At 46.8% G+C, this 257,317-nt stretch overlaps 7 protein-coding genes across 10 annotated transcripts; 3 read left to right on the plus strand and 4 right to left on the minus strand.

The window, feature by feature from the left end:
• Positions 1 to 5,051: 5,051 nt before the first annotated feature.
• RASEF (RAS and EF-hand domain containing) lies at positions 5,052 to 36,140 on the minus strand. Its single transcript, XM_089306481.1, is given in 15 exon segments — positions 5,052 to 5,303; positions 5,306 to 5,318; positions 10,352 to 10,518; positions 12,268 to 12,430; positions 12,542 to 12,679; positions 12,979 to 13,213; positions 18,288 to 18,376; positions 19,498 to 19,582; positions 21,152 to 21,220; positions 24,299 to 24,335; positions 24,338 to 24,361; positions 24,364 to 24,412; positions 27,403 to 27,480; positions 31,263 to 31,358; positions 35,817 to 36,140. Coding segments are annotated over 15 exon segments (1,692 nt in total). The 3' UTR covers positions 5,052 to 5,178.
• Positions 36,141 to 38,231: 2,091 nt separating this feature from the next.
• LOC138847659 (NUT family member 2F-like) lies at positions 38,232 to 43,142 on the minus strand. The gene is made up of 5 exons (XM_070067053.2): positions 42,445 to 43,142; positions 40,502 to 40,630; positions 39,426 to 39,565; positions 38,706 to 38,998; positions 38,232 to 38,445 (listed from the first exon to the last, which is right to left on the minus strand). Exons 1-5 carry the CDS (start codon positions 43,140 to 43,142, stop codon positions 38,290 to 38,292), a joined length of 1,416 nt encoding a protein of 471 aa, XP_069923154.2. The 3' UTR covers positions 38,232 to 38,289.
• A 17,011-nt stretch (positions 43,143 to 60,153) lies between these two features.
• Positions 60,154 to 66,437, minus strand: LOC100356002 (NUT family member 2G). Its single transcript, XM_089306486.1, has 6 exons — positions 65,740 to 66,437; positions 63,800 to 63,928; positions 62,599 to 62,855; positions 61,996 to 62,288; positions 61,619 to 61,735; positions 60,154 to 60,885 (listed from the first exon to the last, which is right to left on the minus strand). Exons 1-6 carry the CDS (start codon positions 66,435 to 66,437, stop codon positions 60,154 to 60,156), a joined length of 2,226 nt encoding a protein of 741 aa, XP_089162612.1.
• A 2,768-nt stretch (positions 66,438 to 69,205) lies between these two features.
• LOC149128653 (uncharacterized) lies at positions 69,206 to 203,176 on the plus strand. Of its 4 annotated transcripts, none has more exons than XM_089315715.1 (7): positions 69,206 to 70,041; positions 102,139 to 102,227; positions 102,756 to 102,872; positions 103,816 to 103,871; positions 158,051 to 158,141; positions 158,553 to 158,676; positions 170,534 to 172,640. In XM_089315715.1, exons 1-5 carry the CDS (start codon positions 69,966 to 69,968, stop codon positions 158,103 to 158,105), a joined length of 393 nt encoding a protein of 130 aa, XP_089171841.1. In that variant the 5' UTR covers positions 69,206 to 69,965; the 3' UTR covers positions 158,106 to 158,141; positions 158,553 to 158,676; positions 170,534 to 172,640. The 4 variants fall into 4 exon arrangements, 2 of the variants coding, with proteins under 2 accessions (XP_089171841.1, XP_089171842.1); XM_089315716.1 differs by having other exon boundaries at positions 103,819 to 103,871; XR_016222786.1 differs by lacking the exons at positions 69,206 to 70,041; positions 102,139 to 102,227; positions 102,756 to 102,872; positions 103,816 to 103,871; positions 170,534 to 172,640 and adding exons at positions 103,958 to 104,820; positions 202,851 to 203,176.
• Positions 94,324 to 100,424, minus strand: LOC100355755 (NUT family member 2G). The gene is made up of 6 exons (XM_089323501.1): positions 99,727 to 100,424; positions 97,782 to 97,910; positions 96,364 to 96,837; positions 95,980 to 96,313; positions 95,603 to 95,719; positions 94,324 to 94,918 (listed from the first exon to the last, which is right to left on the minus strand). Exons 1-6 carry the CDS (start codon positions 100,422 to 100,424, stop codon positions 94,379 to 94,381), a joined length of 2,292 nt encoding a protein of 763 aa, XP_089179627.1. The 3' UTR covers positions 94,324 to 94,378.
• A 5,910-nt stretch (positions 203,177 to 209,086) lies between the features above and the next one.
• On the plus strand, positions 209,087 to 215,171 carry LOC127487609 (NUT family member 2G). Its single transcript, XM_089306493.1, has 6 exons — positions 209,087 to 209,792; positions 211,607 to 211,735; positions 212,660 to 212,799; positions 213,228 to 213,520; positions 213,781 to 213,897; positions 214,341 to 215,171. The coding sequence occupies exons 1-6, from the start codon at positions 209,095 to 209,097 to the stop codon at positions 215,169 to 215,171; spliced, it is 2,208 nt and encodes a 735-aa protein (XP_089162619.1). The 5' UTR covers positions 209,087 to 209,094.
• Positions 215,172 to 219,191: 4,020 nt separating this feature from the next.
• Positions 219,192 to 249,937, plus strand: LOC127487612 (NUT family member 2G). The gene is made up of 8 exons (XM_089306506.1): positions 219,192 to 219,291; positions 238,558 to 238,959; positions 243,823 to 244,543; positions 246,359 to 246,487; positions 247,423 to 247,562; positions 247,991 to 248,283; positions 248,544 to 248,660; positions 249,206 to 249,937. The coding sequence occupies exons 1-8, from the start codon at positions 219,192 to 219,194 to the stop codon at positions 249,935 to 249,937; spliced, it is 2,634 nt and encodes an 877-aa protein (XP_089162632.1).
• Positions 249,938 to 257,317: the final 7,380 nt, after the last annotated feature.

The following is a 257,317-nucleotide window of genomic DNA, read 5'->3' on the forward strand; positions in this document are numbered from 1 at the left end:
AGAAATTACTACAAGGACCTGTATGCCAGCAAACAGGAAAACCTATCAGAAATGGATAGGTTCCTGGACACATGCAATCTACCAAAATTGAACCATGAAGACATCGAAAACCTAAATAGACCCATAACTGAGACAGAAATTGAAACAGTAATAAAGGCCCTCCCAACAAAGAAAAGCCCAGGACCAGATGGATTCACTGCTGAATTCTACCAGACATTTAAAGAAGAACTAATCCCATTTCTTCTCAAACTATTCAGAACAATTGAAAAAGAGGGAATCCTCCCAAATTCTTTCTATGAAGCCAGCGTCACCTTAATCCCTAAGCCAGAGAAAGATGCAGCACTAAAGAAAATTATAGACCAATATCCCTGATGAACATAGAGGCAAAAATCCTCAATAAAATTCTGGCCAATAGAATACAACAACACATCAGGAAAATCATCCACCCAGACCAAGTGGGATTCATCCCTGGTATGCAGGGATGGTTCAACATTCGCAAATCAATCAATGTGATTCACCACATTAACAGACTGCAGAAGAAAAACCATATGATTATCTCAATTGATGCAGAGAAAGCATTTGATAAAATTCAACACCCTTTCATGATGAAAACTCTAAGCAAATTGGGTATAGAAGGAACATTCCTCAATATAATCAAAGCAATTTATAAAAAACCCACAGCCAGCATCCTATTGAATGGGGAAAAGTTGGAAGCATTTCCACTGAAATCTGGCACCAGGCAGGGATGCCCACTCTCACCACTGCTATTTAACATAGTTCTGGAAGTTTTAGCCAGAGCCATCAGACAAGAAAAAGAAATCAAAGGAATACAAATCAAGAAGGAAGAAGTCAAACTATCCCTCTTTGCAGACGATATGATTCTGTACTTAGAGGATCCAAAGAACTCTACTAAGAGACTATTGGAACTCATAGAGGAGTTTGGCAAAGTGGCAGGATATAAAATCAATGCACAAAAATCAACAGCCTTTGTATACACAAGCAATGCCATGACTGAGAAAGAACTGCTAAGATCAATTCCATTCACAATAGCTACAAAAACAATCAAATACCTTGGAATAAACTTAACCAAGGACGTTAAAGATCTCTACGATGAAAATTACAAAACCTTAAAGAAAGAAATAGAAGAGGATACCAAAAAATGGAAAAATCTTCCATGCTCATGGATTGGAAGAATCAACATCATCAAAATGTCCATTCTCCCAAAAGCAATTTATAGATTCAATGCAATCCCAATCAAGATACCAAAGACATTCTTCGCAGATCTAGAAAAAATGATGCTGAAATTCATATGGAGGCACAAGAGACCTCGAATAGCTAAAGCAATCTTGTACAACAAAAACAAAGCCGGAGGCATCACAATACCAGATTAGATTTCAGGACATACTACAGGGCAGTTGTAATCAAAACAGCATGGTACTGGTACAGAAACAGATGGATAGACCAATGGAACAGAATTGAAACACGAGAAATCAATCCAAACACCTACAGCCAACTTATATTTGATCAAGGATCTAAAACTAATTCCTGGAGCAAGGACAGTCTATTCAATAAATGGTGCTGGGAAAACTGGATTTCCACGTGCAGAAGCATGAAGCAAGACCCCTACCTTACACCTTACACAAAAATCCACTCAACGTGGATTAAAGACCTAAATCTACGTCCTGACACCATGAAGTTATTAGAGAACATTGGAGAAACCCTTCAAGATATTGGCACAGGTAAAGAATTTCTGGAAAAGACCCGGGAGGCACAGACAGTCAAAGCCAAAATCAACTATTGGGATTGCATCAAATTGAGAAGTTTCTGTACTGCAAAAGAAACAGTCAGGAGAGTGAAGAGACAACCGACAGAATGGGAAAAAATATTTGCAAACTATGCAACAGATAAAGGGTTAATAACCAGAATCTACAAAGAGATCAAGAAACTCCACAAAAACAAAACCAACAACCCACTTAAGAGATGGGCCAAGGACTTCAATAGACATTTTTCAAAAGAGGAAATCCAAATGGCCAACAGGCACATGAAAAAATGTTCAAGGTCACTAGCAATCAGGGAAATGCAAATCAAAACCACAATGAGGTTTCACCTCACCCCGGTTAGAATGGCTCACATACAGAAATCTACCAACAACAGATGCTGGCGAGGATGTAGGGAAAAAGGGACACTAACCCACTGTTGGTGGGAATGCAAACTGGTCAAGCCACTATGGAAATCAGTCTGGAGATTCCTCAGAAACCTGAAGATAACCCTACCGTTCGACCCAGCCATCCCACTCCTTGGAATTTACCCAAAGGAGTTTAAATTGATAAACAAAAAAGCGGTCTGCACCCTAATGTTTATTGCAGCACAATTCACAATAGCCAAGACCTGGAACCAACCTAAATGCCCATCAACGGTAGACTGGATAAAGAAATTATGGGATATGTATTCTTTAGAGTACTATACCGCAGTAAGAAACAACGAAATCCAGTCATTTGCAACAAAATGGAGGAATCTGGAACACATCATGCTGAGTGAAGTAAGCCAGTCCCAAAGGGACAAATACCACATGTTCTCCCTGATCGGTGACAACTGACTGAACACCAAAGGGGAAACCTCCTGAAGTGAAGTGGACACTATGAGAAATGGTGACTTGATCAGCATAGCCCTGACTGTTAATGAACAACTTAATACATTATCCCTCATAGTATTTTTTTTGTCTGTTCTACTTGATATGACTGGTTTAATTCTGTAATTATCACACAGTTATTCTTAAGTGTTGAAAATTAACTGAAATGTGATCCCTGTTGAACGTAAGAGTGGGAATAAGAGAGGGAAGAGATGTGTAATTTGGGGCATGCTCGGGCTGACTTGCCCCAATTGGTAGAGTTGGAAACATACTAGGGGATTCCAATTCAATCCCATCAAGGTGGCATATGCCAATGCCATCTCGCTATTCCAGGTGATCAATTTCAGTTCACAATTGATCATAATGAAAGGACTGAGAGTCAAGGGGAGCACATGGGCAAGTCTAGTATCTGCTGACACCAACCGATAGAATGGATAAAGGGGAGAGTGGTCCAGCATGGGAAGTGAGATGCTCAGCAGACTCATAGAATGGCGGATGTCCTAAATAGCACTCTGGCCTCAGAATCAGCCCTGAAGGCACTCGGATCTGGCTGAAAATCCCATGAGAGTATTTCAGGCATGGAAAGCCAAGACACTCTGGCAAAAAGATCTCTGTGAGTGAGATCCCAGTGGAAAGAACAGGTCTTCAAAGAGGGAGGTGCCTTTCTCTGAAGGGAGGAGAGAACCTCCACTTTGACTATGACCGTGTCTAAACAAGATAAGAGTCGGAGAACTCAGGGGGCTTCCATAGCCTTGGAAACTCATAACTGGTGCATAGGGAGATTACTGATGCCATAAACAGGAGTGTCAATTTGTGAAGTCAACGGCAGGAGACACTGTGCACTTACTCCTCATGTAGGATCTCTGTCCTTAACGTGCTGTACACTGAGGCTTAATGCTATAACGAGTACTCAAACAGTATATTTCACTTTGTGTTTCTATGGGGGTGCAAACGATTGAAATCTTTACTTAATGTACACTAAACTGATCTTCTGTAAAAAAAAAAAAATTATCAATTCCCAACTTGACTCTCACTGGGATTAAACATGACAATAGGTCTGATCTGATTTCATCATCATTTAAAAAAAATCATCTATTATTTTTCACTTTATGTTTCTGTGTGGGAGCAAACTGTTGAAATACTTACTTAAGGTATGCTAGGCTGATCTTCTGTATATTAAGATAATCAAAAATGAATCTTGACGTGAATGGAGGGGGAGAGGGAGTGGGAAGGGGGGGGTTGTGGGTGGGAGGGACGGTACGGGGGGGAAGCCATTGTAACACATGAGTCGTACTTTGGAAATTTATATTCATTAAATAAAAGATAAAAAAAAAAAAGATAGGTGCAGCTCCAGCCATTGTGGCCAATTAGGCAGTGAACCAGCATATGGAACTGCTCCTTCTCTTTCTGTGTTACTCTGACTTTCAATAAAATAAATAAATCTTTAAAATAAAAAAAAAATGCCATCAGGGGAGATTCATCACGCTCAACTTCTAATTGGGGAGGAAAAATGTTCTTAAGCTTCATAGGGGTTTCTGTTTTGTCTTGGGAGAAATGTCATATTAATTGACTAGATAAGTACTTAGGGAGATTAATCTTTTTGCCAATAACTCCTTCCAGTTTCATTGAAATTTTGCACAATCGCTGCTCAATAAGAATAGTGTAAAACATATTTAAAATCTACTTTCAGAAAAAGAGAATGTGTGCAAAGCACGAGGTCCAATCCAGTAATAGCCTTCTCATGTGGGAGCTGCAATTGCAGTTGCTTGGGTTGGCATTTGATTCTCACAGGATGCATGGCCAGCTCTCTTGCTAACTGAGCTACAGGTCAGTGTTCAAACAACATTGAGGGACTTGTCTACTCCGGCTGGGAAAGACCATTGGAATCTGAGTAAGGAAAACAAAGGGCACCCTACACAGAGAAGCTGCCAAATGCTTAGCTCATTCATGTTGCATTACACTTGTTGCCCTGGGATGTCTGTAGCTGACATCTCCTGCTTGATCCGCAGCGTCGTATCCTCCACACTCCGGGTCCCCAGTGAGCATTTAGCTGCTGCCGCCTGGAAAGAATGTCACAATCTTTTCTGCATCTCATTATCGGAGCAAAAACTAAAGACAATTCCAGTCCAGCTCTCTGCTGTGGCCCGGGAGTGCAGTGGAGGATGGCCCAAGTCCTTGGGCCCTGCACCCCATGGGAGACCAGGAGAAGCACCTGGCTCCTGCCATCGGATCAGCGCGGTGCGCCGGCCACAGCACGCCAGCCGCGGCGGCCATTGGAGGGTGAACCAACGGCAAAAGGAAGACCTTTCTCTCTGTCTCTCTCTCTCTCACTGTCCACTCTGCCTGTCAAAAATAAAAAAAAAATTTTTTAAAAAAAAGAGGGAATCGATCATACTCAAGAGGAGGGCGCTGGGAGCTCTGCCTGCGTGAGGGGCACCGTGCCTCATCAAACGGTGAGGAGGTTTGACTGAGACTCTCTCAAGCAAAGGTAGACAAAAGGGGAAGGGCATTGACTCCAAAGTCATTGCACCCCCACAGTCCCTCCCAGTTCAGACCACGCTCATGCTCACCATGGCCAGCTTTTCTCCAAAGTGCCCTGATTCACACTGTTGCCCCTCTGCAGAAGCGGAGTCTCGAAGGTCAGCCTTGTTTCCCACCAGCATGATAGAGATCGCTCATGGGCTGCATCCTTCCATGAAGAAACAAAACAAACAAACAAACATCAAACATGGGCCACATGGAGATCATGGCGAGGACAACCAGAGCAGCAGCAGTTACCATTTTCCAACTTTCCCTTGTGTGCAAAACGATGGATTCCACGCTTGGTGAAGTAAACGCGTCACATGCATGTGAGCACATTCAGTGTGTGCACAACTACTGTAAATCTTATTTCTGTAGAACAAGGTGTCTTATTTATCCTTGTCAAAATCCTGCCGTCAACTATAATAACAGAATCATTTCATTATATTGGAGATTATATCTTTAAGTCTCAAAATATCTCTAAACATCCCCACACTCTCCGCCTATTCACAGGTGAGAACATGGAATTCAGAGAGATTGAATAAAAAGGTATAAGGACTGGGGCCTGGTTCCACACTAACTCCATAACCATGCTACTCAGACAAGGTTCCATCCTTACATTAATGACAAGAGAGCAGGCACTGGGATAAGTCCATTTTATGCAAAGGAAAATTGGTATTTACTAATTGCTTATCGATAGCACACAAAGTAATGCAAACTAATATAAATCAAGAAACATGACCTCAGAGTTCTATTTGGCTGTGGTACTATGCCATTGCTATCCCAGATAATTTTCCCACCCTGTGGAACAAAAATGTAGTTCAAAAGTTCCACAACATGGTGCTGCCTTGGTGGTATAGTGAGTGAAGCTTCAGCCAGTGATGCCAGTATCCCATATGAGCAAAGGTTCGAACGAGTCCTGGCTGCTCCACTTCTGATCCAGCTCCCTGCCAATGCTCTTGGAAAAGCAATGGAAGGTGGCCCCAGTGCTTAGGAACCTGCCATCCATGTGGGAGAACCAGATAGAGTTCCGAGCTTCTGGCTTCAGCCCGGACCAGTCCTGACAGTTGTGGCCATTTTGGGGTGAATCAGCAGATAGAAGATTTTCTCTCTCCCTCCCTCCCTCCTCCCTCCCTCCCTCTCCCTCACCCCTCCCTCTCCCTCTCCCTCCCCCTCTCTCTCTGTAACTCTGCCTTTCAAATAAATAAATAAGTAAATCTTTTAAAGAGTTCCACATTCATTGCTCTTTGGTTTACAACAAAAGCAAAATGCAGAAATCCTAAAGATCAATGTTTGCCTGGTTCCTAAATAGGACTGGCAGCAGCCCTGATCGACATATGTGAGAACTAGTTTCAGGGAGCCTACAGAGAGACACTGCTCACTCAGTTTGGGACTACCACGATGTCAAGAAATGAGGCTGTGCTTGGCACCATGGCATAGCAAGTAAAGCTGCCGCCTGTGATGCCAGCATCCCATGTGAGCACTGTTTCAAGTCCTGGCTGCTCCACTTCCAGTCCAGCTCCCTGCTAGTGTGCCTGGGAAAGCATTAGAAGATGGCCCAAATGCTTGGGGCCCCTGTACCCTCGTGGGAGACCTGGATGAAGCTCCTGGCTTCAGACCTGCCCAGCTCTGGCCACTGTGGCCATTTAGGGAGTGAACCAGAGGATGGAAGATCTCTCTCTCTCTCTCTCTCTCTCTCTAATTTTCCATTTCAAATAAATAAATAATCTTTAAAAAGCAAAGAAATGAGGCCTAAAATGAAATTGAGCTTGACTTCCTTTCTTTTCAGACAGTGTTCCTTTCACTGTAGTCAAAGTAAAAGGGAGAAGAGAATGAAAAGCTCTCCCAAAAATTCCTGGCTCCACCTATTAATGTGTTCATTAATTGTGTTCTTTGGTGATCTCAGGATTCAAGAGGGCAAGATTTAGAAGCCATTGACCAAATATTCACTTAAGTAAGCCAAGAGTGTGAGCTTCTAAATGACTTACCACAGGTCATACAGGTAACATTGGTATCTCCTGCAAGTTGTGGCCTAAGTAACACCTCCACCTCACTAATGAAAACTGCAGCCCACCCCCTCCTCATAAGGCCGTGTTCTGTTCTCCATTTTGTTTCTATAACATTAGATACTTTCCAGCATATGTTTCGTTTATTTATGTTTATTGCTTTAAAACTGCTTTCTGCACTACATACAAGCTCTATAAGACTAGGGCTCTTGTTTCTATTAACAGACACATGTTAAGTACATAGAGGAGTAAATGCAGTGGAGTTACTCAAAAATATTTTTGATTGTGTAAAAGTTAGGACGAGATCTTTTATCTCAACTGTCACCATTTAGGTTCTACCTAACTATTCAAACAACAAAATAGTCACTATAGTAAGTAAATGGCCACAATTCTATTTAATCCATAATTCTAGTACAAGACTTTGTAACCCAGCTGTTTTGGATCAAAGTGTACAATGATTAGTTCCCAGGGTCCATTCACCACGCACATTCTATTGTTTATCAATCCTCTGGCCGACTGCACAAGAATTTGTTTCCAGCCATATCTACTGTAAGCTATCGATCTTCTCTACAGGATCTCATCAGAATTCAAAAGTTAGACTTAGAGAAGCTTCATTATGTTCTCTCTCTTTTTTTTTTTTTTTGGAAAATAAAAGACAGATGCCACATGCTACCTAATTTGTCTACCATAACTAATTCAAAAAGTCATCTTGAATACCTCTTCTACCTTTCCAGACCCCATGGACAGGTGGTAGCCACGCTGAAAAGGTGACTCACAACATGCAGGTGCTTAGCCAGTTACGGCAGTGGACGTCCTGGCACACGCTATGGCTGACAACTTAATATAAGGACCATGAGGAGTCTTCAAAAGTTGATAGAAAATGCGCAGAATGAAAAAAAAAAAAACTCGGCACAGATTTTAGATAATTACACCTTAATAAACATTTTAATTCTATTTTCTATGAACTTTTTCTAGTACTATCATATTTCACTGTGGCTGATCTTGCCTTTTGTGCTTCCTTTTCTTGAGCATAAGCTAAAAGATTTTAAAATGAAGGCTAAGTTAAAAACTTCAACAATGGGCCGGCGCCGCGGCTCACTAGGCTAATCCTCCGCCTTGCGGCGCCGGCACACCAGGTTCTAGTCCCGGTTGCCCCTCTTCCAGGCCAGCTCTCTGCTGTGGCCAGGGAGTGCAGTGGAGGATGGCCCAGGTGCTTGGGCCCTGCACCCCATGGGAGACCAGGAAAAGCACCTGGCTCCTGGCTCCTGCCATCGGATCAGCGCGGTGCGCCAGCCACAGCGCGCCGGTCGCGGCGGCCATTGGAGGGTGAACCAACAGCAAAAAGGAAGACCTTTCTCTCTGTCTCTCTCTCACTGTCCACTCTGCCTGTCAAAAAAAAAAAAAAAAAAAAAAAAAACACTTCAACAATGAAAAGTTTTTCTGGAGTTCTTAAATATCAGTGTGTATGAGTCAGCTGGGATTGTCCATTGCTCTCTGGACTTATTGCTCTAGTCCAGAGAGCTGCACTTACTCCTTTAAGCCTCTACTCCGTGCACTATCTGCACTTTGGAATTCCTTCCCTGACACAAATGCTTGTGTTAATTTGCTGCTCACTTTGCTTTATTGCAGTAGCAGCCAGTGTTAACAAAGGAAGCTCCATTGGAGCACCCATTCTAACCACCAAATTTCTACAAGCAAGTGCCTTATACTTTCTAGGTCTTAGTTTTCTAATGAAAGGTGAAAATAATGTCTCTTACGTCCTTTCTCAGATGTTATAGATGAATATGACAGAAAATTTTGTGAAGTAAAAATGTAACATAAATAAGAATACATTTCCACTATTTTCATAGTCACTGTAAGACACTGATATTGATATTGACAGGCTGATATTGATATTGATAAATAAATGCCCATTTATTTATCACTATCAAAGTCTTATTGCCAATTGCAGTCATTTTCCACATTACTTCTGTAGTCAGTTAGAAAGAGAACATTTATTCCAGAGATCAACTTGAGAGTAAACAAAAACTGTGCTGTTTAGTCACTACTGTTACATAATGCCTGTTTAAAATTATAAATAACGTACTTATTGCAAAACTTGTATTAGCCATTGGTTTAATTTTCAAGAGAGTCTGCTAACAATAGCTCAAACTGTAGATTTCTACTGATCAAAACCCTTTGGTAGCATTCTAAATGTGGTTAAGATAATTTCCTACCTTTAAAATTAGCTTACCATGAAATCAAGGGATATGAAAGCATCTCCAGGTGGAAGACACCACCTTATTCAGGCAAGGAAAGCACAGACGATATGCCACACGTTGGAAATGCCAACTGGTGTTTCAGGGGTACCCTAGGGTATCTGAAGACCCACATTACTTCCAGATTAAGGTTGAGAACACAGTTAGCTCTAGAATTTGGACCCCGGCACACATGCACATCCAGGTGATGTATACCTCTGATTCTGTTGAGTGTGGAAGCCCTTGTGTACATGTAATCATGCTATATACCAACCACACTACCTCCTTGCTTATAAAAGCTTCTTGTTTTTAAATAATCTGGCTTTGCACTTGCTCACCACGGAGTTCTTTTTTTTTTTTTTTTTGACAGGCAGAGTGGACAGTGAGAGAGAGAGACAGAGAGAAAGGTCTTCCTTTTGCCATTGGTTCACCCTCCAATGGCCGCTGCGGCCGGCACACCACGCTGATCTGATGGCAGGAGCCAGGTGCTTCTCCTGGTATCCCAGGTGGGCCAGGAGCCAGGTGCTTATCCTGGTCTCCCATGCGGTGCAGGGCCCAAGTACTCGGGCCATCCTCCACTGCACTCCCAGGCCATAGCAGAGAGCTGGCCTGGAAGAGGGGCAACCAGGACAGAATCCGGTGCCCCGATGGAGGATTAGCCTATTGAGCCACGGCGCTGGCTCCATGGGGTTCTGATTTTATCTATAAGAAAATCCAGAGGTTTTATTCTCAGAAGCCCTCTTCCACAGTGTCCTTTGGGGGAACTTGTGCAACTCCCAAGGAAGAGGCCATAGCTGCCAACTGCCTTTGGAAACAGCCTCTAGCATCCAGTTTGTCCTGACAGTTTCAGTTGCTGGCCTCTAATCAAGTTCACTTTGACAGAGACAAGCAGTAGCATTTTCTGAGATGAGCTATCCCACTCCCATGTAACTGTCCAGTTGTCTGTTTTGGTTCCTTACCGCAATCATGGCTGTCCATTCTCCTACATGAAGAAAGCTCTTCTCACATGTAACGTCATACAGCAGCAAAACACCATCGGCTCTTCTGAAGTAAGATTTGGCAATGCTTCTGAATCTGGGTACAGAAAAGGACAGAGGTGGCCAGTCTGCTCCATACAGCCTCATTCCTCGTCTCTTATGAGCATCTTCTTCCTCATCCTTTCCTCTCAAAGTCAGTCCCAATTGATTTCTTCTGATGCCAGTCCCAAAGGAGAAGAATCTAACGCAACATATTACCAAAACACTGCCATCTCCAAGGCCTTGAATGGCCCAGTGAAAGTTAACAGGATGAAAATCTGGGTGACTGATCTGGAAAAGTCAGTCATTTTCTCCACAATCTCAAGAACATCTACAATCCACCCAAAATAACCAGGACAGGGTGTAGGGCATAAGTTCTAGAAATTTCAACCTCAGCAAAAAGCTACCAGAACACACATGTTGGACCAAGAGGAGGCTGGAAGGAGAGCACATTTGAGGAAAATTGCTTTTAGGGCGGTGGATAGGGAATGTTTTGGTTCTGTGAAAGAGATGACAGCATCCAACACCACAGTGTGCCAGAACACTCACAGGGTGGAAGGAACGTCTGGGGGAAAAAGCACATCACAGCACACATGCCTTCACTCTACACCAAGTGGAAAATGTGTTGTGAGTGTTTAAATAAGGCCACGTCAACCACAAATATTTTTAAATGCTTAAACTCCCAGTCTGCTAGAGATTATAACCTCCATGAGGGAAGGTATTTGTGTCCATTAGTTCACGTTTTCATCTTACAACACAGAAGAGTGCCTGCTGCAGTGGCAGACACTCCCATACTTCTGTCGAATGACTGAATACATTCTGTTCCCAACGAGCCAGACAATATTAAAGCCTGTTTCTAACCATGCTCATGGGCAATGAATGCGAGGTAAGGTAATTTCATTATACATGAGTCTGCTGCTAGATTTGCACCTCTACCCTGACTGAGGAGAGCTCATGGATTCTCTTCTCCGCCATTTACAGTTGCACAGCTAAGTAGCCCTCATAGCCCTCACGCCATTACTGCACTGGGAGTGTTCCCTCATCTAAATTTGGTCATTAGTAAAGAATACTCTTCGTACCAAGCAAACATCAGTTCAAAGGAAGCATAAACATCTTCTCCCACAACTGACACAGAAATGAAGAAGAGGATGTAGACAAAGATCAGTATTCATGAAATTATAATACATAAACAATTTTATGTTTACTCAGCTCTGGCCATTGCAGCCAACTGGAGAATGAACCAGTGGATGAGGACCTCTCTCTCACTCTCTCTCTCTCTGCCTCTCCTTCTCTCTCTGTGTAACTCTGACTTTCAAATAAATAAATAAATCTTAAAAGAATCATAAATATTCTCTTGTTCTGCTGTGAAGGGAGCCTGTATTCAGCTATGACTTTGGTTATGACAAACTGACCATCAATACTGTCACTTTATCAACATCGAATGACACCTTAACAGAAAGGCTTTCCTTGGTCACCCTGTGTAAAAACTGCGTTTCTCCCCAAACCTCATTTTTTAATTGCTCCATAGGGAGGTAAGTTCCTTGCAGGCTGGAATCTGGTAATTTTAGCACCTATAACAGCATCCGGTTTTTAGTATGGCTCAGGAAATTATGAAGAATAAATGAATCTGACATCTCAGTCTCTAAACTGGGTTTGGTTGATCTGTAGTCCTTCCCTTCCTAAAGGTAGCCTTGGCTAAAACAGAGGACAGTCCTACAGATAAAGACACAGGCACACATGTATATACATGCACACTCACACATACAGAGTGAGAGAGAGAGAGAGAGATGTATGTCTGTATCAGGATCCATAAAACCTTAAAAAACCTATGTAAAGAAGGTAATTTTCCCATTATTAACTGAAATTGGGCATACCCAGGGCGGCACTGGCATTTCCTCGAAATTCATTCTTGCAAAGTCTCATGAGGAAACTGGACTTCCCCACAGCGGCGTCCCCAGCAAGCACAATCTTGTAAGCCTTCTGTGGGCTAGACAAGCTGGGGCTGTCATTCTCTGTGTCTGTCTAGGGGAAAAAGCCACAGTGGGTGACACAGGTGGTGCCAGTTTGCTCCTGAAAACACAACATGGCACAGAAAATCAAGTGTTCATGAGTAAGGGTTACCAGACTACCTACATGGGGTCAAAGCGCTGAGATGGGTCTTCTTATTGAACCAACCACGCTGCCTTCACTAACAGATCCTTGGGAGTTCCAGTCTAAGACAGCAGCCACACCTTCAGAGCCATATGTCTCTTCATCCCTTATATCAGGGACCTATTTAAATTAAAAACAAAGAAAAAGGCCAGCAGTTAGAGAAGTCTCTCATGACACATACACATCATAGATTAAAGAGACAAAAAACCACACAGCTGAATCTACAGTCTGTCATTATTGCTACGGAATAGCCTTACATAAGAGGTTCTTTCCTTAATTGATGTAGAAAAAAAATTCTACTGACTGAATTTCCTATTTATAACATTTAAAATGGATTTCTATAACAGACTAAAGTCCAATATGGTGAGAGATTTCCAACAGAGACAAGGGCTACGAGCGTGGTAGTTTCTGAAGCTTACATCTGTGTCTGAAGCATCACCCGCAAAGCTCTCCTGCGCCCCGTGCGGCCTCTGAAATCCCCGCTGGTGTTTGTATTCCACCTCTGAGTCAGACTCGCTGGGATCCCTCAGGGTAGACAAGCCTCTGTCGAAGCAGCTCTCGGGCAGGCTGTCAACTTCACAATTCATCCTGTGCATAGGATCACAGAGGGCCAATGAGTCACAGTCCTCATCCATATAGGAGGAGCGGGATGACCTGGCGACAGAGGAGGAGACCGCTTGACCTGAGGGCTGGCAAATCTCAAGACTGCACAGACAGACAACAGCCAGGATGGAGTCAGGAAGATCAAAATTCTCACTTTTGCTGAGAGCCAGGATGGATTCCATGATTAAGCATTGGGGCAATAACACTAGGTCACCCTATGCAAGAATCAATTCACACAAAGGCCCTCAAATCAAACACTTATTAAACAAAGCTGTTAAAAGTCACCTTCTTTGTGTCCTCATAGAAAAAGTGCCCAAGATGTAAGTGCAGCCTCAAGTTGTGTTAATAAATGTGTACATAGAGTATGTGAGCCTTTTAATATTAATATAAGCCTTTTAATGTTAATGGAGGGTCACATCACATTCTCAATCATGAGTTAAGATTTCCGGAGAACACCTCAAAGGGCATGCTAAGAACCCAGGTGGGACAGCCAATCATGACTGTGTGAGGATCAGGTTAGTCAGCTTAGGTCTGAATGGTTTCCCTCTTCAAATACTTAAAGGGCTGACACGTATAGAAGAGCCCGTTCTCTTTCAGGTTGCACAAGACAAAATAGAGCCAAGTAGTAAATTTTTCTGGAGGTCATATTTCTTTTTTTAAGATATTATTTATTTATTCGAAAGGTAGAGTTACTGGGGGGTGGGGGGTGGGATCTTCCATCTGCTGGTTTGGCTGCAATTGCTCAGGCTGGGCCAATTGAAGTCAGGAGTCTGAACTTCAGTTGTATCTCCTGTGTGGGGCAGGGACTCAAGCACTTGGGCATCTTCTGCTGCTTCCCCAGGCACCTTAGGAAGGAGCCGGATCAGAAGCAGAGCAGCCAGGACTTGAACCGGTGCTCATGTGGGATGCCAGCACTGCAGGCAGTTCAACCTTTTGCTCCACAACGCCGGCCACTAGGGGTCATGTCTCTCACCAACTCGGTGAACATGCTGAACAATGGGAAACGTGTGGTACTGAAATGAGACGCATTTTCTGACACTCGGTGTCTACATATAGTCTGGAAACACCCCGAGAAGAGATGTTTCACGGGAGATGTCTCAGACAAAGGCTAGACCTCCTGACTACAGATTCTTGCATTTGTGAAACTGCAATTTTATGAGTAAGGGAAAAATTAACACCAAACAATAAAATTCAAAGAAATTGCATTTACATTTGCTTTTCCATTTTGTTTTTGTAAGAATCTAAGTTTATACTTAAGCAACATTGGCTATAGCTTATTTAGCATCTGCATCATCCTAATAGCATGCAACATGGAAAAGGTAGAATCAGCAAGGTACTAGGTCTGCAAGTGGGAGAAATAAAAAGAAATAAATATGCCTAGAATTTATTTATAAATAAGAATATGTGCATCTCAGACAAAATCACATTTGTGGGCCTGGGTCAGTGGTGAAGCAGGTTACTCCACAATTTGCAATGCTGGCATTCCATATTGGAGCACCTATTTGAGCCCAGCTGCTCTGCTAGTGACTTGGCTCCCTGTTAATGTACCTTGGAAAGCAGCTGAGAATGGCCCAAGAGCGTGGGTCCCTGCTACCCATGTGGGAGGACCAATTGGAGTTCAGTCTCCTGGCTTCAGCCTGGTGGTCCAGTCCCAGCTGATGGGACCATTGGAGGAATGAACCAGTGGATGGAAGATCTCTTTCTGTCACTCTGCCTTTCAAATAAATAAATAAAAATTTTAAAAAATACATTTGTGCCATTAGCAAATGTTTAATATTCACTGAAAAGGTGATTCAACCACCATAGTCTCAACATTTTTTTGTTTAATTATAAAGCCTTTATTCAGAGGCAGGAATTTAATATCATACCTCAATCTACGTCACTGGATAGGAGTGTGTAGGGGTGTGTGTGGGGATATGCGTGTATCTGTATACATTTTTGCTTCATTTATGAAATTCTCCTGAAATGGATTAGGTTAGTTTGTAAGGCACATAATAACACCATTCTCAGAGTACAAACTACTCTAGCTCCATGTGTTCATTACTGATTGAAACTCTTTTTATCCCCTTAACCTATCTGCTTTTCTTTAAAAAGATTTAGTTATTTATTTGAAAGAGTTACAGAGAAAAAGAGGAAGACACACAAACACACACACACACACACAGAGAGAGAGAGAGAGAGAGAGAGAGAGAGAGCTTTCATCTGCTGGTTCAGGTTCACTTTCCAGATGGCTGCAACAGCCAGGATTGGGCCAGGTCAAAGCCAGGATCCTGAAGTTTCGTCCAGGTCTTCCACATGGGTGACAGGGCCCAGGTACTTAAACTATCTTCTGCTGTTTTTTTTCCAGGCCATTAGCAGAGAGCTGGACAGGAAGTGGAGCAGCCAGGACATAAACCAGCACACATATGTGATGCAGGTGTTACAGAAGGAGACTTTGCCCATGAAACCACAAAGCCAGCCATCCAATTGTATTCTCAATAAGGAGTGAAGGAGTGAAATCCTGATTTGAGGGATCACCCCCATAAATATCTGACTCTTAATTAAAAATATAAGTACAACCAGACTCTCAAACTCAAATATTTATCCTTTTAAAAAAAGTAGGCCATTCAAATCTTCCCTGAGAATATTTCCATGGCAATTAACTATGTTAAATAAAAAAAAGTTATATTTTTACTAGAGAGCTTTCAAAAAACACAAAACTCACACAAATTTGCAAGTTAAAACCAAATAAAGCTATAAAAACAAGAAAATTAAATGTATAACATATTTTCAAGTTTTCGTACTAGCACCAAAATTACATTGAATTAATCACCCCCTAGAAAGGAATATCAGCACAGACCACGGTGGGCTCTAGGCATGGTGGGACATGATGAACACACGAGTGTTGGGTCCCTGCCACTCCGAGGAACTGGTGATGTGACGTCATCCCTTAAACTCTACCTTGGAGGACCTTGTGGCCCAGTACTTACAAGCCTTATTCATGGTGTCTATTATTTTCAAAAATGCATCATAGTGAAATTTTTAAGATAATTTTTGTCTCTCCCCCATTCGCGGAGGAACGACACTAAACCCTGCGCTGTTCCTTTTGCCCGGCCCTTCCTTGGTTAGCTGCTGGTCCCTCACTCACGGAGGAACGACGCCGTCTGGGGTTAGCTGCCGGCCCCCCCCGTCCCCGCCTCCGCGGAGGAGCGGCACACCACCGGCCGGCTCTCTCAGGGGTGCCTCAGATGTTTGCCTCAGATGTTCCTGGTGCATGTTGTCTCTCTCCTCCTTTATAATCCTCTTCCACCAATCCATGCTCTGCTACCCACACGCCGAGCACGCTGCTCTCCTCCAATCAGGAGTAGGATCAGCTCCCGCAGTCCATCAGTCAAATTGGCGGGGCAGCTGCGCAGAAGCTGTTTACTCCTCTCCCAGCGCCATAATGTGGGAGAGAGCAGATACATAGAATTAGTCTTAATTCCAGTAACTTAGTCTAGTCTCAGTTGCTCCCCACAATTTTGAGTTACATACCTTTCTCACCTATTTGTTTAGAACTGATCTTCAATATTACTCCAGAAATATTGAATCATACCTACCCATTTTTAAAAATCCATTTTGCTCAATAAAAAGAGTCCTCAGTTGCCTATAAATCAATAAGTCATCAAAGTTTTTTATTTAACAGATCACCAGGGGCTGGTGCTGTGGCATAGCAAGTAAAGCCACCCCCTGTAACACCAGCATCCTATATAGGCACCAGTTCGAGACCTGGCTGTTCCATTTCCATTCCAGCTCTCTGTCTATGGCCTGGGAAAGCAGCAGAAAATGGCTCAATTGCTTGTGCCCCTGCTCTTATGTGGGAGACCTGGAAGTTCCAGGCTCCTGGCTCTGGCCTGGCCTAGCCCCAGCTGATATGGCCATTTGGCCACTGAACAAGCAAATGGAAGACACCTCTCTCTCTCTCTCTCTCTCTCTCTCTCTCTCTCTTTCTCTCTGCCTCTCTGTAACTCTGCCTTTCAAATAAATAAATAAAAAGCTATCTTCCATCCATTGGTTCACTACCCAAATGGCTACAATAGCCAGAGCTGAGCTGATCTGAAGCCAGGAGCCAAGAGCTTCATCTGCATGTGGGTGCAGAGGCCCAATGACTTGGGCCATCTTCTCCTGCTTTCCCAGGCCATAACAGAGAGCTGGATCAGAAGCAGAGCAGCCAGGACCCAAACTGGTGCCCATATGGGAGGCCAACACTGCAGGCAGTGGCTTTACCCACTATGCTGCAGCACCAGCCCCATAAATAAATAAATCTTAAAAAAATGATCACCAATAAGCCTTGCTTTCTGGAATGGCAACTTGACCAATTGCTATCACAAGGATATTAACCACATTATGTTTTATATCAAACTTACCCAAATGAAAATTACTTGAACACTGAGTCATAAAGTTGCAAAGAAATAGAGAGCTGGAAACCTTTCATTTCACTTTCACTTTCATCTGCAAACTTGAGAATCCTACAAGAATAACTTAACTAGGAACACTAGACATATGTGTATACACATACACAAACACAGGAGTACTTTTTAAGTGTTTATTAGTAGGTCTCACGAAATATAGCCCACAAATTCTTCGCTTGATATTGATTAAATAGTACTAAATTCTAACATTTGATAAGTCTATGTGACTCCTTCAGTGTTGTAGCTCGTGAATAGCCACTAGCCAGATTTCTGTTTCAAGTGTTTCCTTTCCCTGGGCACAACTCACAAAACTTTACTTAGACACTTACAGACCATGACAACAGTTTCAAGTTCCTGTACTACGTGAACTGCAACGTCATCTGCGGTAACCTCACAGGCTTCCCTGAAACATCTCCTACAGATTCCACGTCTCGTTACATGGAATTAGGGAATAAAGGAATAGTAGGGCAACAAATGACATCAGAATAGCTTAAAAAAAAAACTTTACTATCTCTGAAGGATTTTTACTTGTAATTTTTACATGCTTCATGTCTCAGAACTTTAAAGTAAGATCCTAGAAAAAGGAAATTAGAGCCCCAAATATATTACATTATTTTAATTCATCTGTATGGAAATTGACCTTCCTTTTATTTGATCTAGAATTCAAATTAAAAAACAGACAGATATTAACATACCTGTCATAGCCCAGAGGTTGAGGAAATTGACCATTAAATTTAAGACTGCTTCTAGAAATTGTATTCCCTGGTGATATGTTATTTACGCGCTGTAATATATAAGTAATTATTTGTTATTCCATGTAAACATTTTTATCTCTCTTTCTCTCTCACTCTCTCTCTCTCTTACATGCACACACACACCATCTTCAAAAAGTCCCCAGAAAATGCATATTATGATAAAAACTAAGCATCAAGCGGAAAATTGCGGCAAAGATAACCAATCTTCTCTCTTTATCATCTAATCTTAAGTCTAAACCCTACTGCATATTCCATTAAGCAGTTCTCTAATTTGCCAGATTTGCTAGGAACCTGGAATACCAACTTCCTTGGACTGAAATCTTTTCAAACCATAGCTCCTATGCTGATGATATCACTATCATAAAGAATATTCAATGTGACTAAACCCATCAACCAGCCTGAAGCACTCTCTCGCTTTTTTTTTTTTTGATTCATTTTATTTGTTTGAAAGAGTTACAGAGAGAGGTAGAGCCAGAGAGAGAGAGAGAGAGGTCTTCCATCTGCTGGTTCACTCCCCAAATGGCCACAATGACCAGAGCTGAGCTTATCTGAATCCAGGAACCAAGGAGCTTCTTCCAGGTCACCCATGCGGGTGCAGGAGCCCAAGCACTTGGGTCTTTTTCTACTGCTTTCCCAGGCCATAGCAGAGAGCTGGATTGGAAGGAGAGCTGCCGGGACTCAAACTGGCGCCAATATGGGATGCTGGCAACTGCAGGCTGGGGCTTTAACCCACTGCGCCACAGCGCCGGTCCCTCTCTCCCTCCTTTCAAGTGAGCAATATTTTATTTCTGCTTCCATGAGATTTTCCATGGAAAATCTTACACTTGTTCTTACACTATCCATCTGCATACATCTTAACTTCCTATCACATTAAACACTCAAGGCAAAGCTCATATTTTATACACCTTTCTTTAGTTTTCTAAACCATCTAACAAAAGACTTGGTTGATGTGGAGGCATTTATTTCTGCAGCAGGGTAACATTTTTTTTTTTAATTCGGAAAATATATTCTTTTGCTATTCTATGGAAAGGACTTCTCATTATAAGGATCTACATGAAAGTATTCTCTAAGAAATTAAATTATTTTCATCCCCTTCAAATTATTCTAATACTAGAAGGACTGAACTGCATCATAAAATGAGATAGTATACCAAGGATTTGTTGAACTTGCTGTAGCTGTTTTCAAGGGCACTCCTAAGACCATCGTTACTGTCATGAAGCTTCCGGTTTGCTGTGCTGCAGAGTAAAGAAACAGATAATGAGTAAATGTGGATCGCTATCTCCACTACTGTTCCACATCTGGCCTTCAGAAGGTGGAATCGCTCACCCCCTTTTGCAACTTCCTACCACTTCCCTTCAAATCTCATTCATCGAGATCCTATTCTTTATTCAAAGTACAACAACTTAATTGATTTGTTATCTTTCTTTGGAGGGTGTTTTAGGAATGAACTGGCAATGCTGTGGACCTCGGCAGCTCAGGGAGCCCCCCGGATGCCTGAGCCCGAGGGTCGGCTCTCCCACTCCGGTAGCCGGCGCGGATGCGGTGTGACATCATGCTTTCTTTGTCCTCCTGGCTACGCCTGGCCTGGTGCTGTTCCATCAGGCACTGTCCTGTACCAGGTAAGCAGGTTCGTGTTGATCTCAGACAACTTCGGGCTCAGACCCCAACACAGGAGCTTGCTTCCTTGTGACGTTCTGGGCGTGAGCTGCCCCTTCTACACGGGAGGACAACAGCGGGGTTGCGGCCTCACAGAGCGGCTAATCTTCCCTTGTTTCAGGCCACTTCACCCTTCAGAGCTCGACTCTGTCCTCACTTCCTCTGGGAACACATGGATGCCCGTCCTGGAGAGGTCAAGGCCTCCCTCAGGGCACAGGTGCCTTTCCTGTACCTCACCTCTCCCATTGGCATTGCATATTTATGTCTGAACACGTGACCAGTTTCTGTTTCCCTCCCCAAATGAGCTCCATGCAGAGGAAGACCTTTCCCGCCTCCCTCCTGCTTGTGGTTCTTGCCCTGGCTCCTGGAATACCTGACCTGAAAAGGTGCTGACTGAGAAACCTGTTACCCGAAGGAATGAAGAAGAGAATCCCAGGATTGTTGTAGTAACTGAACGCCACAGCTGGCACAGGTGAGGCCTAAGAAGCGTTCGAAACGTAACAACAACAACAAAAATTCTGTCAAGCCTGACTGTGATTGGTTTGAAGGAACTTAAGCAAGAAGAAAATACCGCCTTGGTAGAAAATACAGACAGCAGATGGGGAGGTGGAGGCTGGGCGGGCCAGGCCCTCAGAGCATGAACTCGTTGTGACTTCATTATGAAGTTGACAGAGCAGGGGTAATATTTCTACATAGCCAGAAAATAAGAAAACCTAAGAAAGACAGGCTTCTAGGGGCCGGCGCTGTGGCGTAGTAGGACAACAACTCGAGAATGACGGCAGAGGCACACGTCTCGCACGTACCAACGTGGGAAGTCTGGCCGACTCTCGACGTAAAGAGCAGCAGAGAAAGCTGAGATGAGGGCCATTACTCTTTACTGAGGAGTAATGCAGACATCTGCACACATCAGCAGACTTGCAAGGAATTTCAGGGAAGAATACGCTATTTCTTGCATTTGAATAATTTACTAAGGATTAGAAAGATCACAAACCTGGCAGATGCACGCAAGGCACTGTAGTGAAAGAAACACACACTGACCTGTGAACCCAGACTCCAAATAGGACAACTTGTGTTGTACGTGGCATGTGTTTTATTAACAAAAGAAAAGTGGAATGCAAGTGTAATGAGGGTTTTATATGAGAACTTACTGCAGTATTTCAATTTGCCTCTCAAGATTATTTCGATCTTCTGTGTATTCTCGGATTATTTCCAGATCCCTGTAAAATTATATTGTATGTTTGAATGAGAATCAGGTGTCAAGTCCTGCCTTCCTTGCACCTACCTCCCAGGCCCTTGCTTACCTTTTCTCAAAGATGTGTGTCCTTGACGCTTGTCCTGCCTTATCTGTGCTCCTGCCCTGTTCTTCTGTGACATCAGCAGCCTCTCCTAAGACTCCACAAGCACACCCACACCCCGTGCGTCCTCCTGCCAGGTTCCACCCTCCTCTGCCACATTCAGCACCCAGCGGCCTGGTTATTTTCCTCACTGGAACTGAATTCTGAGCCCCAGGTCTGCTCCTGACCTCCCCGCCCCTTTCCACAGGCAGGCGTGGTATAGCGTCCCTTCATTCTTCTGAACTTCTCTGCCCACTCCAAGCCTTACAGAAACTGACTTTAAAATGTTCATGGAGGCCAGCGCCGCAGCTCATAGGCTAATCCTCCACCTAGCGGCGCCGGCACACCGGGTTCTAGTCCCGGTTGCCCCTCTTCCAGGCCAGCTCTCTGCTGTGGCCAGGGAGTGCAGTGGAGGATGGCCCAAGTGCTTGGGCCCTGCACCCCATGGGAGACCAGGATAAGTACCTGGCTCCTGCCATCAGATCAGCGCGGTGCGCTGGTCACAGCGCGCCAGCCATGGTGGCCATTGGATGGTGAACCAACGGCAAAAAGGAAGACCTTTCTCTCTGTCTCTCACCATCCACTCTGCCTGTCAAAAAAAAAAAAAAGTTCATGGAAATTGAATTAAAATATAAGTTCATTTTGGTCCAAAATAATCTGAAGTCCCTACACTGAAGACAAATGTGTATTATTTTAAAAGGTATGCATGGATTTCAACTCCACTTGGTTTCTCTTTTCCTGTGACTCTGTCCTTTCCCTAACTTAACCTCACCCCTGCTTTTCCTCCTCACCTCACCCAAAAACCACAGAACCAGGCTTTCTGGGATCCCCAGCGACTCCAGTTTTACTGCCTCTGTTGCTTTATTATGGAAGCCCTGGGCCTCTTCCTCAAACTGCACTCAGAACAGGTGTACTCATTGTCACCCAAAAGCCCCACTGCTCAGCAGACAAACCCCATCACCAGCTTTCCAAAACTCTTGGGCTTCCAAGTGTATGCACAAAAACCTGTCCATTTGCATCCTGGATGGTAAAGCTAAAACTTCTCGACTGGCTGTAGGAATTCAAATTCCTTAACCAAAAATTCTGGGCCCTTATGTTATAGTCTTAAACTAACGTTTCAACTATTTATTTCTTTACATGTTGCCTTCCGCTTCAAAATCTCTCTTTCTGTTCAGTGGCCTGACCACCTCTCTCCAAGCCAGCCTTATCCTCCCCTATGTTCTTGCCCTGGCTTTGGCTGTTGCCTCACCTGGAACACTGTGACACTCTGTTTCCCCAGGTGTAACATGTGCACGCTGGAAGTGCCTCTCCCCTAGGGTGCTGGGGGTAGAAGGAGTTACACCTGCCTGGCTGAGCACAGCTGCTGGCCATGGCAGTGCCACCAGCTTCCTGCTGCTGGTGCTGCCCTCAGGGCTGCTTCCTCCCCACTTGCCCAGCACAAACCTGTTCCCCAAGTCTCTGCTTTTAAAAAAATCCTTCAGCTCTTCTAAATGGAAAGAAAACTCTTCTGTGATACCACACCAATAAAACCCAGCTGTGACCCTGTAGGTGATATTATTTCTGAGACCGTTCACGTCTGTAACTTTGCTTCTTTCAAATAAACTTAAGTTTTCAAAAAGCACAGACCACACCTTTCCGTTTTTTTTTTATTTACTTCAAACTCATAACTCCTTTTCTAGCTCAGGGACATGTATATAGTAAATATTTAATAAATGCTTTACTGTTTTCTGTTATAAGACCTTAATTCTGGCCAGCGCCGTGGCTCACTAGGCTAATCCTCCGCCTTGCGGTGCCAGCACACCGGGTTCTAGTCACGGTTGGGGCGCCGGATTCTGTCCCGGTTGCCCCTCTTCCAGGCCAGCTCTCTGCTGTGGCCAGGGAGTGCAGTGGAGGATGGCCCAAGTGCTTGGGCCCTGCACCCCATGGGAGACCAGGAGAAGCACCTGGCTTCTGCCTTCGGATCAGCGCGGTGCGCTGGCCACGGCAGCCATTGGAGGGTGAACCAACAGCAAAGGAAGACCTTTCTCTCTGTCTCTCACTGTCCACTCTGCCTGTCCCAAAAAAAAAAAAAAAAAAAAACCAAACCAAAAAAAAAACCTTAATTCTGATTAACATTTGTGGAAAAAAGAAGTAAAACCTATATTTCCCCCCAGTGTACATGTACTGAGAAACACACATATATAAATGTCAATACATTCTATACTTATATACCCCTCTACAAGCACCCATGTATACATACATTATATACATGCGTGTGTGTGTGAATGTAGCAGGGGTTATTTATGCCATACTGCAAAATGAAGAAATTAAAAAATAAAAGTACTTGCCTAACAAATCTCCTTTTCCCTTGTTTATGTTTTATGTCAGGATTCCTGCCTGCAAAGAGCTTTAATAAGCACCGACTCTTGACATTTTAGCTTTATTCTTCTAGCTCCCAGAGAATTCAACCATTTTACTAAGAAAGCCCTACACTGTCCTAAACAGCCAATAATTAAACGAATTAATTTGTCCCTTTAAAATAATTGAAAACATAGAGAACTAGGAATTGTGACACTGAAAGCAAAATAGAAAGTATGAATTAATGCTATAACTAGTACTCAAACAGTATTTTAACACTTTATGTTTCTGTGTGGGTGCAAACTGATGAAATCTTTACTTAATATATACTAAACTGATCTTCTGTATATAAAGAGAATTGAAAATGAATCTTGATGTGAATGGAAGGGGAGAGGGAGCGGGAGAGGGGAGGGTTGCGGGTGGGAGGGAAGTTATGAGGGGGAAAAAGCCATTGTAATCCATAAACTGTACTTTGGAAATTTATATTTATTAAATAAAAAAAGACCATATAAATAAAGTTAATGGGCAATCCTTTAATCTTACAGAACTGAGATTCATACACACAGATGATCAGCTCAGCAAACACTGCACCCAAACTGAAAAATAAAACGCAGAGTTCCCTACCTCTCAGAGCTCAGACTCTGGTTAGCATAATCGCTCTCAGAGCGTCTAATTCACTCTGAAGGAGGCTATGCTTTTCTATGCTTCTAAAAGGTCTTTTTAAACTTTCTGATTTTCCTAGAGAAAAGAAGAAGTACAAGATACTAGATTTAGTGTCTTTAGCCTGGGAGAAATGAAGTGAAGTGAACTGGATCCTCCCACATATCACTCCCACTTTCCCACTGTTCCTGAGATCTTACTGCTCAAAGAACTGATTGCCAATTCATAGTAATTTCAAATTATTATAAGTTATTACTTTATCAAAAATCTACATCCTCAAGACCATTCTTCAGTTTTTTTTTTTATATAATTGACATTAAGCACCAAACTACAGTAGAGGTGTTAGGAAGTTTTTAGGCAAATTAACTGAGATGAAACCTTTGAACACCTACTTAATGAGAGCTACAAAAGTAATTTTACATAATCTGTGGAATTAACAGTAGCTATTATAAGATAGACTGTTTTTTTTACAATAAATCCTATGACATTAACATTGTAAGTTTTGCACTTAAAAATAATTCAGTATGTTAGGAAATTTCTATATTTTTCTTTAAAAAAAAAAAAAAGACCCCTAGAGGCCTCTGGTTCAAGGTGGTGGACTGAACACATGATTTTATTTTCTCCTTTCTGAAACCGAATTAGCACTGAAATACCAAAGGAAATGGATGTTAATGGAAGAGGGGCTGATGAACAGTCAAGTGACTTAGACACATTTCTGGAAAATGGAAACTGGATGGAAATGTCCTTCCAGGGAAATCCAAAAGTGTGCTGAAGGCTCTACCCCAGAACACAGAAGACGGCAAGCGGTTGGCTGCACCCAGAGGGCTGGGATCAGAAGCAGAGCTTCATTTGTAATACCAAGATACTTCTCCTGGCCTTTCCCCCAGCAAGAACAGCAGCCGGCAGAATCGACTCCAAAGGCAACAAGCAGAGCTTGTCGTTTTAAAAGGGAATGAATGACTCCCATGAAGAAAGCCGGAGCTTCTCTCTGAATATCCCTGCCCCACGCGTGCTGTATCTGGGGCTGAGAGCCAGCTTCACACTGAGCTCTCAGAAAACACCTCTCAGGGGAGAAGCCTGGAGGTAAACAGGTTGTTTGGTTGCAAGGGACTCCTACACTAGTTCCCTAAAACAACCAATATAACCTTTCCCTTTAAACTGTGAGCAGATCACAGAGATCATCAAGGATTGCCAGGTATTTAGAAAACAAACAAACAACAACAACAACAAAAACAACAAGAGAGAGAGAGAGAGCCATAGAAAGAGAGGGAGAAAGAGCTACAAAGACCTAAATGAACAAATTCCAGAGGAGTGGGCTGTATAGACAAGTTTTCAATAAATTGTGAGGGGCATGCAGACATATTCAAATATTAAAAAATTGAGAAATTTTATTTCTCACACACCCTTTCCGAAGAATGTCCCCTAGGGATGTACCATACCAAAATGAGGATGAACACCCAAAAGAAGAAAAACTGTGACACAAAAGTGTTACAATTCAGTGAAAGACCCAATGAAAATAAGTTCAGGGACGACATATGGGTATCAAGTCCCAATCAGTCCTGTTAAGAACTGAAATGTCATGGATTTCAAAATTAATATTTCCAGGGAGAAAAATAAAACAAATTTCACGAATTGGGAAAAATAAATAAGAAGTCTTAAAATATCACTGATATCATGAAGACGGTACAGTTTTTTTTAAAAACTTATTTACTTTATTTGGGAGGGGGGAGGGGGGAGGGGGGATTCACTTTCTCTCATCTGCTGGTTCACCTCCCGAATGCCCTCAACAGCCAGGGCTGGGCCAGGCCAAAGCACGGAGACAGGAACTCCACCCAGGGCTTCCATGTGGGTGGTAGGTACCCCTGGTATTTGGGCCATCACCTGCTGCCCTCTAAGGGGCACCTTAGCAGGAAGCTGGAACCAGGATATAAATGAGGGCATCTCAACTGTTATGCCAAATTCATACCTGGTGGTTTCTCCGTACAACCAGAAACCAATAACCCAATCAGAAAATCTAAGAAAACCAAGTAACTCTTTAAGAAGTCATGATCCAAATATAAAGGCAACTAAGATGCATCAACATTTGGAACTGCTACGGAATACAGGGAATTCACTTGACCAGACTCTGGAACACTCTTTTTTTTGTTTTGTTTTGTTTTGTTTTGTTTTGTTTTGTTTTGTTTTTGTTTTTGACAGGCAGAGTGGACAGTGAGAGAAAGAGACAGAGAGAAAGATCTTCCTTTGCCGTTGGTTCACCCTCCAATGGCCGCCACGGCCGGCGCACTGCTCTCATCTGAAGGCAGGAGCCAGGTGCTTCTCCTGGTCTCCCATGGGGTGCAGGGCCCAAGCACTTGGGCCATCCTCCACTGCACTCCCTGGCCACAGCAGAGAGCTGGCCTGGAAGAGGGGCAACCAGGACAGAATCCGGCACCCCAACCTGGACTAGAACCCGGTGTGCCGGCGCCGCAAGGCGGAGGATTAGCCTATTGAGCCACGGTGCCGGCCTGGAACCTTCTTTTGCGTCATATAGGGAAAATGAGTGGAGAAGAAGAAATACAAGCCTACAACCTAGTACCAAAGGTCATAAAAAAGAAAGTGTTCGTTACTTACTTTAAAATTTTGGAATCAATCTAAAATCAAAGTAAAGAAAATAAGAGACAAACAGATGTAAATGTTCTCAACTCCAGCAACAGAATTAAAAAAGATATGGTCAGCAGAAGATGTAAAAAGGCTGGAATAGAAAAGTTGGAGGGAGGGCAGGGCAGTTACATCCTTTATAAAAAGCCTGGATGCAAAAGAGCTGAGGTGATAAGAATGGCATTTACCTATGCGTGGGAAGTCTTTATTACTTTGAATAAAAAAAAAATAACAGCATTCACAATGGGTGGCATATCACTGAGGCCAAAACCCAGCATAAATAATACCTTTGCTCACAGACATTTTAAAGACCTTCTCTGACTGGCCTATTAATTTCTCTTTAAACTTCTGTTCCTGGAACAGTGACATAGCAGCACAATTAAGTTTTTGTTGTCTAACAGGAAATGTAAGTTAAAAAAAGTGATTCTTACCATTGATAAATCATAAATTTGGTTTTTTAGTGCAGTCACATCTTCCTTTTGACTTTTGTGTTTTGATAGTTCTTCAAGCTGAAAGAGCAAATGAAAGCTGTTGAATTACAAATTCACTTCGGATTGCTTTGGATAAGTGTAGGGGTATCCTTGAATAAAGATACGAAAATCATAGAAATCTTAAATTTTCAACATATACTATTTTGTATATTACTAACCTACATAAAATGCATAAGGATTTGTAGGTTTGTTTTAAATAATTAAGTATTTATAAAAGATTTAAGCATTAAATGGATTTTCTTGAAAACAACTGAAAGGCCATCTTTGGAAACCACTCAACTAGTAAGCAATTCAATTCTAGCTTTTTTCACTTATGTTCCATGCAAGTCTGAACCTCTGTGTTCAACTTTATAAATTGCATACTTAATATTTCTTGTTCTGTGTTGTAAGTATTTAGGAATGTCTTACTCTCCCTTCTAAAGTGGAAGACTTTTTAAAAGCAGAATTCATGTCAGATTCACCTATGTTTTCTCCATGGCAAACTCAAGAAGTGCTTATCCAATCACTGAAATCAAAACCTGTGCATGACATGAAGCTAGACACACACAACACAATTATATAAACACACAAGCACTGGGGCTGGCGCTGTGGCCCAGTGAGTTAAAGGCCTGAACTGAAGTGCTGGTATCCCATTTGGGCGCCGGTTCCAGTCCCAGCTGCTCCTCTTCTGATCCAGCTCTCTGCTGTGGCCTAGGAAAGCAGTAGAAGATGGCCCAAGTCCTTGGGCCCCTGCACCCATGTGAGAGACCAGAAGAAGCTCCTGGCTCCTGGCTTCAGATCAGCGCAGCTCCGGCCATTGTGGCCATCTGGGGAGTGAACCAGTAGATGGTTCACTCTCTCTGTCTCTACCTCTCTCTGTAACTCTTTCTTTCAAATTAATAAAATAAACCTTTAAAAAAATACACAAGCATTGCTTGCTGGTTGGGTCATTAATATGTCTGGAATCAGCTGTTCAGGAGCACTTATAACATGGAAAACAGAAAATATCTCTCCAACAAATAGCTCACATTCCCTGGGAACTATGTGGACTTGGGGTGTTCATTTATGGAACATTTATGCACTGATCACAACGTTCCTGTATTTCATCAGGTCTGAGATCTTTGACACTGGACTTCACCTTGCCACATACATCAACAAAAGGCTTTTATATTCAGCTGTGTCTCAACTGCTATGCGGCTGACGGTAACCGAGAAGAGCCAATGATTTCAAGATGCATTATGACTTCAAAGTAAAAAAAATTGTGAGTTCTTGGGGTCACTGCTGTGGCAAAGTGGGTTACGCTGCAGCCTGCAACACCAGCATCCCATAATAGCACTGGTTGCAGTCTCACTGCTCTACTTCCAATCCAGTTCCTTTCTAATGTGCCTGGGAAAGCAACAAAAGATGGCCCAAGGAGTTAGGCCCTTGACACCCAAGTGGGAGACTCAGATGGAGTTCCAGGTTCCTGGTTTCTGTTTGGGCCAGCCCCAGGCTTTGCAGCCATCTGGGAGGTGAAACAGCAGATGGAAAATCTCTCTCTTTTTTACTCTCTCTGTAATTCTGCCATCAAATAAATAAATAAATCTTTTTTTAAAAAATGGATTTCTCGCCGGTGCCGCAGCTCACTAGGCTAATCCTCCGCCTTGCAGTGCCAGCACACCAGGTTCTAGTCCCGGTTGGGGCGCCAGATTCTGTCCCGGTTGCCCCTCTTCCAGGCCAGCTCTCTGCTGTGGCCAGGGAGTGCAGTGGAGGATGGCCCAAGTGCTTGGGCCCTGCACCCCATGGGAGACCAGGAGAAGCACCTGGCTCCTGGCTCCTGCCATCGGATCAGCGCGGTGCGCCGGCCGCGGCGGCCATTGGAGGGTGAACCAACGGCAAAGGAAGACCTTTCTCTCCGTCTCTCTCTCTCACTGTCCACTCTGCCTGTCAAAAAAAAAATGGATTTCTCAGAATAAGTGGCATATGTTATTGGCAAATGTAATCAATTTCGGTAAACTTTTTAGGGTTGTTTACACCCTTTAACATACTGTCATAAATCATCTTACTGTTTTGCATAAGAACCACATCAGGCAGGCACGAAGTCTAAGTATGAAAGCACAAACTGCAGTAAGACAACTCCACGGGGTACTGGCTGTGTGACTTTGAAGAAGTTGCTCAACCTCTCTGGAACTCAGTATCTATAAAAAATAGGATATTTACACCTTCCTGGGAAAAAGCTTGAAGATTAAATTTTATAAATTATAAAAGGAGCTTAACAAACTATAGTTAATGAAATGCAAGTTATTGGGCCGGTGCCGTGGCTCACTAGGCTAATCCTCCGCCTTGCGGCGCCGGCACACCAGGTTCTCCCATGGGAGACCAGGATAAGCACCTGGCTCCTGTCTTCGGATCAGCGCGGTGTGCCATTGGAGAGTGAACAAATGGCAAAAAGGAAGACCTTTCTCTCTGTCTCTCTCTCTCACTGTCCACTCTGCCTGTCAAAAAAAAAAAAAAAAAAAAAGAAATGCAAGTTATTGTGGTTGGGCAGGACAGTTCATCATCAACCCCTTTTTTACAGATAAGAAACTAACAACGGTCAGAACGGAGCTGCAGGCAGAAACCGTTACAGGTTGAACAAGGACTCAGTTCTCATCAGTTATTCCCGACTCACAGCCTCCGTTCAGAGCCGTTTGGTTTTCACCATAGATGACGTCAGGGTAGCAGGGCAAGAAGCTCTGTGTCTCGTATTGCATACACTGTGTTAGTCTAAAGATCCTGGAAGCCACAGGAATAAGTAAAACCAGTGACTTGCAGAATCTGTGGCTTTGGCACAAGCAGGAGACTGGGCAAAGTATATAGGTATGAAAATTCAACATAAAGTTGACGTTGGTGACAATTTTCCAAGAAGGCTGTTGGGGAGAATTCTTAATCTTGCCAGAGGTTTAACTCAGAATAGTTTGTAAAATACAATTCATTGTCACTCAGTCTTACTGTCACATTCAGAACCAATTGTTTTTTAATTACCTGTTTTCATTTTAACTACTAGGTATGCAAACAGCCCACGTGTAACAATGGAGTGGAATACTGTACTGGAGACAACTTGTACCAGTGGGTGAGCATCTAAGTTAGCATCTCTTCCCAGCCTGCATTTAGTCATGTCAACTTGGTAGTGTGAAATTAATAATGGTGGGAGTCTTTTATACCATGGAAATCAGCAAACTTTAGAAATTAGCAAACTGTGTAATTGCAAATCCCTCTCATCTCTCTGCATCCCACTTCAGAGTCACTTGTTAAATGTCTGACAGCACATGACTGAATGAAACCGCCAAAGCCCAAACCAGATCACGCCTCTGCGGATACCTCAGCAAATTCTTCCCTGTCTCCGGCTGATCAGGAGGGGTCCCTGAGGTCTGGGGCTTTCTTCTTAAAGGAGCAATATGCATTATGTGACTAATATTCACAGACGAGCTATCAGTTAACTGGGAGTAGGGGAACAGAAGCGCACGACCAAGAGAGACCACACACTGTCAAGAAGTGTGCAGTGTACTTGGCAAAGGGGACTGAAGGGTACCTGGTTGATGCAAATGAAAGGAATCAAAGTGGGGTTTGATGGACAACTCTTCAAGGGATCAGAAACATTTTAAAATCTATGGAAAAGCTAGGTAGCCTCTGGAAATGGAGGAGAAACTCAAATGCCCTTAAAAAAAATCTTAGTAAGAAGTCAGCTTGACTCTACTTATTCTGTCTGCCATCTCAATGCAATTTCAAATGTTTTTAGTCATTGTGTGAGACACACATTGATACTGAGGCTGTTCCTGAAAGTTTGGCTGCTACAGCCTTACCTTGTTTAGTTCTTTTATTGTCACCTGCAGATCCCCTACTTCTGTTTCCTACTGACATCTGAGATCAGTGAGAGCTTCCTAAGCTTTGCATTTTTCCTACAAGAAAAACAGAAATATTTTGTTGATTTAAATAGATTCAACCCTTAAACAGCCTTCAATACTCCGCAGGTGAAAACATTTTGCATCAAATGAAAGCTGACCTCAATTCTCCTACCTGAAGGGAGGGAGGAATAGGAAGGGATGATAGATAGAAACCAAATAACTTTAAACATGCAGGAGTTCTGGAGTTGGAGCCTGCAAAAGTGAAAAGAACTGTAGAATCCCCACAACCTGCATCCATACATCACCCTGGAGTGATAACTCTGAGACCATACCTACATTGTGATAAAGGGTAATAGCACACCAGTTAAGTAATGATTACTACTATTAGTTAAAAGATATGGCCCACCTAAGAGCTCCAATATGTGCCTAAATCGTCATGTCATTAGGACTCAGGAAGGTATAGTTAGTGGACGTGCCCTTTTTCTGAGAGTGCATGCTTTATCTGAAATCAAATCCTATCATTGCAAATTTCTATGTAAATGTGTCCCCATAAGCTGGTTTTTCTTCAATATGTCCCTTCTCATTTTTCTCTTATTAAACTGTATAATTGCAAATGCCCTGTTCAGAATTCAAACATCTTTATGTTTATAACCAGTGAAATCTCATGTATAAATATTCACTGACATATCAAGAATGGCCCCATGGACACGGGGACATTGCAAATTGATATTCTAGTGGGGGAAGACAGAAAACAGAGATGACTTCAGGGAATGATACTAAGAAAAACCGGAGAGATAGGGCAGAAAACGGTCTGAGGGGGGTGAAGGTGGGTACCTCCCCCAAGGTGCACGATCCCACTTGTTGCAGGAGGGGCTCCTACTGCCCTCTCACTGGCTGTTGAGCCTGTGCAAGCTGCTTATCTTCCTTGCATGCCTCCATTTACTTAATGGGTTATTATGAGGATCTATTAAATAATCCAATTAAATACTCCTTGACAATTACATGCTCCATATACGTTCAAAAAATCGGTGTGAAATGCTTAGTAGAAGAGCAATGGTTTCCCTACTGGTACCCTTTTCTAAAGTGGCTATCTGGGGGTCAGCACCGTGGCTCACTTGGCTAATCCTCTGCCTGCAGTGCCAGTATCCCATATTGGTGCCGGGTTCTAGTCCTGGTTGCTCCTCTTCCAGTCCAGCTCTCTGCTGTGGCCCGGGAGGGCAGTGGAGGATGGCCCAAGTGCTTGCGCACCTGCACCCACGTGGGAGACCAGGAGGAAGCACCTGGCTCTTGGCTTTGGATTGGCCATTTGGGGGGTGAACCAACGGAAGGAAGACCTTTCTCTCTGCCTCTAACTCTGCCTGTCAAAAAAATTAAAATAAAGTAAAGTGGCTATCTGGAGTTCATCCAGCTTTGCAAGGGAGGCAGGTAACAAGCATTGCCTACTCCCATAGGTATAGGAAGACAGTGAGGTGCTAACTTAGGCAGTTTTTCTAGCGTCAAAACAGACCTGGATGCAAGTCTTTCCACCCAGATGTAACTACTTTTACCGTTTAAAAATACTTTATTAAAAAATGAATAAAGGAAATGAACATTCTGTAGCTTATTCCAGTTCCAATCTGTACAAGTAGATGTGGGGGTGAGATAAGAGGTTATTGCAGCAATGAGGTGAGAAATGGTGGTGGCTGGGAGAAACTCTTCACAGATTTGAGCACACTGCTCTGGAGGGAATATTTTACAATTCCTGCAATGAGACCAGAACTTGTCTGATACCAAAATCAGACAAAGACATTAAAACTACAAGCCATTACCTCATGTGAGTTCAGATGTAAATATGATAAATAAAATTCAGCAAACTAAATTCAAGAATGTATATAAAGGATAATTCATCATGGCCAACTGGGGCCTATCTCAAGAGCACAAGTTTGTTTTTACACCCAACAATTAGTCAATGCAATTCAGCCAACATAATTCAAAACAAACTCTAAAAACAGAAAAGAAACCTGGTCACTTTAGTAGACACAGCAAAAGCACCTGACAAAACCCAAGACTTATTCCTGATTAAAACAACAACTGCAATGACTCTCAGTGAACTAGGCACACAAATATATATATTAATATAGGGGATTTATGAACACACCCCTAACATCATATTTATTTATTTATTTTTGTTGTTTTTAACTTTTATTTAATGAATATAAATTTCCAAAGTACAGCTTATAGATTACAATGGCTTCCCCCCCATAACATCCCTCCCACCTGCAACCCTCCCCTTTCCCACTCCCTCTCCCCTTCCATTCACATCAAGATTCATTTTCGATTCTCTTTATATACAGAAGATCAGTTTAGCATACATTAAGTAAAGATTTCAACAGTTTGCACCCACATAGAAACACAAAGTGAAAAATACTGTTTGAGTACTAGTTATAGCATTAATTCATATTATACAGCACATTAAGGACAGAGATCCTACATGAGGAGTAAGTGCACAGTGACTCCTGTTGTTGACTTAACAAATTGACACTCTTGTTTATGGCATCAGTAATCACCCTAGGCTCTAGTCATGAGTTGCCAAGGCTATGGAAGCCTTTTGAGTTCACCGACTCTGATCATATTTAGACAAGGTCGTACTGACTTTCTTGTAGTAGCTCTTTGTATATTCTGGATATAAGTTCCCTTTTTTACATAAGGACTGGGTCCCATTTTATAGGTATAAAAACAGCTGTAAAACTGTACAGTTTAGGTGTAAAAACTGAGGTATAAAAGCTCAGACTGAGACAGAAAGTGAGAAGGTGAAAGTGAGTGATACGCCCTGGGCCCAGCCATTCTGGTCACTACAGCATCCTCCATGTGGCCAAGTCTCCTGAGCAGGCCTCTGTGGGCTAAACTGTTCCATACATGGCACATGGAGTGGAGAGGAAATTGTTAGGACCGTAAAGCTGCCGACAGTGTTCTGCCACATGGGCCTGCTGTGTGACTAGCTACTCCTGGTCTTTTTGTCTTCTGAGCTGGTGTTGTCCTCTGTAATGGGGGATTCTGAAGCCTCCCTCATGTGGTTGTTGAAAGGATGGTGCGTTGGGTGGATTAACATCCCCCAATTTTTTTCTTCCCGGGAACCTTTGTGTTTGACCTTAGTTGGAAATGGGGACTTTATAGATGTACTTCATTAAGAATCTCAGGATGACAACACCTTTTGGGTAGACCCTAAATCCAATGAGTGCTGTCCATATGAGAAGAGAGGCCAGTTTCAGGCATGTGATGCAGTGGTTACGAGGCTACTTGTGTTGCCACAGCCCTTGTTAGGGTGCCTGTGTTTGAATTTAATTCCAGCTACTTGTTCATATGTACCTGGAGACAGCAGTGATGGCTCAGGTAGCTGGCCCCATGCCACTCAAATGGGACTTGGAATCCGTTCCCAACTCTACCTTCAGTCTGGCCCATCCCTGCCTTTCAAGAGCTTTAGGCAAGTAGACTAAGAGATGGAAGATCTCTGCCTGTCATTCTTTGTCTCTGTCTCTCTCCAACTCTCAAATAAATAAAAATGAAGGTGTTAAAAAATAAGAGGATCCATGAAGACACACAGAGGTAAGATATTCCCATGGAGACGGAGGCAGAGGCTGGAGTGATACAGTTAGAAGCCAAGAAACACCAACAGCGACCAGAAGTAAGCAGAGGTGAGGAATTCCTCCTGCAGTCTTTTTAAGGTGGAGTGACTTTGATAACACCTGGCTTTTGACTTCTGGCTTCCAGAATCATGAGAATCAGTTTCTCTTATTTTAAAACTTATTATGGCAAGCTTTTATAACTGAATGCATTTGGCTAAATCATACCACTAGCAAAACGACAGATTGAAATCTAGAACCTGGTGTTTGTTGTCCCCACTCTGAACACTGAGTCGCCCTGGCAGTAGGAAGGGTCCATTGGCAATTTAGGTGTTTTGTTTTGTTTTTGTTTTTGTTTTTGTTTTTGTTTTTTTTTTGACAGGCAGAGTGGACAGTGAGAGAGAGAGACATAGAGAAAGGTCTTTCTTTACCGTTGGTTCACCCTCAAATGGCTGCCACAGCTGGTGCGCTGTTGCCGGCACATGCCGCTGAGCCGAAGCCAGGAGCCAGGTACTTATCCTGGTCTCCCATGTGGGTGCAGTGGCCCAAGGACTTGAGCCATCTTCCACTGCTTTCCTAGGCCACAGTAGAAAGCTGGATTGGAAGTGGAGCAGCCGGGACTCGAACCGGCGCAGCCGGGACTCGAACCGGCACCCATATGGGATTCTGGTGCTGCAGGTGGCAGCTTTACCCGCTACGTCACAGTGGTTCCCTTACATTCTCTTGATATCACAACCAAAGCAGCAGTAATTGAAGAAAATGAGAATCTCTGGACACTGCAGGAAGGGGTGTTGGCATCAGAGGTGGAATTCGTCCTTTGGGAGACTGAGTTGGGGGGAATGAGAGCCAGCCCAGGGCAGCCTTAGTCATGAATGTTTGTCTGAAGTTAGTGAGAGGCTTGCACACAAGGCACCTGTGCTGGTGACAGGGAACAGAGCTTAGTTAGTGGGGTTTGAAGTCCTTCACAGGGCCGTGCTGGTCTGGGGACACTGCAGAGCCTGTCTAGGGTAGGAGTCAGGTCCTGAGAGCCCCCGTGGGGCCGCCCAGGTTCTTTCCTCCCAGCCCAGGATGCCTTCACAGAAACTGCAGGGGCTGCGAAGGGCCTCAGTTGCCCCCGTGTGTCCCAGGAGCCAGCCCTTCTCTTGTCTGCCAGGAGGCCTGTGTCAGCCACTGCCTGTGGTCGACTGATGAGCAGACTCGTGCTGGCCCGCCCTTTTCCCGGCCTCTGGGACAGCATGGGTCCGCCTGTTAGGACCAGTGAGGGCCACCCCCAGTGCTGCCCAGGGCACAGAGCCGTCGAGGACCTCCTGCAGTGCTGAGGTCCCCCTGTGAGCAGTCCCCCCTGGTGAATGAGAAAGCACAGCCCTTGGCTTTGGCGGCCATCAGTGCTGCTCAGTTTGTCAGCCTCCATTTCCCCAGATGCTGCAGCCTCTTTTCCCAAAGCCAGCGCTTTCCACCTCCCCAGACCCACACTGAGGAGGGACCAGGCCTGCCAGGAGCCTGCTTCACGGGAGCAGAAAGGAGCCCCCTCGGGAGGGTGCCCTCTCCAGGCTCAGTTCTCGAACTCTGCTCCTGGGGCCCTCGTCTGACGGCTCAGAAGCAGCTCCCAGGAAGACATTTATAGGACACAAAGGACAGCGGGGCTCCGGAGGACCCAGAGCAAATGAGGGCTCGTGTGGGCGGTGATGGTGCGGGGCACTAGCAGCCGGGGTAGAAGTGTGTGAACCCGGAGGGAGACGTCGGTCAGGCCGCTGTGCAGCCACGAGCAGGCATCCCCGTCTGTCTTGCCTCACCGTCCACTCCCCACTGACGCCAGGACAGAGGGCAGCAGAGCAGAGACGATTTCCAATGTAACTTCCTTTATTTACACAAACAAAGTCCCAAAGGGATGATTCCACACTCTTGCCCCAGGTCCCTCCACCCGGGGCTCCTAGAGTCGCCCTCTTGTGGTGAGGAACAGCAGGGTCAGCACTTTGGGTGCAGGGCAGAGTTAGGGTCCATGTGCTTCAGGCTGCACCTGGAGGAGCTGCTCCCAGAGCCCTGGCGCCACCTAGTGGGCTGAATGGTGCTTCTTCCTCCTCCTGGTGACCAAGTGGTCATGTTTCCTCTTCTGAGCCTGGGAGTTTCCCACAGAGCCCAGAGCCTGGGCCTGCCCTGCAGAAGCCCTGAGCTGAGGCACTGGGCAGGGCTTCTTTTTTGCAGGGCCCTGGCCTCCCTGCAGAGCTTGCTTCCTGGACTTTGCAGCATGTGGGAGGGGTCCCCTAGGGTCCCTTCCATGGGTAGACAGGGGTTTTGGTGCTCTGCAAGGATTCCCAGCTCCAAGGCAGGGCAGGTCTTCAGCAGAGGCCTCGCTCCATGCAAAGCCCAAGGGCAGCAGGTGGTGCTGGGAGGCCAGGAGGAAGGAGAGACTGGGAAGTTCCTCCTCGTTCTCACTGGAGTTGTCCAGTGGTGCGTGCGAGCCCCCAACAGAGGGTCCTCCTCTGAAACTCCTGGCATCTTTGGTGGCCCCCAGTGAGGGACACTCCCGATGTCCACTAAAGACAGCATTAACCTCAGGCCTGCACAGGGGGGTGTCTGGGACAACATGTCTCTGCAGGTCTTGGGAAGACATCGACCCAGAGAAGCACTCAGCTCTGGCCCCAAGGCGGGGGCCCTGGTTGTCACTCTGTGCACTTTGTTGGGGTCCAGATTCAGAATTGCTGGGGTTCAGTTGGGGCACACCATGACTGGGGGTTGCCCCCACAGCCCCATCCTCTTTCAAGGAGCAGTGCTTCGCCATCACCTGCAGAGGAAACAGGCCCTTAGTGGCTGTGCCAGGTGTGAGGGAGGCCAGGGAGTGCACAGCAGGTACTCGGGAGGAGGCAGAAAGGCCTGAGTCTCTGGGCTGGTCCCATTGGTGTGAGGGGTTCTGCCTCCACCCACATGGGCCTCATTCTATCCCTGTACCCTAAGCTGGAACTGGCTCTTCTGTCTCCTTAACACACGTGTGCACCTGCACCCCACCCGAAGCAGCTCCTCAAGAAGTCATTTTTACCCAGCAGAGTAGGGGGGGGACAAAATGATCTGGGTCTGCCATGCTGGGGTCCCCCCTTCTACCACCAGTCTACCTATGTGCCCCTCCCTGCCCTGTCTACCTCCTGTCCCCCCACCCCTGGTTCCTGGTGCCCCTCCCTGCCTTGTCTACCTGCTGTCCCCCCACCCCTGGTTCCTGGTGCCCCTCCCTGCCTTGTCTACCTGCTGTCCCCCCACCCCTGGTTTCCTGGTGCCTCTCTCTGCCCTGTCTGCATGCTGCCCCCAACCCCTGGTTTCCTGGTGCCCCTCCCTGCCCTGTCTACATGATGCCCCCACCCCTGGTTTCCTGGTGCCCCTCCCACCCCGTCTACATGCTATGCCTGCTCTACCTGCTGACCACCTTCTGTATTTACCTGGCCAGCAGTCAGCCCTTCCTCCTTCTCCAGCTCCTTGGACAGGGCCTTGAGGTCCAGATGTGGATCTGGGGAAAGCAGTTCTTCCAGGAATCTGGGGTGAATGATGGCTTCCGCCTAGAAGAGACACAAGATGTCCATGATCATCCTTGCATGAAGCACCTGAGATGATGGGAACTTGAACAGAACCAGAGAGCAATGACGGCCCCATCACTGTTCACACTCTGGGGTGTAAATCAGTGGGCAGTCAGCTTCACTCCCTCCCTCCCTCCCTCACTGAGGAACACAAAGGCAGTGGTGAAGAACTTGCATTTGGCTTAAGGGCCTGGCAGGGTCATTTTTTGGATCTTGCATCCCAGTGCTGCATCCCAACCCACCTTGGTGACAAAATCCACCTGGGAGCATAGATGGTCAATGTAGGACAGCATTTCCGGGTCCGGGTATGACCCCTCATTCTCCAGGAAACCTTCATCTGTGTCCTCTTCTGGGTGGCCATCGGGAGGCTCCAAGGACAAGGGTGTTGGCCCCAGCAACGTGTCCATGATTTCCATGTACTCCTTCACGGCCTCTGGTGGGATCTCCTTGGGTGTCTTGTCCTGAGGCCCCTGGTGTCTGGGTGGCACTGGACAGGCAGGCAGGGCCTTGGAGCTGGCCTTCCTGGCGGCACACCCTGTGGATGGGAACATGGTGTGAGTGCAGGGGCTCCAGCGTCATGTCAGCCGCAGTGGGGTGGACAGTTGTTGGAGGACATGAGTGGTCATGCTGGGCCAGGAAACCTGACAAAAGCATCCGAGAGAGGAGATGGGGCCGAGAGGTGGAACATCTGTCACCAACACTCCTCGTTCTTATCTCCACATCCCATCCTGGCCAGTGTTTGCTGGCTCCTTGGGAAGCTAAGGGATGAGAGGCACTAGGACTGAGGTATGAAAAATCCCCAGGTAATGGCCCAAAGCATGTGGGCCCCTGGGCTGCCCGTGGACATTCTGCACAAAGGAACACATGTTGCTCTTGAAGGAAAGGCCCAGACGAGGGGACAACAGATCCTGGGGTTGTGTTGGCCTCTGCCACGGACTGTGTTGGGACACGGGAGACTGTACCTGGCTGCTGGACAGCCACAGGGGCTGGGGGCCCTTGAGGAAGCAGTGCTGGTGAGACCAGTGGGGGCTGGCAAGGTTTCCCTTTCATCCACTCCAGCTTCTGCATCTGCATCTCCTCCTCTTCCTCAAACTCCATGAACCTGAGCGTGGGGGACACAGGCCAAATGTGAGGGGCCCACGCCCTGACCACAATCTGGCGGCAGCTGGTGGCAGACACATGCACGTGTCCCTTGGGGTCAGGGAGGTCCAAGTCTGGTCAGTCCCACAGGGGTAAAGCATGCTGGGAACAGTGCTCTGTCTGCCCTGCTCGGGCAGGTGACATGTGTCTCTGATCCCCTGCTGGCCCTGTTAACAAAGGCACAGCAGATCTCACCACTTCCATGCCTGGTCTGGCCCCACACAGAGCCCCAAGTAGGGCTGACTCCAGAGGCTGCGCAAAAGGACATTTCTCACAAGCGCTTTTGGGTCCTAGTTCAGAATCAAAGATCCTGAGCCCGAGACTGTGACCCTTGTAGGGGGAGCAGGGATTAGGGTCCAGGGGCAGGCAGGAGGATGGGAGGCCTGGCTGAGAGGTGGGCATGGCCTCTGAGTGCTGTGTGTTTAAACTTATCATACTGCATGAACCGGCAGAAATGCAGACAGGGCCGTGTGTCTGAGACACCAGATCCCTGAGGACACACTCTGGGCTGCAGCACATTCTGGGATGGCGTTTCACCGTGACAACACATCTGTCCACAGCCCCCCTCCAGGGCATGAGGCAGACACTCCGATGGAGGTCGTGCCGTGTGCAGAGTCCTCGTGGTGGGAGGAACCACAAGGGCTGCCCTGGCTGCTCCACCTCAACCTTGAACGTCAAAGCCTGGGTAGCTCAGACACAGATGGGGAGGACTCCCGGGGAGGAGAGTGCCTAGAACCCTACATCCAGGTGGTGGGGCAGTATCCTGGGAGAGCAGGGCCCACGGAGGGCCTGTTCCAAGGAACGGCGTACATGTGCTCACACGTCCAGCCCCTCAGGCCCAGCCTCCCTCCCCAGCCTCCTCCACCACACAGCACCGGGACTCGGACTCCCAACTCACTTTTCTGCCATCTCGTAGAAGATCATGCGGTCGAAGTTGCTCTTGTGCTGCCATTCGCGCAAGGCAAACCGCAGGCCCTCCTCCAGCGGCATGGTGGGCCTCCGCTGGGCCAGGGTCCGCAGCACGGGGCTGGAATTAATTCCCCGGAGTCAGTGAAAATGCACATGTCCACCCTGCCACCTGAGCTCAGGGCTCTGACTACTGTGCTGGGGTCTCCCCTTCCCTCTGTCCCTGTCGTGTCCTCCTCCAGTGTGGGCTCTCCAGCCTCCTGGGCACCTCTCATCTGGGGGATACCCACTTCCAGGGCTGTGCTGGCCTCTCTGTCTTCCTTTTGCAGCTTCAGTATCACAGTGCAGCATGAATTGGATGCTTGTATGCCCTAAATACATGTGTGCAAGTGCTAATCCTCAGTGTGATGGGGTTGAGGTGGTGTCTGTGGTGCAGTTAGGGTTAGGAGAGGTCCTAAGGCTGCAGCTCCCGTGATAGTACTGGTGTCCTTAGAGGAGAAGCAAGACTCGCCACAGCTTGACTCTCAAATGAAGACAGTGGGAAGGTCCTGTCTCAGGAAGAGCAGCCTCACCGGAATCTGAATCCAGCCATGTCCTGTGCTCAGTCTTCCAGCCTCCAGACGTGTCACATGAACATCTGTGGCTGAAACTGTCCAGTGTGTGGCCTTGTGCAGTGCAGCCCAAAGGGAGAAGCACACAGAATGATCTGACCTGGGTGCCAGGGCTCTGGTGCGGGCTCCTGGCCCCAGGGCTGAGTGTGTAACCTGCTTTATAGTTGCTGGCCAGAGGCCGCACTGGAGTTGGGACCTCAGAGCTCCTGGGAGTGGGGAGAAGGAAGGGAGCCATGCAGGCTGTGCCCTGATTAGGGGACCAGGCTCAGTGCATGGGGACTGAGTTGGGTGTGATGTGCCTCCTGGGCAAGGCTGGGTGTCCAGAGCTGCAGGGAGATGGAGACGTCAACACCAAGGCGTGGAGACTGCTTTCAGCTGCAGGCTGAGTGATGATGTGGCTGGGAGGTCAGAGGTGGGCGCGACATGGACGCAGTGCCCTGCTCAGTGGAAGGTGGCTGTGTCTGTCGTGATGGTGGTAGACAGGAGGAGCCGGGCCCGAGTGGTCAAGAAAGGGGAGTGTGCCACTGCGGGGAAGGCTCCCTCTGGTTTGGTCTCCACCAGCCCCGGACAGCGGCCTGCGTTCTTGCCTTAGGGGCTCAGAGTCCGGTCACAGCCTGGACCGTGGTGTTTGGGCTGTGGCTGTGTTCCTGACCACATTGCCTTTTCCTCATGATGGCATGACCACAGTCGTTTCCTGATACAGAGCGTGTGCCTGACCTGTGCCAAGCTCAGCAGGTTCAGCTGCAGTGACCTTCAGCTCCCTGGGAATGGGTGTGAGCATCTCCTCCCCTATGAGGGCTCTGGGCTGCGATGTCAGTGCTGGCCCGAGACAGACCCTCGTGTTGGGGCCCCAGCGTGGCCCTGGGTGAGTTCCCGACCACCTTCTGTCTTCCTGGAAGTCCCGGGAAGAGTGAGGGTTGGGCTGTGTATAAGACTTCCCTCCTTATCGCCCCTCACGTCAAGTTCCTGAGTTCTGTGACCCTCTGCATACATGCCAGTGGTGGACAGGGATTGCTGTGTGGACTCAGACTCAAACCCCAGTGGTGGCTCTTGTGATCCCAGGACCCGCTCTGACCTTGAGTGTTCTGTAAGGGTTACCCTGGAAATGGTGGAAATGTAAATGTTATCACAGGATAGCTAAGATCCAGTGGGGAAAGGCCCTGGAATCGTGTCACACGCAGCATGAGGTAGCATGGCTGACAATGGAACTGCATGTGGTCTCTCGATTGCCTTCAGGGTCTCCTCTGGGAGCCCTTATAGCCTGCGTTGCCCAGCCCGTGATCCTCCCAATGCACTGCCCCAGGCCCTGGGCATGGGTGCTCACATGAGGAAGCAGGACAGAGCTTCTGTGTCAGGGCTCTGGGGCAGGAGCCTCCGGGCCAGGGCCTTGAAGTGCTGCCAGCGCCGGAAGTTCTCGTAGACGCTGGTGGAGCTGCAGGGGTCGTCTGGTGAGGCTTGGGCCTTGGGAGTAGGCAGGATGCGCTCCCTGTCTGCCCCTTGTGATGGTGGCCTGTTGTTTACTGGGAAGACCATCGGGGCCAGCTGGGCAGCTGGTGGTGGAGCTGGAGGAGGGAGGCCCAGAGGCCAGCCCCCCTGACTGGCCTGGGTTCCCGCCATGGTAGGTGCAGGCACTGTTGCCTGTAGGGAAGACCCAGGCACTGCTATGGGAGCAGGGTTCTGCCCTGCCCCACAGAGGCCACCTGGGGCATTCAGGCTGATACGGGTTTGGTTGTAGACCAAGGTCTGAGAGTGGAGAGGCTCCACTGGCTGCCCTCCTGTCCTCAATTGGAGTAATAGGTGGACATTCCCAGCCCCATTGGGGCCGCAGCCACCATCTCCAGCCACCACAGGCATACTGGGGATGGCAGCAGGCAGTACGAGGCGGCTGCCTGGAGGGAATGCCACATTCAGGAGGGGCGGAGGGGGCTGCCCCCAGGGTGGCTGGGGTGCAGGGCCGTGAGTTGGTTGGGGAAAGGGCAGCAGCATGACGAGAGACGGGGAGGTGCCTGGGTGCGGGATCATGGCTGTTCTCAGCCCTGGAGATGCTGTGGAGACAAAGGAGAAGGGTGAATGGAATAGGGGAACCAATTCTCAATACCCTTCTCGAATAGCAATTCTCAAATACCCTTCATTGCCAGGATGGAACAATGAGTTCTCACTGCCCCTAGAGTCACACAGGGTGACTCCTAGTTCTATAGGTGTCTCCCAACACCTGGATCAGCATTGCCTCCCTAGTGGCACTGGGCCCCTCAGTACTCCAAAGCAAGCCAGGGGACTTACACAGCTGTGGTGCCACGTGCCCACCCGACCTAGGTAAAGCCAGCTGATTCACAACACCGAGCCCAGACCCCACCTTCTTTAGCTGACACTTCTTAGTGGAACCCTTCCCTTAAACTTTAGCGCAAGAAGGTCAAAGGTCTGGGAAGAAACCTCTCCCTACCATGGCCTTGTGATTCATGAGCATAACCTTGTAATCTCTGAGGATAACGTCATCCTGCTAGCAGGTGGTACTCCTCTTCAGAGGGCCCTGCCGAAACCACAGGGAGCATATATTGGCCGCCCCTGGTTTCAGGACCTGGTGGTCCCTCAGGCCACGCTAGAAGCTGTGTTCCCCAAGAACAGGACTGCTAGGAGGATGTTGGTCCCTTGAGATAGTGTCCTTACACAATCAGTGATGGCTGCATAGGGTCAGAAAGTCCACAGGGTGGTGACTGGTAGGGCTGTCTGGGGAGATGTCCGGGATTTTGTAGTTTCTAAAGGGTCAGATCAGAGTTGGTTGAGGGAAATGGTGACTTGCTGGGATCGTTCTTTATTCTCTCAGTGATGGAAAGCGAAGGCATGAGGAGTAGGCTTGAGTCAGGGAGTTGGGGGGACAATATGTGCTGGAACACATCCCTGACCAGGAACCACACAGAGCCCAGTAAATGACAACAGGCACAGTGCACATGTGTCTAAGGATCAGGAGCCGTGTCCTCACATTGAACACAACCTTCCTAACTGCTATTCTCCATCCTTTAATACAAAAACAGGTGTGTTTTTTTTGACACAGTGAGTTAAGCTGCAACTTGGCATGTCCACATCCCATATTGGAGCTTGTTGTAGTCCTGGCAAACTGTACTTCTGAATCAACTTCTTGCTAATGTGAGAAGAGAGGCAGAAAATGAAGACATAGTACACGAATACTGTCCTTTGTTGGAGACTCGGGCAGTGTTCTGGGTTCCTGGCTTTGATCTTGCCCAGCTCTGATTATTTCAGACACTGGGAGTAACAGTGGATAGAAGATGTCGATATCTCCCTCCCCTCCTCCCCCTCTCCCTCCCTTTCTTTCTCTCTCTCTCCCTCTCTGTCTCTCCCTTCTCCTCTCTCCCTCTCTCTTCTGCCTCTCTTCCTCTTCCATTGCTTGTCAAGCCCTCACTATCTCCCCTCTTGTGTCACTCTGCTACTTAAATAAATAAGCTTTATGCAAATAAAGGTGGAAAACAGCATTCACTGAAACTTCCTGTGGAAATCCAGCCACTCTGCCCAGCTGAACCTGCCTGTGAAGTACAGACATGGAGTCCGTGCACTGCCATCGTCTTTATGGAAAGTCCTGGGCAGGGGCCACCATGAGATGTAGGGTGACTTGGGTGAAAAACTTGTGTTTCCACTACAAGAGGAACCATGCACACCACTTAGGGAAACCCAAGCCCTCTGTTGCCTGATGTTAATTGCCATTCCTGTCCTTGCAGAATCCAGAAAAAACAACTTTCCCATAATGAAAGAAACCACTGCTGGCAGGAAGCAGAGAGCTGGGAGGATCTGGGCGGTGGAGGTTGGGGTAATTTCCAGCCTCACTCAAGGAAGAGTGGGTAAAGGGGAAGGAGCCCAAGTGATCATTTTCATGGCTAAGCCCATTTCATCACAGCATCCTAACACCTAGGATACCCCTGTCTAAACCCTGTGAGCCCTTTCAAGGGCAGGCTCCCTGTGACTGAAAGGGTAGGCTCAGCTATACCCTGAACCCTCTCTCTGCCTCCACCTCATCCCCGCCCATCCTCGCACTACACCCCTCAGACTGAAGTGACCTGTGTCCCTCTCCTGGTTTACAGAGAATGAATCCATTTGCTCCCGTATCTTCTACTCATCAGTACACTTCCCGTGGGGCCTCTTTATCCACCTATACGTGGTCAGTAGTCTCCCCAGTCAGCAGTGTCCGTTCAATGTAGGCTTCCACAGCTTCCCCAGGTACGATGTCCTTGTGGACACCCAGGGCTGTCTCTTTCTTCTACTTCAGTCCAGTCAGCTGTGCCCAGGGTCGTGTCACATGTGAGTTCCCAAGTATCCGAGTAGTAGCAAGAATCTGGTTAAACAGCCCCACCCCTACAGACTTACCACCTCCTGAAGCTCTCCCCGCAGGCTTGGACACTCAGCACAGCCTCCTCAATGAGAGAAGCAAGTTCAGGTCCCAGCAGTGAGCTGGCCGCTCAGGGTCCAACTGCAGCAGCTGGGGCAAGTTTAAAGGTAACAGGAATGGAATGTGGGGCTCAGGCTTCTCTGGTGGGGGAGGGGTGGCAGGAGAGCAGCTTGGGTGGGGGTGGGGAGACATTCTGAGGCTCTTGCAGTGGGGCAGAATCTCAAGTTCTCTTGAAGTTGAACTGTGGCAAAACAGCTGATGTGAGCTCCTCAGGCAGTGTTAAAGTAGTCTCTGATTCCGCACACCGACTGTACTTGGTTCCTCCTTAACTTCTGTTCCATATCGATATACCTACTCTTGGTTCCTAGGCCACCCTGCTTCCCACCTGTGGAGGAAGGTAGGCTCCTAGCTACACTCAGGGAGGCACTTTCTCATCAAATTTCAGAACACAAGATGTGATCAGCACAGGCTTGCTCAGGGAGAAGAGGGGACCTTCTGAAAACGAGGTACCAGCGGATCCGTGATAGTTGCAGTGTGTGCACTTCATCCTGAGGGAAGCAGTCTGCATCCCCAAGTCCTGTCCACTGCTGAAAAGGCATTTCCAAGGAAAATCTGACTTCTGATGCCCTCTGTTGGAACGCCTCTGTCCATCAAGGACTGAATGAATTTGTGTTACTTGTGGTTACTTTCTTTGGTTTGTAGGATAGGTATCTAGAAAAAGTGGGTCTTTAACTCATAAATATTGCAGGTACTCCAGATGGTGTTGAGTCTAGCAGTTTAGATGTCCCTTCCTGTACTGGAGTAATTGGGCCTTCCAGCATTCTGCTGATGTGCACCCTGGGAGACCACAGATGATGCCTCAAGTTGTTGGGTTCACAAATCCAGGTGCGACCTGAAAAGAACTGAAGTTCCATGCACCTAGCTCCCGCTTGGCCTAGCCCTGGAATTGAAGTCACCTGGAGAATAACCCAGGGGCTAGCAGCCTCAGTCCTCTGTAGCATGACCACCCATTTACACTCAACAATGTTTTTATTCTCCATGCAAGCACTGGGAAGAGGTCTACCCATGTTCAGAAGATAATGTGGGAGCAATTCAAGCAAGGTAATGGTGACTGGCAAAACAAACAAAAACCCTAGGGGTGTGACTTAAAAAATAAACAAGTTTAAGAGCCTTCTCAAAGACTTGTATTTTTATCGTGGGCACCCTTACATGGGGTTCAAACAATAACTTCATATTGCAGGGTTGATGAGGCCACGTTTTGTACTCAGGAACTTAAGGAATGAGTGTTTCTTTGTTGTAAAATTACGCCTATACTACATGGTATTTTTTACTTTATGTGGTTCAGATTGTCACGTCTTAGGATGGTAAGAAATTTTCAACGAAAGCATTTGCGAATTACTGTTTATTTAAAATTCCATGTATTCTATAAATTCCCCAAGTGCAGTAAATACCAGAGGACAAACTCTAAGAATGGAGCTAGGAACCGGAGTCCCTCAGTGCTTCCAGGTCCAATATTCTTGGCCAGACTGCTCTTCCATGGAACCCAGGAGGCCTGGGAAGAGAGGAGGCAGCGTCTGTGGGAGGCGCGGCCAAGTCTCAGAGACCTGCAGTCCGGAGAGGCTGCAAGCGCTGACCCCAATGCAGGCGACCTCGCTCTAGGGTGCAGCCCTGGGAAGAGCCCTTCCCTGGGGTGTGCATGCCTGCGTGGACGTCTGCCCTCTTCCAAACCATCAGGGGTCGTTTCAGACGCGCTAGGTTAATGGAGGGACGGCCACAAAGATTCCAGGACTCGTCTCGTCGCGGAAAAACCTCAAAAATCTTTCTAGACCTCATACTGCCTCCCTGCATGCCTACCTCTGGCGCGCGCTCCGCACGCATGCGCACGCCCTCTCTGGGCGCGCCGGGTTCCCGGCGTGCTCCAGTTGCCTCCAACGTCTCCCAGCATCCGTTGCGGGCGTCCAACCCAGGTGATGCGCAGGCGCGAGGAGAGCGCACGCCCACGGAATCGCGGCCATGGCGGCGTCCCGAGAGTCCGTTACTTAGAAGGTAATGGACCCCCCAGCCCCAGTCTTGCCGAGCGGTTATTGCACTTTGTGATCGTTCCCGCTGTGCGGTGGGCTCACCCTTGGTCTGTGCGGCCCGAGTGGCCAGCTGGCTGCAGAGCGAGCGAGCGGCTATACCGCAGAATTTGGTGCCGGTCCTGGCTGGGCGCTCCCCGTGTTCTGACGGTGCCTGAACCTGACGTGAGGGGCCTTTAATACCGCAGAGGACCCTGAGTGTGTCCCGCCGGTGTCGCTAGCACTCTGAGCAAGGCTGAGGCTGGGGACGCTTCCTCGGGACGGAAGACCCTGATGCAGTCCAGCAGGTAGCGCGGGCTGCTGCCAGTGCGTGCCGTCCTCAGGTGCGTCCTGTGTGACCTGTGCACGTGGTGCAGCTGAGGAGAAGTGGAGCACTCAGGTTCAGTACGGAGAGGTGTCAGTGATGTGAACAGCCTGCCTCAGTTGAATAGTAACTGTAGTTCCCAGTCCGGTGTCAAATCACGGATGCCTTGCCTACACCTTGTGTGCATGAAATTAACAATAAAGGAGGTTGTACATTGTATGGTTTATGACTTCTGTGCTGCTCACCTGTTAGGTCAGTGCCACTTACTGCACACCGATAAGGGCATGTGCACGGTTTGGGGGTCAGTGTGTGCATTAGAGCATGTCGATTTTCTTGTTTATTTGGCCGTGTGAGAATTGTGGGGTGGTTGTATCTGAAAGTGTGTTGTATCTGAAAGTGGGTGTTCCGGTGCCTTTAGGCATTCAGGGGACGTGTTTGATATTGTCTTTATTGAGGGTGTTTTTTGTTTCAAGCACACAAAAGATCGTTTTATTAGAGCAAAATTATGTGTTTCAAGGACTACTTGGAAAGTACTGTAGTTAGCTTTATCAAGTAGATGCGCGTGCCTGTGGCTTCTGATTCCAGTTTCCTGTAAATGCATACTCTGAGAGACAAGAGTGGCGATTCAAGAAGTTGGTTCCTACCACCCGTGGTTGGGGATCTGAATTGAGTTTCTGGCTCCAGCTTGGTCCACCAGTCTTGCAGTAGAACTGTCCATGCTCTTTCTTTGTGGGCTTAGTTTGAATTCCCCTAGGAACTGACCTAGAGACAAAGAAATGAATGTAAGCTTATTTTGGAGGCAAAAGAACAGTAGTGGAATGGGGAAATGAGGCAGGGAATGCAAAAGAACCCCAAATGTGTGAGTGAGCAGCAAATTTCCTCTTTTAATAATTTGGGTTGATTCCAGCTGGGAAACTCTGGTAGCCAGTGCAGGAGATGGGCCTCCGAGTTATCCCCATCACAGAATGAGAAAGCTACCAAAGTTATATACATACCCCTTCCCATCACTGGTGGAGAGCAGCAGGGGAATAAGAATGAAGAGTTAGTTGTGTGGTCCTTTCATCCTTTCCTGTTCAGGCAGCTTGAGCTCAGAGGGATTTGAGTTCAGATCCCTCAGGAAAGAGGTATGGGAGCTGACAGTATGAAGGTGGCCAGCACACCTCCAGTGATACAGCTGGGAGAGACACAGATTTCTACGATGGAATGTAGGTGTGCTTGAGGTGGGTCAGAGAAGCTTCCTTCCTGTCTGTTGCCACCTCCGTGTTCACTGACATTAGGTTGCTAGCTTGTAGTTAGTAGACTGGGATATTTAAATCAAGTAGACATCACCAATCAAGACTGTGTTATATCCCCAGGAGGAATGTTATTAAACACAGACTGCATGACATGGGTGCACACACAGACACACACAGAGAGGTGCATTTGGACACAAAGTATACTTTTAGGTTTGTTGCCTGCTGACCAGCAGCTTATCAAAGGATAGCTTTATTTGTGTGTGTGTGTGTGTGTATGTGACAAGGAAACAGCGGCTGCCTTGCAATAAACATCCAACATGTACAACATGAGGAGCTGGAGGCACTTCCTGTTTCAGCAGCATACACCCTAGTACATTGTATATTCCAGAACCTGACTTGCAGCTTTCCTTCTTAGTGGAGTTCTGGCCCCCTGTGAGTACAGTGTTGCAAGATGAACCTTCCTCAGAGTGCTCTGAAAAACAGCCAGTGAGGGATGAACTCCTTCAGAGTCTCTGCTTCTGTTCCTGTGTCCCCCTCTTGAAGAAATCCTGCTCTCTGGTTACAAAACCTGAGACCTCGCACTCATTCTTGAGGAGTAGGAGAGAAAGGCCATTTTTTGTTACTCTCTCCAGATGCATGGGATGGGAGCATCCTCCTGTTGAGGGACACACTTCAATGCAACACGATTAAGTCAGCAGGAGCAGTTCATAGACCCTTAGTAACATGAGGAGGCACTTGGAAGTGTGCCTATGAATGTGTAAGAGCTTAGATATAACAGAGTCAGGATAACTGTTGATTGGTAAGGGTAGGCTCAGCAGCTTCTTCACTTGGGTATGGTGAACCTGAGCAATAACCTTCATATTTTTTTAAAGATTTATTTATTTACTTGTAAGTCAGAGTTACACAGAGAGAGGAGAGGCAGAGAGACCGAGGTCTTCCATCTGCTGATTCACCCCCCAGTTGGTCACAACAGCCGGAGCTGCGTCAGTCCAAAGCCAGGAGCCAGGAGCTTCTTCCAGGTCTCCCATGCAGGTGCAGGGGCTCAAGGACTTGGGCCATCTTCTGCTGCTTTCTTAGGCCACGGAAGAGAGCTAGATCAGAAGAGGAGCATCCAGGACTCGAACCAGCACTCATATGGGATGCCAGCATTGCAGGCTGCAGCTTCACCCGTTACACTATGGCGTCAGTCTTGATAACTAACACTTTTGAAATGAGAAATTTTTTAATAGTCTTATCATTGAAGAAAATGTATGAATGGCAATTTAGCATATGAAAATATGTTCAACATCTTTAGTTATTATGGAAATGCAAATTAAGACTACAATGGGATAACATTTCATTTCCAATAGAATGATTGTAGTAATAGAGACAATATCCATGTTGGCAATGATGTGGAAAAAGTGGAACCCTTATACACTGTGATGGGAATGTACAGTGATATACTCTCTTTGGAAAATAGCAGTTTGGGAAATATTAAGCATAGAGTTACCATTTGCTCCATCAGTTTCACTTCAAAGAACCTCCCAAGAGAAACAAGAACAACTTGTATGTTCACACAAAGAATTTCACAAGAATATTTACACGAGCATTATTCAGAATAATCACAAACTACAAATATACACATGTTCATCAACTGGTAATTAGGCAGTGAAAATTGTGACACAGCCCAGAGCACAAACTCAGAAAATGGCATACAAAAATACAATGGAATGAATGGTTCAAAACAATGGTATGTGCAACAGTATGTATGAATTTCAAAAAGATTATGCCATAATCCAGACATGAAAACCTATGTATTGTGTATTTCTGTTTATATGATGCATCCAGAAAATGCAAATTCAGAGAGACATAAATAGATCAATGAGTGGTATTGGGGGGTAAGGTAAAGAGGGGAGATGAACTGCAAATTGGATGATTTTGATATAATTCTGTAAATTAGTATTATTAAATTACTCACTTGTGATGAATGAATTTTATGGTCTATACTAATAATGCTGTTTAAGAAGTTAATAAGAAATGTTACATGGTCACCTACTGTAATTTCATTTAAGGTTTAACTTTACCTCCTGAAGTCCTTGTCTCTTAGGAGCTCCTTATTTAATTCCTTTGTTCTAGTCTCTAATTTTCCTGAACATAGTTTCCTTTTATATTTTATGCACTCCATGGCTGCGCCCCTCCCCTAAATCCTTAAACTATTCGAATCTATATTTTGCACGTGAATCCACTTCCCAGAGTCAAAATTGGTGTTTCCACATGCCTGTTATAGAAATCTCACCAGATCCTTCACAGATATCACAATCAGAATTCATTTAGTATGGCCCTCGTTATGTTCACCTGAGCTTCATGGCCAATCTTATGTCCTGTTTTACACTATTTATCGGTTCTTTTTTCAGTTCAGTACTTCCATATTGAAGCATAAAGTATTTTCAACACTGATGAACTTTTGCCAAACTCAAAATATTAACAAAATTTGAAATGAGAGTTCTTACAAAGTAAGACTGTGTGGCGCCCTCATTTCAGTCTTCATTAATAACAACAGCAATGGCTAAATAGACATTTTAGTATCTATGATGTGCAGTCATATTTCCCTTATTCTCTTTCACCTAGCCTGAGAGGTAAATAGTTATTTCCCTGTAGAATTAGATTGACAGACTAGTAATAAAGAAAAGGGCAAAAGAAATTAATATTCAGTGGCAGAATCTCAGTCTTTAAAAAAAAATCAGGATATTGCATCCTAGAGTAGAAACTAAGAACATGTCTATGAAGGTTGAACCTTCTCTTTTTCTACCACTCTAAAGAGAAATCATGGATTAGCAAAAGATTGAGAGTCTTTTTCAATCTGAAGTGTTGGCAATTTGATGGTTGAAAATGATAATTTTTAATGTTTTAATTTCCATTTCCCAGGTAGCTGATTAGGTTGAAATTTTTTTCATGTGTTTAGGTCTTTTAATTCCTTCTTTCACAAATAATCTTTTTCAACTTTTTACTCCAGAATAGTTCTAAGTTTATGAAACATTGTAAAGTAGTATAAAGAATTTGCATATGCCATACTCCCAGGTCCCTTATTAACATCTCTGATTAGTGTGATATGTTTGTCACAATTAATGAACCCCACCTAGCTTCTAAATTTTAAATCCACACTCTTTCTATCCTTACCACCCCTCTCAGCCACAGTAATCACCACTGTATGTTCAGACTGAACTGGTTTTTGTTTTGTTTTGTTTTCATATATGAAGGAGTATATGTGGTATTTGTTATTCTGTGCCTGGCTTGTTTCACTCAAAATCTTTTTTTAAAGATATATTTATTAATTTGAAAGTCAGAGTTACTCAGAGAATAGAGGCAGAGAGATAAAGAGAGAGAGAGAGGTTTTACATCCACTGTTTCACTCCCCAACTGGCTTCAATGGCTGGAGCCATGTCGATCCAAAGCCAGGAGTCAGGAGCTTCTTCCAGTTCTCCCACATGGGTGCAGGGGCCCAAGGACTTTGGCCATCTTCTACTGCTTTCCCAGGCCATAGCAGAGAGCTGGATTGGAAGTGGAGCAGCTGGCCCATATGGGATGCCAGCACTGCAGGCGGCAGCTTTACCCACTATGCCACAGCGCCAGCCCATCAAAATCTTTTAATATCATTTATTTTTCTATGCCTTGTCTCTTTCCTCATTAATTGGTAGGAGCATTTTATTGTATTATAGTCTGCCCTAGCTCTGCACCCATCAGGGTGGGGTTAGAGTCCAGGCTTGGGAAGGTCAGGGCCTGGGGTTAGGGTCTGTCTTGGCATAAGGTCAGGGCTCAGGGTCCAGGACTTCTCTTAGTAGAGTTCAGGCCTATCATGGTCTCAGTCAGGTGAGGTCAGGGTAGAAGTAGGGCTCCTCTGGAACTGAAGCCACAGCTGGATGAGGTCCTGTCTGGGACCAGGGTCAGGCATTGCTCTCCACCCTCCCTCTGCTCCTGGCATCCAGTATGGACATGGGAACTGTGCTTCTGTGATCCCTGCTTTGGCTGCTGCTGCCTCCCCTGAGCCCTGCGGCCGCTTCCACCCATCAGCCCAGAGCCCCTCAACCTCTTACAGGCTATGGGGCTGACTAGGGCTGCCATAGGGTGCAGAGTGGTGGGGAGCTGGCAGCCATTGGGCTCCAGAGCTCTGTGAGCCCAGCCCAAGAGCAGTTAGAAACCTGGGAGACAGGGCTAGTGGTGGAGGTCACCTGGATGTTGCCTTGTCGCTCTCAAGCAGGTACCCTCAGGATGACATGAGCCAGATGAATCAGGCTCCCCACTCAGGGAGAAACCTTGCTTGGCTGGGACATCCCCAAATCCCAGGGTGGGACCCTGGACATGGATAAATGGTCAAAGTCTGGCCCTGGGATGGGTGGAGGGAGAAAGCTGGAACACCCAGCTGTACCAGCGAACCCAGCACATCCAGATGCCAGTGATCAGGTCCTCATGCACTCAGACTTTGAGAGGTTTTACCCCTTTGGGGGTGACATTGCCATGCGTCAGCTGCATCTGCCTGTGAACTTCACCTCCTCCATTGTCCCTGTCTGCCTCCCAGCCCTGTATGTGTAGCTAACCAGTCTCACATCCTATTGGATAACTGGCTGGGGAATGCTCACTGAGGTAGCGAATGGGTGTGGGAAAGATGGGAGGCCGAGGGAGGAGAAAAGCGATGAGTGTGGTGCAAGGGAATAAAGCAGCGATGGGTCAGCCCTACAAAGAGGCCAAGGCTGGTTTCAGAAGCCACTGGACCTTGGCACTCTGTGCCTCAGTTTCATGACCTGTAAGATGACGACTGGACTGGACCAGGGCCCTTCTGACTCTGAAGGTGTGTGGTTCTACACCCTCAGAAGGCCCTAGACCCAGGCTCTGAAAGTCTTGGAATGTTGGACAGTTGGAATCAAGAATCTAAGTTTACATTGTTACATATTTAATGTTTTTCTCAGGCAAGGATCTGAGAAGACTTGAGTCCTCTGATCATTACAGGTCACCACTGAATACCTTGATTTTCCCTTGTCATAGAAAGTGTTTGGGAAAAGTGGAAAGAAAGTATACTGACCTCTGGGCAGTGTGAAGCAATAAAATGATCATGACCTTGGAGTGTTTAACCTTTCTGAAGGCCACCTTGCTCTTCTAAACTGGGTTGACTGCTTTATAGTCCTGTTAGGTGAACTGAGTCACAGAGGAGACAGTTTTGGTTGGTTGCTTGAATGATTGAAGAAAGAAATTTGGCAAAGACTTATGGGCAACAGAATTTGTTGATGGGAGTATGTGTGGTTTAGAGAAAAGCGTAAGTGTGATGATAAGGAGAAAAACAACATATCTGGTAACTGAAGAGTCATAATTTGCTACAGGCTTTCTCAACAGAGATGGTACAGGTCTGTTGGACTGAACTTGTCTTCATTGATTGGGGCTCTGCCTAGATCCTGGGCCCTAGCCTAATAATTAGAATCACTCCCTAATCAGATGACAAACAGCTACCAGTGTGAACCTCTCTCTGCCACTGGATCCTTCTTGTGGGGAAAGTGATCCCTAGTGATTATACTTGTTTACCTATCCCAGTCCTCACTCAGGACTGTGAAACCGTGTAGTTACTCCACTGTGCTGCTACCTCCTTTGCAGGATAGACCATTATTTCTGTCCTGTAGTCCCTGACCTGGTCTCCTAGCATCCAGCCTCTTGTGTCTCTACTTAACTCTCCAAACAACTATCAGAATGTTACTTTAAAACATGTCATTGCACTTTCCTGTTCATTCCTCCCCATGGCTTTTTCGCTTGTGCTCAGGATAAAATTGAAATTTCCTACTTTGGCTTTAAGCCTTGCATAGTGTTGGCTTCCTGATACCTCTGCCTCATCTCCTGCCACATCCCTCACACCATCCCTGTCACACAGCTCTTGTTTCTTTTTTTTTTTTTTTTGTGGACAGGCAGAGTGGACAGTGAGAGAGAGAGACAGAGAGAAAGGTCTTCCTTTGCCGTTGGTTCACCCTCCAATGGCCACCGCGGCCGGCGCGCTGTAGCCGGCGCACCGCGCTGATCCGATGGCAGGAGCCAGGAGCCAGGTGCTTTTCCTGGTCTCCCATGGGGTGCAGGGCCCAAGCACCTGAGCCATCCTCCACTGCACTCCCTGGCCACAGCAGAGAGCTGGCCTGGAAGAGGGGCAACCGGGACAGAATCCGGCGCCCCGACCGGGACTAGAACCCAGTGTGCCGGCGCCGCTAGGCGGAGGATTAGCCTAGTGAGCCGCGGCGCCGGCCTGCTCTTGTTTCTTTAGTGTGCCAAGGCCTTCCCCATCTCGGGGTCTTTAGCTATGTTGTTTCAGGGGCCTAGCTTGTCCTGTCCTCCCGTCTTTGCAGAGTTTCTTCTTTACATTTAGGATTCAGATCTTCTGCTGAGAAATTTTACTTCACACTGTGAGCTCAAGTAGGTCATCCCTACTATCACATCTCCATGTCTTTGTTATTCATAATAGATCTAATATAATTCAACTTGTTTACATGCTGTGACCTACAAATGTCCCCTTCTATCATTAGTGTCCAAGAGATACCTGGATGTGCACAGATCAATGGAAGAGTGAATAGATGATTGACTGAGTGGAGAGGTGAGCAATGGAAGAGAAGGTAGATGCATGGTTGGATGGATGAAGATTTGGTGGGCAGATGCATGGATAAAAGGATGGGTGAGTGGATAGATGGGTAGTTAGGCTGGATGTATTGATAGGTGGGGAGATTGATGGCTGAGTAACGGAGAGATTACTGAAAGATGGGATGCATTAGTGAATGAATGGGGATCTGAATGACAATAGGTGTGTCAGTGATTGGCAGTGCAAATATGGGTAGAAGGGTAGATGAAGAAATGGAATAAAGTAATGTATGAAATAGGGTGATTTATGAAAGGGTGAGCAGGTCGGTGAATGGTTGCTAAGTCCATGTGTTGGTGGGATTTGCCTCTTTGTGGCATAGAACAGGTGTGGTCTGTTGTTCAGAGAAGTGAAATGAATTAGATGAGAAGTTGGAAATATTTGAGAAAATGGAGAGGAACTTCAAGGATAATAGGAGACCAAGGCAGTTTTTGATGCTCAGATGTTTTGAGAAAAACCCTGTGAGAGGGATATTGGTGAGTAGTCAGGCAGCATGAGAATGCAGAGCAGAGTACGTCAGGGTGACTTGACTAAGCCACAGCACACATTACTGACCTCCTGCTTTATGTATTTGTTTGCAATGTGTCTTTTACCACCCTCCAATCTCCAGTAGGGTCAGGTGAGTCTCATTGAGAACCAGTTCCGTCAGTTATTATATGGGCAGAGAACTGACTCAGACAAATGCTCTGTATATGGAGATGGTTTGTGAGGAGAACTTCTCGAAAGAATAGTCCATGTGCCCTGTGAGTAAGGCCCTGTCTGGGGACGCTTGTGTGTTCTCCTGGGCTCCATTCCTCATCAGTCTCCCCGAGAGTAACCCCTTTCCTGGCCCAGACCAACGTCAGGGCATCTGCAAGAGGGAGCCTAAATCAATACCCATTTTCATGGCAGATTTAAATGTCCTAATTGAAGTGTGACATAACTACCCAAGAGTATGTAATTCATAAGTCTAAAGTTTGATATCCTCCCCACACTCCCAAAATGTGTTACCAGCACCCCCAGAAGTCCCACTTCATACCTTGTTCTTGTCGTTGATAGTCAAGGCAACTACCACCTTCACTTTTAAGCACCTTAGACTAGATTCTTAGTTTATATTAACAGAATTACAGCTAGCACTCTTTTGTGTCTTAATGTTGTATACATGAGACCCATACATGCTGTAACACATAGTTGAAGTGTTTTTATTCTCATTTTCATACAGTGTGCTGCCAGGAGAACTGAATTTTATTATCAGTTCTATGCTGGGGAGGTATTTGAGTAGTTTCCACCTGGAGATATCTGAGTAGCAGAGCTGTGCACATCTTTTATTACTCTTCGTAGCAGAGATGAACACTGTCTTTCGTGGTACATTTCCTAGAAAGTCACAACTAGCACTGCAGGATAGAAAGGGGTGTGGTCACCTTCCTCCCAGGTTAGCAAACAGCCTGCATGAGAGGTTGTATCCTCACCAACACTCATTCTGATCATTTTGCCGAGTGTGGTGGTTTATCATTTTTATTTTCATTTTCCTGATGACTGACTAACTGCATCCTCATATGTGTATTGTCATTGGAGATCTGGGAAATTTCTGTTCTACTTTTTTTAACCTGTTGTTTTTCTGTTAGGTTGCCTGACTTTTTCCTTTTTTTCCCCCTTTTATTTAATGAATATAAATTTCCAAAGGATTACAATGGCTCCCCCCCATAACTTCCCTCCCACCCACAACCCTCCCCTCTCCTGCTCCCTCTCCCCTTCCATTCACATCAAGATTCGTTTTCAATTCTCTTTATATACAGAAGATCAGTTTAGCATATATTAAGTAAAGATTTCAATAGTTTGCACCCACATAGAAACACAAAGTGAAAAATACTGTTTGAGTAGTAGTTATAGCATTAAATCACATTAAGGACAGAGATCCTACATGAGGAGTAAGTGCACAGTGACTCCTGTTGTTGACTTAACAAATTGACACTCTTGTTTATGGCATCAGTAATCACCCTAGGCTCTAGTCATGAGTTGCCAAGGCTATGGAAGCCTTTTGAGTTCACTGACTCTGATCATATTTAGACAAGGTCGTACTGACTTTTTCTTGTAGTAGCTCTTTGTATATTCTGGATATAAGTTCCCTTTTTTACATAAGGACTGGGTCCCATTTTATAGGTATAAAAACCGAGCTGTAAAACTGTACAGTTTAGGTGTAAAAACTGAGGTGTAAAAGCAGAGACAGGAAGTGAGAAGGTGAAAGTGAGTGATACGCCCTGGGCCCAGCCATTCCGGTCACTACAGCATCCTCCAGGTGGCCGAGTCTCCTGAGCAGGCCTCTGTGGGCTAAACTGTTCCATACATTGATGGCATGGAGCAGAGAGGAAATTGTTAGGACCGTAAAGCCACCGACAGTGTTCTGCCACATGGGCCTGCTGTGTGACTAGCTACTCCTGGTCTTTTTATCTTCTGAGCTGGTGTTGTCCTCTGTAATGGGGGATTCTGAAGCCTCCCTCATGTGGTTGTTGAAAGGATGGTGCGTTGGGTGGATTAACATCCCCCAATTTTTTTTCTTCCCGGGAACCTTTGAGTTTGACCTTAGTTGGAAATGGGGACTTTATAGATGTACTTCATTAAGAATCTCAGGATGACAACACCTTTTGGGTAGACCCTAAATCCAATGAGTGCTGTCCATATGAGAAGAGAGGCCAGTTTCAGGCATGTGATGCAGTGGTTACAAGGCTACTTTTTATTTTATTTTATTTTATTGTAGTTCTTATTTTATTTATTTATTTGAAGGCAGAGTTACAGAGAGGCAGAGGCAGAGACAGAGAGGTCTTCCATCTGCTGAATCACTCCCCAAATGGCCACAATACTGGAGCTGGCCTGATCCAAAGCCAGGAGCCTGGAGCTTCTTCTGGGTCTGCCATGTGGGTGCAGTGGCCCAAGGACTTGAGCCATCCTCCACTGCTTTCCCAGGCCACAGTATAGAGCTGGATTGGAAGTGGAGCAGCCGGGATTTGAACTGGCACCCATATGGGATTCTGGTGCTGCAGGTGGCAGCTTTACCCGCTACGTCACAGTGGTTCCCTTACATTCTCTTGATTTCACAACCAAAGCAGCAGTAATTGAAGAAAATGAGAATCTCTGGACACTGCAGGAAGGGGTGTTGGCATCAGAGGTGGAATTCGTCCTTCGGGAGACTGAGATGGGGGGAATGAGAGCCAGCCCAGGGCAGCCTTAGTCATGAATGTTTGTCTGAAGTTAGTGAGAGGCTTGCACACAAGGCACCCGTGCTGGTTCAGGGAACAGAGCTTAGTTAGTGGCTTTTGAGGTCCTTCACAGGGCCGTGCTGGTCTGGGGACACTGCAGAGCCTGTCTAGGGTAGGAGTCAGGTCCTGAGAGCCCCTGTGAGGCCGCCCAGGTTCTTTCCTCCCAGCCCAGGATGCCTTCACAGAAACTGCAGGGGCTTCCCAGGGCCTCAGCTGCCCCCGTGTGTCCCAGGAGCCAGCCCTTCTCTTGTCTGCCAGGAGACCTGTGTCAGCCACTGCCTGTGGTCGACTGATGAGCAGACTCGTGCTGGCCCGCCCTTTTCCAGGCCGCTGGGACAGCATGGGTCCGCCTGTTAGGACCAGTGAGGGCCACCCCCAGTGCTGCCCAGGGCACAGAGCCGTCGAGGACCTCCTGCAGTGCTGAGGTCCCCCTGTGAGCAGTCCCCCCTGGTGAATGAGAAAGCACAGCCCTTGGCTTTGGCGGCCATCAGTGCTGCTCAGTTTGTCAGCCTCCATTTCCCGAGATGCCGCAGCCTCTTTTCCCAAAGCCAGCACTTTCCACCTCCCCAGACCCACAATGAGGAGGGACCAGGCCTGCCAGGAGCCTACTTCAGGGGAGCAGAAAGGAGCCCCCTCGGGAGGGTGCCCTCTCCAGGCTCAGTTCTCGAACTCTGCTCCTGGGGCCCTCGTCTGACAGCTCAGAAGCAGCTCCCAGGAAGACATTTATAGGACACAAAGGACAGCGGGGCTCCGGAGGACCCAGAGCAAATGAGGGCTCGTGTGGGCGGTGATGGTGCGGGGCACGGGCAGCCAGGGAAGGAAGCGTGTAAACCCGTCGGGAGACATCGGTCAGGCCCCTGTGCAGCCATGAGCAGGCATCCCCGTCTGTCTTGCCTCACCGTCCTCTCCCCACTGACGCCAGGACAGAGGGCAGCAGAACAGAGACGATTTCCAATGTAACTTCCTTTATTTACACAAACAAAGTCCCAAAGGGATGATTCCACACTCTTGCCCCAGGTCCCTCCACCCGGGGCTCCTAGAGTCGCCCTCTTGTGGTGAGGAACAGCAGGGTCAGCACTTTGGGTGCAGGGCAGAGTTAGGGTCCATGTGCTTCAGGCTGCACCTGGAGGAGCTGCTCCCAGAGCCCTGGCGCCACCTAGTGGGCTGAATGGTGCTTCTTCCTCCTCCTGGTGACCAAGTGGTCACATTTCCTCTTCTGAGTCTGGGAGTTTCCCACAGAGCCCAGAGCCTGGGCCTGCCCTGCAGAAGCCCTGAGCTGAGGCACTGGGCAGGGCTTCTTTTTTGCAGGGCCCTGGCCTCCCTGCAGAGCTTGCTTCCTGGACTTTGCAGCATGTGGGAGGGGTCCCCTAGGGTCCCTTCCATGGGTAGACAGGGGTTTTGGTGCTCTGCAAGGATTCCCAGCTCCAAGGCAGGGCAGGTCTTCAGCAGAGGCCTCGCTCCGTGCAAAGCCCAAGGGCAGCAGGTGGTGCTGGGAGGCCAGGAGGAAGGAGAGACTGGGAAGTTCCTCCTCGTTCTCACTGGAGTTGTCCAGTGGTGCGTGCGGGCCCCCAACAGAGGGTCCTCCTCTGAAACTCCTGGCATCTTTGGTGGCCCCCAGTGAGGGACACTCCCGATGTCCACTAAAGACAGCATTAACCTCAGGCCTGCACAGGGGGGTGTCTGGGACAACATGTCTCTGCAGGTCTTGGGAAGACATCGACCCGGAGAAGCACTCAGCTCTGGCCCCAAGGCGAGGGCCCTGGTTGTCACTCTGCGCACTTTGTTGGGGTCCAGATTCAGAATTGCTGGGGTGCAGTAGGCGCACACCATGACTGGGGGTTGCCCCAATGGCCCCATCTTCTTTCAAGGAGCAGTGCTTCGCCATCACCTGCAGAGGAAACAGGCCCTTAGTGGCTATGCCAGGTGCAAGGGAGGCCAGGGAGTGCACAGCAGGTACTCGGGAGGAGGCAGAAAGGCCTGAGTCTCTGGGCTGGTACAATTGGTGTGAGGGGTTCTGCCTCCACCCACATGGGCCTCATTCTAGCCCTGTACCCTAACCTGGAACTGGCTCTTCTGTCTCCTTAACACATGTGTGCACCTGCACCCCACCCAAAGCAGCTCCTCAAGAAGTCATTTTTCCCCAGCAGAGTAGGGGGAGACAAAATGATCTGGGTCTGCCATGCAGGGTTCCCCCTTCTACCACGAGTCTACCTATGTGCCCCTCCCTGCCCTGTCTACCTGCTGTCCCCCCACCCCTGGTTTCCTGGTGCCCCTCCAGGCCCTGTCTATATGAAGCCCCCACCCTGGTTTCCTAGTGCCCCTCCCTGCCCTGTCTACATGCTGTCCCCTCCCTGATTTCCTGGTGCCCCCCTGCTGTGTCTACATGAAGCCCCCACCCCTGGTTTCCTAGTGCCCCTCCCTGCCCTGTCTACCTGCTGCCCCCCACCCCTGGTTTCCTGGTGCCTCTCTCTGCCCTGTCTACATGATGCCCCCCACCCCTGGTTTCCTGGTGCCCCTCCCTGACTGTCTACATGATGCCCCCACCCCTGGTTTCCTGGTGCCCCTCCCACCCCGTCTACATGCTGTCCCTGCTCTACCTGCTTACCACCTTCTGTATTTACCTGGCCAGCAGTCAGCCCTTCCTCCTTCTCCAGCTCCTTGGACAGGGCCGTGAGATCCAGCTGTGGATCTGGGGAAAGCAGTTCTTCCAGGAATCTGGGGTGAATGATGGCCTCCGCCTAGAAGAGATGCAAGATGTCCATGATCATCCTTGCATGAAGCACCTGAGATGATGGGAACTTGAACAGAACCAGAGAGCAATGACGGCCCCATCACTGTTCACACTCTGGGGTGTACATCAGTGGGCAGTCAGCTTCACTCCCTCCCTCCCTCCCTCACTGAGGAACACAAAGGCAGTGGTGAAGAACTTGCATTTGGCTTAAGGGCCTGGCAGGGTCATTTTTTGGATCTTGCATCCCAGTGCTGCACCCCAACCCACCTTGGTGACAAAATCCACCTGGGAGCATAGATGGTCAATGTAGGACAGCATTTCCGGGTCCGGGTATGACCCCTCATTCTCCAGGAAACCTTCATCTGTGTCCTCTTCTGGGTGGCCATCGGGAGGCTCCAAGGACAAGGGTGTTGGCCCCAGCAACGTGTCCATGATTTCCATGTACTCCTTCACGGCCTCTGGTGGGATCTCCTTGGGTGTCTTGTCCTGAGGCCCCTGGTGTCTGGGTGGCACTGGACAGGCAGGCAGGGCCTTGGAGCTGGCCTTCCTGGCGGCACACCCTGTGGATGGGAACATGGTGTGAGTGCAGGGGCTCCAGCGTCATGTCAGCCGTTGTGGGGTAGACAGTTGTTGGAGTACATGAGTGGTCACGCTGGGCCAGGAAACCTGACAAAAGCATCCGAGAGAGGAGATGGGGCCGAGAGGTGGAACATCTGTCACCAACACTCCTCGTTCTTATCTCCACATCCCATCCTGGCCAGTGTTTGCTGGCTCCTTGGGAAGCTAAGGGATGAGAGGCACTAGGACTGAGGTATGAAAAATCCCCAGGTAATGGCCCAAAGCATGTGGGCCCCTGGGCTGCCCATGGACATTCTGCACAAAGGAACACATGTTGCTCTTGAAGGAAAGGCCCAGACGAGGGGACAGCAAATCCTGGGGTTGCGTTGGCCTCTGCCACGGACTGTGCTGGGACACGGGAGACTGTACCTGGCTGCTGGACAGCCACAGGGGCTGGGGGCCCTTGAGGAAGCAGTGCTGGTGAGACCAGTGTGGGCTGGCAAGGTTTCCCCTTCATCCACTCCAGCTTCTGCATCTGCATCTCCTCCTCTTCCTCAAACTCCATGAACCTGAGCATGGGGGACACAGGTCAAATGTGAGGGGCCCACGCCCTGACAACATTCTGGCGGCAGCTGGTGGCAGACACATGCACGTGTCCCTTGGGGTCAGGGAGGTCCAAGTCTGGTCAGTCCCACAGGGGTAAAGCATGCTGGGAACAGTGCTCTGTCTGCCCTGCTCGGGCAGGTGACGTGTGTCTCTGATCCCCTGCAGGCCCTGTTAACAAAGGCACAGCAGATCTCACCACTTCCATGCCTGGTCTGGCCCCACACAGAGCCCCAAGTAGGGCTGACTCCAGAGGCTGCGCAAAAGGACATTTCTCACAAGCGCTTTTGGGTCCTAGTTCAGAATCAAAGATCCTGAGCCCGAGACTGTGACCCTTGTAGGGGGAGCAGGGATTAGGGTCCAGGGGCAGGCAGGAGGATGGGAGGCCTGGCTGAGAGGTGGGCATGGCCTCTGAGTGCTGTGTGTTTAAACTTATCATACTGCATGAACCGGCAGAAATGCAGACAGGGCCGTGTGTCTGAGACACCAGATCCCTGAGGACACACTCTGGGTTGCAGCACATTCTGGGATGGCGTTTCACCGTGACAACACATCTGTCCACAGCCCCCTCTCCAGGGTGTGAGGCAGAAGCTCCGATGGAGGTCTTGCTGTGTGCAGAGTCCTCGTGGTGGGAGGAACCACAAGGGCTGCCCTGGCTGCTCCACCTCAACCTTGAACGTCAGAGCCTGGGTAGCTCAGACACAGATGGGGAGGACTCCCGGGGAGGAGAGTGCCTAGAACCCTACATCCAGGTGGTGGGGCAGTATCCTGGGAGAGCAGGGCCCACGGAGGGACTGATCCAAGGAGCGGCCCTCTGCGTACATGTGCTCACACGTCCAGCCCCTCAGGCCCAGCCTCCCTCCCCAGCCTCCTCCACCACCCAGCACCGGGACTCGGACTCCCAACTCACTTTTCTGCCATCTCGTAGAAGATCATGCGGTCGAAGTTGCTCTTGTGCTGCCATTCACGCAAGGCAAACCCCAGGCCCTCCTCCAGCGGCATGGTGGGCCTCCGCTGGGCCAGGGTCCGCAGCACGGGGCTGGAATTAAGTCCCTGGAGTCAGTGAAAATGCACAAGCCCACCCTGCCCCCTGAGCTCAGGGGTCTGACTACTGTGCTGGGGTCTCCCTTTCCCTCTGTCCCTGTCGTGTCCTCCTCCAGTGTGGGCTCTCCAGCCTCCTGGCCACCTCTCATCTGGGGGATACCCACTTCCAGGGCTGTGCTGACCTCTCGGTCTTCCTTTTGCAGCTTCAGTATCACAGTGCAGCATGAATTGGATGCTTGTATCCCGTAAATACATGTGTGCAAGTGCTAATCCTCAGTGTGATGGGGTCTGAGGTGGTGTCTGTGGTGCAGTTAGGGTTAGGAGAGGTCCTAAGGCTGCAGCTCCCGTGATAGTACTGGTGTCCTTAGAGGAGAAGCAAGACTCGCCACAGCTTGACTCTCAAATGAAGACAGTGGGAAGGTCCTGTCTCAGGAAAAGCAGGCTCACCGAAATCTGAATCCAGCCATGTGCTATGCTCAGTCTTCCAGCCTCCAGACGTGTCACATGAACATCTGTGGCTGAAACTGCCCAGTGTGTGGCTTTGTGCAGTGCAGCCCAAAGGGAGAAGCACACAGAATGATCTGACCTGGGTGCCAGGGCTCTGGTGTGGGTTCCTGGCCCCAGGGCTGAGTGTGTAACCTGCTTTATAGTTGCTGGCCAGAGGCCGCACTGGAGTTGGGACCTCAGAGCTCCTGGGAGTGGGGAGACATTTGGGAGCCATGCAGGCTGTGCCCTGATTAGGGGACCAAGCTCAGTGCATGGGGACTGAGTTGGGGTTGATGTGCCTCCTGGGCAATGCTGAGTGTCCATAGCTGCAGGGAGACGGAGACGTCAACACCAAGGCGTGGAGACTGCTTTCAGCTGCACGCTGAGTGACGATTGGGCAGGAGGTCACAGGTGGGCGCGACATGGACGCAGTGCCCTGCTCAGTGGAAAGTGGCTGTGTCTGTCGTGATGGTGTAGACAGGAGGAGCCGGGCCCGAGTGGTCAAGAAAGGGGAGTGTGCCACTGCGGGGAAGGCTCCCTCTGGTTTGGTCTCCAGCAGCCCCGGACAGCGGCCTGCGTTCTTGCCTTAGGGGCTCAGAGTCCGGTCACAGCCTGGACCGTGGAGTTCGGGCTGTGGCTGTGTTCTTCACCTCATTGCCTTTTCCTCATGACAGCATGACCGCAGTCGTTTCCTGAGACAGAGCGTGTGCCTGTCTATGCCAAGCTCAGCAGGTTCAGCTGCAGTGACCTTCAGCTCCCTGGGAACGGGTGCGAGCGTCTCCTCCCCTATGAGGGCTCTGGGCTGCGATGTCAGTGCTGGCCCAAGAAAGACCCTCGTGTTGGGGCCTCAGCGTGGCCCTGGGTGGGTTCCCACCACCTGCTGTCTCCCTGGAAGTCCCGGGAAGAGTGAGGGTTGGGCTGTGTATAAGACTTCCCTCCTTATCGCCCCTCACGTCAAGTCCCTGAGGTCTGTGACCCTCTGCATACATGCCAGTGGTGGACAGGGATTGCTGTGTGGACTCAGACTCAAACCCCAGTGGTGGCTCTTGTGATCCCAGGACCCGCTCTGACCTTGAGTGTTCTGTAAGGGTTACCCTGGAAATGGTGGAAATGTAAATGTTATCACAGGATAGCTAAGATCCAGTGGGGAAAGGCCCTGGAATCGTGTCACACGCAGCATGAGGTAGCATGGCTGACAATGGAACTGCATGTGGTCTCTCGATTGCCTTCAGGGTCTCCTCTGGGAGCCCTTATAGCCTGCGTTGCCCAGCCCGTGATCCTCCCAATGCACTGCCCCAGGCCCTGGGCATGGGTGCTCACATGAGGAAGCAGGACAGAGCTTCTGTGTCAGGGCTCTGGGGCAGGAGCCTCCGGGCCAGGGCCTTGAAGTGCTGCCAGCGCCGGAAGTTCTCGTAGACGCTGGTGGAGCTGCAGGGGTCGTCTGGTGAGGCTTGGGCCTTGGGAGTAGGCAGGATGCGCTCCCTGTCTGCCCCTTGTGATGGTGGCCTGTTGTTTACTGGGAAGACCATCGGGGCCAGCTGGGCAGCTGGTGGTGGAGCTGGAGGAGGGAGGCCCAGAGGCCAGCCCCCCTGACTGGCCTGGGTTCCCGCCATGGTAGGTGCAGGCACTGTTGCCTGTAGGGAAGACCCAGGCACTGCTATGGGAGCAGGGTTCTGCCCTGCCCCACAGAGGCCACCTGGGGCATTCAGGCTGATACGGGTTTGGTTGTAGACCAAGGTCTGAGAGTGGAGAGGCTCCACTGGCTGCCCTCCTGTCCTCAATTGGAGTAATAGGTGGACATTCCCAGCCCCATTGGGGCCGCAGCCACCATCTCCAGCCACCACAGGCATACTGGGGATGGCAGCAGGCAGTACGAGGCGGCTGCCTGGAGGGAATGCCACATTCAGGAGGGGCAGAGGGGGCTGCCCCCAGGGTGGCTGGGGTGCAGGGCCGTGAGTTGGTTGGGGAAAGGGCAGCAGCATGACGAGAGACGGGGAGGTGCCTGGGTGCGGGATCATGGCTGTTCTCAGCCCTGGAGATGCTGTGGAGACAAAGGAGAAGGGTGAATGGAATAGGAGAACCAATTCTCAATACCCTTCTCGAATAGCAATTCTCAAATACCCTTCATTGCCAGGATGGAACAATGAGTTCTCACTGCCCCTAGAGTCACACAGGGTGACTCCAGTTCTATAGGTGTCTCCCAACACCTGGATCAGCTTTGCCTCCCTAGTGGCACTGGGCCCCTCAGTACTCCACAGCAAGCCAGGGGACTTACACAGCTGTGGTGCCACGTGCCCACCCGACCTAGGTAAAGCCAGCTGATTCACAACTCTGAACACAGACCCCACCTTAGGCTTCTTTAGCTGACACTTCTTAGTGGAACCCTTCCCTTAAACCCTAGCACAAGAAGGTCAAAGGTCTGGGAAGAAATCTCTCCCTACCATGGCCTTGTGATTCATGAGCATAACCTTGTAATCTCTGAGGCTCTCTCTCTCTCCCTCCCCCCTCCCTCCCTCCCTCTCTGTCTCTCCCTTCTCCTCTCTCTTTCTCTCTTCTCCCTCTCCCTCTTCCATTGCTTGTCAAGCCCTCACTTTCTCCCCTCCTGTGTCACTCTGCTACTCAAATAAATAAGCTTTATGCAAATAAAGGTGGAAAACAGCATTCACTGAAACTTCCTGTGGAAATCCAGCCACTCTGCCCAGCTGAACCTGCCTGTGAAGTACAGACGTGGAGTCCGTGCACTGCCATCGTCTTTATGGAAAGTCCTGGGCAGGGGCCCACCATGAGGTGTAGGGTGACTTGGGTGAAAGACTTGTGTTTCCACTACAAGAGGAACCATGCACACCACTTAGGGAAACCCAAGCCCTCTGTTGCCTGATGTTAATTGCCATTCCTGTCCTTGCAGAATCCAGAAAAAACAACTTTCCCATAATGAAAGAAACCACTGCTGGCAGGAAGCAGAGAGCTGGGAGGATCTGGGCGGTGGAGGTTGGGGTAATTTCCAGCCTCACTCAAGGAAGAGTGGGTAAAGGGGAAGGAGCCCAAGTGATCATTTTCATGGCTAAGCCCATTTCATCACAGCATCCTAACACCTAGGATACCCCTGTCTAAACCCTGTGAGCCCTTTCAAGGGCAGGCTCCCTGTGACTGAAAGGGTAGGCTCAGCTATACCCTGAACCCTCTCTCTGCCTCCACCTCATCCCCGCCCATCCTCGCACTACACCCCTCAGACTGAAGTGACCTGTGTCCCTATCCTGGTTTACAGAGAATGAATCCATTTGCTCCCGTCTCTTCTACTCATCAGTACACTTCCTGTGGGGCATCTTGATCCACCTGTACGTGGCCACTAGTCTCCCCAGTCAGCAGCGTCTGTTCAATGTGGGCTTCCACAGCTTCCCCAGGTACGATGTCCTTGTGGACACCCAGGGCTGTCTCTTTCTTCTACTTCAGTCCAGTCAGCTGTCCCCAGGAGATGCGTCACATGTGAGTTCCCAAGTATCCGAGTAGTAGCAGGGAATCTGGTTAAACAGCCCCACCCCTACAGACTTACCACCTCCTGAAGCTCTCCCCGCAGGCTTGGACACTCAGCACAGCCTCCTCAATGAGAGAAGCAAGTTCAGGTCCCAGCAGTGAGCTGGCCGCTCAGGGTCCAACTGCAGCAGCTGGGGCAAGTTTAAAGGTAACAGGAATGGAATGTGGGGCTCAGGCTTCTCTGGTGGGGGAGGGGTGGCGGGAGAGCAGCCTGGGTGGGGGTGGGGAGACATTCTGAGGCTCTTGCAGTGGGGCAGAATCTCAAGTTCTCTTGAAGTTGAACTGTGGCAAAACAGCTGATGTGAGCTCCTCAGGCAGTGTTAAAGTAGTCTCTGATTCCGCACACCGACTGTACTTGGTTCCTCCTTAACTTCCGTTCCATATCGATATACCTACTCTTGGTTCCTAGGCCACCCTGCTTCCCACCTGTGGAGGAAGGTAGGCTCCTAGCTACATTCAGGGAGGCACTTTCTCATCAAATTTCAGAACACAAGATGTGATCAGCACAGGCTTGCTCAGGGAGAAGAGGGGACCAAGTGTCTGAAAACGAGGTACCAGCGGATCAGAGATAGTTGCAGTGTGTGCACTTCATCCTGAGGGAAGCAGTCTGCATCCCCAAGTCCTGTCCACTGCTGAAAAGGCATTTCCAAGGAAAATCTGACTTCTGATGTCCTCTGTTGGAACGCCTCTGTCCATCAAGGACTGAATGAATTTGTGTTACTTGTGGTTACTTTCTTTGGTTTGTAGGATAGGTATCTAGAAAAAGTGGGTCTTTAACTCATAAATATTGCAGGTACTCCAGATGGTGTTGAGTCTAGCAGTTAAGATGTCCCTTCCTGTACTGGAGTAATTGGGCCTTCCAGCATTCTGCTGATGTGCACCCTGGGAGACCACAGATGATGCCTCAGGTTGTTGGGTTCATGAATCCAGGTGCGACCTGAAAAGAACTGAAGTTCCATGCACCTAGCTCCCGCTTGGCCTAGCCCTGGAATTGAAGTCACCTGGAGAATAACCCAGGGGCTAGCAGCCTCAGTCCTCTGTAGCATGACCACCCATTTACACTCAACAATGTTTTTATTCTCCATGCAAGCAGTGGAAAGAGGTCTACCAATGTTCAGAAGATAATGTGGGAGCAATTCAAGCAAGGTATTGGTGACTGGCAAAACAAACAAAAACCCTAGGGGTGTGACTTAAAAAATAAACAAGCTTAAGAGCCTTCTCAAAGACTTGTATTTTTATCGTGGGCACCCTTACATGGGGTTCAAACAATAACTTCATATTGCAGGGTTGATGAGGCCACGTTTTGTACTCAGGAACTTAAGGAATGAGTGTTTCTTTGTTGTAAAATTACGCCTATACTACATGGTATTTTTTACTTTATGTGGTTCAGATTGTCACGTCTTAGGATGGTAAGAAATTTTCAACGAAAGCATTTGCGAATCGCTGTTTATTTAAAATTCCCTGTATTCTATAAATTCCCCAAGTGCAGTAAATACCAGAGGACAAACTCTAAGAACGGAGCTAGGAACCGGAGTCCCTCAGTGCTTCCAGGTCCAATATTCTTGGCCAGACTGCTCTTCCATGGAACCCAGGAGGCCTGGGAAGAGAGGAGGCAGCGTCTGTGGGAGGCGCGGCCAAGTCTCAGAGACCTGCAGTCCGGAGAGGCTGCAAGCGCTGACCCCAATGCAGGCGACCTCGCTCTAGGGTGCAGCCCTGGGAAGAGCCCTTCCCTGGGGTGTGCATGCCTGCGTGGACGTCTGCCCTCTTCCAAACCATCAGGGGTCGTTTCAGACGCGCTAGGTTAATGGAGGGACGGCCACAAAGATTCCAGGACTCGTCTCGTCGCGGAAAAACCTCAAAAATCTTTCTAGACCTCATACTGCCTCCCTGCATGCCTACCTCTGGCGCGCGCTCCGCACGCATGCGCACGCCCTCTCTGGGCGCGCCGGGTTCCCGGCGTGCTCCAGTTGCCTCCAACGTCTCCCAGCATCCGTTGCGGGCGTCCAACCCAGGTGATGCGCAGGCGCGAGGAGAGCGCACGCCCACGGAATCGCGGCCATGGCGGCGTCCCGAGAGTCCGTTACTTAGAAGGTAATGGACCCCCCAGCCCCAGTCTTGCCGAGCGGTTATTGCACTTTGTGATCGTTCCCGCTGTGCGGTGGGCTCACCCTTGGTCTGTGCGGCCCGAGTGGCCAGCTGGCTGCAGAGCGAGCGAGCGGCTATACCGCAGAATTTGGTGCCGGTCCTGGCTGGGCGCTCCCCGTGTTCTGACGGTGCCTGAACCTGACGTGAGGGGCCTTTAATACCGCAGAGGACCCTGAGTGTGTCCCGCCGGTGTCGCTAGCACTCTGAGCAAGGCTGAGGCTGGGGACGCTTCCTCGGGACGGAAGACCCTGATGCAGTCCAGCAGGTAGCGCGGGCTGCTGCCAGTGCGTGCCGTCCTCAGGTGCGTCCTGTGTGACCTGTGCACGTGGTGCAGCTGAGGAGAAGTGGAGCACTCAGGTTCAGTACGGAGAGGTGTCAGTGATGTGAACAGCCTGCCTCAGTTGAATAGTAACTGTAGTTCCCAGTCCGGTGTCAAATCACGGATGCCTTGCCTACACCTTGTGTGCATGAAATTAACAATAAAGGAGGTTGTACATTGTATGGTTTGTGACTTCTGTGCTGCTCACCTGTTAGGTCAGTGCCACTCACTGCACACCGATAAGGGCGTGTGCACGGTTTGGGGGTCAGTGTGTGCATTAGAGCATGTCGATTTTCTTGTTTATTTGGCCGTGTGAGAATTGTGGGGTGGTTGTATCTGAAAGTGTGTTGTATCTGAAAGTGGGTGTTCCAGTGCCTTTAGGCATTCAGGGGACGTGTTTGATATTGTCTTTATTGAGGGTGTTTTTTGTTTCAAGCACACAAAAGATCGTTTTATTAGAGCAAAATTATGTGTTTCAAGGACTACTAGAAAGTACTGTAGTTAGCTTTATCAAGTAGATGCGCGTGCCTGTGGCTTCTGATTCCAGTTTCCTGTAAAATGCATACTCTGAGAGACAGGAGTGATGATTCAAGAAGTTGGTTCCTACCACCCGTGGTTGGGGATCTGAATTGAGTTTCTGGCTCCAGCTTGGTCCACCAGTCTTGCAGTAGAACTGTCCATGCTCTTTCTTTGTGGGCTTAGTTTGAATTCCCCTAGGAACTGACCTAGAGACAAAGAAATGAATGTAAGCTTATTTTGGAGGCAAAAGAACAGTAGAGGAATGGGGAAATGAGGCAGGGAATGCAAAAGAATCCCAAATGTGTGAGTGAGCAGCAAATTTCCTCTTTTAATAATTTGGGTTGATTCCAGCTGGGAAACTCTGGTAGCCAGTGCAGGAGATGGGCCTCCGAGTTATCCCCATCACAGAATGAGAAAGCTACCAAAGTTATATACATACCCCTTCCCATCACTGGTGGAGAGCAGCAGGGGAATAAGAATGAAGAGTTAGTTGTCTGTCCTTTCATCCTTTCCTGTTCAGGCAGCTTGAGCTCAGAGGGATTTGAGTTCAGATCCCTCAGGAAAGAGGTATGGGAGCTGACAGTATGAAGGTGGCCAGCACACCTCCAGTGATACAGCTGGGAGAGACACAGATTTCTACGATGGAATGTAGGTGTGCTTGAGGTAGGTCAGAGAAGCTTCCTTCCTGTCTGTTGCCACCTCTGTGTTCACTGGCATTAGGTTGCTAGCTTGTAGTTAGTAGACTGGGATATTTAAATCAAGTAGACGTCACCAATCAAGACTGTGTTATATCCCCAGGAGGAATGTTATTAAACACACACTGCATGACATGGGTGCACACACAGACACACACACTGAGGTGCATTTGCACACAAAGTATACTTTTAAGTTTGTTGCCAGCTGACCAACAGCTTATCAAAGCATAGCTTTATTGGTGTGTGTGTGTGTGTGTGTGTGTGTGTGTGTGTGTATGTGACAAGCAAACAGCGGGCTGCCTTGGAATAAACATCCAACATGTACAACATGAGGAGCTGGAGGCACTTCCTGTTTCAGCAGCATACACCCTAGTACATTGTATATTCCAGAACCTGACTTGCAGCTTTCCTCCTTAGTGGAGTTCTGGCCTCCTGTGAGTACAGTGTTGCAAGATGAACCTTCCTCAGAGTGCTCTGAAAAACAGCCAGTGAGGGATGAACTCCTTCAGAGTCTCTGCTTCTGTTCCTGTGTCCCCCTCTTGAAGAAATCCTGCTCTCTGGTTACAAAACCTGAGTCCTTGGGTTGGCGCCGCGGCTCAGTAGGCTAATCCTCCGCCTAGCGGCGCCGGCACACCGGGTTCTAGTCCCGGTTGCCCCCTTCCAGGCCAGCTCTCTGCTATGGCCAGGGAGTGCAGTGGAGGATGGCCCAAGTACTTGGGCCCTGCACCCCATGGGAGACCAGGAGAAGCACCTGGCTCCTGTCATCGGATCAGCCTGGTGCACTGGCCAACGCGCACCGGCCGCGGCGGCCATTGGAGGGTGACCCAACGGCAAAGGAAGACCTTTCTCTTTTTCTCTCTCTCACTGTCCACTCTGCCTGTCAAAAAAAAAAAAAAAAAAAAACCTGAGACCTTGCACTCATTCTTGAGGAGTAGGAGAGAAAGGCCATTTTTTGTTACTCTCTCCAGATGCATGGGATGGGAGCATCCTCCGGTTGAGGGACACACTTCAATGCAACACGATTAAGTCAGCAGGAGCAGTTCATAGACCCTTAGTAACATGAGGAGGCATTTGGAAGTTTGCCTATGAATGTGTAAGTGCTTAGATATAACAGTCATGAGGATATCTGTTGATTGGTAAGGGTAGGCTCAGCAGCTTCTTCACTTGGGTATGGTGAACCTGAGCAATAACCTTCATATTATTTAAAGATTTATTTATTTACTTGTAAGTCAGAGTTACACAGAGAGAGGAGAGGCAGAGAGACCGAGGTCTTCCATCCGCTGGTTCACTCCCCAATTGGTCACAACGGCCGGAGCTGCGCCTATCCAAAGCCAGGAGCCAGGAGCTTCTTCCAGGTCTCCCATGCAGGTGCAGGGGCTCAAGGACTTGGGCCATCTTCTGCTGCTTTCTTAGGCCACGGAAGAGAGCTAGATCAGAAGAGGAGCATCCAGGACTCGAACCAGCACTCATATGGGATGCCAGCATTGCAGGCTGCAGCTTCACCTGTTACACTATGGCGCCAGCCTTGATAACTAACACTTTTGAAATGAGAAAGTTTTTAATAGTCCTGTCATTGAAGAAAATGTATGAATGGCAATTTAGCACATGAAAATATGTTCAACATCATTAGTTATTATGGAAATGCAAATTAAAACTACAATGGGATAACATTTCATTTCCAATAGAATGACTGTAGTAACAGAGACAATATCCATGTTGGCAATGATGTGGAAAAAGTGGAACCCTTATACACTGTGATGGGAATGTACAGTGATATACTCTCTTTGGAAAATAGCAGTTTGGAAAATATTAAGCATAGAGTTACCATTTGCTCCATCAGTTTCACTTCAAAGAACCTCCCAAGAGAAACAAGAACATACTTGTATGTTCACACAAAGAATTTCACAGGAATATTTACACGAGCATTTTTCACAATAATCTCAAACTACAAATAGTACACATGTTCATCAACTGGTAATTAGGCAGTGAAAATTGTGACACAGCCCAGAGCACAAACTCAGAAAATGGCATACAAAAATACAATGGAATGAATGGTTCAAAACAATGGTATGTGCAACAGTATGTATGAATTTCAAAAAGATTATGCCATAATCCAGACATGAAAACCTATGTATTGTGTATTTCTGTTTATATGATGCATCCAGAAAATGCAAATTCAGAGAGACATAAATAGATCAATGAGTGGTATTGGGGGGTAAGGTAAAGAGGGGAGATGAACTGCAAATTGGATGATTTTGATATAATTCTGTAAATTAGTATTATTAAATTACTCACTTGTGATGAATGAATTTTATGGTCTATACTAATAATGCTGTTTAAGAAGTTAATAAGAAATGTTACATGGTCACCTACTGTAATTTCATTTAAGGTTTAACTTTACCTCCTGAAGTCCTTGTCTCTTAGGAGCTCCTTATTTAATTCCTTTGTTCTAGTCTCTAATTTTCCTGAACATAGTTTCCTTTTATATTTTATGCACTCCATGGCTGCGCCCCTCCCCTAAATCCTTAAACTATTCGAATCTATATTTTGCACGTGAATCCACTTCCCAGAGTCAAAATTGGTGTTTCCACATGCCTGTTATAGAAATCTCACCAGATCCTTCACAGATATCACAATCAGAATTCATTTAGTATGGCCCTCGTTATGTTCACCTGAGCTTCATGGCCAATCTTATGTCCTGTTTTACACTATTTATCGGTTCTTTTTTCAGTTCAGTACTTCCATATTGAAGCATAAAGTATTTTCAACACTGATGAACTTTTGCCAAACTCAAAATATTAACAAAATTTGAAATGAGAGTTCTTACAAAGTAAGACTGTGTGGCGCCCTCATTTCAGTCTTCATTAATAACAACAGCAATGGCTAAATAGACATTTTAGTATCTATGATGTGCAGTCATATTTCCCTTATTCTCTTTCACCTAGCCTGAGAGGTAAATAGTTATTTCCCTGTAGAATTAGATTGACAGACTAGTAATAAAGAAAAGGGCAAAAGAAATTAATATTCAGTGGCAGAATCTCAGTCTTTAAAAAAAAATCAGGATATTGCATCCTAGAGTAGAAACTAAGAACATGTCTATGAAGGTTGAACCTTCTCTTTTTCTACCACTCTAAAGAGAAATCATGGATTAGCAAAAGATTGAGAGTCTTTTTCAATCTGAAGTGTTGGCAATTTGATGGTTGAAAATGATAATTTTTAATGTTTTAATTTCCATTTCCCAGGTAGCTGATTAGGTTGAAATTTTTTTCATGTGTTTAGGTCTTTTAATTCCTTCTTTCACAAATAATCTTTTTCAACTTTTTACTCCAGAATAGTTCTAAGTTTATGAAACATTGTAAAGTAGTATAAAGAATTTGCATATGCCATACTCCCAGGTCCCTTATTAACATCTCTGATTAGTGTGATATGTTTGTCACAATTAATGAACCCCACCTAGCTTCTAAATTTTAAATCCACACTCTTTCTATCCTTACCACCCCTCTCAGCCACAGTAATCACCACTGTATGTTCAGACTGAACTGGTTTTTGTTTTGTTTTGTTTTCATATATGAAGGAGTATATGTGGTATTTGTTATTCTGTGCCTGGCTTGTTTCACTCAAAATCCTTTTTTAAAGATATATTTATTTATTTGAAAGTCAGAGTTACTCAGAGAAGGAGAGGCAGAGAGAGTGAGAGAGCGAGAGAGAGAAAGGTTTTTTTTTTAACTTTTATTTAATGAATATAGATTTCCAAAGTACAGCTTATGGACTACATTGGCATCCCCCTCCCCTCTGATGACTTCCCTCCCACCCGCAACCCTCCCCTTTCCCGCTCTCTCTCCCCTTCCATTCATATCAAGATTCATTTTCAATTTTCTATATATACAGAAGATCAGTTTAGTATACATTAAGTAAAGAATTCAACAGTTTGCACGCACATAGAAACACAAAGTGAAATATACTGTTTGAGTACTGGTTATAGCATTAAATCTCAATGTACAGCACATTAAGGACAGAGATCTTACATGAGGAGTAAGTGCACAGTGACTCCTGTTGTTGACTTTACAAATTGACACTCCTGTTTATGGCATCAGTAATCTCCCTATGCTCCGGTCATGAGTTTCCAAGGCTATGGAAGCCCCTTGAGTTCTCCGATTCTTATCTTGTTTAGACAAGGTCATAGTCAAAGTGGAGGTTCTCTCCTCCTTTCAGAGAAATGTACCTCCTTCTTTGAAGACCTGTTCTTTCCACTGGGATCTCACTCACAGAGATCTTTCATTTAGGTCTTTTTTTTTTTTGCCAGAGTGTCTTGGCTTTCCATGCCTGAAATACTCTCATGGGCTTTTCAGCTGGATCCGAGTGCCTTTAGGGCTGATTCTGAGGCCAGAGTGCTGTTTAGGACATCTGCCATTCTATGAGTCTGCTGTGTATCTTGCTTCCCATGTTGGATCACTCTCCCCTTTATTTATTCTATCGGTTAGTATTAGCAGGTACTAGACTTGTTTATGTGATCCGTTTGACTCTTAGTTCTTTCATTATGATCAATTGTGAACTGAAATTGATCACTTGGACTAGTGAGATGGCATTGGTACATGCCACCTGGATGGGATTGAATTGGAATTCCCTGGTATGTTTCTAACTCTACCATTTGGGGCAAGTCAGCTTGAGCATGTCCCAAATTGTACATCTCTTCCCTCTCTTATTCCCACTCTTATGTTTAACAGGGATCACATTTCAGTTAAATTTCAACACTTAAGAGTAACTGTGTATTGATTACAGAATTAAACCAGTCATATTAAGAACAGACAAAAAAAAACTACTAAGAGGGATAATGTATTAAGTTGTTCATTAACAGTCAGGGCTATGCTGACCAAGTCACCGTTTCCCATAGTGTCCATTCCACTTCAACAGGTTTCCTTTTTGGTGTTCAGTCAGTTGTCACCGATCAGGGAGAACATATGGTATTTGTCCCTTTGGGACTGGCTTATTTCACTCAGCATGATGTGTTCCAGATTCCTTCATTTTGTTGCAAATGACTGGATTTCGTTGTTTGTTACTGTGGTATAGTATTCTAAAGAGTACATATCCCATAATTTCTTTATCCAGTCTACCGTTGATGGGCATTTAGGTTGGTTCCAGGTCTTGGCTATTGTGAATTGTGCTGCAATAAACATTAGGGTGCAGACAGCTTGTTTGTTTGCCAATTTAAATTCCTTTGGGTAAATTCCAAGGAGTGGGATGGCTGGGTCGAACGGTAGGGTTATCTTCAGGTTTCTGAGGAATCTCCAGACTGACTTCCATAGTGGCTTGACCAGTTTGCATTCCCACCAACAGTGGGTTAGTGTCCCTTTTTCCCCACATCCTCGCCAGCATCTGTTGTTGGTAGATTTCTGTATGTGAGCCATTCTAACTGGGGTGAGGTGAAACCTCATTGTGGTTTTGATTTGCATTTCCCTGATTGCTAGTGACCTTGAACATTTTTTCATGTGCCTGTTGGCCATTTGGATTTCCTCTTTTGAAAAATGTCTATTGAGGTCCTTGGCCCATCTCTTAAGTGGGTTGTTTGTTTCGTTTTTTTTTTTTTTTTTTTTTGGAGTTTCTTGATTTCTTTCTCGATTCTGGTTATCAACCCTTTATCTGTTGCATAGTTTGCAAATATTTTTTTCCCATTCTGTCAGTTGTCTCTTCACTCTCCTGACTGTTTCTTTTGCAGTGCAGAAACTTCTCAATTTGATGCAATCCCAATAGTTGATTTTGGCTTTGACTGCCTGTGCCTCCTGGGTCTTTTCAAGAAACTCTTTGCCTGTGCCAATATCTTGAAGGGTTTCTCCAATGTTCTCTAATAATTTGATGGTGTTGGGTCGTAGATTTAGGTCTTTAATCCATGTTGAGTGGATTTTTTGTAAGGTGTAAGGTAGGGGTCTTGCTTCATGCTTCTGCACGTGGAAATCCAGTTTTCCCAGCACCATTTATTGAATAGACTGTCCTTGCTCCAGGAATTGGTTTTAGATCCTTGATCAAATATAAGTTGGCTGTAGATGTTTGGGTTGATTTCTGGTGTTTCAATTCTGTTCCATTGGTCTATCCATCTGTTTCTGTACCAGTACCATGCTGTTTTGATTACAACTGCCCTGTAGTATGTCCTGAAATCTGGTATTGTGATGCCTCCGGCTATGTTTTTGTTGTACAGGATTGCTTTAGCTATTCGAGGTCTCTTGTGCCTCCATATGAATTTCAGCATCATTTTTTCTAGATCTGAGAAGAAGGTCTTTGGTATCCTGATTGGAATTGCATTGAATGTATAAATTGCTTTTGGGAGAATGGACATTTTGATGATATTGATTCTTCCAATCCATGAGCATGGAAGATTTTTCCATTTCTTGGTATCCTCTTCTATTTCTTTAAGATTTTGTAATTCTCATTGTAGAGACCTTTAACGTCCTTGGTTAAGTTTATTCCAAGGTATTTGATTGTTTTTGTAGCTATTTTGAATGGGATTGATCTAAGCAGTTCTTTCTCAGCAATGGCATTGCTTGTGTATACAAAGGCTGTTGATTTTTGTGCATTGATTTTATATCCTGACACTTTGCCAAACTCCTCTATGAGTTCCAAAGTCTCTTAGTAGAGTTCTTTGGATCCTCTAAGTAAGAATCATATCATCTGCAAAGAGGGATAGTTTAACTTCTTCCTTCTCAATTTGTATTCCTTTAATTTCTTTTTCTTGTCTGATGGCTCTGGCTAAAACTTCCAGAACTATTTTAAATAGCAGTGGTGAGAGTGGGCATCCCTATCTGGTGCCATATCTCAGTGGAAATGCTTCCAACTTTTCCCCATTCAATAGGATGCTGGCCATGGGTTTTTCATAAATTGCTTTGATTATATTGAGGAATGTTCCTTCCATACCCAATTTGCTTAGAGTTTTCATCATGAAAGGGTGTTGAATTTTATCGAATGCTTTCTCTGCATCTATTGAGATAATCATATGGGTTTTCTTTTGCAGTCTGTTAATGTGGTGAATCACATTGATTGAATTGCAAATGTTGAACCATCCCTGAATACCAGGGATAAATCCCACTTGGTCTGGGTGGATGATTTTTCTGATGTGTTGTATTCTATTGGTGAGAATTTTATTGAGGATTTTTGCCTCTATGTTCATCGGGGATATTGGTCTCTAATTCTCTTTCAGTGCTGCATCTTTCTCTGGCTTAGGGATTAAGGTAATGCTGGCTTCATAGAAAGAATTTGGGAGGATTCCCTCTTTTTCGATTGTTCTGAATAGTTTGAGAAGAATTGGATTTAGCTCTTCTTTAAATGTCTGGTAGAATTCAGCAGTGAATCCATCTGGTGCTGGGCTTTTCTTTGTTGGGAGGGCCTTTATTACTGTTTCAATTTCTGTTTTAGTTATGGGTCTATTTAGGTTTTCTATGTCTTCATGGTTCAATTTAGGTAGATTGCATGTGTCCAGGAATCTATCCATTTCTGATAGATTTTCCTGTTTGCTGGCATACAAGTCCTTGTAGTAATTTCTGATGATACTTTTTATTTCTGTGGTGTCTGTTGTTATGATTCCTTTTTCATCTCTGATTTTATTGATTTGGGTCTTTTCTCTTCTATTTTTAGTTAGTTGGGCCAATGGGGTGTCAATTTTGTTTATTTTTACAAAATACCAGCTTCTCGCTTGGCTGATTCTTTGTAATGTTTTTTTGGATTCAATCCTGTTAATTTCTTCTCTGATTTTAATTATTTCACTTCTCCTACTAGATTTGGGTCTGGTTTGCTGCAGTTTTTCTAGGTCCTTGAGATGCGCTGAAAGCTCATTAATTTGGTACCTTTCCAATTTCTTGATATAGGTACCTATTGCTATAAACTTCCGCTGTGGTCTGAGAAGCTGCATGGTATGATTCTAATTCTTTTAAATTTTCTGAGACTTGCTTTATGGCCTAGTATGTGATCAATCCTAGAGAAGGTTGCATGCGCTGCTGAGAAGAATGTGAAGTCTGTAGATGTAGGGTTGAAAGTTCTGTAGATATCTGTTAGATCCATTTGGGCAATAGTGTCGATTAAATCTGCTGTTTCCTTGTTGATCTTCTGTCCGGATGATCTGTCTATTTCTGAGAGTGGAGTATTGAAGTCCCCCAGTACTATTGTATTGGAATCTAAATCTCTCTTGAAGTCCCTTAACATATCTTTTAAATAGACTGGTGCCCTGTAATTAGGTGCATATACATTTATAATAGTTACATCTTCCTGTTGATTTGAACCGTTAATCAGTATATAGTGCCCCTCTTTGTCTCTCTTAATAGTTTTTGTATTAAAGTTTATTTTGTCGATGTTAATATGGCTACACTTGCTTTTTATGGTTTCTGTTGGCATGGAATATCTTTTTCCAACCTTTCACTTTCAGTCTGCATGCAACTTTGTTAGAGAGATGTGTTTCTTGTAGGCAACAAATAGTTGGGTTTTGTTCCTTGAGCCAATCAGCCAACCGGTGTCTTTTAACTGAAGAGTTAAGTCCATTAATGTTTAATGTGACTATTGATACATAGTGACTTTGCCCTGCCATTTTCCCAGAGATATTTTCTAGTGTATGCTTTGAGCTTCCCATGCTCTTTGACTGGTAGGTGTTCTTCCTTTACCTTCTTTCATATTGATGGCCATGTTTCTGTGTTTCTGAGTGTAGCACATCTTTAAGTATCTTTTGCAGGGCTGGATGAGTGGCGGCAAAGTCTTTCAATTTCTGTTTGCTATGAAAGGTCTTTATTTCACCTTCATTCACAAATGAGAGCTTAGCAGGATATAATATTCTGGTTTGGCAGTTTTTCTCTCTTAGCACTTGTGCTATGTCTCGCCATTCCCTCCTAGCCTGTAGTGTTTCTGATGAGAAGTCTGCTGTGAGTCTAATTGGAGATCCTCTGAGAGTAATCTGACGTTTCTCTCTAGCACATTTTAGGATCTTTTCTGTATGTTTCACTGTGGTGAGTTTAATTACAACGTGTCGTGGTGAGGATCTCTTTTGGTCATGTTTATTGGGGGTTCTATGAGCTTCCTGTACTAGGATGTCTCTGTCCTTCTCCAAACCTGGAAAGTTCTCTGCTAGTATCTCACTAGAAAGGCCTTCTAATCCTTTCTCTCTCTCCATGCCTTCAGGAACTCCTAGAACTCGAATGTTGGGTTTTTTAAATAGTATCCTGTAGATTCCCAACAATATTTTTTAGATTTCTAATTTCCTCTTCTTTTCTTTGGTTTGACTGTATGTTTTCCTGTGCTCTGTCTTCTAAGTCCGATATTCTCTCTTCTGCTTCACCCATTCTGTTTTTAAGGCTCTCTAATGTCTTTGTCATTTGATCTATTGAGCTCTTCGTTTCATTTCGATTTCTCTTCACTATCACACTTTCCTGTTCTACTAGTTTCTGCATTTCATTTTGATTCTTCCTTAAAATTTCATTTTCACGAGAGAGATTTTCAATCCTGTCCAATAAGGATTTCTGTAGTTCAAGGATTTGCTTTTGAAAACTTCTAAATGTTCTTATCATAAATTTTTTGAAATCTGTATCTTGCATATCTTCTATCTCATCATCTTCATAATCTTGGCTTGGGGTGTTTTGTTTATTTGGAGGCATCCTAGTGTCATCGTTGATCTTGTTCCCTCGATATTTGTGTTTGTTGCTTGGCCTAGTTAATTCTTCTTCCCTCACTGTGCGTTTTTTTTTTTTATTTTATACTGTGTCTGTGTTAAGTGGACTGCCTGCTGTTGGAGGAGCCTTGGAGGCTTGAGATGGGTGTGGCCTGAGAGCTCTGCTTGGTTCTTCTGGGTTACGGGTGTGCAAAGGTGACACCCTCAGGTTATGCGTGGTAAATCTCTCTCTTTTTATTTATTTATTTATTTCATTTATTTATTCAGGAGGTAAGTAATACTGCAAGGCTGAGCAGAATTGATGGTATTTAGCTTCCAATCTCTGGCTTCTACCCAAAGAGTCTGTGCAGGCTCTGTTTCTCCTCTGGACTCCCACTGGGTTGCCTAGGCTACTGAATTGTAGCGACTCAGTTCCTTAGCTCTCCCCTGTTGTTATGTATATCCAGAGTGGGGCCTGCTCTTTGTCTCTTGCTCACCTTTGCAAGGTTGGCTAAGAGAGAAACTGTCTGTACCAGTACCCCCTCACCTTTTTTTTCCCCTTCTCTCCTGTAGTCAGTCTGGTGAACTTTCCCGCTTCCCTCTAGATTCTGACCGCCGTTTTCCCGCCAATGTCTCAGGTTATTGAGCTCACCTCCCCTTCCAGCGCTGATGTGTGGACTCGGAGCCCTGGGCATCCCTGCTCTCCCCACTGGTGTCTGTGTGACATGCACTCCCCTTCCTGTACTGGCGTGTAGACCCTGCGGCTCCCGCGGCTCGGCTTCCATGTGGTGGGCGACCTTGTTCTCCCAGTAGGTCCTCCAAGTCACAGACACTAGATCCAGAAGAGTTTCCTCTGCAACTTTTTCCTGATCCTTTTTCTGAGGCTACCGTAACTCCACATTTATTAAACTAAATATCCCCGGACCATCGATGCACGCCCTCACTATTCTGCCATCTTAGCTCCACCTCTGAGAAAGGTTTTACATCCACTGTTTCACTCCCCAACTGGCTTCAATGGCTGGAGCTGTGTAGATCCAAAGCCAGGAGTCAGGAGCTTCTTCCAATTCTCCCACATGGGTGCAGGGGCCCAAGGACTTTGGCCATCTTCTACTGCTTTCCCAGGCCATAGCAGAGAGCTGGATTGGAAGTGGAGCAGCTGGCCCATATGGGATGCCAGCACTGCAGGCGGCAGCTTTACCCACTATGCCACAGCGCCAGCCCATCAAAATCTTTTAATATCATTTATTTTTCTATGCCTTGTCTCTTTCCTCATTAATTGGTAGGAGCTTTTTATTGTATTATGGTCTGGCCTACCTCTGTACCCATCAGGGTGGGGTTAGAGTCCAGGCTTGGGAAGGTCAGGGCCTGGGGTTAGGGTCTGTCTTGGCATAAGGTCAGGGCTCAGGGTCCAGGACTTCTCTTAGTAGAGTTCAGGCCTATCATGGTCTCAGTCAGGTGAGGTCAGGGTAGAAGTAGGGCTCCTCTGGAACTGAAGCCACAGCTGGATGAGGTCCTGTCTGGGACCAGGGTCAGGCATTGCTCTCCACCCTCCCTCTGCTCCTGGCATCCAGTATGGACATGGGAACTGTGCTTCTGTGATCCCTGCTTTGGCTGCTGCTGCCTCCCCTGAGCCCTGCGGCCGCTTCCACCCATCAGCCCAGAGCCCCTCAACCTCTTACAGGCTATGGGGCTGACTAGGGCTGCCATAGGGTGCAGAGTGGTGGGGAGCTGGCAGCCATTGGGCTCCAGAGCTCTGTGAGCCCAGCCCAAGAGCAGTTAGAAACCTGGGAGACAGGGCTAGTGGTGGAGGTCACCTGGATGTTGCCTTGTCGCTCTCAAGCAGGTACCCTCAGGATGACATGAGCCAGATAAATCAGGCTCCCCACTCAGGGAGAAACCTTGCTTGGCTGGGACATCCCCAAATCCCAGGGTGGGACCCTGGACATGGATAAATGGTCAAAGTCTGGCCCTGGGATGGGTGGAGGGAGAAAGCTGGAACACCCAGCTGTACCAGCGAACCCAGCACATCCAGATGCCAGTGATCAGGTCCTCATGCACTCAGACTTTGAGAGGTTTTACCCCTTTGGGGGTGACATTGCCATGCGTCAGCTGCATCTGCCTGTGAACTTCACCTCCTCCATTGTCCCTGTCTGCCTCCCAGCCCTGTATGTGTAGCTAACCAGTCTCACATCCTATTGGATAACTGGCTGGGGAATGCTCACTGAGGTAGCGAATGGGTGTGGGAAAGATGGGAGGCCGAGGGAGGAGAAAAGCGATGAGTGTGGTGCAAGGGAATAAAACAGCGATGGGTCAGCCCTACAAAGAGGCCAAGGCTGGTTTCAGAAGCCACTGGACCTTGGCACTCTGTGCCTCAGTTTCATGACCTGTAAGATGACGACTGGACTGGACCAGGGCCCTTCTGACTCTGAAGGTGTGTGGTTCTACACCCTCAGAAGGCCCTAGACCCAGGCTCTGAAAGTCTTGGAATGTTGGACAGTTGGAATCAAGAATCTAAGTTTACATAGTTACATATTTAATGTTTTTCTCAGGCAAGGATCTGAGAAGACTTGAGTCCTCTGATCATTACAGGTCACCACTGAATACCTTGATTTTCCCTTGTCATAGAAAGTGTTTGGGAAAAGTGGAAAGAAAGTATACTGACCTCTGAGGCAATGTGAAACAATAAAATGATCATGACCTTGGAGTGTTTAACCTTTCTGAAGGCCACCTTGCTCTTCTAAACTGGGTTGACTGCTTTATAGTCCTGTTAGGTGAACTGAGTCACAGAGGAGACAGTTTTAGTTGGTTGCTTGAATGATTGAAGAAAGAAATTTGGCAAAGACTTATGGGCAACAGAATTTGTTGATGGGAGTATGTGTGGTTTGGGGAAAAGCATAAGTGTGATGGTAAAGAGAAAAACAACATATCTGGTAACTGTTTGTAGAGTCATAATTTGCTACAGGCTTTCTCAACAGAGATGGTACAGGTCTGTTGGACTGAACTTGTCTTCATTGATTGGGGCTCTGCCTAGATCCTGGGCCCTAGCCTAATAATTAGAATCACTCCCTAATCAGATGACAAACAGCTACCAGTGTGAACCTCTCTCTGCCACTGGATCCTTCTTGTGGGGAAAGTGATCCCTAGTGATTATACTTGTTTACCTATCCCAGTCCTCACTCAGGACTGTGAAACCGTGTAGTTACTCCACTGTGCTGCTACCTCCTTTGCAGGATAGACCATTATTTCTGTCCTGTAGTCCCTGACCTGGTCTCCTAGCATCCAGCCTCTTGTGTCTCTACTTAACTCTCCAAACAACTATCAGAATGTTACTTTAAAACATGTCATTGCACTTTCCTGTTCATTCCTCCCCATGGCTTTTTCGCTTGTGCTCAGGATAAAATTGAAATTTCCTACTTTGGCTTTAAGCCTTGCATAGTGTTGGCTTCCTGATACCTCTGCCTCATCTCCTGCCACATCCCTCACACCATCCCTGTCACACAGCTCTTGTTTCTTTAGTGTGCCAAGGCCTTCCCCATCTCGGGGTCTTTAGCTATGTTGTTTCAGGGGCCTAGCTTGTCCTGTCCTCCCGTCTTTGCAGAGATTCTTCTTTACATTTAGGATTCAGATCTTCTGCTGAGGAATTTTACTTCACACTGTGAGCTTCAGTAGGTCATCCCTACTATCACATCTACATGTCTTTGTTACTCATAATAGATCTAATATAATTCAACTTGTTTACATGCTGTGACCTACAAATGTCCCCTTCTATCATTAGTGTCCAAGAGATACCTGGCTGTGCACAGATCAGTGGAAGAGTGAATAGATGATTGACTGAGTGGAGAGGTGAGCAATGGAAGAGAAGGTAGATGCATGGTTGGATGGATGAAGATTTGGTGGGCAGATGCATGGATAAAAGGATGGGTGAGTGGATAGATGGGTAGTTAGGCTGGATGTATTGATAGGTGGGGAGATTGATGGCTGAGTAACGGAGAGATTACTGAAAGATGGGATGCATTAGTGAATGAATGGGGATGTGAAGGACAATAGGTGTGCTAGTTGTTGGCTGTGCTAATGTGGGTAGAAGGGTAGATGAAGAAATGGAAGAAAGTGATGTATGGAAAGTGAATAGGGTGATTTATGAAAGGGTGAGCAGGTTGGTGAATGGTTGCTATGCCCATGTGTTGGAGCGATTTGCCTCTCTGTGGCATAGAACAGGTGTGGTCTGTTGTTCAGAGAAGTGAAATGAATTAGATGAGAAGTTGGAAATATTTGAGAAAATGGAGAGGAACTTCAAGGATAATAGGAGACCAAGGCAGTTTTTGATGCTCAGATGTTATGAGAAAAACCCTGTGAGAGGGGTATTGGTGAGTAGTCAGGCAGCGTGAGAATGCAGAGCAGAGTACGTCAGGGTGACTTGACTAAGCCACAGCACACATTACTGACCTCCTGCTTTATGTATTTGTTTGCAATGTGTCTTTTACCACCCTCCAATCTCCAGTAGGGTGAGGTGAGTCTCATTGAGAACCAGTTCCGTCAGTTATTATATGGGCAGAGAACTGACTCAGACAAATGCTCTGTATATAGAGATGGTTTGTGAGGAGAACTCGAAAGAAGAGTCCATGTGCCCTGTGAGTAAGGCCCTGTCTGGGGACGCTTGTGTGTTCTCCTGGGCTCCATTCCTCATCAGTCTCCCCGAGAGTAACCTCTCTCCTGGCCCAGACCAACGTCAGGGCATCTGCAAGAGGAAGCCTAAATCAATACCCATTTTCATGGCAGATTTAAATGTCCTAATTGAAGTGTGACATAACTACCCAAGAGTATGTAATTCATAAGTCTAAAGTTTGATGCCCTCCCCACACTCCCAAAATGTGTTACCAGCACCCCCAGAAGCCCCACTTCATACCTTGTTCTTGTCGTTGATATTCAAGGCAACTACCACCTTCACTTTTAAGCACCTTAGACTAGATTCTTAGTTTATATTAACAGAATTACAGCTAGCACTCCTTTGTGTCTTAATGTTGTATACATGAGACCCATACATGCTGTAACACATAGTTAAGGTGTTTTCACTCTCATTGCCATATAGTGTGCTGCCATGAGAACTGAATTTTATTATCAGTTCTGTGCTGGGGAGTGTGGGGAGCAACTCGGACTAGACTAAGTTACTGGAATTGAGACTTATTCTATGCATCTGCTCTCCCACAATATGGCGCTGGGAGAGAAGAAAACAGCTTCTGCACAGCTGCCTCCAGTTCAGCCAATAAACTGTAGGACTTGCTCCTGATTGGAGGAGAGCAGCGTACTCGGCGTGTGGGCAGCCGAGTTGGGATTGGCAGAGGAGGACTATAAAGGAGGAGAGAGACGGCATGCACCAGGAACATCTAAGGGGAACACCTGTGCAGTCCCCGAGAGAGCCGGCCGGCGGTGTGCCGCTCCCCTGCGGAAGTGGGGAATGTGGCCAGGGGGAACTGCCCTTCCACGGAGGTGGAAGGGATAGTAGCCAACCCGGGAAGAACCAGCAGCAAACCCGGGGAGGGCCGAGCAGACAAAAGAACAGCGCAGGGTCCTGTGTCGTTCCTCCACGAAGAGGGGGAGCGACATAATGGTGCCGTGACTCAGATATGAAGCCTAGGCAGGGCTTAGTGTCGTTCCTCCATGAAGACGGGGAACGACAGGGAGGTATTTGAGTAGTTTCCACCTGGAGATATCTGAGTAGCAGAGCTGTGCACATTTTTTATTACTCTTCGTAGCAGAGATGAACACTCTGTCTTTCGTGGTACATTTCCTAGAAAGTCACGACTAGCACTGCAGGATAGAAAGGGGTGTGGTCACCTTCCTCCCAGGTTAGCAAACAGCCTGCATGAGAGGTTGTATCCTCACCAACACTCATTCTGATCATTTTGGCAAGTGTGGTGGTTTATGATTTTTATTTGCATTTTCCTGATGACTGACTAACTACATTTTCATATGTGTATTGTCATTGGAGATCTGTGAAATTTCTGTTCTATTTTTTTTAACCTGTTGTTTTTCTGTTAGGTTGCCTTTTTCCTTTTTTTCCCCCTTTTATTTAATGAATATAAATTTTCAAAGTATAGCTTATGGATTACAATGGTTCCCCCCCCATACTTCTCTGCCACCCGCAACCCTCCCCTCTCCTGCTCCCTCTACCCTTCCATTCACATCAAGATTCGATTTCAATTCTCTTTATATACAGAAGATCAGTTTAGCATATATTAAGTAAAAATTTCAACAGTTTGCATCCACATAGAAACACAAAGTGAAAAATACTGTTTCTACTAGTTATAGCATTAAATCGCAATGTACAGCACATTAAGGACAGAGATCCTACATGAGGAGTAAGTGCACAGTGACCCCTGTTGTTGACTTAACAAATTGACATTCTTATGTATGGCATCAGTAATCACCCTAGGCTCTTATAATGAGTCACCAAGGCTATGGAAGCCTTTTGAGTTCACTGACTCTGATCATATTTCGATAAGGTTGTATTGACTTTTTCTTGTAGTCTCTCTTTGTATATAATGGATATAAGTTCCCTTTTTTACATAAGGACTGGGTCCCATTTTATAGGTATAAAAACCGAGCTGTAAAACTGTACAGTATAGGTTTAAAAACTGAGGTGTAAAAGCAGAGACAGAAAGTGAGAAGGTGAAAGTGAGTGATACGCCCTGGGCCCAGCCATTCCAGTCACTACAGCATCCTCCATGTGGCCAAGTCTCCTGAGCAGGCCTCTGTGGGCTAAACTGTTCCATACATGGCACATGGAGTGGAGAGGAAATTGTTAGGACCGTAAAGCTGCCGACAGTGTTCTGCCACATGGGCCTGCTGTGTGACTAGCTACTCCTGGTCTTTTTGTCTTCTGAGCTGGTGTTGTCCTCTGTAATGGGGGATTCTGAAGCCTCCCTCATGTGGTTGTTGAAAGGATGGTGCATTGGGTGGATTAACATTCCCCAATTTTTTTCTTCCCGGGAACCTTTGAGTTTGACCTTTGTTGGAAATGGGGACTTTATAGATGTACTTCATTAAGAATCTCAGGATGACAACACCTTTTGGGTAGACCCTAAATCCAATGACTGCTGTCCATATGAGAAGAGAGGCCAGTTTCAGGCATGTGATGCAGTGAATACGAGGCTACTTGTGTTGCCACAGCCCTTGTTAGGGTGCCTGTGTTTGAATTTAATTCCAGCTACTTGTTCATATGTACCTGGCGACAGCATTGATGGCTCAGGTAGCTGGCCCCACGCCACTCAAATGGGACTTGGAATCCGTTCCCAACTCTACCTTCAGTCTGGCCCATCCCTGCCTTTCAAGAGCTTTAGGCAAGTAGACTAAGAGATGGAAGATCTCTGCCTGTCATTCTTGGTCTCTGTCTCTCTCCAACTCTCAAATAAATAAAAATGAAGGTGTTAAAAAATAAGAGGATCCATGAAGACACACAGAGGTAAGATATTCCTATGGAGATGGAGGCAGAGGCTGGAGTGATACAGTTAGAAGCCACAAAGCACCAACAGCGACCAGAAGTAAGCAGAGGTGAGGAATTCCTCTTGCAGCCTTTTTAAGGTGGAGTGACTTTGACAACACCTGGCTTTTGACCTCTGGCTTCCAGAATCATGAGAATCAGTTTCTCTTATTTCCAAACTACCTAGTTAATGACAACTTATTATGGCAAGCTTTTATAACGGAATACATTTAGCTAAATCGTACCACTAGCAAAACAACAGATTGAAATCTAGAATCTGGTGTTTGTTGTCCCCACTCTGAACACTGACTCGCCCTGGCAGTAGGAAGGGTCCTTTGGCAATTTAGCTTTTATAAAAAGATTTGTTTATTTAATCTGAAGTCACACTTGCAGAGAGAGAGGAGAAACACAGAGAGAGGATCTTTCACCTACACTTTCACTCCCCACATGGCCACTACATCCAGGGCTGGGCCAGGCTGAAGCCAGGAGCCAGGAACATCATCAGGGTCTGCCATCTGGGTGGCAGGGGCCCAAATGCTTGGGCCACACTCCACTGCTTTTATCTGTCTCATTAGCAGGGGGTTGGATGGGAAGTAGAGTAGCAGGGATTTGAACTGGCACCCACAGGAAGGCTAGCACTGCAGGTGGTGCTACGTACAGTGCCTGCACCAGTAACTCAGTTTTCATTGCTTCCCAGTGAGCTTGCTGAGCTACAGGGAGGGCCTTCAGTTCCCTGCCCTCCTTGTGGGAGGAGGTTCCAGGTCAGTTGATTCCCTGTCCCTACACCCCTCATTGCTTCTTTCAGGCTGTCTCACCTGGGCCCCCTCCTGAGAGTCTGCTGCACCCACAGGCAGAGCAAAGGGCCTGCTGAGTGCAGGGCTGGGCTGGACCTCCTCTCCAGCGTGGCCCTGCGCCTGCCTTCTCCTAAAAAGGCCCTGTTGTGGTGTCTCAGGGCCAGTGCCCTTGACAGTGCACCTGATGGGCACACCATCATGCACATACAGCCCTGCCTTCCTGTTATACCTTCCCAAGGCCAGGGCACTGCTGAACTGGACTTCTGAGAGTCCAGACAAGCACCCCTGCCCCTCTTTCTTCACCCTGTCCATCACCACTGCCTGTGTCTGGGAACCCTCAGGATTCCTTCCCTGCCTGACCTGGTCCCCACCTCCTCCCCAGGGCTCCCTGCTCTGCCCTGAATTGCACCCGCCCTACCCAGAGTGCCAAGACACAGCTCTGAGGAGACACGTGCTGCGGAGTGACTCAGTGCTCACACTGTGGGCCAGGACAGGCCTGGCTGCAGTCTGTAGTCGGTCATCCGCCTGCACTGTGACCTTAGCCAGGTTTCCTCACCTGGAAATGGGCTTGGTCTTAAGGTTCCTACAGAAAAGTAAGCACATTGCCTGGCATTCAGCAGATGCTGAGCAAGTGCTGGCCCTCCAGTTCCAGATCTTGTCCATCTCCCTGTGTCTGAGCTGCACTTGTTCTTAGTGCCTGTCTCAGACCTTCCCCTGCATAGGGTCCTAAGAAGTGGGACTTTACCCTCTTGGAGCTCCCCAAGGGCCTGGAGACTGCTGGGGTCCTTTGGTGCTTCCCCCACCAGCACAAAATCCAGGGTGATGTTGGGGACCCCATAGCTCATAGCACTCATTGCATGGCCTGGAGCAGACAGCACCCACTGTGCAGGTGAGGCCTGCTGCCGCCTTCTCAGGCTGGGTGGTGGCACAGTGAGAGGAAGGCAGGGGAGGGGCACTCACTGTGGGGAGCCCAAGAAGGGAACAACAGGACAGCACAGGCACAGCACTGTCCTCAGGAGGACGCTGATGTGAATTCCCCAGCACACAGTATCCAGTCAGCACCACCTGGGAGCCCAGTGGCTGACACTGAGTGACTAATAGACCTGGAGGGCCAGAGTCCAGGTGTGGGCCACCTGGTTCCTAGTGAGCCCCTCGTGCACATTCTGCTCCCGCCTTTCCAGCTTCTTCGGGTTGCACCACACCCTGGCCAGTGACCTATTCCTGCATCCTCAAAGTGCATCCAGACAACCTCTGCTTCTGTCCTCACCTTCCTTCTGCCCCTGCCCCCTGCTACCCCGTCCCCTTAGAAGGACATCAGGGATGGTACCTGAGTACTCCAGGGGTCCTCTACCCTCTAGGGCGCCCAGCTCCATCCAGTGTGCAAAGTCTTTCTGCACATGAAGCCACTTAGTCCCAGGTCCCAGGGATGAGAATGAGGACACCCGGAGGCCATCGAATTGTGATCGCACCAAGTCCCCCTTTTCTCTCCCTGTCAATGGCTTCTACCTTTTCTTCTTTGCTGGCGTCTTTTTGGTCCTATCTCTGCCTGGTGCCTGCCAACTTGGCACCCTGTGCCTAGCAGCAGGCTTGCTCTGTTAACTGCCTGTGGCCTCCTGTGACACCCTAGGTCCTGACACAGCCGTCCTCACCTTGTTTGTACAAGCTGCACCCTCCCCCAGTGGGTGGAGGAAGTGTGGTTCTGGAGCCCCTAGTTTGCTACCTTCCCAAAATCTGGGGACTGGTGAAACAGGCCAGTGTGGGTCTGGTCTGCTGGCACTGCGCCTGGCACTGCGTCTACCCCAGCATCTTCCCAGGGTCTCCTGCTCAGTGGGCTGGGTTGACAGAATCACGAGGCCCACTCCTTCCCCAGACCCAGCATCTGCTCCATCCTACACCAGCCTGTTGTTCACCTGGACCCCACACAGCCCTAGAACTGCGCTTACCTGGCTTCTGCTGCCATTTATCCTGAGGGCCTCCCAGAAAGCCTTGGTGTGACCTTTCATCCCGTGTCCCAGTGTCCTTGCCTGACACTTCCCCTTGGCTCTTCTGCCCACCCTCAAACCAAGTGTGGCGGAGGTGAGGAAAGCAATGACCCACCCTGCTGCTCTTCTGATCTCTCATGCTCTCCATGCCTGCCCTTCCCTTGGGGTCAGCATACAGTTCCCTTGTTCAGAAAGGAGACCTTGCAGGAAGACTCAAGTGTGGGATCCCAGGAGAAGAGCAGGTGTGTAGGGGGACACTAAGGGGCACCGTCAGGGGAGAAGGCTGATTCTGCCTCTCACGGAACGTGCCTGCTACAGGGACACCAGGCCTGCGGAAGGAGTGAGACGTCCCACTCAGGACCCACAGTGCAGAGGATCCAGGGCTTTCCTGAGTAGAGAAGCAGCACGGCTGGAGGTTTTAAAGGGAAGACTGAACTGCAGTGGACCTCAGGGAGGGAAAGCCTGGGGTGTAGCTGACTGAGCATGGCTGCATCCAGAACCAGGACGTGAGGAAAGGGGTCCTGGCCTGTGACTGGAGGACGAGAGAGGGACGTAGGAGCTGGGGTGGTTACCTGAGTGTTACCTCAGCAGCCTGCTCAAGCTCTTGGTGCGTGGATAAGAGGGAGATCCTGTCCTGCTTCTGACAGGGACGGCCACGTGACGACTGTGAAATGTGAAGAGACCATCAGCCCTGCTTACAAAAGCCTACCGTCAACAGCAGCTCTTACGTGAGTCTTTTCTTTGGAGGGTTTACCAGCACCTAACTGACTTGATGGACAAGAAAGGCCCAGCTCCAGCACGCTCTTGCATTTCTTCCACACCATGGTTGGGGTGAGGGCTACTCAGAGGTCATGTGAAGGTCACAGGACAGTAGCCCAGGTTCAGTAAAATCACAGGGTTACAGAATGCCTCCCCTCCAACACCTCCCCACCTCATCAAAAGGGCTCCTGTGGAATAACAGATTATAGCGGAAGATACTGCATGGACTCAACCCAGCCCCAGGCCATTGCCAGCTTGGGAGTGATGCAGCACATAGGGGTATTTTCTCCCTCTCCCTTTTCTCCATCTCCCTCCCTCTCTTCTTCTCCCTTCCTCTTGTACCTTTCAAATAAAATGAAAAAAAAATCAATTTCTCTTAAAAAATGAATATCAATCCCCTTCAGCTGTTCCAAAGTAGAACCGGAACACTCGTAACTCATGCTGTGAGGGTAGTATTATTATGTTTTTACTGAAGTTCTTTTTTTATTTATTTATTTGAAGGCAGAGTTACAGAGAGGCAGAGGCAGAGACAGAGAGGTCTTCCATCTGCTGAATCACTCCCCAAATGGCCACAATGACTGGAGCTGACCTGATCCAAAGCCAGGAGCCTGGAGCTTCTTCTGGTTCTGCCATGTGGGTGCAGTGGCCCAAGGACTTGAGCCATCCTCCACTGCTTTCTCAGGCCACAGCAGAGAACTGGATTGGAAGTGGAGCAGCTGAGACTCGAACCGGCGCCCATATGGATGCTGGTGCTGCAGGTGGCAGCTTTACCCGCTACGTCACAGTGGTTCCCTTACATTCTCTTGATTTCACAACCAAAGCAGCAGTAATTGAAGAAAATGAGAATCTCTGGACACTGCAGGAAGGGGTGTTGGCATCAGAGGTGGAATTCGTCCTTCGGGAGACTGAGATGGGGGGAATGAGAGCTAGCCCAGGGCAGCCTTAGTCATGAATGTTTGTCTGAAGTTAGTGAGAGGCTTGCACACAAGGCACCCGTGCTGGTTCAGGGAACAGAGCTTAGTGGGGTTTGAAGTCCTTCACAGGGCCGTGCTGGTCTGGGGACACTGCAGAGCCTGTCTAGGGTAGGAGTCAGGTCCTGAGAGCCCCTGTGAGGCCGCCCAGGTTCTTTCCTCCCAGCCCAGGATGCCTTCACAGAAACTGCAGGGGCTGCGAAGGGCCTCAGCTGCCCCCGTGTGTCCCAGGAGCCAGCCCTTCTCTTGTCTGCCAGGAGACCTGTGTCAGCCACTGCCTGTGGTCGACTGATGAGCAGACTCGTGCTGGCCTGCCCTTTTCCCGGCCTCTGGGACAGCATGGGTCTTCCTGTTAGGACCAGTGAGGGCCACCCCCAGTGCTGCCCAGGGCACAGAGCCGTCGAGGACCTCCTGCAGTGCTGAGGTCCCCCTGTGAGCAGTTCCCCCTGGTGACTGAGAAAGCACAGCCCTTGGCTTTGGCGGCCATCAGTGCTGCTCAGTTTGTCGGCCTCCATTTCCCGAGATGCCGCAGCCTCTTTTCCCAAAGCTAGCTCTTTCCACCACCCCAGACCCACACTGAGGAGGGACCAGGCCTGCCAGGAGCCTACTTCAGGGGAGCAGAAAGGAGCCCCCTTGGGAGGGTGCCCACTCCAGGCTCAGTTCTCGAACTCTGCTCCTGGGGCCCTCATCTGACGGCTCAGAAGCAGCTCCCAGGAAGACATTTATAGGACACAAAGGACAGCGGGGCTCTGGAGGACCCAGAGCAAATGAGGGCTTGTGTGGGTGGTGATGGTGCGGGGCACTAGCAGCCGGGGTAGAAGTGTGTGAACCCGGAGGGAGACGTCGGTCAGGCCCCTGTGCAGCCACGAGCAGGCATCCCCGTCTGTCTTGCCTCACCGTCCACTCCCCACTGACGCCAGGACAGAGGGCAGCAGAACAGAGACGATTTCCAATGTAACTTCCTTTATTTACACAAACAAAGTCCCAAAGGGATGATTCCACACTCTTGCCCCAGGTCCCTCCACTTGGGGCTCCTAGAGTCGCCCTCTTGTGGTGAGGAACAGCAGGGTCAGCACTTTGGGTGCAGGGCAGAGTTAGGGTCCATGTGCTTCAGGCTGCACCTGGAGGAGCTGCTCCCAGAGCCCTGGTGCCACCTAGTGGGCTGAATGGTGCTTCTTCCTCCTCCTGGTGACCAAGTGGTCATGTTTCCTCTTCTGAGCCTGGGAGTTTCCCACAGAGCCCAGAGCCTGGGCCTGCCCTGCAGAAGCCCTGAGCTGAGGCACTGGGCAGGGCTTCTTTTTTGCAGGGCCCTGGCCTCCCTGCAGAGCTTGCTTCCTGGACTTTGCAGCATGTGGGAGGGGTCCCCTAGGATCCCTTCCGTGGGTAGACAGGGGTTTTGGTGCTCTGCAAGGATTCCCAGCTCCAAGGCAGGGCAGGTCTTCAGCAGAGACCTTGCTCCGTGCAAAGCCCAAGGGCAGCAGGTGGTGCTGGGAGGCCAGGAGGAAGGAGAGACTGGGAAGTTCCTCCTCGTTCTCACTGGAGTTGTCCAATGGTGTGTGCGGGCCCCCAACAGAGGGTCCTCCTCTGAAACTCCTGGCATCTTTGGTGGCCCCCAGTGAGGGACACTCCCGATGTCCACTAAAGACAGCATTAACCTCAGGCCTGCACAGGGGGGTGTCTGGAACAGCATGTCTCTGCAGGTCTTAGGAAGGCATGGACCAGGAGTAGCACTCAGCTCTGGCCCCAAGGCGGGGGCCCTGGTTGTCACTCTGTGCACTTTGTTGGGGTCCAGATTCAGAATTGCTGGGGTTCAGTTGGGGCACACCATGACTGGGGGTTGCCCCCACAGCCCCATCCTCTTTCAAGGAGCAGTGCTTCGCCATCACCTGCAGAGGAAACAGGCCCTTAGTGGCTGTGCCAGGTGTGAGGGAGGCCAGGGAGTGCACAGCAGGTACTCGGGAGGAGGCAAAAAGGCCTGATCTCTGGGCTGGTCCCATTAGTGTGAGGGGTTCTGCCTCCACCCACATAGGCCTCATTCTAGCCCTGTACCCTAACCTGGAACTGGCTCTTCTGTCTCCTTAACACATGTGTGCACCTGCACCCCACCCGAAGCAGCTCCTCAAGAAGTCATTTTTCCCCAGCAGAGTAGGGGGAGACAAAATGATCTGGGTCTGCCATGCTGGGGTCCCCCCTTCTACCACCAGTCTACCTAGGTGCCCCTCCCTGCCCTGTCTACCTGCTGTCCATAAACCCCTGGTACCTGGTGCCCCTCCAGGCCCTGTCTATATGAAGCCCCCACCCCTGGTTTCCTGGTGCCCCTCCCTGCCCTGTCTACATGCTATGCCTGCTCTACCTGCTGACCACCTTCTGTCCTTTACCTGGTCAGCAGTCAGCCCTTCCTCCTTCTCCAGCTCCTTGGACAGGGCCGTGAGGTCCAGCTGTGGATCTGGGGAAAGCAATTCTTCCAGGAATCTGGGGTGAATGATGGCCTCCGCCTAGAAGAGATGCAAGATGTCCATGATCATCCTTGCATGAAGCACCTGAGATGATGGGAACTTGAACAGAACCAGAGAGCAATGATGGCCCCATCACTGTTCACACTCTGGGGTGTAAATCAGTGGGCAGTCAGCTTCACTCCCTCCCTCCCTCCCTCACTGAGGAACATAAAGGCAGTGGTGAAGAACTTGCATTTGGCTTAAGGGCCTGGCAGGGTCATTTTTTGGATCTTGCATCCCAGTGCTGCATCCCAACCCACCTTGGTGACAAAATCCACCTGGGAGCATAGATGGTCAATGTAGGACAGCATTTCCGGGTCCGGGCATGACCCCTCATTCTCCAGGAAACCTTCATCTGTGTCCTCTTCTGGGTGGCCATCGGGAGGCTCCAAGGACAAGGGTGTTGGCCCCAGCAACGTGTCCATGATTTCCATGTACTCCTTCACGGCCTCTGGTGGGATCTCCTTGGGTGTCTTGTCCTGAGGCCCCTGGTATCTGGGTGGCACTGGACAGGCAGGCAGGGCCTTGGAGCTGGCCTTCCTGGCGGCACACCCTGTGGATGGGAACATGGTGTGAGTGCAGGGGCTCCAGCGTCATGTCAGCCGCAGTGGGGTGGACAGTTGTTGGAGGACATGAGTGGTCACGCTGGGCCAGGAGAAGCTGACAAAAGCATCCGAGAGAGGAGATGGGGCCGAGAGGTGGAACATCTGTCACCAGCACTCTGTGTTCTTATCTCCAGACCCCATCCTGGTAGTTTGCTGGCTCCTTGGGAAGCTAAGGGATGAGAGGCACTAGGACTGAGGTATGAAAAATCCCCAGGTAATGGCCCAAAGCATGTGGGCCCCTGGGCTGCCCGTGGACATTCTGCACAAAGGAACACATGTTGCTCTTGAAGGAAAGGCCCAGACGAGGGGACAGCAAATCCTGGGGTTGCGTTGGCCTCTGCCACGGACTGTGCTGGGACACGGGAGACTGTACCTGGCTGCTGGACAGCCACAGGGGCTGGGGGCCCTTGAGGAAGCAGTGCTGGTGAGACCAGTGTGGGCTGGCAAGGTTTCCCCTTCATCCACTCCAGCTTCTGCATCTGCATCTCCTCCTCTTCCTCAAACTCCATGAACCTGAGCATGGGGGACACAGGTCAAATGTGAGGGGCCCACGCCCTGACAACATTCTGGCGGCAGCTGGTGGCAGACACATGCACGTGTCCCTTGGGGTCAGGGAGGTCCAAGTCTGGTCAGTCCCACAGGGGTAAAGCATGCTGGGAACAGTGCTCTGTCTGCCCTGCTCGGGCAGGTGACGTGTGTCTCTGATCCCCTGCAGGCCCAGTTAACAAAGGCACAGCAGATCTCACCACTTCCATGCCTGGTCTGGCCCCACACAGAGCCCCAAGTAGGGCTGACTCCAGAGGCTGCGCAAAAGGACATTTCTCACAAGCGCTTTTGGGTCCTAGTTCAGAATCAAAGATCCTGAGCCCGAGACTGTGACCCTTGTAGGGGGAGCAGGGATTAGGGTCCAGGGGCAGGCAGGAGGATGGGAGGCCTGGCTGAGAGGTGGGCATGGCCTCTGAGTGCTGTGTGTTTCAACTTATCATACTGCATGAACCGGCAGAAATGCAGACAGGGCCGTGTGTCTGAGACACCAGATCCCTGAGGACACACTCTGGGTTGCAGCACATTCTGGGATGGCGTTTCACCGTGACAACACATCTGTCCACAGCCCCCTCTCCAGGGTGTGAGGCAGAAGCTCCGATGGAGGTCTTGCTGTGTGCAGAGTCCTCGTGGTGGGAGGAACCACAAGGGCTGCCCTGGCTGCTCCACCTCAACCTTGAACGTCAGAGCCTGGGTAGCTCAGACACAGATGGGGAGGACTCCCGGGGAGGAGAGTGCCTAGAACCCTACATCCAGGTGGTGGGGCAGTATCCTGGGAGAGCAGGGCCCACGGAGGGACTGATCCAAGGAACGGCCCTCTGCGTACATGTGCTCACACGTCCAGCCCCTCAGGCCCAGCCTCCCTCCCCAGCCTCCTCCACCACACAGCACCGGGACTCGGACTCCCAACTCACTTTTCTGCCATCTCGTAGAAGATCATGCGGTCGAAGTTGCTCTTGTGCTGCCATTCGCGCAAGGCAAACCGCAGGCCCTCCTCCAGCGGCATGGTGGGCCTCCGCTGGGCCAGGGTCCGCAGCACGGGGCTGGAATGAATTACCTGGAGTCAGTGAAAATGCACTAGCCCACCCTGCCGCCTGAGCTCAGGGGTCTGACTACTGTGCTGGGGTCTCCCTTTCCCTCTGTCCCTGTCGTGTCCTCCTCCAGTGTGGGCTCTCCAGCCTCCTGGCCACCTCTCATCTGGGGGATACCCACTTCCAGGGCTGTGCTGACCTCTCGGTCTTCCTTTTGCAGCTTCAGTATCACAGTGCAGCATGAATTGGATGCTTGTATCCCGTAAATACATGTGTGCAAGTCCTAATCCTCAGTGTGATGGGGTCTGAGGTGGTGTCTGTGGTGCAGTTAGGGTTAGGAGAGGTCCTAAGGCTGCAGCTCCCGTGATAGTACTGGTGTCCTTAGAGGAGAAGCAAGACTCGCCATAGCTTGACTCTCAAATGAAGACAGTGGGAAGGTCCTGTCTCAGGAAAAGCAGGCTCACCGGAATCTGAATCCAGCCATGTCCTGTGCTCAGTCTTCCAGCCTCCAGACGTGACACATGAACATCTGTGGCTGAAACTGTCCAGTGTGTGGCCTTGTGCAGTGCAGCCCAAAGGGAGAAGCACACAGAATGATCTGACCTGGGTGCCAGGGCTCTGGTGCGGGCTCCTGGCCCCAGGGCTGAGCGTGTAACCTGCTTTATAGTTGCTGGCCAGAGGCTGCACTGGAGTTGGGACCTCAGAGCTCCTTGGAGTGGGGAGAAGGAAGGGAGCCATGCAGGCTGTGCCCTGATTAGGGGACCAAGCTCAGTGCATGGGGACTGAGTTGGGGGTGATGTGCCTCCTGGGCAATGCTGAGTGTCCAGAGCGGCAGGGAGATGGAGACGTCAACACCAAGGCGTGGAGACTGCTTTCAGCTGCAGGCTGAGTGCCGATGCGGCCGGGAGGTCAGAGGTGGGTGCGACATGGACGCAGTGCCCTGCTCAGTGGAAGGTGGCTGTGTCTGTCGTGATGGTGGTAGACAGGAGGAGCCGGGCCCGAGTGGTCAAGAAAGGGGAGTGTGCCACTGCGGGGAAGGCTCCCTCTGGTTTGATCCCCAGCAGCCCCAGACAGTGGCCTGCGTTCTTGCCTTAGGGGCTCAGAGTCCCGTCACAGCCTGGACCGTGGTGTTTGGGCTGTGGCTGTGTTCCTGACCACATTGTCTTTTCCTCATGATGGCATGACCGCAGTCGTTTCCTGAGACAGAGCGTGTGCCTGGCCTGTGCGAAGCTCAGCAGGTTCAGCTGCAGTGACCTTTAGCTCCCTGGGAATGGGTGTGAGCATCTCCTCCCCTATGAGGGCTCTGGGCTGTGATGTCAGTGCTGGCCCGAGACAGACCCTCGTGTTGGGGCCCCAGCGTGGCCCTGGGTGAGTTCCCGACCACCTTCTGTCTTCCTGGAAGTCCTGGGAAGAGTGAAGGTTGGGCTGTGTATAAGACTTCCCTCCTTATCGCCCCTCATGTCAAGTTCCTGAGTTCTGTGACCCTCTGCATACATGCCAGTGGTGGACAGGGATTGCTGTGTGGACTCAGACTCAAACCCCAGTGGTGGCTCTTGTGATCCCAGGACCCGCTCTGACCTTGAGTGTTCTGTAAGGGTCACCCTGGAAATGGTGGAAATGTAAATGTTATCACAGGATAGCTAAGATCCAGTGGGGAAAGGCCCTGGAATCGTGTCACACGCAGCATGAGGTAGCATGGCTGACAATGGAACTGCATGTGGTCTCTCGATTGCCTTCAGGGTCTTCCTTTGGGAGCCCTCATAGCCTGCGTTGCCCACCCCGTGATCCTCCCAATGCACTGCCCCAGGCCCTGGGCATGGGTGCTCACATGAGGAAGCAGGACAGAGCTTCTGTGTCAGGGCTCTGGGGCAGGAGCCTCCGGGCCAGGGCCTTGAAGTGCTGCCAGCGCCGGAAGTTCTCGTAGACGCTGGTAGAGTTGCATGGGTTGTCTGGTGAGGCTTGGGCCTTGGGAGTAGGCAGGATGTGCTCCCTGTCTGCCCCTTGTGGTGGTGGCCCGTTGTTAACTGGGAAGATCATTGGGGCCAGCTGGGCAGCTGGTGGTGGAGTTGGAGGAGGGAGTCCCAGAGGCCAGCCCCCCTGACTGGCCTGGGTTCCCGCCATGGTAGGTGCAGGCACTGTTGCCTGCAGGGAAGACCCAGGCACTGCTATGGGAGCAGGGTTCTGCCCTGCCCCACAGAACCCCTCTGGGGCATTCAGGCTGATACGGGTTTGGTTGTAGACCAAGGTCTGAGAATGGAGGGGCTCCACTGGCTGCCCTCCTGTCCTCAACTGGAGTAATAGGTGGACGTTCCCAGCCACATTGGGGCCGCAGCCACCATCTCCAGCCACCGCGGGCATCCTGGGGATGGCAGCAGGCAGTAAAAGGCAGCTGCCTGGAGGGAATGCCACATTCAGGAGGGGCGGAGGGGGCTGCCCCCAGGGTGGCTGGGGTGCAGGGCCGTGAGTTGGTTGGGGAAAGGGCAGCAGCATGACGAGAGACGTGGAGGTGCCTGGGTGCGGGATCATGGCTGTTCCCAGCCCTGGAGATGCTGTGGAGACAAAGGAGAAGGGTGAATGGAATAGGGGAACCAATTCTCAATACCCTTCTCGAATAGCAATTCTCAAATACCCTTCATTGCCAGGATGGAACAATGAGTTCTCACTGCCCCTAGAGTCACACAGGGTGACTCCTAGTTCTATAGGTGTCTCCCAACACCTGGATCAGCTTTGCCTCCCTAGTGGCACTGGGCCCCTCAGTACTCCACAGCAAGCCAGGGGACTTACACAGCTGTGGTGCCACGTGCCCACCCGGCCTAGGTAAAGCCAGCTGATTCACAACTCTGAACACAGACCCCACCTTAGGCTTCTTTAGCTGACACTTCTTAGTGGAACCCTTCCCTTAAACCCTAGCACAAGAAGGTCAAAGGTCTGGGAAGAAATCTCTCCCTACCATGGACTTGTGATTCATGAGCATAACCTTGTAATCTCTGAGGCTAACGTCATCCTGCTAGCAGGTGGTACTCCTCTTCAGAGGGCCCTGCCGAAACCACAGGGAGCGTTTATTGGCCACCCCTGGTTGCATGGCCTGGTGGTCCCTCTGGCCACTCTAGAAGCTGTGTTCCCCAAGAACAGGACTGCTAGGAGGATGTTGGTCCCTTGAGATGGTGTCCTTATACAATCAGTGATGGCTGCATAGGGTAGGAAAGTCCACATTGTGGTGACTGGTAGGGCTGTCTGCGGAGGTGTCCGGGATTTCATAGTTTCTAAAGGGTCAGATCAGAATTGGTTGAGGGAATTGTGACCCTCTGGGATCGTTCTTTATGCTCTCAGTGATGGAAAGCGAAGGCTTGAGGAGTAGGCTTGAGTCAGGGAGTTGGGGGGGGCAGTATGTACTGGAACACATCTCTGACCAGGAACCACACAGAGCCCAGTAAATGACAACAGGCACAAGGCACCTGCGTCTGAGGATCAGGACCCGTGTCTTCAGATTGAACATAACCTTCCTAACTGCTGCTCTCCATTCTTTAATATAAAAACAGGTGTGGTTTTTTGGGCACAGTGAGTTAAGCTGCAACTTGGCATGTCCACATCCCATATTGGAGCTTGTTCTAGCCCTGGCAAACTGTACTTCTGATCCAGCTTCTTGCTAATGTGAGAAGGGAGGCAGAAAATGAAGACATAGCACATGAATTCCTGTCCTTTGTTGGAGACTCTGGCAGTGTTCTGGGTTCCTGGTTTGACCTTGCCCAGCTCTGATTATTTCAGACACTGGAGAGTAACAGTGGATAGAAGATGTCGATATCTCTCTCCCTTCCTCCCCCTCTCCCTCCCTTTATTTCTCTCTCTCTCCCTCTCCGTCTCTCCCTTTGCCTCTCTCCCTCTCTATCCTCCCTCTCTCCTTCTTCCATTGCTTGTCAAGCCCTCACTATCTCCCCTCCTGTGTCACTCTGCTACTCAAATAAATAAGCTTTATGCAAATAAAGGTGGAAAACAGCATTCACTGAAACTTCCTGTGGAAATCCAGCCACTCTGCCCAGCTGAACTTGTCTGTGAAGTACAGACGTGGAGTCCGTGCACTGCCATCATCTTTATGGAAAGTCCTGGGCAGGGGCCACCATGAGATGTAGGATGACTTGGGTGAAAGACTTGTGTTTCCACTACAAGAGGAACAATGCACACCACTTAGGGGAAACCCAAGCCCTCTGTTGCCTGATGTTAATTGCCATTCCTGTCCTTGCAGAATCCAGAAAAAACAACTTTCCTGGAGTGAGAGAAACCACTACTGGGCAGGAAGCAGAGAGCTGGAGGATCTGGGCGGTGGAGGTTGAGGTAATTTCCAGCCTCACTCAAGGAAGAGTGGGTAAAAGGGAAGGAGCCCAACTCATCATTTTCATGGCTAAGTCCATTTCATCACATCATCCTAATACCTAGGATACCCCTGTCTAAACCCTCTGAGCCCTTTCAAGGGCAGGCTCCCTGTGACTGAAATTGTAGGCTCAGCCCCGCCCATCCTCACACTACACCCCTCAGACTGAAGTGACCTGTGTCCCTCTCCTAGTTTACAGAGAATGAATCCATTTGCTCCCGTATCTTCTACTCATCAGTACACTTCCCGTGGGGCCTCTTTATCCACCTGTACGTGGTCAGTAGTCTCCCCAGTCAGCAGTGTCCATTCAATGTAGGCTTCCACAGCCTCCCCAGGTAGGATGTCCTTGTGGACATCCAGGGCTGTCTCTTCTACTTCAGTCCAGTTTTTTGTCCCCAGGGGACGTGTCACATGTGAGTTCCCAAGTATCCGAGTAGTAGCAGGGAATCTGGTTAAACAGCCCACCCCTACAGACTTACCTCCTCCTGAAGCTCTCCCCGCAGGCTTGGACACTCAGCACAGCCTCCTCAATGAGAGAAGCAAGTTCAGGACCCAGCAGTGAGCTGGCCGCTCAGGGTCCAACTGCAGCAGCTGGGGCAAGTTTAAAGGTAACAGGAATGGAATGTGGGGCTCAGGCTTCTCTGGTGGGGGAGGGGTGGCGGGAGAGCAGCCTGGGTGGGGGTGGGGAGACATTCTGAGGCTCTTGCAGTGGGGCAGAATCTCAAGTTCTCTTGAAGTTGAACTGTGGCAAAACAGCTGATGTGAGCTCCTCAGGCAGTGTTAAAGTAGTCTCTGATTCCGCACACCGACTGTACTTGGTTCCTCCTTAACTTCCGTTCCATATCGATATACCTACTCTTGGTTCCTAGGCCACCCTGCTTCCCACCTGTGGAGGAAGGTAGGCTCCTAGCTACATTCAGGGAGGCACTTTCTCATCAAATTTCAGAACACAAGATGTGATCAGCACAGGCTTGCTCAGGGAGAAGAGGGGACCAAGTGTCTGAAAACGAGGTACCAGCGGATCAGAGATAGTTGCAGTGTGTGCACTTCATCCTGAGGGAAGCAGTCTGCATCCCCAAGTCCTGTCCACTGCTGAAAAGGCATTTCCAAGGAAAGTCTGACTTCTGATGCCCTCTGTTGGAACGCCTCTGTCCATCAAGGACTGAATGAATTTGTGTTACTTGTGGTTACTTTCTTTGGTTTGTAGGATAGGTATTTAGAAAAAAGTGGGTCTTTAGCTCATAAATATTGCAGGTACTCCAGATGGTGTTGAGTCTAGCAGTTAAGATGTCCCTTCCTGTACTGGAGTAATTGGGCCTTCCAGCCTTCTGCCGATGTGCACCCTGGGAGACCACAGATGATGCCTCAAGTTGTTGGGTTCACGAATCCAGGTGCGACCTGAAAAGAACTGAAGTTCCATGCACCTAGCTCCCGCTTGGCCTAGCCCTGGAATTGAAGTCACCTGGAGAATAACCCAGGGGCTAGCAGCCTCAGTCCTCTGTAGCATGACCACCCATTTACACTCAACAATGTTTTTATTCTCCATGCAAGCAGTGGAAAGAGGTCTACCCATGTTCAGAAGATAATGTGGGAGCAATTCAAGCAAGGTAAGGGTGACTGGCAAAACAAACAAACAAAAACCCTAGGGCTGTGACTTAAAAAATAAACAAGCTTAAGAGCCTTCTCAAAGACTTGTATTTTTATCGTGGGCACCCTTACATGGGGTTCAAACAATAACTTCATATTGCAGGGTTGATGAGGCCACGTTTTGTACTCAGGAACTTAAGGAATGAGTGTTTCTTTGTTGTAAAATTACGCCTATACTACATGGTATTTTTTACTTTATGTGGTTCAGATTGTCACGTCTTAGGATGGTAAGAAATTTTCAACGAAAGCATTTGCGAATCGCTGTTTATTTAAAATTCCCTGTATTCTATAAATTCCCCAAGTGCAGTAAATACCAGAGGACAAACTCTAAGAATGGAGCTAGGAACCGGAGTCCCTCAGTGCTTCCAGGTCCAATATTCTTGGCCAGACTGCTCTTCCATGGAACCCAGGAGGCCTGGGAAGAGAGGAGGCAGCGTTTGTGGGAGGCGCGGACAAGCCTCAGAGACCTGCAGTCCGGAGAGGCTGCAAGCGCTGACCCCAATGCAGGGGACTCGCTCTAGGGTGCAGCCCTAGGAAGAGCCCTTCCCTGGGGTGCGCGTGCCTGCGTGGACGTCTGCCCTCTTCCAAACCATCAGGGGTCGTTTCAGACGCGCTAGGTTAATGGAGGGACGGCCACAAAGATTCCAGGACTCGTCTCGTCGCGGAAAAACCTCAAAAATCTTTCTAGATCTCATACTGTCTCCCTGCACGCCTACCTCTGGCGCGCGCTCCGCACGCATGCGCACGCCCTCTCTGGGCGCGCCGGGTTCCCGGCGTGCTCCAGTTGCCCTCCAACGTCTCCCAGCATCCGTTGCGGGCGTCCAACCCAGGTGATGCGCAGGCGCGAGGAGAGCGCATGCCCACGGAATCGCGGCCATGGCGGCGTCCCGAGAGTCCGTTACTTAGAAGGTAATGGACCCCCCAGCCCCAGTCTTGCCGAGCGGTTATTGCACTTTGTGATCGTTCCCGCTGTGCGGTGGGCTCACCCTTGGTCTGTGCGGCCCAGCGGCCCGAGTGGCCAGCTGGCTGCAGAGCGAGCGAGCGGCTATACCGCAGAATTTGGTGCCGGTCCTGGCTGGGCGCTCCCCGTGTTCTGACGGTGCCTGAACCTGACGTGAGGGGCCTTTAATACCGCAGAGGACCCTGAGTGTGTCCCGCCGGTGTCGCTAGCACTCTGAGCAAGGCTGAGGCTGGGGACGCTTCCTCGGGACGGAAGACCCTGATGCAGTCCAGCAGGTAGCGCGGGCTGCTGCCAGTGCGTGCCGTCCTCAGGTGCGTCCTGTGTGACCTGTGTACGTGGTGCAGCTGAGGAGAAGTGGAGCACTCAGGTTCAGTACGGAGAGGTGTCAGTGATGTGAACAGCCTGCCTCAGTTGAATAGTAACTGTAGTTCCCAGTCCGGTGTCAAATCACGGATGCCTTGCCTACACCTTGTGTGCATGAAATTAACAATAAAGGAGGTTGTACATTGTATGGTTTGTGACTTCTGTGCTACTCACCTGTTAGGTCAGTGCCACTCACTGCACACCGATAAGGGCGTGTGCACGGTTTGGGGGTCAGTGTGTGCATTAGAGCATGTTGATTTTCTTGTTTATTTGGCCGTGTGAGAATTGTGGGGTGGTTGTATCTGAAAGTGTGTTGTATCTGAAAGTGGGTGTTCCGGTGCCTGTAGGAATTCAGGGAACGTGTTTGATATTGTCTTTATTGAGGGTGTTTTTTGTTTCAAGCACACAAAAGATCGTTTTATTAGAGCAAAATTATGTGTTTCAAGGACCACTTAGAAAGTACTATAGTTAGCTTTATCAAGTAGATGCGCGTGCCTGTGGCTTCTGATTCCAGTTTCCTGTAAATGCATACTCTGAGAGACAAGAGTGGCGATTCAAGAAGTTGGTTCCTACCACCCGTGGATGGGTACTGAATTGAGTTTCTGGCTCCAGCTTGGTCCACCAGTCTTGCAATAGAACTGTCCATGCTCTTTCTTTGTGGGCTTAGTTTGCATTCCTCTAGGAACTGACCTAGAGACAAAAAAATGAATGTAAGCTTATTTTGGCGGCAAAAGAACAGTAGAGGAATGGGGAAATGAGGCAGGGAATGCAAAAGAATCCCAAATGTGTGAGTGAGCAGCAAATTTCCTCTTTTAATAATTTGGGTTGATTCCAGCTGGGAAACTCTGGTAGCCAGTGCAGGAGATGGGCCTCCGAGTTATCCCCATCACAGAATGAGAAAGCTACCAAAGTTATATACATACCCCTTCCCATCACTGGTGGAGAGCAGCAGGGGAATAAGAATGAAGAGTTAGTTGTGTGATCCTTTCATCCTTTCCTGTTCAGGCAGCTTGAGCTCAGAGGGATTTGAGCTCAGATCCCTCAGGAAAGAGGTATGGGAGCTGACAGTATGAAGGTGGCCAGCACACCTCCAGTGATACAGCTGGGAGAGACACAGATTTCTACGATGGAATGTAGGTGTGCTTGAGGTGGGTCAGAGAAGCTTCCTTCCTGTCTGTTGCCACCTCTGTGTTCACTGGCATTAGGTTGCTAGCTTGTAGTTAGTATACTGGGATATTTAAATCAAGTAGACGTCACCAATCAAGACTGTGTTATATCCCCAGGAGGAATGTTATTAAACACAGACTGCATGACATGGGTGCACACACAGACACACACAGAGAGGTGCATTTGGACACAAAGTATACTTTTAGTTTGTTGCCAGCTGACACCAGCTTATCAAAGGATAGCTTTATTGGTGTGTGTGTGTGTGTATGTGACAAGGAAACAGTGGCTGCCTTGCAATAAACATCCAGCATGTACAACATGAGGAGCTGGAGGCACTTCCTGTTTCAGCAGCATACACCCTAGCACATTGTATATTCCAGAACCTGACTTGCAGCTTTCCTCCTTAGTGGAGTTCTGGCCCCCTGTGAGTACAGTGTTGCAAGATGAACCTTCCTCAGAGTGCTCTGAAAAACAGCCAGTGAGGGATGAACTCCTTCAGAGTCTCTGCTTCTGTTCCTGTGTCCCCCTCTTGAAGAAATCCTGCTCTCTGGTTACAAAACCTGAGACCTCGCACTCATTCTTGAGGAGTAGGAGAGAAAGGCCATTTTTTGTTACTCTCTCCAGATGCATGGGATGGGAGCATCCTCCTGTTGAGGGACACACTTCAATGCAACACGATTAAGTCAGCAGGAGCAGTTCATAGACTCTTAGTAACATGAGGAGGCATTTGGAAGTGTGCCTATGAATGTGTAAGAGCTTAGCTATAACAGAGTCATGAGGATATCTGTTGATTGGTAAGGGTAGGCTCAGCAGGTTCTTCACTTGGGTATGGTGAACCTGAGCAATAACCTTCATATTTTTTAAAGATTTATTTATTTACTTGTAAGTCAGAGTTACACAGAGAGAGGAGAGGCAGAGAGACCGCGGTCTTCCATCCGCTGGTTCACTCCCCAATTGGTCACAACGGCCGGACCCGCGCCTGTCCAAAGCCAGGAGCTCCTTCAGCTCTCCCATGTGGGTGCAGGGGCTCAAGGACTTGGGCCATCTTCCACTGATTTCCCAGGCCATAGCAGAGAGCTGGATTGGAATGGAGCAGCGAGGACTCAAACCAGTGCCCATATGGGATGCTGGCACTGCAGGCAGTGGCTTTACCTGATATGCAGAGCGCTGCCCCCTAACCTTCATATTTAAGAGAAGAATGGATCATTAGCAGACCACATGGAGTCCTGTCCACTTGTAATTTTGCTGATCACGTGGGAGTCCAATGTGTCAAGTTTTGTAGACCCAGTTTCCTGGTTCATGTGGGTAGAGCATCTCCTTGGTAGGTGAGGGTAGATTGGTATTTACAGATAAGTTTGTGGGGTAGCTGGGTCCAGGTGTTTGTCTCCAATGAAAGGCAGATTCAAGATGACACAAAAGGTCAGCAGAGAAGCATTGTTCTTCCCAGGAAATGTAAAAGTGCACACTCAAGAGGGGTTCAGGTGTGCTCAGCTAGTGCTGCACTCAGGTTTGGGCCATCTCTTCACACAATGAAGAAAGCTATTGTGTGGTGTCTGCAGCAAGGCTGTTTGGCAATTCACAGGGACCCAGTTTGGGGCATGGATTGAGTACTGGCGTTATCCTGCTGTCTGAAACCCGCATGTGGTCATTCTTAGAAGAAGAGTGGTTTTCTCTTGCTATATGGTGTATCGCTTTAGTTTTCTCCATCTTAGGAGGGCCCTGCTTGCTTTTATATGACATTTAGAAACACATTCCCCAATGCTCTAATCTCTTTATGTCCTTTTGGTATTTTGTGATTCCCCCATTGGGGTTGTCCTTGCCACTGATCTCCCACCCATGCTCTAGGACTAGTGATTTGTTTGATTAGCATGCTTATTGGGCTTCCCCCAAGCACTTTGCTAGCCCAGCTCATGTTTCCACTACTGTCAGAAGGTGGGCATTCTAGTTTCAACAAATCCCCATTATTCATGACTGGAATTCTTTAGGCTTTCCTCTTGTGCCTTCCAGTTATACAGCCCAGAGGTGATATATGGTATGTGCAGATATGTCAGACCCCATTAGGAACCTGTCAGATGGGAAACACAGATGCCCAGCCCAGGTTGATGTCTGATCTGATGCTCAGAGATGCTGGGAGGATGTGCATACAGTGCCAGTCATGCTGGGTGGGTCTCTCTGATGGATTAGTAACTTCAGGAACCTAGGTTTCAGCCTGAGGGATTGCTGCTGGAGACTAGAGTTTGTCCTCTTTCTTGTAACCCTTACAGGTTTAAAGAAATCCTCTTTGAATCTGTTCTCCCCCATGACCACCCCCACCTTATGGGACTTTCAGAAGACCTAGACATTGTTTCTGTTCTTTCTGGGAAGTTGTTACTAGGAAAGCTTACAAATCTGCACATCCCACTGAGGTGAGGATGATCCCAACAGAGGATGTTTGCCAGAGACCAGCTGTGGTGCTCCAGGATGCAGGGTGGAGGAAAGTGTGTGTTACTCAGTAGGCACAGAAAACTGGCAAATCTAGAAGCCATTAGAAATGCACAAAGAAGGATAAAGTGCCAGCCATGACACCACAAAGCAGTGTAATAGAAAAAGCAAGACATTGGAATTTTTATCAGTGCTAATACACGAAATTTGCTATTTTTATCTGTTTGCTGGTGAGATTGTTAAACTTGGATGAAATGATGCACACGTGCTGAACAGGGAATGACAGGGTCAGAGGATTCTTGAACGGCTTGGTTCTTGATCCTAATCTAGAGGAACACAGAGTTGCTCAGAGGTCTCAGAAGGCTGCTCGGTCTCCAAGGGGTCCCTGGGGAAGAGGAGATCTTTTTGTGCTCCAAAGGCCCCTCCAGCATGTAGCAATGGGGAATAGGAGGGCCCTGCCTATGTGAGTGTGTGCATCTTACTACTCTGTATGTATAGACCCCACTCCTACTGCTCTGTTGCCACTTGGACTGTTGGTGGTGGGCAGGCTGTCTCTGAGCACAGTGATGCAAGATATGCCTTCCTTGGGCGTCCTTTGGAAAACAAATTGTTGTTGGGGAGCAGGTCCATAATTTCTACCCCTGCTCCTGTTGCCCCTCTTGCCTAACCCTGCATGCTTGCTTACAACATGTATGACCCGAGATATGTGTGCAGTAAGAATATTTGGGTGACAGTGGGTGTGTGCCTTAGAGACCAAGCTAATCATCAAAGCTGCATCCAAGGCTGTGTGCACTTGTGTGTGACCATGGATCCTTCTCATTCTGAGTCACTGCGTTGCTCCTATGTGGGTTGGTTCATCTTTAAGGGTCAAAGATTCAAATCCATGTGGATTTTTATCACTTCCTTATGTGGACGAGTTCAAGAATGTGCCATTGGCAGTAGGGCAATCTGTTAGCATGTTTGTGTTCCAGGAATCTGTTCCCAGATGGGGTATCTAATGGACTGAGGCCATGCAGGGCAGAAGTTACCCAGGAGTTGTCCACATAGTGGGCAGCCGTCCTAGATTTGTGAGATTTTCTAGATAGGAGGTGGGATGGGCCCATCCTTTGACTCTAACACGGACACCCTGGCAGTGAGCTAGGCAGCCTCAGGCTCTGCTTGCTTCTCTAGGGAGCACAGATGGGGCACAAGGACACCTTTCCCCAGGGGCTAGGTCTTGAGACTGACCTGCTAACATCTGTCCCCACCCCAGGTGGTGCATACTGTTAGGCATCAGGCAACTCAACTGAGTCACCATTTCTTAGCCACCTGTCTCCACAGAAACCTGAGAGTCTCCTAAGCTCAGAAGAGCCTCCCCTGTGTCCCTAGTGCTGAAGGTATGGAGTTGCTTCTGTGTGTCAGTGGGTCGTGTTTTCCAGAAATACTCTTCCTTTTCTGAAGGCTCAGGATGTCTGCACCTTGGAAAGCTCAACTCAGTTTGAAGTGTGTATCACTGGGTGGCAGGAGCTCATTAACTTTCTTCAGTCCAGTTGTTCAGGTGAGTGCCAGCTGAGGCTACGGTGTCTCTGACTTCCCAGGAGCCTGCTTTAGATTTTGTGCCTGGCTCCTGATTCTGAGTGTGCTCCTCACCAGGATCAGGATGGAGAAGTAGACCAACTTTGTCCCAGTGTGGAGAGGTCACAGAATCAGGGCATGGACACAGGACACTTTCCTTTCTTCCTTCCTTCCCTAACTGTCCTCCTGTGCCTCAAGTCAAAGGGAGCACTGGGGGATGTCAGCATGGGCTCAGTGGTCCACATCCTTCCCACAGTGCAAGACCCACCTGTCCTTGGAGCAGTAATTCATGAGGACCCCATATGAGAAGTGGAATGTGTAAGGAAGCCTGGACTTTTCAGTTGAATACTCCAGAAATAATAATCAGCTGTGGTGGCCGATGCCCTGGAGGAAGCCCAGGGATCAGGCCTGTCCCCGTTTGGGAACTGTCAGTGGGTGCTGGGGTGTCCTGCCTGTGCGGAGAAGGCTGAGATGGCGACAGCTGTGCTGGACAAGGCCTGGCTTGTTGGGTCATTCCCCTGGGTGGCTCCTGACTGTTGAGTAGCTTCTCCCCAGTGGAGGCAGCAGAGGCGTCACATGCTGTATGAATGATCTCCACTGCATTGGATCCCAGGAATGTTCTTCCAGGAGCAACCTGTCCTAGGTGAAGATACTGGCTCCTGGGCTGGATTGTGGGGTGAAAACCTGAAGGCCCCAGTGTCAGCCATGTGACCTTGGTGAGCTGAGCAAACCTCTGAATCCGTGTGTCCTATAGAACAGGATAATAGTCTGACATCCACAGGTTGTGATGATCGCAGTCCATCTGTCTAAAGTACTTGGAGCAGTGAATGTGGCAAGAACCTGTCCAAATTTTAGGCATTCTGACTCCTAGTTCTACCAGATGGCATTCTCATTCCCCTAGTGCAGATGTCATTTTTCTCAGCTCCTCCCCCACAAGCAGGGATATAGCACTTTTTTGTATTAGGAGAGGTGAGCATCATGGGCCCCCTGCTGTTTCTCCTAAGAACTCATCATTAAACTGCCTCAGTGCAAACTGAGTACTTAAAATCTTTCTGGTACAGGGTGCAGATCTGCAGTGAGGGAGCAGATCTAGGTAGTCATCTGAGAGTCCTCCAGAACACCCATCACAGTGTCTGCACAAAGCATGTATTGATGCACGAACGAGCAAGTCTGGGAGAAAGTGTTTCTGACTTTCCACACAGGGTGAAGGAGGGCAGGCACCTGTTGGACAGAACTGTCCCCAAGGTCTACACCTAGTTGAGAGTGTGGCAGGAATGTCCCCAGTTCCTAACCCCATGTGACTCAGCACAGCCTCCTCTCACCCTGCACTGGTTTTTGGTCACACCAGCAGCCAGGTGACTTCATACTCACTTGGCCATCATTGGGAGGACAGGGTGATGCTGGCTGCTGGAGGATGCAGACCCCAGGAGTGGGTGTGGGGTGCTGCATGTCCCTGCCCTGTGAGTTGGACTGGGGTAGAAGGGCCTTCCAGCAAAGCCAGGCTGAAGTCTCTGTTCCTCAGACGACTGATATATTTTTTGCCTATTGAAATTTCCAGTTTTCTGTTGATCTAGAGTATTGAATTGGTAGTTGCCACCCTGATGAATATCCTGTAGGGGATGAAACAACAGCAGAGGAAGCAGTTTTTTATGAAGGAACGAACTAGATAATTTACACTTCTATATTCTCTTAGGTTTTTAGGCAGTATCTTTTGAAACTATCTCATCTGCATTTGCAGCCCTCCACTTCTGCCTGCAGATACCAGAAAATTAATAGCCCTTAATCAATTTACTGATTGGACATCTCCAAAATTCAGTGTTTGTTGATGGTGTGTGTATGGTGCATGTGTGTGGTGTCAGGGCACTGTGTTTGTTTCATGTGTATAAGAGGATGCGGAAAGTGATATGAAACAGTTCACATGAATTATCTTGTGCATGCATCCTTGTTACTGAATTATTTGGGGGAAATATTAATGCTTAGTGATTGTTTATGTGTGTTTTGGTCAGTATGGGTTGAGTTTGTGAGTATTGTGTGTGTGTGAGCAGTGGCCAGTAGGGCTGATTGTGTCTGAGGATCTCATGGGCTGTGGTGCATGTGCATCCATTCAAGGAGCGGGTGTTGTGCACTTTCCTGCTTTGTGAGTCAGACCTGTGTATATTATGAGTGGATGTGCTCCTGTTGTGCTGGTGTGAATTTAGGGGGTTAGTTTTGGTGTGGAGGAATTTGGGGAGAGTAGAGTCACTGAGTGTATTTGCCTCTTACACATTGTGTATCCTTATACACACACATACATACATACATGTACATACATATACATACATGTACGTAAGAATTACAGCAGATTCTGTTAATAGTTTTCAAGATGTAGGCTGCTGTGTGTTCATACTGAGAGCTGTGAGGTTCTTACTTTGGCTTTGAATAGTGCAGGAGTTTCATGTGTGAATGTGTACAAGTGGGGAACCTTCTAGATAGGAGATGTTTGAGGGTTGTTGTAGCATTTGTCTTCAGCCACTTAGCCATTGTGGGTGTGCTACATTCACAGCATCCATGTGATTGCGTGTGTTATCGTGGGACTGGAGAATTTTAATATCTAAGAAGTACATGATGTTGGTTTGGTTCTATTCCTTTCTTATTTGTGGCTCTGTATTATGGAATGTTCCTTTTTGGTTTGCACTTTTATTATTTTTAAGAATTTTTATTTTTTACATAGAAACATTTAAATTATATAAACTTCATGCATTTCATAGATACAAATTTAGGAACATAGTGATTCTTCTAACCCTACCCTCCTACCCCTCTGCACTCCCACCCTTCTTCCTCCTCTCTTTCCTATTCTCATTCTTATTTTTTTTTTTACAAAAATCTACTTTCAATAACATTATACACATATTAACCCTACACTAAGAGTTTAACAAACAGTGTTGGAAAAAAAAAACTCTGTTCCTCAACAGAAGAGACAAGGCTGTTCAAAAGCATCACATCTCCAAATGTCACTTTTACTTCTATAGATTACCTTTTAGGTACTCTAATAGTTACCTCAGATCCAAGAGAACATATGCTATTTACCTTACTGGAACTGGCATATTTCACAAAATATAATGTTTTCCAGTTCTGTCCATTTTGTTGCAAATGACAAGATTCCACTTTTCATTTATTTTATACTACTATGTGGTATTCTGTAGTGTACATATCCCATTATTTCTTTTTTTTTTTTTTTTGACAGGCAGAGTGGACAGTGAGAGAGAGAGACAGAGAGAGAAAGGTCTTCCTTTGCCGCTGGTTCACCCTCCAATGGCCGCCGCTGCAGCCGGCGCACCGCGCTGATCCTGGCAGGAGCCAGGAGCCAGGTGCTTTTCCTGGTCTCCCATGGGGTGCAGGGCCCAAGCACCTGGGCCATCCTCCACTGCACTCCCTGGCCATAGCAGAGAGCTGGCCTGGAAGAGGGGCAACCGGGACAGAATCCGGCGCCCCAACCGGGACTAGAACCCGGTGTGCCGGCGCCGCAAGGTGGAGGATTAGCCTATTGAGCCACGGCGCCGGCTCATTATTTCTTTATCCAGGCTTCATTTGACAGATATGTGGGTTGATTCCATATCATACCTATTGTGAATTGAGCTTCAGTAAACATGCAGGTACAGACAACTCTTTCATATGCTGACTTCATTTCCTTTGGGTAAGTTCCGAGGACTGTGACGGCTGCGTCATATGGCAGGTCTATATTCAGATTTCTGAGGTATCTCCATTCTGTCTTCCATGATGGCTGCACCAATTTACAATCTCACAAACAGTCATTAGAGTACCTTTTATCCCCACATCCTCATCAGCATTTGTTCTTTGTTGATCTCTGTATGAAGCCATTATAACTAGGTGATGTGAAACTTCATTGTGATTTTCATTTGTATTTACATGATGGCTAGAGATCCTGAGCATTTTTTCATGAGTCTGCTGGCCATTTTAATTTCTTGTTTTGAAAAATGTTCAAGTCCTTTGCCCATTGCTTAACTAGACTGTTGTTGAGTTTGTTGAGATCTTTATAGATTCTGGATATTAATCTTTTATTAGTTGTATAGTTTGCAAATAATTTCTCCCATTTTGTTTGTTGCCTCTTTGATGAGTGTTTCTTTTGCAGTGCAGAAGCTTCTCAGCTTGATGTAATCTCATTTGTTAGTTTTGGCTCTGATTACCTGTGCTTCTGGGGTCTTTTCCAAGAAGTCTTTGTTTATACCAATGTCTTGCAGTTTCCCCAACGTTCTCTAGTAATTTGATGTTATTGGAATGGATTTAGGTCCATGATCCATTTTGAGTTGATTTTTGTGTAAGGGGTAAGGTACTAGTCTTGTTTCCACTTTTTCCAGCACCATTTGTTGAAGAGACTGTCTTTGATACAGGGATTGATTTTAGCTCCTTTGTGAAGATAAGTTGGTTGTAAATGCGTGGATTGATTTCTGGATTTTGTATTCTTTTTTGTTGGTCTACATGTCTATTTCTTTCCTGTCACTACCAGGCTGTTTTGATTATAACTTCCTGTAGTATGCCTTGAAATCTAGTATTGTGGGCCGGTGAGGTGGCTCAATAGGCTAATCCTCTGCCTTGCGGCACCAGCGCACCGGCTTCTAGTCCTGGTCGGGGCGCTGGATTCTTTCCCGGTTGCCCCTCTTCCAGGCCAGCTCTCTGCTGTGGCCCAGGAGTGCAGTGGAGGATGGCCCAGGTGCTTGGTCCTGCACCCCATGGGAGACCAGGAGAAGCACCTGGCTCCTGCCTTCGGATCGGCGCGGTGTGCCGGCCACAGCTTGCCGGCAGCGGCGGCCATTGGAGGGTGGACTGTGGGGAGCAACTGAGACTAAACTAAGTTACTGGAATTAAGACTTATTCTGTGCATCTGCTGTCCCACAATATGGCGCTGGGGAGGAGTAAACTTCTACGCAGCTGCCTCTTGCCAATTTGACTGATAAGCTGCAGGAGCTGATCCTGCTCCTGATTGGAGGAGAGCAGCATGCTCGGCGTGTGGGCAGCAGAGTTGGGATTGGTGGAAGAGGACTATAAAGGAGGAGAGAGACAACATGCACCAGGAACATCTGAAGGAACACCTGAGCAGCCCCTGAGAGAGCCGGCCGGCGGTGTGCCGCTCCTCCGCGGAAGTGGGGAAAGTGGCAGGGGGAGCCGCCCCTCCACAGAGGTGGAAGGGTTGGCAGCCAACCTGGGAAGGACCAGCAGCAAACCCGGGAAGGGCCGAGCAGACAAAAGAACAGCACAGGGTCCTGTGTTGTTCCTCCGCAAATGGGGGAGCGACAGTGGACCAAAGGCAAAAGGAAGACCTTTCTCTCTTTCTCTCTCTCTCACTGTCCACTCTGCCTGTCCAAAAAAAAAAAAAGGAAAGAAAGAAAGAAAGAAAGAAAGAAAGAAAGAAAGAAAGAAAGAAAGAAAAAGAAAGAAAGAAAGAAATCTAATATTGTGATGCCTCCAACTTTGTTTTTGTTGTATAAGATTGCTTTAGCTTTTGTGGGTCTTTTGTGTTTCCATATGAATTTTAGCATTGTTTTTTTATAGAGCCAAGAAGAACATTGGTGGTATTTTGATTGGGATAGCATTGAATCTGTAAAATGGTTTCAGTAATATGGACATTTTGATAATATTCTTCTAACCCATGAACATGAAATATTTTTCCATTTTTAATGTTATCTTCTCTTTCTTTAATGTTATATAATTTTCATCATAGAGATCTTTCATATACTTGGTTAAATTTATTCCCAAAGTATTTATTTTTTGTAGTTATTATGAATGGGAATGATTTTAGAAAGCCAAGTCATTGTCTGTGTATACAAAGGGTATTGATTTTTGTGTGCTAATTTTATATCCTGTACTTTACTAAAGTCTTTTATGAGATCAGTCATCTCTTAGTGGAGAGTGGAGTCTTTTGGTTCCCATATATATTGAATTTATGTCATATGCAAATAGGGATAGTTTTACTTCCTCCTTTCCAATTCATATCCCATAGAGTTCTTTTTCTTGCCTAATATCTCTGGCTAAAACTTACAGGACTATATTCAGTAGCAGTGGTGAGAGTGGGCATCCTTGTCTGATTCCAGATCTTAGTGGGAATGCCTCCAACTTTTCCCCATTCAATATGATGCTGGTTGTGGGTTTGTCATAAATTGTCCTATTGTGTTGAGGAACGTTCCTTGTACACCCAATGTGCTTAAGGTTTTTATCATGAAAGGGTGTCCTATTTTATTGAATGTTTTCTTTCTCTGCATCTATTGAAATTGTCTTATGGACTACCTTTAACAGTTGCTAATTGTTGAACTCTTTGTTTGCTGGAGGATTAGGTACTCACTGTGAAGTAAATTGTAGGTATGTCATTGTGAAGATTAAAAGAAAAAAGAAAAGGATGATAGTGGGAGGGAGGATGGAAAGGTAGGGTGGGAAATATTATGCTCTTAAAACTGTATATATTAAATACATGAAATTTGTTTCCTGTTTTATATAAAGTAAAAAATTCACAAGACCAGGAATTTATACATTTCTTCAATGTTTTCCAGTTTTCATAGTTTATAATTGTTCAATTGTTTACGATGACCCTTTGTATTTCAGTGGGATCAGTTGTAATACTTTTTTCATCTATAATTTTGAGTTCTCTTTTCTTTTGTTGTTATTCTGATTAAAGGTTTGTTTTGTTCATCTGCTCAGAAAACAAACATTTTGTTTCCATTGGTCATTTGTATTTTTTTAGTTTGAATTTCATGTATTTGTGTTCTGATCCTTTTTATTTTTCACCTCCCGTTTATTTGAAGCTTGGTTCTTGTTTCTTTATGACTTTGAAATACATCATTAGATCATTTATTTTAGATTGTTGTATTTTTATGTGAATAGTTACTGATATAAGCTTTCCTCTTGATACTGGTTTTGTTATATCACAAAGGTTTTGATATTTTGTGTTTTAATTTTTTAGTTAGAAGTATTTCATTTCCTTTTTAAATTCCTCAGTGCCCCGTTGTTCACTCAGTAGCATGTTATTTGATTTCCATATATTTGTAAATGTTTTATTTTTCTTTTTGTTGTTCATTGATAGTTTTGTTCTTTGTAGTCTGAGAAGATCCATGGTATGGTATTTTAAAAAATTTTTTTAATTTTCTAATAGTTGAATTATGGACTAATATATGGTCAATCCTAGAAAATGCCACATGTACAGAGAAAAGAATGTAGCTTTTGGGTAGCTGTTGGGTGTAATGTTCTATAAATACCTGTTAGGTCCCTATCTGTATGGTTCATATTTGATATACCTTTGTTGATTTTCTGTCTGAATGATCTTTCCATTAATGATAGTGGGGTGTGAAGTCTCTTATCATTGTATTGGAATCTGTTTACCCCCTGTAGTATTAGTATCTGAGTTGTCTTAGGTGGGTGCATAAATATTTCAATTGTTGTATCTTATCGCTGAATAAATTATTTTTATCATTATATAGTGTACTTCCTTATCTTTCTACAGTTTCTGCTTTAAAGTCAGTTTCATGTGAGTGTAGCTACTCATTTCTCTAGCCCTCCCCTTTAACTGTATGTGTATCTTTGTGAAGTGGCTTTCTTGTAGGTGGCATAGAGTAGAATTTTCTCATTTCAGCCAATCTAGATCTATTTTTAGATTTTTGAGGACCAACATAGTGTCTTCCATAGTGGTTGTACAAGTTTACATTCTCACCAACAGTGTACTAGGGGACCTTTTCCACACATCCTCACCAGCATTTATTGTTGTTTCATTTTTGGATGATAGCCATTCTTACAGGGATAAAGTGAAATCTCATTGTAGGTTTATTTGCATTTCACTGATGGTTAGTGATCCTGAGCATCTTTTTCATGTGTTTGTTGGCCATCTCATCCTTTGATAAATGCCTGTTCCTGCCTTTGCCCAGCTCTTAACTGGATTTTTTGTTTTGTTTGTTGTTGAGTTTCTTGGGCTCTTTATAGATCCTAGATATTAATCTTTTATCAGTTTCATAGTTGGCAAATATTTTCTCCAATTCTATCGGTTGCCTCTACACTTTGTTGCATGTTTCCTTTGCAGTACAGAAGTTTTTGCTTGATATAATCCCATTTGTTTACTTTTTTCTTTTTTATATTTAAATCTCATATATTATTATTTTTAAGAAGTCTTTTAATGAATACAAATTCCATAGGTACAGCTTTAGGAATATAGTGCTTCTTCCTCCATACCCACCCACCCACCCCCACTCCCTCTCTCATCCCATTCTTCATTAAAATTAGTTAGTGTTTTTTTTTTTGGAAGATGAAATGCTTTTTACTATTCATTTTGAGACAAAAGGCATCAGTTATCCAGCTGGCACAGTGAGGCCACCCCACAGTTTATCAAGTGCTTCTGCAGCAGATCTGTAGGGAGCTCAATTGAGAAGACATAGTTGGTGGAGTGGCCAGTGGTAGACAGGGTGCCCCTCCAAGCACTAGTTTTGTAGACAGGAAAAATAAGAGGTATTTTTTTGAAAGGCAGAGTTAGACAGTGAGAGAGTGAGAGAGACAAAGGTCTTCCTTTTTCCATTGGTTCACCCCCAAAGTGGCCACTATGGCTGGCATGCTGCGGCTGGCGCACCACACTGATCCGAAGCCAGGAGCCAGGTGCTTGCTTCTGGTCTCTCGTGTGGGTACGGGGCCCAAGGACCTGGGCCATCCTCCCCTGCACTCCCGGGCCACAGCAGAGAGCTGGACTGGAAGAGGAGCAACTGGGACAGAATCCAGCACCCCAACTGGGACTAGAACCTGGAGTCCTGGTGCCACAGGCAGAGGATTAGCCTAGTGAGCTGTGGTGCTGGCCAAAATTAGTTTTTAATTAACTTTATATACAGAAGACCAACCTTATTTTTTTCCTTTTTTTGTTTAGTAAATATAAATTTCCAATGTACAGTTTATGGATTACAATGGCTTCCCTCCCCCTCCCCATAATTTCCCTCCCACTCTCACCCCTCCCATCTCCCGCTCCCTCTCCCCTTCTATTCACATCAAGATTCGTTTTCAATTCTCTTTATACACAGGAGATCGATTTAGTATATATTAAGTAAAGATTTAATCAGTTTGCACCCACACAGAAACACAAAGTGTAAAAAATACTGTTTCAGTAGTAGTTATAGCATTACTTCACATTGGACAACACATTAAGGAGAGATCCCACATGAGAAGTAAGTACACAGTGATTCCTGTTGTTGACTTAACAATTGGACACTCTTGTTTATGGCGTCAGTAATCTCCCTAGGCTCTAGTCATGAGTTGCCAAGGCTATGGAAGCCTTTTGAGTTCGCCAACTTCGATCTTATTCCGACAGGGTCATAGTCAAAGTGGAAGTTCTCTCCTCCCTTCAGAGAAAGGTACCTCCTCCTTTGATGGCCCTGTTCTTTCCACTGGGATCTCACTCACAGAGATCTTTCATTTAGGTCTTATATTTTTTTTTTCCCAGAGTGTCTTGGCTTTCCATGCCTAAAATACTCTCATGGGCTCTTCAGCCATATCCAAATGCCTTAAGGGCTGATTCTGAGGCCAGAGTGCTATTTAGGACATCTGCCATTCTATGAGTCTGCTGTGTATCCCACTTCCCATGATGGATTGTTCTCTCCCTTTTTGATTCTACCAGTTAGTATTAGCAGACACTAGTCTTGTTTGTGTGATCCCTTTGACTCTTAGACCTATCAGTGTGATCAATTGTGAACTGAAATTGATCACTTGGACTAGTGAGATGGCATTGGTACATGCCACCTTGATGGGATTGTATTGGAATCCCCTGGCACGTTTCATATTTTTGTTGAGATTGTTCACCTCTTTGGTTAAATTTATTCCAAGGTTTTGACAGTTGTTGTAGCCATTGTGAATGGGACTAATCTTACACATTCTTCCTCAGCCATATAATTGTGTATAAAAAGTCTATTGACTGTCAATTCTATATCCTGCAACTTTACTGTACTCTTATGAGTTCCAATAGATTCTTAGTTCTTTTGGTTTTCCTATATATAGAATCATATCATCTGCCAAAATGGACAGTTTGACTCCCCCCTTTCCAATTTGTGTCCCATTGATTTCTTTTTCTTCCCTAATGGCTGTGGCTAAAATTCTAGAACTGTGTTGAATAGCAGTGGTAAATGTGAGCATCCTTGTCTGGTTCTGGATCATAGTGGTAATGCTTCCAACTTTTCCCCATTTTTCAATCTGATCCTGGCTGAGGGTTTGTCATATATTGCATTGGTTATATTGAGGAATATTCTTTGTATACCCAATTTTTTTAAGGTTTTGACCATGAAAGTATCATTTTATGAGATTCTTTCTCTGCATCTATTCATATAATCATATGGTTTTTATTCAATTTTTAATGTGATTTATTACATTTATTGATATGCATATGTAGAGCCATCTCTGTGTGCCCACTTTTTCCTTGAGAATGAGGTTTGTTTCTGATGCTTTGTTGGATTCAGTTAGTTAATATTTTATTGAGGACTTTTGCACTCTGTGTCCATCAGGGATGTTGGTCTATAGTTGTCGCTCCCCGTCTTCGTGGAGGAACGACACAGGACCCTGCGTTGTTCTTTCGTCTGCTCGGCCCTCCCCGGGTTTGCTGCTGGTTCTTCCTGGGTTGGCTACTGTCCCTTCCACCTCCGTGGAAGGGCGGTTCCCCCTAGCCACATTCCCCACTTCCGCAGGGGAGCGGCACACCACCGGCCGGCTCTCTTGGGGGCTGCACAGGTGTTCCTTCAGATAGATGTTCCCCTTAGATGTTCCTGGTGCATGTTGTCTCTCTCCTCCTTTATAGTCCTCTTCCACCAATCCCAACTCTGCTACCCACACACCAAGTACGCTGCTCTCCTCCAATCAGGAGTAGGTCCTACAGTTTATTGGTTGAACTGGAGACAGCTGTGTAGAAGCTGTTTCTCCCTTCTCAGCGCCATATTGTGGGAGAGCAGATGCATAGAATAAGTCTTTTTTTTTTTTTTTTGACAGGCAGAGTGGACAGTGAGAGAGAGACAGAGAGAAAGGTCTTCCTTTGCCGTTGGTTCACCCTCCAATGGCCGCCGCGGCCTGATCCGATGGCAGGAGCCAGGAGCCAGGTGCTTTTCCTGGTCTCCCATGGGGTGCAGGGCCCAAGCACCTGGGCCATCCTCCACTGCACTCCCTGGCCACAGCAGAGGGCTGGCCTGGAAGAGGGGCAACCGGGACAGAATCCGGCGCCCCGACCGGGACTAGAACCCGGTGTGCCGGCGCCGCAAGGCGGAGGATTAGCCTAGTGAGCCGCGGCGCCGGCCAAAGAATAAGTCTTAATTCTAGTAACTTAGTCTAGTCCCAGTTGCTCCCCACAGATCCCCCTTTCTTTTTATTTTTGGCGTTGATACACGCCTGTCTTTGGTGCCCCACGGCACACACTCTGCTCTGCTTGCTAGAGTTGCCCACAGGTGCTTACAAGTCCTATCAATCAGGCAAACCGAATCCGGGTCCTCTCTTCGCCATGTTGTGAGGAGGTTTTTAGGTGCTGATGTGTGCCTGTGTTCGGTGCCCTGCAGCGCATGCTCTACTCTGCTAGAACTGCCTGCAGGTGCTTACAAGCCCTATCAGGCAAACGGAATCCAAGCCCTCTCATTGCCGTATTGTGGGGAGACTTATTAGTGTTGGTTCGTGCCTATCTTCCTGCAGCTCATACGCTGGTCGAGCTGCCTACTGGTGCTTATCGCCTTACTCAGGCAGACCAAATCCAAGCCTTCTCATTGCGGTATTGTGGGGAGACTTATTGATGTTAATTCGTGCCTGTCTTTGGTGACCTGTGGCGCATAAGCTGCTAGCCGCCCGCAGGTGCTCACCACCTCCCTAATCAGGCAGACCGAATCCAAGCTCTCTCATTGCCATGTTGAGGGGAGGCCTTATTTTCTTCTATTTCTCTACCTCCGGGCATTCCTATCTCTCCCATTTTACTTCTATCTTCCAGCATTCCTATTTCTCTCATTTTACTTCTAAACTTCCCGCGGCTTCTCTTATCCCCGCGGTTTCCTGGCGCCCGCCCCGAGGCTGCTTCTTGGCGCCTCGCCGCCCCGTGGCGGCTTCCCGGCTTTGCGCCGCTTCAGCCCACACTTCTCTCATCTGTGCGGCTTCCTGGCGCCCGCCCTGCGGCAGGCTCCCGGCTCTGCGTGGCTCGGCTTTGCGCACACACTCCACGGTCTCCACGCACTTCGCGCCTGCACCACGGCCTCGCGCCAGCCCCATGTTCCCTATCTATTCACGCCCCGTGCTCTCTCTGCACGCGGCGGCTTCCGCGAATCACACAGTGTAGCTCACGTTTCCGCCACCACCGGCATTCAGTCCAAGTTCCCCGGACTAACCTGGCGAATTCCAACCTGGCGGCCCACGTCTCTGCCTCTGGTTCCAGATTTTCGCCTTTTGCTCCCAGGGCTGACTTGAAGAATTCCAAGCTGGCTTACGTCTCCACCTCGGCCTGCACTCACTGCTTCATCCTCCCTAACATTTTTCTCTACCCGGTATGTTTCCTAACTTTTCTTCCAACAATATTCCTCCCTCATTTCTCCTGGCCTCTCCCCACAGTCCATATCCAAGTCTAAGTTTCTTATAGGTTTCACTTTCACTTTCAACCTGTAGTCCGTATCTGAGTCTAAGTTTCTTCTTGCTTTCACTTTAAATCCTAACTTCTTTCCCACAGTCCGTATCTGAGTCTATGCCCAGGCTTTCAACAGCTTCTTCCGGCACCTTTTCTGTCTGGCTTTTCCCCAGGCTCTTTGCTAGTCTCTCTCTCCAGTATTTTCCACTTCTTCCCGTTTCTTCCCTCCTAAGTTTCCTATCCTAGTCACGGCACCATTATGTCGCTCCCCGTCTTCATGGAGGAACGACACAGGACCCTGCGTTGTTCTTTCGTCTGCTCGGCCCTCCCTGGGTTTGCTGCTGGTTCTTCCCGGGTTGGCTACTGTCCCTTCCACCTCTGTGGAAGGGCGGTTCCCCCTAGCCACATTCCCCACTTCCGCGGGGGAGCGGCACACCACCGGCCGGCTCTCTCGGGGGCTGCACAGGTGTTCCTTCAGATAGATGTTCCCCTTAGATGTTCCTGGTGCATGTTGTCTCTCTCCTCCTTTATAGTCCTCTTCCACCAATCCCAACTCTGCTACCCACACGCCAAGTACGCTGCTCTCCTCCAATCAGGAGTAGGTCCTACAGTTTATTGGTTGAACTGGAGACAGCTGTGTAGAAGCTGTTTCTCCCTTCTCAGCGCCATATTGTGGGAGAGCAGATGCATAGAATAAGTCTTAATTCCAGTAACTTAGTCTAGTCCGAGTTGCTCCCCACAATAGTTATTTTTCTTTGTTATATATTTTTTCTGTTTTTAGAATTAAGGTAATGCTGGCTTCATAGAAGGAGTTTGTGAGGCTTTCTTCCCTTTCAATTGTTTTGAATAGCTTGAGAATAATTGCAATTAGTTTTTCTATGATAGTATGATAGAATTTAGCAATGAAGCCATCCAGTCCTCGGTTTCCTTTGCCATCAGTCTTTACTAATCTCCATCTTGGTGGTTGGTCTATTTTGGTTCTCTGTGTCTTCATGGCTCATTTTGGATGATTGTATGTGTCCAAAAATCTAGCCATGTCATCTAACCAAATTTTCAGTTGGTTAGCATATAGCTGTTTGTAGTAATTCCTCATGATTTTTTTTTATTTCTGTGGTATCTGTTGTTAGGTCATATTTTTCACCTCTGATTTTATTGATTTGGGTCTTCTCTGTCTTTTGTTGTTAGTTGGACCAATGGTGTATCAATTTTGTTTATTCATTTAAAAAACCAGCTCTTCATTGAACTAATGTTTTGTATTTTCTTGATTTCAATTCCTTTTTTTGCTCCTTCCTTTCTTAATCTTTGTTTTAATTTTTACAATGAAATCCCTTGAGTTTATTTTATTATCATAAGATTATCACTCCACTAAGTAAAGAATTCAACAAATAGCAAGAATAAAAAAACAGTTCCACAACAGTATAGATAAGGGATTTAAACAAGAATCAGTACTCAAAATGTCATTTTCATTCATATCCATTACATTTTTTACTCTATTTGTTTCCAAAGAGCAGGGAAAACATACTTTGTGAAATAAGCCAGTCCCCAAAAGAAAAATACTGTATGTTCATTTATTCTCTAATTTTAATTGTTTGTTTCTTTCTACTAATTTTGTTTGGTTTGTTGTTTTTCTAGGACCTTGAGATGCATTAATAGATCATTTTTTTGACAATGTTTCAATTTCTTGATGTAGGCACTAATTGCTATAAACTTCCCTTTCAACACTGCTTTTGCTGTATCTCATGAGTTTTGATGGGTTGTCATCTTCATTTGTTTCCAGGAATTTTTAATTTCCATTTTGTTTTCTTCTATACCCACTGTTCATTCAGGAGTGTGTTGTTCAGTCTCCATCTGTTTGCATATATTCTAGAGTTTTCTAATTTGTTAATTCCTAGCTTGTTAATTTCCATTGAAGTCAGAAAAGATACCTGGTATGATTTCAGTTTTTTTTTTAATTTGCTGTGTCATATGGCTTACCATATGGTCTATCCTAGAGGAAATTCCATACACTGATGAAAATAATGGTGTATTCTGCAGCATTTCTAATGAAATGTTGGGTAGATGTCTATTAGGTCTATTTAGCCCATAGTCTAGATTAGTTTTGTTGCATCTTTGTTGATTTTCGGTCTAGTTGATCTGTCCATTGATGAAAGTGGGAGTGTTTGATCATTTTTGAATCTCCAGCTTTCATTCTTGATTAATAACAACATTGTTGGCAAATGCTTTTGCTCTGGTCCATCTTGCACCAGTCCAAGAATTTCACCTCTAGTGGTGCAGTATGAATGCCCCTGGCCATCCCACTTAATCATGGCCTCAGTTCTGAAAACTAACAAAATAGAACTGTGGTCCCATTGTATTATTTGTAGCTTTAGTGTCCAGGCAGCAATCCTGTCAAGAAATGGGGGGTGGGGTGGCTGCTGCTGTGGTGTAGTGGGTAAAGCCACTGCCTACAGTGCTGGCATCACATATGGGTGCTGGTTTGAGACCTGGCTGCTCCACTTATGATCTAGCTCTCTGCTATGGCCTAGGAAAGCACTAGAAGATGCCCAAGTCCTTGGGCCTCTGTACCCATGTGGGAGACCAAGAAGAAGCTCCTGGCTTCTGATCAGCACAGCTCCGGCCATTGCGGCCATTTGTGGGATGAACCAGGGGATGGAAGCCCTCTCTCTCTCTCTCTCTCTCTCTCTCTCTCTCCCCGCCTCTCCACCTCTCCTTCTCTCTGTGTGTGACTGTGACTTTCAAGTAAAATAAATCTTTAAAAAATGGGGAAAGGACTTGAACAGGCATTTTTCAAGAGAGGAAATTCAAATGGCCAACAGATACTTGAGGAAATGCTCAGGATCACAAGCCATCAAGGAAATGCAAATCAAAACCACAATGAGGTTTCATCTCACTCCAGTTAGACTGGCTCTCATACAGAAATAAACAAAAAACAAATGCTGGCAAGGATGTGGGGGAAAGCATCCTGCTCTATTATTGGTGACAGTGTAAACTGGTACAACCACTGTGGAAGACAGAATGGAGATACCTCAAAAATTTGAATCTAGACCTATCATATGATCCAGCCATCCCATTCCTGGGAATTTACCAAACCAAAATAAATCAATATATGAAAGAGTTATCTGTACCCCTCACGTTCATTGTAGCACAGTTGACAATAGCAAAGATGCAGAATCAACACAGATGTCCATCAGCTGTTGACTGAATAAAGAAATTATGTTGTATATACACTATGGTGTACTACTCAGCTATAAAAAATGAAATCCTGTCTTTTGCAACAAGATGGTCACAACTGGAAACCATTATACTTAGTGAAATAATCCAGTCCCCAAAAGACAGATATCATATGTTTTCCCTGATATGAGGTAATTTATAGAGTACCTAAAATGTAATGGATATTTTGAGAATTGATGATTGCTTATAGCTCTTATCTCTTTGATTGAGGAGCAGTGTTTCTTTTTGTTTTCTTTCTCCTTATACTATTTGTTGAACTCTTTTACTTAGAGTTAACTTTAGGATCATTAAGTATACTAAAAATAGATCATTGTAAAAATTAAGAGTGGGAATCCAAGAGGGAGGGGGAGGAAGCATCACTATGTTACTAAATCTGTATATATGAAACTTATACAACTTAAATAAAATTTTAAAAAGAAAAGAAAGTGGGGCTGTTGAAATCCCTATTATTGTGCTGGAGTCTATGTCTCCCTTTAGATCCATTAATATTTCTTTTGAATAGGCAGGCATCCTGGCAATGGGTGCACATGTATTTACTATAGACATATCTTCCTGTTGAATTGATCCCTAAATCACTACATAATGCCCTTCTAAGTCTCTAGCAGTTTTTAAGTTACAGTCTATTTTGTCTGATATTAGGATGGCCACACCTGCTCGGTTTTTTTTTGTTGTTGTTGTTTTGTTTTCCAGTAGCATGGAATATCTTTATCCATTCTTTCACTATATGTCTGTGTATCTATCTTGGTGAAGTGTGTTTCTTGCAGGTAGCAAATAGGTGGTTCTTATTTTTTAATTCATTCAGCCAGTCTGTATCTTTTAATTGGAGAATTTAGGCCCTTTACATTCGACATTATTGTTGAAAAGTAATGTCTTGGTCTAACATTTTTCCATAAATATTCCTATTGTTTGCTTTGGATTTCATTTGTACTTTTTCTAGAAGATTTTCTAGAAAAATGTTTCATTTTGTTTCATAATGATGACTATCATTCTCTGTTTTTGTTACCATATCTTTATAATCATCTGTGAAGCTGGACAAGTACTGACAAATTCTTTAAATTTCTTTTTGTTTTGGAAGGTCTTTGTTTCAATTTCATTGATAATTGAGAGCTTTTCTGAGTGTAGTATTCTGGAGTGGAAGTTTCTTTCTTATAGGATTTGGACTATGTCTCTCAATCCTCTACTGCCCTGTTAAGTCTAATTGAGAATCCTTTGAAGGTAATCTGGCATTTCTCTAATGCACATTTTAGAATCTTATGTTTTATTATTGGACTGTAATGAGTTTGACTGTAATGTGTTGTGGTGAAGAACTTTTCTGATCATGTGTATTAGAAGTTTTATGTATTTGGGGCACTGGATTCTGTCCCGGTTGCCCCTCTTCCAGGCCAGCTCTCTGCTGTGGCCAGGGAGTGCAGTGGAGGATGGTCCAAGTGCTTGGGCCCTGCACCCACATGGGAGACCAGGAGAAGCACCTGGTTCCTGCCTTCAGATCAGCACAGTACGCCGGCTGCAGCGTGCCTGCCGTGGTGGCCATTGGAGGGTGACCAATGGCAAAGGAAGACCTTTGTCTCTGTCTCTCTCACTATCTACTCTGCCTGTCAAAAAAATAAGTTTTATGTATTTTTCTACTTGGATATCCATTTCTTCAAGTTTAGGAAGTTTTCTGCTATTATGTTGCTAAATAGGCCTTCTAATCCATTCTCTCTTTCCATGTCTTCAGGAACTCAAAGACATGTATAATTGGTTGTTTGATAATGTCCCACAAATCTCAAACACTGCTTTGAGTTCTCCTCCTCTTCCTCCTCCCCTTCCTTTTCCTCCTCCCCTTCTCTACCTCCTCTCCTCCTCTCTTTCACCTCCTCTCCTCCACCTCCTCTCCTCCTCCACCTCCTCTCTTCCACCTCCTTTCCTCCTTCTCTCTTCCTCCCTCTCTTCTCCTTCTCCTTTCCTCCTCTTCCTCTTCTTCTTCCCCTCTCCTTCCCCCTCCTCCCTCCCTCCCTCTTCATCTGGCTCATGTATTTCCAAGGATTTGTCTTCTGTCTGATAGTCTTCTGCCTCACCAAGGCTATTATTGTGACTTTCCATTTTATGTTTTTCCATGTATTTTCTATTTAACATATTGAAATCTTCAGTTCTAGTATTTCAGTTTGATTTATCTTCAGAATCTCCATGTCTCAGGAAATTTCTGTATCCATGTTGTGTATGGATTTATTTCATGAATGTGTTTCTCTGTGTTTATGACTAATCTTAATGATCATTATATTGAATTCATTTTCAGGCATTTCATCAATCTCTTTGTCTTCACATTCTTTTTTGTTCTGCAGAGAGAAAAACAATATTTATGTAAGTCAGAGAGGAGAGGGACTCCAAGAAAGTCAAAATCCAAAGGAGCTGGTGGGAGAGGGTTTTTAAGCACAATTTTGGAAACAAACTGACAGCTAACAATGAGTTACAAGAGGAGGACAAAACATATCAAAAGACCTGATTTGTAATCTTACTTGCCCTGGTTAGCTTCCTCATGATAAAACAAAAGAATCATCGGAAGGGTGGATAGGTAACTGGTTTTTACAGAAGGGTGGACTCACCACTCCCTTGCTGTTATAAGATTGGAGGCTCCAAAGGAGTGGGGCAGGCACTTTTGTTGTGCTAAAGGCACCTTTGGGAGATAAACATACTGTGAAACTCAGCACTTTGATCTTGCTAAAGGTAACTTTTAGGGAAAGCCAAGCATTTTGCACCCTCTTAGGGGGACTCTCCTTTTCCTCATTTTTATACCAGGACCGATCTATCTGCCTATTGAAGGTCTGACCACTCACATTTGCTCCCTCAGAAGAATGGACCCTAACTTCTGTTAGGGGTATTGAATGACAACCGCTCTGGCTTCTTCAAGCTGAGTAGGGGTGGAATAGGGACTGGCAGTCAAGACAGAGTTCCAGCAGGTGGTGGTCCCTCAAGTGTGTCATAGTGCCAGCTCACAGAAACTGCTTCTAGCTGATGCTTCATGTGCATGGCTGTCTAGAGTTTCATTGCGTCAAGTCTGGAGTAAAGCATATTAAATACACAGAGTCTAAAATGAAGGACAGAGTCATTATTAGAGGACCTAAGAAAGGTGCTGTCCAAACCAGAAGAAGTTTTTCCACTGAGGAGCAAATAGAAACTGACAGGAGGGGGCTTGATAATAATGATGTGGACATTAAGGCCTGGCCAGGTATAGATGAGGTCCAGACCTATTTATCTCCACATGGGGTACTGGAAGGGACATCATTAGGGAGTTGTGAACCTCCTTAGGGAAGACACCCCATGGATTCCCATTACCTGGATGGCCTGAGATGAGAGCTAGCCTGAATACATTAGTATCAAATAGATGACATCTCTAAAAGTAAATTTACAACTCTGCCTGCAATGTTATTGACCTTAGGCTGTCCCCTCAACAGTGGTGGTTACTTTGGAAGCTGGGCAGAATAAAGGGCTTTTCAGCTTAGAGCCAGCAAGGTCTGTGGCTCTGACATGGGAGTCATTCGACTCTAGGGCTGTTCCATTTCCAGTGACCCAGCTGTTGGCTAGCAGAGCTGACAGGGTTGTTCACAAGCTGACTTCTGTCACAACTGCCATCTTCCAAAGTCCTGGCTTTCCAGATTGAAAACCAGTGCCATTTGGGGCTGGACTGGCCTTTTGGGGTCTCCTTGATGGCAGATCACTGTGTAAAGCTATTATTCACTGGCCTGCCACCTTGTCTTATATTGCTTCTGTTGCCTAGCTTGCTCCTCTTCTTCCTGGTCTGTTAAAGTATTTATTGAAGTGTTATTATATTCCTTTTTGGGAGTCATACTGTCCTCTTTGTTTTTGTTTCTTGTATTTTTTGTGTTTAGGCATTTGTGGAAACACTTGTTGGTTTTCTCCTCTGATAGATTTTATCTTTGAACTATGCCTCTGGGGCTCAGGGGAGTGTCTGCTCCTTCAGTGGATTTCCAGAGGGATGTGCTGTGTGGGGCCACGGAGCTCTGGTCAGTGCTCAAGGGTGTGGTGAGAGTGCAGGGTGACACCCACGATGGGCAGGGCAGATCTCTGTTGTCTGCAGGGGGAAGGACACGCTCACATCCATTGGCATATTCACACCCTCAGTTCCTCAACCAAATTGATCAGTGCCCCAGTCAGCCCACAGTGGCCATAATCCCCACCCACATAGGCACATGAACCACACAAAGTGTCTGTGCAGTCCTCAGTGTGACTACTGAACCCTATGCAATAGGCCACCCCAGTTGATCAGGGAGCTCTGAGCCTCTGACGCCAGACAGTGATTGCCCAGAGACCCAGCTACACCCCATGCCCTGTCATGTAGTCACAGAATTCTTAAAGTCATAGCACACAAGGCGCCCACAGAGGGCACACTCTTAGGCCCACATGCCTGCTCCATCCACAGAGAGAGTAGGAATGTTCCCAGAGCCAGCTTCCTGTGCATACTTCACGTTGGCAGTTTGAGCCCTAGAGTGTGTGATAAGGTGGGGGGATGGGAGTGCATCATAGTCCTAAGTAGTGCCCAGTGCCCTGCCAACTCCCCAGGCCAGACTCAAAAGTCAGTGAGGAACGTGGATTTTTTTCCTCTGATAAAATCCCCTAGAGTCACATGTGAGAACTGTCATTAAGATGGCACTTTCAGGTCAGTGCTGTGGTGTAGTAGGCTAGGCCTCTGCCTGCAGCATCCCATATGGGCACTGATTCCTGCCTAGCTTCTCTTCTGATCCAGCTCTCTGCTATGGCCTGGGAAGGCAGTGGAGGATGGCCCAAGTGCTTGGGCCTCTGTACCATGTGGGAGACCTGGAAGAGGCTCCTAGCTCCTGATCAGCTCAACTCCATCCATTGCAGCCATCTGGGGAGTGAACTAGTGGATGGAAGAGCGCTATTTCTCTCACTCTTGCTCTCTCTGCCTTTCTAACTTTGCCTCTCAAATCAATCTAAAAAAAAAAAAAAAAAGGATGGCACTTTCTCCCTGCTGGTCACTGGGTGCCCTTGTTGGGGAACTGGAAGAAATAAATAATGCTTTTCTTTGATGGGGTCTGCTAGGGCTGAAGCCAGACTCAGAGTCATTGCGTTCTGTAAGGTTCTCTGTCAGGCAACATCACCAGTGCTGGGCTGCCCCAGTCTGCTCATCTCGCTCTCTGAACCTGGCGTCTCCTCCAGCCAGTTCTGTGGTATAGTGGGGAAAGCTGCTGCGTGCAGTGCTGGGCTGCCACTGTATGCTCTCACCCAGCTGTGGTAGTCACGGGTGGTTTTCCTGCTCACTGCTGCTATTTTTCCTGTCCTCATTACTCCATGGCATCTCTCTGCTCTGTAGAATTTCCACTGCAAGCTTTCCTGCAACTCTCCCCTGGGGACGCACTTCTCTGCTCTTCCTGTTATCTTGCCCTAGTCAAAGTCAGCACATCTTTTCCATATTCAGCCATTTGCAATCCATAAAATTGTTTTATGAACTTCATTTTCCTATTTGGTATTGTTAGAGCATATAAACAACTGATTTCTGTATGTTGATTTAATATCGTGAAGGTTTGCTGAATTCATGATCAGGTTTAGAGTATTTTGAATTCTTAGGTCATAACATCTTTGACCATATAATTTTACTTCTTTCTTTCCAATTGGAAGCCCTTTTATTTCTGTTTCTTGTTTAATTACTGTGGCTATAATTTCAAGTATAATGTTGAATAAAATAGGCCAAAGGAAGCATCTTTGTCTTATTTGAATGAGATGAAAGCTTTCATTCTTGCAGTACTGAGTATAAGGTTAGCTGAGCATTTCTAATACAGGTTCTTAAATACCATTTCAGAAGCTCACGTCTATGCTTTCTTGATTTCATGTTTAAGTGTATGTGTGAAAGACTGAGATTTTTGTCAAATGCTTTTTCTGTGACAACTGAGGTGGCCGTGTGTATTTTCCTATTTTCAGTTATTGTGGTATAAGATTTACAGGGATTTTCCTATGTTGAATCATCTTCACGTTCCTGAGAAGAAATTACTTGGTCTTGATAAATAATCCTCTTCATATGCTGCTGAATTTAACTTATTTATATTTTTTGAGGATTTTGGCATTTATACTCATGATGGAGATAGCAGAAAATTATAGTTTTCTTTACCTGCTTTTGATAATAGAAATGGCGGCTTCTCAGAACAAATTAGGAAGCATTTCTTCCTCTTCTATATTTTTAGAAGAATTTTATTTGTGGTCTTGCTACTTCTATGTTGTAGTTTTAGAGGCGTAAACCTCCCACTTAACAGTGCCTTTGTTGCATCCTCTGTATGTTGTAATTTCATTTTGTTTTGTCTAAAAGTGTTTTCAAATTTGAGCTGCAATTTCTTTTTTTCATTCATTACTAGTAATATATTTTGGGGGGCTGGCATTGTGCTGTCAGCATCTCATATGGGTGCCAGTTCTTGCTCCACTTTTTTTTTTTTTACAAAAAATTTATTTGAAAGGCAGAGTTACAAAGAGACAGAAGCACAGAGAGGGGGAGAGGAAGAGGGGGGAGAGGAGGAGAGGAGGAGGGGAGAGGGAAGGGGGGTCTTCCATCTGCTGGTTCACTCCTTAAATGGCTGCAATGGCTGGAGGCAGGCCGAACTGGAGCCCAGAGCAAGGAGCTTTTTATGAGTCCGCCACGTGGATGCAGAAGCCCAAGTACTTGGGCCATCTTCTTCTGCTTTCCCAGGCCACAGTAGAGAGCTGGATTGGAAGTGGAGCAGCCAGGACTTGAACCAGCATCCATATGGGATGCCAGCACTGCACGCAGTGGCTTTCCCCACTATGCCACAGCACCAGTACCCACGCTTCACTTTTTATCTAGCTCTCTGCTAATGCACCTGGGAATACAGCAGATGATGGCCCAAGTTCTTGGGCCCTGCACCCATGTGGGAGACCCAGACAGAATTCCAGTCTCCTGACTTCAGCCTAGCCAGCCCCTGCTATTGTAACCATTTATTTAGGGTGTGAAACAGTGGATGGAAGATTTCTCTGTCTCTGTCTATCAATAATTACTTACTTATTTGAGAGGATGAGAGGGGTCTTCCATCCACTGGTTCACTCCCCAAATGGCTGCAATGGCTGAAGCTGGGCCAGGAACCTTCTCCAGGTCTCCCATGTGGGTGCTGGGGCTCGAGGACTTGGGCCATCTTCTACTGCTTTCTCAGGCAATAGCAGAGAGCTGGATCAGATGTGCGGCAGCCAGGACCCAAACCGGCGCCCATATGGGATGCCGGCACTGCATGTGGTGGTTTTACCCGCTATGCCACAGCACTGGCACCCATTCTCCACTTCTTATCTAGCTCTCTGATAATTCACCTGGGAATACAGCAGGTGACGGCCCAAGCAAGTTCTTGGGCCCCGCGCTCATATGGGAGACTCAGATTGAATTTCAGACTCCTGACTTCAGCCTGGCCCAGTCCCTACCATTGCAGCCATTTGGAGTGTGAACCAATGTATGGAAGATCTCCCTCCCTCCCCCTCCCCTCCCTCCTTCTCTCTCCCCCTCTTCCCCTCCCTTCCTTCCCCATAAGTTCACCTTTCAAACAAATGTTGGAAATAAGCCCACCAGGGACCACCTTACCCACCAAAGATGGACTCCAACCTGTGAAGTTAGGAAAAAAGCGAGACTTACTCACTGCCTTGCAAGGAAGTGTGAAAGGTGGCAGGCACACCCAACATAGAGAAAACAAAGCACACACACCCTGCTGTGCAAGTCCCTCTCCTCTCTCCCCACTGGCTGGGTGCTCAGATGTTCAGTCTTCATGACGCTGCCTAAAGTAGGGCGACTCCCTCCCCCTTTTTCCATCTGCCTCTCTCATAAGTTTTTACTACTCAGAAATGGGATTTTTATTCTGTCAAGGCAGCCCATGTCCCATTTTACCGCAGCACTTTAACTTCCTATATCATATATCATATGAGCTTTGTGGTTGTAACCGGATCTGTTACCAGTCAGAAAATTTTCCACCCAGAGCTAAGCGTTTTATTCTTTGAAAGAATAAGAAGGCTAAAATAGTATTGGATATTACTTGCTTTTAAACATCTTTGACAATGAACCACACATTTTTACTTCTTGTATTTCTGCCTTAAGTTATTATTTCTTAACTGTAGAGAAAATCTTTGCAAGCAGGATTTGGCTAAAGCTGATTAGTCTTTGCTGTACCAGTGTTGTGGAAGGAACATTTGTGGTTCAGTTGTGGGTCCTTGAAAACAGTATCCTGTATCTGTAGTCTCAATGCAGTTAGCTGGTGAGTTGGCTTAAGATGGAATTATTGGGGGCCTGGAACTTTGGCACAGCAGGTTAAAGCCCCAGCCTGCAGCACCGGCATCCCATATGGGTGCTGGTTTGAGTCCCGGTTGCTCCACTTCCAATCCAGCTCTCTGCTATGGCCTGAGAGGGTAGTGGGGGATGGCCCAACTCCTTGGGCCCCTGCACCCACATGGGAGGCCCAGAGGAACCTCCTGGCTCTTAGCTTCAGCTCAGCTCAGCTCTGGCCATTGCAGTCATTTGGGGAGTGAACCAATGGAATGGAACTCTCTCTCTCTATAACTCTTCCAAATAAATATAAAATAATTCTTTATCAAAATGGAATTACTCTTGTTACATTTTATTATCTGAAAATAGACCATTAAATATCTTCCTACGAATTCCTCCTCTTTATTTTAAAACTGCTTTGGCCTTATTTTCATGTTTAATTTTTATTCTCGAATCAACAGTTGATTCTTTCATAATATAATTCATATGTAATAACATTTGCTCATCAGTTCAAGGCATACATTTGGTAATTGCTATTCCTATTTTTTTCTTCCTTTTTTTTGGACAGGCACAGTGGACAGTGAGAGACAGAGAGAGAAAGGTCTTCCTTTGCCGTTGGTTCACCCTCCAATGGCCGCCATGGCCAGCACACTGCGGCCGGCGCACCACACTGATCCGATGGCAGGAGCCAGGTGCCTCCTCCTGGTCTCCCATGCGGGTGCAGGGCCCAAGGACTTGGGCCATCCTCCACTGCATTCCCAGGCCATAGCAGAGAGCTGGCCTGGAAGAGGGGCAACTGGGACAGAATCAGGCACCCCGACCGGGACTAGAACCTGGTGTGCCAGTGCTACAAGGCGGAGGGTTAGCCTAGTGAGCCGCGGTGCCAGCGCTATTCCTATTAATCTCTGTGGAAGCCTCTTATATAGGGAGTAACACAACATTCAACAGCTGTCAGAACTGCAGCCAGCATTATTAGAGTAGTTAGAATTGAAATTGCTATTCCTTCCAATTTTCCAAATAAACCCTCTAGGTAACCTGTAAATGGATTATCAATTCCAGAATTTTCAGCCAATTCATTAGCTAAAGTAATTAAACCCTTTATTTCTTTCCTAATGGTTCTGTTGAGGGCAGTGTTATTTGGAATGTATGTGCAAAATTGTCCCCATAGCATAACACAGATTCCTCCCTGTTCTGCTAATGTCATAGCTAGAGCTATCCTGTTTCCCCACTCCATTCAGCTGGTGGCAGCTAATTGATTGATGACCCCCTGAAGAACTAGAGTTAATGAATCTTTTTTATTATAATACATGTAATTAATCCAGTCTTCACTTTTATTAATAGTAGACCACCAAAAGATGAAAGACTCAAATCCTGCAGCTCTCTGATTTTGAGCCTTGAACTCACTGGAAACTCTCCTTGGGACTCTGGTTGTGTCTAGATTTATGTGGGGGTCCAGTGATCCTGGCACTGGTACTGATGTTCCAGGGCAATGGTGGTTATTGTCCTGGTTGGGTATGTTCTGAAATGCTTGAGTGAGGGGATAGCAGTTGTACCAGGGCACAAGTCCCTTTCCAACTGGGCTGCAACTTGTCCTGGGGTTTACGTAAAGCTGAATAGTTGCTGCAGTCAGACCCACAAGTGACATTCAGGATGTGGATACAGGTAGTAATCTCTTACAGGTTAGCTGAATTTGTCCCCATGCCTAGAGGGGCAAGAGGAGTAGTTTATTTGACCTATGGGGAAAGAAGAGTTCATCTAGGGACTAGACCTTTCAAGCCATGTGCTGGGAAAAGCAATGGTGAGTTTTGCATGTCTCATTTCCCATGCATCCTTGCTCTGTACAGGGCAAGCATGTAAGTCATTCCTGTGGTATCAGAATTCCATCCAACAGGGAAGGGAACCAACTGTTCCTGTGGGCATCCCACAGTACATGCATAACAATTGCTCTTATGATGAGCCTGGACTAAATTTGGATGATTTCCTTTTCTTAAAACTTTTATTTATAAATACAAATTTCACAAGTACAACTTTTGGATTATAGCAATTCCCCGCCCCCCATAACCACCATCCCACCTGCAAACCATCCCATCTCCCACTCCCTCTCTCATCCCATTCTTCATTAAGATTCATTTTTAATTATCTTTATATACAGAAGATCAACTTAATATTTACTAAGTAAAGATTTAAACAGATTGCACCCACACAGACACACAAAGTATAGTGTTTGAAGATTAGTTTCACCGTTAATTCACATAGTACAACACATAAAGGACAGAGGTCCTACATGGGGAGTTTAGGGCATCTGCCATTCTATGAGTCTGCTGTGTATTCTGCTTCCCATGTTGGATCATTCTCTCATTTTTAATTCTATCAGTTATTAGCAGGCACTGGTCTTGTTTATGTGATCAATTTGACACTTAATCCTATCTTTATGATAAATTATGAACTTAAAATGATTAATTTAACTAATAAGATGGCATTGGTACATGCCAATTTAATGGGATTTGGAATCCCATGGCACGTTTCTAGCTCTACCATTAGGGGTAAGTCTGAGTGAGCATGTGCTGAATTGTACATCTCCTCCCTCTCTTATTCTCACTCTTATTTTTTTTACTTTTTCTAAACTTTTATTTAATGAATATAAATTTCCAAAGTACGGCTTATGGATTACAATGGCTCCCCCCCCATAACATCCCTCCCACCCACAACCCTCCCCTTTCCCACTCCCTCTCCCCTTCCATTCATATCAAGATTCATTTTCGATTCTCTTTATGTACAGAAGATCAGTTTAGCATACATTAAGTAAAGATTTCAACAGTTTGCTCCCACACAGAAACATAAAGTGAAAAATAATAGATGATTTTTTAAATGATGAGAGAGTGAGAGTCAACTTGGGAATTGATAATTTCCTTTTTTTTTTTCACAGAAGATCAGTTCAGTATACATTAAGTAAAGCTTTCAACAGTTTGCACCCCCATAGAAACACAAAGTGAAATATACTGTTTGAGTACTCGTTATAGCATTAAATCTCAATGTACAGCACATTAAGGACAGAGATCCTACATGAGGAGTAAGTGCACAGTGACTCCTGTTGTTGACTTTACAAATCGACACTCCTGTTTATGGCATCAGTAATCTCCCTATGCTCCGGTCATGAGTTTCCAAGTCTATGGAAGCCCCTTGAGTTCTCCGACTCTTATCTTGTTTAGACAAGGTCATAGTCAAAGTGGAGGTTCTCTCCTCCCTTCAGAGAAAGGTACCTCCTTCTTTGAAGACCTGTTCTTTCCACTGGGATCTCACTCACAGAGATCTTTCATTTAGGTCTTTTTTTTGCCAGAGTGTCTTGGCTTTCCATGCCTGAAATACTCTCATGGGCTTTTCAGCCAGATCCGAATGCTTTTAGGCTGATTCTGAGGCCAGAGTGCTGTTTAGGACATCTACCATTCTATGAGTCTGCTGTGTATCTCGCTTCCCATGTTGGATCACTCTCCCCTTTATTTATTCTATCGGTTAGTATTAGCAGGTACTAGACTTGTTTATGTGCATTGATTTTATATCCTGCCACTTTGCCAAACTCTTCTATGAGTTCCAGTAGTCTCTTAGTAGAGTTCTTTGGATCCTCTAAGTAAAGAATCATATCGTCTTCAAAGAGGGATAATTTGACTTCTTCCTTCTCAATTTGTATTCCTTTCATTTCTTTTTCTTATCTGATGGCCCTGGCTAAAATTTCCAGAACTATGTTAAATAGCAGTGGTGAGAGTGGGCATCCCTGTCTGGTGCCAGATCTCACCGGAAATGCTTCCAACTTTTCCCCATTCAATAGGATGCTGGACGTGGGTTTCCCATAAATATTTGATTATATTGAGGAATGTTCTTTCTATACCCAATTTGTTCATTCAGGAGCATGTTGTTCAGTCTCCATGTGTTTGCATACTTTCTGGGGTTTCCTGAGTTGCTAATTTCCAGCTTCATTCCGCTGTGGTCTGAGAAGCTGCATGGTATGATTCTAATTCTTTTAAAGTTGCTGAGACTTGCTTTATGGCCTAGTATGTGATCAATCCTAGAGAAGGTTCCATGCACTGCTGAGAAGAATGTGAAGTCTGTAGATGTAGGGTTGAAAGTTCTGTAGATATCTGTTAGATCCATTTGGGCAATAGTGTCAATTAAATCTGCTGTTTCCTTGTTGATCTTCTGTCCGGATGATCTGTCCATTTCTGAGAGTGGATATTGAAGTCCCCCAGTACTATTGTATTGGAATCTAAATCTCCCTTGAAGTCCCTTAATATATCTTTTAAGTAGACCGGTGCCCTGTAATTAGGTGCATATACATTTATAATAGTTACATCTTCCTGTTGGATTGAACCCTTAATCATTATATAGTGCCCCTCTTTGTCTCTCTTAACAGTTTTGGTATTAAAGTTTATTTTGTCTGATATTAATATGGCTACACCTGCTTTTTTTTGGTTTCTGTTGGCATGGAATATCTTTTTCCAACCTTTCACTTTCAGTCTGCATGCATCTTTGTTAGAGAGATGTGTTTCTTGTAGGCAACAAATAGTTGGGTTTTGTTCCTTGAGCCAATCAGCCAACCGGTGTCTTTTAACTGAAGAGTTAAGTCCATTAATGTTTAATGTGACTATTGATACATAGTGATTTTGCCCTGCCATTTTCCCGGAGATATTTTCTAGTATATGCTTTGAGCTTCCCATGCTCTTTTACTGGCAGGTTTTCTTCCTTTACCTTCTTTCATATTGATGGCCGTGTTTCTGTGTTTCTGAGTATAGCACATCTTTAAGTATCTTTTTTTTTATCTTTTATTTAATGAATATAAATTTCCAAAGTACGACTCATGGGTTACAATGGCTTCCCCCCCCCATACCGTCCCTCCCACCCACAACCCTCTCCTTTCCCACTCCTTCTCCCCTTCCATTCACATCAAGATTCATTTTCGATTATCTTAATATACAGAAGATCAGCTTAGTATACCTTAAGTAAGGATTTCAACAGTTTGCTCCCACACAGAAACATAAAGTGAAAAATAATAGATGATTTTTTCTTTAAATGATGATGAAATCAGATCAGACCTATTGTCATGTTTAATCCCAGTGAGAGTCAAGTTGGGAATTGATACTTTCTTTTCTTTTCTTTTCTTTTTTTTTTACAGAAGATCAGTTTAGTGTACATTAAGTAAAGATTTCAATCGTTTGCACCCCCATAGAAACACAAAGTGAAATATACTGTTTGAGTACTCGTTATAGCATTAAGCCTCAATGTACAGCACATTAAGGACAGAGATCCTGCATGAGGAGTAAGTGCACCGTGACTCCTGTTGTTGACTTTACAAATTGACACTCCTGTTTATGGCATCAGTAATCTCCCTATGCACCAGTCATGAGTTTCCAAGGCTATTGAAGCCCCTTGAGTTCTCCGACTCTTATCTTGTTTAGACATGGTCATAGTCAAAGTGGAGGTTCTCTCCTCCCTTCAGAGAAAGGCACCTCCCTCTTTGAAGACCTGTTCTTTCCACTGGGATCTCACTCACAGAGATCGTTTTGCCAGAGTGTCTTGGCTTTCCATGCCTGAAATACTCTCATGGGCTTCTCAGCCAGATCCGAGTGCCTTTAGGGCTGATTCTGAGGCCAGAGTGCTATTTAGGACATCTACCATTCTATGAGTCTGCTGAGTATCTCACTTCCCATGTTGGATCACTCTCCCCTTTATTTATTCTATCGGTTAGTGTTAGCAGGTACTAGACTTGTTTATGTGCTCCCTTTGACTCTTAGTTCTTTCATTATGATCAATTGTGAACTGAAATTGATCACTTGGACTAGTGAGATGGCATTGGCACATGCCACCTTGATGGGATTGAACTGGAATCCCCTGGATTGTTTCCAACTCTACCAATTGGGGCAAGTCAGCTTGAGCATGCCCCAAATTATACATCTCTTCCCTCTCTTATTCCCACTCTTGTGTTTAACAGGGATCACATTTCAGTTAATTTTCAAAACTTAAGAATAACTGTGTGATAATTACAGAATTAAACCAGTCATATTAAGTAGAACAGACAAAAAAATACTAAGAGGGATAATGTATTAAGTTGTCCATTAGCAGTCAGGGCTATGCTGATCAAGTCACCATTTCTCATAGTGTCCATTTCACTTCAGGAGGTTTCCTTTTTGGTGTTCAGTCAGTTGTCACCGATCAGGGAGAACATATGGTATTTGTCCCTTTGGGACTGGCTTACTCCACTCAGCATGATGTGTTCCAGATTCCTCCATTTTGTTGCAAATGACTGGATTTCGTTGTTTCTTAATGCGGTATAGTATTCTAAAGAATACATATCCCATAATTTCTTTATCCAGTCTACCATTGATGGGCATTTAGGTTGGTTCCAGGTCTTGGCTATTGTGAATTGTGCTGCAATAAACATTAGGGTGCAGACCGCTTTTTTGTTTGTCAATTTAAACTCCTTTGGGTAAATTCCAAGGAATGCGATGGCTGGGTCGAACGGTAGGGTTATCTTCAGGTTTCTGAGGAATCTCCAGACTGATTTCCATAGTGGCTTGACCAGTTTGCATTCCCACCAACAGTGGGTTAGTGTCCCTTTTTCCCCACATCCTCGCCAGCATCTGTTGTTGGTAGATTTCTGCATGTGAGCCATTCTAACCGGGGTGAGGTGAAACCTCATTGTGGTTTTGATTTGCATTTCCCTGATTGCTAGTGACCTTGAACATTTTTTCATGTGCCTGTTGGCCATTTGGATTTCCTCTTTTGAAAAATGTCTATTGAAGTCCTTGGCCCATCTCTTAAGTGGGTTGTTGGTTTTGTTTTTGTGGAGTTTCTTGATCTCTTTGTAGATTCTGGTTATTAACCTTTTATCTGTTGCATAGTTTGCAAATATTTTTTCCCATTCTGTCGGTTGTCTCTTCACTCTCCTGACTGTTTCTTTTGCAGTACAGAACTTCTCAATTTGATGCAATCCCAATAGTTGATTTTGGCTTTGACTGCCTGTGCCTCCCGGGTCTTTTCCAGAAATTCTTTGCCTGTGCCAATATCTTGAAGGGTTTCTCCAATGTTCTCTAATAACTTCATGGTGTCAGGACGTAGATTTAGGTCTTTAATCCACGTTGAGTGAATTTTTGTGTAAGGTGTAAGGTAGGGGTCTTGCTTCATGCTTCTGCACGTGGAAATCCAGTTTTCCCAGCACCATTTATTGAATAGACTGTCCTTGCTCAAGGAATTAGTTTTAGATCCTTGATCAAATATAAGTTGGCTGTAGATGTTTGGATTGATTTCTGGTGTTTCAATTCTGTTCCATTGGTCTATCCATCTGTTTCTGTACCAGTACCATGCTGTTTTGATTACAACTGCCCTGTAGTATGTCCTGAAATCTGGTATTGTGATGCCTCCGGCTATGTTTTTGTTGTACAGGATTGATTTAGCTATTCGAGGTCTCTTGTGCCTCCATATGAATTTCAGCATCATTTTTTCTAGATCTGCGAAGAAGGTCTTTGGTATCTTGATTGGGATTGCATTGACTCTATAAATTGCTTTTGGGAGAATGGACATTTTGATGATGTTGATTCTTCCAATCCATGAGCATGAAAGATTTTTCCATTTCTTGGTATCCTCTTCTATTTCTTTCTTTAAGATTTTGTAATTCTCATCGTAGAGATCTTTAACGTCCTTGGTTAAGTTTATTCCAAGGAATTTGATTGTTTTTGTAGCTATTGTGAATGGGATTGATCTTAGCAGTTCTTTCTCAGTCATGGCATTGCTTGTGTCTACAAAGGCTGTTGATTTTTGTGCATTGATTTTATATCCTGACACTTTGCCAAACTCCTCTATGAGTTCCCATAGTCTCTTAGTAGAGTTCTTTGGATCCTCTAAGTACAGAATCATATCGTCTGCAAAGAGGGATAGTTTGACTTCTTCCTTCTTGATTTGTATTCCTTTGATTTCTTTTTCTTGTCTGATGGCTCTGGCTAATAAAACTTCCAGAACTATGTTAAATAGCAGTGGTGAGAGTGGGCATCCCTGCCTGGTGCCAGATTTCAGTGGAAATGCTTCCAACTTTTCCCCATTCAATAGGATGCTGGCTGTGGGTTTTTTATAAATTGCTTTGATTATATTGAGGAATGTTCCTTCTATACCCAATGTGCTTAGAGTTTTCATCATGAAAGGGTGTTGAATTTTATCAAATGCTTTCTCTGCATCAATTGAGATAATCATATGGTTTTTCTTTTGCAGTCTGTTAATGTGGTGAATCACATTGATTGATTTGCGAATGTTGAACCATCCCTGCATACCAGGGATGAATCCCACTTGGTCTGGTTGGATGATTTTCCTGATGTGTTGTTGTACTCTATTGGCCAGAATTTTATTGAGGATTTTTGCGTCTATGTTCATCAGGGATATTGGTCTCTAATTTTCTTTCAGTGCTGCATCTTTCTCTGGCTTAGGGATTAAGGTAATGCTGGCTTCATAGAAAGAATTTGGGAGGATTCCCTCTTTTTCGATTGTTCTGAATAGTTTGAGAAGAATTGGAGTTCTTCTTTAAATGTCTGGTAGAATTCAGCAGTGAATCCATCTGTTCCTGGGCTTTTCTTTGTTGGGAGGGCCTTTATTACTGTTTCAATTTCTGTTTCAGTTATGGGTCTATTTAGGTTTTCGATGTCTTCATGGTTCAATTTTGGTAGATTGCATGTGTCCAGGAATCTATCCATTTCTGATAGGTTTTCCTGTTTGCTGGCATACAGGTCATTGTAGTAATTTCTGATGATTCTTTTTATTTCTGTGGTGTCTGTTGTTACGTTTCCTTTTTCATCTCTGATTTTATTAATTTGGGTCTTTTCTCTTCTATTTTTAGTTAGTTGGGCCAATGGGGTGTCAATTTTGTTTATTTTTTCAAAAAACCAGCTTCTCGCTTGGCTGATTTTTTGTAATGTTTTTTTGGATTCAATCCTGTTAATTTCTTCTCTGGTTTTAATTATTTCTCTTCTCCTACTAGATTTGGGTTTGGTTTGCTGCAGTTTTTCTAGGTCCTTGAGGTGCGCTGAAAGCTCATTTATTTGGTGCCTTTCCAATTTCTTGGTATAGGCACCTATTGCTATAAATTTGCCTCTCAATACTGCTTTTGCTGTATCCCATAAGTTTTGATTTGTTGTGTTGTTGTCTTCATTTACTTCCAGAAAGTTTTTGATTTCTCTTTTGATTTCTTGAATGACCCAGTGTTCATTCAGGAGCATGTTGTTCAGTCTCCATGTGTTTGCATACTTTCTGGGGTTTCCTGAGTTGCTAATTTCCAGCTTCATTCCGCTGTGGTCTGAGAAGCTGCATGGTATGATTCTAATTCTTTTAAAGTTGCTGAGACTTGCTTTATGGCCTAGTATGTGATCAATCCTAGAGAAGGTTCCATGCACTGCTGAGAAGAATGTGAAGTCTGTAGATGTAGGGTTGAAAGTTCTGTAGATATCTGTTAGATCCATTTGGGCAATAGTGTCAATTAAATCTGCTGTTTCCTTGTTGATCTTCTGTCCGGATGATCTGTCTATTTCTGAGAGTGGAGTATTGAAGTCCCCCAGTACTATTGTATTGGAATCTAAATCTCCCTTGAAGTCCCTTAACATATCTTTTAAGTAGACCGGTGCCCTGTAATTAGGTGCATATACATTTATAATAGTTACATCTTCCTGTTGGATTGAACCCTTAATCATTATATAGTGCCCCTCTTTGTCTCTCTTAACAGTTTTGGTATTAAAGTTTATTTTGTCTGATATTAATATGGCTACACCTGCTTTTTTTTGGTTTCTGTTGGCATGGAATATCTTTTTCCAACCTTTCACTTTCAGTCTGCATGCATCTTTGTTAGAGAGATGTGTTTCTTGTAGGCAACAAATAGTTGGGTTGTGTTCTGTGAGCCAGTCAGCCAAACGGTGTCTTTTAACTGAAGAATTCAGACCATTAATGTTCAGTGTGACTATTGATACGTAGTGACTTTGCCCTGCCATTTTCCCGGAAATATTTTCTAGTATATGCTTTGAGCTTCCCATGCTCTTTTACTGGTAGGTGTTCTTCCTTTCCCTTCTTTCATATTGATGGCCATGTTTCTGTGTTTCTGAGTGTAGCACATCTTTAAGTATCTTTTGCAGGGCCGGACGAGTGGCCACAAAGTCTTTCAATTTCTGTTTGCTATGAAAGGTCTTTATTTCACCTTCATTCACAAATGAGAGCTTACAGGATATAATATTCTGGGCTGGCAATTTTTCTCTCTTAGCACCTGTGCTATGTCTCGCCATTCCCTCCTAGCCTGTAGTGTTTCTGATGAGAAGTCTGCTGTGAGTCTGATTGGAGATCCTCTGAGAGTAATCTGACGTTTCTCTCTTGCACATTTTAGGATCTTTTCTTTATGTTTCACTGTGGTGAGTTTAATTACCACGTGTTGTGGTGAGGAGCTCTTTTGGTCATGTTTATTGGGGGTTCTATGAGCTTCCTGTACTAGGATATCTCTGTCCTTCTCCAAACCTGGAAAGTTCTCTGCTAGTATCTCACTAAAAAGGCCTTCTAATCCTTTCTGTCTCTCCATGCCTTCAGGAACTCCTAGAACTCGAATGTTGGTTTTTTTAATAGTATCCTCTAGATTCCCAACAATATTTTTTAGATTTCTAATTTCCTCTTCTTTTCTTTGGTTTGACTGTATGTTTTCCTGTGCTCTGTCTTCTAAGTCCGATATTCTCTCTTCTGCTTCACCCATTCTGTTTTTAAGGCTCTCTAATGTGTTTGTCATTTGATCTATTGAGCTATTCATTTCATTTTGATTTCTCTTCACTATCACACTTTCCTGTTCTACTAGTTTCTGCATTTCATTTTGATTCTTCCTTAAAATTTCATTTTCACGAGAGAGATTTTCAGTCCTGTCCAATAAGGATTTCAGTAGTTCAAGAATTTGCTTTTGAAAACTTCTAATGTTCTTATCATAAATTTTTTGAAATCCGTTTCTTGCATTTCTTCTATCTCATCATCTTCATAATCTTGGCTTGGAGTGTTTTGTTTATTTGGAGGCATCATAGTGTCATCGTTGATCTTGTTCCCTCGATTTCTGTGTTTGTTGCTTTGCATAGTTAATTCTTCTTTCGTCACTGTGCGTTTTTTTTTTTTTATTTTATACTGTGTCTGTGTTAAGTGGACTGCCTGCTGTTGGAGGAGCCTTGGAGGCTTGAGATGGGTGTGGCCTGAGAGCTCTGCTTGGTTCTTCCGGGTTACGGGTGTGCAAAGGTGACACCCTCAGGTTATGCGTGGTAAATCTCTCTCTTTATTTATTTATTTATTTTATTTTATTTTATTTTATTTAATCAGGAGGTAAGTAATACCGCACCACACGCTGTGCAGAATTGATGGTATTTAGCTTCGGATCTCTGGCTTCTACCCAAAGAGTCTGTGCAGGCTCTGTTTCTCCTCTGCACTCCCACTGGGTTGCCTAGGCTACTGAATTGTAGCAACTCAGTTCCTTAGCTCTCCCCTGTTGTTATGTAAATCAAGATTGGGGGCCTGCTCTTTGTCTCTTGCAAACCTTGCAAACTCTTGCAAACCTTGCAACCTTGCAACCTTTGCAAGGTTGGCGGAGAGAGAAACACCCCACCTTTTTTCCTTCTCTCCTGTAGTCAGTCTGGTGAACTTTCCCGCTTCCCTCTAGATTCTGACTGCCGTTTCCCTGCCAATGTCTTGGGTTACTGAGCTCACCTCCCCTTCCAGCGCTGATGTGTGGACTCGGAGCCCTGGGCGTCCCAACCCTCCCCGCTGGTGTCTGTGTGACATCCACTCCCCTTCCTGCACTGGTGCGCAGACCCTGCGGCTCCTGTGGCTCAGCTTCCGCGCAGTGGGCGACCTTGTTCTCCCAGTAGGTCCACCGAGTCACAGCCACTAGATCCAGAAGAGTTTCCTCTGCAATTTTTTCCTGATCCTTTTTCTGAGGCTACCGTAACTCCACTTTTATTAAACTAAATTTTCCCGGACTATTGGTGCGCGCCCTCACTATTCCGCCATCTTGGCTCCACCCCCAACCTGAGTATTCTCTCACTCTTATTTTTAACAGGGATCAATTTGCAGTTAAATTTAAACACCTAAGAATAATTGTGTGTTAATTAAAGAGTTCTACTAATGGTATTAAATAGAAGAAGAAAATACTAAAAAGAATAAAATAGCTGTTCCTCAGCAGTCAGGACAAGGGCTGGTTAAGGTGTCAGTTTCACTTTGACAGGTTTCCTTTTAGGTGCTCAGTTAGTTGTCCCAGATCAGGGAGAACATATGATATCTGTGCCTTTGGGACTGGCTTATTTCACTCAGCATGATGTTTTCCTGATTCCTCCATTTTGTTGCAAATGACCGGATTTCAATTTTTTTACTGCTATATATTATTCCATAGAGTACATACCCCATAATTTCTTTATCCAGTCTTCTATTGATGGGCATTTAAGTTGATTCCAGGTCTTAGCTATTGTGAATTGAGCTGCAATAAACACTGAGGTGTACATAGCTCTTTTATTTGCCAATTTAAATTCCATTGGGTAAATTCTGAGGAGTGGGATGGCTGGGTCATGTGGTAGGGCTATCTTCAGGTTTCTGAGGAATCTCCAGACTGACTTCCATAGTGGCTTCACCCATTTGCATTCCAACCAAAAGTGAATTAGTGTCCCTTTTTCCCCACATCCTCGCCAGCATCTGTTGTTGGTAGATTTCAGTATGTGAACCATTCTAACCAGGGTGAGGTGAAACCTCATTGTGGTTTTGATTTGCATTTCCCTGATGGCTAGTTATCATGAACATTTTTTCATGTGTCTGTTGGCCATTTGGATTTCCTTTTTTGAAAAATGCCTATTTAAGTCCTTGGCCCATCTCTTAAGTGGGTTGTTTGTTTTGTTGTTTTGGAGTTTCTTGATCTCTTTGTAGATTCTAGCTACTAATCCTTTATCTGTTGCATAGTTTGCAAATATTTTTTCCCATTCTGTCGGTTGTCTCTTCACTCTCCTGTTTCTTTTGCAGTACAGAAACTTTTCAATTTGATGTAATCCCAATTGTTAATTCTAGCTTTGACTGCCTGTGCCTCTGGGGACTTTTCCAAGAAGTCTTTGCCTGTGCCTATATCTTGCAAGGTTTCTCCAGTGCTCTCTATTATTTTGATTTTTTTTGGGTCATAGATTTAGATCTTTAATCCATGCTGAGTGAATTTTTGGTTAAGGTGTAAGGTAGGGGTCTTGCTTCCTACTTCTGCATGTGGAAATCCAGTTTTCCCAGCACCATATCTGAATAAACTGTCCTTGCGCCAAGTTGGTTTTAGTTCCTTCATCAAATATAAGTTGGTTGTATATGTTTGGATTGATTTCTGGTGTTTCTATTCTGTTCCACTGGTCTATCCATCTGTTTCTGTACCAGGACCATGCCGTTTTGATAACTGCTATGTATTATGTCGTTAAATCTGGTATTGAGATGCCTCTGGCTTTGTTTTTGTTGTACAAGATTGCTTTAGCTTTTCGAGATCTCCTGAGTCTCCATATGAATTTCAGCATCATTTTTTCCAGATCTGAGAAGAAGGTCTTCGGTATTTTGATTGGTAATGCATTGAATCTATAAATTGCTTTTTGGGAAAATGGACATTTTGATGATATTGATTCTTCCAATCCATGAACATGTAAGATTTTTCCATTGTTTAGGTATCCTCTTCTATTTCTTTCTTCAAGGTTTTGTAATTCGGTTTTGTAATTCTCATCATAAAGATTTGTGACATCCTTGGTTTATTCCAATGTATTTGATTTTTTTGTAGCTATTAGGAATGGGATTGATCTTAGAAGTTCTTTCTAAGCTGTGGCATTGTCTGTATATACAAAGCTATTGATTTCTGTGCATTGATTTTATATCCTGCTGCTTTGCCAAACTCTTCTATGAGTTCCAATAGTCTCTTAGTAGAGTTCTTTGGATCCCTTAAATAAAGAATCATATCGTCTGCAAAGAGGGATAGTTTGACATCTTCCTTTCCAATTTGTATCCCTTTAATTTCTTTTCCTTGCCTAATGGCTCTGGCTAAAACTTCCAGTACTATATTGAATAGCAGTGGTGAGAGTGGGCATCCCTGTCTGGTACCAGATCTCAGTGGAAATGCTTCGTTCAATATGATGCCGTCTGTTGGTTTTTACTAAATTGCCTTGATTGTGTTGAGGAATATTCCTTCTATACCCAATTTGCTTAGAGTTTTCATCATGAAAGGGTGTTGTACTTTATTGAATGCTTTCTCTGCATCTATTGACATAATCATATGGTTTTTCTTCTGCTGTTTGTAAATGTGGTGTATCGCATTAATTGATTTACAAACGTTGAACCATCCCTGCATACCAGGGATAAATCCCACTTGGTCTGGGTGGATGGTCTTTCTGATGTTGTGTTGGATTTGGTTGGCTAGAATTCTTTTGAGTATTTTTGCTTCTGTGTTCATCAGGTGTCGCTCCCCCTCTTCACGGAGGAACGACACAGGACCCTGCGCTGTTCTTTTGTCTGCTCGGCCCTACCCGGGTTTGCTGCTGGTCCTTCCCGGGTTGGCTGCCGATCCTTCCACCTCCGTGGAAGGGTGGCTCCCCCTGCCACTTTCCCCACTTCTGCGGGGGAGTGGCACACCGCCGGCCGGCTCTCTCGGGGGCTGCTCAGATGTTATCCGGATGTTCCCCTTAGATGTTCCTGGTGCATGTTGTCTCTCTCCTCCTTTATAGTCCTCTTCCACCAATCCCAACTCTGCTACCCACACGCCGAGTACGCTGCTCTCCTCCAATCAGGAGCAGGATCAGCTCATGCAGGTTATTGGTTGAACTGGAGGCAGCTGTGTAAAAGTTGTTTACTCCTCTCCCAGTGCCATATTGTGGGAGAGCAGATGCATAGAATAAGTCTTAATTCCAGTAACTTAGTCTAGTCCGAGTTGCTCCCCACAATCAGGGAAATTAGTCTGTAATTCTCTTTCTCTGCTGCATCTTTTTCAGGTTTTGGAATTAAGGTGATGCTGGCTTCATAGAATTTGGGAGATTCCTTCTCTTTCAATTGTTTTGAATAGTTTGAGAAGAACTGGAGTTAGTTTTTCTTTAAATATCTGGTAGAATTCAGCAGTGAATCCATCCAGTCCTGGGATTTTCTTTGTTGGGAGGGCCTTTATTACTGATTCAATTTCTGACTTGGTTATGGGTCTGATTAGGTTTCCTGTGTCTTCATGGTTCAATGTACGTAAGTTATGTTTCCAGGAATCTATTAATTTCTGATAGATTTCCAAGTTTGTTGACATACAACTCTTTGTAGTAATTTCTGATGACTCTTTATTTCTGTGGTATCTGTTACATTCCCTTTTTCATCTCTGATTTTATTGATTTTGGTCTTTGTATCTCTTAACAGTTTTTGTGTTAAAGTTTATTTTGTCTAATATTAAGATGGCTACACCAGCTCTTTTTTGGTTTCTGTTGGCATGGAATATCTTTTTCCAACCTTTCACTTTCAGTCTGCATGCACCTTGTTGGAAAGATGTGTTTCTTGTAAGCAGCAAATAGATGGGTTTTGTTTTTTAATCCATTCAGCCAGTCTGTGTCCTGTAAGTGGAGAATTGAGGCTCAATGTGACTATTGATTAGTAGTGACTTTGCCCTGCCATTTTTCCAGATATTTTTTTTGAAAGGCAGAGTGCATAGTGAGAGAGAGAGAGACAGAGAGAAAGGTCTTCCTTTTGCCGTTGGTTCACCCTCCAATGGCCGCCACAGCTGGCGCTCTGTGGCTGGCGCACCATGCTGATCTGAAGGCAGGAGCCAGGTGCTTCTCCTGGTCTCCCATGGTGTGCAGGGCCCAAGCACTTGGGCCATCCTCCACTGCACTCCCTGGACACAGCAGAGAGCTGGCCTGGAAGAGGGGCAACCGGGACTAGAACCCGGTGTGCCGGTGCCGCAGGCAGAGGATTAGCCTATTGAGCCGCAGCGCCGGCCCCAAAGGTATTTCTAATATATACTTTGAATTTCCTGTGATCTGTTACTGAGAGATTTTTTCTTTACCTTCTTTCATACTGATGACTGTGTTTCTGTGTGTAACACATCGTTAAGCATCTTTTGCAGAGCTGGATGAGTGGTGACAAATTCTTTCAATTTCTGTTTGCTATGAAAAGTCTTTATTTCACCTTCATTCACAAATGAGAGTTTTGCCGGATATAATATTCTGGGATGGCAGTTTTTTTCTCTTAGTACTCGGGCCATATCTCGCCATTCCCTCTTTGCCTATAGGGTTTCTGATGAGAAGTCTGCTGTGAGTCTAATTGGAGATCCTCTGAGAGTAATCTGGCATTTCTGTCATGCACATTTTAGAATCTTGTATCTTTTTTAAAAAATATTTATTCATTTGAAAGTCAGAGTTACACAGAGAGAGGAGAGGCAGAGAGAGAGAATGGTCTTCCATCCAATGGTTCACTCCCCAGATAGCTGCAACAGCTGGAGCTGGGCCGATCCAAAGCCAGGAGCCAGGAGCTTCCTCCAGGTCTCCCACACAGGTTCAGGGGCCCAAGGACTTGGGCCATCCTCTACTGCTTTCCCAGGCCATAGCAGAGAGCTGGATCGGAAGAGGAGCAGCTGGGACTAGAACTGGTGCCCATATGGGATGCTGGCACTTCAGGCCAGGGCGTTAACCCACTGAGCCACAGCGCTGTCCCCAAGAATCTTGTCTCTATGTTTCACTGTGGTGAGTTTGATGACAATGTGTTGTGGTGAGCATCTTTTCTGGTCATGTTTATTGGGAGTTCTGTGTGCTTCCTATATTTGGTAGTCTCTTTCTCCAAATCTGGAACGTTTCCTGCTAGTATCTCACTAAAAAGGCCTTCTAATCCTTCTCTCTTTCTGTGCCTTTAGGAACTCCTAGAACCCAAATGTTGGGTTTTTTGATAGTATTCTGTAGGTTCCTTACAATATTTTTTTAGATTTCTAGTTTCCTCTTTTTGTCTTTGATTTGACTGTATACTTTGCTGTGCTGTCTTCTAAGTCTGATATTATCTCTTCTGCCTCACTGATTCTGTTTTTAAGACTCTCAACTGTGTTTTTTGTTTATTCTACTGAATTCTTCATTTTGATTCCTCCTTAAGATTTCATTTTCATGAGAGATTTTCTTTCATGTCCTGCATGAATTTCAGTAGTTTGTGCATTGTTTTTGATTACTTCTAAGTATTCTTATCAATTTTTTGAGTTCCATTTCTTGCATTTCTTCTGTCTCATCATCTTCATAATCTTGTATTGAAGTGTCATGTTCTTTTGGGAGCATCATGTTGTCTTATTTTTGTTTCTTGGGTTGTTGCATTTGTCATTCAGCATTTGTGGAGATACTCGTTGGTTTCTTCTTTTTTTTTTAAGCACTGTGGCGGCTTTTCTTGTTGTTCTGTGACTGAGATAAGTGGACTATCTACTTTCAGTGAATATCTAGAGGCTTGTGGTAGATGTGGCCAGAGAGCTCTGTTCAGTTCTTCAGGGTTAAGGGTATGCCTAAGGTGACACACCTAGGTTTACATGGTAAATCCTCTCTCTCTCTCATCAGAAGGGGGAAATAATTTCACTCTCACTCAGCTGAGTTCTCCTCCTCACTGGTGATCAATGCCTGGGCCCTAGCCCCAATGGGTATAATATTCATCTGCTCTGTCCCAAGGACTACACAGAGGATCTGTTCAGTCCTCAGTGTAAGCTCAAGACTCCCCTGCAATGTCTCACCCAGTAGCCAGGGCCACCCAAGCTTGTGGTATATCCCACTGAGACTACTCAAAGTCTCAGTCACACAGTGAGTTCTGCCACACATCCTCATTTTTTCCCACAGTCCCGGTTCAGAAGCTCTACACATTCACTAGGTCTTAGTCTCCTGTTATTACTCCCCACCAGAGTCAGGTTTCTCAGCTTGGCTGATTGCTGGGTGCAGACACAAGCTGGCACAGCTGTTATGTATGTCCAGAATGGCACCTGCTCTATCAGCTCATATGCTTTTGTAAGGTGATTGGAGAGAATCTGTACCATCCCTTTTGTTTTTTTTCTCTCCTCTAGTTAGGCTGCTGTACTTTCCTCCACAGGGCTTCAACCTCGTTCCCTCTAGGCTTTTCTGCCAGTGTCTCAGGCTACTGTGGTCTCGTCTCACCTCTCTTTCCATCACTGGTGTGGAGGCTCTCAGCACCTGGGGTCCTGAGCTGCGGGTGCCCGTGCCCTCCATGTAGATCCACCATGTCCCTCTAATTACGAAAGAGTTTCCTCTGCCATTTTTTCTCTAACTCTTCCCTGAGACTACACTGTCTCCACTTTTATTAAACTGTCTTCTCCTAGGCTAGATCAGTAAGCTCCCTCCCTATTCTGCCATCTTGGAACTGCCTGAATCCAATTTGGATGATTCAACCCAGACATTTGTATCTTTATAATCTCTCTTGGCTTCTGATGTCTATTTTGCTTTGGGTTGTTACCTGGTTGAACATTAACTTTACTAACATTGAAAAACCCCACCCAGTGAAAGGGTTGTGAGTGGACTGGTTTTATTGCTTAAGACAAGAACAAATCAGCCCATGGGATCTGTGCCACTAACATCTACTCCCAGGCCATAGGCTCTTGAGGTCACTATCAGGAATTCATCTAGTAAATTAGACTGTAAATTTTGGCAAGCATTAGGAGATATTTCTTTAGACAGATAGTGTTCAGCCTTTAACTCTTTTTCTCAGGGTTGGGGGCCTACTGCTCCAGTCATGTAATTAAGTAGTCCATCATATATCATTCCAGCTGAAACAGGATCAGCAGAAGAGATTTTTGGTTTGCAACTAGTGTGCTCCCAGGATATAAATATTTATCTGCAAAGACAAGGAAATATGTCTGGGGTCATCTAGATTTCTGCAAGGCAATACCTGGAAAGCATAATATTTTATGACTAGAGAAGTGGTTTTAGTAACATTAAGTTTCATGGCAACATCTAAATCTACCCCATCTGACCCAAAGGAACCCCTACCCTATAACATCTGAAACCTTAGATGAGACTGAGTAGGAGACATTGTATGTTTAGAACCCTATCCCGTCTCATTTTATGAGCAACCTAGTGAAAGGAGCAGTCATGCCAAGCAAAGAAAATAAATATTATTAATATTCTTTTGCCAGTGGTGTAGTCAGGTGGAGTAGTGGTTTTAAGCCCCACCACTAAGGTTTAAATACTTAATCACTATTATAGGTAGAACCAGAAGGTGACAGCTCATTAGATCTGGCCTTTTTCTGCAGGAAGATATGAAGTCTTTTACAAACCATTTACCCTTATTAGAGTCCCTTTTAAAGGGTTGTCATATGACGAGTGGATCTACCACTGTATTTCTCTATTTTGTTCTGAAGCCCCAATTGCTGATTCCTTGACTCAAAGATAATGAGCCCACCCTTTTCAGCAGTCTGTACAGCTGCTGCAGTGGTCAGAAGCACTTGGTAATGCCCCTCCCAGAATGGTTGCAGTTTGTCCTCTTTCCAGGTTTTAATCTGCACCAAGTAACCAAGTTAGAATTGACAAACATTGAACTCAAGAGAGGAGCCTAGGCAAGGAGTCCTTTTAACATGAGGGATGGGAAATGGAGGGCATGGCTAGCTTATAATTTATTAGGACTTGGTCTTTGGTTTCCCTGGTGGGTTGATCTATAGTTCTACCCAATGAAGGGAGTCTAATCATGGTAGGGGGGTCAATCCCTTATCTTTTCTTGGAGCTTTTCTGATCCTGAGAAGTGCTACTGGAAAGCACTTAGTCCAAGGCAATTTAGCTTCTAAAATTAGCTTAGTAATATGCTTTTAAAAGTCTGACTCATCCTTTCTATCTTTCCTGAAGAGAGAGGATGCCAAAGATTTTGATAATCCCACTTAATATCTAGACTTTACATAATCCCTTCAGAATCACTGAAGTGTAATGTCTCCTGTTATCTGAACCAATGTTTTCTATCAGGAAAAATCTAGGTAAAATTTGTTCTAGTATTATGTTAATGAAATCTATGGCAGTAACAGATGTTAGAGAAAGACTCCACTGAACCACAGAAATGGTCTGCATTTATCAGCAAATATTTTAGTTCCCACCTTAGACAACTCTGTAAAGCCAACCTAAATACTCTGAAATGGCCTTAACCAAGACAGTCTTCCTCCTGCTGTTTGTTTTCTAGATACCTTTTTATTTATCCTTTATTTATATTTGCTTAGAAATGCTGTAAATTCTCACATACCTATGGTCTCTAAGTATGGCATCACAGATGGTTTGGGGAACTCAGTGGTCCCTTTACGTAAGATGAACATTACTTCTCTCATTATGGGTTGGCTTTATTGTCTGTCTTCCATTGGGGAGCACACACTCTCCATTTTTACTTTGATTGCCCTCTATCTTGTGTAACTCTTCTTGTTATTCCTTGATGATTTGGTGCTATAGTATTACCACAGGAATGTTTGGGATTAGGTTGATTTTTAAAATGTTTTTTAAAGATTTATTTATTTATTTGAAAGAGTCACACAGAGAGAGGAGAGAGAGAGAGAGTCTTCCATCCAATGGTTCACCCTCCAATTGGCTGCAACGGGGTGGAGCTGCACCAATCCGGAGCCAGGAGCCAGGAGCTTCCTCTAGGTCTCCCACATGGGTGTAGGGGTCAAAGGACTTGGGCCATCTTCTACTGCTTTCCCAGGCCATGGCAGAGAGCTGGAGCAGAAGTGGAGCTGCTGTGTCTCGAACCAGCGCCCATATGAGATGCTGGTGCATCAGGCCAGGGTGTTAACCTACTGCACCACAGCACCAGCCCCTAAAATGTTTTTTTTTATCTAGAACACCAAAAATGTATAGGAATGAAATGGTCACTTTGGGATACGACTGTTGTTTTTAGCTCTTGTTTATACCCCTGGGAAACTGTGGACTTCCTTTTTACTTGTTGAATATTATGATTAGTAGTGGAGTAAGCCTGTCAATACAGAGTGGGTTAAACTGTGGCTTTACAAAAAACTGATAAAGAGAGGGGAGGGAGGGAGGAGGATTGGAAGGAAAACAGGAGAATGAGGGAAGTGTGGTTGTCTTCTTGGAATTTTACCTATGGGAAGCATAAAATCGGTCTCTTTATATTAATAAAAAATTAAAAATTTGTTTTCAACTAGTTTTTTAACAGATTGACTGTAATTCATAGGCACAATCCTATGAATTTAACAGTAGTCTGTTCCACCCTGTCACCATTTATTCCTCTCTCCTTCATCCTCCTTTCCCTTTTAGTTTTTGAGATAACATGTTTTAAATTTACATCACAGTAAAATATTTAATGCTTCATCAAATATGTTTATCAAGTAAACAGCAAAAAGACCCTAAGTTGGTGGGAATATAGACAACAGCTGTAAACAGTAATTGAATGAAAAAGTGACCATTTCACATAAATATAGTAAATTTTAAAGTGATCACAGATTAAAACAATAGTTGTATAACATTCTTAACCACTGGTTTGACAAAAATCTAAAAGTTTTACAAAGCTATATGTGCAACAGTACTGATACAGGCATTTTTTTTTTTACTTTGGAAAAAAATCAGCTCCCACATATAAAGGAGAGCATGTGGTATTCAGGTCCCACTTTTAAATTTATTAAGAGTTTTAATGGCCCTCAAACTCTGCTGTGTTCTCTTGAATCTCTGGTTCTCTACCTTGTGGAACATGGGGGAGAGTTAGACATATTAGAGGAGCCCAGGGTTTTACTATGGGATGTCTCCTCTTTGAGATGGAGCAGACACCAGTTCCTTTATCTAGCAGAAAGCATCTTTCTTTTCCTGTGAGGATGGGGTTTTGACGCTTATGAAGAATTACAGTTTGGCATACCCAGTCTTCTTCTGATCTGAACTTGTGCCAAAAGACTTGAAGACTTACAGATTTGATCTTGAGACCACAGAAAAAAAGCAATATTTAATCACTTTTTTGGTTGTTGGTTGGTGGGGCATCCCCTAAAAGAACCCAACACTCTCCCTAATGAACTTTCCAGGGAAGTGGGCAAGGAAACTTTCTTGGCCTAGAATTTTTGTTTCCCATTTTCAGCTGACACTGTCTGTTCCTTGTATCTGACTTTTCTGATGCTCTTGATCCTGTCCCTCCCTCATGGAGGTTTCTTGCACACCCGGAGATTCACCTTGTCTGCCTCCAGCTCTTTCCCCCACAGCAGGACGAAAACATGGATCAAGACTCTGCATTTGCTTTGTATCTAGGATATATCCCAACCATTCACGCTTGACCTCCAAAAATGCCCAATCACCAAGGCAGTACTTAAAGTCCAATTTTCCTACCTTGTTCTTGCCCAAGGTTTTCTGGTTGTCATGGTGGTAGTGGTGCCTACTTTGAATTTTCTTGTGACTCTTTCAGTTAACAACCTCAGGCTTTTCCTGTGGCTTTTGTGGGGAGCAAGAGCACCTGGGAATGGCAGGCTACCTGAAACTGGGGGGGGGGGGATATATGGCCACCCTTTTACCAGAGACCCCATTCCACATGTGCACTGAAATACTGGATGAGCCACCAGATTGTGGGAAATAAGCCTACCAGAGAGCATCTCACCCACCAAAAGATCAACTCTAACATGTGAAGGCAGCAAAAAGCAAGATTTATTCACAGCTTGGCACAGCACGGTAACCCACAATAGAACAGAGCACATACACCCTGGTGCAGAAGTCCCCCTCCCCAGCTTGCCCATTGACAGGGTGCTCAGAAGTTCACAGTCTTCATGACCTCACCTAAAGCAGGGCAACTCCAACCTAAGGTTTTACTTCTCAGAAACGGGATTTTACTTATCAGAAACCCTAGTCGTAGAAGCAGATACTTCTCCAAGATATAGTTTCCACTAGTAAAAAAGTATAGAAAATAAGGTCTGGGGTGTGTGTGTATGTTAACTGGTACTGGAGTGCCTTTGTTTATTTTCAATGGGCAGACCTAGAAATATTTACATGCACATATAACCATGTACACTATTTACTCCACTATTTTTTAATGTATATTCATTTTTTCAACTTTTATTTAATAAATATAAATTTTGAGTTACAGCAGCTTTTCCCCCCATAACCTCCCTCCCACCTGCAACCATCCCATCTCCCACTCCCTCTCCCATCCTATTCTTCATCAAGATTCATTTTCAATTATCTTTATATACAGAAGATCAACTTAGTATATACTAAGTAAAGATATCAACAGACTGCACCCACACAGACACACAAAGTATAGAGTGCTGTTTGAGTAGTTTTACCATTAATTCACATACTACAACATATTAAGGACAGAGATCCTACATGGAGAGTAGGTACATAGTGACTCCCATTGTAGTGTTTTTCTATGAAAACTTGTTAATTTTTCTATATGAATTTTAGCATGAATGTGTAATTGTGGCTAAAGAGCTTGACACCTTGGGTTGGATCACTGGCAAACATAATATGATGAGGCCTCAGGGACAGGGGTATGAGTCAATGCCCTTCCTTCAGTCTTGTGATAACAAAGGTGAGTGTGTGGCAAGTGATTATAGATGCTGGAGGACTTGGGAAAGGGATGAGGTTGAAGGTCATGTCATTCTCACTTTCCACAGAACCAGAGTCCAGAATAAGTATACAGAGGAGCCCTCTTGTCTCCCAAGAAGCTGAAGATCTGGGATCCTACTCCACACATCAGTGAATGAGGTACTGAACCAGGTGTACAGATCTGTAGGGAAGAAGTTTATTAAATCAAAAAGTCTAAGTACAGGGACTACTATGAGAAAATAAATCATAGACCAGCTATCTTCACACTTATGGGGAAGGAAATGGTCAGAACATACCATATGGCAGGAATTGATGGCTGCATAGGAGTTTTTGGGAACTAGAAGGCAACAGAGTGAATTATGTCCCTCCCTACCCCATACCCCAATTTATATATTAAAGCATTAATATCCAGTGTTACTGTGTATGTGGATTGGACATAAATGGGCTATCTTCCATCAACTGATTCACTACCTGAATGGCCCAAATGGCTCTGTAGGAGCAGGCCTAATCCAGGAGCTGGAACTGCATCTGGGCCCCAGCACCTAATTGCTTGTCTGCTGTTATTTTCAGGGAACTCTGTTGGAAGTGCAGCATCAAGACTCAAACTGGTGCTCATATGGGATGCCAGCACTGCAGGTGGCAGATTAATTGCCTGTGCCACAATGTCCACCCCATGGATAGCACATTTAAAGAGGTAATTAAGGTTAAAATTGGGTCATAAATATGTAATCCAGTAGGACTGGTGTCCTTCTACAAAGAGGAAAATGTTCCAGGAAGTTGTATGCAAAGAGTATAGGCCATGTGAGGATATAGATAGTTGTAAGCCATGAGGCTTACAACTTCTGTGACTCCCAAATTTCAGAACTGTGAGAAAGGAGTTTTATTGGGTGAGCCACCTATGGTGCAGGGTATGTGTTGGCCTGAGAAACTAATGGAGATTTTGGTGCCATCCACAGTTTGCTATGTGAGTTGGAACTTGGTATTAGGTAGAGGATAGAAGAGTTTTGAGATGCCTGTTACAGCCAGGGTTGCTTGAGAGAGACTTCTGGAGAGATCTATGACGTGGAATGTGGAATATCTAAATGTTGAAGTGCAGAATGCTCAGATCTGATTTCTACACACAGGGGTGAAAGTGTGGTTGCTGCCTATAGTAAAATGAGTGGGGAGAGAGGAACAGGAGGAGTTGTGAAAGGATTTTTCCTGGAGACAACACTGTGGATGAGAGTCAGGGCACCAATTAGCCAGGAACACTGCCAGTTGGGACTCAAAGGGAAGGATATGGAGTGAAATGAAGGCGTGTTGTTGGATTGTGGGGTGTCATAGAGCAACCTGCAAGTGTGTGTTACTCTTTAAGAAAAGGGGAAAATGTGACCAAGGAATCTTGTGTTGTGGATACCACTATGGGGAGGAGAGTGGCACATGTGATTTCTCCATTTCCTTGGACCAGGAGCTGCTGTTTAGAGCAGCACTGCTACCCTAGTGATCCCTGAAAGCAGGACTTCCAATGCAATGGACCATAGAGTGACAGACGATTGTTCTTTAGGTCTCAAGTCGGAGAACTGGACTTGCTTGGGATCCACCACTCTATTTCTTTCTGATGTCTTACCTTTGCATTGGGAAAGGCTACCCTATGCTTGTCCCACCATTGCATTTTGGAAGCAGATGCCATGCCTGGTTTAACAAGATCACAGCTAGAGAAGCTTGTCAAAGGATAAATGGTAACTGGATTTTCACTCACACTTGATTTCAGGATTTACATGAGATTATAGATTTAGAGATGGGACACTTAAAGAGCTAATTAAGGTTAAATGAGGTCCTACATGAGTGGCTCTATGCAAAATAACTAGTGTCCCAAGAGACAGGCCATGGGAAGACTGCTACAGAAACCTCTACAACTCCTTTCCAGATTTGCATCTGCACATTCGAAAGTAAATTGTTGGTTGTTAAGCCTTACCCACATTCCCTGCACAAATACGGCTTTTCCCCATGTGCCTCCTCTGGTATCTAAGGAGGAAGGGCACCCACACTCAGAAGGCTTGTGTGTTCTCTAGTGCTTGATGGGCTCCAACCTCTGACAAAAGCCTCACTGACATTGAGGGCACACGTGATGCCTCTGGAGGCTTATCATTTTGCTAGGGTCCTGGTCTGTATTTATGTGCACAACTGCTCTATATATTAAGGCATCCATTCCCTTCACCATTGTTCCTGAATCTCAAGGCTAATCTTCAGGATGAGGTCAAGTTCTGTTCCATCTCCTCTGTTGCCTTCCAACCAATCTACTGGGTGACCTTGATGTGGACTAAAGAATGTCCTGAAATCCTGCTTGGGTTCATCCTGTCAAACAAAGCACTGGTACCTTGTATCTTTCCACTTCTCCTTTTATAGTTAAGAATCTTGGAGCTCTTAGTTGTATGTCACTTCCTGAAGATGACCCAAATGCTTAGCAGATATTATCTTCAGAGCGGTGAACCAGCAAAAGCCACCAGGTGGCAGAATTCTGCCACAGGCCCATGCTAGAGAAAGATTTGGTTAGGATCACAAGTGCCCTGTGCACAGTAACACTGCCCAGCCATAGAGTCCTGAGATGTTCACAACAAAGACATCCCTTACAGGCCTTCCTTCCTTCCCACTGTACACTCAGAGTAGACCCATGCTGCCGACTAGCTCCAAGTGCCAACTGAACTGCTTCAAGAAAGCAGCAAATGCTTGTTGAGCTCTGGAAACTACTGCAATTTGTTACACATATGTCCAAGCCATAGCATTATCCACAAAATTCACTTTGATTCAATGAGCTACTGTAACAGTTTTAGGGACCTAGAATCAGTAAAGACCTTCCCAACAACGAAAAGCCCAGGACTGGATGATTGCACTGTTATAAAACAGTTGAAAGGGAGGTATATGTACAGTATGGAATACTACTCAGCCACAAAAAAGGACCAAATCCTGTCTTTTGCAACACAATGGATGCAACTGGAAATCATTATACTTAGTGAAATAATCCCAGTCCCAAAAATACAAATATGATATGCTTTCCCTGATCTGTAGCAAGTAATAGACTACGAAAAGCAGTGAAATTGATATTTTGAGATTCGATAATTATTTACAGCCCTTGTTTCTACTGTTGAAGAACAGTGCTTTTTTTCTTCTATTTGTTGAACTCTATACTAAAGCAAAGTCGATCATTGTAAAAATGGAGAGGGAATACGAGAACAAGGAGGAAGTAGGATGGGAAGTATTGCTATGTTCCTAAATCTGTATAAATGAAATACATGAAATTTGTTTGCCTTTAAACATTGCAGACTTCTCACAGTGTGGGTAGTCTACTTAAAGCTATCCTTGGACAATGACTGAAACCAGAAAAGCCAGAGACTTGTTCATCTGGCTAGTGTCAAGTGTACATTGCTCACCATACAGTGCCTGAGCCCTTTTAATTAGCTGTCCTGTTTGAGTAGTGGGTGACCTTGGCTTTTCCTCTCAGCTTTCTTCGTGCTTTACATCCTTCCTCTGTAGTGTTGGAGCCCAAAGTGGGAAATGTAGGGTAAAGTTAACCATGATAGACTGAGTCATCTCTGCTGGGGAACTGCCTCCCCAAGAATGAGAACTCCACCCAGCGGGAGAGAATGAAAGCTTTCCCTTAAGGTCAAGCACAAGACTCAACACTGACATTTTAGCCACAGTAGTTAGGTGACCAAAAGTAAAAGGCATCCAACTTGGAAAGGAAGAAGGAAAATGATTTCTGTTCACATGTGATCCCAGAATTCACACACAAAACTATTAAGCTAATGTAATTCAGCCAACTTGCAGGGTATTAGGTCAGCACAACAGAAAGTGGTTTTTTATGTACTCTAGCAATGAAAAATCTAAAGAATGAAATTTAGGAGAAAGTACAATAGCATCTAAGAATAAAATGCTCAATTATACCAAGGAGGCACAAAACCTACAGGTGGTTGCTGAAAACACAAAATTAAGACAGCTACACTACCATAAGCAATCTACAGATTCACTATAATACCTATTAAAACCTCTGTGTGCACGAGCATTTAGTCTAGTATTTAAGATACCTGTACCCCAAATCAGCGTGTGTGTGTTCAGTTCCCAGCTATACCTAGCCTAGTGACTCCAGATTCCTGCAGAACACTGGTGTGGGAGACCTGAACTGAGTTCCCAGCTTCCATCATCAGCCAAGCCCAGCCCCAGCAAATGGGAACATACACAGCAGTCTTCTGCCCCTTCATCCAAAAGCTATCTCTAGGAAGGCTGACCTTAAACTTCATATGGAATTGCAAGCAGTCACAACAGCCCAAATATTCTTGAAAAAGAGAAAAATGGAAGGATTCACACTTCCTGATTTTGAAAACTATAGCATTATGGTAACAGCCTAATGAAAAATATACAAATAGAATGAAGGACCCAAAAGAAGTAAACTCTCACACAGATTATTTTTTATAAGACTTTGAAGATCAGTGGGAATAGAACAGTCTTCAATAAACAGTGCCTTGATAACAATGACGTCAAGTGAAGTCAAATCCTTATTTCACACTAGTTACAAAAATGGATCAAAATTCCAAACTTTAAACCCCTGAAAGAAAATGGATGAACTATGGATTGGCCGTGGATTCTCAGATATTATTTACAAAATAAAATATTACCTTCTGCATATCAAAGGATACTATCAAGGAACAGAAAATACAACATACAGAATAGTAGAAATATTGAAAAATTTGAAAGGCGTACAGTATCCAGAAAATATGAAGCCTTCTTACAAAAGTTCAGACTACTGAATTACAAATGAAAGACTTGAATAGACATTTATGAAAAGAAAATAGCGACATCATAAGTCAATAGGGAAATGCAAGCAAAAATGACAGAAAACTTACGAGGATGGCTGCTGGGAATGTAATGCAGTTGTACAGTAGGAGATGATTTGGCATTCCTCAGAAGTTATATACAGATTTACCTTACAATCAAGGCTACTTACATGTATCTCAAAGGAATTAAAAACAAACATGGACAGGAATGTTTATAGCAATAAGAGAGACTCTAGGGGCCCCTGGAAGGGAAGGAAATAATATATACATACACATATACATGTATAAAAAACTTTCCAGGTGCCCTGAGGGAAGAGGAGATGGGAGAAACAGATAACTTTGGAGCACGCTGTTTTTACAGTTTATAATGTCAGTTCATTGGCATGCACTTTGACCAATCAGAACTTCCTGTCTTAGAAATGTATGAAAGTCTTCCTGGGTTAGTCTTTTTGTTCCTTTTATTAAGGCAAACAAATTTCATAAGCAGAGATTTAGGAATGCAGTGATTGCCAGGATGTGTTATTAGCAGCAGTTTGGGGAAGGCAGCCAACCCCCCCTTCCTGGTGGTTCAAGGCAGGCCTTCCCAGCTGCCAGACAGCTTTCCTTGCCTCCTTCAGTAGACATCCTTTGCTTTGCTCGGCTACTTCCTTGTTCATGTGCCTCATGTGTAGTGGTCACAAGACCCTTTACTCTCCCCATACATCATGTTGCCAGCCCTTCATGAAGTGACCAGAGAGAGGGCATTGTTTAGGTCCACATTCCCTTAGCTGAGAATCTGAGGTCAGACGTAGCAAACTCCTCTCACTTCACCAAGGAAATCAAGTACCTTACCATTTTTTCAACCTTACCTCTGATGAATGTGACTGAATTGGATGCCAAGCCATAAATTTGCAGATGATCCTAATAGATAGTGTCCTTAATGAAACCTGGTAGGGACTGATTCTGTCCCCTTCTTGGAGAACAAGATTACCAGCTTGACTCCCCTGATGATGCCTGACACAACCATATGTTGGTTTGCCTCCTGGAGGTCCTTAAATGCTCCATTCACAAACCTATAAATTATGACAAACTGAAGGATGTCACCCAGATGTCATCCAGTGAAAACCCTGCCCTCTTTCTCTCTCACCTTTCTTCCACTGTTTCCATACTCAACCAGCTTAAACCCTGACTTCCCAGAAGGTATTCTCATGATAAATGTACGTCTCATCTCAGCACTAGACAGCCACTTTGCAAGCTGCAGAAACTGGAGGCCACATCCTGGACCTGGACTTTATGGTCTTCAACAACAAACAGGAAGAATGGAGACAGGAAAAACTAGCCCTAGAAAATCAGTGGGCCCAACCACAATGTTAGGCTTTCCAAGTTTTGGCCTTGGCTGTCTTAATGTTTTCCCATTAAGAGAATTCTTCCCGGGGAACCACCAAAAGGGACAAACACCCTCTGGCATCTGTTCCAGGTGTGGACAGCCTGGACATGGGACTAGGTCTTATCCAGAGCCTGGACTGTGGCCGCCTCTGGACCATGACCCTTTTGCAGTCATGCTGGCAATTAGAAGTCTGACTGCACCACCGCCCAACAAGGTGGTCAGAAATCACTCCCCAGACCCCCACTCAAACTTCCAGTGCCCTAGCATCCTGCCAAGGGCTTAGCTGACCCTGAGCTGAGCCTGCTAGAATCACCTGGAAGAAACTAATGCAGCCCAGCACCACCACAGGCCTCTACCTCCACCATCCAGTCAGTTGCAGGGAAGACAGTGCCATTTATTGACACAGGGCCACATGTTCCACAAAACCCAAATTCTTAGGACATCTCACCAATTCTTCCATCTCTTTTATTGGGATTATCTTACACCCCTGAGAAACCACAGTTTTCCCTTGCCACTGTGGAGGTCAACTTTTCTCACATTCTTTGCTGGTCCTTTCCCACTGTCCCACTCTTTCACTCTGCAATCCAAGCCCTCCTCTTGACACATTCCATGTTGGCCTCTTCTCTACTCCCTCTGCCCTCTCACCACTTTCAGGCCCCCCTTTCCCAACTTCCCTTGACCTGGTCTACCTAAGGGCTGGGTCACCTCTCACCCTGTTGTAGGTCTCCTCACAATATATTCATCCAAATCAGCCTGAAAAACCCCGACTATTTCCCTTCCAAACCATGATACTCGATTACTCTCTCCAGACTACATAAGGTTTCTCAAGGCACATTTTCTCTGACCTCCTCACGTTATGACACCCTATTCTCACACTCAAAAAACCAGATGGCTCCTTCTGCTTCATCCAATTTCTCCAAATTATTAATGAAGTTGTCATTGCATTACACCCCATTGTGCCTAATTCCTAAATCCTTCTCTCCAGCCTGCCCCCTAAAATCCAGTAATCCACTGTCTTGCATCTTAAGGATGCTTTCTTTACTGCTCTCCTTGACTCTTTGCCTCAAGACCTCTCCGCTTTCACTTGGACAGACCCTGACACACACTGCTCACATGAACCCAGGGATTCAGACAGCCCCCATCATTTCTGTCAGGCATTAGCTAAAGACCTTTGTTTTGGGAAACCCCAACCTCCTACTTATGTGTCCTCCTTATTTACAGACTTCCCAAGTCCCATCTCCTCAACCACCTTAGGAACCTAGGATATCAAGGTCTCCCTCTCCAAGGGCCAAGTCAACCAGTCTTCCATCACTTGAATAGATTCTTTCCCTTGGGAAAGAGGGAAGTAACCACACGATAAAAGCACCTCACTTCTCCTATGCCTACTACTAAATAGGAACTCTCATTCTTCTTTGGGCTGGCAAGGTATTTTCACATCAAGACCCCAAATTTATGTCTTACTGTTAATCCCTTAAATCAGGCCACTTCAAGAGCCCCTCCCTACTTTGGCAGACTAAATGTTCTCTCTTTTGAGCTTCAGTGCTCTCTCTTGCTGATTTAAATAGGCCATTATTTGTCTACAGCCCCCAAAACCAAGGCTTGGCTGGCAATTGGCCTACTGATGAAAAAATCAGGTCCAGACTTCAATGTGGTAGCTTCTCTCCAAACACTTCAAATCCCTCAGCTCTCAGATTGCCTCCATGCCTCTGAGTCCTGGCCAGTACAGGCCTCCAAACTAACCTATTCAGGTGTTCTCACTCAGTTCTAGATGTGCTACACAAGGCCCCATCCTGTCATTACCTTAGTTGCCTGGCCCAGTATGAGCTCTTCTTCATCATACCCATGTCACTGTTTCTTGCCACAACGCTCTCAACCCTTCTACCCTCATCCCAACCTCTATCCCTCACAATATTCTTACTCTGAAGGACTTGAAGAATTTGAATCTGCATATGTCCTCAGATCAGACTTCTTTATAAATATCCTGTCCTGGACCACAAAACTTCACTTGGTTCATGGGAGCAGCTATGTTCGCAGTGGTCAGTGCTACACTGGCCTACTATCACTATCACTAACTAGTTGAATGTTTCTCTCTCTCCAGAGATACTTTGGTCCAAAAGGTGAAACAAACATTGCATTTACTTGGGTCCTCACATTAGCCTCAAGTCAACATTTATACTAAGTGTCCCTATCACATCATACATTTTCATGCTTCCTTCAAGGCTGTTTTACCACCAAGGACTCCTGAGTAATTCACACACCCAAAATTCTCAGTCTGATCTGGGCCATTTACCTCCCTAAATGGGTAACCATCATCCATTGTCAGGGCCATCAGAAGGGTGGCAGACTTGCATAAATAGAAACGGGGCTGGCATCCCATCTGAGTACCAGTTTGAGTGGTGGCTCTCTACTTCTGACCCATGTGTCTACTAATGCACCTGGGAAAGCAGCAGCATCTGACCCAAGTACTTGGGGCTCCTGCACCCATGTTGGAGGCCTGGATGAAGCTCCTGGATCCTGGGATCCAGGATGAAACATAGAGTCTCTCTCCCTCTGTGTATATGTGCCTTTCAAATAATTAAATCTTTGTCAGTTTTTGACAGAGAAGCCAGGAGGGCTGCCCTTGAACCCAAATATGAAGCCTCTGAATATGCCCTCCTTATGGCCCAAGAGGCAATTAAGGAGGTCCTAGGTTGACCTCCAAGTGCCACCTCCTCCTTCTGGGTCAGCAGGCAGAAGCCATTCTGACACCTTTCCACAATGCTCTGCATATCACACGGCCCTTTCTAAAGTTTTTTCAACCCCTGGTCTCCCACTCTCCCTTGTGTGACATTACCAGAGTTACTCAGGCATGCCATATATGTCAGGCCTCCAACCTTAGTTCCGCCTCTTCTGACTCCCTGCTTCTCCACTCAACAGGCATGGGCTAACACCTCTGGACAGGATTGTCATACCAACCACACACATGCCCAAGATCAAATCTTGCAAATATTTATTGACCTCCTTTGGAACTCCACCAGATGGTTAGAGGCTTTTCCAGACAAAATGGAGAGGGCTTCCTAGGTTTCCATTGACCTTCTCCAACATATCATTCCCCATTTTGGCTTCCTGAGTTATAGCTAATTGGAAAATGGCCCAGCTTTTATCTCTGAGTTTCATGTCCTTTACAAGAACAGGGTCATTCCTCTCTTAAAAATGCCTCTTGAGGCAAGACAGGACTGGGTTTCCCTCCTTTCTAATGCCATGATTTGTCTTCAAGCAACACCCCCAGTGTCCCTCCACCTTAGCCCTTTTGAACTCCTGTATGGTAGGCCCATCTTCCTGGGCAACCTTCCCCCTCAAAGTACTACACTACTGAGAAACTGCCTCCTTGTCATTGGCCGCCTCACATGGCATCTCCTTTGGGAAAATGTCAATAAATTTCTTCCTAGACCACAGACCAGTATACACATTCCTGCTCTCCCAGGGAACTGAAGGACTGGGTCTGGGTACAGAAACCCCCAGACTAGGTCTGCTCTCCTAGCCCCACTGGGCTATCCCCTACCAGTTATCTCAACTACCCCCACAGCAGCCAAACTACTAGGGCTTTATCCTGAAATCACCTGTCTGCACTTAAGCCTGCTCCTCCACCACCAACACAGGACATCCACTTCTGATAACCCCAGGCTAAATGCCTGCCAGTCAGAATGAGTAGATGCCCTCAAGTCTCTTCAGATAAGTAAAGCTCCCCACATATCAGACAGAGCAGAGACCTTCTAAGAAAACAACTTAGAGAATCTCTGCCAAACCCCTCAAACACCTTAATCAACAATGCAGAAAATTAGGTCAATAATTTTACTGCTTTTTTGGGATAAACTCCAGGCATTTTCCCACAAGGAGGTGTGCACCTACCTAGAAGTAGGTATATTAAAAAAATGGAAAACAAAACTGACAGAGAAGCCAGGAGGGCTGCCCTCCTGGCTCCACTTTGAACCCATCTTTTAGCTATTTCCCACCTCGAACTCAAATACAAAGCCTCTGAATATGCCTTCTTTATGGCCCAAGAGGCAATTAAGGAGGTCCTAGGTTGACATCTAAATGCCACCTCATCCTTCTGGGTCACTTCTATGATGCTTATGATAGACCACTAAGTAGTATAGCACCCCTTAGTTTGGATTCTTTTGTTGCTGTCGTTCCTTACAATAACATCCTATTTGTGCATATAGCTCTGCACCCTCCCAGATGGCTGAAATCACTTTCTTTGCAGCCATCCTGTTAACCTCTCCCCACTCCAATACATTCCCACATGCTTATATTCCCAAATTCAGAAGACCTTCAACCAGAATAGACCCAACAATCCTTATTCTGTACTATCACTTTCACCAAGGATGGACTAATTGCAATCCCAGCTTCCCCCACTGACTGGAGTAAGCTTGAAACAAAGTTAGCCTCTTCTTATTCTGACCACCCAAAAGAGGCCAGCAATCCCATAGTCAAGTCCACCATCTCCTGTATCTTCCTCAAGCACCTGGGAAACCGGCCATGCTTCAATTTTGGGGACCCATTTTCTCTCAGTCTGTCTTTCCAGACAAGCCCTTCTTTGGGTCTCTTCTACTGCCAACCGGGATATCCAGTGGGAATCTTTCTCAACATTATAGATGAACATAATCAGCCCACCCTCTCTTTCAGTCAACATGTTACCACCAATGACGAAACAAATGAACCATATACGTATCATTCAGACACCTCCTTTTTTTTTTTGACAGGCATAGTTAGAGACAAAGGTCTTCCTTCCATTGGTTCACCCCCCAAATGCCTGCTACGGCCGGTGCACTGTGCTGATCTAAAGCCAGGAGCCAGGTGCTTCTTCCTGGTTTCCCATGCAGATGCAGGGACCAAGCACTTGGGCCATCCTCCACTGCCTTCCTGGGCCACAGCAGAGAGCTGGACTGGAAGAGGAGCAACTGGGACAGAATCCAGCGCCCCAACCAGGACTAGAACCTGGAGTGCCAGCGCCACGGGCGGAGGATTAGCATAGTGAGCCATGCGCTGGCCCAGAGTCCTCCTTTTATAATACATTCTCACCTCCAACTAGAGGCAGACAACTTATTCAGGCATCACCCATTTTCCTGCCCATGTCCTAACTCAAGCTGCCTCATTTAAGGGCTGCAATTTCTGGTTCCAAGCAACCAACATAAAGTGAGCCAATCCCACTATTCTGTCCTTCACACGGGCATATAATTCCTCCACCCTGCCTCTCACACATCAGCTTGCTTACCCACTTTGGCTGGTGTGAGCTCTCTACCTGTGAAGGTATCAAAGCTGCTTCTTTCCTGTCCAAGTCTTATTTACCCTTGCTGTGTGTTTAGACCCCTCCAATCTCCCTAACGTCTTCTGTGGAACCAGCACTTACCTATACCTCCCAGCCACCAACCTGAGACCTGCATCCTTTCCTACATTGCCCCTAGGCTCTCACTGAGAGTATCCCATTCCCAGTTTATTCACAATTCCACGTGCTTGGCAAGGAAAATCTTCCCTATCCTGGCTAGAATAGGCACCAGATCAGCCATACTCAATTCCATTTGTGCAGCTAGGCAACTCACACTCAAGCTAAGCCAACACATTATTAACCTAGCAGCTGAGGTCACTGTGCAGCGAATACCTCTCTGGCAGGGGTAGCATTACAAAATAAGCTAGCAGTGGATGTTCTGACTGTTAATCAAGAGGGCACTTGTGCCATGACAGAGGAGTGCTATTTCTTTGTTAACCAGTGCAGTAACATATACATCAACCTAAAACTGTTATCAAAAGGGCCAAGCAATTCTGACAAGGCTTGTCAGGAAGCCTTGACTTAGTGGAGTTTCAAGACCAAAGTGTGGGCCAGCACCATGGCTCAATAGGCTAATCCTCTGCCTGCGGCACCGGCACACCGGGTTCTAGTCCTGGTCGGAGCGCCAGATTCTGTCCCGGTTGCCCCTCTTCAAGGCCAGCTCTCTGCTGTGGCCCGGAGTGCAGTGGAGGATGGCCCAAGTCCTTGGGCCCTGCACCCCATAGGAGACCAGGAGAAGCACCTGGCTCCTGGCTTCGGATCAGCGCAGTGCTGATGGCCCCGTTCTTTCCACTGGGATCACACTCGCAGAGATCTTTCATTTAGGTCTTTTTTTTTCCAGAGTATCTTGGCTTTCCATGACTAAAATACTCTCATGGGCTCTTCAGCCATATCCTAATGCCTTAAGGGCTGATTCTGAGGCCAGAGTGCTGTTTAGGACATCTGCCATTCTATGAATCTGCTGTGTATCTCGCTTCCCATGTTGGATCACTCTCCCCTTTATGTTAGAAAAACTATCTTCAATTCAAAACAATATTTCCATTTAACTATGGTATTTTTTCTTCTTTTACAGGATCTCTTTGTACCTGGCTATCTAGGAAACTTCCTCTAAACAAAACATCCTGCTTCACCTGTATCCTAGTACTGAGGGCATCCACCCTGGCTGGTGCATACAACCACAAGACCTATAAGACACAGTTGTTAGCCTAAACTCATAAAGCCATAACCCTACCTATAAGACACAGTTGTTAGCCTAAACTCCTAAAGCCATAACCCTAGAATACATAAATGCCTCCTCCAAGCCCTCTCACTACTTCTTCCTACACATCTGATCTTGGCAGCCTTCTCATCTTCATCTTTGCCCTACTGCTGTTGCTTCTTGAGGCACAGGTCTTCACAGCCTCTGGGAAGTGAAACTGGCCAATAATTTATAGCTACACCAATCTTGCTTGCCCTGTGGACTGTGGCCTGGCAAATCCTGTCAGTGCCCAATCCCTTTACTCTGCCAGGTGCAATTTGCCAGGAGACAGCAAGTATTACACTGTTTTAGACTTAAAGGATGCATTCTTGTGCACTGCCTTCTATCTAGAGTTCCAAGAGATATTTCCTTTTTAGAGGAAAGAACAAAAAACTCACAGAAATTACAGTATTATCAGACTATTGTGCCACAAGGATCTAAAATCTCTCCTACAATTTTCAGGGAAGGGAACAGTCTTAAAATATGTGGAAGATATTCTTACTGTTTGCCACACAGCAGAGGCTTCTGATAGCAACATTAAAATCTTGAATGCTGTGGCAGAGAGGAGTTTTTTTTTTAATTTATTTGACAGGTAGAGTCATAGACAGTGAGAGACAGAGAGAAAGGTCTTCCTTCCATTGGTTCACTCCCCAAATGGCCACCACGGCTGGCGCGCTGCACCGATCCGAAGCCAGGAGCCAGGTGCTTCCTCCTGGTCTCCCATGTGGGTGCAAAGGCCCAAGCACTTGGGCCATCCTCCACTGTCCTCCCGGGCCACAGCAGAGAGCTGGACTGGAAGAGGAGCAACCGGGACTAGAACCCGGCACCCATATGGGATGCCGGCACTGCAGGCAGAGGATTAACCAAGTGAGCCATGGTGCCAGCCCCCAAGAGTAATTATAATGTGTCAATACAAAAGGCACACAGAGAGGCAGGTAGAAAGGAAGACATCTCCTGAATGCTAACAACAAAAGCACAAAATAAGTATGGTAAACAAATTTTCAGGCTTCTATAGGCTGTAGATAAACCTAAAGCAGCAGCTGTTGGGAAATGTGGCACAGAAGATACCCAAAGTGAAATTCTGAGTACTAAGAGGGAACCCCCTAGCAGATGAAATCATTAGGAAAAGCAGGCAGCCTTGCCAGAAGAGACTCATTTTATAAATAACTCTGCTACCTTCCTGACCCTGTAAGTCTCAGCCTAAGTACTCCTGAGCAGACTCACAGGGGACCAAGAGAGACAGTGTTGAGGACCACTGACTCATGACAAGCGCCTTGGCTGATTACTGATGTCATAAATAAGAGTGTCAGTTGTTAAATCATCAATGGGAGTCACTGTGCACTTGCTCCCCATGTAGGATCTCTGTCCTTAATGTGTTGTACTATGAGAATTAATGGTAAAAATAGTCTTCAAACAGTACTTTATACTTTGTGTGTGTGGGTGCATACTGTTGAAATCTTTACTGAGTATATACTAAGTTGATCTTCTGTATATAGAGATAATTAAAAATGAATCTCAATGAAGAATGGATTGGGAGAGAGAGGAGGAGATGGGATGGTTTGCAGGTGGGAGGGTGGTTATGGGGGGAAAACCGCTATAATCCAAAAGTTATACTTTTATTTATTATATAAAAGTTTTGTAAAAAGAAAAAAGTATTGATTGGGGGCAGGCACTGTGGTCCAGCAGGTTAACACCCTGGCCTGAAGCGCCAGCATCCCATATGGGCACCAGTTCTCGTCCTGGCTGCTCCTCTTCTGATCCAGCTCTCTGCTATGGCCTGGGGAAGAGTGGATATGGCCCAAGTCCTTGTGCCCCTGCATACTTGTGGGAGACCTGGAAGAAGCTTCTGGCTCCTGGCTCCAGATCGGCACAGCTCTGGCCATTGTAGCCATCTGGGAAGTGAATCAGTGAATGGAAGATATTTCTCTCTCTCTCCCTCTCTCTCCCTCTCTCTCCCTCCCTCTCCCTCCCTCTCCCTCCCTGCCTCTCCTTCTCTGCGTAACTCTTTCAAATAAATAAATCTTATTTTTTTTTAAAAAAAGAAGTGTATTGATCACCCAATAGTCACAAAACTCTGCTTTGAATGGTATACCAAAATGGCATTTTGGGTCTCTGCAAATTAATGTGAATTGAGCCTGTTTACAATAATTCACATGTTCTGATTATTATCCTTTTCCTTAATGCTAAATTGCTCTATTACAGAGCTGTAGCTCTGGGTCAGGAAGACTGGGAGAAAGATTAAAACACCAAGTTGTGGAAGTGTTGTATGATCCTTAGTCAAGATAACCAAAATCTTCCCCTTCATTTAAGGAGTTACGGGAGTGCAAACTGAACTGATTCAAATTTGAGAATTGATCAGCAAGGCCACAACACTGTTTTGATAACAACTTAGAAATTGTTCAACTTGAACTAGTACTCTTGCTAATTTAGATCAAACAGCAAGTTAGTAAGCTGCCTATATATTTCTATTATAGGGAACCAAGATCAAATATCCAATGGCATAGGTGTATGCCAGCTACACTTTTTGTGATAATTTATTGTGAATATAATCTGCATTACAGTAATCATATCCACCTTGTCTTTGAAAATTTTGTGCTGCCACTTGTGTTCAGTCACCTCATACTCCAATTATCCCAATTATATATAAGAATTCCAATTTGATGGCAGCAATCCCACAGTAATTTCAGACCCAAAAGCACAGCCATATTAAAGACTTTCGGGACTCTGCTCAAAAATTTCTCACACTGATGGTAAAAAAAAATGTGCCCTACAGATCTTCCCAGGATAGGTGACCAGGAATTATATAAATCCACTCTAACAGGCAATGTTTTGATGTTCCTCTATGACACTCCAAGAAACTTCTGACACTTCGACTTTATTATAAACTACATTTAGCTTTATGTTATAACAAATCAAAGAACTGATAAAGATATTTCTAGGGGCTGGCGCTGTGGCGCAGTGAGTTAACGCCCTGGCCTGAAGCGCCAGCATCCCATATGAGCACCAGTTCAAGACCTGGCTGCTCCACCTCCTTTCCAGCTCTCTGCTATGACCCAGGAAAGCAGTAGAAGATGGCCCAAGTCCTTGGGCCCCTGCACCCATGTAGGAGGCCTGGAAGAAGCTCCTGGATCCTGGCTTTGGATTGGTGTAGCTCCGGCCATTGCAGCCATCTGGGGAGTGAACCACCAGATGGAAGACCCCCCTCTCTCTCCCCCTCTCTCTCTCTCCCCCTCTCTCTCTCTCCCCCTCTCTCTCTCTGCCTCTCTCTCTCTCTCTCTCTCTCTCTCTCTCTCTCTGCCTCTCCTCTCTGTGTAACTCTTAAGCCAGAACACTCACCACAGAATCATTGCTTATTGGGTCCATATAAGAAAACAGTCCTGGAGGGCCAGCACTGTGGCACAGCAGGTAAAGCTGACAACTGCAATGCTGGCATCACATATGGGCACCACTTCATGACCTAGATCCCCCACTTCTGATACAGCTCCTTTTTAATGGCCTTGGAAAAGCAGAAGATGGCTCAAGGGTTTGGGTCCCTGCCACCCACCTGGGAGAACTGAATCAAGCTCCTCGCTCCTGGCTTTAGCCTTGCCCAACACTGGCCATTGTGGCCATGTAGGGAGTGAACCATCAGATGAAGATCTTTGTCTGTCTGTCTTTCCATCTCTCACTGTAACTCTTGACTTTCAAATAAAAGCAAATCTTTATAAAGTAAAACAGTCCTGATGTAACTTTATATTCCTTCTAATATTATCTTTCAAACTCAATATATATTTCTAAACATATACCCTGGATTTATAACTGTATAAAATGCAAAACTCATTCAGCTGTTTGGCAATGTAGCACTTCTCATGAGTCCAACTTTTTACCTAATACACTGTGACCTTCTGGAACTTGAATCTAGTTGTAAGATCAGAAATAAAAAATGTGGGAATGGGTCCTAAGGAAAATCACATTGTCATGCAAGCCAACTACTTTAGGAGAAGGCATTACAGACAGCTCTTTCTCAGTGGTGCAATGGCTATTTCTACTGAAAAAAATAGAGAATGTATACTTTTAGTATACTCAGCCTCAATAGTATCTTCCAAATATTTTAATTCCAATTTTCAGGATCCCATTTTTTTACCTCTTTGCATTAAAAGACACCTGTGAAATTGAATAGTCAACTGATGTTGCAATTCAGTATGAGATTCTAAGCTTTATTTTAAAGTTGGTGTAACAGAGAGGGAGATATATAGAGACAACACACACACCTTACATCCTTTCGTTCACTCCCCAAATGGCTTCGGCAGCCAGATCTGGGCCAGGATGAACCCAGGAAGTAGGAACTTCATCCAGGTCTCCCAAATGAGTGGCAGGGGCCCAAGCAGGCACATTAGCAGCAAGCAGATCAGAAGCAATCAGTCCTCAAACAGGCACTCCAATATTGGATGCCAGCATTTCAAGTGGCAGCTTGACCTGCTGCACTACAATGCAGACCCCACACACAAAGACTTTAAATCAACTGTCAAAAATGCATAGAGTTAAAGAGAATTTGGAGCCGGCGCCGCGGCTCACTAGGCTAATCCTCCACCTAGCGGCGCCGGCACACCGGGTTCTAGTCCCGGTCGGGGCGCCGGATTCTGTCCCGGTTGCCCCTCTTCCAGGCCAGCTCTCTGCTGTGGCCAGGGAGTGCAGTGGAGGATGGCCCAGGTGCTTGGGCCCTGCACCCCATGGGAGACCAGGAAAAGCACCTGGCTCCTGGCTCCTGCCATCAGATCAGTGTGGTGTGCCGGCCGCAGCACGCTGGCCGCGGCGGCCATTGGAGGGTGAACCAACGGCAAAGGAAGACCTTTCTCTCTGTCTCTCTCTCTCACTGTCCACTCTGCCTGTCAAAAAAAAAAAGAGAGAATTTGGACAAAGAAAACAAAACCATTACCCAATGGAGAATAATAAGTAAAAATTACAAAAAGGAATCAGATATAAATTTGAGGCCTGAAAGGTATAATAAGTGAAATGAAAAATTCATTAAAGGGATTCAAATAGCAGATCTGAGGAGAAAGAATTACCAGACCTGAAGAAATGATTGAAATCATCCAGACTGATATCCATAAGGAGAAAAAAGTGATGAGAAGAGACTATGGATCTAATATGAATGGTCTCAGAGTCAGGAGGTGGGAGAGGGAGGTGGAGAGAGGGAGAGGGACAGGAAGAGAGAAAAAGTAGGGGAATGAAAAGTACTTGAGTCAATAATGGCTGAACTTCCAAATATGAAATTCATAATAAATTTACTTATCAAAAAACTCACTGAATAACAAAATAAACTCAATGGAATTCATAAGGCAAAGTCTCGAAAGCTAAAAACAGAGTGACTCTTGAAAGCAGGAACAGGTAATGCATTTGCATTACATATTTAAGTGTTGAAAGAAAAATACCCAAACCAACAAAGAATTCTTTATCCAGCAAACTGTCTTAATTTTAAAAGTGAAAGACAGGTGTGATGTAGGTAAAGTGGCAGTCAAAGAAGCTCCAAGAAGTTGTCATCCAACAGATGGACTAAACTAGCTTTCTGGCAACTCTCGAAACCAAAGATCTGCATCAACAGATGAATACCTAAAGTAAGAAAAATGCACATTTAAAACAGAACATTTCATGATAATTTCATTCACAATATCCTTGCAACATGACACAACACATTTGGGAGAAATTACTCCTTCTTTCTTCATGACTAATGGGAAAGAGTGAACTTACTTGATGAAACATTATGGCTTGTCACTGGGTTATCTGAGGGACTGGATTCTGCCCTTCAGACTCAGTTCAGATGGAAAGCATAACACATTATAGCTATCAGCTTGTGAAGGCTGCAAGTAGATATAGTCACAGAGTGCATAAAAGCTTCATGAGGAATGTAGACTCCTGGGAACCTTTAGTTCAGAGAATGCATAAAAATGGAATTACAAAGATTATAGAATATTGTTTTAAAATTTTTTTACCATGTATTGAACAGATAAATTAATAACATGTGTGAGAGTCTAAAGGAAATTAAGACATTTGAAGGCCTAAGTGTATATAAGGAACACACACAGACCCAGGAAAGGTTTATCCACAGAAAACAATGGAGAATACATTAAGCCACTTAGTGACTAAAGACTTGATTTATGCAGGGGAAGGCAAAGAGCTGGAACTGAGGTTATTTTTCCCAATGTCCAACATTCAACAAAAACCCAGAAAACATACAAAGAAACCAAAATATGCAACATTTGATGGGCTAAAATTAATCTGTAAGCTTCGAATTACAGCGCTAGCATCCTACATGAGCACCAGTTCGTATCCCAGCTGCTCCACTTTCAATCCAGCTCTCTGGTATGGCGTGGGAAAGCAGCAGAAGATGGCCCAAGTGCTTGGGCCCCTGCACCCATGTGGGAGACCTGAAAGAAGCTTCTGACTCCTGACTTCAGATCAGCCCAGTTCTGGCTGTTCCAGCTGTTTGAGGAGTGAACCAGCAAATGAAAGACCTTTCTCTGTCTCTCCCTCTCTCTGTGACTCTCCCTCTCAAATAAATAAATCTTTTTTTATAAAAACCTACTACACAAATATAAATAATAGTTTTAAAAATGCTCAAGTGGTAGAAGAATATGGATAAAGAACAAAGGAAAACCAGGAGAATAATCATTGAACCAATGAGAAGAGGGAGGGAAGGTGTGGGAGAGAGAAATTACTTTAAAATGAACAAAACAGAGATTTGGAACATGAAAAATACAGTAACTGAAATATTCATAAAGTGTATCAATCTCAACTTAGGAGAAAGAATTGTAAACACGAGGCCGGCGCTGTGGCTCAATAGACTAATCCTCCACCTATGGTGCCAGCACACTGGGTTCTAGTCCCGGTCGGGGTGCCAGATTCTGTCCTGGTTGCCCCTCTTCCAGGCCAGCTCTCTACTGTGGCCCAGGAGTGCAGTGCAGGATGGCCCAAGTCCTTGGGCCCTGCACCCCATAGGAGACCAGGAGAAGCACCTGGCTCCTGCCTTCGGATCAGCGCGGTGCACCGGCCGCAGCGCACCAGTGGCAAAGGAAGACCTTTCTGTCTGTCTCTCTCACTGTCCACTCTGCCTGTCAAAAAATAAAAAATAAAAATAAAAATAAAAAAAGAATTGTAAACACGAAGACATGCCATTGATGACATGCCATTGGAAATGATCAAGAATGAAGAGAATAAGAAAAAAGAATGACAAAAAATCAATACGACCAAAGGGATATAGGGACAGTATAAAGCAGCCAAATACAGGAATTATGGCAATACTACAAGTTAAAGGAGAAGGGACAGAGGGCTTTTTTGGAGGAAAAAATGGCTGAAAACATTCCAAACTTGGTAAAAGATGTGGACATACAAATATAAGTTCAGTGAACTCAGCATAAAATCAAAGAGAATGATAACAGTCACAATAAAATTAAAACCTAGAAATGATGGACACAGAATTTGGAAAGTAGCCAGGTGAAAGTATCTTGTAGGGGCCAGCCCTGAGGCATAGTGGGTAAAGCCACTGCCTTGGTGCATCCCATATGGGAGTCAGTTTGTGTCCTGGCTGCTACACTTTCAGTCCAGCTCTCTGCTATGGCCTGGGAAAACAGTAGAAGATGGCCCAAGTGCCTGGGCCCCTATACCCACGTGGGAGATCTGGAGGAAGCTCCTGGCTCCTGACTTCAGATGGGGGAAGCTCCAGCTCTTGTGGCCATCTCTCTGCCTGTCATCTCTGTGTAACTCTTTCGAATAAAATAAATGAATCTTTTCTTAAAGTATCTTGTCATCTACAAGGAATCCTGAAAATGAGTACCAGCAGACTTCTCAGCAACAACCTTGCAATCCATGAGGATTTGAGACAATATATTTATAGTGATAAGAGAAAAAAATATTCACCACTAAGAACTTTATATCTGGTAAACTGTCCCAAACAAGGAAGGAATTAAAAAGCATTCATTAATTTTTTTTTTAAATCAGGCACCTGAAAATGTGGTCCTTCCTTTGTTTTTCTGTTTTTCTGTGGCTGAAATGAATGAGGCTTCTCTGTATTCAGCTATCTTGGTCCCTCAGTCCCCTCATTCTGTTGACATGATAGATAAATAAAAGCTGGATAAATAAAATCTAATGGAGTTCATTACTACTAGACCTGCCAAATATATCAGTGGTTCAAATGGGAGTCATGGTTCAAATGAAAAGATGTGGCATTCTAACTCAAAGTCTTAAGAAAATACAAAAATCTCTGGTAATGGTAAATAAATGGAAAAATGTAAAATTATTACTGTAATTTTCACTCATAACACTTTTTGTTTACTATAGGATTCAAAAGAAAAATGCATAAAAATTATAAATGTATATTAATGAGTTCTCATACATGAAAATATAATTCATCATGTCAACAGAATGAGGGTACTGAGGGACCAAGATGGCTGAATACAAAGAAGCCTCAATTTAGCCACAGAAAAACAAAGGAAGGACCACATTTACAGGTGCCTGATTTAAAAAAATTAATAATGAAGCTGCAGGAATGGAAAACAGAATAGAGACCCTGAAAACCAACAGATAGATCAACAAAGCACTCTGCAGTTGCCAAGGATTCCCCACAAGCTCCCTCACTGGGAAACCAATGAGGAATGGGTCCACTTCCCACTGGTACCACTGATCAGCAGCCTTAAGTATGAGCAATTCAAGAATCCTCACAGACTTTAAATCCAGCCTAGACAGTCCCTCTGCCCCTGAAGTGTCAAATTTTGAGCTGCTGTGACAGAATCATTCCTGAACTCTATTTTAACTTAAGGGACAGCAATAGGTCTTGCTGCTACCCAAAGCAACCACAGCTGAGACATGGCACTTTCCTTAGAAGAAAGAATGCGCCCTGTACCCTGCAGCTGTGGGAATTCTGGGCACAAGCTCTAATTCTCACACAGTCTGTGTCATCCAGGGAATTACCCTCAGTTTCTTGGGGTTCAGTACCATCAAAAATCTAAATGTACCAGATCTCAGGAAGGCCCTTCTGCATCTCCTAGCACGTGGTGCTGGGAAACCAGCACACTGTCCTCAGCATTACCCTTGTATGTCCCATGGGAACTGGGAGCAGTTATCTCTGTGCCCTGCAGATCTGGGATTGTACTGTTGGTGCAAAAACTCCTGGAGTAAGTTATACTCACCTGTGTATCTGGAGAACTTGATCTCTGTTTCAGACTTGTGGTTGCCAGTCCACAACCCTCAACACAGCTGACTCGCATCCTATGAGCTCTGAGTAACAACTGCACTGCATGCTGCAGCTCCAGGACTATGGCTGTTAGTATTACATTCAAGTCACCAGACTCTACCCCATGAGTCCTAGGGAGGAAACTACCTGCATTACACCACTTCAGATCAACACTTGCCAGTGCAAAATCCTCAATATTTATATATATTGCAGTCATACTGGAGGAATGGGGAAATTTCCCCTTCTCATCCTTCAGTGCTGGGACTAAGTATTTTGGTGACCAGTCACATTTACCTAGATCTGGGGAGGTCCCAACCATATTACATATCCCAGTACCACATCTAGTGGTGCCACAAGACCAAATATGATACAGTCTTGCCTGGTAGGATAACAAGCAACCCCCATATTTCCCTCAGCACTGAGAATGAAGCCCCAGCTATCACTAACCCTAGTGTGATTGTCACCCAACTCTTTAGGTACTGAAGATACACACCCTAGAAAGCCGACATACACTTCAAATTCGTATTTCTGTCTCTACAAACTGCTGCAGACTAGATAAGCATAGCACTGATGGACAATGCTGACAGTGAATTAAGCTGAAGAAACCACTCATATGTTATACTTACTGTATCATCTAGAAAGCCAAACTAACAACCCAAGATATACCCCACGTTTCACCTAAAAAAACCTATTTTCCAACTAAATACATTCCATAAAGAAGGAACAGTTAGACCAGAGATTCAGGTATCAACATAGGGACACAGGAAGCATAACTCAACAAAGGATGACATCTGCAAAAAGATAGAACAGCTCTCCAGAAATATAACCTGATCTGAAATCAATGAAAATGCCTGAAAAAGAATTCAAACAATGACCCTAAGGAAACTCAATGAGATGCAAGAAAATACAGACAGTTTAAAGAAATTATTGAATTTCTCATTCATGTTATGTATTGTTTTTCTGAAGAGATATATTTCATCAAACAGAAATTTTAGAGCTGAAAACTTTAATCAATGAAAGAAAAAATACAATTGAGAGATTCAACAACAAACAAACCAGAGAAAAGATCTTCTGAGCTGGAGGACAAGACTTTTCAAATAATCCAGTCAAGCAAAAGAGAGAAAAGAAGTAAAAATTAGGGGAAAGGTTATGAGACCTATGGGATACAATAAACAAATATTCATATATTAAGAACACCTGAACAAGAAAAGAAAAAAGCTATTAAGAACCTACAGAAGGAAACAGAACCTGAAAACTTCCCAAATCTTGAAAGTGATGTGGATATCCAGATATAGGAAGCTCAAAGGATCCCAACCAGACTCAACCAAAAAAGATATCTAAAAGCATATTATAGTCAATTTGTCAAAAGTTAAGAACAGGGAGATAATCTTATGAGACAAAATCATCAACTTACACATAAAGTAAAACCAATTTAGACTAACAGCAGACTTCTCAGCAGAAACCCTATAGGCAAGACTGGGATGATATATTCAAAGTCTTGAAAGAAAAATAATCCCAACCATGAATGTTATACATCAACAAAAGCTACCCTTTAGAAGTGAAATTTTTCCTAGACAAGCAAAACTAGAGAGAATTCTTTTCCATCAGAGCAGCCTTACAAGAAATTCTATGTTAGAACTGATCTTCTGTATATAAAGAGAATCGAAAATGAATCTTGATGTGAATGGAAGGGGAGAGGGAGTGGGAAAGGGGAGGGTTGCGGGTGGGAGGGACATTATGGGGGGGAAAGCCATTGTAATCCATAAGCTGTACTTTGGAAATTTATATTCATTAAATAAAAGTTAAAAAAGAAATTCTATGTTAGAAGCAATTATCATGAAAATGCATGATTGTAAAAAATTCACTGAGCAGTCACAATCTATAACCAATCAACAAAATTATAAATTAGTCTTATCAATATTTACCTTGAGCCTAAGTGTATTAAGTTAACAAGTAAAAAGATATACATTGGCTGAATGGATAAAGAGCAAAACCCAACTGTCTGCTGCATACAGGAAATTCACTTCACAGGAAAATAGCCATAGACTGAAAGTGAAGGGTTAGAAAAAGATATACCATGTAAACAGAAATAAAAATGAGCAGGAGTAGCAAAATTCTTATCAGGTAAAACATACTTTTTTTGACAGGCAGAATTAGACAGTGAGAGAGAGACAGAGAGAAAGGTTTTCCTTCCATTGGTTCACCCCCCAAATGGCCGCTACAGCTGGAGCGCTATGCCAATCCGAAGCCAGGAGCCAGGTGCTTCCTCCTGGTCTCCCATGCGGATGCAGGGCCCAAGCACTTGGGCCATCCTTCAGGTAAAATATACTTTAAGTCAACTATTGTAAAAAGAAACAAAGAAGTATATTATACCTTGATCCAAGAATTCCAGAAGATATAACGATTATATATTACCTAGATATATAGAGTATATTATTAGACCTTCAGGGAGAGATAAACTCTAATACAGTAATACTCTAATAAAATAATAGTGAGGAACATCAACACCCAAGTCATTAATTGACAGATATTCCAGACAGAAAATCAGCCAAGATGTATCAGAGTTGAACTATTATATAAACCAAATGGACCTATTACATTTACAGAACATTTCACATTCTGATATACATTCTTATCTCATAAATATATTGAACATTTTCTATGATATGTCATATATTAGGCCACAAATCAAGTCTCAGTAAATTAAATAGAAATCATAATATTTATCTTCTCAAAAAAGGTATAAAACTAGAAAACAATAGAAAATTTACAAATACATGGAACTGAACATGTTCCTCAATGACTAATGCATCAATTGAAGAAATCATAAAGGAATAAACTTTCTTGAAACAAATGAAAATACAACAAACCAAAACCTGCAGGAGACAGCAAAAGCAACATTAAGTGCAAAGTTTCTATCAGTAAATTCTTATAGTAAAAAATACAAAAAGATCAACTTAATGATGCATCTCAAAGGCTTAGAAAAATAGGAATGAGTCAAAACCAAAGTTAGATAAAAAGTAATAAAAATCAGAGTAGAAAGAAATTAAATTATAATGGAAAAGCAATAAAGAGGGGATTCCAAGATGATGGAATAGCGACAGGCTGGTCTGTTTTATGCAGGATGAAATGAATATTAAAAAAATGAGAGTCCATTCTCAGGATAAAACTGCAGATAGCAGCCCAGAGTAGTGGAGATGGTCCAGACCCATGCTGAGAGAGAAAAAACAAAACAGAAGATCTGCCCATTTGGATATGGGGAAGATGCCACCCAACCCAGCAATCCAGGTGAGAGGGGACTCCAAGGGCCCAAGGCACTGCTGACACATTGGGAGGAAATGCTTAGTAAACTGCTATTGGAACTCCACACGGATCTCCCATGGGTGAGATTAAAAAAAAAACAACAACAGGGGGGTGGATGGCACTGTGGTGTAGTGGGTAAAGCCACTGCCTGCAGTGCCAGCATCCCATATGGGCGCCTTCTTTAGTCCTGGCTGCTCCACTTAAGACACAGCTCTCTGCTATGGCCTGTAAAATCAGTAGAATATGGCCCAACTGCTTGGGCCCCTGCACCCATGTGGGAGACCAGAAGCTCCAGGCTTTGGATCAGCCTACCTGCAGCAATTGTAGCAACCTGGGGAGTGAACGAGCAGATATAAGATTCTCTGTCTCCCTCTCTCTCTCTGCCTCTGCCTCTGCCTCTGCCTCTTGTCTCTCTGTAACTCTGTCAAATAAATGAATAAATATTAAAAAAAAAAAAGAGGTGGGGGAAAAAGGCAGGCTTACATCTGTCTACCCCTTCCCTCATTTCTGCTGCAGTGGAGACCTGTGGCCAGCAGGGGGAGAGCTGACACCATTGTTTGACACAGGGAGCAGCCGCCCTAGCTCCAGTCAGGTGCATCACACTGGTAGCCCAGCAACAAGAGGAAGGGGAAAAAGTTGCATAAGGGAGCCTGCAATATGCCCTTAAACCACAGATATAATCAGAGAGAAAAGAAATCTACAAATGCCGAGAAACAAATGCAAAAGTCAAATATATGAAGACACTATGATCCACCCCCAAAGGAACACTACAACATTTCAACATTAGAATATGAAAAAGAAGTGCTCACTGGGCTAATCCTCCACCTGCGGCGCTGGTACTCTGGGTTCTAGTCCCGGTTGGGGGTGCCGGTTCTGTCCGGGTTGCTCCTCTTCCAGTCCAGCTCTCTGCTATGCCTGGAGAGGCAGTGGAGGGTGGCCCAAGTCCTTGGGCCCTGCACCCGCAAGGGATACCAGGAGGAAGCACCTGGATCCTGGCTTTGGATTGGCACAGCGCTCCAGCCGTAGCGGCCATTTGGGGGGTGAACCAACAGAAGGAAGACCTCTCTGTCTGTCTCTCTCACTAACTCTGCCTGTCTAAAAAAAATATATATATGAAAATGAAAAGATTGAGGAAATATCAGACATGGAATTCAAAAACCTAATCACTGGATTACTCAAAAGCAATCAGAAGCAAATTCAGAAACTAAAGAAAACTATGTATGAAATAAATGAAAATTTTTCACATGAAATTGGGATTTTAAAGAGAAATCAAAATGAAATACTAGAAATGAAGAAATCAAAAGATCAAATAAAAAACACAGTGGAAATTCTTAACAACAGAATAGGTGAGGCAAAAGAAACAATATCAGAGCTAGAATACAAATCCCTGGGGAATTTACAGTCAAACCAAAAACAAGAAGAAATCAGAAAACTAAAAATCACTGTTGGAGATCTATAGTATGCCATCAAACAACCAAACATAACAGGTCTTAGGAGTTCTTTAAGGCATGGAGAAAGAGAAGAGATTAGATGGCCTATTTAGTGAAATAATAACAGAACTTCCTAATTTGCAGAAAGAAAAGATACATCCAAATATAGAAAGCACATAGAACTCCCAATAGACATGTCCAGAAAGGATCTTCACCACGACACACTGTAGTCAAACGCTCCACAATAGAGCACAAAGATTCTAAAGTGTGCACAAGAGAAACGCCAGATTACCATCAGAGGATCTCCAGACTCATAGCAGGCTTCTCATCAGAAACGCTAAAGGATATGAGAGAATGGCAAGAAACACTCCAAGTCTTAAGAGAAAAAAACTTTCAACTCCGAATACAGTACCCTGCAAAGTTCTCATTTGTGAATGAAGATGTGAAATAGACCTTCCATAACAAACAGAAATTGAAAGAATTTGTCCACCTGTCCAGCCTTACAAAAGATGCTTAAGGATGTGCTAAACACAGAAACACAGAAACATGGTCATCACTGCCAAAGAATCTGAAGGCACAAAACTCCTCAGTAAAAGTACAAAGGAAATCTAAAGTAAAAAAAAAAATAGGAATATTCATGGGAAAATGGCAAGGCAAAGTCGTTGCATATCAATGGTCACCTTGAATGTAAATGGCCTCAACTCTCCAGTTAAAAGACACAGACTGGCTGAATAGATTAAAAAAGAAAACTCATCTATTTGCTGCCTATAAGAAACACATCTCACCAAGAAAGATACTCCCAGACTGAAAGTAAAAGAATGGAAAAAGATATTCCATGCTAACAGAAACCAAAAAAAGAGCTGATGCAGCCATCCTAATATCAGACAAAATACTTTTTTAAAAAATATTTTATTTTATTTGAAAGACAGAGTTACAGAGAGATGGAGACAGAGAGAGGTCTTCCAGCTGCTAGTTCACTCCCCAGATGGCTGCAATGGCTGGAGCTACACCAATCCAAAGCCAGTTGCCATGAGCTTCTTCCAGTTCTCCCACTTGGGTGCAGGGGCCTAAGGACCTGGGCCATCTTCTACTGCTATCCCAGGCCACAGCAGAGAGCTGGATCAGAAGAGGAGCAGCCAGGACTAGAACCAGCACCCATATGGGATTCCGGTGCTTCAGGTCAGGGCTTTAACCCACTGTGCCACAGCACCAGCCCCCAGACAAAATACTTTAACATAACAACAGTTAAAAGAGACATGGACACTACATAATGATCAAGAGATCAATCTGCAGGAAGAAATGACTCTCTCTCTCTCTTTCTCTCTCTCTCTCTCTCTCTCTATATATATATATACACACACACACACACACACACATATATATAATTACATGGCACTTGGCTATTTAAAAGAAATGTTAAGGGATCCAAAGGGAGACATAGACTCAAATACAATAGTAATAGGGGACTTCAGTACTCCACTTTCACCAATGGCCAGATCAACCAGACAGAAAATCAGCAAGGAAACAACAGAGTTAATCAACACTATATACCAAATTGATTTAACTAATATCTATAGAACATTCCATCCTACAGCTGCAGAATACACATTCTTCTCACCAGTACATGGAACTTTCTCTAGGATTTACCACATACTAGGCCATAAAGCAAGTCTCAGCAAATTCAAAAAAATGGAAATCATACCATGCACCTTCTCAGGCCACAATGGAATGAAGTTGGAAATTAACAACTCAGCAATCTCTATAGCATATGCAAACACATGGAGACTGAACAACATGCTCCTGAATGAACAGAGGCTCATGGAAGATCAAAAAACAAATAAAAAAATTTCTGGAAACAAATGAAGATGACAATACAATATGCCAAAACCTTTGAGATACAGCAAAAGCAGTATTAAGAGGAAAATTTATAGCAATTAGTGTCTACATCAAGAAATTGGAAAGGCACTAAATGAGCTATCACTACATCAAGGACCCAGAAAAACAACAACAAAACAAACCCAAAGCTAGTAGAAGAAAGGAAATAATTAAAATTAGAGAATAAACAAAATCAAAACCAAAAATAGATCAGCAAAACAAGATGGTTCTTTGAATAAAACAATAGGCACACCATTGGCTATACTAACCAAAAAATGAAAAGACCCAAATTAATAAAATTAGAGATGAAGAAGGAAATGTAACAACAGACACCACAGAAATAAAAATCATCATCAGAAATTACTACAAAGAGCTATATGCCAACAAATCAGGAAACCTAGAAACAATGGATAGATTTCTGGACAAATACAACCTCCCTAAATTGAACCATGAAGACATAAGAGACCTAAACAGAACCATAACCAAGACAGAAATTGAAGCAGTAACAAAGATCCTCCCAACAAAGAAAAGCCCAAGACTGGATGGCTTCATTGATGAATTTTTTTTAAAGATTTATTTATTTGAAAGTCAGAGTTAGAGGAGAGGCAGAGAGATAGAGAAGTCCTCCATCTGATGGCTCAGTCCCCAACTATCTGCAACAGGAAGAACTGTGCTGAACTGAAGCCAGGAGCTTCTTCAGGGTCTCCCACCTGGGTGCAGTGGCCCAAGGACTTGGGTCATCTACTGCTTTCCCAGGCCATAGCAGAGAGCTGGATGGGAAGTGGAGCAGCACAGCCTTGAACTGGTGCCCATATGGGATGCCAGCGCTTCAGGCCAGGGTGTTAACAAGCTGTGCCACAGTGCTGGCCCCTTCACTGCTGAATTCTACCAGACATTTAAAGAACTAACTCCAATTCTTCACAAGCTATTCAGAATGACTGAAGTGTGTGTGTGTGTGTGTGTGTGTGTGTGTGTGTTGGGGGAGAGGGGAGATCCTCACAAATTCTGTGAAGCCAGCATCACCTTAATTTCCAAACCCGAAAAAGATGCAATGGAGAAAGAGAACTACAGACTATTTTCCCTGATGAACATAGATGCAAAAATCCTCAAAAAATTCTAGCCAACCAAATCCAACAACACATCAGAAAGATCATTCACCCGGACCAAGTAGAATTTATCCCTGGTATGCAGGGATGGTTCAACATTTGCAAATCAATCAATATGAAACATCACATTAACAAACTGCAGCACCAAAAGCATATGATTATCTCAATAGATGCAGAGAAAGCATTTGATAAAATATAACACCCTTTCATGATGAAAACTTTAAGCAAATTGGGTATAGAAAGAACATGCATCAACACAATCAAGGCAATTTATGACAAACTCAGGGCCAACATTCTATTGAATGGGGGAAAAGTTGGAAACATTCCCATTGGGACCTGGAACCAGACAAGGATGCCCATTCTCCCCATTGCTATTCAATAATCCTTGAAATTTTAGCCAGAGCTATTAGGCAAGAAAAAGAAATCAAAGTGATACAAATTGAGGAGGAAGAAATCAAACTATCCCTATTTGCAGATAACATAATTCTATACACAGGGGATCCAAAAGGCTCCACCAAAAGACTATTGAAACTCATAGAGGAGTTTGGTAAAGTAACAAGATATAAAATCAATGTAAAAAAAATAAAAAGCCTTTGTATACACAGACAATATCAAAGCTGAGAAAGAACTCTTAAGATCAATCCCAATCACAAGAGCTACCAAAAAAAATCAAATACCTTGGAATAAATTTAGCCAAGGATATCAAAGATCTCTACAATGAGAACTGCAAAACATTAAAGAAAAAAAAAGAAGATATAGAAAAATGGAAAAATATTCCATGCTCATGGATTGGAAGAGTGAATATCATCATAATGTCCATACTACTGAAAGTAATCTACAAATTCAATGCAATACCAATCCAAATGCCAAGAACATTCTTCTCAGAAAATACGATGCTTAAATTCTTATGAAAACATAGAAGACTCTGAATAGGGGAAGCAATCTTATACAACAAAAACAAAGCTGGACACATCACAATATCAGATTTCAAGGCATACTACACGACATTCATAATCAAAGCAGCCTGGTATTGGTAAAAAACAAGTGGATAGGCCGGCACCGTGGCTCACTAGGCTAATCCTCTGCCTGTGGCACTGGCACCCTGGGTTCTAGTACCGGTCAGGGTGCTGGATTCTGTCCTGGTTGCTTCTCTTCCAGTCCAGCTCTCTGCTGTGGCCTGGGAGTACAGTGGAGGATGGCCCAAGTCCTTGGGCCCTGCACCCCATGGGAGACCAGGAGGAAGCACCTGGCTCCTGGCTTCAGATTAGCATGGTGCACCAGCCACAGCCCGCTATCCGCAGTGGCCATTTGGGGGATGAACCAACAGAAAAAAGATGACCTTTCTCTCTGTCTCTTTCTCTCACTGTCCACTCTGCCTGTCAAAAATAAATAAATAAATGGATAGAACAGTGAAACAAAACAGAAATTCAGAAATCAATCCACACATCTACAACCAACTTATCTTCAACAAAGGAGCCAAAATCACCCCCTGGGGCAAGGACATTTCCTTAAACAAATGGTGCTAGGGAAACTGGATCTTTACATGCAGAAGAATGAAGTGAGACCCCTCCCTTACACCTTACACAAAAGTCCACGCAAAATGGTTAAAGACTGTGGGGAGCAGCTCGGACTGGACTGAGTTACTGGAATTAAGACTTGTTCTGTGCATCTGCTCTCCCACAATATGGCGCTGGGAGAGGAGAAAACATCTTCTACACAGCTGCCTCCAGTTCAACCAATAAACTGTAGGACTTGCTCCTGATTGGAGGAGAGCGGCGTGCTCGGCGTGTGGGCAGCCAAGTTAGGATTGGCGGAGGAGGACTATAAAGGAGGAGAGAGACGGCATGCACCAGGAATATCTAAGGGGAACATCTAAGGGGAACACCTGTGCAGCCCCCGAGAGAGCCGGCCGGTGGTGTGCCGCTCCCCTGCAGAAGTGGGGAATGTGGCCAGGGGGAACCGCCCTTCCACGGAGGTGGAAGGGACAGTAGCCACCCCGGGAAGAACCAGCAGCAAACCCGGGGAGGGCCGAGCAGACGAAAGAACAGCGCAGGGTTTAGTGTTGCTCCTCCACGAAGAGGGGGAGCGACATAATGGTGCCGTGACTCGGATATGAAGCCTAGGCAGGACTCTGTGTCGTTCCTCCATGAAGAGGGGGAGCGACATAATGGTGCCGTGACTCGGATAGGAAACCTAGGATGGATAGGAAACTTAGGAGGAAAGAAATGGGAAAATACCGGAGAGAGAGACTAGCAAACAGCCTAGGGAAAAGCTGGACGGAAAAGGTGCCGGAAGAAGCTATTGAAAGCCTAGGCATAGACTCGGATATGGACTGTGGGAAAGAAGTTAGGATTGAAAGCGAAAGTGAAAGCTTTCATAGACTCGGATGCGGACTATGGCGGGGAAGCTAGGAGATTGAAAGCGAAAGTGAAACCTGGAGGAGGCTTGGACTCGGATACGGACTGTGGGGAGTAGCCAGGAGAAATGAGAGGAATATTGTTGGAAGAAAACTTAAGGAAACATACCGGGTAGAGAAAAATGTTAGGGAGGATGAAGCCGCGAGTGCAGGCCGAGGCGGAGACATAAGCCACCTTGGAATTCTTCAAGTCACCCCGGGAGCAAGAGGCGAAGATCTGGAACCAGAGGCAGAGACGTGGGCCGCCAGGTTGAAATTCGCCAGGTTAGTCCGGGGAACTTGGACTGAATGCCGGTGGTGGCGGAAACATTCGCGGAAGCCGCCGCGTGCAGAGAGAGCACGGGGCGTGAATAGATAGGGAACGCGGGGCTGGCGCGAGGCCGTGGTGCGGGCGCGAAGTGTGTGGAGACCGCGGAGCGTGCGCGCAGAGCCGGGAACCCGCCGGCGGGGCGAGGCGCCGGGAAGCCGCGCAGAGCCGTGAAGCTGCCGCGGGGCGAGGTGCCGAGAAGCAGCCTCGGGGCGGGCGCCGGGAAGCCGCAGGGATAAGAGAAACAGAAGTTTAGAAGTAAAATGAGAGAAATAGGAATGCTGGAAGATAGAAGTAAAATGGGAGAAATAGGAATGCCCACAGATAGAGAAATAGAGAAATAGAAAGGCCTCCCCACAACATGGCAATGAGAGAGCTTGGATTCGGTCTGCCTGATTAGTGAGGCGATGAGCACCCGCGGGCGGCTAGCAACTTACGCGCCGCAGGTCACTGAAGACAGGCACGAATTAACATCAATAAGGCCTCCCCACAACACTGCAATGAGAAGGCTTGGATTCGGTCTGCCTGATTAGTGAGGCGATGAGCACCTGCGGGCGGCTAGCAGCTTATGCGCCGCAGGTCACCGAAGACAGGCACGTTATCAACACTAATAAGTCTCCCCCACAATATGGCAATGAGAAGGCTTGGATTCGGTCTGCCTGATTAGTGAGGCGGTAAGCACCAGCAGGTGGCTCGACCAGAGTATGAGCCGCAGGTCACCGAAGACAGGCACGCATCAGCGCCTAAAAACCTCCTCACAACATGGTGAAGAGAGGACCCGGATTCGGTTTGCCTGATTGATAGGACTTGTAAGAACCTGTGGCAACTCTAGCAAGTAGAGCAGAGTGTCAGAGTGTGTGCCGCGGGACACCGAAGACAGGCGCGTATCAACGCCAAAAAATAAAAAGAAAGGGGGATCTGTGGGGAGCAGCTCGGACTGGACTGAGTTACTGGAATTAAGACTTGTTCTGTGCATCTGCTCTCCCACAATATGGCGCTGGGAGAGGAGAAAACAGCTTCTACCCAGCTGCCTCCAGTTCAACCAATAAACTGTAGGACTTGCTCCTGATTGGAGGAGAGTGGCGTGCTCGGCGTGTGGGCAGCCGAGTTGGGATTGGCGGAGGAGGACTATAAAGGAGGAGAGAGACGGCATGCACCAGGAACATCTAAGGGGAACATCTAAGGGGAACACCTGTGCAGCCCCCGAGAGAGCCGGCCGGCGGTGTGCCGCTCCCCTGCGGAAGTGGGGAATGTGGCAGGGGGAACCGCCCTTCCACGGAGGTGGAAGGGACAGTAGCCACCCCGGGAAGAACCAGCAGCAAACCCGGGGAGGGCCGAGCAGACGAAAGAACAGCGCAGGGTTCAGTGTCATTCCTCCACGAAGAGGGGGAGCGACAAAAGCCCTAAATCTGCAGCCCAATATCAAATTATTATAACATTGGGAAAACTCTGCAAGACATCTGCATAGGCAAAGAGTTTTTGGAAGACTCCAGAGGCACAGGCAGTCAGAGCCAAAATCGACAGATAGGATTGCATGAAACCGAGGAGCTTCTGTACTGCAAAAGAAACACTTAACAAAGTGAAGAGGCAACCAAGAAAATGGGAGTCAATATTTGCAAACTATACAGCCAATAAAGGGTTAACATCCAGAAGCTATAAAGAGTTCAAGAAATTCAACAACAGGGCCTGGCACCATGCCTCACTTAGTTAATCCTCTGCCTGTGATGCCGGTATCCCACATAGGCACCGGGTTCTAGTCCCAGTTGCTCCTCTTCCAGTCCAGCTCTCTGCTGTAGCCTGGGAGTGCAGTGGAGGATGGCCCAAGTGCTTGGGCCCCTGCACCCACATGGGAGACCAGGGGGAAGTGCCTGGCTCCTGGCTTTGGATCGGTGCAGCGCTGGCCATAGCAGCTATTTGGGGGGTGAACCAACAGAAGGAAGACCTTTCTCTCTATCTCTCTCTCTGTCTGTAACTCTACCTGTCAAATAAATCAATAAATAATCAAAAAAAAAAAAAGAAACTCAACAACAAAACAAACAACCCAGTTAAAAAATGAGCAAAGGACCTAGACAGGCACTTTTCAAAAGAGGAAATTCAAATGACCAACAGACACGTGATAAAACATTCAGGATCACTAGCTGTCAGAGAAATGCAAATCAAAATCACCATGAGGTTTCACCTCACTCCAGTTACAATGGCTTTCATACAGAAATCAACAAACAACTGCTGGTGAGGATATTGGGAAAAAGGTACCCTAATCCACTTTTGATGGGAATGTAAACTGCTAAAGCCACTATGGAAGTCAGTATGGAGATACCTCAAAAATCTGAATATAGACCTACCATACAACCCAGCCATACCACTCCTGGGAATTTACCCAAGGGAAATGAAATCAGCATACAAAAGAGCTATCTGTACACCCATGTTTATTGTAGTTCAATTCACAATAGCTAAGACATAGAATGAGCCCAAATGCCCATCAACTGAAGACTGGATAAAGAAATTATGGGATATGTACACCACCGAAAACTACTCAGTGGGAAAAAAAGTATCCAAACATTTGCAATAAAATGATGACACTGGAAATCAGATTTGGTGAAATAAGCAAGTCCCAAAGGGACAAATACCATATGTTCTCCCTGACCTACAATAATTAATAAAGCATCTAAAAAGCAATCTGTAGAAGTGAAATTGGCACTCTGACAAGCAATGACTTTGAACAGCTATTGACTGCTGAAGAACAGTTTGCTTTTTTATATTTTCTTTTCTTTTACTTTCTCCTTTTTCTTCTTGCTCATACTATCTGTTGAACTTTTACCCAAAATAGAGATAATCATATGTGTAGAAAGTTAATTGAAAATAGATCTTAGTGGGGCCTGTATTGTGGCAAAGCAGGTAAAAGCGACCACCTGCAGTGCCATCACCCTATACAGGTGCCGGTGTGAGTCCCAGCTGCTCCACTTCTGATCCAGCTCTATGCTATGGCCTGGGAAAGCATTAGAAGATGGCCCAAGTCTTTGGGCCCATGCACTTGCATGGGAGACCTGGAAGAAGCTCCTTTCTCTTGGCTTCAGATGGGCATAGCTGTGGCTGCTGTGCCCTTCTGGGGAGTGAACTGATGGATGCAAGACCTCCCTCCCTCACTCTCTCTTTCTCTCTGCCTCTACCTTTCTGAAACTGCCTTTCAAATAAATAAATATTTTTTAAAAAAAGAAAATACATCTTAGTAAAAAAAAAAAACAAGAGTGAAAATGAGAGAGGGAAGAGGAATGGGTGTGGGAGCATTGGTTGGAGGTAGGCATGGTATGAAGAATTACCGTGTGCCTAAAGATGTAACTGAGATGTATGAAGTTTGCAACTGCAAAACTGTATAGTTCTAAATACAATTACACAGACCTACTTCTAAGGGTAGAGTTTAAAAACTTACTATGGGACCCCAAACCCACTTAAGTCAGATGGGAAAAATAGCATTTTGAATGTTAGAGTGAGCATGAAAATAGGATTATATGATAAAGTGATCATATAGATAGGACTAAGTGTTAAAGTGATCATATAAATAAGACTAAATGTTTGAAAATAATAGAATCAAAAAAGAGTGAATGCACCAACATGGGAAGCAGTCCATACAGCAGACTCATAGAATGACAATCACTTCAAATAACACTCTGACCTCAGGATCAGCTCTTAAGGCATTGTGGTCTATCTGAAATGCCCAGGGGAGCCATTTCAGGCATGGAAAGCCAAAATACTGTGGCAAAAAGTATCCCACATGAAGGACTTCTGTGGACGAGACCGCAGCAGAAAGAAGTGGTCATCAAAGAAGGATGCACTTTACTCTGAAGGGAGGAGAGAACTTCCACTTCACCCATGGCCTTGTTTAAATATGGAAGGAGTCAGTGGATTCAAATGGCTTCCACAGCATAGGCAGTTCATGTAAAGAACCTCGGGTTATCACTGACATCATTCATAAGTGTTAATTATTAAATTAAAAACAGGAGTCACTTTGTACTGACTTCCCATGCAGGACCTCTGTCCTCGAAGTGTTGGATTATGAGAGTTAATAGTAAAACTTGATCACAAAATCTACCTCACTTTAATGTATTAAGTGGAGGACACCATCTATGTATCATAAGCTATAGTAATGTCTAAGTGATCACAAAAGACACAGCATTCTTGGGATCTTCTCCAAAGTCAGCTCTCTCAAAAATATATATATACAGATAAGTCTAATCTCAGAAAGGTTTAATTTTATTGAATTAAAAAGTAATTTTTTCTCTTATTGTAAAATCAAGTCTGTTGGTGTTCAATTGCACAGCAGAGTAATAACAGTTAACCATAACATATTGTACTTTCCTAAATAGCTAGAAGAAAGACTTCTGAATGTACACACTACAAAGAAACCTTGAATATATGAAGCAACAGATGCTGATTATCCTAATATGATGATTAAAATATATGTATACCAAAGTATTACGTTGTACTTCATAAATATGTTTAATCACTGTTTGTAAATAAATAAATTGTTTTCTGGAAAAAAAGAATCATGGTGAATGAAATGTATACCTTTGGTTTTAGAGTAGAAAATAGTTCTGCCATATTCCATAGAAGATATAACAGTGTTTAGAGAATGAGAAGTCCAACCATTGTTAATTGATGTTAACCAAAGTGATTTAAATAATCAAAGAGTTTGTTTTCCAAACATGTTTAACAAAATTTCTCAGAATACCCAGTGCATTAACAAGCATCCAAGGAAGATGAATTTGCATAGAATATATTTCAAAATTATTTGCCATAGAGTCTTTTAATTTAAATTTTTTAAAGATTTTCTTTCTGTATGTGAGGAATAGAGTTACAGACAGTGAGAGGGAGAGACAGAGAGAAAGGTCTTCCCTCCATTGGTTCATTCTCCCAGATGGCTGCAATGGCTGGAGCTGTGCTGATCCAAAGCCAGGAGCCAAGTGCTTCCTCTGGGTCTCCCATGAGGGTGCAGGGGCCCAAGCACTTGGACCAACATTTACTACTTTCCCAGGCTGCAGCAGAAAGCAGGATCGGAAGAGGAGCGGCCAGGACTAGAACCAGCACACATATAGGATGCCGGTGCTGCAGGCAGAGGATTAACCCACTACGCCATGGCACTGGCCCGGCATCTTCTAATTTTAATTTGCAATGACTTTCAGAAGATAGGAGTATACACTGCACACTGGTACTCACGATGATAATTTTTTATTTTTTAATAAATTACTTACTTTCAAGCAGAGAGCAAGACAGAGAGAGAGAGAAAGAGAGACAGAGAAGGAGATCACCTCCCATTCATTGATTCACAGCCTAAACGCCTACAATGACCAGAACTGGGCTGCAGCCAAAGCTGAGAACCAGGAATTTAAACTAGATCTTCCACATAAGTGACCCATCGCCTGCCCCCTCATAATAGTTACTGGTATGTGACAAATTGGAGGGCCACAGTACTCAAATACTTTATACTTGATGTTTCTTTAAAAATATTTTACTGGATAAAGTGAATATTTCAATGAATGGGCTTTGAGTAGAGCATACAGCCCTCAATGTGGTGGGCCTCATCCAATCACTTGATAACCTTAATAGTACAGGGACTGACCTCTCCTGGACAAGATGGAATTCATCCTGCAAATGGCCTTTGGATTTGAATTTTAACACTGACCCTTTCCCAGGCTTCCTGCCTACCAAATTACCTTGCCAATGTTGAACCTGCCAGCCTCCTTAAAACAGAACTCTGTGTACATCCTACCCATTGTTTCACAGAAAAACTCTAATGTAGTGACTAAGATTCTAGGATCTTCTGTCTCTAAAACTGGCACATAAGGTATTTATTCACCCAGTCATTGAGCAATACTGCTTAGAACTAAACCCAGAAGAAAAGTGTTCTTTTATACAAAGAAGATACCTTGAGCTTTGGCTAAATTAATAACAAAATCTTAAAGTTAGCTTGATTGATATCCATCATTTATAAGGAGGTAAAGTATATTATTATTTTTTGAAAAATAAAATGTTTAGGGTTGGGTGTTTAGAATATTGGTTCAGACTCCTTTTGAGTCACTTGAGTCCCACATTGGATTGTCCAAGTTCTAGCTACACTCCTGATTTCAGCTTCCTGTTAATGCACACACTGGGAGACAGACACTGATGTCTAAGTACTTGCATCTCTGACACTCACATGAGACACCAAGACTGAGTTTTTAGCTCCTGCTTCAGCCTGCCCCATAACTGACTTATTGGTATGTGGGAAGTGAACCAGTGGATGAGACATCTCTCTCTTGCTCCTTCATGTGTTAATACATGCTTCGTGCAGACACTGTGATGGTTGTTCTGCAGGATTCTCAGATGACTACCTAGATCTGCTCCCATGCTGCAGGTTTGCACCCTGCACCAGAAAGATTTTAAGTACTCAGTTTGCACTGAGGCAGTTTAATGATGAGTTCTTAGGAGAAACAGCAGGGGGCCCATGATGCTCACCTCTCCTAATACAAAAAAGTGCTATATCCCTGCTTGTGGGGGAGGAGCAGAGAGAAATGACATCTGCACTAGGGGAATGGGAAGTGCCATCTGGTAGGACTAGGAGTCAGAATGCCTAAAATTCGGACAGGTTCTTGCCATATTCACTGCTCCAAGTACTTTAGACAGATGGACTGCGATCATCACAACCTGTGGATGTCAGACTATTATCCTGTTCTATAGGACACACGGATTCAGAGGTTTGCTCAGCTCACCAAGGTCACATGGCCGACACTGGGGCCTTCAGGTTTTCACCCTACAATCCAGCCCAGGAGCCAGTATCTTCACCTGGGACAGGTTGCTCCTTGAAGAACATTCCTGGGGTCCAGTGCAGTGGAGACCATTCATACAGCATGTGACACCTCTGCTGCCTCCACTGGGAAGAAGCTACTCAACAGTCAGGAGCCACCCAGGGGAATGACCCAACAAGCCAGGCCTGGTCCTGCGCAGCTGTTGCCATCTCAGCCTTCTCCGCACAGGCAGGACACCCCAGCACCCACTGACAGTTCCCAAACGGGGACAGGCCTGATCCCTGGGCTTCCTCCAGGGCATCGGCCACCACAGCTGATTATATTTCTGGAGTATTCAACTGAAAAGTCCAGGCTTCCTTACACATTCCACTTCTCATATGGGGTCCTCATGAATTACTGCTCCAAGGACAGGTGGATCTTGCACTGTGGGAAGGATGTGGACCACTGAGCCCACGCTGACGTCCCCCAGTGCTCCCTTTGACTTGAGGCACAGGAGGACAGTTAGGGAAGGAAGGAAGAAAGGAAAGTATCCTGTGTCCATGCCCTGATTCTGTGACCTCTCTGCAGGCGTACACCTTCCGGATAGGTTAACGCCGGCGAGACCTCGGAGACACCAGACGCGTTTATCGGCTTTTCAGCTTCCACTTTATTTTTCAGCAGACTCGCGTTACATGTCGCGAACGCCCGCCCTGTTACCGGCATTCATTCACAACTCCTTCATTCACCACTCCCGCTTACTACTGGCGTTCATTCACAGCTCCCGCCTGTTACCGGCGTTCATTCATAACTCCCGCCTGTTACCGGCGTTCATTCATAACTCCCGCCTGTTACCGGCGTTCATTCACAACTCCCGCCTTTTACCAGCGTTCATTCATAACTCCGTCTTTTACCAGCGTTCATTCATTCCTCCGTCTTTTACCAGCGTTCATTCGCTCCCCCCGCCCACCGTCCACCTATTTATATATATCATTCACGGAAAACATGTTACCAACTAAGTGTGGGAAACATGCAATAACAGGATGCTTAAAGTCAAAACAGGATCTTGCAATTAGCAACGGGCAGGGTGGAAAAAGCCCAGCACTAAAGTTCTTGTGCTTGTACATGTCGGGAGGGGCACAGCTGGCCAGGCTGTCCCGTTCCCCGACACCTCTCCACACTGGGACAAAGTTGGTCTACTTCTCCATCCTGATCCTGGTGAGGAGCACACTCAGAATCAGGAGCCAGGCACAAAATCTAAAGCAGGCTCCTGGGAAGTCAGAGACACCGTAGCCTCAGCTGGCGCTCACCTGATCAACTGGACTGAAGAAAGTTAATGAGCTCCTGCCACCCAGTGATACACACTTCAAACTGAGTTGAGCTTTCCAAGGTGCAGACATCCTGAGCCTTCAGAAAAGGAAGAGTATTTCTGGAAAACACGACCCACTGACACACAGAAGCAACTCCATACCTTCAGCACTAGGGACACAGGGGAGGCTCTTCTGAGCTTAGGAGACTCTCAGGTTTCTGTGGAGACAGGTGGCTAAGAAATGGTGACTCAGTTGAGTTGCCTGATGCCTAACAGTATGCACCACCTGGGGTGGGGACAGATGTTAGCAGGTCAGTCTCAAGACCTAGCCCCTGGGGAAAGGTGTCCTTGTGCCCTGTCTGTGCTCCCTAGAGAAGCAAGCAGAGCCTGAGGCTGCCTAGCTCACTGCCAGGGTGTCCGTGTTAGAGTAAAAGGATGGGCCCATCCCACCTCCTATCTAGAAAATCTCACAAATCTAGGACTACTGCCCACTATGTGGACAACTCCTGGATAACTTCTGCCCTGCATGGCCTCAGTCCATTAGATACCCCATCTGGGAACAGATTCCTGGAACACAAACATGCTAACAGATTGCCCTACTGCCAATGGCACATTCTTGAACTCGTCCACATAAGGAAGTGATAAAAATCCACATGGATTTGAATCTTTGACCCTTAAAGATGAACCAACCCACATAGGAGCAACGCAGTGACTCAGAATGAGAAGGATCCATGGTCACACACAAGTGCACACAGCCTTGGATGCAGCTTTGATGATTAGCTTGGTCTCTAAGGCACACACCCACTGTCACCCAAATATTCTTACTGCACACATATCTCGGGTCATACATGTTGTAAGCAAGCATGCAGGGTTAGGCAAGAGGGGCAACAGGAGCAGGGGTAGAAATTATGGACCTGCTCCCCAACAACAATTTGTTTTCCAAAGGACGCCCAAGGAAGGCATATCTTGCATCACTGTGCTCAGAGACAGCCTGCCCACCACCAACAGTCCAAGTGGCAACAAAGCAGTAGGAGTGGGGTCTATACATACAGAGTAGTAAGATGCACATACTCACATAGGCAGGGCCCTCCTATTCCCCATTGCTACATGCTGGAGGGGCCTTTGGAGCACAAAAAGATCTCCTCTTCCCCAGGGACCCCTTGGAGATCAGGGGTCATAAAAGCAGCCTTCTGAGACCTCTGAGCGACTCTGTGTTCCTCTAGATTAGGATCAAGAACCAAGCCGTTCAAGAATCCTCTGACCCTGTCATTCCCTGTTCAGCACGTGTGCATCATTTCATCCAGGTTTAACGATCTCACCAGCAAACAGATAAAAATAGCAAATTTCGTGTATTAGCACTGATAAAAATTCCAATGTCTTGCTTTTTCTATTACACTGCTTTGTGGTGTCATGGCTGGCACTTTATTCTTCGTTGTGCATTTCTAATGGCTTCTATATTTGCCAGTTTTCTGTGCCTACTGAGTAACACACACTTTCCTCCACCCTGCATCCTGGAGCACCACAGCTGGTCTCTGGCAAACATCCTCTGTTGGGACCATCCTCACCTCAGTGGGATGTGCAGATTTGTAAGCTTTCCTAGTAACAACTTACCAGGAAGAACAGAAACAATGTCTAGGTCTTCTGAAAGTCCCGTAAGGTGGGGGTGGTCATGGGGGAGAACAGATTCAAAGAGGATTTCTTTAAACCTGTAAGGGTTACAAGAAAGAGGACAAACTCTAGTCTCCAACAGCAATCCCTCAGGCTGAAACCTAGGTTCCTGAAGTTACTAATCCATCAGAGAGACCCACCCAGCATGACTGGCACTGTATGCACATCCTCCCAGCATCTCTGAGCATCAGATCAGACATCAACCTGGGCTGGGCATCTGTGTTTCCCATCTGACAGGTTCCTAATGGGGTCTGACATATCTGCACATACCATATACCACCTCTGGGCTGTATAACTGGAAGGCACAAGAGGAAAGCCTAAAGAATTCCAGTCATGAATAATGGGGATTTGTTGAAACTAGAATGCCCACCTTCTGACAGTAGTGGAAACGTGAGCTGGGCTAGCAAAGTCCTTGGGGGAAGCCCAATCAGCATGCTAATCAAACAAATCACTAGTCCTAGAGCGTGGGTGGGAGATCTGTGGCAAGGACAACCCCAATGGGGGAATCACAAAATACCAAAAGGACATAAAGAGATTAGAGCATTGGGGAATGTATTTCTAAAAGTCATATAAAAGCAAGCAGGGCCCTCATAAGATGGAGAAAACTAAAGCGATACACCATATAGCAAGAGAAAACCACTCTTCTTCTAAGAATGACCACATGAGGGTCTCAGACAGCAGGATAAGGCCAGTACTCAATCCATGCCCCAAACTGGGTCCCTGTGAATTGCCAAACAGCCTTGCTGCAGACACCACACAATAGCTTTCTTCATTGCGTAAAGAGATGGCCCAAACCTGAGTGCAGCACTAACTCAGCACACCTGAACGCCTCTTGAGTGTGCACTCTTAGATTTCCTGTAAAGAACAATGCTTCTCTGCTGACCTTTTGTCTCATCTTGAATCTTCCTTTCATTGGAGACAAACACCTGGACCCAGCTACCCCACAAACTGATCTGTAAATACCAATCTACCCTCACCTACTAAGGAGATGCTCCAAACATGAACCAGGAAACTGAGTCTACAAACTTGAGACACTGGGCTCCCAGTGATCAGCAAAATCACAAGTGAACAGGACTCCATGTGGTCTGCTAATGATCCAGTCTTCTCTTAAATATAAAGGTTACGGGCCAGCACTCTGCATATCAGGTAAAGCCACTGCCTAGAGAGCCACCATCCCATATGGGCACTGGTTTGAGTCCTGGCTACTCCATTCCAATCCAGCTCTCTGCTATGGCCTGGGAAATCAGTGGAAGATGGCCCAAGTCCTTGAGCCCCTGCACCCACATGGGAGCACTGAAGGAGCTCCTGGCTTTGGACAGGCGCGGCTCCGGCCGTTGTGACCAATTGGGGAGTGAAGCAGTGGATGGAAGACCTCGGTCTCTCTGCCTCTCCTCTCTCTGTGTAACTCTGACTTACAAGTAAATAAATAAATCTTTAAATAATATGAAGGTTATTGCTCAGGTTCACCATACCCAAGTCAAGAAGCTGCTGAGCCTACCCTTACCAATCAACAGATATCCTCATGACTCTGTTATATCTAAGCTCTTACACATTCATAGGCACACTTCCAAGTGCCTCCTCATGTTACTAAGGGTCTATGAACTGCTCCTGCTGACTTAATCGTGTTGCATTGAAGTGTGTCCCTCAACCAGAGGATGCTCCCATCCCATGCATCTGGAGAGAGTAACAAAAAATGGCCTTTCTCTCCTACTCCTCAAGAATGAGTGCGAGGTCTCAGGTTTTGTAACCAGAGAGCAGGATTTCTTCAAGAGGGGGACACAGGAACAGGAGCAGAGACTCTGAAGGAGTTCATCCCTCACTGGCTGTTTTTCAGAGCACTCTGAGGAAGGTTCATCTTGCAACACTGTACTCACAGGGGGCCAGAACTCCACTAAGGAGGAAAGCTGCAAGTCACTTCTGGAATAGACAATGTACTAGGGTGTATGCTGCTGAAACAGGAAGTGCCTCCAGCTCCTCATGTTGTACATGTTGGATGTTTATTGCAAGGCAGCCCGCTGTTTCCTTGTCACATACACACACACACACACACACCAAGAAAGCTATGCTTTGATAAGCTGTTGGTCAGCCGGCAACAAACCTAAAAGTATACTTTGTGTCCAAATGCACCTCTCTGTGTGTGTCTGTGTGTGCACCCATGTCATGCAGTCTGTGTTTAATAATATTCCTCCTGGGGATATAACAAAGTCTTGATTGGTGATGTCTACTTGATTTAAATATCCCAGTATACTAACTACAAGCTAGCAACCTAATGCCAGTGAACACGGAGGTGGCAAGAGACAGGAAGGAAGCTTCTCTGACCCACCTCAAGCACACCTACATTCCATCGTAGAAATCTGTCTCTCCCAGCTGTATCACTGGAGGTGTGCTGGCCACCTTCATACTGTCAGCTCCCATACCTCTTTCCTGAGGGATCTGAGCTCAAATCCCTCTGAGCTCAAGCTGCCTGAACAGGAAAGGATGAAAGGACAGACAACTAACTCTTCATTCTTATTCCCCTGCTGCTCTCCACCAGTGATGGGAAGGGGTATGTATATAACTTTGGTAGCTTTCTCATTCTGTGATGGGGATAACTCGGAGGCCCATCTCCTGCACTGGCTACCAGAGTTTCCCAGCTGGAATCAACCCAAATTATTAAAAGAGGAAATTTGCTGCTCACTCACACATTTGGGATTCTTTTGCATTCCCTGCCTCATTTCCCCATTCCTCTACTGTTCTTTTGCCTCCAAAATAAGCTTACATTCATTTCTTTGTCTCTAGGTCAGTTCCTAGGGGAATTCAAACTAAGCCCACAAAGAAAGAGCATGGACAGTTCTACTGCAAGACTGGTGGACCAAGCTGGAGCCAGAAACTCAATTCAGATCCCCAACCACGGGTGGTAGGAACCAACTTCTTGAATCGTCAATCTTGTCTCTCAAAGTATGCATTTACAGGAAACTGGAATCAGAAGCCACAGGCACGCGCATCTACTTGATAAAGCTAACTACAGTACTTTCTAGTAGTCCTTGAAACGCATAATTTTGCTCTAATAAAACGATCTTTTGTGTGCTTGAAAGAAAAAACACCCTCAATAAAGACAATATCAAACACGTTCCCTGAATTCCTACAGGCACCGGAACACCCACTTTCAGATACAACACACTTTCAGATACAACCACCCCACAATTCTCACACGGCCAAATAAACAAGAAAATCAACATGCTCTAATGCACACACTGACCCCCAAACCGTGCACACACCCTTATCGGTGTGCAGTGAGTGGCACTGATCTAACAGGTGAGCAGCACAGAAGTCACAAACCATACAGTGTACAACCTCCTTTATTGTTAATTTCATGCACACAAGGTGTAGGCAAGGCATCCGTGATTTGACACCGGACTGGGAACTACAGTTACTATTCAACTGAGGCAGGCTGTTCACATCACTGACGCCTCTCCGTACTGAACCTGAGTGCTCCACTTCTCCTCAGCTGCACCACGTGCACAGGTCACACAGGACGCACCTGAGGACGGCACGCACTGGCAGCAGCCCGCGCTGCCTGCTGGACTGCATCAGGGTCTTCCGTCCCGAGGAGGCGTCCCCAGCCTCAGCCTTGCTCAGAGTGCTAGCGACACCGGCGGGACACACTCAGGGTCCTCTGCGGTATTAAAGCCCCCTCACGTCAGGTTCAGGCACCGTCAGAACACGGGGAGCGCCCAGCCAGGACCGGCACCAAATTCTGCGGTATAGCCGCTCGCTCGCTCTGCAGCCAGCTGGCCACTCGGGCCGCTGGGCCGCACAGACCAAGGGTGAGCCCACCGCACAGCGGGAACGATCACAAAGTGCAATAACCGCTCGGCAAGACTGGGGCTGGGGGGTCCATTACCTTCTAAGTAACGGACTCTCGGGACGCCGCCATGGCCGCGATTCCGTGGGCGTGCGCTCTCCTCGCGCCTGCGCATCACCTGGGTTGGACGCCCGCAACGGATGCTGGGAGACGTTGGAGGCAACTGGAGCACGCCGGGAACCCGGCGCGCCCAGAGAGGGCGTGCGCATGCGTGCGGAGCGCGCCACAGAGGTAGGCATGCAGGGAGGCAGTATGAGATCTAGAAAGTTTTTTGAGGTTTTTCCGCAACGAGACGAGTCCTGGAATCTTTGTGGCCGTCCCTCCATTAACCTAGCGCGTCTGAAACGACCCCTGATGGTTTGGAAGAGGGCAGACGTCCACGCAGGCACGCGCACCCCAGGGAAGGGCTCTTCCCAGGGCTGCACCCTAGAGCGAGGTCGCCTGCATTGGAGTCAGCGCTTGCAGCCTCTCCGGACTGCAGGTCTCTGAGGCTTGTCCGCGCCTCCCACAGACGCTGCCTCCTCTCTTCCCAGGCCTCCTGGGTTCCATGGAAGAGCAGTCTGGCCAAGAATATTGGACCTGGAAGCACTGAGGGACTCCAGTTCTTAGCTCTGTTCTTAGAGTTTGTCCTCTAGTATTTACTGCACTTGGGGAATTTATATAATACAGGGAATTTTAAATAAACAGTGATTCGCAAATGCTTTCGTTGAAAATTTCTTACCATCCTAAGACGTGACCATTTGAACCACATAAAGTAAAAAATACCATGTAGTATAGGCGTAATTTTACAACAAAGAAACACTCATTCCTTAAGTTCCTGAGTACAAAACGTGGCCTCATCAACCCTGCAATATGAAGTTATTGCTTGAACACCATGTAGGGGTGCCCACGATAAAAATACAAGTCTTTGAGAAGGCTCTTAAACTTGTTTATTTTTTAAGTCACACCCCTAGGGTTTTTGTTTGTTTTGCCAGTCACCCTTACCTTGCTTGAATTGCTCCCACATTATCTTCTGAACATGGGTAGACCTCTTCCCAGTGCTTGCATGGAGAATAAAAACGTTGTTGAGTGTAAATGGGTGGTTCATGCTACAGAGGACTGAGGCTGCTAGCCCCTGGGTTATTCTCCAGGTGACTTCAATTCCAGGGCTAGGCCAAGCGGGAGCTAGGTGCATGGAACTTCAGCTCTTTTCAGGTCGCACCTGGATTCGTGAACCCAACAACTTGAGGCATCATCTGTGGTCTCCCAGGGTGCACATCGGCAGAAGGCTGGAAGGCCCAATTACTCCAGTACGTGAAGGGGATCTCTTCACTGCTAGACTCAACACCATCTGGAGTACCTGCAATATTTAAGAGCTAAAGGCCCACTTTTTCTAAATACCTATCCTACAAACCAAAGAAAGTAACCACAAGTAACACAAATTCATTCTGCACACCAGTAAAATGAACTATCAGAAACTAATTGAAAGTGTTTTCAAAAGCAAAACTCCTGTCTACATACTTTTAGATAAAAATGTACACATCTCAAAAATTTCCTGTGAAAGGAAAAGTGACCAGGATACTTTGTTGGGAGGAAGCCCCTTCCCTACGTATTCCAGTTGACTTTTGAAATACAAAAACATTTGCACGTTACAATACTCCATGAAAAGCATTAAAAGGAGAAACAGCATACATTTCACAACACACACTGTCAGTACCATAAAAGGTTGGGGAGGGGATTCCTGAGTTAGTCTGTAAGCTTCAATATCAGTCCTTGATGGACAGAGGCATTGCAACAGAGGGCATCAGAAGTCAGACTTTCCTTGGAAATGCATTTTCAGCAGTGGACAGGACTTGGGGATGCAGACTGCTTCCCTCAGGATGAAGTGCACACACTGCAACTATCTCTGATCCGCTGGTACCTCGTTTTCAGACACTTGGTCCCCTCTTCTCCCTGAGCAAGCCTGTGCTGATCACATCTTGTGTTCTGAAATTTGATGAGAAAGTGCCTCCCTGAATGTAGCTAGGAGCCTACCTTCCTCCACAGGTGGGAAGCAGGGTGGCCTAGGAACCAAGAGTAGGTATATCGATATGGAACAGAAGTTAAGGAGGAACCAAGTACAGTCGGTGTGCGGAATCAGAGACTACTTTAACACTGCCTGAGGAGCTCACATCAGCTGTTTTGCCACAGTTCAACTTCAAGAGAACCTGAGATTCTGCCCCACTGCAAGAGCCTCAGAATGTCTCCCCACCCCCACCCAGGCTGCTCTCCTGCCACCCCTCCCCCACCAGAGGAGCCTGAGCCCCACATTCCATTCCTGTTACCTTTAAACTTGCCCCAGCTGCTGCAGTTGGACCCTGAGCGGCCAGCTCACTGCTGGGTCCTGAACTTGCTTCTCTCATTGAGGAGGCTGTGCTGAGTGTCCAAGCCTGCGGGGAGAGCTTCAGGAGGTGGTAAGTCTGTAGGGGTGGGGCTGTTTAACCAGATTCCCTGCTACTACTGTAATACTTGGGAACTCACATGTGACACGTCCCCTGGGGACAAAAAACTGGACTGAAGTAGAAGAAAGAGACAGCCCTGGATGTCCACAAGGACATCCTACCTGGGGAGGCTGTGGAAGCCTACATTGAACGGACACTGCTGACTGGGGACACTACTGACCACGTACAGGTGGATAAAGAGGCCCCACGGGAAGTGTACTGATGAGTAGAAGAGACGGGAGCAAATGGATTCATTCTCTGTAAACCAGGAGAGGGACACAGGTCACTTCAGTCTGAGGGGTGTAGTGCGAGGATGGGCGGGGATGAGGTGGAGGCAGAGAGAGGGTTCAGGGTACAGCTGAGCCTACCCTTTCAGTCACAGGGAGCCTGCCCTTGAAAGGGCTCAGAGGGTTTAGACAGGGGTATCCTAGGTATTAGGATGCTGTTTTGAAACGGGCTTAGCCATGAAAATGATCAGTTAGGCTCCTTCCCCTTTACCCACTCTTCCTTGAGTGAGGCTGGAAATTACCCCAACCTCTACCTCCCAGAACCTCCCAGCTCTCTGCTTCCTCCCAGCAGTGGTTTCTTTCATTCCGGGAAAGTTGTTTTTTCTGGATTCTGCAAGGACAGGAATGGCAATTAACATCAGGCAACAGAGGGCTTGGGTTTCCCCTAAGTGGTGTGCATTGTTCCTCTTGTAGTGGAAACACAAGTCTTTCACCCAAGTCACCCTACATCTCATGGTGGGCCCCTGCCAAGGACTTTCCATAAAGATGATGGCAGTGCACGGACTCCATGTCTGTACTTCACAGACAGGTTCAGCTGGGCAGAGTGGTTGGATTCCACAGGAAGTTTCAATGAATGCTGTTTTCCACCTTTATTTTTCATAAAGCTTATTTATTTGAGTAGCAGAGTGACACAGGAGGGAGATAGTGAGGGCTTGACAAGCAATGGAAGAAGGAGAGAGGGAGGATAGAGAGGGAGAGAGGCGAAGGGAGAGACGGAGAGGGAGAGAGAGAGAAAGAAAGGGAGGGAGAGGGGGAGGAAGGGAGAGAGATATTGATATCTTCTATCCCCTGTTACTCCCCAATGTCTGAAATAATCAGAGCTGGGCAAGGTCAAAGCCAGGAACCCAGAACACTGCCAGAGTCTCCAACAAAGGACAGGAATTCATGTGCTATGTCTTCATTTTCTGCCTCCCTTCTCACATTAGCAAGAAGCTGGATCAGAAGTACAGTTTGCCAGGGCTAGAACAAGCTCCAATATGGGATGTGGACATGCCAAGTTGCAGCTTAACTCACTGTGCCCAAAAAACCACACCTGTTTTTATATTAAAGAATGGAGAGCAGCAGTTAGGAAGGTTATGTTCAATCTGAAGACACGGGTCCTGATCCTCAGACGCATGCGCCTTGTGCCTGTTGTCATTTACTGGGCTCTGTGTGGTTCCTGGTCAGAGATGTGTTCCAGTACATACTGCCCCCCCCCAACTCCCTGACTCAAGCCTACTCCTCAAGCCTTCACTTTCCATCACTGAGAGCAGAAAAAGCCTAAGGTGGGGTCTGGGCTCGGTGTTGTGCATCAGCTGGCTTTACCTAGGCCGGCTGGGCACGTGGCACCACAGCTGTATAAGTTCCCTCGCATTCCATCACTGAGAGCATAAAAAACGATCCCAGAGAGTCACCCTTTCCCTCAACCAACTCTGATATGACCCTTTAGAAACTATGAAATCCCGGACACCTCCCCAGACACCTCTACCAGTCACCACCCTGTGGACTTTCCTAACCTATGCAGCCATCACTGATTGTGTAAGGACACCATCTCAAGGGACCAACATCTACCTAGCAGTCCTGCTCTTGGGGAACACAGCTTCTAGAGTGGCCAGAGTGACCACCAGACCATGCAACCAGGGGCGGCCAATATATGCTCCCTGTGGTTTCGGCAGGGCCCTCTGAAGAGGAGTACCACCTGCTAGCAGGATGACATTAGCCTCAGAGATAACAAGGTTATGCTCATGAATCACAAGGCCATGGTAGGCCAGCCCTCTGCTGTTGCCAGTGAGTGCAGTGGAGGATGGCCCAGGTGCTTGGGCCCTGCACCCCATGGGAGACCAGGAAAAGCACCTGGCTCCTGGCTCCTGCCATCGGATCAGCGCGGTGTGCCAGCCGCAGCGTGCCGGCCACGGCGGCCTTTGGAGGGTGAACCAACGGCAAAGGAAGACCTTTCTCTCTGTCTCTCTCTCACTGTCCACACTGCCTGTCAAAAAAAAAAAAAAAAAAAAAAAAAAACAAGGCCATGGTAGGGAGAGGTTTCTTCCCAGACCTTTGACCTTCTTGTGCTAGGGTTTAAGGGAAGGGTTCCACTACGAAGTGTCAGCTAAAGAAGCCTAAGGTGGGGTCTGGGCTCGGTGTTGTGAATCAGCTGGCTTTACCTAGGCCGGGTGGGCACGTGGCACCACAGCTGTGTAAGTCCCCTGGCTTGCTGTGGAGTACTGAGGGGCCCAGTGCCACTAGGGAGGCAATGCTGATCCAGGTGTGGGGAGACACCTATAGAACTAGGAGTCACCCTGTGTGACTCTAGGGGCAGTGAGAATTCATTGTTCCATCCTGGCAATGAAGGGTATTTGAGAATTGCTATTCGAGAAGGGTATTGAGAATTGGTTCCCCTATTCCATTCACCCTTCTCCTTTGTCTCCACAGCATCTCCAGGGCTGGGAACAGCCATGATCCCGCACCCAGGCACCTCCACGTCTCTCGTCATACTGCTGCCCTTTCCCCAACCAATTCATGGCACTGCACCCCAGCCACCCTGGGGGCAGCCCCCTCTGCCCCTCCTGAATGTGGCATTCCCTCCAGGCAGCCGCCTCGTACTGCCTGCTGCCATCCCCAGGATGCCCGCAGTGGCCGGAGATGGTGGCTGCGGCCCCAATGGGGCTGGGAACGTCCACCTATTACTCCAGTTGAGGACAGGAGGGCAGCCAGTGGAGCCCCTCCACTCTCAGACCTTGGTCTACAACCAAACCCGTATCAGCCTCAATGCCCCAGGGGGCCTCTGTGTGCCAGGGCAGAACCCTGCTCCCATAGCAGTGCCTGGGTCTTCCCTACATGCTACAGTGCCTGCACCTACCATGGCGGGAACTCAGGCCAGTCAGGGGGGCTGGCCTCTGGGCCTCCCTCCTCCAGCTCCACCACCAGCTGCCCAGCTGGCCCCAATGGTCTTCCCAGTTAACAACGGGCCACCACCACAAGGGGCAGACAGGGAGCGCATCCTGCCTACTCCCAAGGCCCAAGCCTCACCAGACGACCCCTGCAACTCCACCAGCGTCTACGAGAACTTCCGGCGCTGGCAGCACTTCAAGGCCCTGGCCCGGAGGCTCCTGCCCCAGAGCCCTGACACAGAAGCTCTGTCCTGCTTCCTCATGTGAGCACCCATGCCCAGGGCCTGGGGCAGTGCATTGGGAGGATCACGGGCTGGGCAACGCAGGCTATGAGGGCTCCCAAAGGAAGACCCTGAAGGCAATCGAGAGACCACATGCAGTTCCATTGTCAGCCATGCTACCTCATGCTGCGTGTGACACGATTCCAGGGCCTTTCCCCACTGGATCTTAGCTATCCTGTGATAACATTTACATTTCCACCATTTCCAGGGTGACCCTTACAGAACACTAAAGGTCACAGCGGGTCCTGGGATCACAAGAGCCACCACTGGGGTTTGAGTCTGAGTCCACACAGCAATCCCTGTCCACCACCGGCATCGTATGCAGAGGGTCACAGACCTCAGGGACTTGATGTGAGGGGCAATAAGGAGGGAAGTCTTATACACAGCCCAACCTTCACTCTTGCTGGGACTTCCAGGAAGACAGAAGGTGGTCCGAAACCCACCCTGGGCCACGCTGGGGCCCCAACACGAGGGTCTTTCTCAGGCCAGCACTGACATCACAGCCCAGAGCCCTCATAGGGGAGGAGACGCTCGCACCCGTTCCTAGGGAGCTGAAGTTCACTGCAGCTGAACCTGCTGAGCTTGGCACAGGTCAGGCACACGCTCTGTCTCAGGAAACGACTGCGGTCATGCCGTCATGAGGAAAAGACAATGTGGTCAGGAACACAGCCACAGCCCAAACACCACGGTCCAGGCTGTGACCGGACTCTGAGCCCCTAAGGCAAGAACGCAGGCCACTGTCTGGGGGCTGGGGACCAAACAAGAGGGAGCCTTCCCCACAGTGGCACACTCCCCTTTCTTGACCACTTGGGCCTGGCTCCTCCTGTCTACCACCATCACGACAGACACAGCCACCTTGCACTGAGCAGGGCACTGTGTCCATGTCGCGCCCACCTCTGACCTCCCGGCCGCATCGGCACTCAGCCTGCAGCTGAAAGCAGTCTCCACGCCTTGGTGTTGACGTCTCCATCTCCCTGCCGCTCTGGACACTCAGCATTGCCCAGGAGGCACATCACACCCAACTCAGTCCCCACGCACTGAGCCTGGTCCCCTAATCAGGGCACAGCCTGCATGGCTCCCTTCCTTCTCCCCACTCACAGGAGCTCTGAGGTCCCAACTCCAGTGCGGCCTCTGGCCAGCAACTATAAAGCAGGTTACACGCTCAGCCCTGGGGCCAGGAACCCGCACCAGAGCCCTGGCACCCAGCTCAGATCATTCTGTGTGCTTCTCCCTTTGGGCTGCACTGCACAAGGCCACACACTGGACAGTTTCAGCCACAGATGTTCTTGTGACATGTTGGAGGCTGGAAGACTGAGCACAGGACATGGCTGGATTCAGATTCCGGTGAGGCTGCTCTTCCTGAGACAGGACCTTCCCACTGTCTTCATTTGAGAGTCAAGCTGTGGCGAGTCTTGCTTCTCCTCTAAGGACACCAGTACTATCATAGGAGCTGCAGCCTTAGCACCTCTCCTAACCCTAACTGCACCACAGACACCACCTCAGACCCCATCACACTGAGGATTAGCACTTGCACACATGTATTTAGGGCATACAAGCATCCAATTCATGCTGCACTGTGATACTGAAGCTGCAAAAGGAAGACAGAGAGGCCAGCACAGCCCTGGAAGTGGGTATCCCCCAGATGAGAGGTGCCCAGGAGGCTGGAGAGCCCACACTGGAGGAGGACACGACAGGGACAGAGGGAAGGGGAGACCCCAGCACAGTAGTCAGAGCCCTGAGCTCAGGTGGCAGGGTGGACATGTGCATTTTCACTGACTCCGGGGAATTAATTCCAGCCCCGTGCTGCGGACCCTGGCCCAGCGGAGGCCCACCATGCCGCTGGAGGAGGGCCTGCGGTTTGCCTTGCGCGAATGGCAGCACAAGAGCAACTTCGACCGCATGATCTTCTACGAGATGGCAGAAAAGTGAGTTGGGAGTCCGAGTCCCGGTGCTGTGTGGTGGAGGAGGCTGGGGAGGGAGGCTGGGCCTGAGGGGCTGGACGTGTGAGCACATGTACGCAGAGGGCCGTTCCTTGGATCAGTCCCTCCGTGGGCCCTGCTCTCCCAGGATACTGCCCCACCACCTGGATGTAGGGTTCTAGGCACTCTCCTCCCCGGGAGTCCTCCCCATCTGTGTCTGAGCTACCCAGGCTCTGACGTTCAAGGTTGAGGTGGAGCAGCCAGGGCAGCCCTTGTGGTTCCTCCCACCACGAGGACTCTGCACACGGCAAGACCTCACACCCTGGAGGGGGGTTGTGGACAGATGTGTTGTTACGGTGAAATGCCATCCCAGAATGTGCTGCAGCCCAGAGTGTGTCCTCAGGGATCTGGTGTCTCAGACACACGGCCCTGTCTGCATTTCTGCCGGTTCATGCAGTATGATAAGTTGAAACACACAGCACTCAGAGGCCATGCCCACCTCTCAGCCAGGCCTCCCATCCTCCAGCCTGCCCCTGACCCGAATACCCTGCTCCCCCTACAAGGGTCACAGTCTCGGGCTCAGGATCTTTGATTCTGAACTAGGACACAAAGAGCTTGTGATAAATGTCCTTTTGAGCAGCCTCTGGAGTCAGCCCTACTTGGGGCTCTGTGTGGGGCCAGACCAGGCATGGAAGTGGTGAGATCTGCTGTGCCTTTGTTAACTGGGCCTGTAGGGGATCAGAGACACACGTCACCTGCCCGTGCAGGGCAGACAGAGCACTGTTCCCAGCATGTTTTACCGCTGTGGGACTGACCAGACTTGGGCCTCCCTGACCCCAAGGGACACGTGCATGTATCCGCCACCAGCTGCTGCCAGAATGTTGTCAGGGCGTGGGCCCCTCACATTTGGCCTGTGTCCCCCACGCTCAGGTTCATGGAGTTTGAGGAAGAGGAGGAGATGCAGATGCAGAAGCTGGAGTGGATGAAGGGGAAACCTTGCCAGCCCCCACTGGTCTCACCAGCACTGCTTCCTCAAGGGCCCCCAGCCCCTGTGGCTGTCCAGCAGCCAGGTACAGTCTCCCGTGTCCCAACACAGTCCGTGGCAGAGGCCAACGCAACCCCAGGATCTGCTGTCCCCTCGTCTGGGCCTTTCCTTCAAGAGCAACATGTGTTCCTTTGTGCAGAATGTCCACGGGCAGCCCAGGGGCCCACATGCTTTGGGCCATTACCTGGGGATTTTTCATACCTCAGTCCTAGTGCCTCTCATCCCTTAGCTTCCCAAGGAGCCAGCAAACACTGGCCAGGATGGGATGTGGAGATAAGAACGAGGAGTGTTGGTGACAAATGTTCCACCTCTCGGCCCCATCTCCTCTCTCGGATGCTTTTGTCAGCTTCTCCTGGCCCAGCGTGACCACTCATGTCCTCCAACAACTGTCCACCCCACTGCAGCTGACATGACGCTGGAGCCCCTGCACTCACACCATGTTCCCATCCACAGGGTGTGCCCCCAGGAAGGCCAGCTCCAAGGCCCTGCCTGCCTGTCCAGTGCCACCCAGACACCAGGGGCCTCAGGACAAGACACCCAAGGAGATCCCACCAGAGGCCGTGAAGGAGTACATGGAAATCATGGACACGTTGCTGGGGCCAACACCCTTGTCCTTGGAGCCTCCCGATGGCCACCCAGAAGAGGACAGAGATGAAGCTTTCCTGGAGAATGAGGGGTCATGCCCGGACCCGGAAATGCTGTCCTACATTGACCATCTATGCTCCCAGGTGGATTTTGTCACCAAGGTGGGTTGGGATGCAGCACTGGGATGCAAGATCCAAAAAATGACCCTGCCAGGCCCTTAAGCCAAATGCAAGTTCTTCACCACTGCCTTTGTGTTCCTGAGTGAGTGAGGGAGGGAGGGAGTGAAGCTGACTGCCCACTGATGTACACCCCAGAGTGTGAACAGTGATGGGGCCGTCATTGCTCTCTGGTTCTGTTCAAGTTCCCATCATCTCAGGTGCTTCATGCAAGGATGATCATGGACATCTTGCATCTCTTCTAGGTGGAGGCCATCATTCACCCCAGATTCCTGGAAGAACTGCTTTCCCCAGATCCACAGCTGGACCTCACGGCCCTGTCCAAGGAGCTGGAGAAGGAGGAAGGGCTGACTGCTGACCAGGTAAAGGACAGAAGGTGGTCAGCAGGTAGAGCAGGCATAGCATGTAGACAGGGCAGGGAGGGGCTCCAGGAAAGCAGGGGTTTGGGGGCAGCATGCAGACAGGGCAGGGAGGGGCACCCAGAAACCAGGGGTGGGGGCTTCATATAGACAGGGCCTGGAGGGGCACCAGGAAACCAGGGGTGGGGGGACAGCAGGTAGACAGGGCAGGGAGGGGCACATAGGTAGACTCGTGGTAGAAGGGGGAACCCCAGCATGGCAGACCCAGATCATTTTGTCTCCCCCTACTCTGCTGGGGAAAAATGACTTCTTGAGGAGCTGCTTCGGGTGGGGTGCAGGTGCACACATGTGTTAAGGAGACAGAAGAGCCAGTTCCAGGTTAGGGTACAGGGCTAGAATGAGGCCCATGTGGGTGGAGGCAGAACCCCTCACACTAATGGGACCAGCCCAGAGACTCAGGCCTTTCTGCCTCCTCCCGAGTACCTGCTGTGCACTCCCTGGCCTCCCTCACACCTGGCACAGCCACTAAGGGCCTGTTTCCTCTGCAGGTGATGGCGAAGCACTGCTCTTTGAAAGAGGATGGGGCTGTGGGGGCAACCCCCAGTCATGGTGTGCCCCAACTGAACCCCAGCAATTCTGAATCTGGATCCCAACAAAGTGCGCAGAGTGACAACCAGGGCCCCCGCCTTGGGGCCAGAGCTGAGTGCTACTCCTGGTCGATGCCTTCCCAAGACCTGCAGAGACATGCTGTCCCAGACACCCCCCTGTGCAGGCCTGAGGTTAATGCTGTCTTTAGTGGACATCGGCAGTGTCCCTCACTGGGGGCCACCAAAGATGCCAGGAGTTTCAGAGGAGGACCCTCTGTTGGGGGCCCGCACACACCATTGGACAACTCCAGTGAGAACGAGGAGGAACTTCCCAGTCTCTCCTTCCTCCTGGCCTCCCAGCACCACCTGCTGCCCTTGGGCTTTGCACGGAGCAAGGCCTCTGCTGAAGACCTGCCCTGCCTTGGAGCTGGGAATCCTTGCAGAGCACCAAAACCCCTGTCTACCCACGGAAGGGACCCTAGGGGTCCCCTCCCACATGCTGCAAAGTCCAGGAAGCAAGCTCTGCAGGGAGGCCAGGGCCCTGCAAAAAAGAAGCCCTGCCCAGTGCCTCAGCTCAGGGCTTCGGGAGGGCAGGCCCAGGCTCTGGGCTCTGTGGACTCCCAGGCTCAGAAGAGGAAACGTGACCACTTGGTCACCAGGAGGAGGAAGAAGCACCATTCAGCCCACTAGGTGGCGCCAGGGCTCTGGGAGCAGCTCCTCCAGGTGCAGCCTGAAGCACATGGACCCTAACTCTGCCCTGCACCCAAAGTGCTGACCCTGCTGTTCCTCACCACAAGAGGGCGACTCTAGGAGCCCCGGGTGGAGGGACCTGGGGCAAGAGTGTGGAATCATCCCTTTGGGACTTTGTTTGTGTAAATAAAGGAAGTTACATTGGAAATCGTCTCTGCTCTGCTGCCCTCTGTCCTGGCGTCAGTGGGGAGTGGACGGTGAGGCGAGACAGACGGGGATGCCTGCTCGTGGCTGCACAGCGGCCTGACCGACGTCTCCCTCCGGGTTCACACACTTCTACCCCGGCTGCCCGTGCCCCGCACCATCACCGCCCACACAAGCCCTCATTTGCTCTGGGTCCTCTGGAGCCCCGCTGTCCTTTGTGTCCTATAAATGTCTTCCTGGGAGCTGCTTCTGAGCCTTCAGACGAGGGCCCCAGGAGCAGAGTTCGAGAACTGAGCCTGGAGTGGGCACCCTCCCGAGGGGGCTCCTTTCTGCTCCCTGAAGCAGGCTCCTGGCAGGCCTGGTCCCTCCTCAGTGTGGGTCTGGGGAGGTGGTAAGCGCTGGCCTTGGGAAAAGAGGCTGCGGCATCTGGGGAAATGGAGGCCGACAAACTGAGCAGCACTGATGGCCGCCAAAGCCAAGGGCTGTGCTTTCTCAGTCACCAGGGGGGACTGCTCACAGGGGACCTCAGCACTGCAGGAGGTCCTGGACGGCTCTGTGCCCTGGGCAGCACTGGGGGTGGCCCTCACTGGTCCTAACAGGCGGCCCCATGCTGTACCAGAAGCCGGGAAAAGGGCAGGCCAGCACGAGTCTGCTCATCAGTCGACCACAGGCAGTGGCTGGCACAGGCCTCCTGCAGACAAGAGAAGGGCTGGCTCCTGGGACACACGGGGGCAGCTGAGGCCCTTCGCAGCCCCTGCAGTTTCTGTGAAGGCGTCCTGGGCTGGGAGGAAAGAACCTGGGCGGCCCCACGGGGGCTCTCAGGACCTGACTCCTACCCTAGACAGGCTCTGCAGTGTCCCCAGACCAGCACGGCCCTGTGAAGGACTTCAAACCCCACTAACTAAGCTCTGTTCCCTGACACCAGCACAGGTGCCTTGTGTGCAAGCCTCTCACTAACTTCAGACAAACATTCATGACTAAGGCTGCCCTGGGCTGGCTCTCATTCTCCCCATCTCAGTCTCCCGAAGGACGAATTCCACCTCTGATGCCAACACCCCTTCCTGCAGTGTCCAGAGATTCTCATTTTCTTCAATTACTGCTGCTTTGGTTGTGATATCAAGAGAATGTAAGGGAACCACTGTGACGTAGCGGGTAAAGCTGCCACCTGCAGCACCAGCATTCCATATGGGCGCTGGTTCGAGTCTCAGCTGCTCCACTTCCAATCCAGTTCTCTGCTGTGGCCTGAGAAAGCAGTGGAGGATGGTCAAGTCCTTGGGCCCCTGCACCCACATGGCAGACCCAGAAGAAGCTCCAGGCTCCTGGCTTTGGATCAGGTCAGCTCCAGTCATTGTGGCCATTTGGGGAGTGATTCAGCAGATGGAAGACCTCTCTGTCTCTGCCTCTGCCTCTCTGTAACTCTGCCTTCAAATAAATAAAAAAAGAACTTCAGTAAAAACATAATAATACTACCCTCACAGCATGAGTTACGAGTGTTCCGGTTCTACTTTGGAACAGCTGAAGGGGATTGATATTCATTTTTTAAGAGAAATTGATTTTTTTTTTCATTTTATTTGAAAGGAACAAGAGGAAGGGAGAAGAAGAGAGGGAGGGAGATGGAGAAAAGGGAGAGGGAGAAAATACCCCTATGTGCTGCATCACTCCCAAGCTGGCAATGGCCTGGGGCTGGGTTGAGTCCATGCAGTATCTTCCGCTATAATCTGTTATTCCACAGGAGCCCTTTTGATGAGGTGGGGAGGTGTTGGAGGGGAGGCATTCTGTAACCCTGTGATTTTACTGAACCTGGGCTACTGTCCTGTGACCTTCACATGACCTCTGAGTAGCCCTCACCCCAACCATGGTGTGGAAGAAATGCAAGAGCGTGCTGGAGCTGGGCCTTTCTTGTCCATCAAGTCAGTTAGGTGCTGGTAAACACTCCAAAGAAAAGACTCGCGTAAGAGCTGCAGTGGACGGTAGGCTTTTGTAAGCAGGGCTGATGGTCTCTTCACATTTCACAGTCGTCACGTGGCCGTCCCTGTCAGAAGCAGGACAGGATCTCCCTCTTATCCACGCACCAAGAGCTTGAGCAGGCTGCTGAGGTAACACTCAGGTAACCACCCCAGCCCCTACGTCCCTCTCTCGTCCTCCAGTCACAGGCCAGGACCCCTTTCCTCACGTCCTGGTTCTGGATGCAGCCATGCTCAGTCAGCTACACCCCAGGCTTTCCCTCCCTGAGGTCCACTGCAGTTCAGTCTTCCCTTTAAAACCTCCAGCCGTGCTGCTTCTCTACTCAGGAAAGCCCTGGATCCTCTGCACTGTGGGTCCTGAGTGGGACGTCTCACTCCTTCCGCAGGCCTGGTGTCCCTGTAGCAGGCACGTTCCGTGAGAGGCAGAATCAGCCTTCTCCCCTGACGGTGCCCCTTAGTGTCCCCCTACACACCTGCTCTTCTCCTGGGATCCCACACTTGAGTCTTCCTGCAAGGTCTCCTTTCTGAACAAGGGAACTGTATGCTGACCCCAAGGGAAGGGCAGGCATGGAGAGCATGAGAGATCAGAAGAGCAGCAGGGTGGGTCATTGCTTTCCTCACCTCCGCCACACTTGGTTTGAGGGTGGGCAGAAGAGCCAAGGGGAAGTGTCAGGCAAGGACACTGGGACACGGGATGAAAGGTCACACCAAGGCTTTCTGGGAGGCCCTCAGGATAAATGGCAGCAGAAGCCAGGTAAGCGCAGTTCTAGGGCTGTGTGGGGTCCAGGTGAACAACAGGCTGGTGTAGGATGGAGCAGATGCTGGGTCTGGGGAAGGAGTGGGCCTCGTGATTCTGTCAACCCAGCCCACTGAGCAGGAGACCCTGGGAAGATGCTGGGGTAGACGCAGTGCCAGGCGCAGTGCCAGCAGACCAGACCCACACTGGCCTGTTTCACCAGTCCCCAGATTTTGGGAAGGTAGCAAACTAGGGGCTCCAGAACCACACTTCCTCCACCCACTGGGGGAGGGTGCAGCTTGTACAAACAAGGTGAGGACGGCTGTGTCAGGACCTAGGGTGTCACAGGAGGCCACAGGCAGTTAACAGAGCAAGCCTGCTGCTAGGCACAGGGTGCCAAGTTGGCAGGCACCAGGCAGAGATAGGACCAAAAAGACGCCAGCAAAGAAGAAAAGGTAGAAGCCATTGACAGGGAGAGAAAAGGGGGACTTGGTGCGATCACAATTCGATGGCCTCCGGGTGTCCTCATTCTCATCCCTGGGACCTGGGACTAAGTGGCTTCATGTGCAGAAAGACTTTGCACACTGGATGGAGCTGGGCGCCCTAGAGGGTAGAGGACCCCTGGAGTACTCAGGTACCATCCCTGATGTCCTTCTAAGGGGACGGGGTAGCAGGGGGCAGGGGCAGAAGGAAGGTGAGGACAGAAGCAGAGGTTGTCTGGATGCACTTTGAGGATGCAGGAATAGGTCACTGGCCAGGGTGTGCTGCCACCCGGAGAAGCTGGAAAGGCGGGAGCGGAATGTGCACGAGGGGCTCACTAGGAACCAGGTGGCCCACACCTGGACTCTGGCCCTCCAGGTCTATTAGTCACTCAGTGTCAGCCACTGGGCTCCCAGGTGGTGCTGACTGGATACTGTGTGCTGGGGAATTCACATCAGGCTCCTCCTGAGGACAGTGCTGTGCCTGTGCTGTCCTGTTGTTTCCTTCTTGGGCTCCCCACAGTGAGTGCCCCTCCCCTGCCTTCCTCTCACTGTGCCACCACCCAGCCTGAGAAGGCGGCAGCAGGCCTCACCTGCACAGTGGGTGCTGTCTGCTCCAGGCCATGCAATGAGTGCTATGAGCTATGGGGTCCCCAACATCACCCTGGATTTAGTGCTGGTGAGGGAAGCACCAAAGGACCCCAGCAGTCTCCAGGCCCTTGGGGAGCTCCAAGAGGGTAAAGTCCCACTTCTTAGGACCCTATGCAGGGGAAGGTCTGAGACAGGCACTAAGAACAAGTGCAGCTCAGACACAGGGAGATGGACAAGATCTGGAACTGGAGGGCCAGCACTTGTTCAGCATCTGCTGAATGCCAGGCAATGTGCTTACTTTTCTGTAGGAACCTTAAGACCAAGCCCATTTCCAGGTGAGGAAACCTTGCTAAGGTCACAGTGCAGGCGGATGACCGACTACAGACTGCAGCCAGGCCTGTCCTGGCCCACAGTGTGAGCACTGAGTCACTCCGCAGCACGTGTCTCCCCAGAGCTGTGTCTTGGCACTCTGGGTAGGGCGGGTGCAATTCAGGGCAGAGCAGGGAGCCCTGGGGAGGAGGTGGGGACCAGGTCAGGGAGGGGAGGAATCCTGAGGGTTCCCAGACACAGGCAGTGGTGATGGACAGGGTGAAGAAAGAGGGGCAGGGGTGCTTGTCTGGACTCTCAGAAGTCCAGCTCAGCAGTGCCCTGGCCTTGGGAAGGTACAACAGGAAGGCAGGGCTGTATGTGCATGATGGTGTGCCCATCAGGTGCACTGTCAAGGGCACTGGCCCTGAGACACCACAACAGGGCCTTTTTAGGAGAAGGCAGGCGCAGGGCCACGCTGGAGAGGAGGTCCAGCCCAGCCCTGCACTCAGCAGGCCCTTTGCTCTGCCTGTGGGTGCAGCAGACTCTCAGGAGGGGGCCCAGGTGAGACAGCCTGAAAGAAGCAATGAGGGGTGTAGGGACAGGGAATCAACAGACCTGGAACCTCCTCCCACAAGGAGGGCAGGGAACTGAAGGCCCTCCCTGTAGCTCAGCAAGCTCACTGGGAAGCAATGAAAACTGAGTTACTGGTGCAGGCACTGTACACAGCACCACCTACAGTGCTAGCATTCCTATGGGTGCCAGTTCAAATCCCTGTTACTCTACTTCCCATCCAACCCCCTGCTAATGAGACAGATAAAAGCAGTGGAGTGTGGCCCAAGCATTTGGGCCCCTGCCACCCAGATGGCACACCCTGATGATGTTCCTGGCTCCTGGCTTCAGCCTGGCCCAGCCCTGGATGTAGTGGCCAAGTAGGGAGTGAAAGTGTAGGTGAAAGATCCTCTCTCTGTGTTTCTCCTCTCTCTCTGCAAGTGTGACTTCAGATTAAATAAACAAATCTTTTTATAAAAGCTAAATTGCCAAAGGACCCTTCCTACTGCCAGGGCGAGTCAGTGTTCAGAGTGGGGACAACACCAGATTCTAGATTTCAATCTGTTGTTTTGCTAGTGGTACGATTTAGCTAAATGTATTCTGTTATACAAGCTTGCCATAATAAGTTGTCATTAACTAGGTAGTTTGGAAATAAGAGAAACTGATTCTCATGATTCTGGAAGCCAGAAGTCAAAAGCCAGGTGTTATCAAAGTCACTCTACCTTAAGAGGGCTGCAGGAGGAATTCCTCACCTCTGCTTACTTCTGGTCGCTGTTGGTGCTTTGTGGTCTCTAACTGTATCACTCCAGCCTCTGCCTCCATCTCCATAGGAATATCTTACCTCTGTGTGTCTCCATGGATCCTCTTATTTTTTAACACCTTCATTTTTATTTATTTGAGAGTTGGAGAGAGACAGAGACCAAGAATGACAGGCAGAGATCTTCCATCTCTTAGTCTACTTGCCTAAAGCTCTTGAAAGGCAGGGATGGGCCAGACTGAAGGTAGAGTTGGGAACGGATTCCAAGTCCCATTTGAGTGGCGTGGGGCCAGCTACCTGAGCCATCACTGCTGTCTCCAGGTACATATGAACAAGTAGCTGGAATTAAATTCAAACACAGGCACCCTAACAAGGGCTGTGGCAACACAAGTAGCCTCGTAATCACTGCATCACATGCCTGAAACTGGCCTCTCTTCTCATATGGACATTAGTCATTGGATTTAGGGTCTACCCAAAAGTGTTATCATCCTGAGATTCTTAATGAAGTACATCTATAAAGACCCCATTTCCAACAAAGGTCAAACACAAAGGTTCCTGGGAAGAAAAAAATTGGGGAATGTTAATCCACCCAATGCACCATCCTTTCAACAACCACATGAGGGAGGCTTCAGAATCCCCCATTACAGAGGACAACACCAGCTCAGAAGACAAAAAGACCAGGAGTAGCTAGTCACACAGCAGGCCCATGTGGCAGAACACTGTCGGCAGCTTTACGGTCCTAACAATTTCCTCTCCACTCCATGTGCCATGTATGGAACAGTTTAGCCCACAGAGGCCTGCTCAGAAGACTTGGTCACATGGAGGATGCTGTAGTGACCAGAATGGCTGGGCCCAGGGCGTATCACTCACTTTCACCTTCTCACTTTCTGTTTCTGCTTTTACAGCTCAGTTTTTACGCCTAAACTGTACAGTTTTACAGCTCAGTTTTTATACCTATAAAATGGGACCCAGTCCTTATGTAAAAAAGGGAACTTATATCCATAATATACAAAGAGAGACTACAAGAAAAAGTCAATACAACCTTATCTAAATATGATCAGAGTCGGTGAACTCAAAAGGCTTCCATAGCCTTGGCAACTCATGACTAGAGCCTAGGGTGATTACTGACGCCATAAACAAGAGTGTCAATTTGTTAAGTCAAAAACAGGGGTCACTGTGCACTTACTCCTCATGTAGGATCTCTGTTCTTAATGTGCTGTACATTGCAATTTAATGCTATAACTAGTACAAACAGTATTTTTCACTTTGTGTTTCTATGTGGATGCAAACTGTTGAAATCTTTACTTAATATATGCTAAACTGATCTTCTGTATATAAAGAGAATTCAAAACGAATCTTGATGTGAATGGAAGGGGAGAGGGAGCAGGAGAGGGGAGGGTTGCGGGTGGGAGAGAAGTATGGGGGGGGAACCATTGAAATCCATAAGCTGTACTTTGAAAATTTATATTCATTAAATAAAAGGGGGAAAAAAGGAAAAAGGCAAACTAACAGAAAAACAACAGGTTAAAAAAAATAGAACACAAATTTCACAGATCTCCAATGACAACACACATATGAAAATGTAGTTAGTCAGTCATCAGGAAAATGCAAATAAAAATCATAAACCACCACACTCGCCAAAATGATCAGAATGAGTGTTGGTGAGGATACAACCTCTCATGCAGGCTGTTTGCTAACCTGGGAGGAAGGTGACCACACCCCTTTCTATCCTGCAGTGCTAGTCGTGACTTTCTAGGAAATGTACCACAAAAGACAGAGTGTTCATCTCTGCTACGAAGAGTAATAAAAGATGTGCACAGCTCTGCTACTCAGGTATCTCCAACTGGAAACTACTCAAATACCTCCCAAGAACAGAACTGATCATAAAATTCAGTTCTCATGGCAGCACACTGTATGGCAATGAGAGTGAAAACACCTTAACTATGTGTTACAGCATGTATGGGTCTCATGTATACAACATTAAGACACAAAAGAGTGCTAGCTGTAATTCTGTTAATATAAACTAAGAATCTCGTCTAAGGTGCTTAAAAGTGAAGGTGGTAGTTGCCTTGACTATCAACGACAAGAACAGGGTATGAAGTGGGGCTTCTGGGGGTGCTGGTAACACATTTTGGGAGTGTGGGGAGGGCATCAAACTTTAGACTTATGAATTATATACTCTTGGGTAGTTATGTCACACTTCAATTAGGACATTTAAATATGCCATGAAAATGGGTGTTGATTTAGGCTCCTTCTTGCAGATGCCCTGACGTTGGGCTGGGCCAGGAAAGGGGTTACTCTCGGGGAGACTGATGAGGAATGGAGCCCAGGAGAACACACAAGCGTCCCCAGACAGGGCCTTACTCACAGGGCACATGGACTATTCTTTCGAGTTCTCCTCACAAACCATCTCCATATAAAGAGCATTTGTCTGAGTCAGTTCTCTGCCCGTATAATAACTGACGGAACTGGTTCTCAATGAGACTCACCTCACCCTACTGGAGGTTGGAGGGTGGTAAAAGACACATTGCAAACAAATACATAAAGCAGGAGGTCAGTAATGTGTGCTGTGGCTTAGTCAAGTCACCCTGACGTACTCTGCTCTGAATTCTCATGCTGCCTGACTACTCACCAATATCCCTCTCACAGGGTTATTCTCATAACATCTGAGCATCAAAAACTGCCTTGGTCTCCTATTATCCTTGAAGTTCCTCTCCATTTTCTCAAATATTTCCAAACTTCTCATCCAATTCATTTCACTTCTCTGAACAACAGACCACACCTGTTCTATGCCACAGAGAGGCAAATCCCTCCAACACATGGGCTTAGCAACCATTCACTGACCTGCTCACCCTTTCATAAATCACCCTATTCACTTTCCATACATCACTTTCTTCCATTTCTTCATCTACCCTTCACCCACATTTGCACAGCCAACAACTAGCACACCTATTGTCCTTCACATCCCCATTCATTCACTAATGCATCCCATCTTTCAGTAATCTCTCCGTTACTCAGCCATCAATCTCCCCACCTATCAATACATCCAGCCTAACTACCCATCTATCTACTCACCCATCCTTTTATCCATGCATCTGCCCACCAAATCTTCATCCATCCAACCATGCATCTACCTTCTCTTCCATTGCTCCACATCTCCACTCAATCAATCATCTATTCACTCTTCCACTGATCTGTGCACAGCCAGGTATCTCTTGGACACTAATGATAGAAGGGGACATTTGTAGGTCACAGCATGTAAACAAGTTGAATTATATTAGATCTATTATGAATAACAAAGACATGTAGATGTAATAGTAGGGATGACCTACTTGAGCTCACAGTGTGAAGTAAAATTCCTCAGCAGAAGATCTGAATCCTAAACGTAAAGAAGAAACTCTGCAAAGACGGGAGGACAGGACAAGCTAGGCCCCTGAAACAACATAGCTAAAGACCCCGAGATGGGGAAGGCCTTGGCACACTAAAGAAACAAGAGCTGTGTGACAAGGATGGCGTGAGGGATGTGGCAGGAGATGAGGCAGAGGTATCAGGAAGCCAACACTATGCAAGGCTTAAAGCCAAAGTAGGAAATTCAATTTTATTCTGAGCACAAGTGAAAAAGCCATGGGGAGGAATGAACAGGAAAGTGCAATGACATGTTTTAAAGTAACGTTCTGATAGTTGTTTGGAGAGTTAAGTAGAGACACAAGAGGCTGGATGCTAGGAGACCAGGTCAGGGACTACAGGACAGAAATAATGGTCTATCCTGCAAAGGAGGTAGCAGCACAGTGGAGTAACTACATGGTTTCACAGTCCTGAGTGAGGACTGGGATAGGTAAACAAGTATGATCACTAGGGATCACTTTCCCCACAAGGAGGAACCAGTGGCAGAGAGAGGTTCACACTGGTAGCTGTTTGTCATCTGATTAGGGAGTGATTCTAATTATTAGGCTAGGGCCCAGGATCTAGGCAGAGCCCAAATCAATGAAGACAAGTTCAGTCCAACAGACCTGTACCATCTCTGTTGAGAAAGCCTGTAGCAAATTATGACTCTACAGTTACCAGATATGTTGTTTTTCTCTTTACCATCACACCTACGCTTTTCCCCAAACCACACATACTCCCATCAATAAATTCTGTTGCCCATAAGTCTTTGCCAAATTTCTCTTTCTTCAATCATTCAAGCAACCAACCAACCGTCTCCTCTGTGACTCAGTTCACCTAACAGGACTATAAGCAGTCAACCCAGTTTAGAAGAGCAAGGTGGCGTTCAGAAAGGTTAAACACTCCAAGGTCATGATCATTTTATTGTTTCACACTGCCTCAGAGGTCAGTATACTTTCTTTCCACTTTTCCCAAACACTTTCTATGACAAGGGAAAATCAAGGTATTCAGTGGTGACCTGTAATGATCAGAGGACTCAAGTCATCTCAGATCCTTGCCTGAGAAAAACATTAAATACGTAACTATGTAAACTTATTCTTGATTCCAGCTGTCCAACATTCCAAGACTTTCAGAGCCTGGGTCTAGGGCCTTCTGAGGGTGTAGAACCACACACCTTCAGAGTCAGAAGGGCCCTGGTCCAGTCCAGTCGTCATCTTACAGGTCATGAAACTGAGGCACAGAGTGCCAAGGTCCAGTGGCTTCTGAAACCAGCCTTGACCTCTTTGTAGGGCTGACCCATCGCTGCTTTATTCCCTTGCACCACACTCATCGCTTTTCTCCTCCCTCGGCCTCCCATCTTTCCCACACCCATTCGCTACCTCAGTGAGCATTCCCCAGCCAGTTATCCAATAGGATGTGAGACTGGTTAGCTACACATACAGGGCTGGGAGGCAGACAGGGACAATGGAGGAGGTGAAGTTCACAGGCAGGTGCAGCTGACGCATGGAAATGTCACCCCCAAAGGGGTAAAATCCCTCAAAGTCTGAGTGCGTGAGGATCTGATCACTGGCATCTGGATGTGCTGGGTTCGCTGGTACAGCTGGGTGTTCCAGCTTTCTCCCTCCACCCATCCCAGGGCCAGACTTTGACCATTTATCCATGTCCAGGGTCCCACCCTGGGATTTGGGGATGTCCCAGCCAAGCAAGGTTTCTCCCTGAGTGGGGAGCCTGATTCATCTGGCTCATGTCATCCTGAGGGCACCTGCTTGGGAGCGACAAGGCAACATCCAGGTGACCTCCACCACTAGCCCTGTCTCCCAGGTTTCTAACTGCTCTTGGGCTGGGCTCACAGAGCTCTGGAGTCCAATGGCTGCTGGCTCCCCACCACTCTGCACCCTATGGCAGCCCTAGTCAGCCCCATAGCCTGTAAGAGGTTGAGGGGCTCTGGGCTGATGGGTGGAAGCGGTCGCAGGGCTCAGGGGAGGCAGCAGCAGCCAAAGCAGGGATCACAGAAGCACAGTTCCCATGTCCATACTGGATGCCAGGAGCAGAGGGAGGGTGGAGGGCCATGCCTGACCCTGGTCCCAGACAGGACCTCATCCTGCTGTGGCTTCAGTTCCAGAGGAGCCCTGCTCCCACCCTGACCTCACCTGACTGAGACCATGATAGGCCTGAACTCTACTAAGAGAAGTCCTGGACCCTGAGCCCTGACCTTATGCCAAGACAGACCCTAACCCCAGGCCTGACCTTCCCAAGCCTGGACTCTAACCCCACCCTGATGGGTACAGAGCTAGGCCAGACCATAATACAATAAAATGCTCCTACCAATTAATGAGGAAAGAGACGAGGCATAGAAAAATAAATGATATTAAAAGATTTTGATGGGCTGGCGCTGTGGCATTCTAGGTAAAGCTGCTGCCTGCAGTGCTGGCATCCCATATGGGCCAGCTGCTCCACTTACAATCCAGCTCTCTGCTATGGCCTGGGAAAGCAGTAGAAAATGGCCCAAGTATTAGGGCCCCTGCACCCATGTGGGAGAATTGGAAGAAGCTCCTGATTCCTGGCTTTGGATCAACACAGCTCCAGCCATTGAAGCCAGTTGGGGAGTGAAACAGTGGATGTAAAACCTTTCTTGGAGGCGGAGCCAATATGGCAGAATAGAGAGGGAGCGCACCAATAGTCTGGGAAAATTTAGTTTAATAAAAGTGGAGTTACGGTAGCCTTAGAAAAAGGATCGGGAAAAAATTGCAGAGGAAACTCTTCCGGATCTAGTGGCTGTGACTAAGAGGACCTACTGGGAGAACAAGGTCACCCACCACATGGAAGCCGAGCCACGGGAGCCGCAGGGTCTGCGTGCCAGTGCAGGAAGGGGAGTGCATGTCACACAGACACCAGTGTGGGAGAGCAGGGATGCCCAGGGCTCCAAGTCCACACATCAGCGCTGGAAGGGGAGGTGAGCTCAGCGGGGAAACGGCGGTCAGAATCTAGAGGGGAGCAGGAAAGTTCACCAGACTGACTACAGGAGAGAAGGGAAAAAAAAAAGTGGGAGGGTACTGGTACAGACAGTTTCTCTCTAGTTTCTCTCTTAGCCAACCTTGCAAAGGCGAGCAAGAGACAAAGAGCAGGCCCCACTCTGGATATACATAACAACAGGGGAGAGCTAAGGAACTGAGTCGCTACAATTCAGTAGCCTAGGCAACCCAGTGGGAGTCCAGAGGAGAAACAGAGCCTGCACAGACTCTTTGGGTAGAAGCCAGAGATCGGAAGCTAAATACCATCAATTCTGCTCAGCCTTGCAGTATTACTTACCTCCTGAATAAATAAATAACATAAATAAAATAAATAAATAAATAAAAAGAGAGAGATTTACCACGCATAACCTGAGGGTGTCACCTTTGCACACCCGTAACCCGGAAGAACCAAGCAGAGCTCTCAGGCCACACCCATCTCAAGCCTCCAAGACTCCTCCAACAGCAGGCAGTCCACTTAACACAGACATAGTATAAAATAAAAAAAAAACGCACAGTGAGGGAAGAATAATTAACTATGCAAAGCAACAAACACAAAAATCGAGGGAACAAGATCAACGATGACACTAGGATGCCTCCAAATAAACAAAACACCCCAAGCCAAGATTATGAAGATGATGAGATAGAAGAAATGCAAGAAGCAGATCTCAAAAAATTTGATAAGAACATTTAGAAGTTTTCAAAAGCAAATCCTTGAACTACAGAAATCCTTATTGGACAGGATTGAAAATCTCTCTCGTGAAAATGAAATTTTAAGGAAGAATCAAAATGAAACTCAGAAACTAGTAGAACAGGAAAGTGTGATAGTGAAGAGAAATCAAAATGAAACGAAGAGCTCAATAGATCAAATGACAAACACATTAGAGAGCCTTAAAAACAGAATGGGTGAAGCAGAAGAGAGACTATCGGACTTAGAAGACAGAGCACAGGAAAACATACAGTCAAACCAAAGAAAAGAAGAGGAAATTAGAAATCTAAAAAGTATTGTTGGGAATCTAGAGGATACTATTAAAAAAACCAACATTCGAGTTCTAGGAGTTCCTGAAGGCATGGAGAGAGAGAAAGGATTAGAAGGCCTTTTTAGTGAGATACTAGCAGAGAACTTTCCAGGTTTGGAGAAGGACAGAGACATCCTAGTACAGGAAGCTCATAGAACCCCCAATAAACATGACCAAAAGAGATCCTCACCACAACACGTTGTAATTAAACTCTCCACAGTGAAACATACAGAAAAGATCCTAAAATGTGCTAGAGAGAAACGTCAGATTACTCTCAGAGGATCTCCAATCAGACTCACAGCAGACTTCTCATCAGAAACACTACAGGCTAGGAGGGAATGGTGAGACATAGCACAGGTGCTAAGAGAGAAAAATTGCCAAACCAGAATATTATATCCTGCTAAGCTCTCATTTGTGAATGAAGGTGAAATAAAGACCTTTCATAGCAAACAGAAATTGAAAGACTTTGCCGCCACTCGTCCAGCCCTGCAAAAGATACTTAAAGATGTGCTACACTCAGAAACACAGAAACACGGTCATCAATATGAAAGAAGGGAAAGGAAGAACACCCACCAGTAAAAGAGCATGGGAAGCTCAAAGCATATACTAGAAAATATTTCCGGGAAAATGGCAGGGCAAAGTCACTATGTATCAATAGTCACATTAAATATTAATGGACTTAACTCTTCAGTTAAAAGACACCGGTTGGCTGATTGGCTCAAGGAACAAAACCCAACTATTTGTTGCCTACAAGAAGCACATCTCTCTAACAAAGATGCATGCAGACTGAAAGTGAAAGGTTGGAAAAAGATATTCCATGCCAACAGAAACCAAAAAAAGCAGGTGTAGCCATATTAACATCAGACAAAATAAACTTTAATACAAAAACTATTAAGAGAGACAAAGAGGGGCACTATATAATGATTAAGGGTTCAATTCAACAGGAAGATGTAACTATTATAAATGTATATGCACCTAATTACAGGGCACCGGTCTATTTAAAAGATATGTTAAGGGACTTCAAGGGAGATTTAGATTCCAATACAATAGTACTGGGGGACTTCAATACTCCACTCTCAGAAATAGACAGATCATCCGGACAGAAGATCAACAAGGAAACAGCAGATTTAATCGACACAATTGCCCAAATGGATCTAACAGATATCTACAGAACTTTCAATCCTACAGCTAAAGACTTCACATTCTTCTCAGCAGTGCATGGAACCTTCTCTAGGATTGATCACATACTAGGCCATAAAGCAAGTCTAGCAACTTTAAAAGAATTAGAATCATACCATGCAGCTTCTCAGACCACAGCGGAATGAAGCTGGAAATTAGCAACTCAGGAAACCCTAGAAAGTATGCAAACACATGGAGACTGAACAACATGCTCCTGAATGAACACTGGGTCATTCAAGAAATCAAAAGAGAAATCAAAAACTTTCTGAAAGTAAATGAAGAAAACAACACAACAAATCAAAACTTATGGGATACAGCAAAAGCAGTACTGAGCGGCAAGTTTATAGCAATAGGGGCCTATATCAAGAAATTGGAAAGGTACCAAATAAATGAGCTTTCAGCGCACCTCAAGGACCTAGAAAAACTGCAGCAAACCCGACCCATATCTAGTAGGAGAAGAGAAATAATTAAAATCAGAGAAGAAATTAACAGGATTGAATCCAAAAAAACCTTACAAAAAATCAGCCAAGTGAAGAGCTGGTTTTTTGAAAAAATAAACAAAATTGACACCCCATTGGCACAACTAACTAAAAAAAGAAAAGACCAAATTAATAAAATCAGAGATGAAAAAGGAAACGTAACAACAGACACCACAGAAATAAAAAGTATCATCAGAAATTACTACAAGGACCTGTATGCCAGCAAACAGGAAAACCTATCAGAAATGGATAGATTCCTGGACACATGCAATCTACCAAAATTGAACCATGAAGACATAGAAAACCTAAATAGACCCATAACTGAAACAGAAATTGAAACAGTAATAAAGGCCCTCCCAACAAAGAAAAGCCCAGGACCAGATGGATTCACTGCTGAATTCTACCAGACATTTAAAGAAGAGCTAAATCCAGTTCTTCTCAAACTATTCAGAACAATCGAAAAAGAGGGAATCCTCCCAAATTCTTTCTATGAAGCCAGCATTACCTTAATCCCTAAGCCAGAGAAAGACGCAGCACTGAAAGAAAATTATAGACCAATATCCCTGATGAACATAGATGCAAAAATCCTCAATAAAATTCTCGCCATTAGAATACAACAACACATCAGAAAAATCATCCACCCAGACCAAGTGGGATTTATCCCTGGTATGCATGGATGGTTCAACATTCGCAATTCAATCAATGTGATTCACCACATTAACAGACTGCAAAAGAAAACCCATATGATTATCTCAATAGATGCAGAGAAAGCATTCGATAAAATTCAACAGCCTTTCATGATGAAAACTCTAAGCAAATTGGGTATAGAAGGAACATTCCTCAATATAATCAAAGCACGGCCAGCATCCTATTGAATGGGGAAAATTTGGAAGCATTTCCACTGAGATCTGGCACCAGGCAGGGATGCCCACTCTCACCACTGCTATTTAACATAGTTCTGGAAGTTTTAGCCAGAGCCATCAGACAAGAAAAAGAAATTAAAGGAATACAAATTGAGAAGGAAGAAGTCAAACTATCCCTCTTTGCAGATGATATGATTCTTTACTTAGAGGATCCAAAGAACGCTACTAAGAGACTTTTGGAACTCACAGAGGAGTTTGGCAAAGTGGCAGGATATAAAATCAATGCACAAAAATCAACAGCCTTTGTATACACAAGCAATGACATGGTTGAGAAAGACCTGCTAAGATCAATCCCATTCACAATAGCTACAAAAACAATCAAATACCTTGGAATAAACTTAACCAAGGACGTTAAAGTTCTCTACAATGAGAATTACAAAATCTTAAAGAAAGAAATAGAAGAGGATACCAAAAAATAGAAAAATCTTCCATGCTCATGGATTGGAAGAATCAATATTATCAAAATGTCCATTCTCCCAAAAGCAATTTATAGATTCAATGCAATTCCAATCAGGATACCAAAGACATTCTTCTCTGATCTAGAAAAAATGATGCTGAAATTCATATGGAGGCACAAGAGACCTCGAATAGCTAAAGCAATCCTGTACAACAAAAACAAAGCCGGAGGCATCACAATACCAGATTTCAGGACATACTACAGGGCAGTTGTAATCAAAACAGCATGGTACTGGTACAGAAACAGATGGATAGACCAATGGAACTGAATTGAAACACCAGAAATCAACCCAAACATCTACAGCCAAGGATCTAAAACCAATCCCTGGAGCAAGGACAGTCTATTCAATAAATGGTGCTGGGAAAACTGGATTTCCACGTGCAGAAGCATGAAGCAAGACCCCTACCTTACACCTTACACAAAAATCCACTCAACATGGATTAAAGACCTAAATCTACGACCCAACACCATCAAGTTATTAGAGAACATTGGAGAAACCCTTCAAGATATTGGCACAGGCAAAGAATTTCTGGAAAAGACCCGGGAGGCACAGGCGGTCAAAGCCAAAATCAACTATTGGGATTGAATCAAATTGAGAAGTTTCTGCACTGCAAAAGAAACAGTCAGGAGAGTGAACAGACAACCGACAGAATGGGAAAAAATATTTGCAAACTATGCAGCAGATAAAGGGTTAATAACCAGAATCTACAAAGAGATCAAGAACTCCACAAAAACAAAACCCACAACCCACTTAAGAGATGGGCCAAGGACCTCAATAGACATTTTTCAAAAGAGGAAATCCAAATGGCCAACAGGCACATGAAAAAATGTTCAAGGTCACTAGCAATCAGGGAAATGCAAATCAAAAGCACAATGAGGTTTCACCTCACCCCGGTTAGAATGGCTCACATACAGAAATCTACCAACAACAGATGCTGGCGAGGATGTGGGGAAAAAGGGACACTAACCCACTGTTGGTGGGAATGCAAACTGGTCAAGCCACTATGGAAGTCAGTCTGGAGATTCCTCAGAAACCTGAAGATAACCCTACCGTTCGACCCAGCCATCCCACTCCTTGGAATTTACCCAAAGGAATTTAAATTGGCAAACAAACAAGCTGTCTGCACCCTAATGTTTATTGCAGCACAATTCACAATAGCCAAGACCTGGAACCAACCTAAATGCCCATCAATGGTAGACTGGATAAAGAAATTATGGGATATGTACTCTTTAGAATACTATACCACAGTAACAAACAACAAAATTCAGTCATTTGCAACAAAATGGAGGAATCTGGAACACATCATGCTGAGTGAAATAAGCCAGTCCCAAAGGGACAAATACCATATGTTCTCCCTGATTGGTGACAACTGACTGAACACCAAAAAGGAAACCTGTTGAAGTGAAATGGACACTTTGAGAAATGGTGACTTGATCAGCATAGCCCTGACTGTTAATGAACAACTTAATACATTATCCCCCTTAGTAGTTTTTTTTTTGTCTGTTCTACTTAATATGACTGGTTTAATTCTGTAATCAATACACAGTTATTCTTAAGTGTTGAAATTTAACTGACATGTCATCCCTGTTAAACATAAGAGTGGGAATAAGAGAGGGAAGAGATGTACAATTTGGGACATGCTCAAGCTGACTTGCCCCAAATGCTAGAGTTAGAAACATACCATGGAATTCCAATTCAATCCCATCAAGGTGGCATGTACCAATGCCATCTCACTAGTCCCGGTGATCAATTTCAGTTCACAATTGATCATAATGAAAGGACTAAGAGTCAAAGGGATCACACAAACAAGTCTAGTACCTGCTAATATTAACCGATAGAATAAATAAAGGGGAGAGTGATCCAACATGGGAAGCAAGATACGCAGCAGACTCATAGGATGGCAGATATCCTAAACAGCACTCTGGCCTCAGAATCAGCCCTAAAGGCACTCGGATCCGGCTGAAAAGCCCATGAGAGTATTTCAGGCATGGAAAGCCAAGACACTCTGGCAAAAAAAAAAGACCTAAATGAAAGATCTCTGTGAGTGAGATCCCAGTGGAAAGAACAGGTCTTCAAAGAAGGAGGTACCTTTCTCTGAAGGGAGGAGAGAACCTCCACTTTGACTATGACCTTGTCTAAACAAGATAAGAGTCGGAGAACTCAAGGGGCTTCCATAGACTTGGAAACTCATGACCGGAGCATAGGGAGATTACTGATGCCATAAACAGGAGTGTCAATTTGTAAAGTCAACAACAGGGGTCACTGTGCACTTACTCCTCATGTAGGATCTCTGTCCTTAATGTGCTGTACATTGAGATTTAATGCTATAACGAGTACTCAAACAGTATATTTCACTTTGTGTTTCTATGGGGGTGCAAACTGTTGAAATCTTTACTTAATGTATACTAAACTGATCTTCTGTATATATAGAAAATTGAAAATGAATCTTGATATGAATGGAAGGGGAGAGAGAGCGGGAAAGGGGAGGGTTGCGGGTGGGAAGGAAGTCATCAGAGGGGATGGGGATGCCAATGTAGTCCATAAGCTGTACTTTGGAAATCTATATTCATTAAATAAAAGTTAAAAAAAAACCTTTCTCTCTCTCTCGCTCTCTCGCTCTCTCTGCCTCTCCTTCTCTGAGTAACTCTGACTTTCAAATAAATAAATATATCTTTAAAAAAGGATTTTGAGTGAAACAAGCTAGGCACGGAATAACAAATACCACATATACTCCTTCATATATGAAAACTAAACAAAACAAAAACCAGTTCAGTCTGAACACAGAGTGGTGATTACTGTGGCTGAGAGGGGTGGAAAGGATAGAAAGAGTGTAGATTTAAAATTTAGAAGCTAGGTGGGGTTCATTAATTGTGACAAACATATTACACTAACCAGAGATGTTAATAAGGGACCTGGGAGTATGGCATATGCAAATTCTTTATACTACTTTACAATGTTTCATAAACTTAGAACTATTCTGGAGTAAAAAGTTTAAAAAGATTATTTGTGAAAGAAGGAATTAAAAGACCTAAACACATGAAAAAAATTTCAACCTAATCAGCTACCTGGGAAATGGAAATTAAAACATTAAAAATTATCATTTTCAACCATCAAATTGCCAACACTTCAGAATGAAAAAGACTCTCAATCTTTTGCTAATCCAAGATTTATCTTTAGAGTGGTAGAAAAAGAGAAGGTTCAAACTTCATAGACATGTTCTTAGTTTCTACTCTAGGATGCAATATCCTGATTTTTTTTAAGGATTGAGATTCTGCCACTGAATATTAATTTCTTTTGCCTTTTTCTTCATTACTAGTCTATCCATCTGATTCTACAGGGAAATAACTATTTACCTCTCAGGCTAGGTGAAAGAGAATAAGGGAAATATGACTGCACATCATAGACACTAAAATGTCTATTTAGCCATTGCTGTTGTTATTAATGAAGACTGAAATGAGGGGACCACACAGTCTTACTTAGGAAGAACTCACATTTCAAATTTTGTTAATATTTTGAGTTTGGCAAAAGTTCATCAGTGTTGAAAATACTTTACGCTTCAATATGGAAGTACTGAACTGAAAAAAGAACTGATAAATAGTGTAAAACAGGACATAAGATTGGCCATGAAGCTCAGGTGAACATAACGAGGGCCATACTAAATGAATTCTGATTGTGATATCTGTGAAGGATCTGGTGAGATTTCTATAACAGGCATGTGGAAACACCAATTTTGACTCTGGGAAGTGGATTCACGTGCAAAATATAGATTCGAATAGTTTAAGGATTTAGGTGAGGGGCACAGCCATGGAGTGGATAAAATATAAAAGGAAACTATGTTCAGGAAAATTAGAGACTAGAACAAAGGAATTAAATAAGGAGCTCCTAAGAGACGAGGACTTCAGGAGGTAAAGTTAAACCTTAAATGAAATTACAGTAGGTGACCATGTAAGATTTCTTATTAACTTCTTAAACAGCATTATTAGTATAGACCATAAAATTCATTCATCACAAGTGGGTAATTTAATAATACTAATTTACAGAATTATATCAAAATCATCCAATTTGCAGTTACACCCCTCTTTACCTTACCCCCCAATACCACTCATTGATCTCTTTATGTCTCTCTGAATTTGCATTTTCTGGATGCATCATATAAACAGAAATACACAATACATAGGTTTTCATGTCTGGGTTATTGCATAATCTTTTTGAAATTCATACATACTGTTGCACATACCATTATTTTGAACCATTCATTCCATTGTATTTTATTTACCATTTTCTGAGTTTGTGCTCTGGGTTGTGTCACATTTTTCACTGCCTAATTACCAGTTGATGAACATGTGTACTATTTGTAGTTTGAGATTATTGTGAATAATGCTCGTGTAAATATTCTTGTGAAATTCTTTGTGTGAACATACAAGTATGTTCTTGTTTCTCTTGGGAGGTTCTTGGAGGTGAAACTGATGGAGCAAATGGTAACTCTATGCTTAATATTTCCCAAACTGCTATTTTCCAAAGAGAGTATATCACTGTACATTCCCATCACAGTGTATAAGGGTTCCACTTTTTCCACATCATTGCCAACATAGATATTGTCTCTGTTACTACAATCATTCTATTGGAAATGAAATGTTATCCCATTGTAGTTTTAATTTGCATTTCCATAATAATTAATGATGTTGAACATATTTTCATGTGCTAAATTGCCATTCATACATTTTCTTCAGTGACAGGACTATTAAAAACTTTCTCATTTCAAAAGTGTTAGTTATCAAGGCTGGCACCATAGTGTAACGGGTGAAGCTGTAGCCTGCAATGCTGGCATCCCATATGAGTGCTGGTTCAAGTCCTGGATGCTCCTCTTCTGATCTAGCTCTCTTCTGTGGCCTAGGAAAGCAGCAGAAGATGGCCCAAGTCCTTGAGCCCCTGCACCTGCATGGGAGACCTGGAAGAAGCTCCTGGATCCTGGCTCCTGGCTTTGGATAGGCGCAGATCCGGCCATTGTGACCAACTGGGGTGTGAATCAGTGAATGGAAGACCTCGGTCTCTCTGCCTCTCCTCTCTCTGTGTAACTCTGACTTACAAGTAAATAAATAAATCTTTAAATAATATGAAGGTTATTGCTCAGGTTCACCATACCCAAGTCAAGAAGCTGCTGAGCCTACCCTTACCAATCAACAGATATCCTCATGACTGTTATATCTAAGCACTTACACATTCATAGGCACACTTCCAAATGCCTCCTCATGTTACTAAGGGTCTATGAACTGCTCCTGCTGACTTAATCGTGTTGCACTGAAGTGTGTCCCTCAACCGGTGGATGCTCCCATCCCATGCATCTGGAGAGAGTAAAAAAAAATGGCGTTTCTCTCCTACTCCTCAAGAATGAGTGCGAGGTCTCAGGTTTTGTAACCAGAGAGTAGGATTTCTTCAAGAGGGGGACACAGGAACAGGAGCAGAGACTCTGAAGGAGTTCATCCCTCACTGGCTGTTTTTCAGAGCACTTTGAGGAAGGTTCATCTTGCAACACTGTACTCACAGGGGGCCAGAACTCCACTAAGGAGGAAAGCTGCAAGTCAGGTTCTCGAATATACAATGTACTAGGGTGTATGCTGCTGAAACAGGAAGTGCCTCCAGCTCCTCATGTTGTACATGCTGGATGTTTATTGCAAGGCAGCCCACTGTTTCCTTGTCACATACACACACACACACACCAATAAAGCTATCCTTTGATAAGCTGGTGTCAGCTGGCAACAAACCTAAAAGTATACTTTGTGTCCAAATGCACCTCTCTGTGTGTGTCTGTGTGTGCACCCATGTCATGCAGTCTGTGTTTAATAACATTCCTCCTGGGGATATAACAACGTCTTGTTCGGTGATGTCTACTTGATTTAAATATCCCAGTATACTAACTACAAGCTAGCAACCTAATGCCAGTGAACACAGAGGTGGCAAGAGACAGGAAGGAAGCTTCTCTGACCCACCTCAAGCACACCTACATTCCATCGTAGAAATCTGTGTCCCTCCCAGCTGTATCACTGGAGGTGTGCTGGCCACCTTCATACTGTCAGCTCCCATACCTCTTTCCTGAGGGATCTGAACTCAAATCCCTCTGAGCTCAAGCTGCCTGAACAGGAAAGGATGAAAGGACAGACAACTAACTCTTCATTCTTATTCCCCTGCTGCTCTCCACCAGTGATGGGAAGGGGTATGTATATAACTTTGGTAGCTTTCTCATTCTGTGATGGGGATAACTCGGAGGCCCATCTCCTGCACTGGCTACCAGAGTTTCCCAGCTGGAATCAACCCAAATTATTAAAAGAGGAAATTTGCTGCTCACTCACACATTTGGGATTCTTTTGCATTCCCTGCCTCATTTCCCCATTCCTCTACTGTTCTTTTGCCTCCAAAATAAGCTTACATTCATTTCTTTGTCTCTAGGTCAGTTCCTAGGGGAATTCAAACTAAGCCCACAAAGAAAGAGCATGGACAGTTCTACTGCAAGACTGGTGGACCAAGCTGAAGCCAGAAACTCAATTCAGATCCCCAACCACGGGTGGTAGGAACCAACTTCTTGAATCATCACTCCTGTCTCTCAGAGTATGCATTTTACAGGAAACTGGAATCAGAAGCCACAGGCACGCGCATCTACTTGATAAAGCTAACTACAGTACTTTCTAGTAGTCCTTGAAACGCATAATTTTGCTCTAATAAAACGATCTTTTGTGTGCTTGAAACAAAAAACACCCTCAATAAAGACAATATCAAACACGTCCCCTGAATTCCTACAGGCACCGGAACACCCACTTTCAGATACAACACACTTTCAGATACAACCACCCCACAATTCTCACACGGCCAAATAAACAAGAATCGACATGCTCTAATACACACACTGACCCCAAACCGTGCACACACCCTTATCGGTGTGCAGTAAGTGGCACTGACCTAACAGGTGAGCAGCACAGAAGTCACAAACCATACAATGTACAACCTCCTTTATTGTTAATTTCATGCACACAAGGTGTAGGCAAGGCAACCGTGATTTGACACCGGACTGGGAACTACAGTTACTATTCAACTGAGGCAGGCTGCTCACATCACTGACGCCTCTCCGTACTGAACCTGAGTGCTCCACTTCTCCTCAGCTGCACCACGTACACAGGTCACACAGGACGCACCTGAGGACGGCACGCACTGGCAGCAGCCCGCGCTACCTGCTGGACTGCATCAGGGTCTTCCGTCCCGAGGAAGCGTCCCCAGCCTCAGCCTTGCTCAGAGTGCTAGCGACACCGGCGGGACACACTCAGGGTCCTCTGCGGTATTAAAGCCCCCTCACGTCAGGTTCAGGCACCGTCAGAACACGGGGAGCGCCCAGCCAGGACCGGCACCAAATTCTGCGGTATAGCCGCTCGCTCGCTCTGCACCAGCTGGCCACTCGGGCCGCACAGACCAAGGGTGAGCCCACCGCACAGCGGGAACGATCACAAAGTGCAATAACCGCTCGGCAAGACTGGGGCTGGGGGGTCCATTACCTTCTAAGTAACGGACTCTCGGGACGCCGCCATGGCCGCGATTCCGTGGGCGTGCGCTCTCCTCGCGCCTGCGCATCACCTGGGTTGGACGCCCGCAACGGATGCTGGGAGACGTTGGAGGCAACTGGAGCACGCCGGGAACCCGGCGCGCCCAGAGAGGGCGTGCGCATGCGTGCGGAGCGCGCGCCAGAGGTAGGCGTGCAGGGAGACAGTATGAGATCTAGAAAGATTTTTGAGGTTTTTCCGCGACGAGACGAGTCCTGGAATCTTTGTGGCCGTCCCTCCATTAACCTAGCGCGTCTGAAACGACCCCTGATGGTTTGGAAGAGGGCAGACGTCCACGCAGGCACGCACACCCCAGGGAAGGGCTCTTCCCAGGGCTGCACCCTAGAGCGAGGTCGCCTGCATTGGGGTCAGCGCTTGCAGCCTCTGCGGACTGCAGGTCTCTGAGGCTTGTCCGCGCCTCCCACAGACGCTGCCTCCTCTCTTCCCAGGCCTCCTGGGTTCCATGGAAGAGCAGTCTGGCCAAGAATATTGGACCTGGAAGCACTGAGGGACTCCAGTTCTTAGCTCCGTTCTTAGAGTTTGTCCTCTGGTATTTACTGCACTTGGGGAATTTATAGAATACAGGGAATTTTAAATAAACAGCGATTCGCAAATGCTTTCGTTGAAAATTTCTTACCATCCTAAGATGTGACAATCTGAACCACATAAAGTAAAAAATACCATGTAGTATAGGCGTAATTTTACAACAAAGAAACACTCATTCCTTAAGTTCCTGAGTACAAAACGTGGCCTCATCAACCCTGCAATATGAAGTTATTGCTTGAACACCATGTAGGGGTGCCCACGATAAAAATACAAGTCTTTGAGAAGGCTCTTAAACTTGTTTATTTTTTAAGTCACACCCCTAGGGTTTTGTTTGTTCTGCCAGTCACCCTTACCTTGCTTGAATTGCTCCCACATTATCTTCTGAACATTGGTAGACCTCTTTCCACTGCTTGCATGGAGAATAAAAACATTGTTGAGTGTAAATGGGTGGTTCATGCTACAGAGGACTGAGGCTGCTAGCCCCTGGGTTATTCTCCAGGTGACTTCAATTCCAGGGCTAGGCCAAGCGGGAGCTAGGTGCATGGAACTTCAGTTCTTTTCAGGTTGCACCTGGATTCATGAACCCAACAACTTGAGGCATCATCTGTGGTCTCCCAGGGTGCACATAGGCAGAATTACTCCAGAACAGGAAGGGGACCTCTTCACTGCTAGACTCAACACCATCTGGAGTACCTGCAATATTTAAGAGCTAAAGACCCACTTTTTCTAAATACCTATCCTACAAACCAAAGAAAGTAACCACAAGTAGCACACATTCATTCTGCACACCAGTAAAATGAACTATCAGAAACTAATTGAAAGTGTTTTCATAAACAAAACTCCTGTCTACATACTTTTAGATAAAAATATACACATCTCAAAAATTTCCTGTGGAAGGGAAAAGTGACCAGGATACTTTGTTGGGAGGAAGCCCCTTCCCTACGTATTCCATTTGACTTTTGAAATACAAAAACATGTGCACGTTACAATACTCCATGAAAAGCATTAAAAGGAGAAACAGCATACATTTCACAACACACACTGTCAGTACCATAAAAGGTTGGGGAGGGGATTCCTGAGTTAGTCTGTAAGCTTCAATATCAGTCCTTGATGGACAGAGGCGTTGCAACAGAGGGCATCAGAAGTCAGACTTTCCTTGGAAATGCATTTTCAGCAGTGGACAGGACTTGGGGATGCAGACTGCTTCCCTCAGGATGAAGTGCACACACTGCAACTATCTCTGATCCGCTGGTACCTTGTTTTCAGACACTTGGTCCCCTCTTCTCCCTGAGCAAGCCTGTGCTGATCACATCTTGTGTTCTGAAATTTGATGAGAAAGTGCCTCCCTGAATGTAGCTAGGAGCCTACCTTCCTCCACAGGTGGGAAGCAGGGTGGCCTAGGAACCAAGAGTAGGTATATCGATATGGAACGGAAGTTAAGGAGGAACCAAGTACAGTCGGTGTGCGGAATCAGAGACTACTTTAACACTGCCTGAGGAGCTCATATCAGCTGTTTTGCCACAGTTCAACTTCAAGAGAACCTGAGATTCTGCCCCACTGCAAGAGCCTCAGAATGTCTCCCCACCCCCACCCAGGCTGCTCTCCTGCCACCCCTCCCCCACCAGAGAAGCCTGAGCCCCACATTCCATTCCTGTTACCTTTAAACTTGCCCAGCTGCTGCAGTTGGACCCTGAGCGGCCAGCTCACTGCTGGGTCCTGAACTTGCTTCTCTCATTGAGGAGGCTGTGCTGAGTGTCCAAGCCTGCGGGGAGAGCTTCAGGAGGAGGTAAGTCTGTAGGGGTGGGGCTGTTTAACCAGATTCTTGCTACTACTCAAATACTTGGGAACTCACATGTGACACGTCCCCTGGGGACAGCTGACTGGACTGAGGTAGAAGAGACAGCCCTGGATGTCCACAAGGACATCCTACCTGGGGAGGCTGTGGAAGCCTACATTGAACGGACACTGCTGACTGGGGACACTACTGACCACGTACAGGTGGATAAAGAGGCCCCACGGGAAGTGTACTGATGAGTAGAAGAGACGGGAGCAAATGGATTCATTCTCTGTAAACCAGGAGAGGGACACAGGTCACTTCAGTCTGAGGGGTGTAGTGTGAGGATGGGCGGGGATGAGGTGGAGGCAGAGAGAGGGTTCAGGGTACAGCTGAGCCTACCCTTTCAGTCACAGGGAGCCAGCCCTTGAAAGGGCTCAGAGGGTTTAGACAGGGGTATCCTAGGTATTAGGATGCTGTTTTGAAATGGGCTTAGCCATGAAAATGATCAGTTAGGCTCCTTCCCCTTTACCCACTCTTCCTTGAGTGAGGCTGGAAATTACCCCAACCTCGACCTCCCAGATCCTCCCAGCTCTCTGCTTCCTGCCCAGTAGTGGTTTCTCTCACTCCAGGAAAGTTGTTTTTTCTGGATTCTGCAAGGACAGGAATGGCAATTAACATCAGGCAACAGAGGGCTTGGGTTTCCCCTAAGTGGTGTGCATTGTTCCTCTTGTAGTGGAAACACAAGTCTTTCACCCAAGTCACCCTACATCTCATGGTGGCCCCTGCCCAGGACTTTCCATAAAGATGATGGCAGTGCACGAACTCCACGTCTGTACTTCACAGACAGGTTCAGCTGGGCAGAGTGGCTGGATTCCACAGGAAGTTTCAGTGAATGCTGTTTTCCACCTTGATTTTCATAAAGCTTATTTATTTGAGTAGAGGAGTGACACAGGAGGGAGATAGTGAGGGCTTGACAAGCAATGGAAGAGGAAGAGAGGGAGAAGAGGGAGGGAGAGAGGAGAAGGGAGAGACAGAGAGGGAGAGAGAGAAAGGAGGGAGAGGGGGGGAAGGGAGGGAGATATCAACATCTTCTATCCACTGTTACTCCCCAATGTCTGAAATAATCAGAGCTGGGCAAGGTCAAAGCCAGGAACCCAGAACACTGCCAGAGTCTCCAACAAAGGACAGGAATTCATGTGCTGTCTTCATTTTCTGCCTCCCTTCTCATATTAGCAAGAAGCTGGATCAGAAGTACAGTTTGCCAGGGCTAGAACAAGCTCCAATATGTGATGTGGACATGCCAAGTTGCAGCTTAACTCACTGTGCCCAAAAAACCACACCTGTTTTTATATTAAAGAATGGAGAGCAGCAGTTAGGAAGGTTATGTTCAATCTGAAGACACGGGTCCTGATCCTCAGACGCATGCGCCTTGTGCCTGTTGTCATTTACTGGGCTCTGTGTGGTTCCTGGTCAGAGATGTGTTCCAGTACATACTGCCCCCCACAACCCCCTGACTCAAGCCTACTCCTCAAGCCTTCACTTTCCATCACTGAAAGCAGAAAAAGCCTAAGGTGGGGTCTGGGCTCGGTGTTGTGAATCAGCTGGCTTTACCTAGGCCGGCTGGGCACGTGGCACCACAGCTGTATAAGTTCCCTCGCATTCCATCACTGAGAGCATAAAAAACGATCCCAGAGAGTCACCATTTCCCTCAATCAACTCTGATATGACCCTTTACAAACTACGAAATCCCGGACACCTCCCCAGACACCTCTACCAGTCACCACCCTGTGGACTTTCCTAACCTATGCAGCCATCACTGATTGTGTAAGGACACCATCTCAAGGGACCAACATCTACCTAGCAGTCCTGCTCTTGGGGAACACAGCTTCTAGAGTGGCCAGAGTGACCACCAGACCATGCAACCAGGGGCGGCCAATATATGCTCCCTGTGGTTTCGGCAGGGCCCTCTGAAGAGGAGTACCACCTGCTAGCAGGATGACATTAGCCTCAGAGATAACAAGGTTATGCTCATGAATCACAAGGCCATGGTAGGCCAGCCCTCTGCTGTTGCCAGTGAGTGCAGTGGAGGATGGCCCAGGTGCATGGGCCCTGCACCCCATGGGAGACCAGGAAAAGCACCTGGCTCCTGGCTCCTGCCATCGGATCAGCGCGGTGCGCCGGCCGCAGCGTGCCGGCCGCGGCGGCCTTTGGAGGGTGAACCAACGGCAAAGGAAGACCTTTCTCTCTGTCTCTCTCTCACTGTCCACACTGCCTGTCCAAAAAAAAAAAAAAAAAACCAAGGCCATGGTAGGGAGAGGTTTCTTCCCAGACCTTTGACCTTCTTGTGCTAGGGTTAAGGAAAGGGTTCCACTAAGAAGTGTCAGCTAAAGAAGCCTAAGGTGGGGTCTGGGCTTGGTGTTGTGAATCAGCTGGCTTTCCCTAGGCCGGGTGGGCACGTGGCACCACAGCTGTGTAAGTCCCCTGGCTTGCTGTGGAGTACTGAGGGGCCCAGTGCCACTAGGGAGGCAAAGCTGATCCAGGTGTTGGGAGACACCTATAGAACTGGAGTCACCCTGTGTGACTCTAGGGGCAGTGAGAATTCATTGTTCCATCCTGGCAATGAAGGGTATTTGAGAATTCATATGTGAGAAGGGTATTAAGAATTGGTTCCCCTATTCCATTCACCCTTCTCCTTTGTCTCCACAGCATCTCCAGGGCTGGAAACAGCCATGATCCCGCACCCAGGCACCTCCACGTCTCTCGTCATGCTGCTGCCCTTTCCCCAACCAACTCATGGCACTGCACCCCAGCCACCCTGGGGGCAGCCCCCTCCGCCCCTCCTGAATGTGGCATTCCCTCCAGGCAGCCGCCTCATACTGCCTGCTGCCATCCCCAGGATGCCCGCAGTGGCCGGAGATGGTGGCTGCGGCCCCAATGGGGCTGGGAACGTCCACCTATTACTCCAATTGAGGACAGGAGGGCAGCCAGTGGAGCCCCTCCACTCTCAGACCTTGGTCTACAACCAAACCCGTATCAGCCTCAATGCCCCAGGGGGCCTCTGTGTGCCAGGGCAGAACCCTGCTCCCATAGCAGTGCCTGGGTCTTCCCTACATGCTACAGTGCCTGCACCTACCATGGCGGGAACTCAGGCCAGTCAGGGGGGCTGGCCTCTGGGCCTCCCTCCTCCAGCTCCACCACCAGCTGCCCAGCTGGCCCCAATGGTCTTCCCAGTTAACAACGGGCCACCACCACAAGGGGCAGACAGGGAGCGCATCCTGCCTACTCCCAAGGCCCAAGCCTCACCAGACGACCCCTGCAACTCCACCAGCGTCTACGAGAACTTCCGGCGCTGGCAGCACTTCAAGGCCCTGGCCCGGAGGCTCCTGCCCCAGAGCCCTGACACAGAAGCTCTGTCCTGCTTCCTCATGTGAGCACCCATGCCCAGGGCCTGGGGCAGTGCATTGGGAGGATCACGGGCTGGGCAACGCAGGCTATGAGGGCTCCCAAAGGAAGACCCTGAAGGCAATCGAGAGACCACATGCAGTTCCATTGTCAGCCATGCTACCTCATGCTGCGTGTGACACGATTCCAGGGCCTTTCCCCACTGGATCTTAGCTATCCTGTGATAACATTTACATTTCCACCATTTCCAGGGTGACCCTTACAGAACACTAAAGGTCACAGCGGGTCCTGGGATCACAAGAGCCACCACTGGAGTTTGAGTCTGAGTCGACACAGCAATCCCTGTCCACCACCGGCATCATACGCAGAGGGTCACAGACCTCAGGGACTTGACGTGAGGGGTGATAAGGAGGGAAGTCTTATACACAGCCCAACCCTCACTCTTCCCGGTACTTCCAGGAAGACAGAAGGTGGTCCGGAACCCACCCAGGGCCACGCTGGGGCCCCAACACGAGGGTCTGTCTCAGGCCAGCACTGACATCGCAGCCCAGAGCCCTCATAGGGGAGGAGACACTCCCACCCATTCCCTGGGAGCTGAAGGTCACTGCAGCTGAACCTGCTGAGCTTGGCACAGGTCAGGCACACGCTCTGTCTCAGGAAACGACTGCGGTCATGCCGTCATGAGGAAAAGGCAATGTGGTCAGGAACACAGCCACAGCCCAAACACCACGGTCCAGGCTGTGACCGGACTCTGAGCCCCTAAGGCAAGAACGCAGGCCACTGTCCGGGGGCTGGGGACCAAACAAGAGGGAGCCTTCCCCACAGTGGCACACTCCCCTTTCTTGACCACTCGGGCCCGGCTCCTCCTGTCTACCACCATCACGACACACACAGCCACCTTGCACTGAGCAGGGCACTGCGTCCATGTCGCGCCCACCTCTGACCTCCCGGCCACATCATCACTCAGCCTGCAGCTGAAAGCAGTCTCCACGCCTTGGTGTTGACGTCTCCATCTCCCTGCCGCTCTGGACACTCAGCATTGCCCAGGAGGCACATCACACCCAACTCAGTCCCCATGCACTGAGCCCTGGTCCCCCAATCAGGGCACAGCCTGCATGGCTCCCTTCCTTCTCCCCACTCACAGGAGCTCTGAGGTCCCAACTCCAGTGCGGCCTCTGGCCAGCAACTATAAAGCAGGTTACACGCTCAGCCCTGGGGCCAGGAGCCCGCACCAGAGCCCTGGCACCCAGCTCAGATCATTCTGTGTGCTTCTCCCTTTGGGCTGCACTGCACAAGGCCACACACTGGACAGTTTCAGCCACAGATGTTCTTGTGACATGTTGGAGGCTGGAAGACTGAGCACAGGACATGGCTGGATTCAGATTCCGGTGAGGCTGCTCTTCCTGAGACAGGACCTTCCCACTGTCTTCATTTGAGAGTCAAGCTGTGGCGAGTCTTGCTTCTCCTCTAAGGACACCAGAACTATCACGGGAGCTGCAGCCTTAGCACCTCTCCTAACCCTAACTGCACCACAGACACCACCTCAGACCCCATCACACTGAGGATTAGCACTTGCACACATGTATTTAGGGCATACAAGCATCCAATTCATGCTGCACTGTGATACTGAAGCTGCAAAAGGAAGACAGAGAGGCCAGCACAGCCCTGGAAGTGGGTATCCCCCAGATGAGAGGTGCCCAGGAGGCTGGAGAGCCCACACTGGAGGAGGACACGACAGGGACAGAGGGAAGGGGAGACCCCAGCACAGTAGTCAGAGCCCTGAGCTCAGGAGGCAGGGTGGGCTAGTGCATTTTCACTGACTCCGGGGAATTAATTCCAGCCCCGTGCTGCGGACCCTGGCCCAGCGGAGGCCCACCATGCCGCTGGAGGAGGGCCTGCGGTTTGCCTTGCGCGAATGGCAGCACAAGAGCAACTTCGACCGCATGATCTTCTACGAGATGGCAGAAAAGTGAGTTGGGAGTCCGAGTCCCGGTGCTGTGTGGTGGAGGAGGCTGGGGAGGGAGGCTGGGCCTGAGGGGCTGGACGTGTGAGCACATGTACGCCGTTCCTTGGAACAGGCCCTCCGTGGGCCCTGCTCTCCCAGGATACTGCCCCACCACCTGGATGTAGGGTTCTAGGCACTCTCCTCCCCGGGAGTCCTCCCCATCTGTGTCTGAGCTACCGAGGCTCTGCCGTTCAAGTTTGAGGTGGAGCAGCCAGGGCAGCCCTTGTGGTTCCTCCCACCACGAGGACTCTGCACACGGCAAGACCTCCATCGGAGTGTCTGCCTCACACCCTGGAGAGGGGGCTGTGGACAGATGTGTTGTTACGGTGAAACGCCATCCCAGAATGTGCTGCAGCCCAGAGTGTCCTCAGGGATCTGGTGTCTCAGACACACGGCCCTGTCTGCATTTCTGCCGGTTCATGCAGTATGATAAGTTGAAACACACAGCACTCAGAGGCCATGCCCACCTCTCAGCCAGGCCTCCCATCCTCCAGCCTGCCCCTGTACCCTAATCCCTGCTCCCCCTACAAGGATCACAGTCTCGGGCTCAGGATCTTTGATTCTGAACTAGGACCCAAAAGAGCTTGTGATAAATGTCCTTTTGCGCAGCCTCTGGAGTCAGCCCTACTTGGGGCTCTGTGTGGGGCCAGACCAGGCATGGAAGTGGTAAGATCTGCTGTGCCTTTGTTAACTGGGCCTGCAGGGGATCAGAGACACACGTCACCTGCCCATGCAGGGCAGACAGAGCACTGTTCCCAGCATGCTTTACCCCTGTGGGACTGACCAGACTTGGACCTCCCTGACCCCAAGGGACACGTGCATGTGTCTGCCACCAGCTGCCGCCAGATCGTGGTCAGGGCGTGGGCCCCTCACATTTGGCCTGTGTCCCCCACGCTCAGGTTCATGGAGTTTGAGGAAGAGGAGGAGATGCAGATGCAGAAGCTGGAGTGGATGAAGGGGAAACCTTGCCAGCCCCCACTGGTCTCACCAGCACTGCTTCCTCAAGGGCCCCCAGCCCCTGTGGCTGTCCAGCAGCCAGGTACAGTCTCCCGTGTCCCAACACAGTCCGTGGCAGAGGCCAACGCAACCCCAGGATCTGCTGTCCCCTCGTCTGGGCCTTTCCTTCAAGAGCAACATGTGTTCCTTTGTGCAGAATGTCCACGGGCAGCCCAGGGGCCCACATGCTTTGGGCCATTACCTGGGGATTTTTCATACCTCAGTCCTAGTGCCTCTCATCCCTTAGCTTCCCAAGTAGCCAGCAAACACTGGCCAGGATGGGGTGTGGAGATAAGAACGAGGAGTGTTGGTGACAGATGTTCCACCTCTTGGCCCCATCTCCTCTCTCGGATGCTTTTGTCAGCTTCTCCTGGCCCAGCGTGACCACTCATGTCCTCCAACAACTGTCCACCCCACTGCGGCTGACATGACGCTGGAGCCCCTGCACTCACACCATGTTCCCATCCACAGGGTGTGCCCCCAGGAAGGCCAGCTCCAAGGCCCTGCCTGCCTGTCCAGTGCCACCCAGACACCAGGGGCCTCAGGACAAGACACCCAAGGAGATCCCACCAGAGGCCGTGAAGGAGTACATGGAAATCATGGACACGTTGCTGGGGCCAACACCCTTGTCCTTGGAGCCTCCCGATGGCCACCCAGAAGAGGACAGAGATGAAGTTTTCCTGGAGAATGAGGGGTCATGCCCGGACCCGGAAATGCTGTCCTACATTGAACATCTATGCTCCCAGGTGGATTTTGTCACCAAGGTGGGTTGGGATGCAGCACTGGGATGCAAGATCCAAAAAATGACCCTGCCAGGCCCTTAAGCCAAATGCAAGTTCTTCACCACTGCCTTTGTGTTCCTCAGTGAGGGAGGGAGGGAGGGAGTGAAGCTGACTGCCCACTGATTTACACCCCAGAGTGTGAACAGTGATGGGGCCGTCATTGCTATCTGGTTCTGTTCAAGTTCCCATCATCTCAGGTGCTTCATGCAAGGATGATCATGGACATCTTGCATCTCTTCTAGGCGGAGGCCATCATTCACCCCAGATTCCTGGAAGAACTGCTTTCCCCAGATCCACAGCTGGACCTCACGGCCCTGTCCAAGGAGCTGGAGAAGGAGGAAGGGCTGACTGCTGACCAGGTAAAGGACAGAAGGTGGTCAGCAGGTAGAGCAGGCATAGCATGTAGACAAGGCAGGGAGAGGCTCCAGGAAAGCAGGGGTTTGGGGGCAGCATGCAGACAGGGCAGGGAGGGGCACCCAGAAACCAGGGGTGGGGACTTCATATAGACAGGGCCTGGAGGGGCACCAGGAAACCAGGGGTGGGGGGACAGCAGGTAGACAGGGCAGGGAGGGGCACATAGGTAGACTCGTGGTAGAAGGGGGAACCCCAGCATGGCAGACCCAGATCATTTTGTCTCCCCCTCCTCTGCTGGGGAAAAATGACTTCTTGAGGAGCTGCTTCGGGTGGGGTGCAGGTGCACACATGTGTTAAGGAGACAGAAGAGCCAGTTCCAGGTTAGGGTACAGGGCTAGAATGAGGCCCATGTGGGTGGAGGCAGAACCCCTCACACTAATGGGACCAGCCCAGAGACTCAGGCCTTTCTGCCTCCTCCCGAGTACCTGCTGTGCACTCCCTGGCCTCCCTCACACCTGGCACAGCCATTAAGGGCCTGTTTCCTCTGCAGGTGATGGCGAAGCACTGCTCTTTGAAAGAGGATGGGGCTGTGGGGGCAACCCCCAGTCATGGTGTGCCCCAACTGAACCCCAGCAATTCTGAATCTGGATCCCAACAAAGTGCGCAGAGTGACAACCAGGGCCCCCGCCTTGGGGCCAGAGCTGAGTGCTACTCCTGGTCGATGCCTTCCCAAGACCTGCAGAGACATGCTGTCCCAGACACCCCCCTGTGCAGGCCTGAGGTTAATGCTGTCTTTAGTGGACATCGGCAGTGTCCCTCACTGGGGGCCACCAAAGATGCCAGGAGTTTCAGAGGAGGACCCTCTGTTGGGGGCCCACACACACCATTGGACAACTCCAGTGAGAACGAGGAGGAACTTCCCAGTCTCTCCTTCCTCCTGGCCTCCCAGCACCACCTGCTGCCCTTGGGCTTTGCACGGAGCAAGGCCTCTGCTGAAGACCTGCCCTGCCTTGGAGCTGGGAATCCTTGCAGAGCACCAAAACCCCTGTCTACCCACGGAAGGGACCCTAGGGGTCCCCTCCCACATGCTGCAAAGTCCAGGAAGCAAGCTCTGCAGGGAGGCCAGGGCCCTGCAAAAAAGAAGCCCTGCCCAGTGCCTCAGCTCAGGGCTTCGGGAGGGCAGGCCCAGGCTCTGGGCTCTGTGGGAAACTCCCAGGCTCAGAAGAGGAAACCTGACCACTTGGTCACCAGGAGGAGGAAGAAGCACCATTCAGCCCACTAGGTGGCGCCAGGGCTCTGGGAGCAGCTCCTCCAGGTGCAGCCTGAAGCACATGGACCCTAACTCTGCCCTGCACCCAAAGTGCTGACCCTGCTGTTCCTCACCACAAGAGGGCGACTCTAGGAGCCCCGGGTGGAGGGACCTGGGGCAAGAGTGTGGAATCATCCCTTTGGGACTTTGTTTGTGTAAATAAAGGAAGTTACATTGGAAATCGTCTCTGCTCTGCTGCCCTCTGTCCTGGCGTCAGTGGGGAGTGGACGGTGAGGCGAGACAGACGGGGATGCCTGCTCGTGGCTGCACAGCGGCCTGACCGACGTCTCCCTCCGGGTTCACACACTTCTACCCCGGCTGCCCGTGCCCCGCACCATCACCGCCCACACAAGCCCTCATTTGCTCTGGGTCCTCCGGAGCCCCGCTGTCCTTTGTGTCCTATAAATGTCTTCCTGGGAGCTGCTTCTGAGCCTTCAGACGAGGGCCCCAGGAGCAGAGTTCGAGAACTGAGCCTGGAGTGGGCACCCTCCCGAGGGGGCTCCTTTCTGCTCCCTGAAGCAGGCTCCTGGCAGGCCTGGTCCCTCCTCAGTGTGGGTCTGGGGAGGTGGTAAGCGCTGGCCTTGGGAAAAGAGGCTGCGGCATCTGGGGAAATGGAGGCCGACAAACTGAGCAGCACTGATGGCCGCCAAAGCCAAGGGCTGTGCTTTCTCAGTCACCAGGGGGGACTGCTCACAGGGGACCTCAGCACTGCAGGAGGTCCTGGACGGCTCTGTGCCCTGGGCAGCACTGGGGGTGGCCCTCACTGGTCCTAACAGGCGGCCCCATGCTGTACCAGAGGCCGGGAAAAGGGCAGGCCAGCACGAGTCTGCTCATCAGTCGACCACAGGCAGTGGCTGGCACAGGCCTCCTGCAGACAAGAGAAGGGCTGGCTCCTGGGACACACGGGGGCAGCTGAGGCCCTTCGCAGCCCCTGCAGTTTCTGTGAAGGCGTCCTGGGCTGGGAGGAAAGAACCTGGGCGGCCCCACGGGGGCTCTCAGGACCTGACTCCTACCCTAGACAGGCTCTGCAGTGTCCCCAGACCAGCACGGCCCTGTGAAGGACTTCAAACCCCACTAACTAAGCTCTGTTCCCTGACACCAGCACAGGTGCCTTGTGTGCAAGCCTCTCACTAACTTCAGACAAACATTCATGACTAAGGCTGCCCTGGGCTGGCTCTCATTCTCCCCATCTCAGTCTCCCGAAGGACGAATTCCACCTCTGATGCCAACACCCCTTCCTGCAGTGTCCAGAGATTCTCATTTTCTTCAATTACTGCTGCTTTGCTTGTGAAATCAAGAGAATGTAAGGGAACCACTGTGACGTAGCGGGTAAAGCTGCCACCTGCAGCACCAGCATTCCATATGGGCACTGGTTCGAGTCTCAGCTGCTCCACTTCCAATCCAGTTCTCTGCTGTGGCCTGAGAAAGCAGTGGAGGATGGTCAAGTCCTTGGGCCCCTGCACCCACATGGCAGACCCAGAAGAAGCTCCAGGCTCCTTGTTCAGATCAGGACAGCTCCAGTCATTGTGGCCATTTGGGGAGTGATTCAGCAGATGGAAGACCTCTCTGTCTCTGCCTCTGCCTCTCTGTAACTCTGCCTTCAAATAAATAAATAAAAAAAGAACTTCAGTAAAAACATAATAATACTACCCTCACAGCATGAGTTACGAGTGTTCCGGTTCTACTTTGGAACAGCTGAAGGGGATTGATATTCATTTTTTAAGAGAAATTGATTTTTTTTCATTTTATTTGAAAGGAACAAGAGGAAGGGAGAAGAAGAGAGGGAGGGAGATGGAGAAAAGGGAGAGGGAGAAAATACCCCTATGTGCTGCATCACTCCCAAGCTGGCAATGGCCTGGGGCTGGGTTGAGTCCATGCAGTATCTTCCGCTATAATCTGTTATTCCACAGGAGCCCTTTTGATGAGGTGGGGAGGTGTTGGAGGGGAGGCATTCTGTAACCCTGTGATTTTACTGAACCTGGGCTACTGTCCTGTGACCTTCACATGACCTCTGAGTAGCCCTCACCCCAACCATGGTGTGGAAGAAATGCAAGAGCGTGCTGGAGCTGGGCCTTTCTTGTCCATCAAGTCAGTTAGGTGCTGGTAAACACTCCAAAGAAAAGACTCGCGTAAGAGCTGCAGTGGACGGTAGGCTTTTGTAAGCAGGGCTGATGGTCTCTTCACATTTCACAGTCATCACGTGGCCATCCCTGTCAGAAGCAGGACAGGATCTCCCTCTTATCCACGCACCAAGAGCTTGAGCAGGCTGCTGAGATAACACTCAGGTAACCACCCCAGCCCCTACGTCCATCTCTCGTCCTCCAGTCACAGGCCAGGACCCCTTTCCTCACGTCCTGGTTCTGGACGCAGCCATGCTCAGTCAGCTACGCCCCAGGCTTTCCCTCCCTGAGGTCCACTGCAGTTCAGTCTTCGCTTTAAAACCTCCAGCCGTGCTGCTTCTCTACTCAGGAAAGCCCTGGATCCTCTGCACTGTGGGTCCTGAGTGGGACGTCTCACTCCTTCCATAGGCTGGTGTCCCTGTAGCAGGCACGTTCCATGAGAGGCAGAATCAGCCTTCTCCCCTGACGGTGCCCCTTAGTGTCCCCCTACACACCTGCTCTTCTCCTGGGATCCCACACTTGAGAGTCTTCCTGCAAGGTCTCCTTTCTGAACAAGGGAACTGTATGCTGACCCCAAGGGAAGGGCGGGCATGGAGAGCATGAGAGATCAGAAGAGCAGCAGGGTGGGTCATTGCTTTCCTCACCTCCGCCACACTTGGTTTGAGGGTGGGCAGAAGAGCCAAGGGGAAGTGTCAGGCAAGGACACTGGGACACGGGATGAAAGGCGCTGAATGCCCACAGGTCACGCCAAGGCTTTCTGGGAGGCCCTGAGGATAAATGGCAGCAGAAGCCAGGTAAGCACAGTTCTAGGGCTGTGTGGGGTCCAGGTGAACAACGGGCTGGTGTAGGATGGAGCAGATGCTGGGTCTGGGGAAGGAGTGGGCCTTGTGATTCTGTCAACCCAGCCCACTGAGCAGGAGACCCTGGGAAGATGCTGGGGTAGACGCAGTGCCAGCAGACCAGACCCACACTGGCCTGTTTCACCAGTCCCCAGACTTTGGGAAGGTAGCAAACTAGGGGCTCCAGAACCACACTTCCTCCACCCACTGGGGGAGGGTGCAGCTTGTACAAACAAGGTGAGGACACCTGTGTCAGGACCTAGGGTGTCACAGGAAGCCACAGGCAGTTAACAGAGCCAGCCTGCTGCTAGGCACAGGGTGCCAAGTTGGCAGGCACCAGGCAGAGATAGGACCAAAAAGACGCCAGCAAAGAAGAAAAGGTAGAAGCCATTGACAGGGAGAGAAAAGGGGGACTTGGTGCGATCACAACTCAATGGCCTCCGGGTGTCCTCGTCCTCATCCCTGGGACCTGGGACTAAGTGGCTTCATGTGCAGAAGGACTTTGCACACGGGATGGAGCTGGGGGACCTGAGATGGTAGAGGACCCTGGAGTACTCAGGTACCATCCCTAATGTCCTTCTAAGGGGATGGGGCAGCAGGGGGCAGGGGAAGAAGGAAGGTGAGGACAGAAGCAGAGGTTGGCTGGATGCACTTTGAGGATGCAGGAATAGGTCACTGGCCAGGGTGTGCTGCCACCCGGAGAAGCTGGAAAGGCGGGAGCGGAATGTGCACGAGGGGCTCACTAGGAACCAGGTGGCCCACACCTGGACTCTGGCCCTCCAGGTCTATTAGTCACTCAGTGTCAGCCACTGGGCTCCCAGGTGGTGCTGACTGGATACTGTGTGCTGCAGAATTCACATCAGGCTCCTCCTGAGGACAGTGCTGTGCCTGTGCTGTCCTGTTGTTCCCTTCTTGGGCTCCCACAGTGAGTGCCCCTCCCCCGCCTTCAACTCACTGTGCCTCCACCCAGCCTGAGAATGCAGCGGCAGGCCAAACCTGCACAGTGGGTGCTGTCTGCTCCAGGCCATGCAATGAATGCTATGAGCTATGGGGTCCCCAACATCACCCTGGATTTAGTGCTGGTGGGGGAAGCACCAAAGGACCCCAGCAGTCTCCAGGCCCTTGGGGAGCTCCAAGAGGGTAAAGTCCCACTTCTTAGGACCCTATGCAGGGGCAGGTCTGAGACAGGCACTAAGAACAAGTGCAGCTCAGACACAGGGAGATGGACAAGATCTGGAACTGGAGGGCCAGCACTTGTTCAGCATCTGCTGAATGCCAGGCAATGTGCTTACTTTTCTGTAGGAACCTTAAGACCAAGCCCATTTCCAGGTGAGGAAACCTGGCTAAGGTCACAGTGCAGGCGGATGACCGACCACAGACTGCAGCCAGGCCTGTCCTGGCCCACAGTGTGAGCACTGAGTCACTCCGCAGCACGTGTCTCCCCAGAGCTGTGTCTTGGCACTCTGGGTAGGGCGGGTGCAATTCAGGGCAGAGCAGGGAGCCCTGGGGAGGAGGTGGGGACCAGGTCAGGGAGGGGAGGAATCCTGAGGGTTCCCAGACACAGGCAGTGGTGATGGACAGGGTGAAGAAAGAGGGGCAAGGGTGCTTGTCTGGACTCTCAGAAGTCCAGTTCAGCAGTGCCCTGGCCTTGGGAAGGTACAACAGGAAGGCAGGGCTGTATGTGCATGATGGTGTGCCCATCAGGTGCACTGTCAAGGGCACTGGCCCTGAGACACCACAACAGGGCCTTTTCAGGAGAAGGCAGGCGCAGGTCAAAGCTGGAGAGGAAGTCCAGCCCTAGCCCTGCACTCAGCAGGCCCCTTGCTCTGCCTGTGGGTGCAGCAGACTCTCAGGAGGGGGCCCAGGTGAGACAGCCTGAAAGAAGCAATGAGGCGTGTAGGGACAGGGAACCAACAGACCTGGAACCTCCTCCCACAAGGAGGGCAGGGAACTGAAGGCCCTCCCTGTAGCTCAGCAAGCTCACTGGGAAGCAATGAAAACTGAGTTACTGGTGCAGGCACTGTACACAGCACCACCTGCAGTGCTAGCATTCCTATGGGTGCCAGTTCAAATCCCTGCTACTCTACTTCCCATCCAACCCCCTGCTAATGAGACAGATAAAAGCAGTGGAGTGTGGCCCAAGCATTTGGGCCCCTGCCACCCAGATGGCACACCCTGATGATGTTCCTGGCTCCTGGCTTCAGCCTGGCCCAGCCCTGGATGTAGTGGCCATGTGGGGAGTGAATGTGTAGGTGAAAGATCCTCTCTCTGTGTTTCCCCTCTCTCTCTGCAAGTGTGACTTCAGATTAAATAAACAAATCTTTTTATAAAAGCTAAATTGCCAAAGGACCCTTCCTACTGCCAGGGCGAGTCAGTGTTCAGAGTGGGGACAACACCAGATTCTAGATTTCAATCTGTTGTTTTGCTAGTGGTATGATTTAGCCAAATGCATTCAGTTATAAAAGCTTGCCATAATAAGTTGTCATTAACTAGGTAGTTTGGAAATAAGAGAAACTGATTCTCATGATTCTGGAAGCCAGAAGTTAAAGCCAGGTGTTGTCAAAGTCACTCCACCTTAAAAAGACTGCAGGAGGAATTCCTCACCTCTGCTTACTTCTGGTCGCTGTTGGTGCTTTGTGGCTTCTAACTGTATCACTCCAGCCTCTGCCTCCATCTCCATGGGAATATCTTACCTTTGTGTGTCTCCATGGATCCTCTTATTTTTTAACACCTTCATTTTTATTTATTTGAGAGTTGGAGAGAGACAGAGACAAAGAATGACAGGCAGAGATCGTCCATCTCTTAGTCTACTTGCCTAAAGCTCTTGAAAGGCAGGGATGGGCCAGACTGAAGGTAAAGTTGGGAACTGAGTGGCGTGGGTCCAGTACCTGAGCCATCACTGCTGTCTCCCTGGGTACATATGAGCAAGTAGCTGGAATTAAAATCAAACACAGGCACCCTAACAAGGGCTGTGACAACACAAGTAGCCTGGTAACCACTGCATCACATGCCTGAAACTGGCCTCTGTTCCATATGGACATTAGTCATTGGATTTAGGGTCTACCCAAAAGGTGTTGTCATCCTGAGTTTCTTTTTTTTTTAAATGAATGCTTATCCTAGTCCCACTATCTTATCTCTCTTTTTAAGATTTTATTTTATTTATTTGAAAGACAGAGTTACAGAGAGAGATGGAGACAGAGAAAGAGGTCTTCCATCTGCTGGTTCACTCCCTAGATGGCCCCAATGGCCGGAGATGAGACGATCTGAAGCCAGGAACGAGGAGCTTCTTCTGGGTCTCCCATGTGGGTGCAGGGGCCCAAGGACTTGGGCCATCTTCCACTGCTTTCCCAGGCCATTTCATAGAGAGCTGGATTGGAAGAGGAGCAGCCAGGACTAGAACCGGCACCCATATAGGATGCCAGCACTTCATGCCAGGGCTTTAACCTCCTGTGCCATAGCGCTGACCCCCATCCTGAGATTCTTAATGAAGTACATCTATAAAGTCCCCATTTCCAACTAAGGTCAAACTCAAAGGTTCCCGGGAAGAAAAAAAATTCGGGGATGTTAATCCACCCAATGCACCATCCTTTCAACAACCACATGTGGGAGCTTCAGAATCCCCCATTACAGAGGACAACACCAGCTCAGAAGACAAAAAGACCAGGAGTAGCTAGTCACACAGCAGGCCCATGTGGCAGAACACTGTCGGCAGCTTTACAGTCCTAACAATTTCCTCTCCACTCCATGTGCCATGTATGGAACAGTTTAGCCCACAGAGGCCTGCTCAGGAGACTTGGCCACATGGAGGATGCTGTAGTGATCGGAATGGCTGGTCCCAGGTCGTATCACTCACTTTCACCTTCTCACTTTCTGTCTCTGCTTTTACACCTCAGTTTTTACACCTATACTGTACAGTTTTACAGCTAAGTTTTTACATCTGTAAGATGGGACCCAGTCCTTATGTAAAAAAGTGAACTTATATCCAGAATATACAGAGAGCTACTACAAGAAAAAGTCAGTCACCTACGGAAAAACAACAGGTTAAAAAATAGCACACGGGATGGAGCTGGGGGACCTGAGATGGTAGAGGACCCTGGAGTGGTCACAGATCTCCAATGACAATACACATATGAAAATGTAGTTAGTCAGTCATCAGGAAAATGCAAATAAAAATCATAAACCACCACACTCGCCAAAATGATCAGAATGAGCATTGGTGAGGATACAACCTCTCATGCAGGCTGTTTGCTAACCTGGGAGGAAGGTGACCACACCCCTTTCTATCCTGCAGTGCTAGTCGTGACTTTCTAGGAAATGTACCACGAAAGACAGAGTGTTCATCTCTGCTACGAAGAGTAATAAAAGATGTGCACAGCTCTGCTACTCAGATATCT

This window comes from Oryctolagus cuniculus, chromosome 1 (genome assembly GCF_051225735.1).
Source record: "Oryctolagus cuniculus isolate XC-2025 breed Fujian yellow rabbit chromosome 1, ASM5122573v1, whole genome shotgun sequence".
NCBI lineage: Eukaryota > Metazoa > Chordata > Mammalia > Lagomorpha > Leporidae > Oryctolagus > Oryctolagus cuniculus.

What these genes read in the sequence shown, in the direction of transcription:
- LOC127487609 (XM_089306493.1), top strand. Translation starts at nt 209,095, where the DNA reads ATGATCCCGCACCCAGGCACCTCCACGTCTCTCGTCATACTGCTGCCC. An exon ending in TGTGGCTGTCCAGCAGCCAG is followed by an intron (nt 212,800 to 213,227) that starts GTACAGTCTCCC and finishes TCCCATCCACAG; the next exon opens with GGTGTGCCCCCAGGAAGGCC. An exon ending in AGGTGGATTTTGTCACCAAG is followed by an intron (nt 213,521 to 213,780) that starts GTGGGTTGGGAT and finishes CATCTCTTCTAG; the next exon opens with GTGGAGGCCATCATTCACCC.
- LOC149128653 (XM_089315715.1), top strand. Translation starts at nt 69,966, where the DNA reads ATGCGCAGGCGCGAGGAGAGCGCACGCCCACGGAATCGCGGCCATGGC. An exon ending in CAGCTGGGGCAAGTTTAAAG is followed by an intron (nt 102,873 to 103,815) that starts GTAACAGGAATG and finishes TCTCCATGCAAG; the next exon opens with CAGTGGAAAGAGGTCTACCC. An exon ending in GTGGGAGCAATTCAAGCAAG is followed by an intron (nt 103,872 to 158,050) that starts GTAAGGGTGACT and finishes CACTTTCCACAG; the next exon opens with AACCAGAGTCCAGAATAAGT.
- LOC138847659 (XM_070067053.2), bottom strand. Translation starts at nt 43,142, where the DNA reads ATGATCCCGCACCCAGGCACCTCCCCGTCTCTCGTCATGCTGCTGCCC. An exon ending in GCTCTGTCCTGCTTCCTCAT is followed by an intron (nt 40,631 to 42,444) that starts GTGAGCACCCAT and finishes AATTAATTCCAG; the next exon opens with CCCCGTGCTGCGGACCCTGG. An exon ending in TGTGGCTGTCCAGCAGCCAG is followed by an intron (nt 38,999 to 39,425) that starts GTACAGTCTCCC and finishes TCCCATCCACAG; the next exon opens with GGTGTGCCGCCAGGAAGGCC.
- LOC100356002 (XM_089306486.1), bottom strand. Translation starts at nt 66,437, where the DNA reads ATGATCCCGCACCCAGGCACCTCCCCGTCTCTCGTCATGCTGCTGCCC. An exon ending in GCTCTGTCCTGCTTCCTCAT is followed by an intron (nt 63,929 to 65,739) that starts GTGAGCACCCAT and finishes ACTTAATTCCAG; the next exon opens with CCCCGTGCTGCGGACCCTGG. An exon ending in AAGGGCTGACTGCTGGCCAG is followed by an intron (nt 60,886 to 61,618) that starts GTAAATACAGAA and finishes TTTCCTCTGCAG; the next exon opens with GTGATGGCGAAGCACTGCTC.
- LOC100355755 (XM_089323501.1), bottom strand. Translation starts at nt 100,424, where the DNA reads ATGATCCCGCACCCAGGCACCTCCACGTCTCTCGTCATGCTGCTGCCC. An exon ending in TTCTACGAGATGGCAGAAAA is followed by an intron (nt 96,838 to 97,781) that starts GTGAGTTGGGAG and finishes CCCCATGCTCAG; the next exon opens with GTTCATGGAGTTTGAGGAAG. An exon ending in AGGTGGATTTTGTCACCAAG is followed by an intron (nt 95,720 to 95,979) that starts GTGGGTTGGGAT and finishes CATCTCTTCTAG; the next exon opens with GCGGAGGCCATCATTCACCC.
- LOC127487612 (XM_089306506.1), top strand. Translation starts at nt 219,192, where the DNA reads ATGAGCTATGGGGTCCCCAACATCACCCTGGATTTAGTGCTGGTGAGG. An exon ending in GGTAGGCGTGCAGGGAGACA is followed by an intron (nt 238,960 to 243,822) that starts GTATGAGATCTA and finishes TTGTCTCCACAG; the next exon opens with CATCTCCAGGGCTGGAAACA. An exon ending in AGGTGGATTTTGTCACCAAG is followed by an intron (nt 248,284 to 248,543) that starts GTGGGTTGGGAT and finishes CATCTCTTCTAG; the next exon opens with GCGGAGGCCATCATTCACCC.